Source organism: Oncorhynchus kisutch, linkage group LG24 (assembly GCF_002021735.2).
Source record: "Oncorhynchus kisutch isolate 150728-3 linkage group LG24, Okis_V2, whole genome shotgun sequence".
NCBI classification, from domain to species: Eukaryota; Metazoa; Chordata; class Actinopteri; order Salmoniformes; family Salmonidae; genus Oncorhynchus; species Oncorhynchus kisutch.
Window position 1 is genome coordinate 12,111,387 of NC_034197.2, and position 288,358 is coordinate 12,399,744.

At 42.8% G+C, this 288,358-nt stretch overlaps 9 protein-coding genes and 2 long non-coding RNA genes across 20 annotated transcripts in view; 5 read left to right on the top strand and 6 right to left on the bottom strand.

The window, feature by feature from the left end:
* The window catches only part of LOC109869189 (arf-GAP with coiled-coil, ANK repeat and PH domain-containing protein 3-like), a 74,642-nt gene extending 36,922 nt beyond the window's left edge, over positions 1–37,720 (bottom strand). For all 3 annotated transcript variants that reach the window (XM_020459140.2, XM_020459139.2, XM_020459141.2), the window contains exons 1-2: positions 37,539–37,720; positions 4,359–4,416 (exon numbers count right to left, since the gene is read on the bottom strand). In XM_020459140.2, the coding sequence (XP_020314729.1) occupies positions 4,359–4,416; positions 37,539–37,585 (105 nt within the window). In that variant the 5' untranslated portion in view covers positions 37,586–37,720. The remainder of the gene's footprint in view (positions 1–4,358; positions 4,417–37,538) is intronic.
* Positions 37,721–62,864: 25,144 nt separating this feature from the next.
* On the top strand, positions 62,865–65,835 carry LOC109869467 (lysophosphatidic acid receptor 6-like). Its single transcript, XM_031803755.1, has 2 exons — positions 62,865–63,090; positions 63,409–65,835. The coding sequence occupies exon 2, from the start codon at positions 63,497–63,499 to the stop codon at positions 64,478–64,480; it is 984 nt and encodes a 327-aa protein (XP_031659615.1). The 5' UTR covers positions 62,865–63,090; positions 63,409–63,496; the 3' UTR covers positions 64,481–65,835.
* Positions 63,876–85,753, bottom strand: LOC109869250 (uncharacterized). Of its 2 annotated transcripts, XR_002252003.2 has the most exons (8): positions 85,661–85,753; positions 74,342–74,478; positions 69,613–69,741; positions 69,464–69,528; positions 69,110–69,314; positions 65,837–67,163; positions 65,615–65,673; positions 64,961–65,067 (listed from the first exon to the last, which is right to left on the bottom strand). It is a non-coding gene; the product is annotated as an uncharacterized LOC109869250 (long non-coding RNA). The 2 variants fall into 2 exon arrangements; XR_002252002.2 differs by lacking the exon at positions 85,661–85,753 and having other exon boundaries at positions 63,876–65,067; positions 74,342–76,226.
* LOC109869249 (ceramide-1-phosphate transfer protein) lies at positions 84,368–94,375 on the top strand. 4 transcript variants are annotated; one of them, XM_031803756.1, is made up of 4 exons: positions 84,376–84,491; positions 85,091–85,146; positions 85,313–85,461; positions 89,872–94,375. In XM_031803756.1, exons 3-4 carry the CDS (start codon positions 85,328–85,330, stop codon positions 90,392–90,394), a joined length of 657 nt encoding a protein of 218 aa, XP_031659616.1. In that variant the 5' UTR covers positions 84,376–84,491; positions 85,091–85,146; positions 85,313–85,327; the 3' UTR covers positions 90,395–94,375. The 4 variants fall into 4 exon arrangements, with proteins under 4 accessions (XP_020314843.1, XP_020314844.1, XP_031659616.1 ...); XM_020459256.2 differs by having other exon boundaries at positions 84,381–84,491; positions 85,094–85,146; XM_020459255.2 differs by having other exon boundaries at positions 84,370–85,146.
* Positions 94,376–94,805: 430 nt separating this feature from the next.
* On the top strand, positions 94,806–96,435 carry ubxn10 (UBX domain protein 10). The gene is made up of 2 exons (XM_020459606.2): positions 94,806–94,910; positions 95,351–96,435. The coding sequence occupies exon 2, from the start codon at positions 95,389–95,391 to the stop codon at positions 96,229–96,231; it is 843 nt and encodes a 280-aa protein (XP_020315195.1). The 5' UTR covers positions 94,806–94,910; positions 95,351–95,388; the 3' UTR covers positions 96,232–96,435.
* On the bottom strand, positions 96,429–101,392 carry LOC109869440 (ATP-dependent RNA helicase DDX19A). 2 transcript variants are annotated; one of them, XM_020459604.2, is made up of 12 exons: positions 101,141–101,392; positions 100,724–100,793; positions 100,568–100,618; positions 100,336–100,471; positions 100,071–100,163; positions 99,714–99,840; positions 99,325–99,439; positions 98,895–99,072; positions 98,424–98,661; positions 98,150–98,312; positions 97,797–97,988; positions 96,429–97,704 (listed from the first exon to the last, which is right to left on the bottom strand). In XM_020459604.2, the coding sequence occupies exons 1-12, from the start codon at positions 101,195–101,197 to the stop codon at positions 97,643–97,645; spliced, it is 1,482 nt and encodes a 493-aa protein (XP_020315193.1). In that variant the 5' UTR covers positions 101,198–101,392; the 3' UTR covers positions 96,429–97,642. The 2 variants fall into 2 exon arrangements, with proteins under 2 accessions (XP_020315193.1, XP_020315194.1); XM_020459605.2 differs by having other exon boundaries at positions 99,714–99,816; positions 101,141–101,391.
* A 900-nt stretch (positions 101,393–102,292) lies between these two features.
* LOC109869684 (von Willebrand factor A domain-containing protein 5B1) lies at positions 102,293–152,025 on the top strand. Its single transcript, XM_020459954.2, has 22 exons — positions 102,293–102,743; positions 106,669–106,855; positions 107,105–107,266; positions 107,568–107,790; positions 108,127–108,281; positions 109,756–109,887; positions 111,066–111,190; positions 119,484–119,660; positions 121,248–121,358; positions 121,851–122,053; positions 129,077–129,191; positions 129,671–129,856; positions 130,182–130,389; positions 130,566–130,768; positions 137,199–137,466; positions 137,587–137,895; positions 143,605–143,742; positions 145,068–145,190; positions 145,898–145,969; positions 146,301–146,370; positions 148,641–148,764; positions 148,849–152,025. The coding sequence occupies exons 2-22, from the start codon at positions 106,672–106,674 to the stop codon at positions 149,593–149,595; spliced, it is 4,035 nt and encodes a 1,344-aa protein (XP_020315543.2). The 5' UTR covers positions 102,293–102,743; positions 106,669–106,671; the 3' UTR covers positions 149,596–152,025.
* A 28,109-nt stretch (positions 152,026–180,134) lies between these two features.
* Positions 180,135–198,978, bottom strand: LOC109869608 (mitochondrial ubiquitin ligase activator of NFKB 1-like). 3 transcript variants are annotated; one of them, XM_020459849.2, is made up of 5 exons: positions 198,817–198,978; positions 185,932–186,069; positions 185,423–185,631; positions 184,905–185,116; positions 180,135–180,951 (listed from the first exon to the last, which is right to left on the bottom strand). In XM_020459849.2, exons 2-5 carry the CDS (start codon positions 186,049–186,051, stop codon positions 180,434–180,436), a joined length of 1,059 nt encoding a protein of 352 aa, XP_020315438.1. In that variant the 5' UTR covers positions 186,052–186,069; positions 198,817–198,978; the 3' UTR covers positions 180,135–180,433. The 3 variants fall into 3 exon arrangements, with proteins under 3 accessions (XP_020315438.1, XP_020315435.1, XP_031660093.1); XM_020459846.2 differs by lacking the exon at positions 198,817–198,978 and adding an exon at positions 186,748–186,850; XM_031804233.1 differs by lacking the exon at positions 198,817–198,978 and adding an exon at positions 186,559–186,581.
* A 22,135-nt stretch (positions 198,979–221,113) lies between these two features.
* Positions 221,114–223,456, top strand: LOC109868964 (protein FAM43B). The gene has a single exon (XM_020458749.2). It carries the CDS (start codon positions 221,271–221,273, stop codon positions 222,267–222,269), a length of 999 nt encoding a protein of 332 aa, XP_020314338.1. The 5' UTR covers positions 221,114–221,270; the 3' UTR covers positions 222,270–223,456.
* Positions 223,457–230,109: 6,653 nt separating this feature from the next.
* LOC116357035 (uncharacterized) lies at positions 230,110–230,635 on the bottom strand. Its single transcript, XR_004205345.1, has 2 exons — positions 230,352–230,635; positions 230,110–230,243 (listed from the first exon to the last, which is right to left on the bottom strand). It is a non-coding gene; the product is annotated as an uncharacterized LOC116357035 (long non-coding RNA).
* Positions 230,636–283,206: 52,571 nt separating this feature from the next.
* The window catches only part of LOC109869685 (trypsin), a 7,375-nt gene continuing 2,223 nt past the window's right edge, over positions 283,207–288,358 (bottom strand). The window contains exons 3-5 of the mRNA XM_020459955.2: positions 285,906–286,047; positions 284,146–284,412; positions 283,207–283,855 (exon numbers count right to left, since the gene is read on the bottom strand). Coding sequence (XP_020315544.1) covers positions 283,685–283,855; positions 284,146–284,412; positions 285,906–286,047 — 580 coding nt within the window. The 3' untranslated portion in view covers positions 283,207–283,684. The remainder of the gene's footprint in view (positions 283,856–284,145; positions 284,413–285,905; positions 286,048–288,358) is intronic.

The following is a 288,358-nucleotide window of genomic DNA, read 5'->3' on the forward strand; positions in this document are numbered from 1 at the left end:
TCACCCATCTCAAGCAACCGGCCATTTCCTCACAGCCCCTAGCCAGACTCAACTCAGGGCCGGCCGACCATATCCTCTCACGCTAATTCCTGGGGAGAGAACTAGGAATGGGCTGCCAGTGTTTTCGGGTTGAGAGGAGAGTCCCACCTGTTTCCCTACTGAGGGATAAGGAAAGGCGGCAGAGGCAGGGTTAGTGGTTTGACAGTGGGTTGATGTTCGGGTAGAGTAATGCCCTTCTGTGTATTGTGATAGTACGCTAATGGATTTGGGCTTCTGGTGAGAGTTAACATGGGTGAGTCAAATTCAAACCCAAACAGTATGAGTCACCTGCAAAACCCTTGGGCATAACACTTGATACGTGTTCTCACGTATGTTTTAAATTCAACAATTAATACCAAAAGATGTAAGCTTAAATACAGGTAACAACCTAAATAAAGAAACTACATAAAGTGTCTTAATAGGGCGTTGGGACACCACGAGCCGCCGGAACCGCTTCAAGGCACCTTGGCAGAGATTCTACAAGTGTCTGGAACTCTATTGGAGGGCTGCGACAACATTCTTCCAGGAGAAATTCCATCTCTTGGTGTTTTTGTTGATGGGGGTGGAAAACCCTGTCTCAGGCGCCACTCCAGAATCTCACATAAGTGCTCGACTGGGTTGAGATCTGGTGACTGAGACGGCCACAGCTTATGGTTTACATCGTTTTCATGCTCGTCAAACCATTCAGTGACCCCTCGTGCCCTGTGGATGGGGGAAATTGTCCTCCTATGGTGGCATAGAAATGGTAGCCAAAATGATAACCTGCTGTCACGTTCTGACCTTTATTTCCTTTGTTTTGTATTCATTATTTAGTATGGTCAGGGCGTGAGTTGGGGTGGGCAGTCTATGTTTGATTTTCTATGATTTGGGGATTTCTATGTTTCGGCCTAGTATGGTTCTCAATCAGAGGCAGGTGTCATTAGTTGTCTCTGATTGAGAATCATACTTAGGTAGCCTGGGTTGCACTGTTTGTTTGTGGGTGATTGTCTATGTTGATGGCTTGTTTCAGCGCAGCTCGCATTAGCTTCACGGTTGTTATTTTGGTTATTGTTTTTGTATAGTGTTTCAGTGTTCAGTGTTTTCTTTATTAAAATTCATGATGAACACATATCACGCCGCATTTTGGTCCTCCGATCCTTCTCGCCTCTCCTCTTCAGATGAAGAGGAGGACGACCGTGACACCTGACCAGCATTTTTATACATGACCCTAAGCCTGATGGGATCTTAATTGCTTAATTAACTCAGGAACCATACCTGTGTGGCAGCACCTGCTTTCAATATACTTTGTATCCCTCATTTACATTTTAGTCATTTAGCAGATGTTCTTATCCAGAGCGACTTACAGGAGCAATTAAGGTTAAGTTCCTTGTTCAAGGGCACATCGACAGATTTTTCACCGAGTCGACTCAGGGATTCAAACCAGCGACCTTTCAGTTATTGGCCCAATGCTCTTAACCACTAGGCTACCTGCTGGTTACTGGCCCTACACTCTTAGATCCACCTCTACGCAGACGACACCATTCTATATACCTTCGGCCCGTCTTTGGACACTGTGCTATCTAACCTCCAAACAAGCTTCAATGCCATACAACACTCCTTCCGTGGCCTCCAACTGCTCTTAAACGCTAGTAAAACCAAATGCATGCTTTTCAACCGGTCGCTGCCTGCACCCGCATGCCCGACTAGCATCACCACCCTGGATGGTTCCGACCTAGAATATGTGGACGTCTATAAGTACCTAGGTGTCTGGCTAGACTGCAAACTCTCCTTCCAGACTCATATCAAACATCTCCAATCGAAAATCAAATCAAGAGTCGGCTTTCTATTCCGCAACAAAGCCTCCTTCACTCACGCCGCCAAGCTTACCCTAGTAAAACTGACTATCCTACCGATCCTCGACTTCGGCGATGTCATCTACAAAATGGCTTCCAACACTCTACTCAGCAAACTGGATGCAGTCTATCACAGTGCCATCCGTTTCGTCACTAAAGCACCTTATACCACCCACCACTGTGACTTGTATGCTCTAGTCGGCTGGCCCTCGCTACATATTCGTCGCCAGACCCACTGGCTCCAGGTCATCTACAAGTCCATGCTAGGTAAAGCTCCGCCTTGTCTCAGCTCACTGGTCAGGATGGCAACACCCATCCGTAGCACGCGCTCCAGCAGGTGTATCTCACTGATCATCCCTAAAGCCAACACCTCATTTGGCCGCCTTTCGTTCCAGTACTCTGCTGCCTGTGACTGGAACGAATTGCAAAAATCGCTGAAGTTGGAGACTTTTATCTCCCTCACCAACTTCAAACATCAGCTATCTGAGCGGCTAACCGATCGCTGCAGCTGTACATAGTCTATTGGTAAATAGCCCACCCTTTCTCACCTACCTCATCCCCATACTGTTTTTATTTATTTACTTTTCTGCTCTTTTGCACACCAATATCTCTACCTGTACATGACCATCTGATCATTCATCACTCCAGTGTTAATCTGCAAAATTGTAATTATTTGCCTACCTCCTCATGCCTTTTGCACACATTGTATATAGACTCCCCCTTTGGTTTCTACTGTGTTATTGACTTGTTAATTGTTTACTCCATGTGTAACTCTTTGTTGTCTGCTCACACTGCTATGCTTTATCTTGGCCAGGTCGCAGTTGCAAATGAGAACTTGTTCTCAACTAGCCTACCTGGTTAAATAAAGGTGAAATAAAATTTTAAAAAAGGCTACCTGCTGGTTACTGGCACTACACTCTTAACCACTAGGCTACCTGCTGGTTACTGGCCCTACACTCTTAACCACTAGGCTACCTGCTGGTTACTGGCCCTACACTCTTAACCACTAGGCTACCTGCTGGTTACTGGCCCTACACTCTTAACCACTACGCTACCTGCTGGTTACTGGCCCTACACTCTTAACCAATACGCTACCTGCTGGTTACTGGCCCTACACTCTTAACCACTACGCTACCTGCTGGTTACTGGCCCTACACTCTTAACCACTACGCTACCTGCTGGTTACTGGCCCTACACTCTTAACCACTACGCTACCTGCTGGTTACTGGCCCTACACTCTTAACCACTACGCTACCTGCTGGTTACTGGCCCTACACTCTTAACCACTACGCTACCTGCTGGTTACTGGCCCTACACTCTTAACCACTACGCTACCTGCTGGTTACTGGCCCTACACTCTTAACCACTACGCTACCTGCTGGTTACTGGCCCTACACTCTTAACCACTAGGCTACCTGCCAACCAGTCTCTTTCTTTTTTTTAAACTCAAGTGTTTCCATTATTTGTACAGTATATTAACACCCAAATCATGACATCTGACGAGCCAAAGAGCCACATACCCTCACATAATGTCAAACTGAGACATCCTGCACTTTTCACGGTCATTGCTCATGCCAACAGTGATGATATAGTGAAGGGAGAGCGAAGCAGCAGACTAACCTCCGCAGACACATCACTCACATAACTCAAGGTCAAACGGAACAGATGGACTGGTGACATCATGAGCATTACCACAAAGCACCAGGCTTCCTCGTTAGAGGGTAACCCAATGCTTTGAAAGCCAGTCTAATGCATTCTAATGTTGTCGGTCCTCTTCCCTATCCCCCTGCCCTGCCACGTCACGTTTAGCCCACACAAACCTGAGCTGCTGAAACATTAAGCAAGTCGACAGTGTGAGATTATGCTTTCCTTTTTAATCGCCCCCAGTACTCAGTGGTTTAAGTCAGGCCATCCCATTACAAGCATACAGTGTTATACTGATGGGTGTAAATGTACAGTAGTAGGACTCCCCAACTAGCCTAATTGCCCTACTCAGGTTGTCTAGATAGGAGGGCTGCATGCCACTTTGGTAATCAGTGTGTGTGTGTGTGTGTGTGTGTGTGTGTGTGTGTGTGTGTGTGTGTGTGTGTGTGTGTGTGTGTGTGTGTGTGTGTGTGTGTGTGTGTGTGTGTGTGTGTGTGCATGTGTGCGTGCGTGTGTAAACGGGGCACACCAGAATCGGAGTGCCTGGATACAGCTCTTAGCCGTGGTATATTGGCCGTATACCACAAACCCCCAAGGTGCCTTATTGCTATTATAAACTGGTAAACAACATAAATAGAACAGTAAACACGTTTTTTTCTGGGTCATACCAGGGTTATTGTCTGATATACACACGGCTCAAATGCTGTTTCAGCCAATGAGCATCAGGGACCCAAATGGCCCCGTTTATAATATGGCTTATATTACAGTGACAATGGGATCTAGAGGCTAGTTGAAAAGGCTTCCCGAGGAGGATAAAGGGTTATTAAAACAAAGGTTTCTTACCTTGTCTAGTTTCACTTCAATCTCCACCACCTCCGTCTCCACTTCATTAATGTTCGCCCTGCAAGATAAAAAAAAATAAAAACGGTTTTATCAGTACAGAGAAGAGTTACATTGCGTTTATCATAATGATTTTTTCCCCCGCTTCATACACCGTGACTGTACCACACATTTCCCATGTCCTTGGGAAGAGAAGGCAAAGTAACATTCATCTTAGACTGACAGTGATGTTCTTGGATCTGAACACAGACATGTTCGAGCTGAAACAGGCCCGGGTTCGGGAGTTCTCTGGGGAAGTGTTAACGAGTTAAGTGACAGAGCGAGACACTGGCTGGAAACAATTGAGCTCAGACATAACAGAGTGACAAGATGTTCAGCAGAGCTGTGGTACAGTCGCACCCCCGAAAAACTCTTCACCTAGTCACTGCCGCCACCCCACCCCAAAGCATATGGGACCTCTGCCTCTGCCCTGCTCTTAGGGAGTGGGTTACACAGTGGCCCACCGCTGTCCCTGCCCTAGCCACTAGCCCACACCACTGTTTATACAAGCCTCAGCTGTGGGTGTGCACGGTGGCGGCTTCCTCAGATTGCTTGGAGACCATATGAAAGGCTGATGTGATGTTGGGGTATAAAGGTGAAGGGCTGTGACATAATTAGAACAACTCAATGAAACAGGTACCGATTCATCTCTAGCCATATCGTCTAAACATCCTCCCATACTTTCTCACGACCCTGTGGGACTGGGAAGGTCACACTTGACTTGAGTCAGTCAGTGTAAAATTAGCAAACACATCATCGATTCTTCTTGCCTCTTAGCTCATACAGTCACCTCCAAAAAGGATTTGGCACCCTTGATAAAGATGAGCAAAAAAAGACAGTAAAAAAATAATAATACAAATACGGATGTGAATCGGAGTGCCTGGACACAGCCCCTACGTGGGCCAGCCCCCTAGCAATTCAAGTTCCAGCCAATAAACTTTAGCTCCTAGCAATTTGAGTGACAGCTAATAGATGCACACACAGCAGAGAGAGAGAGAGAGAGGGAGAGGGAGAAGGGAGAGGGATAGAGAGAGAAAGAGAGAGAAAGAGAAAGAGAGAGAGAGAGAGAGAGGGAGAGAGAGAGAGAGAAATTATGTGGTACAGATACCGTATCTACACATAAGTGACGTAGTAAGCCATTTTCGGGTGACCACTTTTGGCTCGTGAGCGCTAGATTCAGAACTACAGTACTAGCTAAAAAGTATGCAAAAGTACCAGAGGAAGATGAGGATCACTCTAAAAAGTAGAATGTTTATGCAGATTACATTTAGTTTGATTTCAATTATAAGAACCTTTAGGGGTGCCAATGCTTTTGACAACTATCTTGTTTTAGATTTTTTTATTACTTGTTGAACAAAATCTCCTCTGAGCAAATTGTATTAGTTTAAAAGTATATCATTTTCCCATTTTATTGAGCATACAATATCGCTCAGTATTTATTTTATACAGTCTTTTTTGCTCATTTATTTATCGAGGGTGCCAATACTTTTGGACTTTTGGAGGGTGACTGTACAGCTCCATATTAGCAGAAAGCAGCAGCAAATCTCTCACGTTTTACAACAGTGCTCTCTCTCTCTCTCCTCTCTCCTTTTCTCTCCACCCTTCTCGCAATCCTCCCTCCCTCTCTCATCTTCCCTTCTTTTCTCTCACCCTCTCCTACTCACTTCCTTTCCCTCTCCTTCCCTTTGCTCTCTCCATCCCCTTGGCCATGGGTACTGTAGATTAGGCCGGTTGGCTGGCTCAGGCCGCAGTATGCAGGGCTCAAGGCTCAGGGGAGGAAGGACACCACGTGCTCGTCTTCGGATCTGCCACAGCATTTACTCTTACTACTGTCAGTCAACTGGAGCATGCCTGAATACTATGAACAGGGAATATCGGAAGGTCAGCCTTAGATTTGGATTCCAACCATACTCCTGCCTAATCAATACCAAACATATGGCTCTATGTTTTATAACCTCAACTGATTCCCCTTTTTATAACTTAAACTGATTCCCCTTTTTATAACCTAAACTGATTCCCCTTTTTATAACTTAAACTGATTCCCCTTTTTATAACCTCAACTGATTCCCCTTTTTATAACTTAAACTGATTCCCCTTTTTATAACCTAAACTGATTCCCCTTTTTATAACCTAAACTGATTCCCCTTTTTATAACTTAAACTGATTCCCCTTTTTATAACTTAAACTGATTCCCCTTTTTATGACCTAAACTGATTCACCTTTTTATGACCTTACCTGATTCCCATTTGAGACTTTTAGGCCTACTGACCGCACCCACCAGTAATCCTACTGCGAACAACTCGTGCTTTTTTTAATAGCTGATGTCAGTTTTAAACAGCCCTGTTAATATAATATGATAAGCTCTGCTTTTGTACAGCTATGTTTTTTTTCTCGTGCCTCTGAGAGGCAGCATGACAGTGAGTGTTCTTGAAATGTCGTGTTTCTTTTACTCTCCCATGTGTCGGCAATGCGTGATGCTGAAATGGTGACCCATTTATAACAGCAGTTTATTCTCTCTGCAACCGTTTACTTCCAAAATGAGTTGTTCTTCTTGTGACTGTGAGCACAGAAGAACGGTAAACACTCTTCCGAGTTCCTACAGTATCTAATCAATAATGTTGCTATTGATTAACAATTGGTATTGGCAATAAAGGACAACAGTGAAGCATAGACAAGTTAGATAGGAAAGGGCTTTAATTTAAAAACTCCTGTATAGAGGGCGGGGGCTAGCCTCTCCTGTCAATTGTACAGTATTAGAGCATGATCCCCTGCAGGCAACACGTCTCTCCTCGACAGTAGCCTAGTGGAGCTAACATGGATTGGACCCCCTGCAGTGGTTAGCCTTCCAGATGTTTCTCCCGTTTGATCGGGGGGCTGGCTTGGGGGACAGCTGCTCCCCCATGCCCCCATCGTCCCGTCTCACTACACATGACTTCCATAATGGATGCACACGGCGCCCCCTATGCCTGTTGCCGTGGTAACCGACTCCCCCCCCCCCCCGAAGTGGGCTACGGTGGATCCCATTGTGGAAGTCCGTCAGTCGACCCCTACACACAGTCACACCGCAGGGAGTGGAGAGGTTATATGACACAACAGCCTTGACCCCAGCCTGTGTAGCCCAATCAATGGAACACTGCTGTTAATAAGTCATCAACAGACCTTTACTGCCACTCAATATCAATAAACATGTATTCAGTTCCTTTACTCCGTGCCACAAAGAAGTGCTATGTCCACCTCATTGACCTATTTGACTGGACACTTTAATGGCGTGTCCTGATGTCTGATGAAACATGAGCAAACTCACACGAGAGAGTGCATCAGCAGCCACTAACTGGTTTGGGCAGCTTAATGCTGTAGTGCTGGAGGTACTAGCTTGGCCTAGCAGGCAGAATCTGGGAGTGTTTTTTTTCTGACATGGAACATTGCAGATCTGGAGCAGCATGCGTGTGTGTGTGTGTGTGTGTGGTTGAAAAATAATAAACAGCACTATTGTGCTGAATAAGCGCTTCTCTGGCTGCTGTTGGCCCATTGACATGCTGACTGAGCTTCCCCAGGGTAAAGGAAGGGAAGGGCTGAGGTGATGTTTACTACGCCAAACTAACGACTCCAAACACAAAACGCCTTTTGTTTTCCCTTACTTCTTTCATGGGCCACTTCTCATTCCAACTGGATTCACACAGCAGCTACCCTGGAGAGAGTTGAGGTTCTTGGCCGGAGTTGTATTGTGGTGCTGAACATTTGCATTAAGCCTATATGCATAAGAACACCCATACACAGCCAAACATCCAAATGCAGTCTGCAGCTCTGTCATGGTCATCAGTAAGCAGGCAGGGCCAGACTGCTATGGACTTGATGGAGGAGAAGAGAGGACAGACCGCTGAGCCAGAGGGCCCCTGAGAGTTGAGGGTTGGGAGAGCCAGAACCACCCAGCCTTCCTTGCCTGGTGCAGAGCTGACTGGTGGCTGGTGGCCTGTCCTGCCCTGTGTGTGTGTAATGAGCAGAGGGTCTGCTGAGGAGAGAAACGAGCCAGAGACAGGACCGAGAACTGAGGTACTGACCCCTGAACATTGACTGAACACCTGAGCCACAACCAAACCAAACGCCAGCTGAGACGCACCAACCTCCTGGAAGCCAAACCCGCCCCCCAATGGGGGGACCCAATCAACCAATGAACACCCTCAGACAGCCCAGCATGCAAATGAGAGCGAGAACAGCTGTGAAACTGAACAGAGCAGTGGCTTCAAGTGATCCTTTGTGATCACTAACTGGACTGTTTGATCAACCGTGAGTATACTTGTATGCTGCCCATTGTCCCATTTTATTTCTCTAGAAATGGAGCCAATAAGCCATCATCAATATTTCACCTTTGATAGCTCTAAAAATCATCATGTAGAGAAAAAGGGGACATTAGGGGAACATTATCTGACAGGGTTAACATAATCTGATGCGACAGGGGACAGAGAGGGTGTTTCGAGTCAGTTAGTGGGGAGGAGAGTGGGCTATTTGGGGGGAGGGCAGGTCCCTGGTCTGTCTGAGGGCCCTATTGTGTCGAAGGCACTTCCTCTCTGGGGGTCGGCAGCATTTGGTCGGAATATTGATTGCATTAAGAGCTCTGATTGAGACCCTTGTAAATGGCTGAATGGGTGGTTGATGGGAGGAGGGGGGGGGGGTGTCTCTGTCCCTGAGCGTATTGCCTGCACTCCCTTTCCTTTGGCCTTACATTGTATCCAGCGTTATTCTTAGCTAGCTGCTTGTCTCCTTATACCTCACCACCCCATGCCCTGCCCAGACCTCAGCCACTGTGTGATGTAGGGTCAGACAGATGCCCCCAACTATGTCAACTATGCCATTCTTAAACAAATCCATCCTAACCTATTTTCAGAGCTGAACAAAATTAGTTGCCTCGAATGCCAACAAAAATACCTTACTACCCCAAACACGTGCAGTAGCTACAGTATCTTCAGCACGTTATTCCAATCTTACAAACCCTCAAGTTGCCGAGCTCTCATTTAACTCGTGTTCTTTCCTCTTGAAGGCTTCTATTTCTACATCTGGCTGCAACTGCTTTCTTTTCTGAGAGTGCTGCACTCAAAACCCCACTGTAGAACATTGCTCACGTCAGTGTTCACGAGCCGACATCATAGTGCTGCTGCGTTACCCTCGGACGGCCCAGAGCGCACACCTCTGCACTAACGGCCCCGTAGACCTTACACATCTGCAAAGCCAGAATGACTCTATGCTTTGATTACACCGTACCGGGAGACAGAGCGTGCTACTGGACTCTACCGCGTTTTCATCACATGGTTACAATGGCTCGTGGTGTCTAAGGTGTCAACCATGTGTGTGTCCACCATGTCACACTACTGTAGGTCTACGTACAGGACACAGCACAACGTAGAATCCCTCCACATGTATCTAGAACAGTTTCTCCCCCCCCCATGTTTTCCCCAAGTAGCCAACAGCTGAGTGGCAACAACGTACTGAACTCTGTTTCCAGGGCAATCATCGCAGAGTCGAGACATTCGCACACGCACACACACACGCACACACACACACACACACACACACACGTCCCCCTCAGCCCACCCATTGAGTGTTTTGAATGGAGAGAACCCGAGGACCACCAGGGTCCTACATTACACCACTCTACGGTTGGACGCAAGATACACTGCTGAGTTGGACATCTAAGTTGTTCCACTGCTTAGCAAAACCTCGTCTGGCAAACGCGGGAAAGGTGAACAGAAAATGACTGCTTGAAATCCAATGACTATATCAAGAGAAGAAAAGAACGCAATACCATTGGCTGAGGAAAGAGCAATAGGCCTGTGACTAAATATGACAAAAGAATCTAGGTTCTTCCTTTACTTCCTGCCATGCTGTCTACATGACAACCTTCAGCCAGCCTCCCCAGGGCTCTCATTGAGAGGAGAGCAGCTCTGACTAAAGTGACCATGACAACCTTCAGCCAGCCTCCCCAGGGCTCTCATTGAGAGGAGAGCAGCTCTGACTAAAGTGACCATGACAACCTTCAGCCAGCCTCCCCAGGGCTCTCATTGAGAGGAGAGCAGCTCTGACTAAAGTGACCATGACAACCTTCAGCCAGCCTCCCCAGGGCTCTCATTGAGAGGAGAGCAGCTCTGACTAAAGTGACCATGACAACCTTCAGCCAGCCTCCCCAGGGCTCTCATTGAGAGGAGAGCAGCTCTGACTAAAGTGACCATGACAACCTTCAGCCAGCCTCCCCAGGGCTCTCATTGAGAGGAGAGCAGCTCTGACTAAAGTGACCATGACAACCTTCAGCCAGCCTCCCCAGGGCTCTCATTGAGAGGAGAGCAGCTCTGACTAAAATGACCATGACAACCTTCAGCCAGCCTCCCCAGGGCTCTCATTGAGAGGAGAGCAGCTCTGACTAAAGTGACCATGACAGCCTTCTCTGCTACCTGGCCCTATTCATTCCCACGCACACGCACACACACACACGCGCACACATACACAGACAAACACAGGGGCCTAGGGATTCAGGGCCCTGAATGCGGGCCTGCTTGGGAATCTGTAATGGTTTCACCCATTCCGGAACACACGCCCCATTTGTCCCTCTCTCCTTAGCTGTGAGACACAGAGAGAAAAGGTTACTGTCGGTCAAGGGAATGAACTATGTGTTTAAAAAAACACACACTACAACACTGCAATAAACAACATTTGGATCTCTTTGTCAGACTGCATCATATGAGAGCAGATTGCATAAGAGTGAGAAATTATGCTCATTTTGAGTCCACATAAACAGTACATTCCGTCCCACATTCTAAAATTGGCACTGAGTCGTTGGATTCATCTGGGCAGCGCCATCATCTAATAGGCCAGTTAACTTCCTGGCCGGGAGACAAGCCGCACAGGCATTCTCTACCAACCACGTCTGGTCTGCCTGTCTTCCACTGCAGAGGGGAGGGAGGACACTAGGCCAGACGTGCCACAAAAGTTGCCATGCTATGCCCAGCCGGCAATCTTTGGCCACGGTGCCTAGCTAGCACAAATGCCTGTGCAGGATTTGGAAGTTGGCGCACCTATTGAGACTGACAGATTGGAGACAGCAAGCAGTCAGTCTACTATCCACCAAACCCGAGTGGTGCGTGTGAACATACGTGACAGCAACACCCCGCATGTGCTGTATTTTCCCCCACACGGATTCCCCATAGACACGCACTGGGATGTGCAGCTTATTTGCATGCAAAGACCAGCTGAGCTCACTTTGGCCTGACAGAGAAGCTCTAAACAGTGATATCTCATCTCTTCTCTGGATCTGGAATTACAAGTGGTGTGGTGTGCTAAGGACAAGTCCTTTCCCCAGCCTTGCTAATCCAGAATGTCGTCTGGGATTGGGATGGCAGGCTGGAGGAAAGAGGATGAGGAGTGTAGAGGACGGGGGCTCCTTTTTTTGGCTCCCGGTAATGTTTCCCTCGCCTGACTGCACGCTGACCTCTCCAAAATCAACAGGGTTTTACAGAAGATATCATGGCGTCCCCACCAATGGGCTGGCCTGTGTCTGACCTAGACGACCAACCAACCGCCTTCTTGCTGAGGGTGAACTTCTGACCGTCTGCTTTCTGCACCTCCGCCCTTCTCATTGCTGCCTTACTGCTGCCTCATTGCTGCCTCACTGCTGCCTCACTGCTGCCCCTCTGCTGACTACCATTCCCCTGGACAACAGCCCATACACATGCATCCTGGATTAGCCCGGCATTAGGACACCTCCCATACCCATCATCTCATCTATGACGCTTCCCTATAAGCTCCATAACTCAAACCATTGCAATGACTCAAACACATAAAGCTTTACAAAAGGCTCCACCCTTGGACTGGTTGAGCAGGAAAAAGTGCTGCATTCGAAGCTAAATGATGAGTTCGTGTTTACACTGGCAATAGCAATAATCTAAGAAAGTCAAATATCTTCAAAGTTTGTGGTTTTCTTTTGAACTTCATGGTGCATTCATTGGGCGTCAGAGAGGACACGGGGTATTGGCTAGCACTGTCCTGTAACAATTTAGCAATGTCCTATTGGATAAGAAGCTGTGAATCTGTTGGTACCGCCTCCCTTTTTTTAAACCAAAACAAGGTGCTCCGGACGCCGTTAGTCAGAGAACCGTTACACAGTAACACATGGAACTACAAGTATCTTGCTGAGTCTTGAACGACACGTGGTGCACAAACACTTTCTGTTCCTCCCTGGGAGAAAGAGAGACGTCAGCGCTGGTAGCGTCCAACATCAACCAATGTTTCACAGGCTGCTCCAGAGCTGAGCTGAGCTCGGGAGAACGTTCTCATTTAATGTGACCACATGCATCCCGTCTTCTCAAGATGGAGAGAACAGAGAACAGAGACACATTCTTCCACAGAGACATTCAAACCAAATAAGCCCCCCTCTGGCCCGTGAGAACTCTGTTCTGTTGCTGGCCTTACTGCCATACTGCTGCCAAAGCTGTCTGGTTATTGTTCAAACTCTACAAAAGAGTCCAAGAAATTCAGAAAACAACACACAACTCCAGCAGTTCATTTGCACATGGCTAGTCAGTAGACAGGAGCATTTATAGATCCATAAATACGTCTGTAAGAAGACTCTCTCAACTGAGATCAATTTGGAAATCTATGAAAATGCAACAGTGACATTTAGTCCTTACCCAAGCCCTACATGAATAATAAATTGCAAGCTTTGTTCAGGTTAGAATCAGCAGGTGTGTGGAGGAGGGCTATGCTGTTCACATCCACACTAAATTCTTCATGGCTTCAATGCCCGAAAGGTCTCTAAATCAATCATCTCGGCACCCAGAGCCAACAAGAAAATACTAAATTAACTGTCTTACTGCTTGGCAAAGGGGTTGTACTTCAAGAAACACAGACAGGTAAATGCCTCCCTAACTTCCCAGGCTCCTCATTGTCCTTCCCACGCAGTCCATCAATGCACAAAGCGAGGTATCATTTAGCATGAATCAATAACGCTACATTTTAATCACACACCAATCAATTACCTCCTATAATCTGGAGGAACTACAGCTAACACATCTCTGGCACTTAATGGCCTAATTAGTCACAGTGTAACTGTTGCTGTGACCCGGATGTGAACCTGAAAGGGTGTCCTGACCCCTGGGGATAGAGCAGCTGATACCTGGCCTGCCAGAGGGCTCAGACCTCACAAACTCATGAACCGCCATGCCAATGGACTGGCCTGGGCGACTGGGATAGCCCCATCACACCGAAGGCTCAGACCTCACAAAAACCAACCAAAGAGATGGCCTGGCTGGATGAGTGAGGCTGGGCTAAATAGCTGCCAAAGGACACAAAGCCACCCTGTATGTCTCCACAGATCCACTGAGCGAGTCCGAGAGACAAAGCACTGTTGTTATGACTGGCGGCAAAAGTTGAGGGAAGCTACGGTACAGAAGCTACTTTCCCGCTCTTTTCAGAATATGTCTGTCTTGACTTCCTGGTCTAGTACATGACCACCAAGACTGCAGAGACAAGCCTCTGTCCAGAGAGGGAACATATTTTGATGAAGATGTATTTGTAGTACAACAAATGACAGCACTAAACTGTCAATAATATCTTAAAACTCAATCTTATTACGTCAAAGAAATAGGAAGAGAGTCAGAAGAAAGAGCTGTACCATTTTGACTGAGATCAAAAGATAAGAGCTCAAGCTTTATACAAGGGCTCCTTCATTGCTTTTTCAAACAATGTGAAGGCGCCCGTTACGCTTTTGGAGATTTTGTGATGCCGGAATAATGAAAGTAGCATCATGGCCAACTCTAACCTAGCCGAGGGCACTGTAAGCCATACAAATAGGCAAAACATTTGGATCATCTCATTTTAGCAGCTGTTCAAGACAAGAGACCATGTCTGACAGACAGATTCATAGGGCAAATGACCTCTGCAGTTGCAGTACCACGCTTTAACAATGAATGATTGATGCAGTGCTACAATAATATGTGAAACCCTATTATTATACTGAAATGTGGTTTAAAATCTCAAGCAAAATGTCACAGGCCTAAGCAACATTCTTTTTTTTTTTTTTGAAAAAGGTCTTATGAAAAGACCATGTTTCATTCTCTTATCCGAGCTGGATCTTGAAAAATGTTCTTTCCTGCGTCAGCCTTTTCCGCTAATATTTCAAAGCTGTAACTTAGGGACAGCTTTCAGGCAGATGTCTGTATATTACTGCTACTTGGCAGATACACACTCTACGGCATTTCAGAGAAAATAACCAAAGATCCATTCAGACCCACAAAATCCCCAACCTTTCCGTGTCTAACTTATTGTGAACATCCACATTTCTTTCATTCAGTTGTTGTTCTCTTGTTACTTTTACAAGCACCTTTTCTGACCGCCTGAACTGTTTGGATAATCTGATAGGCAGCCATTCTTCTCTTGTCCCTGAGGGATTTGACTGCTAACACAGGGCTGTCAGTCCCGCTGAGCGGGAATAAACACTGGGGAGTGCCTGTCGGAGAGGACAGCACCAGAGCACCAGGTTTTATCTGGGAATCTGCTGGGATTTGTGGCCGTGTGGCTGGTAGGCGTCCGTGATAAGCCTCTGGCTAAGGCCTCAGGAGGGCAGGAGAAGGCCAGGGGAGATGTTGAGGCTGGGGTGGGCTGGGGCATAGAAATGGAATGACTAGAACTGGAGAAGCCCCTCAGACCATGGCAATTACATTCAATGAGTTTCCGGGTCAATGCATCACAAAACGTTAACTTGAATGGGAATGTCCATTCTAGTAATTCAATCCTATTCTATGGGGTTGGGGCTAGTAGCACTAGCAGGCCGTCAGAGCACTGACCTGTGGGATCCTTCCTTCCTGAGAAAGAAGTGATTGGTCAAAGCAGGTGTGTTCCAGTTTCCTGCTTTCAGACAAGCGTCATCAACATCATTGATGGATCCTGTGGCTCCATGTTTTAGTCACTAAGCAGCATCAGCAGCAGGACAATATGTAATTATTGTAAGACTTTTCATTGTTTCTACAACTTTTAAGCTATTTCTTGAGAGTTTGACACCCCCGGCTACCATTGGAGCTTGTCCATCAACCCACTATCACAGATTATTGTGAAATATATTGTTTATTGGAAATTTGTGACAGGCACACAGAAAAGAATTGTGCAGTACACGCTTTTGTATACAATGAATTTCAATCACAGATAAAATATGTTACTTAAGACAGAAACGATATGAGGGAGTTTGGTCTGGGAGGATAGGTGGGTGTATAATACAAATGTCTAGCAACCCAAAGGTTGCGTGTTTGAATCTCATCATGGACAACTTTAGCAAATTCGCAACTACTTTTGTTACCTAACCTTAACCCTAACTTTAACCCCTAGCCTAGCTAACATTTGCCACCTAGCTAGCCTAACTAATGTTAGCCACAACAAACTGGAATTCATGTAATCCACACGAAAAGGTAGACTTTTTTGCGTGTGCCTGTCACGAATTCCAAATAAGTCATTTGTGTCTAAGCTGTGATAGCGTGTTGCACATACAGCAACACATATGAAGTGGCACAGGGACACTGTGGTCTGCTTCCTGTAGAGTAATTGAGGGATCAGATCTGCATGGATTAAGCTAATGGTTGTAAATCACAACGACTCTAATTTCTCTGACGTGCTCTAGCCAACCACCTGTCCAGTCCAGGGCTGGTCAGCACAGTCCGTCCCCTGCCCTCTTCACTGGACACCAGGAAACCAGGCCACTGGAGATTTATGGGATTATCTGACAATAACTGATGACATACACTCAAGCATACATAATGGACCCACTTACTATAATGCTCGGGGGGTAATATGTCATGCATATTTATTGATTCGAAAGCCTGCCTGAATCTGGTTGTTACTCCAATTGCTATACTATGTGTTAGGCTTAGCCTGGTCCCAGATCTGTTTGTGTTGTCTTGCCAACTTCTATGGTCATGCATTGTCACAATGTTTGGTGTGAAATATGACCCTAAGAGTTGACAAAACAGCACAAACAGATCTGGGACCAGGCTAGCTATGTGTTGCCCACTCACTCTCCCGAACATCCTGTCAACAGTATGTTTAATTGGCAGTTGGAGTGGAACACAGCACAGAACTGAACGAGAAACAATGATTGGGAACATTGCCAGCATACACCAAGAGTTCACAGCACTAGCCACATGACCTTGGTATTATGTCATAATGGTGATGAAGTAATGTTGGAAATCCCAGAGCATGGTGATGGTGCTGACTATGGGAGAATGTGTCCATCCTGTTGCCCCTCACACAATCTAACATGATATAACAATATAGTGTGAGGAATTAATGGACATTGTGTGCCAAAATGCCACTTTATTACAGACGTATTACAGTATGAATCATCAGGCAACAGCTTGTAACTGAACAATGAAAATATGTCATATTCTCATCTCAACGTGGACACAGTACAATATCTTCCCATACATCTCGGCGAATGGCAAGATTGCTCAACGGCTCCATATTACCAACCAGATGACCAATTAGTGTAGTATGCTGTCCTCATTAGCCAGGGCCAGTTTCACTGAATGTGTGTGTGTGTGCGTGTGTGTGCGTGTGTGTGTGGGCGTGCGAGAGCAGGAGAAAACAAAGAAAGACAGCAGATGGCAACATCCCTGCAATTTACATTCAAGAAAATAAATAACTTTCCATCGCTCTGACATAACCTCAAAACCTTTAATATTAACTGGTTAGAGATCCATAGATCTCATCTCAATATGCCTGAATCCTTCCTGTGTAATCAAGGCAACAGAGGTCCTTATCATTGGCTATCATTATTTGAGGCAGCTGCTGGGTGTCAAAAGCGATGCATTATGCAGCTAGTGCTGCTAACCCACCCTCCCCAGTCACTGTTGGGGTCGTGCAATTAGGCCACAGCCCATGGGGAAACGCCACTTCAGACAGGGAGCAGAGCTGGGCAACAAAGGCTGTCAGCACATCGCTTTGTGTCATTACACACACGGACCATTAAGCCTCTCTCTCTCAGCATGTAGGCCTAGTGGTTGTGAAGTGGCCTATTTCCGAATAGCATTCAAATATGTCTGTTACCGTACAGGACGGCTAGTCTGACTGTGGCAGACACCACACTGCATTCTTGTTTGAGAAAGAGTCTTGATTTTTTTGTTGTTGTTCTTCTAATGTCAGTTTATGTGACAAAACAAGCAAGAGACTGATTGTACCATCTAAAAGTAAGACACAAAAAAGAAACTTAAGAACGGGAATCATAGAAATTGAGCAGATAAAACAGATCTATCGCTTCTTAGACTTGCCTTCAATGAGAATGACAGCTCACATTTCTATGTGAATTTGATCAGGTCGCCCAAGAAATGACATATTGCAGCGTTAATTGTCTGCACATGCTTGTGGACTGTTGCATTATTCAAGAGTGTAATATGGTTTGGTTGCATTATTCATATTGAAATATGTTCTAGTAGAAAAGTTGCTTGGATTGTTAAATAGTCTGTGCTTACTGGCTAGTGGCCACCGTGATATTTACATGGAATTTGATCTAAGGACCAAGAATGTTGCGTTGCCAGCCATAACAATGGGGAGGCAAGAATGTAATGTGAATTGAAAAGTACAAATCTCTATTGCCACTCAGCTCCTCAGACTCTCCTTCATCTCTGGTAGCGGGAACAGGGCCCTAGAAAATGTTCCGTTGTGGAGTGGGAGACAATGAGGTACACAGACAGACAAGGCACCAGCCCTCCTCGAGTCTGAGCCTTATTCTGGGCAGCAGCCCACCAAGCCAGTTTTTTCTCTCTCTCTCTCTCTCTCTCTCTCTCTCTCTCTCTCTCTCTCTCTCTCTCTCTCTCTCTCTCTCTCTCCTCTCTCTCTCTCTCTCTCTCTCTCTCTCTCTCTCTCTCTCTCTCTCTCTCTCTCTCTCTCTCTCTCTCTCTCTCTCTCTCTCTCTCTCTCTCTCTCTCTCTCTCTCTCTCTCTCTCTCTCTCTCTCTCTCTCTCTCTCTCTCTCTCTCTCTCTCTCTCTCTCTCTCTCTCTCTCTCTCTCTCTCTCTCTCTCTCTCTCTCTCTCTCTCTCTCTCTCTCTCTCTCAGTGAATGGACTGGGTGAACTGCAGAAAGAAATTGAAAGGAGCACTGGTCTGTCTGGTCCAAGTATCTGAGGTGATCCTCACATCCTAACTCCTGACATTGGAGTGAAAACATTTAAGACAAATCCTGATATTTCAGTGAAATTACTGCCTGTGAATTCCCCCAGTGAAAATCCCTTCGTAGACACCCACCATGATGTCCAGTCAGTGCTGCCTAGCGGGGCTGAGTCTGAGCTGGCCTGGGCCTGCGAGTCTTCCCAGCATTTTTGTGGGCTAAACATGCAGCTTGGCTCGCACTAGAAAGACATACCAGACGTGTGAAGCATTCAGCTCTTTCCTGTCTGAGAAGTCGGCGATGTGGCTCGCAGAAACAAAAGACTAAGTGTCTGTGCTTCAGAGAGTTGTCCTCACAAAAAAGTCATATTATATCCGATTATTGTTGGCCATTTCTTACTGAGCAGATTTGTACTAGCGAAAACGAAGGTTTGTACAGGTCCAGTTCTTGAAGGACAGGAAAGAAATGCTCAAAGTACATTGCATTTGGAAACTAATTCCAACACAAACAACAGTCGTATGCAGTTCATGTCATACAGATTGTGTAAATATGTTCATTCACTGTATGCTGCCTGCCACAGACCTCACGTGAGAAGAACGGTTTACACACACAGACACAGAGATAACAGTGGAGGTGACTGGTGGGTCTGGGCCATGTCAATCTGTCCCCTCTTTCCCCCAGGTGTTTCCTCCAACCCTGTAGTCAGCACTTTCCCCCTGACGTCACCATCTGTCCTGCGTCTCTCCGTGCCACGACTCCCTCCCTCCCCAGTGGGCGGAGGACCAGGTTGTTGATCAAGCCCCTGTGTGAACTGTGAACTCACACATGCCTGGTCCTGGCAAGACCCTGGCTGGCTGCCACCGTAAAAGTGTGAAAGCTTATGAGGCGGGACTTTGTTTGTTTGTTGTTCATTTGTCGAGAGAGAAGGGGAGCATTGCACCATTGTTGATTTTTCTAGTCAGTCGAGGTTTCTTCAGAAACATGTTCCGGAGTGGTCTATTGAGAGGAAGCCTAACTTGAGGCAAATGGGGAGCATTTACAATACAACCAATTACCTTGACACTTGGCATCACAATCATGGAATGAAAGAGAATGGAAGATCTATTTCCTCAGTTAACAATGCTGGAAAATAGCGTTGAACAGTTCTCTCTAGCATTCCTGCTAGTCCCAGTGGAGCCTAAATGAACAAGGAGCAGAGCAGCAACGGAGCATCAGTTTACAAACAGAGAGGCAGGCTTCAGTCAGTCATGGCTCGCTGGGCTCCACTACAAACCACAGCCTCTAGAGACCAGGGGCCTCATTTATAACAGTTTGTGTCAATTTCACACTAAATATCTGCGTGCGCCCATTTCTGAAAAGTCGACGCACATACAAAAACATTGAGATCTATAAACTCGGCAGCATGCAACACATACGCATGGTTTCCCTTTACAAAATCAGACCTGTCATAAAACTGTGCGGGCGTGAATGAGCATAAACACTCCACCTGGAAAACGGCTCCATTCACTTTTTTTATGGGGACAACAACGCCCTTTTATTTGCTGTATAACGTGGAACTATTGGCATTATTGTGCAACAGACACATTTCAGTTCAGTGTTTAGTTCGTCAGTAGATGATTGTGTTTCTATGTCCTGCCTTGATATCGGCTCTAAGATTAAACAGGCAATGACGTCCCGCTTCTGTCACACGTACAGCAATGCTGTAGCCTACCCCTACCCATGTCAAATATTTAACATAAACTTCCAGTCTATTTACCAAAAGCAGAATGTTTTCAACTTTATCTGTAAAGGGAATTAGCTAGCTGCATTAGCTCAAATAAGTCAGAGAAAAATAAAAAAATATAGCTTGCTAGCTCTCTCTCCCCTCTCTGCTGAATCTCCTTAATTTTTTTTTTAAGAAAAACTGTTCAACTATTAGAGCCTCCACTGGTGAGCACATTCTCACGTCAAGTTATATTTTTATGTGTTTAGTACGTACGCGCGTTTTTTAAATGAGAACCCTGACCAATAAAGAGCATCAACAAAGACAGAGAAAACAACAGCTAATGACTTCACTGAAGGACAAAGCTGACACTTATCCAATGAAGGGTCAATAAACAAGTAAATTGATTGTAGGCTATAGTGTGATAGTCAACTCATCCATCACACTAGACTGAAAAAGATATTCTATGATCAGGGAGTTAAACAGACCCACCCAGTAGCCCTTTCCTGCAGTCAATGACCAAAAGCACCCTCTTTGGCCTCATGGGTGGAATGTTAGTCATATTTTTCATAATTTCATCATCATTAATAAACATTCTTTCAAAAACCCAGACCAAAATCCGATGTTTCTATGTCAAACAGTTTTGTCATATTTACCGTTCAAAGGTTTGGGGTCACGTAGAAATGTCCTTGTTTTTGAAAGAAAAGCAAATTTTTTGTTCATTTTAATAACATGAAATTGATCAGAAGTATAGTGTAGACATTGTTCATGTTGTAAATTACTATTGTAGGTGGAAACAGCAGATTTTCTATGGAATATCTACATAGGCGTACAGAGCAACCATCACTCCTGTGTTCCAATGGAAAGTTGTGTTAGCTAATCCGAGTTTATTATTTTAAAAGGCTAATTGATCATTAGAAAACCTTTTTGCAAATATGTTAGCACAGGTGAAACCTGTTGTCCTGATTAAAGAAGCACTAAAACTGGCCTTCTTTAGACTAGTTGAGTATCGCAGAGCTGAAAAAAAAGCCATATCTCAGACTGGCCAATAAAAATAAATGATTAAGATGGGCAAAAGAACACAAACACTGGACAAAGGAACTCTGCCTAGAAGGCCAGCATCCCGGAGTCGCCTCTTTACTGTTGATGTTGAGACTGGTGTTTTGTGGGTACCATTTAATGAAGCTGCCAGTTGAGGACTTCTGGGGTGTCTGTTTCTCAAACTAGACACTCTAATGTACTTGTCTTCTTGCTCAGTTGTGCACCGGGGCCTCCCACTCCTCTTTCTATTCTGGTTAGAGCTAGTTTGCACTGTTCTGTGAAGGGAGTAGTACACAGCGTTGTACAAGATCTTCAGTTTCTTGCCAATTTCTCGCATGGAATAGCCTTCTGTCATGCCCTGATCTGTTTCACCTGTCCTTGTGAATGTTCCACCCTCTCCAGGTGTCGCTGATTTTCCCCAGTGTATTTATCCCTGTGTTTCCTGTCTCTCTGTGCCAGTTCATCTTGTATGTTTCCAAGTCAACCAGCGGTTTTCCCGTTCTCCCGCTTGTTGCATTTCTCCTTTTGCTAGTCCTCCCGGTTTTGGCCCTTGCCTGTTTCTGGACTTTGTACCCACCTGCCTGACCATTTTGCCTGCCTTGACCACGAGCCTGTCTGCCACTCTGTACCTCCTGGACTCTGATCGGGTTTTGACCTTTTGCCTGTACACGACCATTCTCTTCCCTACTCCTTTTGGATTAATAAACATTGTAAGACTCCAACCATCTGCCAACTGTGTCTGCATCTGGGTCTCACCATGTGGCATGATACCTTCACGTCTCAGAACAAGAATAGACTGACGAGATTCAGAAGAAAGTTCTTTATTTTTAGCCATTTTGAGCCTGTAATCGAACCCACAAATGCTGATGCTCCAGATACTCAACTAGTCAAAAGATAGGCAGTTGTATTGCTTATTTGACCAGGACAACAGTTTTCAGCTGTGCTAACATAATTGCAAAAGGGTTTTCTAATGATCAATTAGCCTTTTAAAATGATAAACTTGGGTTTGCTAACACAACGTGCCATTGGAACACAGGAGTGATGGCTGCTGATAATGGGCCTCTGTACGCCTGTGTAGATATTCCATTAAAAATCTTCCGTTTCCAGCTACAATAGTAATTTACAACATTAACAAATGTCTACACTATATTTCTGATCAATTTGATGTTATTTTAATGGACAAAAAAATGATTATTTCAAAAACAAGAACATTTCTAAGTGACCCCAAACTTTTGAACGGTATTGTATATAAAGTGCAATTCTATATCTGACATGGTACAGGTGTCTTCTTTTTTTAAGCCCATCACCATGTGTGTGAGGTGTATACTTTTGTTTCAAAGTAGATTTGTTTAAGAGTACCAAGACTCACTCGTGTGATCCTGATTCAGGCCACTGCAGTAAAATATTAATATATATTGTATACTGTGTTGGTGAACTCACTATAACATAGTATGTGATTTAACATAATTTAACCTGACCCCCAGACATGTGATTTCTAGATCCAGGATCCAGTAGTGAATCAGTTCCCAGAGAGGAGGCTCCAGGGCTGGGCGTTGGGAGGTCCCGGTCAGCCACCTCAGCACGGGCCATATCCCTCGATGGCCTTTACTCAAAATCCTCTTTAATATTTCAGTAGACTGACGCATTTCCTGATACTTCCCCAGCTCCAGCCCGGGCCCTGTGAGGGATGAGAACCGGGAAGTCTGCTGCCCCCGCTCCCATCGCCTGCCTAGCAGGAAGACAGAGAGGAGGAGGAGAGGGGAGTGAAAGTGTGTGAGTGGGATGGGCCAAATCGGAAACAGATGCCTGGTGCCTGGTCTGGGTTACATATGATTCAGCATTCTAGAACCAGAACGCCCAGAGTGCCTGTGGACCAGAACCCATCCAGCTCCAGTAAGATCTCTCTCCTTTACTGTTGAGTCAACAGCTAAACATCACACTGAGTCCTCCTTGGACATGTTTAGCTACTCCAACTTCATCCTTAAAATGTCTCTCCTGTCATGCCACACAGTTATTGGATGAATCAATGTTATTTGAGTAACTCTCACAGCAGATCTGTGACAGTATGGAGACTTCAGTCCCCAGCCTCCCATTTCCTGATGCACTTGGTAGTAAATCCAGACAATACGAGGTGAAGGTGCTAGTGGGTGGGCAATGTTGACGCACCTGGAACTGCTGTGTCCAGGGCAAGATACAGTACGTTCTCGGGAACATTTGAGCAGTCCGGTTGTCAGGGGAGACATGTCACTTCAGACGCATTCCATAAAACTGCAGCAGTCTGTCACTCATAACTCTCATGTCAACCTGATACAACCGCCAAGTCGGTACACAAAGACACAGCTCAAAGAAGACGCAGCCCTCAATGACTTTAAGCGCGACGCGTTTTATGTCACCTCCAAAGGCCCCCTCGTTTATAGTTTTAGCATGTCACGTGATATCAATTAACCAATATCAAAGATCTTAGTTATCATCGCTATAAAACTGCTGTAGTTGTGAGAGAGAGAGACGATTGATTGAATGTTGGGATAGATTATCTGTTGGAGGCATAATCACATGAGACCTCCTGTGTAGCACAGGTCTCCTTACCTCCAACTAATCCAACTAGTCTTCTCTCGGTGGGCATGGCAAACATCTGCTGGAAGATGACTAATTCAGAGCCTACAGGCACAGGGCCAGAGAGCCTGGTCCAAGTATGTTCCCCTGAGAGAGGCCAGTCCCTTCTGTTCTCTGCATTTGCTCTGGTCTCGGAGTGACCAGTACTTCAGATGACGCCTCTGCTCTGCCTCTGCTCTACTACGCTGGACCTAAGCAGAGCAGGCATATTATCTGGCGTTCCGCAGGAAAACATGCCATTTCCCAATGTGTTGAAATAGGGGGCTGCAAAATAGCGTCATGGAGGGGCACATGAAACAATATGCGCTCAAAGAGAGACTTGACATCTTCATTGCCTCCTACGTTTTACCATCCTCTAGCTTCCTACACTAAATCACACAGCTCCAATATAGACTATGGTTTAATCCACTAGGGGCTTTAGGCAGACTATTTACATGAACTCTGAGTTATAGCGCATTTCAAACGCGTCGCCATAACCTCAACAGATGGAGTCACGTGGCGGTGGCTGCTTAACTCTTCGCGAACAGAAGGTCAGCGAGAGGGGAATGTTAACAGTACACAGATGATGCTAATCCTATGGTTATTCCAGCAACCTGTAGGCTCTGCTGTGTTTCCCAGCAAAATCGTCTGGGTTGTGCACTGTACATCCCCCTTCCTGTACCATGACTCAAAGACAATCGTTATTACTAGATGATAACAGTGACAGTGACACACTGTACTTTTCAGATGACTAGTCCTACTGCTAACATGACCGTTCCCTGACAGAAACTGGAGCCGTCCGGATATAGCTCAAGAGAAAAGTGGATTTTTCTCCCCAAAACGGTTGACAGAAATCTGATAGCTCTATCGAATTGAGATCAGATGTTGGGTTGCCCAACCAAAAATCTAAATCTGGTGGGAAAAACACAGCACGTAATGTTTTGAGGCAGACAGACTGTGACAAAACAAAGACCAAAAGGTACATGTGATTCTTGTTTTTACACATCAAAGTGAACCTTCGTCTGTGGGTTCTGCCTCCCTATCTTATTAGTCATTTACTGTGGCCTGTGATAGGAATAATAATATCTGTATAACCCTATGCATAATTTAGCCTATCCCTGTGAATACTCCCATTATCACCATAGTGCTGATTCAATGACATCAACGCAGCACGCACATCCTGTGGTAATACTGGCCGATCGCGTTGAAAAGAGAGGGCGCCAGTTGTAAAAAAAAGTAGTGACAGTGATACGGTTCGACAATTATATTTCCCCGCACTTAATAAAGTGTTCACACACTCTGGTTGTGCCCTTAAGATCTGGGCAAGACAGGTTTCTGTTTGTGATAGGCTGCTGGCCCAAATCCCAGGTCTCTTTGTCATCGTGCAGAATGTCCTATAAAAGTGGATTACCACACACGCACACACCACCACCACCACCCTGTTCAGTATGCAGCGCCTTGCACCACAGCCCTTTGTGTGGAGTTGTGTGAATGGCATCTTGCTATTCATCAGGCAGAAATGAGAGGGACAGCCAGGACTCTCCAACACAAAGACTTGGATGACATCATCCCTGTGCTGTGTCCCCAGCCACTCAAGCAGGCTAAATCCAGACCCCTCCAGTCCGTTATAGCAGGATTCATCACTCGTCTACATTAGCACCAATAACTCATAGAACAAACAGGAAATTAAAGGACTTGCTTTTGTAACATTTGTACAAATGTCACAGCATAATGTCTACAGAGAACCTGTTGCAGTTCGAATTATACATTAAAATCAGATGCATCTAGATGGTTTCTGTTTTGAACTTTCTGCTACATCTTTTGTGGTGACTCCAGTGTTAATATCTGGTTGTATCAGTGTTCCTGATTCCCCCCAGTTAGAAATCTCAGTGCTTCATCTTGAGATCTATCACAGAGTCGCCGCAATCATCACACATTGCCTTTGGCTTCGGCTTTGGGCATTTCCATGTAAAAGGACCCATGAGAACCAACACGTGAAGTTTATAGGAGCCTATCAAATTTGGTGTCAAATGAAAGCTAAGAGTTCCTATTTTGGGGGAAATGAAGGCATAGATAAATTTTTTCAACCATTTTCCATCTTAGAAAATTAGGCATAACTAAAGGCTTTGATTTCTGGACACACAGATGGAAAAGGAGTCTCAGAAAACATCTCCCAGAAGGTATTAAAGGTATCAAAAATACATCATGTCATTACAATGTTGACATAAAGACCTCTGCCAACTAATATCAATACATATATTTTGTTTTGAAGATATTGTTTACCTTCTGTAAGTTTAACAAATATTGCCTTGTGCTTGTAATTTCGTTATCAAAAACCCACATATCTTTAAAATATGAAAACATTTCGCTCCTAAGGACAATGAACGTTCACAGAAGTAACAAGTAATGGTAGACCTACCAAATAATTATAGTGATTTTACTGACATAAATTTTGTTTGTGAATTATTAAGTGATTCAATGGAATTATCCCCCCCCCCCCCCCAAAAAAAAAGAAATCTGATTTGCAACTGAATTGGCTACAATGGGAAATCATAATAGTCACAAACCACAGTTGGGTCACCTGCTACTGTCCTCCCTTCCACTGGCATCCTGTTATGTTCAGCTCAGAACAGTTTTCTTTGTCTTTCTGTTACCTGGTGGTCAAACCAAGAGTGTTAAAACAGTCTGGACAACCCTCTCTCTCTCTCTCTCTGCTTCCTCTCTCACTCTCCAGTTAATGTCACTTCTCCCAGCTCTTACTGACACCTACCCATGAGCCTCCTCTCTTTCCATTGACCTTAACCAGCATCCTGACCCACTGATCACTGACCAACACTGGACATCCCATGAATGTTAAAAAGTATACAGAATTTTTTTTCTCCATACAGACAAAAAGCTTATTTCTCTAAAACGTTGTGCACAATTTTGTTTACAACCCTGTTAGTGAGTATTTCTCCTTTGTCAAGATAATCCATCCACCTGTCAGGTGTGGCATATCAAGAAGCGGATTAAACAGCATGATCATTACTCAGGTGCACCTTGTGCTGGAGACAATAAAAGGCCACTCTAAAATATGCAGTTTTGTCAGACAGATGTCTCAAATTTTGAGGGGGAATGTAATTGGCATGCTGACTGCAGGAATGTCCGCCAGAGCTGTTGCCAGAGAATTTAAAGTACATTTCTATACCATAAGCCACCTCCAACATCGTTTTAGAGAATTTAGCAGTATGTCCTTCCATCCTCACAACCGCAGACCATGTGTATGGCGGCTTGTGGGCAAGCGATTTGCTGATGTCCCATGGTGGTGGTGGGGCTATGGTATAGGCAGGCATAAGCTACGGACAATGAACACAATTGCATTTTATTGATGGCAATATGAATGCACAGATATACAGTGACGAGGTCCCGAGGCCCATTGTCCTGCCATTCATCCGCGGCCATTACCTCATGTTTCAGCATGATAATGCACAGCCTCGTCTTGCAAGGATCTGCACACATTTCATGGAAGCTGAAAATGTTCTTCCACGGCCTGCATACTCACCAGATATGTCACCCATTGAGCATGTTTGGGATGCTCTGGATTTATGTGTACGACAGCGTGTTCCAGTTCCCGGAAATATCCACCAACTTCACACACCCATTGAAGAGGAGTGGGACAACATTCCACAGGCCACAATCAACAGCCTGATCAACTCTATGTGAAGATGATGTGTCGCACTGCATTAGGCAAATGGTGGTCATACCAGATACTGACTGGTTTTCTGATCAACGCCCCTACCTTTTTTTAAAGGTATCTGTGACCAACAGACGCATATCTGTGTCAGTCATGTGAAATCCATAGATTAGGGCCTAATTTATGTATTTCAATTGACTGATTTCCTCATATGAACTGTAACTCACTAAATTCTTAGAAATTTGTTGCATGTTGCATTTATATTTTTGTTCAGTATAATAGATTTTTAGTCAGGCCATCCTGGCCTTGATGTTAAGGTCCACAGACGGACCGGATTGGACCAGACCAAATCGGAACCTATCATAGACATATGTTTCACAAGTTAGGATAGCACAGCACAGTACAGTGAGTAGAGCACAGAGTACAGTACAATACAGTACAGAAAATTCGAGTATAGTACTGTACTGAACTTTACTGTACTGAAATCTACTGTACTGCACTCTGCCGTGCTGTATTGTACTGCACTGTACTCTACTGTGCGATGCTGTGCTGTGCTATGATGTCCAAACTTAGACACATGAAGAGAGTGACATTCATATCCATAGTTATGCATTGTTATCCACAGTTATGTATGTAGTACACAGAAACGATGAAATTCCATTGCCATCATTGTTCCCTCTAAGCTGCGCGCGGGCGTGCAGTAGCCCCGAGACTGAGCAGAGCGCAGAAGAGAAGCACGAGACTTCCTAGAGTTTTCCCTGTTAGTTAACACCATCAACTTTTCCCTTTACTGTGGCAATGGTGATCGAATCAACGCAATATTACCCACTTTCAATGCAACACCCCGAAACAAAATGAACTATGCAAGAGACTTTGTTGTAAGGATTCTATTGGCATTGACATGCACAATTCAGCCTGTACTCTACACAGACCGGTGTGGCATGGCCAATCAGAGCTTCAGTAGGCCTATATGCAAATACACCATTGCCATATATTGGATCTGTGCCATTTCCTTTGAACTGAACTGAACTGTGTTCACAGCTGTGGTCGTGAGTAGATGCCCTTGTTTGCAGATCAAAGCAAGAGCTGCATGTAGCCACTGTGCACATTTAGTTCACATCCTTTGTTAGTTAGTGAGTTATTAGCCCAGTTATAGAGATCATGTGCATTCACCAATAAGGGAGTGATTGCTTCCTACAAGAGAAAAACATTTGGAAATTTGAAACAAAAAATAAAAATTATTCAGTCTTGTCTTTGAAGGGCAGTGTATTTTGAGACAGGCTTGAAAAAGCTAAGTAGCCAATAAGCACAGGGAAGTATTAACGTCTTCACTGTAGTAATAGCATGGGAATAATAATGCATTTTATTTTGTAAAGTGGTTCCTTGCATCAAACACAACAACATTTTCAGTCACCTCATTGTCTGAAGGACAAGGGGATAAGCAGGTTAATGTCAAGCCCTGCATGTTTTCTTCAAAAGCCTCATGGAATGGACTGTAGGCCTACAGTACATTGAACACCACACATTGGCTGCTACTGTAAGATGAATGATAGAATCAAATCAAAGTGTGTTTGTCACGTGCGCCTAATACAACAGGTGTGTTTCACCTTACAGTGAAATTCTTACTTACAGGCTCTAACCAATAGTGCAAAAAAGGTGTTAGGTGAACAATAGGTAAGTAAAGAAATAAAAACAACAGTAAAAAGACAGTGAAAAACAGTAGCGAGGCTATAAAAGTAGCGAGGCTACATACAGTAGTGAGGCTATAAAAGTAGCGAGGCTACATACAGTAGTGAGGCTATAAAAGTAGCGAGGCTACATACAGTAGTGAGGCTATAAAGTAGCGAGGCTACATACAGAGATCGGTTAGTCAGGCTGATTGAGGTAGTATGTACATGTAGATATGGTTAAAGTGACTATGCATATATGATGAACAGAGAGTAGCAGTAGCGTAAAGAGGGGTTGGCGGGTGGTGGGTGGCGAGACACAATGCAGATAGCCCGGTTAGCCAACGTGCGGGAGCACTGGTTGGTCGGGCCAATTGAGGTAGTATGTACATATGTACATGAATGTATAACTAAAGTGACAGTGCCTATATGATAAACAGAGAGTAGCAGCAGCGTAAAAGAGGGGTTGGGGAAGGCACACAATGCAAATAGTCCGGGTAGCCATTTGATTACCTGTTCAGGAGTCTTATGGCTTGGGGGTAAAAACTGTTGAGAAGCCTTTATGTCCTAGACTTGGCACTCCAGTACCGCTTGCCATGCGGTAGTAGAGAGAACAGTCCATGACTGGGGTGGCTGGGGTCTTGGACAATTTTTAGGGCCTTCCTCTGACACCGCCTGGTGTAGAGGTCCTGGATGGCAGGCAGCTTAGCCCCAGGGATGTACTGGGCTGTCTTTCGTTGTCTCTGATTGAGAACCATACTTAGGTAGCCTGTTTTCCCACTGTTAGTTGTGGGTGGTTATTTTCTGTTTAGTGTTTGTTGCACCTGTCAGAACTGTTTCGGCTATTCTTTTTGTTATTTTGTATTCAGTGTTCAGTCAGAATAAATAAGATGAACACGTACCACGCTGCACCTTGGTCTTCACCTTCTTCTAATGAAAGTTGTTACACTGCCCTACATTGGCTGGCTGGCTGGCTGAATGACTGGCTGGCTGGAGGAGACAGAGCCTGGTGAGACTGGGTTCTAAGTGGCAAAAGAGTTATCTCATTTCTTGAAGAAAGAAAGCCTTTCTTTTTGCCTGCATGCAATGGCTTCAGTTTCAAAGTGGGGGAAACCAATGCTGCCTTCTGCTGAGGTGAAGGTTGTTTAATAGATTGTAAAATGAAACAGAGTGCCTCTTTGGCAATAGGTGTCCAATGAGAGGTGCACTTTGAGTCTAATAGACTGATTTGAATAATATTTACCCACCAGCGTGACATTGCACCAGCAGCACAATATGTTTATTTGGAGGTGAGATGAAACACCTTGTGACGTCCTCCTCTCCTGGGATTGAACAGAACAGAGAGAGGGAGAATGTGGGCTAATCCCTGATTAGGAAAGAGAGACTGGGGCTCCTGAGTGGCGCAGTGGTCTAAGGCACTGCATCGTAGTGCTAGCTGTGCCACTAGAGATCCTGGTGCGAGTCCAGGCTCTGTCTCAGCCAGCCGCGACCGGGAGACCCATGGAGCAGATCACAATTGGCCCAGCATCGTCTGGGTTAGGCCGGCAGATATGTTCTTGTCCCATCGCGCTCTAGCGACTCCTGTGGTGGGCCGGGCGCAATGCACGCTGACACGGTCAACAGGTGTACGGTGTTTCCTCTGACACATTGGTGCGGCTGGCTTCCGGGTTAAGCAGGCATTGTGTCAAGAAGAAGTATGGCCCAGCTGGCTCTCGACCTTCGCCTCTCCTGAGTCCATACGGGAGTTGCAGCGATGGGACAAGACTGTAACTACTGATACCACAAAAAAGGGGGGAAATAAAAAATTTAAAAGAAAAGAGAGACTGACAAACTGCTGACTTAATCCCTGTCACCCGTTTTCCTCACCTGGAGTTGTCAGCTCCACTCCGCTGCACAGTATCACTGACACCCTCAATGGTAAGAATGCCCGTAGGCCTGCCCGGTGTTGAAAAGCCATTAAATCACGGAGGCTAAACCAGCCCCAAAAACCTGGCAGCAGGGAGAGAAAGGCGGCAGAGACAAAACTGCATTTTGTCTAATGTGGGATTCAAAATGGGACAACCATGTGAGAAACATAAAACAGTCTAGGCATCACCATTCCATATAATTCCACCCCTAATACAGTATCCCCCCTTGACCAAGGTCAGGGTGTCTTGGGAGGAGCACTGTTAAATTAAGGGAGCAGAAGGGCGGCTCACTCACAGATTCAAAATGGAAGAAGCAGGTCAGTATGAAATAGAGCAGAAGCAACAAGACCAAGCGCAAGCAGGAAGGAATCTCTTCCAGCTCAGAGCAGCTGTGGCCGAAGCAGATCTTCGAGAAGGACCGTGCAAATGTCCGAGAAGCCACAAAATCTCTTGATTACCCGAACAGCTTGTTGCTATGAGAACAAGTGTCATTTAAAAAGGTCTCTAAAATAGGTGAGGTGGATAAAATGACATGGGAAGCAACATATTGCATATCTCTCCTTCTACACAGAACAATTGGAGAGGTTTCTCAACACGTGTCATGTCTCCACTCCAACGTCATAGCAACAACATCCACCACTGAGATTGTGAAAAACCTATGGGCAAGGACAGTGCACCACTTATGCAGATCTTGGATGACGGCCATCTTAAATGTTTAAAAATGACCCACTTCATCCTCTCTGACATAAGTGCTTCAGTTTTCATTCTGAGGAGCAGAATAGGAATATACTTCCCTAGTAGTTACTGGGCAGAGATAGACTAATCCTGGGCAGGTCTTCTCCTAGAGCAGTCCACTGGATTAATCCAGGGTGTTTCTTTGCAGCAACAAGTGTGTTTCTCTTGAAGAATACACTAGGAATGTGAGGTTAGCTAATCTCACTGTAAATACTTGTCACATGTTGATTTGTGAAAGGAGAAGGTTGCTTGAGGTTATGTCCTGAAATTGTAGCTACAGTCAATTCATGGCTGATTGAAAACAACTATTGCAAGTAAAAGCTAAATAGCAAAATGATATACAAGTCACATTACATTCCCTTGAGCCTCAAAATGGATAGTAGGCGATTAAACCCTGCGATTATACTACCGCTGAGTGGTACCCGTTGTTTTGGCTTAATTCACATTCGAAAGACAAGCACAGTCAGACGTAAGAAATGATCGAGCTCAATCAGATAAGTACAGTAATGTCACGTAATATCATCACAATGGAATTTGTTTGCACTGATCATTCAGAACGGGATTTCAGATTTAGCACAATGTGGGCCATTGTATGAACTCATTTTGTCATTGGAAGAATATGTGATGCTCTCTGAGAACCTAATAAGATACAACATTACACTAAATGTATCCTCAGGGTAGAGTTGTCATCTTTTACAGAGCAGGACATTGTGTCACATGCTCAGCATTCCTCCAGTGCAGGCCATATCCTGGAATCTGACACATTTCTGATTTTCCTCCCAGTTATCTGACTGTGGGTCGTGTATCAAGTCATTCATTCTCTCAAAGACAGACACGCGCACACACACACACACGCACAAACACACAGTGGAGGTCAAAGGTTAGTGACCTTGAATTCCCTGGCTGTCCTCCTTGAATCTGTCAGAGCTCATCATGACAACCAGGCCGGCAGGCAGTCAGCTTCAAGGCAGCCTCACATTACACACTGGCCTCAGATGTTTCCTAGAATGGGGAAGGAGGATCCATGCTTATATATAACAGCCTAGGTTGAAAAAATACAGGATAAGACAATAGGATTCTAATATCCCATTAGTCTTTGCATAAATGCAGAAGAATTCTAACCAATATCTCCCAAGTGGCGCAGAGGTCTAAGGCACTGCATTTCAGTGCTCGAGGTGTCACTACAGACCCTGGTTCGATCCTGGGCTGTATCACAACCGGTCGTGATCGGGAATCCCATTGTCACGCCTTGATCTGTTTCACCTGTCCTTGTGATTGTCTCTACCCCCTCCAGGTGTCGCTTATTTATCCCTATATCTCTCTGTGCCAGTTCGTCTGGTATGTTTCCAGGTCAACCAGAGGTTTTCCCATTCTTCTGCTTTTTACATTCTCCTTTTTCTAGTCCTCCCGGTTTTGACCCTTGCCTGTTTCTGGACTTTGTACCCGCCTGCCTGACCATTCTGCCTGCCTTGACCACGAGCCTGTCTGCCACTCTGTACCTCCTGGACTCTGATCTGGTTTTGACCTTTTTGCTGTCCACGACCATTCTCTTGCCTACTCCTTTTGGATTAATAAACATTGTAAGACTCCAACTATCTGCCTCATGTGTCTGCATTTGGGTCTCGCCTTGTGCCTTGATACCCATAGGGCGGCGCACAATTGGCCCAGTGTCGCCCGGGTGGGGGGAGGGCTTGGCCGGAGTAGCCCGTCATTGTAAAATAAGAATTTGTTCTTAACTGACTTGCCTAGTTTAATACAGGTTAAACAATATATAATGTTAAATGGACGAAGTGAATTTAGCAGTACAGCCCTTAAAGTGGAAAATAAACACAACCATAGTGAATTTCAGCTAACTACATAAGATAACTGTTTACAGTCATTCTATACATGTAATGTTTTTGCAAATGATCTACAGCCACTTTATTACTTGATTTCCTGACCATTGGTCACATTGTCAATGCTAATCCTGTAGAATCAGCAAAGGCGCTCGTCCAATGAATTTGTTTGTTATCAAACACTCCCGCACTGAACTTTTACGTGGTCTTAACCTCTGTTATTTTCAACCTACACTAACAGCTCAATGCCTGAAGCCAGTCAGCTCCAATTAAAAAGTCTGTATTGTCACGGCGGAAGCATGGAACTCAGGAACTGGGTGAACAATGCCCACATTCTGCTTACAGAATGAGGAGGAGACAGAAAGGGCCATAGTGCCAGCAGTCACATTAATTGACAGGAGGCTGGTTGTAAACTGACTGTTCTCTCCAGCCGCACCGCACATCTCAGCTTCATGAATACTCAGTACTCAGTATAATTAACAGGAGAAAATGGGTCAGTCGGAAAATACTCCGACATGCTATCATGTTAGCTACTGTGTTATATATGCCACCGTTTGTTGTTACATTACATTTATAGGCAGAGCGGCACCAGTGAGATACAGCAATGTGTGTGACGCACACTGTCGCCCTATGTGGGACTGCTTCATAAGTGAAAGTGAGGCCACAGACAGATGAGACATGTTTGACAAGCACGTGAGTGCGACCTCAAGCTAACATCTCAGTAAGGGAGAAACAAGCACCAATGTTACTGTATGTTGCCAAATGTTGTGCTGCGGCAAACACAAACACATGCATCCCTGCGGCTGAGTGACCATTATAAACCTCTCTCTCGAAACAGATGTGGATCGGAGTGCCATGGCTGCACTCTCGCATCCATCCCAACGGTGTATCCATAGAGACCAAACACGGGGTACACACAGTCATGGAGGACAAGGGAGACATTTTCACAATTTCGGAGCTACACGGGTGGCCACTTAATGCACCATATAATTTGGCTTCTTGGTAATCTGGAATCCAAGAGTGTAAGAACACAACTGAAGAGGGTGGAAAGAGCATTGTCCTACGGAAACAAAAGAGGTGTAGAAAGGCTACATCAAGCATACTAAAAAGCCTGTCACAAATATGACAACTGTATATTAAATTGTATTGATGAGGATTGCAATGGTGAACCACAGCCGTCTTAGCTCACAATGCTCACAATGCCGAACCCCCGACATTGCCCGAGTGTGAAGACAGCCAGGCAGAATTGATGGACTGCATGTTATTATACGCGGGGGAAGTAGCCCACTAGGCCTAGCATGCCTTTCAAATATCAAATGTGAATATGCTTGATTCCCTCTATTCTGGTTTTGACTGTTTCCTCCCAGTCAGTCAGTCCAGCTCTAGGGTTTCTTACGTAATACTTCCACTGTTTTTAACTGCCACCAAAAAGGCCCATTTGAATATGGACTCAATGCCCTGTCACCGACAGGATTCAGTGGGAAGAATATGCTTCAGAAGTGTGCCTCTTTTGGTGTCTGCGCTGGTCTTTTCAGGGTCCAAAACAGCCTCATTGCATTAGAATTTAGTTACAGAGTTGGCATAGCTATCGCTCAACTTTGCTCAAAAGTCTGCACATGATAAGAACTCTTTTATGTGATTTTACAGGTCAGTAGCTCTTGCCAACTTTTGCATTTAAGGAGTGTTATTTTCATTCCAAATGGAAAGCAATGGAAAAAAAACAAAGATATATTTTCTTATTATTACATTGAGTCTCTCTCTTGAGGCATTCAAGGAAGAAACTCTGAGAAGCTCTGAGAGATGGGCTCACCAACGTCTGCCTAGTGCCAGATGATCCACTCTGGTTGCTACAGTACAGCCGTGCTCTTTTAGCACATAAACACGGAGAGAGTGGTTTCTGTAAATACCCTTCACTCAGCGCTTCCTGAGACCTGCCTGCCTCTCCTCTCTCTCAGGCCCAGATGGCAGTCATTAAGGTGCTGCTGCCAAGTCTGGAAGTCTTTGATTTGGAGAGCAGATTATATCCGTGGGAGCTTTACTGTGGCAGTGGTGCACACACATGTAAAAAGTCCCAGGCATGCAGGCGGACACCCCAAACAGCCTGCCTGACAGCCCCTCCAGTTCCTTCCACACACAGGCAGGGGAGGCAGGAATCTATGGGAGGAATGAGATCCGAGGCTGGGAAGGGGATTGGGAAGGGATGTGGGTGTAAAGGAATGCCTCCTTCATTTACCTAACTTTTGGTGCTATGTGTGCTTCGCAGCAACCGCAGCAGCCTTAGGTACGAGGAGCACGAGGCAGTGCGTGAGAGCTTTTAGTTTCCCTCAGATCCACTGTTTTGAAGTGCTTCCTTTTTGGGACTGGGCCGTTTTGTCAGGAAAACAGTTCATTAAAAAGGAAGAGACTTTGGAGTTGGGAGAGTTCCTGCCATATAACATCCCAGCTAATCAGTCCCAGTCACGGAACCCATCTCTCTAGATGCTCCAAGTAATACTCCGATATCTAGTGGAGACCAGGGATGGACATGTGTTTCAGGAATGGACAATAGGCCTATTTTTCCATGAACAATAAGTATTGTGTTGTCTAAAGAACAAGTAGAAGATCAAAGGGTCATTCAAATTCTACATTATTACCAACATGTGTACAGACGGTGACCGTGCAGTTGAACACAAGGTCAGTGTATGACACATGTATGACACATGACGGTTCTAAACTAATTCAATAACGTCAAACACTGCCGAGTGCAGCTCCTTAGACTGAGGTGTATCTCTTAGTAGCATGTGTTGTAAGCTATCCATGCAACTACGATGTTAGTGATTATGGAGAAGAAAACGATTGAGAAATCAACATTCTGAGCCAGAACAAGAGGTCGTTTTTTTTAAGTGTTGCAAAAAGGAAACATTTGTCTTAAGGTTGCCATCATTGGTTTCCAGACTGAGGAAATAGGGCCACATTCATATCAATGGACAAGTTAGAGAGATTGTTTCCCTTCCAAGTTCTGCAAATTTCGCAGATACTTCAAGAGTAACTTTGATGTTCCCTCTACACAATAAAAGAACAAACATGATTATCTATTATTTTCTTATGTGATTTATGAGGTCAGAATACTGCCATTGACAACCATTCGTTTAATGGTAAAGAAGTAAGAAATGAGGCTGTCAGGTTTAGTCAGAAAGGTAACCAAATAATTCAAAAGACAAGATGGTCTCCATACATAGAAAACCCACTAAATAGTTGATGCTTTCAAAAATATGTATACCATTACACAATATGTTCCATCACATGCCAATGCCTTTGATATCATTTCTGTTTTCTTACCACAAAATGTTGCATTTGTTCAACATCCCAGAATATTGTTCCACAAAATTGAAATAAAAAAAAACGGATTCTTTTCATAATCAGAGGTCTATTACAAGTATTTCTGAAGGGTAATATTTCGTTTTCCTCACTTGGATCCATGCTGGGTCTCACACAGGGTTAATTCACCATGCGCTCACTGTCCATTCATCCAAGGTTGTCCGATGATAAGCAATGGACATTTTTACGCATTTCTTTAAAAAATGGCAAATATATGTATTAATAGTAAATAGCCCTGTCCAGCCTTATGCAATTCACTGCAATAATTGCCTTGCAATGGAAATATAGGATAAATTAATTGAAATTAGGCACACACAAAAAATCACTCTGACAGCAATTTACCATAGCTTATTTACAATATGAAGTAAATGAAAGGCTATGCTGTTCAACTATTTGCAGACTCATGGCGTTTTGGAATGTTTGAATCCTGGAAATCGTCTTCCTCGATAGGGCGAATCCCTGAAGAATTCAACAAGCGAGCAGAATATCTGCGCAAATTCTTACCTGAACCGGGGTGAATCTTTCACACATTCTTCAAAATCCACCGTCATTTTGGCTGGATTCAGTCTTCAATCTTAATTCATAAATTTCATTTCCAGAAAATTATAAACGATAGAAGACTGTAGATATATGTAGACTATTCCGATGTGCAGCGATAGCCAACTCTCCCCGTCTTCACTGTGCTACTAAACTGAAACAAGAGCCTGGCATATTTGAACCGCTAGACCGCTGCAAAAATAGGGACTATCGTCATAGTTCATTCTCAACAAAAAGCGCACTCAAATTTAGGGATCTATCCTGACTGAAATCACCGCGCATGTGATAGCCTACAACACACAGCATTTGTGTATAAGGTCATGATGTCAATATCAATTAAACACATTTATTTCTAGGTATTACGCCAATAATGCAGAGACAGTATAAGTGCACATAGCCTGCAGTTTGCCCTAACCCTAGCAGTTCATGGACGCTTATCACACAATGTGTGTGTGTGTGTGTGTGTGTGTGTGTGTGTGTGTGTGTGTGTGTGTGTGTGTGTGTGTGTGTGTGTGTGTGTGTGTGTGTGTGCGTGCGTGCCTGGGTGCGTGCATGAATGAATGGTACTAAAGTCAGTATACTTGAGAGTGTATCAGAGTGAATTAACTGTTTTGAGCTTGGAGTTTCCTCTCTAGGCTCAGTCAGTCAGATGACCTTTGGCCTCTCATCACAGCTGGCAGTCCTTGACTGAAGCACAACTAAATTCCTCTTTTCCCCAGTGCCCATCTCTGTTGATATCTGGAGGCAACACATTCACACAGGCAAACAGATTCTCACAGAGAAACATGATATTAAAAAGGATTTCTTCCCTGGCAGCCCAATGTGATAACTGATACAGCGAAGATGCTAACATCTGGCATGGCTCTGGTTCAAGAAGGAGTTGAGGATCTCTAGAGCTGTGCAGGAATCTCCACTATTAATCTGGAATTTATTACCCCTACTCGCCTCTCACACATGCAATAGGTCGGTTTTTGTCATCACCAAATCTGTCCCTTTAGAATCCCAAGTCTGAGATTCTAAAGTCACATACAGCCTAACTCTTCAGTCTGTGAAATGGTCTTCTATTGCTATGTGATACAATAACTAACACTATAGACACCCACACCCAGGCAACATCATGATGGACATTATAACCCAGGTAGTTTGGGCCGTGTATGCTGATTGGCTGAAACAGCATTCTAGCCGTGTGTATATCAGACAATATACCTGATGCCAAACTACTTTTTTTTACTGTTATATTTATGTTGGTAACTGGTTTATAATAGCAATAAGGCACTAACAACCTATGGAAATTATGGGGAAGAAATTCATGACAGGTGTATTAATTATCTAAGATGATGAGAGAGAAACATCTACCTGCCAGCTGTTCAATGTTCAATGAACCCCATAAATATAGAATACCATATTTCATATCCCCCCACCCCCCCATCCCCATACGTAAGGCCAAAAAGAAAGAATATTATTAATTCACAGGAAATGGGAAAACTGGAGGAAGAGAGTGCTAGAGATTTCATGGCAGGATTTTATAGAACACTATTGTTCCTTCTTATCCCTGCTTTCAGAGGCTAGCTGTGCCCCGGAATAGGAATGATCTCACCGCCCGGCCCTCGCCTCACTACTCTGCTGATGGGGAGATGTCTTGACTAGCTGGATGCAATGCTGCCAGTCAAGACTTGGCCTGACTAACTCGTTTTTTTTTCTTCATGGAGATGTAAGCATGACGTCACAAGAACTAAATAAACTAAATGATGATAAGGGGTGAAGCAAAGGATGGATACATTCCGATCATGGGATAGACCCTGGAAACCATAACATTGCGGTTCATTTCATCGATGTCATTCAATGACACCACTGTTTGCTCAACTCTCAATACCATTTCATTTTAAAAGTGTGATTAAATTGGACTCCTGTGCCCCAGGAGTGAGATTATACATGACAGGTTTTAATATGTATGAAAGGAAAAATAGAGGGCAGGCATTTGTTTCAATTATGATTTAAAGATATAGTTATTTATTAGAGCTTTGCAAAATGTAACCCATTGAGTAATCGCAATTGAAATCTGGGGACTGACTCTCTAACACAGGTGCCAACCCTGTGCCAAAAACGCACACACAAAAACATTTGTGGTGTCAGCAAATTAAATTTCCTAACTACTTCCTTTCCTTGATGAAGTGTTAAAGTTTACTTAGAAAACTCCTCTCTTTCCCATTAAAATACTGTGTTTCAGTCTATGTATCTGACAGACAGCCATTGACCCATATTCTTTCTTTTTGGCATTACAGTGAGCCGAGACAGTGGGTCAACTGTCCTTGAGGCAGGAAGAGGATAGAGGAATGTGTTCTACTGGAGCAGGTGTTGTGGAGTTTGTTAGTCTATCACAAAAGCAGCATCCCTGCATGCTGCAAACCCATGAGTCTCTCTTACATCCTTCATCTCTTCAGGCCCTAAATTTAGACTTGCTTAAATCAAGGCCTTTCTCTCTCTCATCCCTTGCTCCCTTTCTTCCTCCGAGATCAAAGCCTTTCTTCTCGTTCCACATTCACAGCTTTTGAAAGCTATTGAGTCAGCAGACTGATCTGAACACGCTGGGTGAGATATTTGAAGGAAACTTCTCATTTAATGCGACCATGCAGAGAGAAAGAGAGTTTGAGAGAGAGAGAGAGAGAGAGAGAGAGAGAGGCCACCCCTGCACCTATGAACATACAGTGCATTTGGAAAGTATTCAGACCCATAGATTTTTTCCACATTTTGTTATGTTACATCCTTATTCTAAAATGTATGAAATCATTTTTCCCCTCACCAATCTACATACAATACCCCATAATGACAAAGCTAAGAGTGATTCTCTGATCCACCTCTATGCAGACGACACCATTCTGTATACATCTGGCCCTTCTTTGGACACTGTGTTAACAAACCTCCAAACGAGCTTCAATGCCATACAACACTCATTCCATGGCCTCCAAGTGCCTTTAAATGCTAGTAAAACTAAATGCATGCTCTTCAACCAATTGCTGCCCGCATCCGCCGCCCGACTATCATCACTACTCTGGATGGTTCTGACTTAGAATATGTGGACAACTACAAATACCTAGATGTCTGGTTAGACTGTAAACTCTCCTTCCAGACTCACATTAAGCATCTCCAATGTCAAATTAAATCTAGAATCTGCATCCTAACATCGCAACAAAGCCTCCTCCACTCATGCTGCCAAACATAGCCTCGTAAAACTGACTATCCTAAATGGCGATGTAATTTACAAAATAGCCTCCCACACTCTACTCAGCAATCTGGATGTAGTATATCACAGTGTCATCCGTTTTGTCACCAAAGCCCCATATACTACCCACCACTGTGACCTAGATGCTCTCGCTGACTGGTCCTCACTACATATTCGTCGCCAAACCCACTGGATCCAGGTCACCTATAAGTCTTTGCTAGGTAAAGCCCCACCTTATCTCAGCTCACTGGTCACCATGGCAACACCCACCCGTAGCACGCAGTCCAGCAGGTTTATTTCACAGGTCATCCCCAAAGCCAACACCTACTTTGGTCGCTTTTCCTTCCACTTCTCTGCTGCCAATGACTGGAACGAATTGCAAAAATCACTGAAGCTGGAGACTTATATCTCCCTCTCTAACTTTAAGCATCAGCTGTCAGATCAGCTTACCGATCACTTTACCTGTACACAGCCAATCTGTAAATAGCACACCCAACTACCTCATCCCCATATTATTACTTACCCTCTTGCTCTTTTGCACCCCAGTATCTCTACTTGCACATCATCCTCTGCACATCTATCACTCCAGTGTTAATGCTAAATTGTAATTATTTTGCCTCTATGGCCTTACCTCCCTAATCTTCCACATTTGCACACACTGTACAAAGAATTTTCTATTGTGTTATTGGCTGTACGTTTGTTTATGTGTAACTCTGTGTTGTTGTTTATGTCCCACTGCTTTGCTTTATCTTGGCCAGGTCGCAGTTGTAAATGAGAACTTGTCTCAACTGACCTACCTGGTTAAATAAAGGTGAAATAAAAAAATATATAAAAAAAAACAGGTTTTTAGAAATAATTGCAAATTTATTAAATATAAAAAACCTAAATATCACATTTACATAAGTATTCAGACCCTTTACTCAGAACTTTGTTGAAGCACCTTTGGCAGTGATTACAGCCTTGAGTCACACTGCAAGCTTGGCACATCTGTATTTGATTTAAAAAAATCCCCTGGCCCTGATGAACTAGACCCCCGCCTCCTACACCTAGCTGCAGACATCATTGCTCCACCCTTAACATGTATTTTTAACCTTACGCTTGATGGAAATCCCCAAGTTATGCAAATCTGTTTTTGTACTGCCTCTCCTGAAAGGTGGAAATCCCTCGCTACTTGACAACTATCGAAATATCAAAATTTTAGGTCTGGCCACAGCACTGTTTCAGCAACATTGAAGGTTTTAAATGACATCCACTGTGCTCTTGATAAGAAGTTACATTGTGTGTCTGTTTTTATTGACTTGTCGAAGGCTTTTGACACCGTGGACCATGCTGTGTTAGTACAAAGGTTAAAATGTTGTGGAATTACTGGTCATGCTCTAGATTGGTTTATAAACACCTATCAAATCATACACAATGTGTAATGGCGGATGGTTGTAAATCTGAGTCCATAGAGGTGTGCTCAGGTGTTCCGCAAGGTTCTATTTTGGGCCCACTGTTGTTCATTTTGTATATCAACAACATTGGGGGTCTTATTGAAACAGAGGATGTGTCACGTTCTGACCTTAGTTCCTTTGTTTTGTCTTTTGTTTTAGTAGGGTGGTTATTTTCAGTATTTGAGTGTCTGCACCAGACATAACTGTTTCGGTTGATTCTTTGTTGTTTGTTATTCAGTGTTCAGTTTTTTCATTAAATAAGATGAACATTTACCACGCTGAGCTTTGGTCCTCACCTTCTTCCCAAGACAGCCGTTACAGGATGTTCATTTTGATGCAGATGATACTGTTCTTTATTCAAGTGGTAGTAGTTTATCTTTAGCTTTTGAAAATGTCCAAAGAGCATTTAACATCATACAACAGAATCTGTATGATTTAAAGCTGATTAAAATGTATGGTATTGGCTGGACATACTATAGAGCAAGTGTACAAATATTTGGGTGTGTGGGTTGATGATGAGCTGAGCTTTACTGTGCATGTAGAGAACATGATAAGGAAGCTCAAGCTGAAAATAGGATTTTATTACCGGCATAAGGCTTGTTTTTCTTTTGAGGCCAGGAAGGAGCTGGTACGATGTACATTACTGTCGGTTTTAGATTTGAGTAATGTTATATATATGCAGGCCTCAGCCACTACCCTGAGAGCACTTGATTCAGTGTATCGTGCAGCCCTCAGGTTCATTACAAATCAGAAACGTCTAACACATCATTGTGATCTCTACAGCGCTGTTGGCTGGTCGTCATTGACCTTGCGTAGGCTTAAACACTGGTATACACTGATTTATAAGGCCATATTGGGTAAAATGCCATTTTATCACTGTTCTTTTTTAGTCAGGTCAGTAAATCAATTTCACATTCTGATTTGCTTCTAACAGAACCAAAAATTAGAACAGGTCATGGTAGAAATAGTTTTCGTTACTTAGCATCGTGGTCCTGGAATTCTCTCCTGAACATTTGAATATGTGATGATCTAGTTTCGTTGGTGGAGTTTAAACACTTGATCGATGTATATATCACAGAAGAGTGTAATTGTATTTAGGCCAGCTGTTTTTAGTCAAGATCTTTGTGTTTTTAATGTAATATGTAATTGTTGTACTGTATGTGTGTTTATAGTTTTGTTTAATGTTGTGTTAGTGTATGTAAGTTGTTTTGTCTGAAGCGTTGTTCCCCCTGCTGCTATTGGACCAGGTCTCTCATGGAAAAGAGATATTATCTCAATGAGAAAAAACCTGTATTAATAAAGGTAAAATAAAAAAATATATATATTTTTAGGAGTTTCTCCCATTCTTCTCTGTAGATCCTTTCAAGCTATGTTAGGTTGGATGGGGAGTCGCTGCACAGCTATTTTCAGGTCTCTCCAGAGATGTTTGATCGGGTTCATCTCTGGCTGGGCCACTCAAGGACATTCAGAGACTTGTCCCGACGCCACTCCTGTTGTTGTCTTGGCAATGTGGTTAGGGTCGTTGTCCTGTTGCAAGATGAATCTTCGCCCCAGTCTGGGGTCCTGAGCGCTCTGGAGCAGGTTTTCATCAAGGATCTCTCTGTACTTTGCTTGGTTCATCTTTCCTTCGATCCTGACTAGTCTCCTAGTCCCTGCCGCTGAAAAACATCCTCACAGCATGATCCTGCCACCACCATGCTTCACCATACAGATGGTGCCAGGTTTCCTCCAGATGCTTGGCATTCAGGCCAAAGAGTTCAATCTTGGTTTCATCAGGCCAGATAATTTTGTTTCTCATGGACTGAAAGTGCTTTAGTTGTCTCCAAGCGGGCTGTCATGTGCCTTTTACTGAGGAGTGGTTTCCGTCTGGCCTGATTGGTGGAGTGTTTCAGAGAGTCTTGATGGTTCCAAAGTTCTTCCATTTAAGAATGATGGAGGCCACTGTGCTCGCTCTCGTTCTCTGTCTCTTGCAGTGCATGCTGGGAGATCTTTGGAGTTTGCGATTTGGTGTGGAGGGCTCTGTCCTAACTTGTTTTCTGGACTCTGTCTTGGTCTTTTCTTAAAATTTTTATTTTATATGGTGGAGGGTTAATGCACTATTTGTTGTAGCGGTATCCACAGGGTTTTTCAAAGTTAGGGTGGAAGAGGACAGAGTTAGTTTCCTGGGGTTTGGAAGGTGTGGTGTGCGCGATGGCTTCTAAGCCTAGCTCGGAGGAGACGCTGCCGTTATGGCATGGATTCAGGTGTGTTCCTGAGAATGGAGTTAAGGTGGAGGAGGTTCTACTCGCAGTCCGTGAACAGGTAGGAGCTGAATTTATACATTCCACTTCCAGAATGAACAAAGTTGTCACCGTAGCACTCACTTCCGTCATCATGAAGTGCTTTGAGAGACTAGTCAAGGACCATATCACCTCCACCCTACCTGACACCCTAGACCCACTCCAATTTGCTTACCGCCCAAATAGGTCCACAGACGATGCAATCTCAACCACACTGCACACTGCCCTAACCCATCTGGACAAGAGGAATACCTATGTGAGAATGCTGTTCATCGACTACAGCTCGGCATTTAACACCATAGTGCCCTCCAAGCTCGTCATCAATGTTTTGTCCAAGAATCAGAGCAATAGGCTGTTGGGCGCTACCATTCTCCCTGTGGGTTTTTCGGATCACCGCATAACCATGGCTCGGCTGACTATTTCACCAGGGCCTCAGCAGGCATCCAACTGGAAGTTTAATGTAAAGCTCTTACAAGATGCCACTTTTTGCTCAGGTTTCCAGACTTTTTGGGAAAGGTGGGGGCAGCGAATAGAGGAGTATGAGTCTCTGAGTCAATGGTGGGATGTGGGGAAAGTGTAAATTCAGCTTTTCTGTCAACAGTATACAGCTCTCTCATCCTCAGAGGCTAGGAGAGTATTGGGGGAACTAGAGCGTAGTATGAGTGAGATGGAGGTAGAGATGGTGGGGCAAGGCAATGTAGGCCTCCAGGCTAATTTAGCTGAATTACGTAGGGACCTGGGCAGTTTTTTCCAGGTTAAAGCAAAGGGAGCACTTGTAAGAGCTAGGTTCTCCATGCTCAAGGAGATGGATGCTCCCAGCTCCTTCTTCTTTGGTTTGGAAAGACAGAGCGGTGAAGCCAAGGGTATACATTGTCTACGGCTGTCTGATGGGCAGGTGACCTCTGTGGTGGGGGAGGTGCGAGAGCGAACTGTGGAGTTTTATACTGAGTTGTATAGGGCAGAAATGTGTAATCCTACGTGTGCTAAGGTCTTGTTCGCAGAACTCCCTAAGCTCTCTCTGGCACAGAGGGATGTAATGGACATTCCACTGTTGTCCCATGAACTGGCAGAGGCCGTAACCCAGATGTCCTCCGTTCGTGCACCGGGGGTCGATGGACTCCAAGTGAGGTTCTAAAAAAAATTATGGGGAATAATTGGACTGGACTTCATTTGCGTGTTGCATGAATGTGTCGGGGTAGGAGAGTTGCCGATGAGCTGCCGTCGGGCGGCTTTGACTCTCCTGCCCAAAGAAGGGGACTTGTGTGAACTTAAGAACTGGAGGCCTGTGGCATTGCTCTGTGCGGACTGCAAGATATTTGCCAAGGTCCTCTCTAACAGACTGAAGTCCCATCTGGACTTGATAGTACATAAGGATCTAACATACTGTGTACCGGGATGCTCAATCACGGATAACTTGTTCTTAATCAGGGACATGTTGGACTTGTCAAGAGGTTCTAATGTGAACTTTGGACTGGTCTCTTTAGATCAATAGAATGCTTTTGATGGAGTGGACCATGAGTATCTGTTTAATGTGATGTCTTTGTTTGGGTTTGGGAAGAGTTTTTTGACCTCTGTGAAGATGTTGTATGCTGGGGCATCATGTATGGTCAAGGTGGGAGGGAGGCTCAGTAGGCCAGTCTGGGTGAGACGGGGCATTAGACAAGGATGCCCTCTATCGGGGCAGTTATATACACTAGCCATTGAGCATGCAGGGAGTGTGCTGGACAGGCATGGGTGTATTGACAGGCATGTGCTTCCTGGGGGTTTGCAGTGGGGTTTTGAAGGGCTCAAAATGTTGGGAGAGGTGGGTCAGGAAGAACTGGGAGGGGCTGTCACCGGCAGTGGTGTCAAGACTGGCCAGGTGGAGGTGGCTCCTGTCCCAAGTGTCATATAGGTGGAGGGTGCTGATAATCAACAACCTGGTGGCATCTTCCCTGTGGCATAAACTGGCTATCCTCAACCCCCCCCCCCCGCCGGTCTGCTCGCAGACCTGCAACACAAGCTGGTGGACTTTTTCTGGTCGGGTCATCACTGGCTGAAGGCAGCAGTGTTGAGAGCAGTGTGGCTGCATTCCGACTAAAGGCGGCACAGAGACTGCTGTACCACACTGATGTTGGCTGGAGGGAACCAGCAGACGCACTGCTGAGGAGAGCTGGTGGATTAGGGTTGGACCGGCAGATGTTCCTCATGAGGCTGGAGAGGCTGAGTACAGCAGGTCTCTCTGATTTTTACTCTGCAGTGCTGAGGGCCTGGGAGCTGCTAAGGCCCACACAAGAAGGGGGTGTAGAGCCCCTTCTCGGAGCCTATCTTCCAAAACCCAGCCATCCCTTTGAGATCGGTTCAGTCGGCCACCCTGCAGAGGCGACTGATGGCAGTGGGTTTACTAAGGCTGGGTGACCTGCGACTGCTGGTAGAGGAGGGGTGGAAAACCCTGGCAGTCCTGGCACAACAAACAGGAATAACGTCTCTTAGGCTGCTGGAGAGGTTCCTGGAGGAGGTCCAGGAGGCACTGGGGGTGTTTGAGCGGCCAAAGGGGGAGGGGCCACCAATGTTTCCGCCATTGCAGGTGACGGCAGAGACTGGGGACTGGCAAGGGGGTTTGGAGGACTTGTTAGATTTTAACACTCCGAGACTGGGGGAGTTTGATTGAGGGGGTGGGAGGCAAAGCCCTCTACAACCTCTACGTTAAGGTGAGGAACATTGGGAGCCTAACAGGAGTGAATGTGGTTATGTGGGGAGGAGAGTATGGTGGGTTTTAGATGGAGGGAGCTCTACAAACCCCCAGCACCAAAGAGGTCAGGGGACTTCAGATGGAGGGATCTACATGTTGCCCTGGCCACTAACAGCTGGTTGGCATGGGTTGAACCGGGAGTCGGGCAGGGGTGTATTTTCTGTGTTATGAGAGAAACTGTGATTCATGTGTTTTCTGTGTGCACCAGGTTAATGCCATTAATGTCTCGGTTGGAATGTCTGTGTGAGAGGTTGGGGGTGTTTTTTTTACTGTTGGGATGTTTATAATGGGGTACAGGTATTCAGGTAATCTCTCTCTCTCTCTCTCTCTCTCTCTCTCTCTCTCTCTCTCTCTCTGATGGGAGGACACTAGGGTATGGAGAAAACCACATGAGTACATGCATTCATCATGCTGCTTGTCAACATTGCAGGCTGGTGGTTGTGTGATGGTGTGCGGTGTGTTTTCGTGGCACACATTGGGCCCCTTGATAAAAGTGGAGCAGCATTTGAATGCCACAGTATATCTGAAAATCACTGCCAATCAGGTGCATCCCTTCATGGCAGCAATCTTTCCATAGCTATTCGGAGTAGAGATCCACTACCAGCCAACTTGACACAACCGTGGGAAACATTGGAGTAAACATGGGTCAGCATCTCTGTGGAACGCTTTCGACACTTTGTAGAGTCCATGCCCTGGAGTCCATGCCCTGGAGTCCATGCCCTGGTCAAACATCAACCAGTTAAAGGCAGATATTCATCATGAAATCTTGGCCTCAGATTGCGGTGGAAGACTGATACAGTATGTGTAAATGTCTAAGCATGGGTTGACTGCCACTAGCCTATACTGCCCTACTCATGACCTGTCCCCTGCTGCGTGGCATCCACCACAGAGAGTGCAGATGTAAAATGTCAGCCTCTGAATCGTGAGAAGAGGTCGAGGGTGTTGATGCTGTCGGCTCCGATTTCTGGGACAGCCCTTTCACGGCAAACACAAGCACTGCTGCAGAAGCGTGGAAATATCGGGAGAGGTGGGTCTCTAGGAAGGTGACCTAGTTTTGCTCCCTTCCACTATCCTAGTATGCATTCCACTCTCTCTCTTTTTTGGTCTGCTGGTGCGAGGGGCGAGCTTCGAGTGAGTCACATCACTGAGCACAAAGCTTGTAACATTATCCCATCTGACTGCTGTTGCAGGGGTTGACGAAGAACCTCTGGAGTGGCTCGGTGTTGTTATGAACATTTCATATTGTGTGTGTGTGTGTGTGTGTGTGTGTGTGTGTGTGTGTGTGTGTGTGTGTGTGTGTGTGTGTGTGTGTATGTTCGCACTACTTCCCTACTCAAACATTTATTCCACATTATGTCAGCTTTTCTACCTAACCGATTTTTATCTCCTACAGAGTGAAAGGGAATGTGAAGAATAACGGAGTACTAAAATGATGATTGGCTGCCTTCATTATCCATTCACAGTTCATTGGAGCAGAGTAGACTCTAATTCCTCTTCAAGGAATAATGAGTCATTGTTTGCCCTTTCAACTGTCAACTTTCAACTATCAAATGTCAAAACGGAAGTATCCAAGTGCACCACAGTGTGAAGGATCAAGACACCATTGCATGCCAGATGTTACACTCTACTCTTTGCATAACAGAGGGAATCTCTTCAAGGATGATCAATGGCTGGAACGGAGCAAATGGAATGGCATTAACCACATGGAAACCGTGTGTTTGATGTATTTAAGACCATTCCACCTATTCCGCTCCAGCCATTACCTTGAACCCGTCCTCCCCAATTACGGGGCCACCAACCTCCTGTGCCTCAGACAGCCGACAGCATCTAGCTTGGTGAATGCTGTGTAAAACTTAATGGGGTTACTGAGGATGCTACAGATAATACATGTTGCTGTTCTAATCGGAGGTGCTTTCCCACTGGGCACAGACGTCAGCTCAACGTACACGTTTTTTTCACATTTGGTTGAGTTGTCAACTAACCATAGCTGCAGGAAGTAGTTTGGTGGTCGGGGTGCTACGATTTTTTTGCCGATGGGTAATGCAGAATTTTTTGTTGTTGCCTGAACTGAAGATGGCTATATCGGTCCACTAATACAGGACTAGTAAAGGCCCAGTGCACTACTTTTGTGATTTAAATAAAAAACTAAATGTATTTTAGTGTTTACCAGCATTTGTAACTTGAGTCTGATAATTATATGTACAAAACAGTTAATCTGATAACACTTGTGGAATATAAAAACACTTGTCTGATATATGTTTTTCAGTTCCTTGAAATACTTTGCAAACAACTTATTTCTATGTGAAACCTGAAATGGTCTAGTCATTCCATTTCCATTTTTGCAGACGGTCTTACACAAAACAACTTACAGTAGTGAGTGTATACATTTTCATACTGGTTCCCCATGGGAATCAAACCCACAACCAGAGCATTGCAAGCACCATGCTCTACCAACTGAGCCACATCATCACATCATATCATCACAAACCACTTGATGTCTCAGTGTACTTAATTACTGTATTGTGCATTGTTTTCCTTCATGTGATGGAAAATCTACAGGTACAAACCTAGATGACCAACCTATGTACAGTACAGTAATGTATGTTTATATTAAGTGGTTTGTAAGGATGGTAAATTAATACTGCAACATTTTTATTAAAAAACAAAAATGCTTTTTGACGTTTTGAGTCTTTGCTCGTAACTTTGCGCCTTTTGATGTAAATGTTTGAGGACAGGGTTTTGTTCTTTCTGGATTAAATTAGAATAACAATTGCAGAGAAAGGGTAACAAGTCTTACAATTCCAACTATTGAATCCTGCAAGATTCTTATTTTATGAGAACACATTGAGAACACATTCTCATTCACAGCAACAACCTGGGGAGTAGTTATAGGGGATGAATGAGCCAATTGGAAGCTAGGGATGGCCAGGTGGCCATGATGGTATGAGGGCCAGATAGGGAACTTAACCATGACATATATATATATATATATATATATACACACTGCTCAGAAAAATAAAGGGAACACTAAAATAACACATCCTAGATCTGAATTAATGAAATATTGATATAAATACTTTTTTCTTTACATAGTTGAATGTGCTGACAACAAAATCAAATAAAAAGTTTCAACGGAAATCAAATGTATCAACCCATGGAGGTCTGGATTTGGAGTCACACTCAAAATTAGTGGAAAACCACACTACAGGCTGATCCAACTTTGATGTAATGTCCTTAAAACAAGTCAAAATGAGGCTCAGTAATGTGTGTGGCCTACACGTGCCTGTATGACCTCCCTACAACTTCTGGGCATGCTCCTGATGAGGTGGCGGATGGTCTCCTGAGGGATCTCCTCCCAGACCTGGACTAAAGCATCCGCCAACTCCTGGACAGTCTGTGGAGCGAGACATGATGTCCCAGATGTGCTCAATTGGATTCAGGTCTGGGGAACGGGCTGGCCAGTCCATAGCATCAATGCCTTCCTCTTGCAGGAACTGCTGACACACTCCAGCCACATGAGGTATAGCATTGACTTGCATTAGGAGGAACCCAGGGCCAACCTCACCAGCATATGGTCTCACAAGGGGTCTGAGGATCTCATCTCGGTACCTAATGGCAGTCAGGTTACCTCTGGCGAGCACATGGAGGGCTGTGCGACCCCCCAAAGAAATGCCACCCCACACCATGACTGACCCACCGCCACACCGGTCATGCTGGAGGATTTTGCAGGCAGCAGAACGTTCTCCACGGCGTCTCCAGACTCTGTCACGTCTGTCACATGTGCTCAGTGTGAACCTGCTTTCATCTGTGAAGAGCACAGGGCGCCAGTGGCGAATTTGCCAATCTTGGTGTTCTCTGGCAAATGCCAAACGTCCGCACGGTGTTGGGCTGTAAGCACAACCCCCACCTGTGGACGTTGGGCCCTCATACCACCCTCATGGAGTATGTTTCTGACTGTTTGAGCAGACACATGCACATTTGTGGCCTGCTGGAGGTCATTTTGCAGGGCTCTGGCAGTGCTCCCCCTGCTCTTCCTTGCACAAAGGCGGAGGTAGCGGTCCTGCTGCTGGGTTGTTGCCCTCCTACGGCCTCCTCCACGTCTCCTGATGTACTGGCCTGTCTCCTGGTAGCGCCTCCATGCTCTGGACACTACGCTGACAGACACAGCAAACCTTCTTGCCACTGCTCGCATTGATGTGCCATCCTGGATGAGCTGCACTACCTGAGCCACTTGTGTGGGTTGTAGACTCCGTCTCATGCTACCACTAGAGTGAAAGCACCGCCAGCATTCAAAAGTGACCAAAACATCAGCCAGGAAGCATAGGAACTGAGAAGTGGTCTGTGGTCACCACCTGCAAAACCACTCCTTTATTGGGGGTGTCTTGCTAATTGCCTATAATTTCAACCTGTTGTCTATTCCATTTGCACAACAGCATGTGAAATTTATTGTCAATCAGTGTTGCTTCCTAAGTGGGCAGTTTGATTTCACAGAAGTGTGATTGACTTGGAGTTACATTGTGTTGTTTAAGTGTTCCCTTTATTTTTTTGAGCAGTGTATATATATATATTTATCAATATATTTTTTTATTCTGATTTTTCAGGGGCTGCTGCAGCACCCTCAGCACCACTACTTCCCACGGCTATGCAACTAATGTGAATCCAACATGAATTTAACAAGACATTTCACCATGACATTGGCTTTAAGGTTAAAAGTTGGGTGAAAAAATATTAAATTCCCTTAAGTTAACTTTTTGCAAATCCAATCAGTATCGGCATTGTTTCAACGTCATCACGTTTCTCCCAGTGGGTTCTTTGTAGTAGTTCATTATTGATCATCACACAATACAGTTACCCTGAAATTATAATGATTAGTGAGACTTTACTACGAAGACTCAGCATCCGACTCCATTGGAGAATAACCTGAGAGTGAGCACCTTATCAATAATTGAAATGGTTAATGATAAACATCATCACACATACACATTGGGGTATACAACATGTGTACAAGATGTGTCTCATACCCTCGTGGCCTTTGTAGGTCAAGCTCGTACGATGCTGTTTCCTTTACCAGAGAGGTATGAGACCAGCCCGAGGCACTTAGCCAACATGCTAACAGCAGCCATGATTAATTCAAGAGCCCCTGTTAACGTTGATTACCAAGTCTTTCAGCCTCACTGCTCCCTCCATTCTATCGGCCGCCGAGGGCACTAGCTGTAGCATTGGCTCCTGGAGGCAAGCCAGCAAAGAGCCTTCCCTTTGTGAAGAATATGTATCTCACTGAGATACATCAAGGCCAGCACCTATAGGGACTAAATGAAAATTTCAACTCTGGGAATTGCTGGTCGTATCTTATTGTGTGCACACGTCACATCTGGCTCTCTCAATTCCTGGGTGCTGCAATGTACTGACATGAAGCAATTTTTTTGTGTGATCGATCTACACTACATCGCTACCGACACTGTAAGCTAGTACAAGATAGTGCCAATCAAATGTAAAATCAATAAGTCGTGTTGAAGAGAGCGGGTGATAAATGATACTTTAGTTAGATCTCCTTCACGGTCCTTCATGTACATTTTATATTATGTTCACTCAGGCCTTTGCATTAAATATGACTCTGTCAAAACATGTTGATGATGTTGGGTGACAAGTAAATGTGATGATCATCTCGTGCATATGACTCATATGCAGTGCTGGTTCTGTAATGCACTTCTTCAGGATACATGTAATGTAGTGGCATGTCTCTTTAAATATACATTTAAAGGGGCAATCTGCAGTTGCTACATCCATTTTTTTCAATCCTTATTTAACCAGGCAAGTCAGTTAAGAACAAATTCTTATTTTCAATGAAGGCCTAGGAAGAGTGGGTTAACTGCCTGTTCAGGGGCAGAACGACAGATTTGTACCTTTGTCAGCTCAGGGGTTTGAACTTGCAACCTTCTGGTTACTAGTCCAACATGTACCCATTGATTTTTGAAGAACATAACTTCTAAACGCCTCATGCACTGTCGTACCCATTAATGAGATTTTTTTTTTTACTCCGTATGCAAACCAAGTTAATTTAAACAAACAATATTTAGCCTCAAACCATGGTTCAACTATCATTTTGATATCATGCATGGTAAGTCTCTGAATTTGAGAGTGGTTACATTTCTTCAGACCCATCCCTAGGCTTTTTACCGAAACAGGGGCAGGAAGAACGCTATGTTTTTGTTTCACCTGCTGCCCCTTTAAATGGATATTCATCCATATATTTAACCTAGAAAGTCGTTTACATTATATAAACCCAGGGAGGGATCCAGACATTTAATCACAACTCTGCTGAGGAGCCTTCAGTATGTCAACATCCATTAAGAAAAGTATGTAAAAGCAACCAGGCTTAAATATGTTCAGTAGTAAGAGTCATTAAAAGTTTTGACCTTGGCTCCATTGTGTGTTAATCGTGTTAGCCTGGGTAAGCCTAATTACTTAAGGAGCCTCGGACTGACAGTCAAAGCCAGGCAGGCAAAGCCCCATTGCTTCCGACAAGGTCTTTGTGCTGTAGAGGAAGCACTGTTTCAAAGTCAATAGCAGCCTGAGTGCTGTCGTAATCATAATTGAAGTCTTCAGCCAAGACAACAAGAGTAGAGTATCCTTATGAAGCCACGGCTGGCTAACATGAATCAGGGTCATAGTCAGACCCGCTGGTACAGGTACAAAGGAAAGTACTGTTCATGTCAAACTGCCAGCTGCTCTGAAGAAGAGGGATAGAGAACATCAAACCCCAAGTGGAAGGTCTTGGAATGCCATTTTTTATGACACTGGAATGCAACAGTTCTTCACAAAATTTGATGATCGTACTCAGAGATGGGCAAAACAACGAAATACAAGGACACACTGGGCTTTGTGAAAGTACATAGATATATATAGCATTGAATGTATGATTTCTGGGACATTCTTAAGACCTGAACTAATAGTTAGTTGCTGAGCATCTTCCATGATACTGTAAACAAGTCTTTCCTTATCTCTATAACCCTCCCCTCTATTTCTGAGCTAAAGCAGCACATTTCAAATGCACATGTCTCCTTTGACCAGGAAGTAGTACGCTGGCACGCTTTCTCCAAAGTAGGCTTGTCAAATTCCATGCTTGAATAGTCCCTTGAATAACTGAAAAGTACCAGTCATTTTCAGAGAGGACAATAAAAAAAAATGAAATGAACATTCGCCAATAATACAAGGGAACTGCTCTGGGATGAGTGAGTGAAGCAGTGAAGATTAGCATTAAGCTGATTACCCAGGAAAGTGTCAACAAACATGAGAGAGTGAGTGCTTCATTGTGTGGACTCAAAGCTATCACTATAAGAGTTCTGAAAGCCATTGTCTCTGACTGTTAAGACATTACGTTTATTTCAATAATTCCGACTCAGATGGTGAATGTATGTGATGCACTTAGTTTTTTTGGAAAGGTAAGGCAAGATGAGCTGCAGGCTTTACTCAGCTGCTTAGTCTCCACCCCCTCAATCCTAACACATACACACTCCCCTGCGTATGTATTTGGACAATGAGGCTAAAACTATTAATTTGGCTCTATACTCCAGTATTTTGGATTTGAGATCAAATGTTTCATGAGACTACAGTTGGGGAGAGTGGGGTACGTTGAGCCATTTTTTACATTCAGCATCACTACGTCAAGGGAATTCTAGTAATCTTCAAACTTTTTGGGGGGGGGTTGTTATGTATCCCTGGAAATAATCAGAATTCATGTGAACATAACAGCTTTAAGAGCAGAGATTGTTCTCCTGTATGGGGTAAGTTGAGCGTCGGGGCAGGGTAAATTGAGCCACCTTGGGGTAAGTGGGTGATGGTGTCCTGTGACAAGTGCTTGGTGGTGTCCTGTGACAGTGCTTGATGGTGTCCTGTGACAAGTGCTTGGTGGTGCTGGTAGGTCACAGTTTAATTCATAGTATGGGGGTGTGGTATATTGTCATTTTAAATGTATGCCTACATTCAGATATACAGTGAGCTCCAAAAGTATTGGGACAGGGACAAATTTGTTGTTGTATTCCAGCACCTTGGATTTGAAATGATAAAATGACTATAGGTAAAATTGCAGACTGTCAACTTTAATTTGAGTGTGTTTTCATTCATATCGGGTGAACCGTTTATGATATTTATGCCTCTGTAACTATCTCACTCATCAATATTTAAGGTTCATTCAGTATTATTTGTAATCACGGTAACATCCACATTAATTTAGAAGTGTTTAGAAACATATGTAATCATTGTGTGCTAGGAATATGGGATGAAATAGTAAACATTTAATTACTTTAATACACATATACAGTACCATTCAAAATATTTGGACACACATTCACATTCAAGGGTTTTTCTTTGTTTTTGACTATTTTCTGCATTGTAGAAGAATGGTGAAGACATCAAAACTATGAAACATCACATATGGAATCATGTAGTTAAACAAATCAAAACATATTTTATATTTGAGATTCTTCAAAGTAGCCACCCTTTGCCTTGATGACAGCTTTGCACATGCTTTGCATTTTCTCAATCAGCTTTACCTAGAATGCTTTTCTAACAGTCTTGAAAGAGTTCCCACATATGCTGAGCCCTTGATGGCTGCTTTAAAAAAAACTTTTTAGGTTACTACATGATTCCAAGTGTTATTTCATAGTTTTGATGTCTTCACTATTATTCTACAATGTAGAAACTAGTAAAAATAAAGAAAAACCCTTGAATGTGTATGTGTGTCCAAATTTTGGATTGGTCCTGGATATGTGTATTATAGTAATTAAATGTTTACTATAAAGCACTCTGTAGAGCTCTCTGTTCATTATCACTTACCCTTCTATTTCTGTCTGGGACAGGGATGTTGTTTCGATGTGCCAAGTCATAGCCAAGTTCTCTGCATTTGAGGCTACTACGCCCATGAAACTGCTCTGTGAGATTCTTGCTATGTTTAGCAAGCTCAGACTCCACGTCTATCATAGCATCTCATTCACACAGGTACATGTTCATTTTCGTTTTTGTCAATGTACCCCTTCAGTGTCATTAACCATGTTTCCATCCAGTCATTTGTAAAGTGCATTCGGAAAGTATTCACAACCCTTGACGTTTTCAACCTTTTGTTACGTTACAGACAGAAATAACTCACCAATCTACACACAATACCCCATAATGACAAAGTAAAAACAGGTTTGTAGGAATTTTTGCAAATGTAATTTAAAAAATATATAGAAATACCTTATTTACATAAGTATTCAGACCCTTTGCTATGAGATTCGAAATTGAGCTCAGGTGTATCCTGTTTCCATTGGTCATCCTTGAGAGGTTTCCACAACTTGATTGGAGTCCACATGTGGTAAATTCAATTGATTGGACATGATGTGGAAAGGCACACACCTGTCTATATAAGGTCCCACAGTTGACACAGTGCATGTCAGAGAAAAAAACAAGCCGTAGAGTTTTGAGACAGGATTGTATCTAGGCACAGATTTGAGGAAGGGTACCAAAACATTGTCTGCAGCATTGAAGGTCCCCAAGAACACAGTGGCCTCCAACATTCTTAAATGGAAGAAATTTAGAACAACCAAGACTCTTCTTAGAGCTGACCGCCCGGCCAAACTGAGCAATTGGGGGAGAAATGCCTTGGTCAGGGATGTGACGTCTGGAGGAAACCTGGCACCATCCCTACGGTAAAGCATGGTGGTGCAGCATCATGCTGTGTGATATTTTTCGGCAATAGAGACTGGGAGACTAGTCAGGATCGAGGTAAAGATGAACGAAGCAATGTACAGAGAGATCCTTCAAGAAAACCTGCCCCAGAGCACTCAGGACCTCAGACTGGGGAGAAGGTTTACTTTCCAACAGGACAACGACCCTAAGCACACAGCAAAGACAATGCAGGAGTGGCTTCGGGACAAGTCTCTGAATGTCCTTGAGTGGCCCAGCCAGACCCCAGACTTGAACCTGATCGAACATCTCTGGAGAGACCTGAAAATAGTTGTGCAGCGATGCTCCCCATCCAACCTGTTAGAGCTTGAGAGGATCTGCATGTATTCGCTGCAAAAAGTGCTTCAACAAAGTACTGAGTAAAGGGTCTGAATACTTATGTAAATGTGATATTAGTTCTTCAATTTGATTTATACATTATCAAAACAAAAACGTTAAAAAAACTGTTTTTGCCTTGTTATTATGCGTTATTGTGTGTAGATTGATGAGGGGAAAAACGATTTAATCAATTTTAGAATTAACGCTATAATTTAACAAAATGCGAAAAAAGTCAAGGGGTCTGAATAATTTCCAAATGCACTAAATTAATAAAAATCATGACAGCTATGATGGACACTGGAAGTTTCTGTAAAATTTTATAAATGCCTACAGATAATTTGTTAGTTCGACATGGTGTAATCTTTTTGTCTCTTTAAAATGAATGTACGAGAAATTATGGTGGAAATGCCTTTATGCGCAAATATTGATAAAATAACCATCTTATCGAAGTAAACTTGGAGTGACGCGATGATATGGTGTGTGGTCCCCCGACACTTATTAGGCTACAGATTAAATAAATGATGATGAATTTCACAGGGTGGTGAAAGTGCACGGTGATGAGCTTGATTCTCCTTTCCAATAAATATCAAGGGCCTTATTCTGGTGAGTGACATGATGATAGATGCTTGACTGCTGTTTGACAAATGAAAATATTCTTGCTCTTATCAATAATAATCTAATCAAGTAGACTAGTCTACCCCCACGGTATTTGCGAGCTGTTAGAAACTGCGCACATACCAACACCAGAGGAGGCACATTTGCTTTGTAACGCAATGGTGTGCGGCAAAACTATCCGAGTTGAAAATGCGATGGAAACACATTGATCTTTAGATTTTTATCCAGTACATGAAAACTTAATCGAAAAAGTACATTTTGTGTGCACTGTGTCATCACACACTGATTTTTGTCTGCAAAAAGAAGAGTAACACCACTGGTGGGGAAATCCACATATTTTCTTTATGCAGATTTTAGAATACTTGCAAGGAAAATCCGGACAATTGGATGGAAACCTAGCTATTCAGTCAATGTGTTTATCCTTTGCTGCTGCTCGAATGGACTTCTTCCCTTCTCTCACTTCCTTGTCTGCTCTCTCAAGAACTTCAAGGGGGGCAAGACTCAGTGGTGGGCCGTCAGGGCCAGCAAGGCCTTCTCTGCTGGCCTAAACATCATCAGAATATAATTTAAAAAATATATATCTTCCCACAAATATGTATTAAATTATTCCCCTGAGTAAGAGTTATACTCTTCATTTCATAGCTTTCCTCTTGGTTGCACTGCTTCCAGGCCCAGGTTGAGATTTGGAGGGCTGGTCTTTATGTTAGATCTTTTATCCAATCATATTCAGCCATCATGTGTTGCCAGGGGTCTAAAATCTGCCCCCAGGCCTTCAGAATCAACAGTGCGGGCGCTTGTTGCTTAAAGTGAATGGAAATGAAAATGTATTGTCAACCAATAGCTTTAGAGTTGGATATTGTACAGAGGCAGGTCCTATATGGGCAGGTCTATGCAGAACATCAGAACTAGGAAACTGAATTTGATAAACGAATTAATTCGCGTACTACTAAGCTGTTTTTTCATGTGGTTTATTCCTTCACAAACTCCATGAAAAGATGACCTCTTCCTAAATATTTAGTCGCATTATTAATTTTGTATATGGTTTTGTAGAAACCCTCTCTGCTACAGAATGTCCCCTTTTAATTTGAAGGTATTTTCAAACATATCTGTTTTACCATTTAGAAATGAAAACACTATGTATCTAGGCCCCACATTTGAAGGTGTCAACTATTTGTACAAATTCACATTTTGTAGTCACTTTTATTGTCAATAAGAATACTTCTACATTAATGTGGATGCTACCATGACTACGGATACTCATGAATGAATAGTGAATAATAATGCGTTTGAAAGTAACAGATGCACAAAGATCATATCTTCAAAACACACGTAACCTTTCGCCATTGGCAATAACAGGGAAGGTAAGCATTATACACTGTTCTGTGCTGATTATCTGTAATCATGGTAGCATCCACATGTATTTAGGTGTTCAGAAAAAAATTGATTGTATTCTTATTTACAATAAAGTGACTCTAAAATGACACAATACATAATTTACCATTCATTTATATTGGGCACAACATAATCCGCAACACAACCAAAACAAACTGCAAATGCATCCAACAAGTTTGTGGTCACATGCTTGTTGTCATTGCGTGCTATGAATGTGGGACCAAATACTAAACTTTTGACAAATTGAATACCTATAAGTGAATTTGTCCAAATACTTATGGAGTAAAGAGCCAAATTATTATTTTTTAGCTTCATGTCCAAATTAACAGTCTATGTCCTTTTTTCTATAGTTTGGGATTTCTGTGTTTGGCCTGGTATGGTTCTCAATCAGAGGCAGCTGTCAATCGGTGTCCCTGATTGAGAACCATACTTAGGTAGCCTGGTTTCACCTTTGAGTTGTGAGTGATTATTTTCTGTTCTGTGTGTTGCTGCACCGTTCAGGACTGTTCTTTTTTTTGTCGTTTTATTGTTTTTGTTCAAGTGTTCAGTATTCGTATTAAATACAATATGGACACCTACCACGCTGCGTATTGGTCCTCACCTTCTTCAACCCACGACAGCCGTTACAGATACAGTGTGATATGCAGATACAAATATTCATACCCCTTGACTTATTCCATATTTAGTTGTGTTACAGCCTGAATTCTAAATGGATTAAATAGATTTGATTTCTCACCCATCTACACACAATACTCAAAAAATGACAGTGAAAACTTGTTTTTTGTTGATGTTGTGAACATGAAATACAGAAGTATTTAATTTACATAAGTATTCATACCCCCGAGTTTATACTTTGTAGATGCACCTTTGGCAATGATTACATCTGTAAATCTTTCTGGGTAAGTCTCTAAGAGCTTTCCACACCTGGATTGTGAAACATTTCCTATTATTATTTTCAAAATTCTTCAAGCTCTGTCAAATTGGTTGTTGATCATTGCTAGACAATCATTTTCAGTTCTTGCCATAGATTTTCAAGCAGATTTAAGTCAAAACTGTAACTGGGTCACTCAGAAACATTCACTGTCTTCTTGGTAAGCAACTCATTGGGTAGATTTGGCCTTGTGTTTTGGGTTATTGTCCTTCTGAAAGGTGAATTAATCTCCCAGTGTCTGGTGGAAAGCAGACTGAACAAGGTTATCCTGTGCTAAGACCATTCCGCGAATTTTTTTTATCCTGAAAAACTCCCGTCCTTAATTATTACAAGCATACCCTTAACATGATGCAGCCATCACTATGCCTGAAAATATGAAGAGTGGTACTCAGTAATGTGTTGTATTGGATTTGCACCAAACATAAAACTTTGTATTTAGGACAAAAGTGAATTTCTTGAAAAAAAACTTTGCAGTATTATTTTAGTGCCTTGTTCCAAACAGGATGCATATTTTGGAAATGTTTTATTTTGTACAGGAGTCTTTCTTTTCATTCTGTCATTCAGTTTTCTCCTATCACAGCTGTTAAACTCTAACTGTTTTCAAGTCATCATTGGCCTTATGGTAACATTTCCTGAGTGGTTTCCTTCCTCTATGGCATCTGAGTTAGGAAGAACAACCTGTATCTTTCTAGTGACTGGGTGTATTGATACACCATCTAAAGTATAACCATGCTCAAAGGGATACTCAATGTCAGTTTTTCCCCCCTCTCTTCTTTGTGAGGCATTGGAAAACCTCCCTGGTCTTTGTAGTTGAATCTGTGTTTGAAATTCACTGCTCGACTGAGGGTAGTACAGAGGGTAGGGTAGTACAGACTGTACAGATAATTGTATGTGTGGGGTACAGAGATGAGGTAAACATAAAAAATCATGTTAACACACTGTCATCGCACACAGAGTGAGTGCACATTTGTACTCCTGAACATATTTAGGATTGCCCTAACATATTGACTCAAGACATTTCAGCTTATCATTTTTATTTAATTTGTCTCCTCACACCATCAGTAAATATGTCTGGTTTCTGACACTCATCTGAATGCAGAGATTCCATAGTAAGCACTACTTATCAGCTCTCAACCCACTTTTCACACGGGTTAATTACTAAACCCTCACATAGGCTACTTTAGACATATACACCACTTGGGAAATTACAGTGTTTGGAGTTACCATCAAATGAGCAGCTACAAAATATCTCTTAGCCCTCGCTCGTGTCTTGTGGCTGTGGTAAAATGTGTTGAACACTGATAGAGGCAGTGCTCTTCCCACGGGCCCTGAAGACGTGGATGTCGATTAAGGCAGCCCCCTCGCACCTCTCTGATTCAGACGGGCTGGGTTAAATGCGGAAGACACATTTTCAGTGGAGTACATTCAGTTGGACAACTGACTAGGTATCCCCCTTTCTCTTTCCCTCCTCTCGGGGAGGATGGGATTGGATGTTGTGAACGACTGGTGAGTACAGCAGCAGCGTTGCTAGGCAACAGCATAGCGGAGAGGGGGGGGGGCTGGAGAGTGAGGGTAGGATGAGAGAGAGAGCTACTTCCTGGCTTCAGCCATCATCTAACTTGATTCTGTGACTTATCAGCCGTGCATTGTGGGTGTGACTGTGTGTGTCAGCCATCCATCATGCTGTGCTTGGCCAAGAAGACTACAGTACATCTGGCCGGTGATTGCTGCCTGTGTCCAACCGACTCTGGCTGTGTTGGATTCTCCCTGGTGGTGACGGAGGAGGGGGGGGGGGTTCCCATCTGTTCTTATAACCAGGTCCAAACCAGTTGTCTACGGTTTTCAGGAATAGTTCACAACATGAACAGCACCTGATTATTCTCTTTGAACAACCCTTACAGTACAAATCAATAATGGATTTCAGTAACATCCAAGAGGATGAAAGATATGCATTGCTGGATATTCCATGATGATGATATACATGGTATTGCATTGTTGTGTGTAATTTAGCATTATTTTTAGAGAATAACTCAAAAATAATGAACAAAATAATGATTTGAATGTCAACGTCAAAACATCCTATTTTGGATTAAATTAAATTTTTAATTACATTTTGAATAACATATAAGCATCAGTACATCGACAAAGCCATAAAGCCCTCACAGCAAATATATGGATCAAAATCCCTTTCAATAATTATGCTGTTGAATGTTGTTTTACTGTCAGCGGTATGGCTTGTTGCTGTGCTGCAGACAATGATATGACCAGCAGTAAAGGACATTTGACTTGTGTTAAGCGCCCTCCAGTGTTGAAGAAGAGTCAAGACACCCAGAATAGCATATCAAATGCACTGACAAGTGCCACCAATTTGACAAGCTTAGCATCATTTAGTGAGGACACAACCCCCAGGGAAGTATCAAGGATCCATTAAACTATCATGCAAGTTAAGTAGAAGATTAAACAGTAGGTCAATTATAAAGTAAGTCAATCTTAAACTGACCTTGTGGCAAGGGCATGGCTTGCTTGTGTTGACAGCTAGTCCTGTACTGTTATTAATGAGGTCTAACACCTTCAACTAAAATAATAACGAGGCCACGACATGACAGGATGATTGGTGTCTGATACAACCCACCCACGGAGGAGCACAGTACATGCACTGAAGATTTCCTGTGTAGTTTGATATAGCACTGAGCACCACCCACTCACGCGACAGAGGTCACAAAGAAATTTCCATTCCCATGACGCCAAGCTCATATGAAGGTGTGGGGGGAAACAGACAATGCATTTGTTTAGTGCTCATGTTTATCAGCCTACTGTGTAATAATTAGCTGACTTTTTTGGGTGGAATTGTGGATCCAGCGAGTGTTCTTCAGAAACGCAAGTACTTTTTTCTTGAAACATACTTTATATTTTACCAACACAGTTTACTTGATTTAGTCATAGTTAAGAATTGTATACTATAGTCACAGAATACACACTGTGTTCATAAGTTGAAAAATATCTTGATAGTTTCAATTCGATGACAAAAATTTACATCAGATAAAGAAATTCAAACATCAACTTTTTACAATGGAAGCTATGATTGTATTGGTGAACTACGGCATGATAAGTCAAGCAAGCAGAGGATAGGATGAGAAATATCTTCTGTAAAACATCAACAGTGATAATATCTGACTGTGAACACTTTCACCATAGGTTCCATAATCAGCAAAGGAAAGCAGAAGTAAACTTTCCCACTGGCTCTGTCACCTACAAGCTCATTTTTATTATCCAACCTGAAACAATGAATAGATCTGTTGGAGATTTCCCTGGCAACTGCAGTACCCCAGCAGACTACCAGTTCTACCTCTTTCCAGCCGTCTACAGTCTGGTGATGGCACTGGGCCTGCCAGGAAACGTGGGAGCCCTCTACATGTTCATCTTCAAGATCACTCCCCGCACCTCATCTAACGTGTACGTGATCAACCTGGCCCTCGCCGATACCGCCATCCTCTGCACCCTGCCCTTCAAGATCCACTACTTCCTCAACAGAAACGACTGGGTATTCGGAGACATGGCTTGCCGCATTACAGGAACACTGTTCTTCGCCAACATCTACATCAGCATCGCCTTCATGACCTGTATCTGTGTGGATCGATACACGGCCGTCGCCCATCCTCACATCTATCTGAGGCTCCGGAACTCATGTTATACTGTAGTGGTGAGTGTGGCGGTGTGGGTGGTGGCGGGGGTGGCTGTTCTGTCCTTCATCCGAGTGGGACCTCTGGACAGCAAACCTGGCGAAGGTCGCCCCCAGCGCCGTAGCTGCTTTGAGAACTTTTCAAAGCACGAGTGGGACAGGCGTGTGGCGCCGTACAGCTTATTCAGTCTCGTCTTCGGCTCGCTACTGCCCTCTGTGGTCATCCTGGTGTGTTACCCTCTGGTGGCACGGCGCATCGCTCTCATCCGGACCAACACGGCCCGCGGAGCCCTGAGGGTCATCTACACCATCCTGGCTATCACCCTGCTCTGCTTCCTGCCGTACCATGTGGTTCACTTCCTGCACCTGCTCCGCCGTCAAGGGGCCATCCATCACTGTCCCTATGCCAATGCCATCTACAATGCCCGGCAGGTGACTCTGGCTCTGGTCAGCCTCAACAGCTGTCTGGACCCCCTGCTCTACTACTTCACCACTAGTCGCTGTAAGTGGAGTCCCTCCATGGCCAGGTTCAGATGGATTTGGGCCAGGAGGAATAGGGGGCTCTATACCATTGCTGTGGGACAGTGAATGGTTTGGATACACTAGCTCCAACTGTATCCAATCAGCTAATGTAATTGTATGCTTTTTATATTCTACTCACAAACTCTGAAGCCATCGTAAACCACCAACCTTTGCAAACATGTAGAGTTGAAGTTGGAAGTTTACATACACCTTAGCCAAATACATTTAAACTCAGTTTTTCACAATTCATGACATTTAATCCTAGTAAAATTCCCTGTCTTAGGTCAGTTAGGATCACCACTTTATTTTAAGAATGTGAACTGTCAGAATAATAGTAGAGAGAATGATTTATTTCAGATTTTCTTTCATCACATTCCCAGTGGGTCAGAAGCACAAAGGAGATGTCCTAACCGACTTGCCAAAACTATAGTTTGTTAACAAGACATTTGTGGAGTGGTTGAACAACGAGTTTTAATGACTCCAACATAAGTGTATGTAAACTTCCGACTTCAACTGTATGTATTCAAGCTTTGTACAATAGACATACGAACCTTTACAGAAAGCTACACTGAACAATGGGATCATATTGAAGACAATCGCGATGGAAGTCCTTTCTTCAGCAGAGTAGACAGAAAGCTCCCCAGATCTTCATCCTACAAATAAAGCCAGGTTGACATCATTTGGATTGAAATAAACTCTCTGAGAATGTGATGGAGTAGTTTGACTTGTGATTAGTACATCTACTCTATCAGGAAACATACTAACCTAAAGTGTATTTTGATCATATAATTGACATTTACATAGTGTTTATCTAAAAAGGGTTAGATTCGAAAAGGTTCTGGCTTGTGGTCGCTACATGTACTGCTGTAGCTAGATGTTTTTGGTCAAATAAAAATAAGTGCGTCACAGGATATGGCGACGGTGACTCAAGTTATAGAAACCCCAGGACTATTTAACGTTGTGGGCTGCGCCATAATGTGTATAGTGCAACAGGGTTCAGTTAGCATCGTAAGCACACTCCAAAGCTTGAACTGCCTCCAATCACATCGCTTTTCAGTGGCGTAACTGGCTAGTACGTTGTCGAACAGACGGTCACGCGTGTTTGCGATGCAGACCCTGGTTCGAGCCATGTATGGACAGTGTACCCAGACACTGTGGTCTGGCACAATAACACTCATTTCCAACACCCGTCCTCCTTACCTGATAGCTCTTCAGCTGAAGAGCCTGGGAGGTGCTGGATGGTGTAACCTTTCAGTAGACTAGAACAGAGGCAATACAGAGAGAAATGGGAGAATGAATCATTCATATTAGTCCTCTTACTGTATACTTTTCTTTGCTCAAGACATAGAACAAACGTTGTACATTTTATGCCCAAGCTTTACCCAAATAAGAATAAAAATGGTCAACTTTGTCTTACTGTACCTATTGAGGTGTGTGTGGATCCTGATGGGGGTGTCGGGGTCACTGTGAGTGTCGTGGGGCTGCACTCGGCAAGTGAAGTGGAGCTGGTGCACGTTGAGGCCCAGCTCATTAAGAGCTTGCTCTGGAGAGACCAGCCGAAGACTCTACACCCAGGGAGAGCAGGGGAACAAATGGGGGAGAAGTGAACCAAGGGCAATAATAGGACAAAAACTTGCAAGGCCAAAGGCAGAGAATAAAACACCCTGAATTACAAACACTAGCAACTGGTCATCTAAATTGTTAAGGTTTTAAAAACAATTGTAATAAATGCAACATTCTTGGACAATGCATGAAGATACTCCAAACTATTCAAATTTTTGTCATTTGTCAGATATCGACTGAATTCTAGCACATAAAACATTTGACTGGTAAGTACAAATAATGAATGGAATTCAGTGATTCGGGTGGGAATTCAGGTATTCAATACCCAAATGTCACTTCTTTTTGTCTTAGAATGCACTCATGTATACTTTATCTTATTGAATCAGGTCTTTATTGTGTGTTTGTTAAAAATCAGGATATTTGTGTCTCATCTGAATAAATACATTGGTTCCTTTGCATATATGAATAAATTAACATAAAGGGGAGGGACATGGCTACAAACACCAAACAACATTTGCTCTGTCTACACTACCTGCACTCGCATGTGCGGTCTAGACTGCCTCATTAATTAGTTGTCACATTCTCTTGCATAATTCAACAAGTGTGTCAATAACAGGATACCCTCAGATTAAAATTCAACACACGTGGCTCTAGGTTACACCTATCTAAACATATTTTACATTATTATGTCTGATCTCACAAACATCACTATAATCCAATTTTCGGACGTTTCATTTCAGTGCATCGACTGTATTAAATAACTTTTTACAAATCCACAAACAATGAACACTGATCAAAATAAATGGATAATACCCGGGCTGTTCAGTGGGGAGAAAACCTTTTTCTCCCCACTGCGAAATGTGAACTTGTCTAATAAGAAGACTGTTGTTTTCTGTTGCAAAACATTTTGCTGTGCCCTACTACTAAAAACTACCCAGAGCTCCTCAAACATGTGGCACACACTGCAATTCCTTTTCTCTAAACCCCTGGCATTCTTGATACAGTTAGGGTTACAAGGACATCCTGGTGTCACTCCCTGAACTGCTCGATCTTGAAGAACTTGAAGAACTCCATCTTCTTGGCTGGCCTCTCCGTGCACCAGCAGCATGTTGCGAGACTCTGCCATGCGGAAGAGCTGCATGATGCCCTTAGCGTCTGCATGGGCGCTGAACGACATGTACTCCACCTGCAGGGGTCACAGACAGAGGACAAACTCAGCAGGTTGGCTCACCGATCTCAATTTCAACGTATCCATTTGATATCTATTACTGCAGTAACATCATGATTATACATAAAGTTCAATATAATCTCATCTTGTATTAGAGTTGGTCTATTTTCCATCTCTAGTTTCTTTTGACCATTCAGGATCTTGTGTCAGTCTGATGGTGCCTTGCACACAATACCCAGTCATGATCTGATAACATTAAATGAAAAGTAGGATTGTTTTTCTCCCCAACTTCGCAGAAATGGGTATTTACTTCAGCTCTGTAATCTACATCAAACTTCAATTAATAGCCCGGAATTTATTTGCTTAAATCACTGAACACAACAGGAACTTGCTAGAGAGAGGCTTCTATTTCCTTAATGTGCACAGCGTTTTCTCCTTCGTGTGGTAATTATTTTAATTCCAGCATCCACTTCCAGCATTTTAATACATTTCTTCATATCCTGCACTAATGTGTTCTTATTTACACACTTTGTCATGTTTGTCTTAGTATGGCAAAAAAAAATAAAAACACTTTTCCATGACAGAAAATTGATTCTTTACTTTCACTGTGCATTTTCTGGCAGTTCTTACTTTTGCCAGTAGAGGGTGATTGGCCAATTTCTGGGGGTCTTTACCCCCGAAATAGGCTTTTTGTGTTTGCCAGTTAGTTAGAAAGATCTGTCACTCTCATTGAAATCAAGTCTAAGAAGTGGTAGATCTGTTCAATGTGTGCTATGTCTATGCTTCCTATGTCTATGCTTCCTGTTCTTAAGTTTCGGATTTGCATCTTTCACTTTCGGTTTTGTACACCAGCTTCAAACACATTAATAAAAATATATTTCACACCGGTGTAGATGGTACAATGATTCTCTACACTATACTTGCTAATTTTGTCACAAACTGAGATTAGACAAACTATTAGAATTTTTGCAACCAGGAAACGGCAGAGCAATTTCTGCATAAGGCACCTTTAATGTAACAAATCAAACATTAAACCAATTGATTGTAATTCATGATAACCTCGTAAACAGTTCATTTAGACCCGGTGGCTATTTGAGACTCGCCATTTAATTGAAGTTATGGTATAGATCTTTTTATTTAAAAAAAATAGTTTTATTTTTCTCCACAATTTTGTGATATCCAATTGGTAGTTACAGTCTTGGCTCATCGCTGCAACTCCTGTACGGACTCGGAGAGGCGAAGGTCGAGAGCCATGCATCCTCCGAAACACGACCTAACCAAGCCGCACTGCTTCTTAACACAATGCCCGCTTAACCCGGAAGCCAGCCACACCAATGTGTCAGAGGAAACACCGTACACCTGTCGACCGTGTCAGCGCGCATGCGCCCGGCCCGCCACAGGAGTCGCTAGAGCGCAATGGGACAAGGACATCCCTACCGGCCAAACCTTCCCCTAACTCGGACTACGCTGGGCCAATTGTGCGCCGCCACATGGGTCTCCCGGTTGTGGCCGGCTGTAACAGAGCCTGGACTCGAACCAGGATCTCTAGTGGCACAGCTAACACCTGCGATGCAGTGCCTTAGACCACTGCACCTCTCGGGAGGCTTATGGTATAGATCTTAAATGGGACTCTCCATATTCTTCTCGTTGCCAGCGCACTTCTTGAAAATCTGTAGAGACTGACCAGCATGCAACATTCCTGACCAGCATGGAACACACATTTTTCAGTAGTGATATTTCAATAAATTCATTTAGAAAGTCGCACACTATCTGCTCCAACACAATTTAATGGATACACCTAATAATAACGGGTCTACAGTGACTATGTAGAATATTCACTGGGGTAAGAAGAATAGTATCTATAATGGACAAATTATTGGAATTGTCTGTATCTAAAGCATATCAATGCCTAAACATACATTCAACTTTTGCAACTGTAAAGTAATGTTATAGTAGTAGCATACAAAAATATGATGTTTCTGCCCCATTGGTCCTTGGTTGTCTGCGTAGGAGCGATCAAAGGCCTTGATGTGTTTGAACTCAAACGTGTTTCTCTGTTCAAAGGGTTTTCTGATCGGTCCAGGTGATGAAGAGTTTGTAGAGGTGATTGGCTTTCTCTGTGAGCCCTGTGGAGAAGTAGATGGGGGGCCTTCATGTTCATCCGCTCCCCTTGGAAGGAGAGGAGAGTGTTACTGTGAAATCGTTTTCTGAATTGCCTAACGCCAAATCAACACACAATTAATGGCATCTTAACAAATGGACACTATGATCACAATACTAATTGAACTGGCAAATTAAACTCGGAATCAAAACCTTACCAGAATGTTTCCAATAGAATGCACAGTTCCTGAGCTCTTCCCAGGGCAAAGACTGGTATCAGAACCTGAGAGCACAACATTTCCTCCATTAGTTCTAGAGAGACAGAATTAGCTAAAGGGACAGAAGAAACCTGTGTGGTGGTCCTCACCTTTCCTCCTCTCTCCACTGTCTCATGTACTTTCTTCAGGAAGTCCCTTCCCCTGAGTCACGGGAGGTTGTGGCGTAGGTAGACTCTGAGATGAGGATGTCAGGCCGACCCTTATCAAACCACGCAGCCCTATGACAACACAGAATAGAAATGGTTTATTATAGAACACATAAGCATGGATCTAAATCATTTGAGCAAAACCAAACCTCATTTACAGTACCACACGTTTAGTTGACTAATTGTGTTAAAAATGGGAAATGAGAATGTTGTAAAATGTTGTTGACCTTGAAAACATAACTTCAGAATGATTAAATTACTAATATGTTGTTGATTTACAATTTTATGAACTGTTGAAAAACATCCTCTACCAGTCAGTTGATTTGCCCATTAACAGAATGCTATTAAGTCAAAGCTAGAGATAACGGACAATGGAGAAATATTATGGGATTTTTAAAATCTGTGCAAATCCAAAAAAAACTTTCAAATCCATATCATTATTCACTGTATGACTGTTATCTTCAATATGTTTCATAATATCATTCAGTATATGTAATTGTACTGGTACTTTAAGCATATAAACTGAAAACATTCATTTACATGCATTCTAATATTCATATTTTTACACGTATCATATTTTATTAATATTTGATATCAGTCCTAACTTCCATTGTAAGTTAATGAAGCAGACATAATGTAAAAGCATGTATACTTTTTTTGATGACTGAAAAAGTCTATGCAAATTTCAGTACAAAATTAGTTTACGCTAATTGGGCAACAACTAACAACAAGTACATTTAATTGATTGGGCATGATTTGGAAAACCACACAGCTGTCTATATAAGGTCCCACAGTTGACAGTGCATGTCAGAGCAAAAACCAAGCCCTGAGGTCAAAGGAAAAATCTGTAGAGCTCCGAGACAGGATTGTGTCAAGGCACAGATCTGGGGAAGGGTACCAAAAAATGTCTGCAGCATTGAAGGTCCCCAAGACCACAGTGGCCTACATCATTCTTAAATGTAAGAAGTTTGGAACCACCAAGACTCTCCCTATAGCCGGTCGCCTGGCCAAACTTAGAAATTGGGGGAGAATGGCCTTGGTCAGGGAGGTAACCAAGAACACGACGGTCACTCTAACAGAGCTCCAGAGTTCCTCTGAGGAGATGGGGAGACTTCCAGAACCACCTCTGCAGCACTCCACCAATCAGGCCTTTATGGTAGAGTGGCCAGATGGAAGCTATTCCTCAGAAAAAGGCACATTACAGCCCGCTTGGAGTTTGCCTACAGGCACCTAAAGGACTCTCAGACCATGAGAAACAAGGTTCTCCGGTCTGATGAAACTAAGATTGAACTCTTTGGCCTGAATGCCAAGCGTCACGTCTGGAGGAAATCTGTTACCATCCCTATGTTGAAGCATGGTGGTGGCAGCATCATGCTGTGGGGATGTTTTTCAGCGGCAGGGACTGGGCGACTAGTCAGGATCGAGGCAAAGATGAACAGAGCAAAGTACAGAGAGATCCTTCATGAAAACCTGCTCCGGAGCACTCAGGACCTCAGATTGGGGCAAAGGTTCACCTTCGGGACAAGTCTCAATATCCTTGAGTGGCCTAGCCAGAGCCCGGACTGGAACTCTATCTAACATCTCTGGAGAGACCTGAAAAATAGCTGTGTAGCGACGCTCCCAATCTATCCTGACAGGGTTTGAGAGGATCTGCAGAGAAGAATGGGAGAAACCCCCCAAATGCAGGTGTGCCCAGAAGACTCAAGGCTGTAATCGCTGCCAAAAGTGCTTCAACAAATACTGAGTAAAGGGTCTGAATGGGGTATTGTGTGTAGATTGATAAGAAAAAAACTATTTAATCCATTTTACCATAAGGCTGTAACGTAACAAAATGTGGAAAAAGTCAAGGGATCTGAATACTTTCTGAATGCACTGTATTCCATATTTTGTTATAGCCTGAATGAAAAATGTATTTAAAAAAAATAATCCCCCAGCCATCTACACACAATACCCCACAATGTCAAAGTGAAAACATGTTTTAGAAAAAATAATATTTTTGTATTGAAAGTTAAATACAGAAATCTCTAATTTACATAAGCATTCACACCCCTGAGTCAACACGTGCTAGAATCACCTTTGGCAGCGATTACAGCTGTGAGTATTTGTGGGTAAGTCTCTAAGAGCTGGGCTGTACAATATTTGCACATTCTTAAAATAATTATTCAAACTCTGTCTAGTTGGTTGTTGATCATTGCAAGACAGCCATTTTCAAGTCTTACTATAGATTTTCAAACCGTTTGAAGTCAAAACTGTAACTAGGCCACTCAGATACATTCAATGTCATCTTGGTAAGCAACTCCGGTGTATATTTGGCATTGTGTTTTAGGTTATTGTCCTTCGGAAAGGTGAATTTGTATCCCAGTGTCTGTTGGTAAGCAGACTGAACCAGGTTTTGCTCTAGGATTTTGCCTATGTTTAACTCTATTCCGTATATATTTTTATCCCCCCATAAAAACCCAGTCCTTCCCGATGACAAGCACACCCCTAACATGATGCAGCTACCATCATGCTTGAAAATATGAAGAGTAATACTCAGTGACGTGTTGTGTTGGATTTGCCCCAAACATAACACTTTGTATTCAGGAAACAAAGTTAATTTCTTTGCCACATTCTTTGCAGTTTACTTTAGTGCCTTATTGCAAACATTTTTTATTATGTACAGACTTCCTTCTTTTCACTGTGTAATTTATACTGAACAAAAATATAAACACAACATGTAAAATGTTGGTCCCATGTTTCATGAGCTGAAATAAAGATCCTATACAAAAATAATATTTCTCGCAAATTTTAAGAACAAATTTGTTTACATCCCTGTTATTGAGCATTTCTCCTTTGCCAAGACAATTCACCCACCTGACAGGTGTGGTACAGGGGCTTGCAAAAGTATTCTCCCCCTCGGCATTGTTCCTATTTAGTTGCCTTACAACCTGGAATTAAAATAGATTTTTTGGGGGTTTGAATCATTTGATGTACACAACATGCCTACCACTTTGAAGACGCAAGGAGGGGGGGGGGGGGGTGAAACAAACAAGAAATAAGACAAAACAACAGAAAACTTGAGTGTGTACGGCTTAAAGTGGTCCTATGGACAGATACTCCAATCTCCGCTGTGGAGCTTTGCAGCTCAGTGTTATCTTTGGTCTCTTTGTTGCCTCTCTGATTAATGCCCTCCTTGCCTGGTCCGTGAGTTTTGGTGGGCGACCCTCTCAAACATAAGAGGATAAAAAAACTAACGAAAACAATAGAACTGAAAGACTATAAAAGCACCCTAAGGCAAAGCAAAGCTAAAAAGTTGTGTTTTAAGAGCTATTTTAAATATGTCCACAGTTTCTGTCCCACTCAGGTTCTCTGGCAGACTATTCCAGAGTCTGGGTGCATAGTAATTAAAGGCTGTCTCTCCATGCCTCTTTGTCCTAGGCTTTTAGATAGTTAGAAGGCCAGTGCCAGAGGACTTGAAGGACCTACTGGGTACATAACTCAAAAGCATGTCTGATATGTATTGGGGTGCACAATCATGGATGGATTTAAAAACCAATGGATGAATCTTAAAATGTACTCTAGAACTCACAGGCAGCCAGTGCAGAGACTTTAAAACAAATGTAATGTGTGTTCTTTGTATGGTCTTGGCCAGTACCCGTGCTGCAGCATTCTGTATGTTTTGCAGTTGACCAATGGCTTTCTTGGGACCAGACAGGAGAGTATTAAAGTAGTCAAGTCTGCTTGTAATAAAAGTGTGGATGAGTCCCTCTGTATCAGCCTGAGAGAGAAACATCCGCACCTTGGCAATGTTAATTAGGTGGTAAAAAGCTATTTTGGTCACATTCCTAATGTGTCTTAATCACACACACATCCCTGCCCACGAAGGTTCTGGACAGAGGCTGGCAACACGATAACACCAATAGGAGGAACAGACTCAGCTCTTGCCTAGCAACAGCGACTGATTGTATTTCTAGGATAAACAAGGACTCCGCCTAATTGGAAGGTATAAACATATGCTTGCGTGAATTGTGTGTCTGCTTTTCTAGCTGCAACACTCAGTGTGGTGAATAAATCTACACTGAACTTTGCAGCTCAGACTCTCCTAAGGGAGGTGATTCCATAATGGCAGAATCAATGTTGTCATACTATCAGAAAATGACCCACGCCTTGCAGTGTGTGTATTCACAGGTAAGAGTAGCACACGAGCAACGGAACCTCAGGAGATAACCGCGAGCACGGCCTGAGTCTGGGGGACCGAGTGTACATCAAAGTCCACCAAGTCGGTGTGTTTGGAGAATAAACGCTGGTCCGGACCCCAAACGGTACCCGTCACAGAGGTGAAAACCACAGCCTCTCCCTGGTGGATCCATACATCTCATATGAAATGAGATCTGTTCTGACTAATGGGTAAGCTGGAAGAAGAGCTGGAGAAAAGGAGACTGGAGAGTAGCTGTTATGTTAAGAAAAGTGTTGTCCTAACAGCATCCGTGTAGTGATAACCGTATTCCTAGCAGTAGTGATTTAGGGGAACAATGATAATGACTGCATTTCAATGCCAGTACAATGGATAGGAGAGTGGACAGATGAGAGGGTGCATTGGGTGAGAAGTGCTGTTAATGTCACAGGTGCGAAGCAGAACATTAATCACTGTGGACATGTTGTGTGGGTTGTTCTAGGAGAGTAAAAAACAAACCAGTACTCCGAGGGTGGGTTCTGCCCCGGGCGGAGTCGTTGTGTTGCAGAAATGGATCTGGAGAGAGCAGAACGGCACTTCATGTCTGAAGAACTAGATGAGACCGTCCCTCCTACTGTACCTGCGGCAACACCGCCCTAGTGTGGAGGAAGCGGTGAAAATGACACTCTTGAAACCATATGCTTTCACATCCTCCTCGAGAGAAGGGAGCAGGAAACCCACCCCAGACAAGTCATAGATGTTCAGCCTTCTGAAAGTAGCTCAGGGCTGAGTAGTCAAAAGAATGTTTGTTCCCCAAATGCCGATAGTGTATCAAGTTAAAGATGGAAACACAGACTCTCTTTGGGGGGGGAAAGCTTCTCCTACCCAATAAAATTCTGTGCTGGGATAACACAACTCTAAGAAACATGTTAACCGAGCAATACGCTAACAAAACGTAGTAGTGAAACTCGTTGATCAAATCAAATCATTAGTCACATGCACCGAATACAACAGGTGTAGTCGTTACAGTGAAATGCTTACTTACGAGCCGCTAAACAATCCCCTTACGAGCCCCTAAATTGACCAATATGTGCGAGCAAAACACTACTGGCAGCATCATTTTGGAACAGACGGTTATCTAATGGAAGAGCCTAGAAGCAGATAAACAATCTTATGGGGTGTTAGACTCAGACACGGGTGAACAGGCGATAACAGCACCTTCCAACCATGGTGAAGTGTTCACCAAGGCACTAGTGGTGAATGACAAACCTATAAGGGAAGTGAATGTCACTCAAATTGAATTCATTACGAGTTTCGACTAGCAGCGTGAATAGATTCACCGTGTCATTGATAGTGACTGCAGTTGTGGAGGGTGGAAGTGTAAAAGGGATAGCCAAATCTGTTCGAGATGCAGTAGTAACCACATGGTCATGGACTAAGGGACAAATTATGTGGATAGTTGAATATACAGCTTGGGCAATGCTAGACAAAATTGTTATCTTAATGGAAGGGGCCTTATTTTACCATGCCATCAAATCCTTAATGTTAAAGCCATACGTATGGCTTTCCGGACTACATGGTGCAATTAAGTAATTACAAAACTCGTAGTTTGCTATGACACCCAAGTACGAGGACGAAGGAGAGGGAGCGAGTGTGTTCTCTCTAATGATCTGAAGGGAAGTCTGGGGTAACGTGTGAGGGAAACCAATAGAGTCCCATTTTCACAGAGCCCAGCAGAAGATCTAACATCCCATTGGCTTGGAACAAATCGGGTAGGTGGTCCTTGCCCCAAACTAATTCTCATCAAGGGTGGTGTGAAATTATTAACACGCATTTTCTTTCTCTGCTCAAGTCATTGTGTTTTATAGGTGGTGTGGAACATGCGAGTGATCGCTGGTCCAGAGGGAGGACTTTTGAGCCTGTTTTAAGTCGGGTGTACGCTACGTGGTTTTGGCCCTGGTTTCGCTGTCCCAGACAAGTTTTTTGGGGTATTGTGGGAGCAAAACTCATGACTATGATTACATTTGCGTTATTAGCAGCATCTAGGCTGTCCACTTTGAAGAGCTGAGACAGAATAAGGAATGGAACATATAGGACCAGGGCCCCGCTACCATTATAACATATACGGCTGTCAGATGTGGGCGTTAACAAGCAAGAACTGAGATGGAAAGATAATGGTAGAGAAAGGTCAAGGGAAGCTATTTTCATATAGAGGGAGGGGACTCTATATGTTATGAAAAGACAGAATACTTTTAAGGCAGGACTCTGTAATATAAGAATTTAGTATTTTCCATGGAAGGGCTCGGCTCTGTTAGTCTCAATTGAATTCACAAGTTCCGGTATCTGTGTAAATATTTGACTCTGTCACGGCAGATTTCCTCCTCTTCCTCTGAAGAGGTGAAACAAGGATCGGAACAATATGCGGCGTGGTAAGTGTCCATGGTAATTAATAAGAAAACTCAACATGAACACAAATACAAAATAACAAAGTGAACTGGCAACGAAACAGTCCCGTGTGGCACAAACACTGACACAGGAAACAATCACCCACAAAATACCCAAAGAACATGGCTGCCTAAATATGGTTCCCAATCAGAGACAATGATAAGCACCTGCCTCTAATTGAGAACCAATCTAGGCAACCATAGACTTACATAAACACCTCGAAAGGAAACAGCCCCATAAACATACAAAACCCCTAGACAAGACAAAACACATACATCACCCATGTCACACCCTGACCTAACCAAAATAACAAGGAAAACAAAGAACACTAAGGTCAGGGTGTCACAGTACCCCCCCCCCCCCACTGTGACGGCTCTGGCACGGGACGTGGACCCCACCATAGTCTTAGTCCGTTTTTGTGGCCTCCTACGAACAGCGACCATCACCGCCGACCCTGACCTGGAAACCCTAATAAATGGGCTCACAGGACTGAGAGGCGGCTCCGGACAGGCGGGGAGACTCCGGCGGATCCGGACAGGCGGGGAGACCCCGGCGGCTCCGGACAGACGGGGAGACTCCGGCGGCCCCGGACAGGCGGGGAGACCCCAGGGGGCTCCGGACAGGCGGGGAGACCCCGGCGGCTCCGGACAGGCGGGGAGACCCCGGCGGCTCCGGACAGGCGGGGAGACCCCGGCGGCTCCGGACAGGCGGGGAGACCCCGGCGGCTCCGGACAGGCGGGGAGACTCCGGCGGCTCCGGACAGGTGGGGAGACTCCGGCGGCTCCGGACAGGCAGGAGACTCTGGCGGCTCTGGACAGATGGAAGGCTCTGGCGGCGCTGGACAGACGAGGCGCACTGTGGGCCTGGTGCGTGGTGCCGGCACTGGTGGTACTGGGCCGAGGACACGCACCTCAGGGCGAGTGCGAGGAGGAGGAACAGGGAGTACTGGGCTCTAGACACGCACAGGAAGCCTGGTGCGGGGGGCTGCCACCGGAGGGCTGGTGTGTGTAGGTTTCATTGGATAGACCGGACCGTGCAGGCGCACTTGAGCTCTTGAGCACCGAGCCTGCCCAACCTTACCTGGCTCGATGCCCACTCTAGCCCGGCCGATATGAGGAGCTGGAATGTACCGCACCGGGCTATGCACCCGCACTGGAGACACCGTGCGCTCCACAGCATAACACGGTGCCTGCCCGGTCCCTCTCGCTCTCCGGTAAGCACAGGAAGTTGGCACAGGTCTCCTACCTGGCTTAGCCACACTCCCTGTGTGCCCTGGGGTCCTCTCCCGTCTAGGATTTCCTCCCAAGTCCATTTCTCTAAATATTGCTGCCTCTCCTGCTGCTGCTGCTGCTTCTCCTGCTGCTGCCTGTTACCATGGAAAGGAACACATACAGTGCCTTGCGAAAGTATTCGGCCCCCTTGAACTTTGCGACCTTTTGCCACATTTCAGGCTTCAAACATAAAGATATAAAACTGTATTTTTTTGTGAAGAATCAACAACAAGTGGGACACAATCATGAAGTGGAACGACATTTATTGGATATTTCAAACCTTTTTAACAAATCAAAAACTGAAAAATTGGGCGTGCAAAATTATTCAGCCCCTTTACTTTCAGTGCAGCAAACTCTCTCCAGAAGTTCAGTGAGGATCTCTGAATGATCCAATGTTGACCTAAATGACTAATGATGATAAATACAATCCACCTGTGTGTAATCAAGTCTCCGTATAAATGCACCTGCACTGTGATAGTCTCAGAGGTCCGTTAAAAGCGCAGAGAGCTTCATGAAGAACAAGGAACACACCAGGCAGGTCCGAGATACTGTTGTGAAGAAGTTTAAAGCCGGATTTGGATACAAAAAGATTTCCCAAGCTTTAAACATCCCAAGGAGCACTGTGCAAGCGATAATATTGAAATGGAAGGAGTATCAGACCACTGCAAATCTACCAAGACCTGGCTGTCCCTCTAAACTTTCAGCTCATACAAGGAGAAGACTGATCAGAGATGCAGCCAAGAGGCCCATGATCACTCTGGATGAACTGCAGAGATCTACAGCTGAGGTGGGAGACTCTGTCCATAGGACAACAATCAGTCGTATATTGCACAAATCTGGCCTTTATGGAAGAGTGGCAAGAAGAAAGCCATTTCTTAAAGATATCCATAAAAAGTGTCGTTTAAAGTTTGCCACAAGCCACCTGGGAGACACACCAAACATGTGGAAGAAGGTGCTCTGGTCAGATGAATCCAAAATGGAAGTTTTTGGCAACAATGCAAAACGTTATGTTTGGCGTAAAAGCAACACAGCTCATCACCCTGAACACACCATCCCCACTGTCAAACATGGTGGTGGCAGCATCATGGTTTGGGCCTGCTTTTCTTCAGCAGGGACAGGGAAGATGGTTAAAATTGATGGGAAGATGGATGGAGCCAAATACAGGACCATTCTGGAAGAAAGCCTGATGGAGTCTGCAAAAGACCTGAGACTGGGATGGAGATTTGTCTTCCAACAAGACAATGATCCAAAACATAAAGCAAAATCTACAATGGAATGGTTCAAAAATAAACATATCCAGGTGTTAGAATGGCCAAGTCAAAGTCCAGACCTGAATCCAATCGAGAATCTGTGGAAAGAACTGAAAACTGCTGTTCACAAATGCTCTCCATCCAACCTCACTGAGCTCGAGCTGTTTTGCAAGGAGGAATGGGAAAAAATTTCAGTCTCTCGATGTGCAAAACTGATAGAGACATACCCCAAGCGACTTACAGCTGTAATCGCAGCAAAAGGTGGCGCTACAAAGTATTAACTTAAGGGGGCTGAAAGTAAAGGGGCTGAATAATTTTGCCCGCCCAATTTTTCAGTTTTTGATTTGTTAAAAAAGTTTGAAATATCCAATAAATGTCGTTCCACTTCATGCTTGTGTCCCACTTGTTGTTGATTCTTCACAAAAAAAAATACAGTTTTATATCTTTATGTTTGAAGCCTGAAATGTAGCAAAAGGTCGCAAAGTTCAAGGGGGCCGAATACTTTCGCAAGGCACTGTACATCACCCATGTCACACCCTGACCTAACCAAAATAACAAGGAAAACAAAGAACACTAAGGTCAGGGTGTGACAGACTCAATATTTTCCACAACAGTATCTGTACTTTACCACTTATATTTTTTACAACTTTTACTTCACTACACTCCTAATGAAAATAATGTACTTTTTACTCCACACATTTTCCCTGACACCCAAAAGTACTGGTTACATTTTGAAAGCTTAGCAGGACAGAAAAATGGTCCAATTCACACACTTACCAAGAGAACATCCCTGGTCATCCCTACTGCCTCTGACCTGGCAGACTCACTAAACACACGTTTAGTTTGTAAATGATGTCTGAGTGTTGGTGTGTGCCCCTGTCGATCCGGAAGAGAAAAAAAAAACAATAGTGCAAATCCTGTCCCTAACATAGATGGTTCACAAGTTAGACTACTATTTACTAGAATTTAGCATGGTTAGAGTGAATAGAATGTCAACATGACCATGGTCAAAAAGTGGTCACTGGTCAATAGAACTCTGCTACTGCTCTGCGGCCAGAACAGTGCCAACTTCAAAAATCAACTGACAAGCTAGCTAGTGGCTGCAGGTTCCTGTGTGATAACATTGGGTTTTTCTAAATTAAATTAAATACAAAACAAATTGGGTCTATGTATTTATTGATTTATAAAGCTAAACAGACTGAAATTCCATATCTACCCTCCCCGAAGACAATCGGTCTAGTTGAGTGGTCCAAACTGTAGAAACGCCTCATAATGTCACTACCTCCCAATGCCGAAAATGGAAATGATACAACCAAGAGCAGGGCAGGTTAAACTACCAACGGTCACAACAAACTTAGGTTCTTATTTCACTCAACACGGTTAAGTACAAGCATATTAAGGTTATAAAATGGTAGAGAAGAATCTAATGATTAGTTGAATGTGATTCATAATGACATAGGGCAATGAAAACTACGTTTAGACATTCATTTATTAGCACCCTCTTGAATTTACCAGTATTTCACTACATTCTAAAGCAGTGAGTGAACTCCTTTTATATTCATATTTCTAAAGGAAGTAGATAAAGAGCCAAAGTCGACTCTCAGTTCCTGGTAAGGTCAGGCGATTTTCTGTGGAACTAGGGCAAAGAAAGACGTGGAGGTGAGGACAAAGTTGAAGAGAGAAGAAACCTCTGAGAGGGGGGCTAGAGGTGTCCATCCCAACAATACTCAAACTGAGGTCTTATCTCATACACACACATCCCTGCCCATGAAGGTTCTGGACTCAGGTTAACACCACGATAACACCAATAGGAGCAACAGACTCAGTTCTTGCCTACCAACAGAGACTGATTGTTTATCCTAGAAATGCAAGGTGACTCCGCCACATTGGAAGGTATAAATATATGCTTGTGTGAATTGTATGCGTGTTTTTGCAGCTGCAAAACCCAGTGTGGCGAATAAATCTATACTGAACCAAAACGATTTAACTGAGTTACAGTTCACATAAGGAAATCAGTCAATTGAATTAAATTAATTTAGCCCTAATCTATGGATTTCACATGACTGGGAATAGCGATATGAATCTATTGGTCAAAGTTACCTTAGAAAAAAGGTCAGTGGATCAGAAAACCAGACCATATCTGGTGTGATCACCATTTGCCTCATGCAGTGTGACACATTTCCTTTGAACAGAGTTGATCAGGCTGTTGATTGTGGCCTGTGGAATGTTATCTGACTCCTCTTCAATGGCTATGCGAAGTTGCTGGATATTGCCGGGAACTGGAACACGCTGTCGTACACATCGATCCAGAGCATCCCAAACATGCTTAATGGGTGACATGTCTGGTGAGTATCCAGGCCATGGAAGAACTGGGACATTTTCAGCTTCGAGGAATTGTGTACAGATCTTTGCTACATGGGGCCGTGCATGCGACATGGGGCCGTGTATTATCATGCTGTCCTTGTGTTATGTAGAAATCTGGGAATCGTCTCTGGAAAGATAACAATGGCACAATAATGGAACATCATAAGGACCAAAAGATTATCTGAATTACACAATGGGACAGTTACATTGAGAATCATGCAGCTACTTACATCATTGAAACCCATGTGCATCCCACAATCAAGCATAATATTTTTCCCCCCAATTGAGACAAGGATGCAGCCGCGGCCAACATCCTGTCCAGCACCTGAGTAGGGACAGATGGACGAGGTATAAACAACATCTCATCCATAATGTTACTGATTTCTTAAACGTGATGGCAACTGACCATTAAGATTGAAAGCCCAGAGCACATGCATAGGATAATCTCCACTACGAACCAAAATTAGCAGTTATTGCATTTTAGTACACCAGAGGTACATTCATTTCCAAAGGAACGTTGCATTTGCCTTGCGGCATTGCATTGCAGAGGCAGTTGCATTGAGTTGTGTGTGGTGCATACGTTGGATTTGTTGAATGTATGCTTCAACCTGCACGTGAATGTTGCACTTCTGTTGCACTTATCCAGATAACTCTGCACTTATCCAGATAATGATGCGTACCATTTTGCGCAAAACACTGTAGGTGTGATCAAGGTGAAAGGAATGTAAACAGCATGTGCATCCAATGCATGCGTAAGGACCAAAGCTAGCGAGCTCTAGCCAGAGAGGTAGAGGCTTCAAGCTTCAAGCCTCGATCACACCGACAGTGTTTTTGCGGAAAGTGGTACACAGCATCATCATCATCTGTATGTGTGCAAGAAAAGTTACACATTCACCTTCTGCTACCATTTCTGTCAAGCCATCTATGCATATGTTCGATACATCCAATCTGTGCACCACACAAGACGTACTGCAACTGCCTCTGCAACGTTCAATTGGAAATGGATGTACTTCTGGTGTACCAAAATGCAATAACACTGTCGGTACTTAGGTAAAAAATACTTTAAAGTACTCGTTTTTTGGGGGGTATTTATTATTGACTACTTTTACTTCACTACATTCCCGAAGAAAAGGTGTATATTGAACTTTTGTTGCACACATATCTAGATTATGCAAAGTACTCTTTTGCGAAAAGACACTGTTGCGTGGTGTAACTGGATCCACAATTGGTCTTCTCCAGCAGGTTGCGTTTTTTCCGCACACCAAGCGATGAGATTTTGTATGGAGCTCAATGAGAGTTGTTTGGATGTTAATGGAGATGGTTTGTTAAAATAGAATGGTAGAAAGCCTTCCATTTTCTCGCATGGAATAGCCCTCATTCCTCAGCACAAGAATAGACTGACGAGTTTCAGAAGAAAGGTCTTTGTTTCTGGCCATTTTGAGCCTGTAATCGAACCCACAAATGCTGATGCTCCAGATACTCAACTAGTCTAAAGAAGGTCAGTTTTATAGCTTCTTTAATCAGGACAACAGTTTTCAGCTATGCTAACATAATTGTAAAGGGTTTTCTAATGATCAATTAGCCTTTTAAAATTATAAACTTGGATTAGCTAACACAATGTGCCATTGGAACACAGGAGTGATGGTTGCTGATAATGGACCTCTGTATGCCCACCCGACTAGCATCACTAACCTGGACGATTCTGACTTAGAATATGTGGACAACTACAAATACCTAGGTGTCTGGCTAGACTGTAAACTCTCCTCACAGACTCATATTAAACATCTCCAATCCAAAATTACATCTAGAATCGGCTATCCTACCGATCCTTGACTTCGGTGATGTCATTTACAAAATAGCTTCCAATACTCTACTCAGCAAACTGGATGCAGTCTATCACAATGCCATATTTTTTGTCACCAAAGCCCCTTATACCACCCACCACTGTGACCTGTATGCTCTAGTCGGCTGGCCCTCGCTACATATTCGTCGCCACTGGCTCCAGGTCATCTATAAGTCTATGCTAGGTAAAGCTCCGCCTTATCTCAGCTCACTGGTCATGATAACAACACCGCCCTGTAGCACGCGCTCTAGCAGGTATATCTCACTGGTCATCCCCAAAGCCAGCCTTTCCTTCCAGTTCTCTGCTGCCAATGACTGGAACGAATTGCAAAAATCGCTGAAGCTGGAGACTTATATTTCCCTCACTAACTTTAAACATCAGCTATCTGAGCAGCTAACCGATCGCTGCAGATGTACATAGCCCATCTGTAAATAGTCCACCCAATCTACCTACCTCATCCCCATATTGTTTTTATTTACTTTTCTGTTCTTTTGCACACCAGTATTTCTACTTGCACATCACATCATCACCACAGTGTTCATTTGCTAAATTGTAATTATTTCGTTACTATGGTCTATTTATTGCCTTACCTCCTCAAGCCATTTGCACACAATGTATATAGACTTTCTTTTTTCTAGTGTTATTGACTGTACGCTTGTTTATTCTATGTGTAACTTTGTGTTGTTGTTTGTGACGCACTGCTTTGCTTTATCTTGGCCAGGTCGCAGTTGTAAATGAGAACTTGTTCTCAACTAGCTTACCTGGTTAAATAAAGAATAACATAAAATGTAGATATTCCATTAAAAAATCTGCTGTTTCCAGCTACAATAGTAATTTACAACATTAACAATGTATACACTCTATTATTTCTGATCAATTTGTTGTTATTTTGATGTACAAAAATTTGCTTTTCTTTCAAAAACAAGGACATTTCTAAGTGACCCCAAACTTTTGAACGGTGGTGTATGTTTCCGTAAGATTGGATTTTTAGCATTTATAGCAATGGTTATCAACTGTAATGCAAGGATGGAACATTAGTCGTAGAACATTGAGGTTGTGGTGGGAGCTGCCGAGAGGTATTTGGTCATGTGAGACTTCACATCAGAAGACTTACAGGATGTGTTAAGTGGTGGTCCCATCCTTTCATGTTGTTGGCCTGAGGTAGGACTAAATAGATTTAAATAGTGGAGTAGGGTGGTGTAATTTTGTATTTTTTTGTGAGTAGTGTTAGATGGTAGGGTATTTACTTATTTTTTCATTCAATGTATAAGGGAGTTGTACTCCAGTCTAGCAGGTGGCGGTAATGCAACATTTTATTGGATGCCAACCGCCGTTAAAGCTCAGCTAAGAAGTAGAGATCGGCCACTAGAGTATCTGGTCTATATAAAATATTATCTGTGTTCTAGCAGATGTCTCTTTCGAATGAGTGTGAAATCAAAGACTGCTTAGAAACGCTGGTGGAATCACAGGTTATAGGAGAGTTAGCTAATCTAGCGGTAAACAACGTGCTCCAAAGTTCGTGGCTAGCTACATTTCTGTATTTTGAAGAATTTTCGATTTAACCAGTGGTGTCACTTATCTTAGGCATCCTGGCTGAGTGTTCAAACTAGAATGGGTCGAAAAGTAGCTGACTAGCTAGTTGTTAACCCTAGCGGCTAAATTATGATGGACAAAGCTTTCCCTGCAAAAAAAGTATTTAGCTCGCTAGATGGCTACAAGAAGCAGTTTTGTTTTAGAAAGATGGGTTAGTAGCGTGTGTTGTTGCTAGCTAGCAGTGGCCCTTACACCAAAGATGGTCTCATTAGCTTATCTGTGTTTATACTGTTTGTTCCAACGCGCTTCACCCATCATTATCGACACCAATTGACGAGTATGTGCAACTGCACTGCAGTACTCACGAACTTTGGACCTGCGCAGGGCCGTTCTCAGTGTTTTGGTCTTCAATAGCTTCATAAACCCCGCACATTATTACAATTTCTCTTTTTAAAATGTGATTTTAATCATAACCCTAAGCACACTGCTAACTGTCTACTTTGTTTTTTGTTATTGCATTTTTTTGCTATTTTGTGGCTGTGGAATCCGACTTTGTTGCTAGAAGCTAGTGGAAACCTAGCTAGTAACGTTACTTCCGTGGGACGACAGAGTTCGCAAGTACGATATTATCAGAATGCAGTTAATTTGTTAGCAATTCTAATAATAACAGGTTATTAAGGATGCCCATATGTTGAATATAAAACATTCATATTAAGATCTGTATTAGCAAGTAAACAATATTGTAGAATTGCTGCACTCATTCATATAATTTTTCGACGTATAGTACTTCCGTGTAGCCATGGCCGATTCTGTTGCAGTAGAGGACCCGAAATTCACATTACAAGAGGTTCTTGACACTTTTAAGTCATGCCTATCTGAAAACAAAGAAGTGTTCCTCGAACATTATGTAGCAGGATGGCTTGGTCTTGTAAGGTAAGTCGTTTAAATCTATGCTAGCCTAGATTCTTAGCTAACTAGGTAGCCCTGGGCTAACATTAAACACACAGCTGGCAAATCATTGAGTGCACATAATCTAGTTATATGTACTAAAAACAAATCTGCTATGTACATTACAGAGATTAACATTAAAGTTGGAATCCTTAGTTGAAACAATAACAAAGCGTTAACCCACCTTTGTTTTGATAAAAAGCTGAGAGATTGGCCTGGAGAAATGTTACCACAATCAAATTCGTAGAAAGAGCTATTTATGCAAGGACTGACCATCCCTGATATTTTTATTTTATTTATTTATTTTACCTTTATTTAACCAGGTAGGCAAGTTGAGAACAAGTTCTCATTTACAATTGCGACCTGGCCAAGATAAAGCAAAGCAGTTCGACAGATAAAACGACACAGAGTTACACATGGAGTAAAAACAAACATACAGTCAATAATGCAGTATAAACAAGTCTATATACAATGTGAGCAAATTAGGTGAGAAGGGAGGTAAAGGCAAAAAAGGCCATGATGGCAAAGTAAATACAATATAGCAAGTAAAATACTGGAATGGTAGTTTTGCAATGGAAGAATGTGCAAAGTAGAAATAAAAAATAATGGGGTGCAAAGGAGCAAAATAAATAAATAAATAAAAATTAAATACAGTTGGGAAAGAGGTAGTTGTTTGGGCTAAATTATAGGTGGGCTGTGTACAGGTGCAGTAATCTGTGAGCTGCTCTGACAGTTGGTGCTTAAAGCTAGTGAGGGAGATAAGTGTTTCCAGTTTCAGAGATTTTTGTAGTTCGTTCCAGTCATTGGCAGCAGAGAACTGGAAGGAGAGGCGGCCAAAGAAAGAATTGGTTTTGGGGGTGACTAGAGAGATATACCTGCTGGAGCGTGTGCTACAGGTGGGAGATGCTATGGTGACCAGCGAGCTGAGATAAGGGGGGACTTTACCTAGCAGGGTCTTGTAGATGACATGGAGCCAGTGGGTTTGGCGACGAGTATGAAGCGAGGGCCAGCCAACGAGAGCGTACAGGTCGCAATGGTGGGTAGTATATGGGGCTTTGGTGATAAAACGGATTGCACTGTGATAGACTGCATCCAATTTGTTGAGTAGGGTATTGGAGGCTATTTTGTAAATGACATCGCCAAAGTCGAGGATTGGTAGGATGGTCAGTTTTACAAGGGTATGTTTGGCAGCATGAGTGAAGGATGCTTTGTTGCGAAATAGGAAGCCAATTCTAGATTTGACTTTGGATTGGAGATGTTTGATATGGGTCTGGAAGGAGAGTTTACAGTCTAACCAGACACCTAAGTATTTGTAGTTGTCCACGTATTCTAAGTCAGAGCCGTCCAGAGTAGTGATGTTGGACAGGCGGGTAGGTGCAGGTAGCGATCGGTTGAAGAGCATGCATTTAGTTTTACTTGTATTTAAGAGCAATTGGAGGCCACGGAAGGAGAGTTGTATGGCATTGAAGCTTGATTCTTCAAGAATCAATGGGTATATATCGTAAATTAATGATATATTTACAAAAAAAAATGGATGTAGCAACTAAGGACTCTGGCTTTAAGTGTTGCCCTATTGCCTGGGGCAAGTGAAGGGAGTAGTCGCACAAGTTGAGCCTGCTCTGAGATTGCACCATTGTGCATGTTAATTTAAAAAAAGACAAAATAACCAAAATGCAAAGAATTCCATTAGCCTAAAACTGATCTTTCTGGACCCTCACCATTGTTTAAGTGAAAGACAGACAATGTATGGTATTTATAGACAGGTTGGTTGTAACAGACGGGGTTGGCGTAGACTTGATAACATGTAAACTGTATTTAGTCTCCAAATGTTTATTGAAAACACACATTTTGACAATGAGCAGTTGTTTCTCAAATATATCTTTACAGTTGTTGGTTAGCTAGCTAGCAAATTTGAGCCATATTGGCATATACATGACATCAGTCAAAACAAGACATGGTATCAATAATAAGCTACGAGCTGAAATGAGCCATCTACTATTTCCTACATGGCAGCTTTTTGTCATTGATGCTTGCTATCTGACCATTCAGAATCATAAGAACGCATGCCACATCAATGCGCACGCATAATTTTCGTGATGTCAGCCAACCCGGGCAAGTTGAGCCTGCACTGAGATTTTTTTATTTACTGATAGCAACACAAATACAAAATCTCAGTACTGATCTTAATGGTTCCTTGATGTCAACCCCTGAAATTATTCTGGTTGTCTCAATATGAAGATAGGAAACACTGTCACCATTGATAAATCCACTATAATTGAGAATTTCAATAAGCATTTTACTATGGCTGGCCATGCTTTCCACCTGACTACCCCTACCCCGGTCAACAGCACTGCACCCCCCACAGCAACTCACCCAAGCCTTCTCCCAAATCCAGTCAGCTGATGTTCTGAAAGAGCTACAAAATCTGGACCCCTACAAATCAGCCGGGCTAGACAATCTGGACCCTTTCTTTCTAAAAACGAAATTGTTGCAACCCCTATTTACTAACCTGTTCAACCTCTCTTTCGTGTCGTCTGAGATTCCCAAAGATTGGAAAGCAGCTGCGGTCATCCCCCTCTTCAAAGGGGGGGACACTCTTGACCCAAACTGCTACCTATATCTATCCTACCCAGCCTTTCTAAGGTCTTCGAAAGCCAAGTCAACAAACAGATTACCGACCATTTCGAATCCCACCATACCTTCTATGCTATGCAATCTGGTTTCAGAGCTGGTCATGGGTGCACCTCAGCCACGCTCAAGGTCCTAAACGATATCTTAACCGCCATCGATAAGAAACAATACTGTGCAGCTGTATTCATTGACCTGGCCAAGGCTTTCGACTCTGTCAATCACCACATCCTCATCGGCAGACTCGATAGCCTTGGTTTCTCATATGATTGCTTCGCCTGGTTCACCAACTATTTCTCTGATAGAGTTCAGTGTGTCAAATCGGAGGGCCTGTTGTCCGGGCCTCTGGCAGTTTCTATGGGGGTACCACAGGGTTCAATTTTTGGACCGACTCTCTTCTCTGTATACATCAATGATGTTGCTCTTGCTGCTGGTGAGTCTCTGATCCATCTCTATGCAGATGACACCATTCTGTATACTTCTGGCTCTTCTTTGGACTCTGTGTTAACAACCCTCCAGACGAGCTTCAATGCCATACAACTCTCCTTCCGTGGCCTCCAATTGCTCTTAAATACAAGTAAAACTACAAGTAAAACTACGCATGCTCTTCAACCAATCGCTGCCTGCACCTGCCCGCCCGTCCAACATCACTACTCTGGACGGTTCTGACTTAGAATATGTGGACAACTACAAATACCTAGGTGACTGGTTAGTCCTTCCAGACTCACATCAAACATTTCCAATCCAAAGTTAAATCTAATATTTCGCAACAAAGCCTCCTTCACTCATGCTGCTAAACATACCCTTGTAAAACTGACCATCCTACCGATCCTCGACTTCGGCGACGTCATTTACAAAATAGCCTCCAATACCCTACTCAATAAATTGGATGCAGTCTATCACAGTGCCATCCGTTTTGTCACCAAAGCTCCATATACTACCCACCACTGCGACCTGTACGCCCTCGTTGGCTGGCCCTCGCTTCATACTCGTCGCTAAACCCACTGGCTCCAGGTCATCTACAAGACCCTGCTAGGTGAAGTCCCCCCTTATCTCACCTCGCTGGTCACCATAGCAGCACCCACCTGTAGCACTCGCTCCAGCAGGTATATCTCTCTGGTCACTCCCAAAACCAATTCTTACTTTGGCCGCCTCTCCTTCCAGTTCTCTGCTGCCAATGACTGGAACGAACTGAAAAAATCTCAAACTGGAAACACTTATCCCCCTCACTAGCTTTAAGCACCAGCTGTCAGAGCAGCTCACAGATTACTGCACCTGTACATAGCCCTTCTATAATATAGCCCAAACAACTACCTCTCTCCCTACTGTATTGATTTATTTTGCTCCTTTGCACCCCATTACTTCTATCTCTACTTTGCACATTCTTCCAATGCAAATCTACCATTCGTGTTTGGTTTTTTTACTTGCTACATTGTATTTACTACACCACCATGGCCTTTTTTGCCTTTACCTCCCTTATCTCACCTCATTTGCTCACATTGTATATAGACTTATTTTTCTACTGTATTATTGACTGTATGTTTGTTTTACTCCATGTGTAACTCTGTGTCGTTGTACCTGTCGAACTGCTTTGCTTTATCTTGGCCAGGTTGCAATTGTAAATTAGAACTTGTTCTCAACTTGCCTACCTGGTTAAATAAAGGTAAAATAAAAAAATATATAGAGCCATTTAGTATAATGAAATATTTGAAGACTCTTCCAATAAAAAAACGTGTGTTAAATGTGTTTATTGTCCTTTGTATCCAGATTCATGAACAGCCTGGGGAGTGTGTTCTCCTTCATCGCCAAGGATGCTGTCAACAAGATCCAAATCCTGATCAACCATCTGAACGGTGAGAATGGGGCCCACTACGTCACTGTCCAGTCTATGGTCAAATACGAACTGGACAACCAACTGGTGGACCTGACTAAGAGGGGCAGCTTCCCCGAGTCCGGCTGTCGCACCCTACTGAGGCTTCACCGTGCCCTGCGCTGGCTGGAGCTCTTTCTCGAACGGCTGCGCACCAGCACTGAGGAAAGCAAGACCTCTGTCATGTGCTCTGAGGCCTATAATGAGTCCCTCTCCCAACACCATGCATGGATCATCCGCAAGGCTGCCGGTACAGCTTTCTGGGCTCTCCCAGGGCGTGCTACGTTCTTTGATGTGATGAATGTAGGTACCCCAGAGCAGGTAGTGGCCATGCTAGGGGATGCCCTGCCGCTCATCTCTGAGGTGTACCAAGTGACAGAGGACCTCTATGCCCAGAACAATATATTGGACTTGCCCTAGTAGGCAGGAAGTACTGTAGTAGTAGTTGCCTGATGGTCCCAGATCTGTGTGTGTCATCTTGCCAACTCCAATGCAATTGTTTGTAAGAGTTGGCAAGACAGCATAAATAGATCGGAGACCACCAGGCTACTGTAGGCCTCGTAGTCCAACCAGCACATCAATGCTGGCAAGCTGTGCTGCTCCTTATTGTTTCTTGGTGACAATTTCTGGTGTATGGAGATGGGTGTATTACTGTATGTACATTATTATGTAATAAGGCAGCATTACCCATATATTTATTTCTAATTAGAATTGTGAAATGGGATTTCTATGGCATTCAGTGCTGTTTTTGTGTAACACATCTCTTTGCATTTCAGTCTCTCCTTAATTTATTTAAGCATGTATCAGTTTTTAGCGCTCAAAGTAGGTTTTGTATTACGGGAAGAGTATGTATTCATTGCAAATGCAATAGCATATTTTTAGGTTGTATGTTGGTCTTGTCTAATCTAAAGATATACATGTCCATAATTGTCGCCCCACAATGAAATTGGGGAGGGGACGGTGGATCTGTCTCTGTCCGTTAGTACGTTCATTCGTCACACGTGATATCTCGGACCGCACTGGCCCAATTTTGACAAATCGACAGCAATTTTGTGGAATGATGCGTCTTGCCATAGAAATCGGGCATTTACAAAATTACACTGATTATCCAGATGGCGTGTGACAAAGGAACTGCAGCCCATTGTTCAGATGGGTTAAATGGAAACTGAAAACCTGAGACTGACTGTCTATAACTTTTTACGTAGTCGTAATATTAACCCCTGCAGAATTAAGCATTTCTTGAAGTAAACTGATACACCAAGTGTACACTTTGACTCGGGAACAGGAGTGGAGAAATATGATTGGTTTAGTTCAGCGTCTTGAGAGAATGCAAATGTGAAGTCTGTAGAGGTGCCATCTTTATCAGCATCATAAAAGCTGATGGATGTATATTTTATGTGGTTGAAATACTAAGTCGAATGGAAATCTTATCAGAAACATGTTGGGTTGTTTTCACAGCTTTCTATTTCCTTACAACTGGTTAAACTGATGTCATTTGGACATTCTGCCCAGTAAATCTTTCCCATTTTTTTTGTTCTTGCATTTTCTCCCCGGTCCCTAAATGTCTTTGCTCTGTGAAAGAAGCAGAGATGACAGGGAGAACTTTACCGTTGTCAACTAAATTCAAGCAATCATTCTATCATTTCTACAATTCTGGTGAGCAAGGGTTTATTTAGGGTGTGTTTGTAAATTCACTGGCAGTGCCAGAGTGCGATCTTAAATTCAGAGCATTGTCAGATAGTCGGTTCACAAATTCAGAGCGCTTCCCTCTCGGAGTGTTCAGAGCGCTTCCGTCTCGGAGTGTTCAGAGCGCTTCCCTCTCGGAGTGTTCAGAGTGCACACTGAATGCTCTGGCCGAGAAGTAGGGTTGATCCAAACATTCTGACCTCACAACGGCACCCAATCTAACTGGCTAAAGTTGGTTAGCTTGCTAGCTACTTCCAGACACATGACAACACCTCACTCTGACCATTTTACTTAGCCCTTGCAGAGCTGGTTAGGCTGTTTTCATGTTATCTAGAGCATTGGTGACTAACTGTGCTGCTGGCAACAATTTAATTACGTTTGTTTTGCTGACGTTTACTGACACCCCTTACAAAAAAAGATTGCCGTATAACTGCAGTATGTTGCAAATACTGCGTCCAAAATAACATGTTTTTTATAACTGCAGTATATCTGCAGTTACAGTGCAGTGTATTGCAGTTATTACTGCATCCAAAATACCACAGTCAGCTAGTTACTACGCTTTTACTGCAGTTTCAAAACTGTAATCTTTATTTGGAAGAGACCGATCATATTCAACGGGAGTTGTGCATTCTTAAATTCATCAGTTATTCTGCACTCAGGCATACTCAGAGTAGTGCTCTGAAATCTTAGTAGATAGCCAGAGTGAATTTACCAACTCACCCTTAGTGTTCTAGGGCAACATATAATGACAGAAGAGAGGTTGCATGTAGGCCTATCTAAATATAGGCAAGTTACCTAACAAATAGCCTACCAAAATGTCTGAAATTATAAGCAGGAACATAACTAAATTAGGCACACAAAAAAATCCTCCACCTCTTGTCAAAAATGTATTCTGTGGTCTGACTGTAGCCTACAGGGCATCTTCTATATTTGCTGGTTTGCGGGCCACAGATTTTCACTTTAACACACATAGTCAGTGGTTGCAGATGGGTTATTAGCAATTGTGGGTAGGTACGTAAACAGCTGAATAAACTTCTGAATCGTGCACCATTATCAGATACCACTGGCTGATTTTTGAGGAAACGTGGGTGAATGATGAGTCTTTCCCAGTGGCGGTCAGTGCCGTTTAAGATGAGGGAGGACAAATGTTTTTCATGAGCATGGCCTTATTTCTATTACAGGATATTGGATGACTAATTCATATTCCATTCACCTAGTTCAATGTAACAGCGATAGGTTTAGACTACTACATGATACTCAAATTTTCCCTATACCCATCATGAGGTTGCTACAACCTAGCCTATGAATGAAAGTTTACAACGTAGGTGCACACAGGTCGAGCGACATAGGGTGTCATAATTAGTCCAACAGTTGCAAATGAGTTTCTATTGGACAAATTCAGGTATGTTTATCCCTATTTGCTTCCATTTAAGAAACGTTTTTCAACAGAATTGGCTGAATGAATACACCCCTGATAATGTGTAAACACATCACTTTCATAACAGCCACGTTGTATTCCTTTTCGCATCTCTCCTCCTCTCACCTCTTCCCTTTGTTGTGGACTTCAATGCACAACACATCAGCTGTATGTGACCAGGTGGAAAAAACCTTTGTAAGCCAAACCGCTACACACAGCCTACATCATTGTCACCATATTAGCTAAAGTAATGTCATAGTCTGCATAGATAATAGAACTAACGCGTTTGTAAACCCGGCAGGCAGTAACGCTACAGTGTACGGTCAGTGAGCAGTTACGTCAACGAGGCCCTGATGGCAATAAATTAGTAATACCAAAAGCTTACCTTACCTTACCTGGAGAATTTTTTTTTAAAACAACTTGGAGTTCCAGTGTTAGGTTGGAAAGTCATAGCCAGCTAGCTAACATAGCATCACTCTGTTTGAGCAGGGTGTTTCAGTAGGCTAAACTAGAGCCAGCTGCATTTGCTAGCAAAGTAAGTGATTCTGAAAGTGGGGGAAAATAACAATCTCTATTTTTCTATTGCTTCCCCTTAATTTGATAAACTGTTCCAACTATTGTCTTTCTCTCTCTTTGAGTTAATTACTCACCCCATTGTATACACTGCAGTGCTAGCTAGCTGTAGCTTATGCTTTCAGTACTAGATTAATTCTCTGATCCTTTGATTGGGTGGACAACATGTCAGTTCATGCTGCAAGAGCTCTGATAGGCTGGTGGATGTCCTCTGGGAGTTGTCATAATTACTGTAAGTCTATGGAAGGGGGTGAGAACCATGAGCCTCCTAGGTTTTGTACTGAAGTCAATGTACCCAGAGGAGCACGGAAGCTAGCTGTCCCCCGGCTACACCATGGTACTATCCTACAGAGTACTGTTGAGGCTACTGTAGACTTTTGCAAAATAATGTTTTAATCAATTATTTGGTGATGTGATTATATTTAGTATAGTTTTATCTAAAAATGATAACTTTTTAAATGTTTTACAATTTACATTTTTCTGAAATTCACTGAGGAGGATGGTCTTCCCGTTCATCCTCTGAGGAGCCTCCTCTGGTTTTGCCTTAGAAGTCTTGTTATTTACAAAATTACACTGATTGGCCCAAGGGGGGTGGATGACATTTACTGTTGCCTTGTTTATTGTTTAAAATATGTACCACTTAATCTTACAGTTTTTCATTTTTTCTGTTGACTATGAATGAAATGATAAATTAAACACAAAGTCTAGACTTTGTCTTTGTTCTATTTCTGCAGTGATTTATGTTTCTTCATAATTGTGTCATGGTGTTATATAACCTAAGAATGAAGATGGATATTAGCGTTAAATCTAGTGCAATGTTTCAAATACAATTTTCATAATGCAAAACATGTCTGTCTGGAGTACAATTCCAAAATTACAGGAACTTTCAATAAATTATCTGGTATCCCCAAAGTCTCGGTTGGAGGATTCCCTGAATCCGGAGGGAATAAACAGGAAATACGGAATCAGGATCGTCTACTCAGGATTTACGAGAACCAGGGAATTTATTGAAAGTTCCTGAAATCTTGCAACCCTAGTCTGGAGCAGTGTGATTAGAAATGGAATAGATACGACTGATGCTGCACGCTCATTGACTTGCACCAGGGGGCAGCTTTGTTGCTGTGTGAGGCTAGCAGCGTTGTCAAGGTAACCATAGCTGTATCGGTAACTTGAGTTACACTGCCTGCTGAAGAAGCTTGAAAACTTCCCTCGAGTGTTGACAAGCAAAAAAAGAGACTGATCTATCAGCTGAAATGCAAGGTATGCTGCATATGCTTGTTAGTATTCTTATCGTGCACTATCTGTAATTCTAGTGGCAAGTATATTCCCTCTTTGTCACCTACTTGGATCTGACAGCTTAGTTACCTAACGTTAATTTGGTAACGTTAACTGGTCAACAAGGAAATCAAACGGAAGACATTTTCTGTCATTGGCATTTCAAGATTAGTAAACTTTCAAGCTGGCCAGGGCTCTCAAAAAGGGTGGCCAGTCTCCTTAACAGCTACTGGGTATGAAGACTTTTGAGCCAACCCTGATGAGCAGACAGTAACATAACTTTCAGCAAGGATGTAACAAAAGCCTGCACACCCAGAGGCTCTCAGCAAGAATGCCATTCACAGTGTGACTATGATGAGACAGAGAATGTCACAGAATAGCTATTACATTTATATTTCAGTTCTCTCTTATCTCCCATCTTTTAGAGTTGAGTCACATCTAAAACATTCAACTGCTGTGGAGAATGCATTTGACCAGGCCAAAGTCCTCAAAAGGGCGTAGTCGACCCAACCTGAGCCACACGCCAAACATGGATGTGGCTGACAGCTTCCACAACACACCACTGATCCCGAAGCCTCCTTCAATGGGCTACGACAGGTCAGATCGTTGCCTCCGCTCCCGCTCTCAATCCCTCTTCAGGCAGGGCAGCCAGCTGAGCGTGAAACAAGACCCAGACTACCTAGATACTGTTCCCAAGGTACCCTCTCTTCCCTTCCCTTGGAACAAATACAAGCCCCTCCCCTCTATTGAGAAGAAGACGTCAGAGGAGGGTGTCTCTTTGAGGGGCATGGAGGAGAAGACATCCAAGCTCAATCTGTCCGACAGCCTCATTGTCCAGGCTCGGCAAGGGCACGGGGAGCATCAGCTGTCCTCAGTGAGGACCCGAGCAGAATCCCAGAGCAACCCGGAGATAGGCAACGTGTCAGAGGTGCTTTGCAAGGTCTGCCCCACTCCCAACCTCAACGTGATGGCCACAACCCCAGAGGCAGAAAGCCCACCAGTATTCTCCCCTGGCACTCCTGATCCTTTGAGCTTACTCCTTGCCATCCGGGCTCCGTGTGGTAGGAGGTTTGAGTACCACTTCCTACCCACAGACACCCTACTGACGGTGCTTGCCAGTGCAGAGGCCATGTATGGGGCCAGATATGAGCATGGTTACATTGAGATCGTGGATGGCTACATTAAGAGTGTTGTGGATAGACCCCTCCGAAGGACATTCACAGACCTGAACATGACTTTGGCCCAATGTGACATCTTAAATAGATCAGTACTGTGCATCTTTCAGGAGGATATGGACTCTGCCTGAACTCAAGATGGATGACACAGTATAACAACAAACATTAAAGTTATGACAAGTAGGCCTATATATTATATTAACAATGAAGCCATATGTTTTTAGAGGAAAGAGTGCTTGTTTCCATTGTAAAGAGGAGCTTAGGAAGGTGTGTTTTGCATTCAAGGTAATTCACAGCCACTGTGCCACAGAATAAGCCCAGACAGACATACTTTAAGTAATCTTTATTACAACCACCATTTAGAAATGACAAAACCAAAAAAAGTGCAGAAAGTATAAGAGAAGAGATTCAGCAGAGGCTATTTTAGCTTTCATAGCCAAGGTAAACACTCTAAACTCTTTAGTTCAAGCAGTCCAAATATAAATCATATTCACTGGAGGTAGAAAATGAAACAATTCAATGGTGTTTTGCTCAATAAAGCTTTTCCTCTTGAAATAGATCTAATATTTATTCCTAACAACTTAGGTATATTCCATACAATATTATTTTACTTGGTAAAAGTGACCAACTTCTGTCAGGTGACAGAATAAGCTTGAATGTGACTGAACAAAACTTGTTTCCACTGAAACAACCTCCCGCAATAGAGATTTGCAGAACCTATTGGGGAAAAAAATTAAATAGAGGGAGCAACTGCTCCAATACTTGCAGTATTACTACAATGGAATCTTTGGATTATTGTGAGGCACACATCTAAACAATCAAGAATGTATTTAGTGTTGTGATCCTGAAATGCTTTATATCACTTGAGGATTGTTAGTCTAGACTGATCATGAGTTGCCTGCCTTCTCATTAATAAGGAATGGACATTTCTCCAGTTTGGGTACTACTTCCCATTTGCTCAACTTCAAATCACATTTACCTTCCACTAGTATTATTCTATAAGAAAAGGGTTTTTAAGACCAATCAGCACAGCAAACTTCCCCCATTCTAACAATTGCAAAGTCTTGTTTGATTCAATATATTGTATATTGCTAACAACCAATGGCTACCTATACATGCCTCAGAGAGACTTCAAGATCTAGAGGTTAAAATATTAGTTTAGTGCAACCACTCAATAAAATAAAATATATAGCAACTGAACACCAACCATAATGCTAATAGTATCAATGAAGGTATCCTGCTTTTGTCAGATTTTACTTTTCATTGCAGGTTATGAGAATTAGGTTAAGGTTAGGAAAAGGGTTAGGGTTCGCTAAAATACAAAAAATTTCAACTTTTGACATCCCTCCTAGCCATGACCTCTCTTTGGTATGAACTATTGTCCTGAAAATGCTTTGCATTTAAGGCATGGCTAACAGCTGTAATTTAATGTAAACATTCAAATAAATCCTTAAAGTGACAAGTCCAAAAGCCCAAATTAGTTAATAGTCCAAACTGCATAAATAGTTGCATTAAATGATTAGTGATCAAGGTTAGCAGCATCTAGTTGCTGATTTTCTCGATTTCATCGAGATCATCGGTGTCAAGCTTGTTGATCTTCTTATCTATGAAAAAAAAAAAAGGAAATTATTAGAACATTGTCTTATAGATCAAAATGTACAACCTTGTGACGACTTCTAGAAACAGAGTGACGTACTGAAATGTTCCTCGATTTGGTTGAGAATGTTCATGCTGTGTTTGCTGTCAATCATATTGACTGCAAGGCCCCTCTTGCCGAAACGTCCTGTGCGACCAATCCGGTGAAGGTATGTCTCGTTGTCAGCGTTTCCATCTTTGTCCATGGGCAGGTCAAAATTTATCACCACAGAAACTTGCTCAACATCAATGCCTATCAATAGAAAAAGAGAGAAAAAAACATGCCCGCCCTTATGCCTATTCAATGTACAAAAAAAAATATATAGAATTAAAAATGAATTAAACACTCATCCTCACCCTCCTACTTGGGATAAATGGTACCATTAATCTAGCTTTCAATGACAGTCTTTATACCTCTGGAGCATACATTGGTGGTCACCAGGACTTTCTCCTTGCCCTCCCTGAAGCGTTCGATGATGGTCGCTCTCTGTTCCACAGTCATCTCCCCACTCAGCAGCGCCACCACATGGCCCTCCTTGGTCAGCTCTGCAGCCAGCCAGCCAGCTGTCCTTCGGGTCTAGGGGCAAAGAAGTCTACCTTATTTCTTTACTTCATTAGTTTATGTACCGTATCAAATCAAATCCCTCAGAGAATTCCTTCAATCCTAGGATAAGTTGAGGATACTCACGTGACAGAAGATCATAGCTTGGGCGATGGTGATGGCGCCGTAGATATTACAGAGTGCTGTAAACTTTTCCTCCTTGTCGCTGCAAAGCACATAATACTGCTTGATGGTGTCCAGAGTCTCCTCTTCACGTTTCAGCTTGATGATGTTGGGATCTGGCACAACCCTCTCAGCAAACTTCCACACGGAGTCCTCAAAGGTGGCAGAGAACAGCAGCATCTGACATTCCTTTGGCAACATTCTGAATGGGGGAATGAAATGTCCTTATATAACCAGACTGTTACGCTGTTATTGAGTCGAATAGCATCTGAAAATCATCAGCGGTCATTAAGAGCCCTTTTACAGGTGTCTGTAAACAAAGTTAAATGGCAGCACTTGTGATTACTGGCCTGCAAGATGAACTTGTTTCGTATCACTTAAGTTCTGCTAGATGAGAGTACTGTGCATTTACAACTTTCTATATGGAGAACTCACCTTTGGATCCGGATGCTCTGGTCCTGGTGACCCTGTGTGGCGATCATGACATCAGCCTCGTCCAGGACAAAGACGCTGATCTTCTTGGGGTTGATGATCTTCAGTTTGGAGCACCAGTCCAAGACCGTGCCAGGTGTCCCGATGACAATCTGCTCCTGAAGCTTCGCCCCTCGGTCCACTGCTCAACACCCAGAGACAAACAGGACAGTTAATGATATTGTTACAATGATGCTTTTCATCAGCATCTTATATTTACAGAACATCAACTCTATAATACACGTGTGGCATTTTCTTAATTGACAGTTATGCTTTCGACATGAAATTTGTGAGAGCACTGGCAGTGACCTACCATTTCCCCGTGAAATTAGGCACCCAAACATTACAGGTTGTATTCAAAATAAATACAAAGTAGGAATGTTTTGAGACTTACATTTATTGCCACGAATGGCATATGCCAATTTCACCTCAGGATAGAATTTCCCCATCTGCTCAATGACTTTACCAGTCTGCAAAGCTAGCTCGTACGTTGGGGCAATGCAAAGACACTGAGGGGGCAAAATAAGAAGTTTCAGTAATAAGAGGCTTCCATCTACAAAATAAACAAAAGCAACACATTGTGATAGATGTTCTCTAAACTAAGACAATTTCCTGTAACTCTGATCTGTAGGTGCTCTTAATAAAACAACCCATAAACATCCACCTAAAGAGCAAACTCTTTCTGACCTTACTGATTACCTGACCTCTTGAAGTCTAACCTCTCTCATAGCATGACTAATGCTAATGGACCATAGCATTGCTGAAGATGGAGATGCCACTCACCTGTGCCCATTTGTTAGTTGGGTCGACATGGCTGAGCATGGCCAGCACGAAGGCAGCTGTTTTACCTGTACCGGACTGTGATTGGGCAATCAGGTTCTGAGGTCTGGAACCAGAGGGATAATACACGCTGAAGAGAGATTAATGGGGGACTAAAAGAAGGTAGATTCCATTAATTTCACATAAAAAATTCAATCAAACAACTATATTACTGTGTACATAGACAATGGTTAACAACTAGCTTGACTACATCTGACAAAGTGGAAATGAAATGTGTAACCTCAGAACACGCATCACAACACCTTCGTATGTCCAGAATATCTAGGCTATTTCCTCTGTTATTGATAAATGGGTACTCACGGCTCTGCCAGCATCATGGGCAGGGCATTCTCCTGGATCTTAGAGGGTCTGTTGAAGCCCATGTCATACACTCCCTTCAGCAGCTTATCTTTCCTGAGATGGATGTACAATTATTATTTTTTTAAAGCAGAGGCCACGAAAAGGACAACATATAATAAAAGTCTGACCAAACAACACCACACAATGCCACAAAAAAATACACTGTATAATCTAGGCTTAATGTGAGGTGTAAGCAATGTTGAATTTGAAATCAGATATCACTTACAGCCTCAGCTCTTCAAATGTCTTGACCGAGTAAAGAGGAGAGTTGGGATCCCTCTGAAGAACCTCTACTTGATTGGTAGTGTTCACAAGGCTGGTGTGGATCATCTTATTCAACAATGACTGGGCCGCTTTGTCCTCTAAAAGACAAGAGTGACAGGTGAATGACCTGTCCGACGACACTAATTGAATGGAGACATGACAGGGAGATGAGAATAAACGCTAAGAATTCACACCTTTTTCCTCCCCGTCTACGTTGGTGCCATTCTCCACTTGCTTTGTGGTACCTGGCAGAAAAACAAACTCATCACATAATTTTATCACAAAAATGTAATGGACAATACATGGAAGAATATCAAGAGCAAATGTTTGATTGGCATCAGTGGTTTTACCCTTTTTTGCCTTATTAGGTGCAGCATCACCTCCACCTCGAGGTAGAGATCTTATCACCAAGGAGCCGAACTGGTAAGAGAAAAAAAAAAGTTTTATTAGTACGCAAATATCTCGTCTCAGAATGAAAGCTTCCCCTCATAAAATCTTGGCAAGCAAGTGTCAAATTCTACCAACAACAAAGCCATGACAAACACAGCTACAGTCAATGGCAGTGCTTTCAAAAGGTGTGTCAGTAAGTGGAACCAGCACATGGTATGCTAAAGTAATAATTCGGCCACAAATTGCCCCAGTTGCAGTTGGCGGGGCTCGCAAACTAGCAGCATAAAGTTAGATACTTTTCGTAAAGCTGAGAATATAGCTGTCTAGCTAATTATACCATGCTAGCTAAACTTGCTAGCCTATACATTTAAACTTACTGAGTCAGTCGTAGCTTCCTGTTTATCGACAGCAAGGGCCCAAGAGTCAGTAGCCATGATTAACCTTTAATGTATATTATTTTAGAACAAGTTTCCGAAGTTTTATCTACATAAACGATGCAATCAAGCTGGGCGTCGAAAGAGATGCTGCCTGCCAAGCCAAAGAAGCTACCACTGAAGCGCACCGGCTCTAGCTAGCTCAGCTGCATTCATTCCGATGGAAACTCGGAAGTGGAATTCTGAGTTCCAATCAACTTTGTTTTACCCCAAAATGTGTTTGTGTAGGAGGTGGTTTAAAATGAGCAATACCACAGACTATATTGGAATAATACAATCTTTATCAGATAAGCAAGGTTGGCTATTTTTTACTTGTCAGTTTAAACTATTGTTTATTGTTTGTTAATCGTTAACATATCACAGCTATAAATGATATGTCATTTCTATCTAATTTGATATGGTTTATTATTTTTGATTCGTCATCTGGACCCAGACAAATTGAGTAGGAGGAGAAGAGACTATGGATGTCCTGATCGGTCCTAATGAAAGTGACCCAGCCAGGTAGAGACCTGACAGTCCACATCACTCTCTCTCTCACACACACACACACACACACACACACACACACACACACACACACACACACACACACACACACACACACACACACACACACACAGATTAAAAGAGGAAAGAGAGAGGGGGGTTATGGCCAGCATTATGCTAATTTAATTGAGGAGCGGATGCAGCTTCAGCCAATACCCTCCACCCACATACAACCCCCTCCCTCATGCCAACCAAAATGTCTTTTAAGATGCCAGTAGAACTCTATATCGATTGTCATGGTTACCTCCTCAGTGGAAAAAAATTATAGGTGGATCAGACTAACACTACCCACATTAGAATAAAAACATTATAGGCTTTCCAATAAACCAGAGACAGAGCACTTGTCAGCGATGGTGAGTGGGAAGGTTGATGCCTGCCCTGGGTGGAGGCAAGAGAGACATGCTTTATGCCCCCCCCCCCCCCCCCCCCCCCCCCACTAGTGCTCCATGCCTGGTGCTGCATTTCATCTATCTAGTCTGATCCCCCAGCTATCAAAAAGGATCCATAAATGGGGTCTCGCATCATCGATTGCAGGGAAGGAGAGTGATGGTGCTGATGCTATAAATGCAAAGAGGAGAGGTAGTAGGGGAAAGGGATGCTAATCTGTTGCAAATGACTGTCTGTCTCTCTTTCTCTCTCTCTCTCGCTCTCTCTCTCCGTTAGCGAAAGCCTCTAACTCCAGCCACAAGGAGGGAGGACAGCGACTGAGCTGAGAGATACTTTTTATAACCACATGTTGCTGTGCTGACTGAATTGCTGCCACGGTTGCTGCCTGTCAACTGTCCTTCTTTGATTTGTTTAGTCCCTCTGTGAAAAGCCAGAACCATTTAATTAATAGTTTCTCTGCCCACCTGTGACAGCTGGCATTTCCTCTACGCCACATACTGTAGAGGCAAGAAAAAAAGGAGGGAAGAGAAATAGAAGGGAAAGGACATTTTTCATGAAAAGTGGGCATCCAAAAGACAGACATAATTTCACTCCCAGTTGACACAAATGAAAGGTAAGAAGACGTGTTGATATCAGATGATGTCAGTGATTGCATGACATGATTCTGCTTCCATTCTCTACATTCTAAATATGATTTGTTTATTTGAAAAGTTGCTAAATATTGTGCATGTATATTGTATGACGGCATTGATATTTTTTCAATTATATGAGTCTGCAATGAAATCGAGCAATAGCAATCAACAGGTGTTTTTTTTCAGACCTGTTTCTTTGGAAAGCTGTTGTTATTGTTGATGTTATTATGACTGTACTGTATTAAATGATGGCTTCTGGTATATTTATAGTGGATGAAATTAGGTTATGTTCGGATGAACCTTTCTGGAGATTTCAGGATGATTCATACAACAAGGAGGGGGGTCTCATGGGGTCTATCACTTGGACACAATCAATATCATGACCCGTCAGACTGAAAAAGGAAACTTCCATTAAAAGAGAAACGCTAATAGATTGCCTTATGACCACTGGACATAAATAATTGAAGCAAGATTCTGGCATTATTGAAAGGGGATAGTTTTGTGCATAAGATAAATCGACTTAATTGTGAACATTTTATGTGAACATTCCCCCTCAATTTGAGTTCCTGTTCTCATATATATATATATATATATATATATATATACACTTTTTTTTATAGCCATGCTAAGCAATCATGGTGGGGGGAAAAGAAGAAAAAAAACATACATACTGTATATATATATATATATATGTGTGTGTGTGTTTTTTTTTCTTCTTTTCCCCCCACCATGATTGCTTAGCATGGCTATAAAAAAAAGTGGATTCAGTTTATTAATCATGTTTGCATTATAACTGTACATCAATATGAGGCCATCTGATTTCACAATGCATTTCTGTGTTGTCATAGCTAAAACAGTTTACAGTCCGGTTATGCTGTTCAATTTGTTTTTAGCATAAAGTAAGAATAATGGCATCAATGTACTGTGAGAGATTTTGAGACTTACAGGAACAAGACACTGCATCTCTACAACATCAATATTAATAATACAATTAAATATAATACTATATCAATATTCCCAGCTTGTGCCCCTTAGGACACATGGTGGCACGGTTGACACTGATTGCAGAACAGAGCAGACGTGAGCAATGTTGATGCATCTGTCTGACCTTTTCCTTTTCAATAAATGACAATGCTGTGCCGGCCAGCCAAAACCTCCTTTTGATTAAGTAGTACGAGGAGGGGGAACGCATTTTGTCAATGAATTATGGATCCTGTAAAGTGTGGCTGCATTATGACAACAGACAGTGGTCTGGTCTGTTAAATGTTGTCATCTTATCGAGTCCAGGGAGCCAGGGAGAGCAACAATCTTGAGCTCCATCATGTAGATAATTAAGATCTTGAGGTTTCACAGAAAATACTCTTTGTCTGAAGAAGCAGGTAGAGTTGTTCACTATGTGGAGGTATTGTAGTCTGTGTAGTCTTATAGCCACTAATACTGGTATATTAGGCAGGCAGCCTCTCAGTTTCTATGGAAATTGCTTTCCTCACAACACCTCGCATAAAGCCAGTGTTAGACGCTCAGGCAATGGCTCTCTGGACACGACAGACCCAGAACACCACATACAGTACCAGTCAAAAATGTGGAAAAACCTACTAATTCAAGGGGTTTTCTTTATTTTTACTATTTTCTACATTGTAGAATAATAGTGCATACATCAAAACTATGAAATAACACATATGGAACCATGTAATAACCAAAAAAGTGTTAACCAAATCAAAATATATATATTTTATTTTAGATTATTTTTTATTTTTGCCTTGATGATAGCTTTGCACACTCTTGGCATTCTCTCAACCAGCTTCACCTGGAATGCTTTTTCAACAGTCTTGAAGGAGTTCCCACATATGCTAAGCATTTGTTGGCTGCTTTTCCTTCACTCTGCGGTCCAACTCATCCCAAACCATCTCAATTTGGTTGAGGTCGGGTGATTGTGGAGGCCAGGTCATCTGTAGAAGCACTCCCATCACTCTCCTTCTTGGTCAAATAGCACTTACACATCCTGGAAATGTGTGTTGGGTCATTGTCCTGTTGAAAAACAAATGATAGTCCTATTAAGCACCAGCCAGAAGGGATGGCATATTGCTGCAGAATGCTGTGGGAGCCATGCTGGTTAAGTGTGCCTTGAATTCTAAATAAATCATAGACAGTGTCACCAGCAAATCACCCCCACACCATCACACCTCCTCCTCCATGCTTCACGGTGGGAACTACACATGCAGAGGTTATCTGTTCACCTACTCTGCGTCTCACAAAGACACGGCGGTTGGAACCAAAAATCTCAAATGTGGACTCATCAGACCAAAGGACAGATTTCCACCGATCTAATGTAATTTGCTTGTGTTTCTTGGCCCAAGCAAGCATCTTCTTCTTATTGTTGTCCTTCAGTAGTGGATTCTTTGCAGCAATTCGACCATGAAGGCCTGCTTCACACAGTCTCCTCTGAACAGTTGATGTTGAGATGTGTCTCTGTGAAGCATTTATTTGGGCTGCAGTTTCTGAGGCTGGTAACTCTAATGAACTTATCCTCTGCAGCAGAGGTAACTCTGGATCTTCCTTTCCTGTGGTGGTCCTCATGAGAGCCAGTTTCATCATAGCGCTTGATAGTTTTTGTGAATGCACTTGAAGGAACTTTCAAAGTTCTTGAAATTGACTGACCTTCATGTCTTAAAGTAATGATGCTCTGTTGTTTCTCTTTGCTTATTTGAGCTGTTCTTGCCATAATATAGACTTGGTCTTTTACCAAATAGGGCCATCTTCTGTATTCCACCCCTACCTTGTCACAACACAACTGATTGGCTAAAATGCATTAAGAAGGAAAGAAATGCCACAAATGAACTTTTAATTGAAATGTAATTCCTGGTTACTACCTCATGAAGCTGGTTGAGAGAATGCCTACGTGTGGCTACTTTGAAAAATCTCAAATATATATTTATATAACACTTTTTTGGTTACTACATGATTCCATATGCATTATTTCCTAGTTTATGTCTTCACTATTATTCTACAATGTAGAAAACAAATCAAATTAAAATAAAAACAAAGAAAATCCCTTGAATGAGTAGGTGTGTCCAAACTTTTGACTAGTAATAAAGGTTGAGCTGCCATGTCACATGACATTTGCATGAAAATATTGGCCATAAGCATTGTCCACTTCTCATAGCCACGTCGCATCTCACACACTCATTCATGCAATATTCTACCAGACCAGTGCAACTTTGATGTTGATCCTCTGTTTGTTGGATGACTCATGCTTTTTCTATAGTGGGAACTTGAAATGTGTCCTGAATATAACCTTGGACAAATGTGTTATATTGCTTTACATGTAGATCAGAGACCCCCACTCATGTCATACTACAGTAAAAAACATGATCTCTCTCTATCTCTAATGTTTTTGTTTTCATTTTCAATCACTTTTGTAGTCTAAGCATGCATGTACTGAACTGATAGTTTTAATTTCCCTGTGGTTTTACTGTCTGGGCCTGCCTGCAGGGATGTAATGTTTTGGGCTCCTGAGTGGCGCAGCGGTCTAAGGCACTGCATCTCAGTGCTAGAGGCATCACTACAGACACCCTGGTTCGAATCCAGGCTGTATTACACATGGCTGTGATTGGAAGTCCCATAGGGCGGTGCACAATTGGCCCAGCGTCGTCCGGGTTTGGACGGTGTACGCCGTCATTGTAAATAAGAATTAGTTCTTAACTGACTTGCCTAGTTAAAGAAAGTTTTGATTTATGTCAAAGGCATTAATAAGGCCCGCTCTGTTTTCTTTGATGTTATTGCTGGATAACAATACAAGGGAGAGGATATCAGAATTTATAATGAAAACTGTGTGTTTGTATAGTTTTTTTTCTTTTTTTCTGAGTTATTAAAAATGTGTCTGAAAAATGTGTTATTTACCCCCAGTCTATGATTGGTAATGAAAAGAAACTCAAACATAAAAGAAGCATCACCATGCCAGGCCTGATCAACAAGGAGAGACAGAATGCTCTGCCTCTCAGTGTCTCCGAGATCACTTCCTGTGTCAGAGGTTACACTCTAGCCCTGACAGCATCCATGACCTACAACAACTTCGAGGACCATCCTATTGAAGGTAAGGACCTCATTTGTACATTATACAAAAAAGTAAGATCATTACTACAAGTGATCATGAACACTCCCTGGGGGCCTTATACAAGTGTGCTTAAAATGATTATTCTGAATTTACTTCCCTTGTCTCCTAGGTAGCCTCTAGAGCTTCCACAATGTTTCTCAATGTAAACATTTACATAGGCACTGTCTAGGGGCTGTATTGAGATAATTGCGTTAGTTTGACTTAATTACCTGTCTTCATTTGATGCAGGTATCTTCATTTACCCACTGGAAGAATGCTCTACCGTTGTGGGATTCGAGGCTATGATCTCCAGCCAAATAATAACAGTGCAAATCAAAGACAAGTCCAAGATGGATGACTGTTACTTTGATTGCTGCACTACAGCTAATGGAGCCCTTCAGAGTGGCAGTGGTAAGAATGTGTCTCACGCCATGTCACCTCTAAAGGTTAGAGGAATCGTCACACACTGTCATGAAGTGGTCAGTGGTTCTATAGCCTGGCCACAGATCTCTTTGTGCCATCTTGCCAACTCCTATGGTCATTTGTGTGACAATGACAATTGGAGATGGCAAGACAGTCCAAACAGGGACCAGTCTAGTGGTTTTGGTTCCAACTACGTATCTAGAATATAATCCAGTGAATAATGATAATATTGCTCAGAAAAATACAAAACATTACCATTTATGTGAGTTGTTCTGCTATGGTATTCCAGGACAGATAGTGCTGGACGAGGACTTGGAGAGGACGGTGTTGGTGGTGAATCTGGGGGTCATCCCACCTCTGGAGACGGTCAACGTGCTGGTCAGCACCTCCTCTGAGCTGCCCACCTTGCCGGACGGGGGAATCCGTGTCACGTCACCCTCCGTGTGCACCCCGAGGGTCCAGAGGACCATCAACGAGGAGCAGGGACTCTCCCCTAACTTCCAGAACAGAACGTAAGAATGCTGTGACAATGTGTCATCATCATAACCACAACTGAATGTCAACGCTGTCTTGTCCAAATAAAAAATGTATAGTGTCATTTTGATCTTTAAAGAAAACTTGATCTTTATTTATTTTTTTCACCCCTTTTTCTGCCCAATTTTGTGGTATCCAATTGGTAGTTACAGTCTTGTAACTTTTGAAGTATCCCTTTGACTGTGAACTTTGAAGTTAAGTTATTCACAACCTTCCGGTATTAGATATAAATTATTTTAAATGTTCTAGACAGAGAAAGAGCTGACTCGTGGACAAGAAATGATATGATTTTGTATTGTGGTATTTTTGCACAGGAGGGACAGGCATAATTGTGCCCTGGGTCCACATGAACAGACACCCATAAATCCCCAGCTGTGCATGGCCCTGCTACTGGAGGAAGAGGCCATCAACTCCATCGACTATGAGTTTAGCTTCCAGCTGGAGATCAGAGCCCCCTATCTCCTTGCAGGTCAGAGACACAACACACAACCATCTACACATTGCAGTTCATTTGTATAATAATAAATGCAATTTATGTTCCTGACCAACAGTGACTTGCATACCGATATAGACATCCTTCCACTATGAGTAAAAAGCTACCTCCACACACAAACAGGATTTATTTGAGTATTTTTGTGATACACTACATGACCAAAAGTATGTGGACACCTGCTTCATGAACATCTCATTCCCAAATCACGGGCATTAATATGGAGTTGGTCCCCCCATTGCTGCTATAACAGCCTCCACTCTTCTTGGAAAGCATTCCACTTGATGTTGGAACATTGCTGCGGGGACTTCCATTCAGCCATAAGAGCATTAGTGTGGACAGGCACTGATGTTGGGCGATTAGACCTGGCTTGCAGTCGGCATTCCAATTCATCCCAAAGGGGTTTGATGGGGTTTCGGTCAGGGCTCTGTGCAGGCCAGTCAAGATATTCCACACCGATCTTGACAAACCATTTCTGTATGGACCTCGCTTTGTGCATGGGGCCATTGTCATGCTGAAACAGGAAAGAGCCTTCCCCAAACTGTTGCCACAAAATTGGAAGCACAGAATAATCTAGAATGTCATTGTATGCTGTATCGTTAAGGTTTCCCTTCACTGGAACTAAGGGGCCTAGCCCGAACTATGAAAAATAGCCCCAGAGCATTATTCCTCCTCCACCAAACTTTACAGTTTGCATTCTGGCAGGTAGCATTCTCCTGGCATCCGCCAATCCCAGATTCGTCTATCGGAGTACCAGATGGGGAAGTGTGATTCACCACTCCAGAGAATGCGTTTCCACAGCGCCAGAGTCCAATGGTGGCAGCTTTACACCACTCCAGCTGACGCTTGGCATTGCGCATGGTGATCTTAGGCTTGTGTGCGGCTGCTTGGCCATGGAAACCCATTTCATGAAGCTCCCGATGAACAGTTCTTGTGCTGAAGTTGCTTCCAGAGGCAGTTTGGAACTCGGTAGTGAGTGTTGCAAACAAGGACAGACGATTTCTACACGCTTCAGCACCCAGCAGTCCCGTTATGTGAGCTTGTTTGGCCTATTACTTTGTGGCTGAGCCGTTGTCGCTCTTACAGGTTTCCACTTCACAATAACAGCACTTACAGTTGACTGGGGGAGCTCTAGCAGGGCAGAAATATGACGAGCTGACTTGTTGGAAATGTGGCATTCTATGACGGTGCCACGTTGAAAGTAACGGAGCTCTTCAGTAAGGCCATTCTACTGCCAATGTTTGTTTATGGAGATTGCATGACTGTGAGCTCGATTTTATACACCTGTCAGCAACGGGTGTGGCTGAAATAGCCAAATCCACTAATTGGAAGGGTGTCCACATACTTTTGTATATAGCTTATGTCTTTGTCAAGTGAAATCACAGTGGATGCCACTGTTTATACTACACTGTAGATTTTACACTCTAGATGCTTTAGAGGTGTTTTTGTGCAGGTGTGGAGAGCCCCTCTCATGCGATCCGGGCCGACGCAGACCCCCTGGCCCGCTCAGCCACCAGCGTTGTCATCACCCTGGCTGACAAATACACCTACGACTGCCCTGTGGAGATCCTCATCTACCCCAGCGGTGGGTACTGCACTTTAGGAGACACACCATCCACCACCCACCACTCAGCCTGGCAGACACAACAATTACTCACTCCTCTTCAAAATACAGTATCACATACCCAGAATAGACCAGTGTTTACCTATCCTCGGTGTTAAATCATTGACTATCTGCAGCAGATATTTATTGTTATTTATACGAGGACAGTTAATCAGATCACATGGGGGGAATCATCAGCCTCTCTCTCTCTCTCTGCATATCTGTTCACCCTCAGCCCCTCCCCTCCATCGACCCTCCACCTTGTGCAAATGTATGAGCTATCCTCAGGCTTACCCAGCCACCCACTCTCTCTCTCTCTCAGCATATCTGTTCACCCTCAGCCCCTCCACTCCATCCACCTTGTGCAAATGTATGAGCAGTCCTCGGGCTTACCCAGCCACCCACTCTCTCTCTCTCTCGCTCACTCTCACTCTCTGTCTCCCTCCCTTTCTCTCTCGCTCTCTCTATCTCTCCCCCTCTTGCTCTCTTTCCCTTTCTATCTATCCTCTTCTGGTTGTCTTGACCTCTGCATGGACCAGTTGTCTCCCAGAGGCAATAATAAATCCCCAGATTTCTTATTCAACAGGCGCTAAGAGATGGCTTTGTCTACAAACAGACCTGGGGCCAGTTGCTCGCTGTGTAATTCAATTCAGCCCGATGTGGTGCTGGGGTTTCAATCTCATCAAGGAAATTGCTGAGCTCAACCAAATGGATGGCGCAGCGGTCTAACTGACTTGCCTAGTTAAATAAAGGTGAAACAAAAATAGAGCGATGAATGGAGTGCTTGCCGGTTTTTCGTCAGTATTGGTATAGCTAAATTAACTTGAATGATTATGAAAAATGTTTGTCGCTTTTCAAAGAAAACGCTATTGATTTGGTAAATGGTCAATAAAAACAGCTCGCCGTAAAGTTCACTGCAGAGAGATGTTTTGAGAGATGCCTGTGGAGAGCAGAATTTGAGCAGGAAATAACAGTAATGGGACTATCATTTTGACTCCGACATTATTACAACTTGGAAATCTAAATCCAAGACGGACTTCTGTGACAGAAAAAATACGTATTATATCTAGCCACTATCTAGCTCATACTGAAACATGCTTGTTGTCTAGGTGATACCGTATCACATTAGTCTAATGGCCACAATCTCCTCTTTTGTCTAGATCCTCATCTGCCACATGTGCTGATTGAGGATGGAGACATGACACTGGAGGAGTACGATGATCACCTCGCGGGGAAGAGTGACTTCATCAAGGCCACCAAGAAGGACTCCAGCAATGAAAAGAAAGTGAGTGCTGCATCAGATCTGATATGCATCTTACACAGCAGCCTTAATGAGAGACAGAAACAGATGTCAGAAAATGACTTTTAGATTAAACAGGCTTTGTAAAATGGCAAGATGCTGCTTATAATTAAAGAAGAAAAGTGTGTAGCATAATAAATATTCAAATATACTCATCAGACAATAAGATCTTCTGCAAATATTTGTATTTGTATTTATTTGGACCCCAGCAGCTACTCTTCCTGGGGTCCAAACACATTAAGGCACTTGCATTACACATAAAACAAATAATAAAACAGTACATCATATAACATTATTACACCACTACATATCTACAATACAAAATGTCCCCGCTGTTCCATAAGGTGTATTTTTATCATTTAAAACAAATCTGATTCTACTGCTTGCATCAGTTACCTGACGTGGAATAGAGTTCCTTGTAGTCGAGGCTTTATGTAGTACTGTGCACCTCCCATAGTCTGTTCCGGACTTGGGGATTGTGAAGAGACCTCTGGTGTCATGTCTTGTGGGGTGTGCATGGGTGTCCAGCAGTGCTAGTAGTTTAAACAGACAGCCCAGTGCATTCAGTTGTCAACACTTCTTACAAAAACAAGTAGAGATGAAGTCAATCCCTCCTCCACTTTAAGCCATGAGACATTGACATACATAATTATTGTTAATGTTAGCTCTCCTTCTACATTTAAGTGCTGCCCTGTTCTGAGCCAATTGTAATTTTCTTATGTCCCTCTTTGTGGCACCTGACCACATGACTGAACAGTAGTCCAAGTGCGATAAAACTAGGGCCTGTAGGCCTGCCTTGTTGATAGTGTTGTTAAGAAGAGAGAGCAGCGCAGACTTCTCACCATATTAGCTACTGTTGTATCAACATCCAGGGTTATTCCAAGCAGTTTAGTCACCTCAACTTGTTAATTTCCACATGATTAATTACAAGATTTAGTTGAGGTTTAAGGTTTAGTGAATGATTTGTCCCAAATACAATGTTTTTCGTTTTTGAAATATTTAGGGCTAATGTATTCCTTGCCACCAGTTCTGAAACTAACTGCAGCTCATTGCTGCAGTCATTTCAGTTGCTGTAGTAGCTGAAGTGTATAGTGTTGAGTCATCTGCATACATAGACACACTGACTTTATTCAAAGCCAGTGGCATGTCATTAGTAAAGATTGAAAGAATAAGGGGCCTAGACAGCTGCCCTGGGGAATTCCTGATTCAACCTGGATTATGTTGGATTGGCTTCCATTAAAGAACACCCTCTGTGTTCTGTTAGACAGGTAACTCTTTATCCACAATATAGCATGGTGTAACACATGTGTTTTTCCAACACCTTCAGTGCTTGATTGTCTCCACCAATTCTGTCCCCAAATAATTAGATTTTCTGATTTTAAGCATTCAATTAAATATATATATATATATATATCTTTGTTGACTGTTGCTGGGTGTTATCATCCACCATCAGCACCGGCCTGTACCCTAGCTGCCCTAAGCTCTTTCCTGGCCCCTTACACTAAGTCTGAATTTGTCCTGCTAGGTGACCTAAACTGGGATATGCATAAACCACCTGACCAGGTCCTAAAGCAATGGGACTCCCTAAATCTTTCTCAGATTATTACCAATCCTACAAGGTATGACTCCAAACGCCCAGAAAAGGCTCCTCTCCTTGATGTTATCCTCACAAATAATCCTGATAGGTCATTACAAAAAACACACGACTGATACCTAAGTGATCACTGTTTTACAGCCTGTGTTCGTAATGGCTGCTCAGCAAAACGACCTGTCCTTATTTGTCATAGACGCCTGCTAAAAACCTTTAATGAGCAAGCCTTCCTTCATGACCTGGCCTCTGTACATTTCTATAGAATCAGCTTTATCCCTTCTGTCGAAAACACTTGGAACTTATTTTATATTTTCTGTGGTATCGTTAACACGCCCCCATAAAGAAAATGTGTTATTAAAAACAGGTTCAGCCCCTGGATCGACCGTGATCTGGCAGAGGTCCTCCTCCGCCTCAAGAATTCCATTTGGTGAAAGGCTTGGCACACGCATAATCAGGCTGACTGGCTCTCATTCAGGAAAATGAGAAATAAGTGCACTCAGGCTATCCGGAAGGCCAAAGTTAGTTATTGAAGGAGCAGTTCTCTCTCTGTGGGTCTAAGAACATCTGGAAATGGTTAAAGACCTGGAGAATAAACCCTCCTCCTCACAGCTGCCCATGTCCCTTAATGTTGATGATGTGGTTTTTACTGACAAGGATGGCTGTGCTCTTTAATCACCATTAAGTTAGGAATCCTATTTGACTCAGCCATGCCTCCTTGCCTGTCCAACATTTCCTCATCTCCCTCCCTGCAGGTAGTCACTGAGTCTGAGGTGCTAAAAGAGCTCCTTAAACTTGACCCCCAAAAAACATCTGGGTCAGATGGTTTAGACCCTCTCTTCTTTAAGGTAGCAGCCTCTATCATCGCCAAGCCTATCTCTGACCTTTTTCACCTGTGTGACAATAATACTAGTATGAACTCGGACCCAGGCACAGAGAAACACAGCAGGCAGAGGTAAGGGTAAATCCAGAACATTTACTAAGCCTATCTTCACAGAAAAAAACAAAGCAATAGCACACTAATCAAAACATGAGACCTAAGCAAAGATCCCTGCCCACAGAGGAACCTAAATAGCCAGGCAACATGTGAACTGAGAATCAATCAACCACAGGTGAATCAAACACAGGGCAATCAACCACAGGTGAAACCAATAATAACAATCAGGGGAACCTAGACACTAGATACAAAGTAAGGTGCCCTCCAGCGGTAACCTAAGGGAGCACACTCGAACATGAAACAGAACTTTGACAACCTGTTTCTCCTCTCTGGGGAGGTTCCCATTGCTTGGAAGGCAGCCACATGAGTCCTTTATTTAAAGTGGGAGATAAAGCTGATCCTAACTGTTATAGGCCAATTTCTATTTTGCCCTGTTTATCAAAAGTGTTGGAAAAACATTTCAATAATCAACTGACTGGCTTTCTTGATGTCTATAGTATTCTCTCTGGTTTGCAATCTTTTTTCCGCTCAGGTTATGGATGTGTCACTGCAACCTTAATGGTGCCAAATGATTTAATCTTTGCCCTTGATTCTAAGCAATGTTGTGCTGCTATTTTAATTGACTTGGCCAAAGCTTTTGATACAGTAGACAATTCCGTTCTTTTGGGCCTGCTAAGGAGTTTGCTAACTACCTCTCTCAAAGAGTGCAGTGCATGAAGTCAGAACATCTGCTGTCTCAGCCACTGCCTGTCAACAAAGGAGTACCCCAAGGCTCGATCCTAGGCCCCACTCTTTTCTCAATTTACATCTACAAGATAGCTCAGGAAGCACTCTCATCCATTTATATGCAGATGATACAGTCATACTCAACTGGCACCTCCCCAGAGTTTTGGAGGTACTCTACAACAAAGTTCTCTACAACAAACGCTCTACAACAAAGTTTTCTTCGTGTTCAACAAGCTTTCGCTGCCCTTAACCTGCCCCTCTCCCCATCGGTGTGATTACTACCTCTGAGGGTTTAGAGCTTGAGGTAGTCACCTCATACAAGTACTCGGGAGTATGGCTAGACAGTACACTGTCTTTCTCTCAGCACATATCAAATCTGCAGGCTACGGTTCAATCTCTATCGTAATTGCTCCTCTTTCACCCCAGCTGCCAAACTAATCCTGATTCAGATGACCATCCTACCCATGCTAGATTACAGAGATTTAATTTGTAGATCGGCAGGTAAGGGTGCTCTCGAGCTGCTAGATATTCTCTACCATTCGGCCATCAGATTTGCCACCTTATAGGACATCACTGCACTCTATACTCTGTAAACTGGTCATCTCTGTATACTCGTTGCAAGACCCACTGGTTGAGGCTTATTTATAAAAACCCTCTTAGGCCTCGCTCCCCTCTATCTGAGATACCTATTGCAGCCCTCATCCTCCACATGGCAGAACACCCGTTCTGCCAGTCACATTCTGTTAAAGGTCCCCAAAGCACACACGTCCCTGGGTCGCTCTTCTTTTCAGCTCTCTGCAGCTAGCGACTGGAACGAGCTGCAAAAAACACTCAATCTCTTGATTCAAAGACTAAATCATGGACACTTACTGAAAGTTGTGGCTGCTTCGCCTGATGTGTTGTTGTTTCTACCTTTTTGCCCTTTGTGCTGTTGTCTGTGCCTAATAATGTTTGTACCATGTTTTGTGCTGCTACCATGTGTTACTGCTGCCATGTTGTGTTGCTATTATGCTGTGTTGTCATGTGTTGCTGCCATGCGATGTGGTTGTCTTAGGTCTGTCTTTATGTAGTGTTGTGGTATTTCTCTTGTCGTGATGTGTGTTTTGTCCTATATTTTTATTTTTAATCCCAGCCCCCGTCCCTGCAGGAGGCATTTTGCCTTTTGGTAGGCCATTGTAAATACTAATTTGTTCTTAACTAACTTGCCTAGTTAAATAAAGGTTAAATAATAAAATAAAAAATAATGTCAAAGCTGTACTGAAGTCTAACAAGACAGCTCCCACAATCTCTTTATCATCAATTTCTGTCAGCCAATCATCAGTAATTTGTGTAAGTGCTGGGGTTGTTGAATGTCCTTCCCTATAAGCATGTTGAACATCTGTTGTCAATTTGTTTACTGTAAAATCACATTGTATCTGGTCAAACACCATTTTTGCCAAAGGTTTTCTAAGGGCTGATCGGAATTGCTTTTGCTTCCCTCCAAGCCTGAGGGTACACACTTTCTAATAGGCTTAGATTGAAGATATCGCAAATAGGAGGGGCAATATCGTCGCTATTATCCTCAGTAATTTTCAGTCCAAGTTGTCAGACCTCGGTGGCTTGTCATTGTTGATAGACAACAATAATATTTTCACCTCATCCACACTCACTTTACGGAATTCAAAATTCCAATGCTTGTCTTTTATAATTTGGTCAGATATACTTGGATGTGTAGTGTCGGCATTTGTTGCTGGCATGTCATGCTTAAATGTGCTAATCTTGCCAATGAAAAAATCATTAAAGTAGGAGGCAGTATCCGTGGTTTTTGATGAATGAGCCATCTGATTCAATTAATTATGGAGCTGAGTTTGCCTTCTTGCCCAAAATTTCATTTAAGGTGCTCCAAAGCTTTTTACTATCAATCTTTATGTAATTTATCTTTGTTTCCTAGTATTGCTTCTAGTTCTTTTTATTCTGTTTGGTCACATGATTTCTCAATTTCAGTACGTTTGCCAATCGGTTGTGCAGCCAGACCTATTTGCCATTCCTTTTGCCTCATCCCTCTCAACCATGCAATTAAAAAATCTTCATCAATCCAAGGGGATTTAACAGTTTTACAGTCATTTTCTTAATGGGTGCATGCTTATTAGTAACTGGAATAAGCAATTTCATAAATGTGTCAAGTGCAGCGTCTGGTTGCTCCTCATTACACACCACACCACAGACCAGCAAATATGATTTACATCATCAACATAGGAATCACTACAACACTTATTGTATGACCTCTTATACACTATATTAGGCCCAGCCTTTGGAACTTTGGTTTTCCTAGATATGGCTACTATATTGTGATCACTACATCCGATGGATTTGGATACGGATTTAAAGCACATTTCTGCAGCATTAGTAAATATGTGATCAAAATATGTGGATGATTTCATTCCTGTGCTGTTTGTAACTACCCCGGTAGGTTGACTCATAACCTGAACCAGGTTGCAGGCACTGGTTACAGTTTGTAGCTTTTTCTTGAGTGAGCAGCTTGATGATAGCCAGTCAATATTGAAATCACCTAGAAAATATTCCTCTCTGTTGATATCACATACAATGGGGAGAACAAGTATTTGATACACTGCAGATTTAGCAGGTTTTCCTACTTACAAAGCATGTAGAGGTCTGTCATTTTTATCATAGGTATACTTCAACTGTGAGAGATGGAATCTAAAACAAAAATCCAGAAAATCACATTGTATGATTTTTAAGTAATTCATTTGCATTTTATTGCATGACATAAGTATTTATGCCAGGACCTTTTCGATGCTTCTTTCGGAGCCACTCCTTAGTTGCCCTGGCTGTGTGTTTCGGGTCATTGTCATGCTGGAACACCCAGCCACGACCCATCTTCAATGCTCTTACTGAGGGAAGGAGGTTGTTGGACAAGTTCTCGCGATACATGGCCCCATCCATCCTCCCCTCAATACGGGGCTGTCCCCTTTGCAGAAAAGCATCCCCAAAGAATTATGTTTCCACCTCCATGCTTCACGGTTGGGATGGTGTTTTTGGGGTTGTACTCATCCTTCTTCTTCCTCCAAACACAGCGAGTGGAGTTTAGACCAAAAAGCTCTATTTTTGTCTCATCAGACCACATGACCTTCTCCCATTCCTCCTCTGGATCATCCAGATGGTCATTGGCAAACTTCAGACGGGCCTGGACATGAGCTGGCTTGAGCAGGGGGACCTTGAGTGCGCTGCAGGATTTTAATCCATGACGGCATAGTATGTTACTAATGGTTTTCTTTGAGACTGTGGTCCCAGCTCTCTTCAGGTCATTGACCAGGTCCTGCCGTGTAGTTCTGGGCTGATTCCTCCTTCCTTCCTCCTTCCTCATGATCATTGATGCCCCACGAGGTGAGATCTTGCATGGAGCCCCAGACCGAGGGTGATTGACTGTCATCTTGAACTTCTTCCATTTTCTAATAATTGCGCCAACTGTTGTTGCCTTCTCACCAAGCTGCTTGCCTATTGTCCTGTAGCCCATCCCAGCCTTGTGCAGGTCTACAATTTTATCCCTGATGTCCTTACACAGCTCTCTGGTCTTGGCCATTGTGGAGAGGTTGGAGTATGTTTGATTGAGTGGGTGGACAGGTAACGAGTTCAAACAGGTGCAGTTAATACAGGTAATGAGTGGAGAACAGGAGGGATTCTTAAAGAAAAACTAACAGGTCTGTGAGAGCCGGAATTCTTCCTGGTTGGTAGGTGATCAAATACTTATGTCATGCGCAGTCAGGCGCAGGAGAGCAGGGATGTCTGAGAAGCGTGTTTTAATAATATAGTCCACCAATACAAACGGCACAGAAAAAAATCCCAAAACTACGCTCTCGAATACTCGTGCAAACACACGGAGGAACAAACACAGTTCCGACACTTTACATACACGTGCGTAATAGCGAAAAAACAACAAACATCAAATACAATTGAGCGCAATACACACAAGTCTAATCCTGCACGAATTACGGCAGGTAACAGGTGCCCTATATACCACAGAAATCAAAGCAATTGAAAACCAGGTGTGAAAAGGAACACAGACAAAACAACCAGAAAAAGAAAAAAGGGATCGGTAGCGGCTAGTAGACCGGCGACGCCGAGCGCCTAGCGCCGCCCGAACAGGGAGAGGAGTTACCTTCGGTAGAAGTCGTGACATTTGATTTATTTCCACCTCTCTGAAATGATTGTTAAACCACATATGACCCACATTGGAGCTACGGTATGTTATTTAAATGGTGAGTTTATAATTTTTCTTGAGGTGAAATCATGTGTTTGTAACAGATTGTACCTTATTCTCCACATGTCAGAATGGCACAACAGTGGTAGACACACATACATCCTCAGTGACCAGTAGACCTAAACGGGAGGGAGAGAGAAAACACTTACGCCCTAAAATGGTGTGTGTGTGATTAAAAAGGCGTTACTATGGAAACAATGAAAGGTCCTCAGCCTTCTGCTTGGCTCTACCTGCAAGAACACATGCACCAGTTGATCGAGTGCCCTTTCTTTCTCAAATAATGTGTCTCTTAAAGAAAAGAAAATCCCTGAATTATGAAATATTTTTATTTAAAGAAGCATAGCTGTAATTCAGTTTATCAAAAACATTCCGCGTGGAGAATATTGAACTGTTAGATCTATGTATTTCATGCACCTTTTTGCATTAAGGAAACAGCTGTGTTGTAGTTTAGCTTAAGGGAACACTGTTTTGTTAAGAGCTAGCTCTTTTTAATGCTGATCTTATCAGATGTGATTTGTAAGATAACTATATTTAAAAACAAATGTACAAAGTTATTCCAATATGTGGATATGGCTCTCATTCAAAGCTTGCATGATGTAATTTTGATCTCATTTTCTTTCGTTCACTCTTCTCTTACTGTATCCTGTTGACCATGTGTAGACTAGATATCAAGCACTTCACTCACCATGTTATCCTCTGGACCATGTGTAGACTAGATCTCAAGCACTTCACTCACCATGTTATCCTCTGGTCACATGGCCATATGTAGGTGGATATCATTCGTAAGCGTCTCCACAAGGACATCCTTCACAACCCTGTGGTCATGCTCAACTTCTGCCCAGACCTCAAGTCCATGACCTCTGACCTGAGGAAGGTGCATGGAGAGTACATCTTCCTCATTGACCGCAGTGGGAGCATGAGCGGGGTCAACATCAGCCGTGTCAAGGTACTGTACGAGACTTCATAATAACCCATACATAACACATTCATAGGAAATGCATATAGTAAGCATAATTAACTACATTCTAAACTTGTTAATTCAGGGCAAAGAAAAATAAATTAATGAGAAAGGAATGATGTAGTATACTAATTAGGTGTCTTAAGTGCGGTTATACACAAATGGGTGTGCTATTAATGACTCAATGACTCACTGCTCATAGAAAGTAGTCTTTACAAAGATGGAGTGAAGCTGCCACACCTTTAAATGGAATGGTCAATGGAAACTCAGCCCAGCTCAGACTTTATTTCCAGTGCATCTGACCGTAACGTTACCTGAATGGGCCAGGCTGAGTGATGTTTGACTAACCTCTCTCAGTCTGTGATGCACTTCGGGCCAGTGTGACTCAGATAGCTTCTGATTGTGGAGGGATGGGCCTCCTCTTCCTTTGACACTCTCTGATACCCCAAAGTCTGGCTTAAAGGCTGGTCAAATCGATGCAACCATTCCTCCTCTGTTTCTTTGAACAGCCAGAAACTCCCCTAAAATGCCAGGCCCTAATTTGATACCACCTTTGACTGAATATAAAGAGAATGAGAAATTTAAACATCTATTTGATACCACCTCTTAAAATAAGGAGGGAAAAAGAGGAGGAGATTATGTGGTTGATCTCTAGTTTTCCGGAACAGAACCATTATTGTCAAATCTTGAGAACCAGTAAATCATTTTATTTTTAGCTCCAAAATTATGACTCATCTCTAGTATATAATTATGTAATTTGGTGAAGTTATAATGCTAGTGATAGGCTAAACACATTCCAATTCACATCATGTCATGATATTTCAGTTCTTCAAGCCAAGCCCCCTCCATGGCTACCCCTCTCTCTCGCTCTCTCCCCACCCGTGAAATTTCAGTCTCATTTCGTGCCTGCACCATTCAGACATGTAAACAACTATCTTACCCGATCCACAGCAAGCAGCTCAATCTGCAGTAATTGGGGAAGTAAATTAATGAGCTAAATGTAAAAACAAAGTTGATCTCAGAGGTTACTGCACAATTTAAACACTTGCACCCAAATCCGCCCTTCCCTGATACATAAACGTAATTAATTTACTACAAACTTCCTGTATTATACATATGCTAAAATGTCTATTCTACTAAGCCATTTACTTTCTGTTCATATTCTTATCTTTTCTTATTTCTTATTGTTGTTTCATTATCAAGAAGGAACCTGTAAGTAAGCATTTCGTTGGACAGTGTATACCATGTGTATCCTGTACATACGACTAACAACACTTTAAACTTTAAACCGTTTGTAATAACTAGCCTGATGCCAGAGAAGACCGTGTTAGAGGAGCTGTAATCTGGTCGTACTGCTGCAGCCAAAAATGTTTTAACAATTTTCCTCATATAGGTAAAGAACACTTGCAGCAGGTGAACAAGGTTGATTGTTAGACAATGACTTAAAAATTGACTGCCTGGTCTGCCTGTCTTGTTTCTTTTCTTTTTGCTCTCTTCCTCACTCTTTCCCACTTTTCTCATTCTGCTCTTCTACCTCTTGGCCTTGTGTTTCTATCATGTCTCTTCTGTTTCCAGGATGCCATGGTGGTGATTCTGAAGAGCCTTGTGCCTGCCAGCCTCTTCAACATCATTGGCTTCGGCTCCACATTCAAAACACTGTTTACTACCAGTCAGAGCTATGATGAGGTATGAGGCTGGCAGGACATGTAGTGTTTCTGCTTTCAGGTCAATATTAATTAACTGCATGTCAGTGATAAAATCTCTATTAGTAAATACTTAATCTCGCAGGCCAGATTTGACAAATACAGGTAATCAAAGTGTGAGTCAGAGACACATTTGTCTATTGAGAGATCACTTTATTGGTCAATTGCACACAATATCCAACCGAAATTTCCACTTTTAACCCAGCCCATAGGAGAGGTGCGGGGGCTGCCACACTGGGCGCCCAAAGCACTGTTGTTTTGGGGTGTTAAGTGTCTTGCTCAAGGGCACAACTGCAGGCAGTAGCGTCTAGAATTTGATACAAGCAACCCTCTGGTTGCCAGCTCACTTGCCACCAGATTTTTCCAGTCAGACCTGGGATTTTAACTGGCAACCCTCCGGTTGCAGGCTAGCCTTTCTAACTGCTAGGCTATTAAATACTACTATGCTTTTTCTCTTGCTTTCTACATTTTTCAGGAAACAGTAACCATGGCTTGTGAGTACATCAAGAAGATCCGAGCTGACATGGGCGGCACCAACATCCTGGCACCGCTCAAATGGATCCTGAGGCAACCAATGCACGCAGGTCATCCTCGCATGCTCTTCCTGCTCACGGACGGGGCTGTCAACAACACAGGGAAGGTCATCGAGCTGGTCCGCAGCCATGCCCGCTACACCAGGTAAACAGACAATCAACATATACCTGTCCTTCACTTCCTCTTCTTACAGGCACTGGGGGAATCAATCAGTATGCAAACCCACTTTACACCATGGTGTAAAGTGGTTTATGGGTATTGTTAAATTGCTGTTCGTTTTGCCCTAGCTGGAGGCTTCTAATCTAAACCCGTTACAAAGTGCCCCATTTGATACCACGTGTGAATCAGACGGCCTCGGGCACCACTTTAAGAGTTGTAATGGAATTGGACACAAGAACAAATGCAGCACAACACTAACTAGCACAGTAGTCATATTAAATCTGATTGAGCTTGCTAACGCATTATGCACAAAGCAAATAAACAACATACCATTCAGACATGTAATCAAGTCTAGGGGATTGGAGGGGGCGTTATTGCAAAACCTTCCCAGCTAGCACATTTGGTTCCTTGGAAGTTCACATTGGTTGTGGGAACGAAGCCGTTTCCTGACTGGTATCTTTCTTTAAATGATCTGAGAACAGAAGTGAAAATTTCACCTTTTCTGGGAATGTAAACTTTTAAATTGCAGGGAGGTTCTGAGAATGTTCTGGGAGGTTTTATTCATGAGAAATGATAGGTTTTTAGTAAAAAAAAAAAAACTTCCACTGAATATTTCATTAAGACGTTTAATAACACAGCTAGCTTATTTTTACACATGCAAAACTGTTAATTTTCGTCTATTCAAACAGGCCTCATATCAAACGAATCAAGCACTCATTAAGATCAGGTGTGGCCAATAAGTGGGCGTGGCCAACACACTTAACAAGGAAGAGGATAGAGTTTTGTTGATGCTGACAACGGAATGTATATGTTTTTAAATAACATTCTTAGAACGTTCTCTCAAAGTTTTCTTGTGGTTTTTATGGATAGTTTTCTTAACGTTCTCGGAACAACTGACCCTTCGCTAAGCCCCTCAAGAATTTGTGGCAACCAGTGCTCCAATGGATAAAAACTGTCGTCGAGTCCTACACCTCGGACAAGCTCAAGTTTAAAACATGAAATTGAGTTTTCTTTAAAAAAAATACATTGTTTAAATTGTAAAATAATTTAACAGTGCACCAGGGGTACTTGCTACGGATTCCTGAAATGCAGAGCCTGATGGAGTATTTTTCGAATCCGAAATTATACTTTTGTTACATTGTTTGCTAGCTCAGCTGGTTAGCCAGCTCTCAGTCTCATTGGCCACCAAATGTTGCTAATGCTAGCTAGCTAGCCACTTAATATAACTTGCTTTTTGAAATGTATATTAGCTAGCTAAGTTAGCCATGTTATTAATACAACTGCCATCTGCTGTCGACATCAAGATTTGAAAGCAGTAGCTAGTTAGCTCCAAAAGTGGTTAGTAGCATTTCCTGCATGCTGACAGTGAATTCAGAGCCATTCAGTGGCTAGCCACACCACAAAACAAATTTCACCAGGTTCTCGTAAAGCAATTGTAATGACAGTCCACCACAACATACCCAAGCGTTTCCTGGTTAGCAAGGGGTAGTCTGTGTTTCATTTCATTATGTATTAAAAACACAGTTTAAGATCATTGTGAGGTGATTTCGCCAGTGGTTCATATGGGGAAATGGGCTTCCCGGGGAAAATGTTGTCCGAGGTTGCAACAGTAACCAAGGGAGGTGGGGTTTAGCGAAGGGTTAATATGAGAACATTACTTTAAATAGAACCATGAGGAAACCTGTAGGAAACGTTATGTTGAAGTACTGAGATTTCCACAGAAGAACGTTGTTTCTTAAAGTTCTTTGAACTATTTGAGAACATTCCTAATGTCAAACCAGTTGGAGAACGTTCATATAACATTACCAACATTTAAATTAAAAATGTAATTAAATGTACCCATGTTTCAACTTTTAGGAAACGATCTGTTAACCTTTTACTGCAATGGGCTAAATCAGGGCCACAGTGATTATTGGTAGTCTTAAGCAAATCTACTTTGAAACTAAAGGATACACCTCACACACATGGTTATGGGCAAGAAGACACCAGTGCCATGTCAGATATAAAGTTGAAATGTATTCAATATTGCATCCCAATATTACACTTTATATACAACACAGAAGACTGAAATATATAACAATTGTTTTATATAGAAACACCGGATTTTCAATCATTTAAAAAATGTATCTTTATGAAAAATATTAATAACATTCCACCCATGAAGCCAAAGAGGGCACTTTTGGTCATTGGGCTACAGTACCAACAAATGTATGTTTAAATGTGTTGCGAATTTTCAAAGCCAAGCAACTATCCTACACCATTCCCAGAAGGTTGTGTGATGGTTGTATGCAAAATAAACATGTGACACCACCACGCTCATTAAGCTCTAAGAAACATATGGCTCTCAGAACGTTATGTGGTGGCTGTGCTGTTATTGCTCAGTAATCCTTTTAAAATTAAGCTTGGAAATATGTACCTTATGTTCGCACATTACTTGATATTATTAGGTGTGACTTCAAAAACCTGTAGCTCAATCAGGATTGGATTAGGGGTGCGCGGGTCAGCTGTTTGTTCAACCACACCCGCATTTGCTAATAACCCATACGCAACCTTCCGACTATACAGTGCCTTCGGGAAGTATTCAGACCCCTTGACTTTTTCCACATTTTGTTACGGGTATTATATATTATATTATGTATTATATAAAATAAATTAAAATCCTCAGCAATCTACAAAACACTTGATAATGACAGAGCAAAAACAGGTTTTTAGATTTTTTGTGGGGATTGTATTACAATATATATATATATATATATACCTTATTTACATAAATATTCAGAAACTTTGCTATGAGACTCCAAATTGAGCTCAGGTGCATCCTGTTTCCATCGATCATCCTTGAGATGTTTCTAAAACTTGTTTGAACATTATTTCAATTAATTGTACATTATTTGGGAAGGCACACACCTGTCTATATAATGTCCCATAGTTTACAGTGCATGTCCAAGCAAAAACCATACCGTTAGGTCAAAGGAATTGTCCGTAGAGCTCAGAGACAGGATTGTGTCGAGGCACAGATCTGGGGAAGGGTACCAAAACATTTCTGCAGCATTGAAGGTCCCATAGAACACAGTGGCTTCCTTCAATCTTAAATGGAAGAAGTTTGGAACCACTAAGACTCTTCCTGGAGCTGTCTGCCCAGCCAAACCAAGGGCCTTGGTCAGAGAGGTGAACAAGAACCCAATGGTCATTCTGACATAGCTTCCTCTGTGGAGATGGGAGAACCCTCCAGAAGGACAACCATCTCTGCAGCACTCCACCAATCAGGCCTTTATGGTAGAGTGGCCAGACGGAAGCCACTCCTCAGTAAAAGCCAAATGACAGCCCGCTTGGTGTTTGCCAAAAGGCACCTAAAGGCACCATGAGAAACAAGATTCTCTGGTCTGATGAAACCAAGATTGAACTATTTGGCCTGAATGCCAAGCGTCACACCTGGAGGAGACCTGGCACCATCCCCCCGGTAAAGCATGGTGGTGGCAGCATCATGCTGTGGGGATGTGTTTCAGCGGCAGGGATTGGGAGACTAGTTAGGATCAAGGGAAAGATGAACGGAGCAAAGTGCAGAAACATCCTTGATGAAAACCTGCTCCAGAGCTTTCCGAAGGCACTATATGTGGTAAAGTGAAAATCTGAGGCCCACAACCAACCCTAACCTGATAATATAGAAAATGCATTCTAGGCTAGTCAGAGATGATGGAATAATTTGACAGGGGGTGCAGGATAATTTTTTGTTGTTGCCTGATTTTAGTTATTTCTGCTTATAATTTCCGACATTTTGGTAGGATGTTTGTTAGTCAACTTGTCTATAATTACAGTATATACATACAGCTTCTCTTCTGTCAGTAGGCCTATATGTTGCCCTAGAAGACTGAATAAACCCTTACTTATCAGAATGTCATAAATCTATAGAATTAATTATTCAATCTAGTTGACTTCGGTAAAGTTTTCCATGTGATTTCTGCTTCTTTCTCTGAGCAAAGAAGTTTAGAGACCGGGAGAAAAAAAAACGGGAAATATTTTCTGTGCAAAATTTCCAAATCACATCTGTTTGACCTGTTGTAAGAAATAGAAAGCTATGGAAACGACCAAACAGCTATGAAAATGACCATATTTTATGTAGTTGAAATAGGCTACTATCAGCTTTTAAAGATAGCAACACTACAGATGGAACTGCATTCACATTCTCTCAAGATGCTGAAAGGAATAAATCATATTTCTCCACTCCTGTTCCCGAGTCAACATTTTGCCTACATTTGGTGTATCATTTTATTGCAAGAAATGCTTAATTCTGCAGGAGTTAATATAAAGGTAATGTAAGATGTTATAGACCTGCAGTGTCCAGAGTTCAGTTTCCAATTAAGCCATCTAAACAGTAGGCTACAGTTTCCTTGAGGTGCCATGCGACTATCCAATTGGTATAGTATCCATAGTTTCCAAACATTACTTTTCTGGCCCTTCCTTTTATTTATTTTCAACTCAACGCATTTCGCAGCTTTTCGCTTATTGACTTAAGGATGCGCTATGCGGAAATCACTCCTCCGTTTCCTGGTTGCTAAAATTCTAATAGTCCCCTAATTTCAGTTTACGTGACAAAACAAGCAAGTATAGCGTAGAGAATCATTGCACCATCTAAACCATTGTGAAATATATTTTACATAACGAAAAATATTGTATTTTCAGCTGTTTGAAGCAGGTGTATAAAACCGAAAATAAAAGATGCAAAAACGAAACATAAGAACGGGAAGCATAGAAATAGTGCACATAAAACAGATCTACTGCTTCTTCGACTTGCTTTCAATTAGAATGACCGATCTATAACACAAATGTTTATGTGAATTTGGTAAGGTCACTCAAAAAGTTACATATATTGCAGCTTTAAATTCCAACATTGTCCTTTTCTCCTCCATGGACAGACATTAACATTTACTGACCGATCCTAAAAGCATTTGTCGATTAACGTGTAAGCTGTTTGGCATTCATACAGTTTGGCCTATAAAGTTCAGGCTTATGCGCAAATGCCAGAGCATAAAATGATGAAATAAAAATGCCAATGTAGCCTATAGATATAAATTGCACAAGAATGATAGGCTACATTTATGGATTTAAGTTATTGTTTTCTATTTATTCAACACGCCCGCCACCACCGCCCTTAATCCACACAATATTTCATGGCCCTAAACCCGCCCCGCGCGGACTGCTGGTTATGAATCAACCCGCGCAACATTATTGGGTATGGTAAAGTCAAAGCAAATCACAGTGTCAACAAAGTCATATGGTAATATACTAATATTTTCAAACACTGCAACATCTGAACATGGGGAGATGCTCTGAACATGCCCCTGAAGAATCAAAACACCAGCTGTTGATAGACCAAGACCGCCAATAACACAATACTGTCTGCAGGGAATTGGTTATTGTTTCACTTTGGTTGTTGCATCTCCAATCCCAGTCCGCAGTCATCCTTTCTTGAACTACAACTGATGTATTTAACTTTAAATATCCCCCTTTTTAAAGGATGAATAACCCCTAGATGATTGGATTAGATACAGAGTGGTCTGGCCAATCCGGCCGCGCGTCCAGAATCATTATTGCTCCACACTCACAAATCAGCACATCCCCGGTCAGTGGACAGCGAAAATACTAATGAACCTCTGCTACCAGGTTTGCATCACAAATGGTACCCTATTTCCTACATAGTGTCAAAAGTAGTGCACTATGGGCCCTGGTCAAAAGTAGTGCACTATATAGGGAATAGGGTGCCATTTGGGACACAGACCACGTCAGACATGTAGCTATGCTAAAGGTTGCGCCTCCTTTTTAATCCCCGCTGTTTGCCCTCAACAACTATGCAGAGTGGCCATCACTGGTGCATCGGCTGATGCTGAGATGGAGATTGACATCTCTAATTTGTACTCAGTGTGACATGTGAAGTGAAATTGACAAACCTAATGGGGAAAACTGATAAGGAGACATGGCATTTGGCTGCATGATGATGAAAATTGACCATCAAATTGACCATCAACAGAGTCCGTCTCACTCTCGGTCCTCATCAGGCTAGTGATGGGTAGTTCTGCTCTTTTTACTGACTCTGATCTTTTCGACTAATTTAGTCAAAAGAGCGAATCTTTAGACTAATTTCATTCATTTGACTCAATAATTGCCAGAGCCACTAGGACCCCCTATCCATTTTTATTTACCGACGAACGATGAACTGAAAACTCGAAAAGAGTCATGAATGATTCTACGAGCCTCTTGTTCACATGTACCGCATTCAAAACAACTGGGAACTCAGATCTGGGAGATCTCCTACTTCTGAGATCTCCTACTTCTCCTACAACTGGGAACTCAGAAGAAAACAAGCTCCAACTGGGGAAATTTGTTTTGAAGGGTCATGAAACTCAGAATTCCTACTCGGATCACTTTCATTGACTTCATGATTCGTCCTCGTTTTTTCAGAGTTCCCCGTTGTCTTGAAAGCACCAATGTTGTTCACCATAGGGGGTTTATTGGAGCTGTCATTTGTGACTGAGACTTGTAAACGTGTGCTTTAAACGATGTACATTTGTTGATTGCTAGGCATACAGATTCATATTTCTTGATACATTTGAATCGAGGTCTAGTTTGTGAACTACTCCTGGCGCAATGCATTCATTGACTGCCTTGGGGGTGCCTGACGACACACTAAGTTCTTCCACTGCTCTGTCATTTGCTACATACTTCTCATTGCAGAGAATTAACTACATTTCGCATCATCTAGTTTTCTGCTGCTATGTGCAGCAAATTACATGGACTTATAAACCAAAACCTTTGTGGGGGATGGGGGGGGGGTGTAATATACCACCACAACTTTGAGCTACTGGACCATCTCAAGAGGTCTCTGTGAGGGAATAAATGTCTATGAGAAATAGGGTGTCTGACGCTTATGCGACTCCGATACCTACAGACATTTTCAGGCCGCTGGTCTTTCCAGGCCACTAAGCCACTGAGATGTGAATCTTGTTTTGGCAGGTGCTACACCTTCGGCATCGGTCAGAGTGCTTGCAGGAGACTGATGACAGGACTGGCAGCCGTTTCCAAAGGAACGGCAGAGTTTTTGGCAGAAGGGGAGAGACTGCAGCCCAAGGTCCTCATTTCCAATGACATGTTTATCCTTCTCTTTGCGACAACCAGCTATTCTGAATGTCATAGAGGAGGGTCATTATGCAGTGGATGCAAATTGTTCAGACAGAGTGCTCTTCACTGTTAGCAATTAACAATTCATTTTGTTGAATAAAACGCCCATTAGAATCAGTCTAATTCACAGCATACGTTATGTTTTAAAAGGGTCCTTTATTATTCCATTCTCACAGGCTTACAGGCTCTAGTCTTGTTTTCACAAAATAAATTGCATTGCACAGATGGAGAGAATGTCATCATTTCAGTAGACAATGCGATATTCTAGGAATCCGCGTTTCACCTCTATAATGCTGGCACTCAAGGAAGGCAATGTCCTCTGCATCTCTGCCCGTACTCCCAGATCACTGAAACTCATAAGAATAACTTCAATAGATCTCTGTTTCTATTCTATTTCAACTGCATCTCTCTATCTGTATATTCTCCCAGATTATTAAGTCGCTGAAGAAGACCATGGCCCCAGTGCTGAGTGACATAGCCATCGACTGGTTGTTCCCTGACACCAAGGAGGTGTTGCTATCCCCAGTGGGCTCCACATTCCTGTTCCCTGGGGACTGTTTGATTGGCTACAGCGTGGTGTGCGACACCACGCGCTACCATCCCAATCCCAAATCTGTAAGCAGGCCTACACCTTGACATAAAGTGGCTATGTAATATGTATTCATATTTCTTAGTGTGATTAAGATAGTCTCCTCACTCCTGAATGAGAATCAAGCACATCATCTGTTTCCCTCTATTTCAATTCAATAGAACGTCTCTTTGTTAAGTGATTCAAGTGAAGGATATGGATTCTTTTTTGAAGGCTAAAATATCCTCTCTGATGAAAGGTGTCGAAAAGCTATATCTTGAAATGAATGTCTCGGTCAGCAACTATCAATTACACTCCCATGTGGTGTAGAGATGCAGCACTCAGACATTTCTCTTTCAACTCTTCCGCCAGGACAAAAGGAGGCGATACAGTATGATGCATTCCAATGTGTCAGCTAGCTCAGTGTTTTACCACTCCCAAGAGGAGGACCCAGAGACGACTACAGGCTTCTCTGACGGTCCAGGGATGCACAGGGACATACACTCCAGCCTGCCGTTGGACTCCTATCTGGACTCCATGTCAGAAAGCAGCTCTGGCCCCACAGAACACAAAGCCATGGGTAAGAATCTAGAGGTCTGAGATCATCTCTTCCTTTCCACTGGTTCAAATGCCATTTTTGTTTCCTTGGTCCAATTCATGCGGTAACGATCACTTGGTCAGACATGATCACACATTCAGACATGAAAATGTGTATTTATGCACACAAATGAATGTGATCTTTTCACAAACCCATAGGAATAGAGAACAAAACGTCACCTAGAAGACGTGTGTATAGCACCAGCCAGATAGTGGAATACAACCAAAACATGAAGAAGACCTGCACTCCCAGTGACCCCAGCTCTGTAGAGGGGAAGAACCCACTGAGGAGAGCTAAGCTCCAGGAGCTGAATGGACAGACCAGCCCTGACTATGGATCACAGTGGAAGACTGAATACCACGTGAGTGCAGTGTCTGTAATCTTGTGGAATTGCCAACAGATCTGGGTCTCGACCCTGGAGACTGCAGTTCGATTCCTATGTCCCCTCTTTCTACTGTGTCTCTGTCCTCATCTCACACTCTACTTATAACCTGAAGAAAAATGACTATGAGGGGAATTGTTCAAAAAAGAAAATATAGAATATAGAAATCATTAGAAACATGTCTTAATATGATACACATGGTTCATTGATTTCAATCTTCAAATAGAATCGTTTAAGTGACAATCCAATTTATTCTTTGTTCATAACCACATAAAAGCAATTTAAGAAACACCACAGAATACCTAAGACATTGGTGCAAAATTAATAGGCTTTCATGGTAAAAGTAAAAACCATTATTCTGGAAAATATAGTTTTTTACAGGTTGATCTTGCAGCATATGGCATTTTGTACACAAACATGAAAACCCCAAATCTCTTTCGGACAATTATATTGTCTTTTCGATAAGATATGCCAGGAAGTCAGTGTTGAAATTGCAGTGACGTTGGATGAGTAATAATGGCGTGGGAGAAAGCGATCTGACCCTGGGCTGAGTTGGAGTGTAATCACAAATACAAAAGAGGAATGTTCTCTCATCACTAATGAGGGCCACCATCATTTCATGAATGATAATGGACTGTCTGAAAGTTGCCCAGAGTGCATTGGCATAATGAGGGAAGGCTCACCTGTCATTCCATGGTTTCTGCCCTTGTACAAATGATATACTTGGAATTTGACTTTGATCTGCATAGTGTGATAGTTACTAGTGCACGCAAGACTTGGTTGCTGAACTTATTCATCTGCTTATTAAGACAAAACAGGTTTTATGGTCATCAACAGAAAGCGTATAAAGAAATATAAGAAAACATTTTATACAAATTGACATCAGCTAATTCAAATTGTGGCATAACCCATATCATAAAAGGCTTGTCCTTGATTTAGTGCAGGTATTCCCAAGCAATGCCGTCGGGGGTACGCCAAATAAAAATGTGATGACATATTTTCTCGGCTGAGTAGCCTCAGTGTTCAGCGAAATAACAACACAATGTCAAATACAGGTAGCCTTGTCAAATGATTAAAATCCAATCACATTAACCGTTACTCTCTCGCGGGAATTCCACTAACGGTCCGTATGAAGCCAAACGTAGGTGCTGCTCATGTTGGTATTTTGAGTAAAAATACTGATGGCGCGAAAGCCATGACAGGGAGACATAGTAGAGTGGTAACCCGCGTGCAAGTAGTTGCTCCTGGGAAGCGCCTTGGGTACACTGCAGCATCCACCGAGAGGCTCTTGCTGCTAAGGAAATGCCTGACAGCTTTAAAGACATTTTGGACACTACAGTGAAAATGGTTAACTTTGTTAAAGCAAGGCCCCTAAACTCTCGTGTATTTTCTGAAATATGCAATGACGTATCCGGGTGATGTTTTTTATCGCCTGTGTAATGGGTCCCATGTGTAGTTGGTGTAGAGAGTCTGGCGCAGGACAGCAGATATTAGTAATCAACCTACTTTTACTCAAAATGTAAAATATACAAAGTAACAAATACACACACCATGACAGACCGAAAATACAATAAACAATCACTCACAAAAACCCATGGGGGAACAGAGGGTTAAATAATGAAACAGTAATTGTGGGATTGAATCAGGTGTGTAAAACAAAGTCAAAACAAATGAAAAGTGGATCGGCGGTGGATAGAAAGCCGGTGATGTCGATCGCCGAATGCCGCCCGAACAAGGAGAGGTGGCAGAGGTGACAGCGACTTCGGGGATGACTCAGAGGACGATGCGCAGGGAGATTCGGATGGAGACGGTGGAAATCCCGCAGCAACGAAGGGTCCAGGATGTCCTCCACTGGCACCCAGCATCTCTCCTCCGGACCGTACCCCTCCCACTCTACGAGGTACTGAAGGCCCCTCGCCCAACACCCCGAGTCTAGGATAGCTCGAACAGCATATGCCGGGGCCCCTCGATGTCCAGAGGGGGCGGAGGAACCTCCCGCACCTTAGCTTCCTGGAGTGGACCAGCCACCACCGGCCTGAGGAGAGACACATGGAACGAGGGATTAATAAAATAATCTGGGGGAAGCTGTAACCTGTAGCATACCTCGTTCAGTCTCATCAGGACTTTAAATGTCCCCACAAACCGCTGACCCAGCTTCCGGCAGGGCAAGTGGAGGGGCAGGTTTCAGGTCGAGAGCCAGACCCGGTCCTCCAGTGCGAACACCGGGGCCTCGCTGCAGTGGCGGTCAACGCCCTCTTTTTGCCGCCTAACGGCCCGTTGTAGGTGCAATTCATCCACCGCAGGAGCTTCGATCTGGCTCTGATGCCACGGTGCCAGAACTGGCTGATACCCCAGTATTTACTGGAAAGGAGAGAGGTTAGTGGAGGAGTGGCGGAGTGAGTTTCGAGCCATCTCTGCCCAGGGGATGAATGCCGCCCTCTCCCCCGGCCGGTCCTGGCAATATGTCCGCAGAAACCTACCCATATCCTGGTTTACTCTCTCCACCTGCCCGTTACTCTCGGGGTGAAAACCTGAGGTGAGGCTGACCGAGACCGCCAGATGTTCCATGAACGCTCTCCAGACCCTGGACGTGAACTGGGGACCTCGATCAGAGACTATGTCCTCAGGCACCCCGTTGTGCCGGAAGGCATGAGTGAACAGGGCCTCCGCAGTCTGTAGGGCCGTAGGGAGACCGGGCAAAGGGAGGAGACGGCATGTCTTAGAAAACCGATCCACAACGACCAGGATTGTGGTGTTGCCCTGTGAGGGAGGAAGAACCGTCAGGAAGTCCACCGACAGGTGTGAACACGGCTGTTGTAATTTTCCTCTGGGCAGGTGCCTGGGAGCCTTGCACTAGGCGCACACCGAGCAGGAGGAAACATAAACCTTCATGTCCTTGGCCAATGTGGGCCACCAGTACTTCCCCCTAAGGCAACACACCGTCCGTCCGATGCCAGGATGACCAGAGGAGGGTGACGTATGGGCCCAATAGATCAAACGGTCGCGGACAGCAGACGGAACGTACAGGCGCCCAGCTGGACACTGGGGGGGGAGTGGGCTCTGTGCGTAACGCCCGCTCGATGTCCGCGTCCAGCTCCCACACCACCGGTGCCACCAGGCAAGAGGCCGGAAGGATGGGAGTGTGATCCATAGACCGCTCCTCTATGTCATACATCCGGGATAGTGTGCCTGCCTTAGCATTTTCGGAACCTGGTCTGTAGGATAGGGTGAAAACAAAAAGGGTAAAGAACATAGCCCACCTTGCCTGGCGAGGGTTCAGTCTCCTCACCGCCCAGATGTACTCCAGATTGCGGTGGTCAGTCCAGATGAGAAAAGGGTGTTTAGCACCCTCAAGCCAATGTATCCACGCCTTCAGAGCCTTGACAACAGCCAACATCTCCCGGTCGCCCACATCATAGTTTCGCTCCGCCGGGCTGAGCCTCTTTGAAAAGAAGGCACAGGAGCGGAGCTTTGGTGGCGTGCCCGAGCACTGAGAGAGCACAGCTCCTATCCCAGCCTCGGACGCGTCCACCTCCACTATGAACGCCAAAGAGGGATCCGGATAAGCCAGCACGGGAGCAGAGGTAAACAGAGCCTTCAGGTGACCAAAAGCCCTGTCCGCCTCAGCCGACCACTGCAGGCGCACCTGTCCTCCCTTCAGCAGTGAGGTAATGGGAGCTGCTACCTGACCAAACTTCCGGTAGTAGTTGGCAAACCCTAAAAATCGCTGGACTTCCTTTACCGTGGTGGTAGTCGGCCATTTACGCACGGCTGAAATGCAGTCACTCTCCACTCCACCCCTGACGTGGAAATGCGGTACCCTAAGAAGGAGACAGACTGTTGGAAGAACAGACATTTCTCAGCCTTGACGTACAGGTCATGCTCCAACAGTCGACCAAGCACCCTGCGCACCAGGGGCGCGTGTAGCGGAGTATATCAGAATGTCATCAATATACACCACTACACCCTGCCCGCGCAGGTCCCGGAAAATCTTGTCAACAAAGGCCTGGAAGACTGATGGAGCACTCATCAGCCCGTACGGCATGACGAGGTACTCATAGTGCCCTGAGGTGGTACTAAATGCCGTCTTCCACTCGTCCCCCTCCCGGATACGCACCAGGTTGTAAGCGCTCTTGAGAAGCGCGCCCTGTGCATTGACTCGCTCGCACTGGCGATGAGAAGCAGCAGGTAGCTGTACCTCACAGTGATCTGATTGATCCCTCGATACTCAATACACGGGCGCAGACCACCATCCTTCTTTTTCACAAAAAAGAAACTCGAGGAGGCAGGTGAAGTGGAGGGCCGAATGTAGGGATTCGGAGACACGTTTCCATAGACACCGTCTCCTCCTGTGACAGAGGATACACGTGACTTCCTGGGAGGTGCTGCGCCCACCACGAGATTTATCGCACAATCCCCCTGTCGATGAGGTGGTCATTTAGTCGCCAAATCGGCATATCCTGAGGGGATGTGCACGGTGGAGACCTGGTCTGGACTTTCCACCGTAGTCGCACCGATTGAAACCCCCACACACATCCCTGAGCACTCTCGTGACCACCCCTTGAACGCCCTATGTTGCCACGAAATAGTGGGGTCATGATAGGCCAACCAGGGTAAGCCCAGCATTCCTAAACTATGAGCAAATGAACGGTCAATAAAATTCCCAGCTCTGCCTGAATCTACTAGTGCTTTATGCTGGGAATGCGGGGAAAACTCAGGAAATTAAATAAACACATACATGTGAGCAACAGGGGGCTCTGGGTGAGCCTGATGCCGACTCACCTGGGGTGACGTCCACAGGCAGTCAGCAGGTTGTCCAGCCGGATGGACAGGTCCACCAGCTGGTCCAATGTGAGGGTGGTGTATCGGCAGGCCAACTCCCGATGGACGTCCTTGCACAGACTGCACCTGTAGTGATCGATCAGGGCCCTATCGTTCCATCCTGCGCTGGCCGCAGGGACCGGAAGTCCAAGGCGAAATCCTGCGCGCTCCTCGTTCCCTGCCTCAGGTGGAACGAACACTGCCCGAAAGCCGCGGGTGAACTCTGCGTAATGATATAACGCCGCATCTCCCTCACACCATACGGCGTTGGCCCACTCCAGGGCTTTGCCTGAGAGGCAGGAGATGAGGGCGGACACACTCGCACGTCCTGAAGGAGCCGGGTGGACGGTCGCCAGGCATCCGGCAGCCGTCCCATCATACTCCCTCGGGAGCGAGACGAATCCCACTGGGACCAGGGGAAAGAGGGGTGGACAGTGGGACCTGTTGTAGTGGGGCTGGTGGAGGCGCTGAAAAACCTCCTCTCTCTAAACGATCCATAGTCTGCAGCACGCGATCCATGGCAGTGCCCAGACGTTGCAACATGGTTGCATACTGCTGAAAACGCTCCTCCACTGGAACAGGGAGGGCGTCTGCTCCTGCTGACTCCATTCGTTGGGTGAGTGATTCTGTAATGGGTCCTATGTGTAGCTGGTGTAGAGAGTCTAGCGCAGGACAGCAGATATGAGTAATCAACGTACTTTTACTCAAAATGTCAAATATACAAAGTAACAAATACACGCACACCATGACAGACTGAAAATACAATAAACAATCACTCACAAAACCCATGGGGGAACAGAGGGTTAAATAATGAAACAGTAATTGTGGGATTGAAATCAGGTGTGTAAAACAAAGAAAAAACAAATGGAAAATGAAAGTGGATCGGCCGTGGCTAGAAAGCCGGTGACGTCAACTGCCGAACGCCGCTCGAACTTCGGCGGAAGTCGTGACAGCCTGAATGATTTGAATCTAGGATTACAAGGACTTTCCGCAACTATATTCAATGTGCGGGACAAAATTGAGGCTATGATTAAGAAGTTGGAGCTCTTCTGTCTGCATTAACAAGGACAACACACAGCTCTTTGTCACTTTCCATGAGCTGGGTTGTGACAAAAACTCACACTCATTCTTATGTTTAATAAATGTATTGTATAGTATGTGTGTGTGGCAGGATTACAAAGATAGCAAAAAAACAACATTTGAGAGTGCGCTGACCTTGGTGCTAGTAGAGGGGGTACGCAGCTGGAGGTTGAATGTTTGAAGGGGTAAGGGACTATAAAAAGTTTGGGAACCACTGATTTATTGTAATCAGTGGAATGGGCAAAAACACGTTGCTCTGATGACTGAGTCTATCATTACTGCATGCACAATGACATCACTGTAATGGCCCTTATTAACACTTAAGTGAGCTTCTTGCCTGAATGGGCATGGTCGCAATTAGTCTATGGTCGGTTCACATTCGTGGGGAGTAAGTCAGTGGATGTATTGCAATTATTCTGAACTTAAATTAACATTGTAATAAAGTTGAATAACATCTTTGGTCATAGTATTTAGCTAAACATGTATCTTTATGTTTAACCCCTGACAGCCACAGCTAGTGAACCTGTGTGCCACATCTGCCACGGGTTCCAGGGAGCGCCCTGCCAACGGCGCTTCTCACACACCCTCCCCCCATCTGGAGTGGGCTCCCCAAGAGGTGGACCCAGATCAGGCCCAGCCCCCCGGCTCCAACCTGCAGGCCGAAGCCACCAGGAGCAGGGATGACCCAGAGCACGCTCCAGGAGGAACCAAGAGCACTGGTTGGGAGGACTGCTCCTCCTCCACTGACCCTTCTGTCGGCAGCTTAGGAGACGCAGGTACGTCCACAACCACAGCCCTCCCACTCACCCTAACATTGAGCAATGGTAGACACACTAATCGATCAAATAACTGATATCCCAGACAAGACGTCTAACTTCTCATTGTTGTGTTACCAGACTGCTACCCCAATCAGCTGTGTGAGATAGAACCCCCCCAGGAGCCTCCAGCCACGCCAGACCTGAACACCACCCCAGACTGTCAGGAGGTGGTGAAGGGGGACTGTAAGGCCGTGGTGTCGGGCCTGCTCTGCGGGAAGCCAGTCAAGTGGGAGGTGACCTTTGACATAAACCCCTACCTGAAGGGCAGAGAGCGGGAAGAGAAAGTTCACGAGGAACTGTGGAACGAAACGTTCCATCATCTGGCTGGACGTTCCATTATTCAGGATTTTGAAAACATGGCAGATAAGGAGTGTGAGATTGAGCATGGTGCGTAAGACATGGGTAATATCTCATTGCTCAAATGTGACTGGATTCAGGATCGGGGTGTTTGATGTGATTTCCTACATCACAGTAGGCGTGTTAAATGTAAAAAAATATATATATTTTTTGTTGTTGCAGAAATGCCTTCTTGAACATGTTAACTTTCATATGCCTTAATTACAAACTTGTATGGGATCTGTAAATATGAAGAAAAAAACTCTCAAAATGAGTTTAGCCCAGTCGAAAGCACTGAGCTATATAGGGAGAAAGGCAGGATCCATGATTGGCTGAGATAAGGGAGGGGGATAACAGAGAGACTACATTCTGGAGGAGAATGTCATGCTGACTCATGCGTTTACATATGAATTCTTAGAGATGGGTGGGTCTAAGGCTTCAGTTGTGAACATTGCTAAATGGTAGTAAAACTAATTGAATGGCATTTTTCTCCTACTTATCTCCAAAGTTATATAACACATTGTAGCACGCTCCAGGGTGTGGGGTTTCCACGTCACCAAGTTCAATAACAAAACATACACGAGTAGCACGAGTAGAATGCAAATGGGAAATTATTAGGGATTTTTTTAGTGGGAATTCACCAATTACTTCACAGTCCACAAGCCATTCTCGTTCTCATTCTCCTCAGCCAATCCAGTTCAGTACACAAGGGGGTTAATCCGACAATCTAGGTCACAACGGGTAATCTCAGATATTATGCTCTCTTCTCCCACTCTTCATAACGCACGTTGGTCTCCTTACTCTGCCCCTTTGTGCAGGTTGCTTCCTCCTTTATCCCCAAGCACTCCCTTGCTTAGCGATCTACAGCCTCGCCTCGTTGGGGCAGGAAGTCCATATAAGGCTCAGGGGTGGAGCCAGTGGGCTGCAAGATATCTCCCCTCAATAACCACCCCTCCCTGCCATCTGCCCCAGACCCTATCCCTCAGCTCTGACCAGGAGGGAGGGGCGGTCCAGCTCCCTAGAGCATCCCTACTGGAGAGGGCATCGGCATTTCCATGGGCTGCACCTGATCTGTGGACGACAGAGAAAGTAGAGGGCTGTCCCTCTAGGAACCAGCCAGTGACGCGGGCATTACATCCTTATTCCATGATATCCGAACCAGTGGTGCATGGTCTGTTACGAGGGTGAAGGGCCATCCCAATAAGTAATACTTCTGTGTTTCCAGCGCCCACTTGATCGCTAGACATTCTTTCTCCACAGTGGAATATCTTTGTTTCCGCGGCAACAGCTTCAGGCCAATGTACATGACTGTTATAGGATGGCACCCACCCCTGTTTCGGACACATCGGTCTGTACCACCAGTGGTTTGGAGAAGTCCGGTGTCACCAGCACGGGTCCAGAACACAGTGCTCCCTTTAGGTCCTGGAAGGCTTTCTCTGTCTCCTCGGTCCACATCACCTGGGCTGGTAGATGGCTCCTGGTCAGTTCTGTCAGGGGGCTGGCTAGGGAGGCAAAGTGGGGAATAAGTCTCCGGTAGTAACTAGTCAACCCCGCAAACGTGCGTACCTGCTTCTTGGTGAAGGGGCGGGGCCAGTCCCAAATCGCCTCCACTTTCTTCACCTGAGGTTTGACACATCCCCTCCCGATCATGTACCCCAGGTACTCAGCCTCCCGCAAGCCAATATTTATTTGGGTTCGCTGTTAGCCCTGCCTCCTGTAAGGCCTGCAATACCGCGCTCACTTGGTTTAGATGTGTCTCCCACTCTCTCCCCTGGATCACAATATCGTTAATGTATGCCGCCGCGTACTACCAATGGGGTCGGAGAACCTGGTCGATCAACCTGTTAAAAGGTGGCCGGGGACCCGTGCAGCCTCTTATAATGGAACAGTCCGTCCAGGGTGACAAAAGCAGTTTTCTCCCATGCCTCAAGAGCTAAAGGCACCTGCCAATAACCCTTTGTCAGGTCGAGCATACTGATAAATCAGGCAGTCCCTAGCCGATCGATTAATTCATCAATTCAGGGCATGGGGTGGGCGTTGGACATTGAGATTTAATTTACCTTTCTAAAATCATTACAGAATCGAAAGGTGCCGTCTGGTTTCGGCACCAACACTATGGGGCTGCACCACTCACTATTTGACTCTTCGATTATATCAGCTTCCAAAATCGTTATTACCTCGGGCCTGACAGCCTCTCTCCTTGCTTCTGGTAGGGTCTCAACTTCACCTTTTTCCTGGATTTGGTGATGATGCTGTGCTTTACCAGATCGGTGTGTCCTGGTTCACTGGAGAACACATCTTGGTTCCGGCCGACCAACTCCCTCAGCTCCTGCTTCTGGGCATGGCTCAGCTGCTTCCCCATTGGCACCTCCATCGGCTCAGTCTCTGTGGTAGCCTTGTTCCGGAAAATAGAGTAGAGTACATCACATGCATTCCATTTCTTTCGCAAATTCACATAGCAAATCTGGGTCAGATGCCTACGTCCCGGCTGTCTGACCCTATAGTTAACTACTCCCACCTTCTCAATGACATTGTATGGCATGCTCCATCAGGCCAAAAACGTACATTCTGCTGTGTTGACAAACACTTGGTCTCCTGGCTGAAAGTCCCTTCGTTGTGCTCCTCTGTTGTACACCCGCGCTTGGGCCTCCATCATATGTTCCCGTACCAGGGGCCACAGGGTTGCCATCCGGTTGCTGTTCCCAGGCTTCTTTAGCCACGTCCAGCAGTCCTCTGGGTTATCTCCCGTACAGGAGTTCGAAGGGAGAGAATCCTGTTGAAGCTAGGAGCACATCTCAGATTGAGAACATCAGGTAGGGTAGCAGCTGGTCCCAATTCTTTCCGTCAGCTTCCATCACCTTCTTTTTCATCTTCTTCAGGGTTTGATTGAATCTTTCCACCAATCCATCTGTCTGAGGGTGATACACTGAGGTGCGCAACTGGGTTATTTTCATTAGCTTGCATAGATTCTTCATGATCCGTGACATGAACGGGGTGCCCTGGTCGGTCAATCTCTCGTCAGGAATGCCTACCCGGGAGAACAGCATGACCAACTCACATGCAATTCCCTTGGTGGCCATGGTGCGCAGGGGAATGGCTTCTGGGTACCTGGTGCATAATTCAGAATCACCCGAATATATTGGTGCCCTCAGTTGCTCTTCTGGTTGAGGTCCCACCAGGTCCATTGCAGCCCTGCTGAAATAATGGGTAGGGCTATTAAGGGACTGTGAAAATGGGGTTTTGGCACCACCTGTGGGCACTCGGTGCAACTACAGTATTCTTCCACTGCTTTCTTCACTCCTGGCCAGTAAAATCATGCCTTGATCCTGTCTAAGGTCTTCTCCACCCCTAGGTGAGCCCCAAGAATATGTGAGTGTGCCAACTTCAGGACAGATGTTACAAAGGGACGAGGCACCAACAACAACTCCAGACATTCATCATTCTTCACGGCCTGATATAGCAACTTCTTTATAGACAAATGGGGGTAAGTTATTTAACTTACCCCCTCCACGGGCTTTCTGTCCACCACGGTCACCTGCTGGAGAGCACTGGCCAAGTTGGGATCCTCCAGTTGGGCCGTGCCGAACCGGCCCGCTAGAGAGGTTGGGCTCTGGTGCCAACTCATGGTCCATTGGGAACATGTCTTCCAGACTCGCCAGCTCTCCCTCCAGTCTGGCTTACAAAGCCACCTGTTGGCCTTCCACCAGTACTACCAGCTGATCTGCGGGTTAGCTTGGCTGGCTAACTATTTAGCTTTGAACGGGAGAGAGCGTATCAGTTTATCTATGACCACTTTCGATGGTTGTGAGCGTCAGGGGTTTAGCAGTTAGCCTGCTCTTGGCCAACCCAATTAGATCATGCATTTGTGATCGGCGGGATGCTGTAAGATCATACGCCCAATCATGGAATCTTTGTGTCCTACTAATCAAGATGTAACCATACCGGTGCAGGATTTCCTTTTTCAGCACCCCGTAATGCATCACCTGGTCAACCGTCAGATCCTGATAGGTCTTCTGTGTCGCGCCCGACAGGAAGGGTGCAGGTAGGCTGGCCCATTGCTCATGGGGCCATTTCTCCCTAGCCGCCGTCCTCTCGAAAGCATGTAGGTAAGCCTCAATGTCATCAGCCTCTGTCAGCTTCAGTATAAACCTACTGGGTTTGGGACGAGAGACTGCTGCGCCTGCCGCTATGCCGGCCTGGGCGGCTGTCAGCTGGCTGAGTTCAGCTTGCAGGAGAGCATTCAAATATTTTTTTTTTACATCAGCTGACATCTCAAAGTGCTGTACAGAAACCCAGCCTAAAACCCCAAACAGCAAGCAATGCAGGTGTAGAAGCACGGTGGCTAGGAAAAACTCCCTAGAAAGGCCAAAACCTAGTAAGAAACCTAGAGAGGAACCAGGCTATGTGGGGTGGCCAGTCCTCTTCTGGCTGTGCCGGGTGGAGATTATAACAGAACATGGCCAAGATGTTCAAATGTTCATAAATGACCAGCATGGTCAAATATGCTTAATAATAAGGCAGAACAGTTGAAACTGGAGCAGCAGTACGGCCAGGTGGACTGGGGACAGCAAGGAGTCATCATGTCAGTTAGTCCTGAGGCATGGTCCTAGGGCTCAGGTCCTCCGAGAGAGAGAAAGAAAGAGAGAAAGAGAGAATTAGAGAGAGGACACTTAAATTCACACAGGACACCGAATAGGACAGGAGAAGTACTCCAGATATAACAAACTGACCCTAGCCCCCCGACACATAAACTACTGCAGCATAAATACTGGAGGCTGAGACAGGAGGGGTCAGGAGACAATGTGGCCCCATCCGAGGACACCCCCTGACAGGGCCAAACAGGAAGGACATTCTGGTGACGCTGTTCCGCCAGCAGCTCCTGATGCATAGACTGCTGTGCTATGTTCGCCTCCACTAGCCGTTTCACCAATTCTTCCATTGTGCTCTGTGTCTGTTTCGTTATTGAGCTTGGTTTGGCCTCTCCACATTCTCCACCATATGTAGCACACTCAAGGGTGTGGGGTTTCCACATCACCAAGTTCAATAACAAAACATACACCAGTAGCACAACTAGAATGCAAATGGGAAGTTTATTAGGGATTTTTGTACACTGGGAAAGAAGGGGGAATTCACCAATTACTTCACAGTCCACAAGCCATTCTCGTTGTCTGTTCCGTTCTCCAGGGATAATCCTAAAACTCGGGTCCTCAGCCAATGCAGTATACAAGTGGGGTAATCCGACAGTCCAGGTCACAACGGGTAGTCTCACAGATATTATTCTCTCTTCTCCCACTCTTCATAACACACGTTGCTCTTTCCTTACTCTGACCCTTTGTGCAGGCTGCTTCCTCCTTTAGCAGCTTTGCAGCTCTTTTCAGCAATCCCTGGCTTAACGATCTACAGCCTTGTCTATTTGGGGCAGGAAGTCCATATAAGGCTCGGGGGTGGAGGCAGTGGGCTGCAAGATATCTCCCCTCAATAACCACTCCCCTCACCTCTCCCTGCCGCCTGCCACAACGTTTATCACATTCCCATGTTTCCCCTAACTGCAATGTATGATACACCATTTTGAAGCTCTGAGTCTGTAGAAAGAAAAAACCTTGAAAATTTGACATAACCTGAATTCAGTCACAAATTGTATCCCTTGGAGTGATTGTCTTTTATTGTTTTGTTTTGGTAATAGTTTACTTCTTCAAATCAGTTTTATAATGGAATTTATGTAAATCAAAGATGATAAGGTGACAACATGTTATTTTCCAGGTTCTGGCAGAAGATGCCAGTTGTATGCCATCCACACCAGCAAGGCCTGTAACATTCTCAGTAAATACACTGCATTTGTCCCTGTTGATCTGGACACTAATGAATATCTACAGACCTTAATCGACTACATCAACCCAGGTGAGACACTCCTGTTCATTTTTATTTCACCTTTATTTAACCAGGTAGGCCAGTTGAGAACAAGTTCTCATTTACAACTGTGACCTGGCCAAGATAAAGCAGAGCAGTGCGACAAAAACAACAACACAGAGTTAAAGCTGAAGCTCGTCTGGAGGTTTGTTAACATAGTGTCCAAAGAAGGGCCAGATGTAAACAGAATGGTGTCGTCTGCGTAGAGGTGGATCAGAGAATCACCAGCAGCAAGAGCGACATCATTGATATTTACAGAGAAAAGAGTCTGCCCGAGAATTGAACCCTTTGGCCTCCCCATATAGACTGCCAGAGGTCCGGACAATAGGCCCTCCGATTTGACACACTGAACTCTGTCTGAGAAGTAGTTGGTGAAACAGGCAAGGCAGTCATTTGAGAAACCAAGGCTATTGAGTCTGCCGATAAGAATGCGATGATTGACAGAGTTGAAAGCCTTGGCCAGGTCGATGAAGACGGCTGCACAGTACTGTCTTTTATCGATGGCGGTTATGATATCATTTAGGACCTTGAGCATGGCTGAGGTGCACCCATGACCAGCTCAGAAACCAGATTGCATAGTGGAGAAGGTACGGTGGGATTCAAAATGGTCGGTGATCTGTTTGTTAACTTGTCTTTTGAAGATTTTAGAAATGCAGAGCAGGATGGATATAGGTCTAACAGTTTGGGTCTAGAGTGTCTCCCCCTTTGAAGAGGGGGATGACCGCGGCAGCTTTCCAATCTTTGGGGATCTCAGACGATACGAAAGAGAGGTTGAACAGGCTAGTAATAGGGTTTGCAACAATTTCGGCTGATAATTTTAGAAAGAGAGGGTCCAGATTGTCTAGCCCAGCTGATTTGTAGGGATCCAGAATTTGCAGCTCTTTCGGAACATCAGCTGGTGGGGGGGGGGGGGGGGGGGGGGGGGGGGGGGGCAGAGCTGTTGGCCGAGGTAGGGGTAGCCAGGTGGAAAGCATGGCCAGCCGTAGAAAATGCTTATTGAAATTATCGATTATCGTAGATTTATCGGTGGTGACAGTGTTTCCTAGCCTCAGTGCAGTGGGCAGCTGGGAGGAGTTGCTCTTATTCTCCATGGAGAAAGTTATTCTCCAAAACTTTTTAGAATTCTTGGTATGCATACGTTCACATTGAATGGATGGGAGTTTTTTTTAATGCTTATTTTAACCATTGACTCTTCTTCAGACCTTTATTAAAAATCAAGGTAACTTTGTCCTTTAATACCACAAATGTGAACAGTTCTAAGACTGCTGTCATCCTTTAGGTTAGGAAATACACTGTGTCTCTGTTGGGTGTTTCAGGTGAGGGTCTGAAGTGGGGCTCTCGCTCGGGGAGCAGGAAGAACCAGGTTTACTCCATCGGACTGGGCCGCTCCCAGTCTGGCTGCATGTCAGAGGAGGCTGAGGACGGGCATCTGCACCCCAGTAAGACCTTTACCGTACTACATAGTAGAAGAATGTGTGAAAATGTGTGACAGGTGATAGTTTGAAGAGGTCATACACCTGCCAAACAGACAGATCTGACAGGTTTTTAGTCATTTCTATATGAAAAGCTTCATTCCAAAACGCTATTTTCAGAAATGTTGAAATGTGCTTTTATTGTTTAAAGAAGTTATGAAATAGGTTGTGTGTTTTTTGACTATCTAATCGTGGCATGGGGTTGTGCAATGACAGACATGTATTTGTTCCAACTCTATCAATTGATGGTTTCATTTCAGAGGGACATATAATCATGTTTTTAGGCAAAACGCTATATATCCGCCTCACTCTCAGAAAAACAAGTAGTACTGCTAGGTTTTAATCAGTCAAATGTAACAAATAACTACATTAAATAAAAAAAACTGTACAAAGAATACATCTGTGAACAATATTTTAAAAGTTTGAATCAATACAGTAATGTGAGATCTGTATGTAAAACATTTACATTTGATATTTGAGTAATTAAGCAGATGCTCTTATCCAGAGCAACTTACAGTTAGTGCATTCATATTAACATAGCTAGGTGAGACAACCACATATCACAGTCAAATGAATGAATATGCTTTGAGTGTTTTACCTGTGTAGTATACTATTCATGTTGTCCACAGTGAAACTTTTCAAATGACATTGACCTATCTTTTTGCTGGGTTTAGGTGTGGAAGATGGGGCCTCTCCATGCAGCACCCCCTCATCCTCTGGCTGGGAAAGAAGCAGCTTTACAAATTGTGAGTTTTTATCTGGCCTGTTTTGCTTTCAAGGAAAATCACTGGCTCGCAAATAATATGAATGTCTTCATTAAAAAGCCCATTTGTTTTCTTATGGTCTACATTGATAGCATCTAAACATTCACACGCACAAACACACACACACACACACAAACCCCACACAGCTGCTAGATTGTGTTTGTCCTCTGCTGTGGCTTCCAACCTTCTGTGGGTGTCTTATCTGTGTACTGTGTGGTGGTGTCATGTGGAGTGTAGTCGTGATGCTCAGGGTAGAGGAGAGAGAGCTAAATGGAAAACGAACTGACTGTCTTTCTCTCTCTGTCTCTCTCAGCCCCCCAGAGGAGCCCGTCTGTGACCTCAGACCAATCACAGAAGTTGGTGGAGAGCCTCTTCTCAGCCAGGTGGGTGATGGAGAGGGCCAGGGTGGAGAATAAAATACTAACTAGACTGCTAATGTTGTCTCATTGCCAACTGATAATTGTTACTTCCTGTTACTCTATATTCTGAGGGCACCTGCTAGATCTAGTGACTTCGAGTTAGGACTGACCCCATTTAGTCGACTGGTTGATTGTTTGGTCGATAGGCGGTTGGTTGACCAAGATTTTTTTTAGTAGAGCAGGGGCAACTGGAGTGCGTTTGGAAAGTATTCAGACCCTTTGACGTTTTCCACATTTTGTTACGTTACAGCCTTATTCTAAAATGTATTAAATAGTTTTTCCCCCCTCATGACAAAGCGAAAACAGGTTTACATATTTTTGCACATTAGTATTCAGAGAATGATGAGGGAAACATTTTAATGTAATCCATTTTAGAATGTCTGTAACATAACAACATTTGGGAAAAAAAAACATTTTGGCTCATGAGACACCTGTCTGATTCCAGCCTGTCTGAGTGGACTAATCCATTGAATAGGCCATATGGATGGCACACCAGTATCACCAGTAGTACATTTAGCCTACCATTAATTTCCATCATTTCTCATCTACATTGTTTGTTTGGTTAAGGTCATTTCTGTTAATACATTCAATATATTAACTGATACAGTCTTACAAGGCTACACCTGTTTTTGCTTATTTCATTCCATTTACGAGTTGTTCATTTATTAATAGTCTTTTTCTTGGAGCGCTCCTGTCAATTTTGAGTAAGGACACCCATCTGATTACGTATAGAAGTAGGCCTAGGCTACCTGGCCTGGGCGCAAATGTAGGCCTATAAATGTGCCCATTTTGGGATCTGCTACTATTTCTGATTGTCTTAACTCACCATTACTGTGGAGCTTCTCAAGGTATTTTTTTCTTTTGCCTCAAACAGCAAGTAAACAAAGTCTGTTTTTACATCCATTGAGAGTGACAATAGTTCCTCAACATAGCCTATATAAAAATCTTTCAAGATTTCTCCCTTTCGATAACCACTCAGCATGAAAGGGGACAAAATGTCATGTGTTATTTTTTCTTTAACTAGAAATGCAAATTTATTTCTGATTCTAATAATACTATTAGACAGATCATACACGTAAAGTTAGCTAGTGAGCCAGAAAGCTAACGTTCGTTAGCTAACTAACAGTACGCTTTAACTTGCAATAAAAACGACTTTCTGACTAAATTAGAAACGTTTATCTGAAAATGTAGCTAGACTCTTACCTGTATACATGGATGAACATTTCACGGCAGACTGGAACCATTTAACTATGCTTTATTTGAAGCTACATCTTGTTTGGCCGATGTTGTGTCAAGTCACTCCGGTTCACACTGACCGTGGCGTGTGCAGAAAGTAGTCCATCACTTTTTCCAACTGAACTGTTGATAGCACCTGCTAAATTCAGGGCATCAATGTTGTTGAGAAAAGTAGCAAAAATGTTGTAGTTCTCGACGGCTAACGTTTTTTCTTTTTTTAATGGGGCGGTAGAAAGGACTAGCAACACATACTGAACAGCTCACGTTACAAACAGAAGCATTCTACATGGCAGACCAATCCAAACTCATCTCCCGGCATGTCCAGCCCATTCAGCCAATCATGGCTAGTGGTAAAATTCCTGTCTTTTTCCGTGGCTTAACCAACTAGGCTCGGAATTTCAAAAATGTATTTATATTTATGGATGGAATACAAGTTTGTTATTAAGGCACATGAAAGTTCAGATGTTTCAGAAGGCATTTCTACCAAAAAAACACATTTTGATAAGAAAATAAATGTTTATGTTCACATCCCTCTCCTCTGAAGTAGTGACATGCGACATATGCCTAGTTTCCTTAAACAAATCACATATATGGAAAAATACACGTTTTAACATTTTGACCAATCAACCAAAGATTCGTTTTAGTTGGGGACATCCCTACTTCGAGTACATTGTTTTTTGTGTGATGTAATGTCTCCTTTCTCCATTTCATGCTAATCTCACCCAGTCTTATCTCTCAGGCACACATTACCACTCAGTCACCTTTTTCAGCTATGCATCATTTGTGCATTTCCCAGGGTTGGAAAAATAGTTCACTTATGTTGAACTATAGGTATGTGCTGAGAATGGCAGGGTTATGCTAGGAGCAGGAAATAAGGGCTGCGTATGCTTTGTGATGTCACAGAGAAAATCCAGTGTATGTATTTGTGCTTACAAATGGCAATGAATGAAACTTGAAGTTGATCTTGAGATGCTGCATCTCTCTCCTGTCCTCTACAGACTGACTCTCAGCCGGACAAGACTCCTGACCCGGGCTGCCAGGGGCTTCATGTTTGGCTCAAACAGCAAAACCAGCAACTCTGTAGGGGAGAGCGAGAATGAAAAAAAAGACTACATTCCTCTGGTGCGTGGTCAGTGGTGACAAAACGTTTTCGAAAATATTAATGTTTATCTTTTTACACCCTACATCTCCCTCTCTCTGGTACAGGTGTCCTTACAGTTGGCGTGTGGTGCGTTCTGCCTGGACAGCGCTCTGTGTGAGGCCATCAATGTGCACATGGACAAGCTGAAGTGGACATCTCCCTTCACCAGCCACCGGGTCAGTCTGAGTCACCACGTCTCCCACTCAGCCAGTTGCCGCTCAGACAGCAGCACTGCAGAGGACAGCCACAAGTCCACCTCTCCGTCTCCATTTGAGAGCTCAGCTAAGGTAACAGAGACCAGCCTGGCAGGCCACCACCAGACTGGAGACCTGGCTGTCAGCAGCCACAGCCAGACGGGCCAAGGCCCCTCACACCTGGCCAGGAGTCTCCGGATGGAGGGTGGGCCAGGATCTTCTCTTTTCTTCCTGGGCGGCCCCTCCACCCCTACCACCTACGCCGAGCCCCCTCTCTACCCTCATTCCCTGACTGACGGCGGACGGGGCTCGGAGTCGGAGAGTGTGGAAACCCCCCCAGCAGCGCCCCTTGGGTCTGAGAAGAGGCTGGATACGGAGGGCATGGTGTGGGCCACGGCTGTAGCCCTGGCCTGGCTGGAGCACAGCTCGGCCAGCTACTTCATAGAGTGGGAGCTGATAGCAGCTAAGGCTAGCATGTGGCTCAGTGCCCAGAGCATCCCTGAAGGAAAGGACTTAGCCTCGGTCAAGTCTGCTGCCAACCAGCTCTTTATCATCCTCAGACACTGGGACGAGAACCTGCAGCTCAACATGCTCTGCTACAACCCCAACAGTGTCTGATCACATCGCATGCACCGTCCTCCACCCCGACATATCCAACTATGCTAACTGACTAACGCTTTACAAACAAAAAAATTGTATTTGCTGTTCTGATGATTTTGTTAGTGAGGTTGTTGTGAGCATTGTGTAGTTGGATTAATCTTATTGTGATAACTTCTAAACATGTCAGAAGCTTCTCAAAGGCATGCTTGTTGTCTCCATGTGGATGGATACAGACCATGCATTCACTAGCTATGGGTCAGTGAAAGAAATCCGAAGTGTTCGCGTAAACATGCTGTAAAGTTACTTGCTGACTGTTTACATATTTGAGAGAAAATATATGTTTTGTTTGTGTTTAATATGTCCATCATATTGATGTCCAATGATGAGAGAATCTGCCAAAACAATACCAATTATTAATATTGCATCTAATGTGTTTGCTCGTCACCATCATTTCAAAACCCATATTGTGATATAAAAATTAGCCTGGTAGCAGATCTGTTTGTGCCGTTTTGCCAAGTTTGCGAACTCCTCTTCTCATGTTTAATGTGTTTTTATTGTATTTTCATCAGCCATAAGTGCCTAACAATGATCCAACACAAACAACGATTGGTTATCTGGAATACGTATTTGGATGTTTTGCTGATGTCATGCATTGTCCATTCATCAACATGTTGTTTGAAATACTGTATTAATTGTGTTTCCTTATAAGAAAATGCTCAGCATGTTTTCTTTGTAGATGTTTTCGTAGTTCTGAATCATTTGATATAAACGTTTTCCTTGGTCCTTGTTATGTTTTACAAGGCATTGTGCTTTGCTCTCATATTTACTCATAAACTTGTGTTGTTTTACTCAGGTAATATTATTTTCCTCAGGCTTTGACATTGCATCCATCCCGCTGCATGGAAACCAGGTGTTTGTGTTTTAAAAGATGTATCAACAGTTGGAGCAAAGCAATTCCCCCACAGTCAACCTATTCTGCTGCATTTGGCTGTCGGAGATGAGATCTATGGTGTGTCTTAAATGTCTCCCTATTCCCTTTATAGTGCACTATATTTGACCAGGGCTCTGGTCAAAAGTATCTCACTGCATAGGGGATAAGGTGCCATTTGGGACGCATCTCTAGAAATGTCATAATGTAATTGTGATCTGTATAAGCTTATTGTGGTTGTGATGGCTGGCTTTACTTGTGAGAAGTTGTATTTTTCATGTTTCGAGGTCAAACATACTCTACATGACCAAAAGTATGTGGACACCTCCTTGTCAAACATTTCATTCCAAAATCATGAACATTAATATGGAGTCGGTCCCCCATTTGCTGCTATAACAGCTTTCACTGTTCTGGGAAGGCTTTCCACTAGATCATTGCTGCAGAGACTTGCTTCCATTCAGCCACAAGAGCATTAGTGAGGTCGGACACTGATGTTGGGCAATTAGGCCTGGCTTGCAATCTGCTTTCCAATTAATCTCAAAGGTATTCGTTGGAGTTGAGGTCAGGGCTCTGTGCAGGCCAGTCAAGTTCTTGTACACGGCATTGTCATGCTGAAACAGGAAAGGGCCTTCCCCAAACTGTTGCCACAAAATTGGAAGCACAGAATCATTGTATGATGTATCGTTAAGATTTCCCTTCACTGGAACTAATGGGCCTAGCCCGAACCATGAAAAACAACCCCAGACCATTATTCCTCCTCCACCAAAATTTTGTTTGCACTATGGTAGCATTCTCCTGGCATCCACCAAACCCAGATTCGTCCGTCGAACTGCCAGATGGTGAAGCATGATTCATCACTCCAGAGAACGCGTTCCCACTGCAGACAATTTTTATGTGTTACGCGCTTCAGCACTTGGCGGTCCCGTTCTGTGAGCTTGTGTGGCCTACCACTTCGCGGCTGAGCCGTTGTTGCTCCTAGACTTTTCCACTTCACCATAACAGCACTTACAGTTGACCAGGGCAGCTCTAGCAGGGCAGAAATTTGACGAATTGACTTGTTGGAAAGGTGGCACCCTATGACGGTGCCACATTGAAAGTCACTGAGCTCTTAGGCCATTCTACTGACAATGTTTGTCTATGGAGATTGCATGGCTGTGTGCTCAATTTTATCCACCTGTCAGCAATGGGTGTTGCTGAAATAGCCGAATCCACTCATTTGAAAAGGTGTCCACATACTTTTATATATATGTAGTGTACCTCGCCATTGCTGCTGTGTGTTTTGAAAAGATTGTTGACTGTTTGTTTGGGGCTGCATGTAATAAAATGTGTTTACTCATAAAGCCGTAAAAGTTTGTATTGAGACAAAGCAAAAACTATTGGTCCCATTGGTCACACAAACAATACAACGAACGTTACCCTGAATGGTGCAGTAGTGGTTTATGTCCAGTTTTATGTTCAGTTAATGACGTTTGGCATTTGAAAATAATTGCACCGAAAGGCAGTACAGTCGTGGCCAAAAGTTTTGAGAATGACACAAATATCAATTTTCACAAAGTCTGCTGCCTCAGTTTGTATGATGGCAATTTGCATATACTCCAGAATGTTATGAAGAGTGATCAGTTGAATTGCAATTAATTGCAAAGTCCCTCTTTGCGATGCAAATTAACTGAATCCCCCCCAAAATATTTACACTGCATTTCAGCCCTGCCACAAAAGGACCAGCTGACATCATGTCAGTGATTCTCTCGTTAACACAGGTGTGAGTGTTGACGAGGACAAGGCTGGAGATCACTCTGTCATGCTGATTGAGTTCGAATAACAGACTGGAAGCTTCAAAAGGAGGGTGATGCTTGGAATCATTGTTCTTCCTCTGTCAACCATGGTTGCCTGAAAGGAAACACGTGTCATCATTGCTTTGCACAAAAAGGGCTTCACAGTCAAGGATATTGCTGTCAGTAAGATTGCACATAAATCAACCATTTATTGGATCATCAAGAACTTCAAGGAGAGCGGTTCAATTGTTGTGAAGAAGGCTTCAGGGCGCCCAAGAAAGTTCAGCAAGTGCCAGGACCGTCTCCTAAAGATGATTCAGCTGCGGGATCGGGGCACCACCAGTACAGAGCTTGCTCAGGAATGGCAGCAGGCAGGTGTGAGTGCATCTGCACGCACAGTGAGGCGAATACTTTTGGAGGATGGCCTGGTGTCAAGAAGGGCAGCAAAGAAGCCACTTCTCTCCCAGAAAAACATCAGAGACAGACTAATATTCTGCAAAAGGTACAGGGATTTGACTGTTGAGGACTGGGGTATTGACTCTTTGCATCAACTTCATGTAATTGTCAAAAGCCTTTAACACTTATGAAATGCTTGTAATTATACTTCAGTATTCCATAGTAACATCTGATAAAAAAATATCTAAAGACTGAAACAGCAAACTTTGTAGAAATTAATATTTGTGTCATTCTCAAAACTTTTGGCCACGACTACTATTCATAGTCAGTGGATGTCAACTATGTACACTGAATAAAAATATAAACGCAACGCGCAACAATTTCAAAGTTGTTACTGTTACAGTTCATATAAGGAAATCTGTCAATTCAAATAAATCCATTAGGCCCTAATCTATGGATTTCACATGACTGGGAATACAGATAACTTTCAAACAAAAGTATGGGCGTGTACCAGAAAACCAGTCAGTATCTGGTGTGACCACCAATTGCCTCATGCAATTCACATAGAATTGATCAGGCTGTTGATTATGGCCTGTGGAATGTTGTACCAATCCTTTTCAATGGCTGTGCAAAGTTGCCGGATATTGGCGGGGAACTAGAACACGTTGACGTACACGTAGATCCAGAGCATCTCAAACATGCACAATGGATGACATGTCTGGTGAGTATACAGGCCATGGAAGAACTGGGACATTTTCAGCTTCCAAGAATTCTGTACAGATCCTTGCCACATGGGGTCGTGCATTATCATGCTGAAGCATGAGGTGATCCATAGAATGCAAATGTGTTCATTGTTCATAGCTTATGCCTGCCCACACCATAACCCCACTGCCACCTTGGGGCACTCTGTTCACAACATTGACATAAGCAAACCACTCGCCCACACAACGCTATACACACTGTCAGCCACCTGCCCGGTACAGTTGAAACCGAGATTCATCCAGGAAGAGCACACTTCTCCAGCATGCCATTGGCCATCAAAGGTGATTATTTCCCACTGAAGTCGGTGAGGATGATGAGCACGCAGATGAGCTTCCCTGAGATGGTTTCTCACAGTTTGTGAAGAAATACTTTGGTTGTGCAAACCCACAGTTTCATCAGCTGTCTCATGGCTGTCTCAGACAATCCCGCAGGTGAAGAAGCTGGATGTGGTGGTCCCGAGCTGGCGTGGTTACACGTGGTCTGCTGTTGTGAGGCCGGTTGGACGTACTGCCAAATTCTCGAAAATTACATTGGAGGCGGCTTATGGTAGAGAAATTAACATTTAATTTTCAGGCAACAGCTCTGGTGGACATTCCTGCAGTTAGCATGCCAATTGCACGTTCCCTAAAAACTTGAGAAATCTGTGGCATTGTGTTGTGTGACACAACTGCACATTTTAGAGTGGCCTTTTATTGTCCCCAGCACAAGATGCCCCTGTGTAATGATCATGTTTAATCAGCTTCTTGATATGCCACACCTGTCAGGTGGATAGATTATCTTGGCAAAGTAGAAATGCTCACTAACAGGGATGTAAAAAAGCGTTTATATTTTTCGTTCAGTATAGTTAAAATGCGAAGTTCTCTCATGCAACTGTATAGAATGTCTGTACCAAAAGGCCACCATGTTCACTGAAATGAAAATATATTTTCATATTATACAGGATCACTCACTAACGACTGCTTGTCAACTCAGTCAGGTAAGCTAGACCTGACTCATTAACAACAAGTGTAGGAAGGAGCCATGACTTGAGAAAATCAAAGAGCTCATTAAGGATAACAACCCATTGGGCAAAAACGGTTTGAATCAATGCTGTTTCCACGTCATTTCAACCCCAAAAATCTATGTACTGACGTTGAATCAACGTGGAAAACTGATTGGATTTGCAAAAAGTCATCAACGTGAGGACATTTCGTATTTTGACCTCGTGCAATTTTTGGTTGATTTCATGTTGAATTCACAATAGTTGAAAACTCAACCAAATGTCAATCAAAACTAGACGTTGACCTGACGTCTGTGCCCAGTGGAAAGGATCTGGTCATGCTACCAACACCACGACCTGGGGAAGCACATATCTCTACATAGAGAGAGAGGTGAAGGTAGGGGGGAGAGAGAGATATGGAGAGAGAGAGAGCGTGAATAAAGACGAAGCAAGGCTCATTAGTGTAAAGACAGGCGATGCAACAGAAGTCCATCTTGACCATTTCTTTATGAAGATCAAACACAGAGCTACAGCTGGTCCTGTTGCTGGTACACATGGTACACACTACACGCTGCTTTGAAGAGCTACCCTCCAAAGCCAGTGCAGGGGATGGAAATGTGCCTTTCAATTTGAGATATCTACTGCAGCCCTCATCCTCCACATACAACACCCGTTCTGCCAGTCACATTCTGTTGAAGGTCCCCAAAGCACACACATCCCTGGGTCACTCGTCTTTTAAGTTCGCTGCAGCTACCGACTGCAACAAACAGTCAAACTGGACAGTTTTATCTTCATTCAAAGACTCAATCATGGACACTCTTACTGACAGTGGCTGCTTTGCATGATATATTGTTGTCTCTACCTTCTTGCCCCTTGTGCTGTTGTCTGTGCCCAATACTGTTTGTACCCTGTTTTGTGCTGCTACCATGTTGTGCTGCTGCCATGTGGTGTTGCTACCATGTTGTTGTCATGTGTTGCTGCCATGATATGTTGTTGTCTTAGGTCTCTCTTTATGCAGTGTTGTGTTGTCTCTCTTGTCGTGATTCTTTTTAAAGGTTGTATTTTTTAATCCCAGCTCCCGTCCCTGCAGGAGGCCCTTTGCCTTTTGGAAGGCTGTCATTGTAAATAAGAATTTGTTCTTAACTGACTTGCCTAGTTAAATAAAGGTTCAATACATTTTTGTACATTTTAGTCATTTAGCGGAAGCCCTCATCCAGAAAAAGTGCGAGTGTTAGTTCAGAAAAGGTCGGGGTGAGGAGGGTTTGCAGGCGGTGCTGTGGTTTTATTTAAGATACTCTTTGAAGAGGTAGGGTTTGGGATTTTTTCAGAAGAAGGGCAGGGACCCTGCTAACCTAGCTTCAGGCGGAAGCTGGTTCCACCATTGGGGTACCAGGATAGAGAAGAGTTTGGACTGGGCTGAGCGGGAGCTTCCCTCCCGTACAGGTGGGGGTGGCAGAGAGACCAAAGATGTCAGAACGGAGTGCTTGGGTTGGGATGTAGGTATTGTGGAAGGACCACCAGAGGGCAGGCTGCTCCCACGGACAGTCGCCCAGCCCGGCATGTGAGTCAAGGTGATCAGAGGCAGTTAAGCACAGCTGACGGTACTAATGAGCTATTCTCTTTCCCCGACAAGAGAGAGGAGGGAACCGGCAGAGAGGGGAGAAAAGAGTGTTTGTTTCTACAAAGGAGAGGACATACCTTTCAGAAGGGAGAAGGGAACACACCACCTCTTGGGGATGGTCACCATGGATCCGGACGACCACCTGAAGGGAGCTCTCCACGGACTGATCGGGAAGGCGGTGACACACCCGTGATTTATGTTATAGCTTAAAGATACTCACCTGTGTTCCTTGTTCTTGTGAAGATTTGTGTTTTCCTTGGGATATCATCCTTGGGATATCATCCTTGGGATATCATCCTTGGGATATCATCCTTGGGATATCATCCTTGGGATATCATCCTTGGGATATCATCCTTTATTGTGTTGAAGTGTTTGAGAAGGGAAAAAAATACCTCAATAGAGAACTTGGTTTAACTAATAAAACCTGCTCCTGAATCGTTTATTCCACCGCTGTAGAGCAACCTCCAAGTACTTGGTCCGCTCACAGTAGGGAAGTTCAGTTCCTCTTGCTGCTCCGTATGCAAGTACCATGGTCTTGAAGTGGATGCGAGCTTCGACTGGAAGCCAGTGGCATGTGCAGAGGAGTGGGGTGACATGGGAGAACTTGAGAAGGTTGAACACCAGGCGGGCTACAATGTTCTGAGAGATTTGCAGGGGTTTAATGGCACAAAGCGGGGAGCCCAGCCAACAGCAAGTTGCAGTAGTCCAGGATTAGGACCTGTGCCGGCTTCCTGTATGAGATAGGGTCATACTCTACGGATGTTGTAGAGCGGGGTACTCCTTTCTTACCCTATGAAGTCTGTAGCCAACTGGTTTTCTGTTCTACCTGATAATTAATTGCACATAGAGTTGAGTTTGAGGTTTGTAGGGAACTAACCTGCAGGAGAGAGTCACTGTTTTGATGTTTGCAGAGAACGACAGGGTGTTGTCAGGGTCACGTCAAGGTTATTTGCACTCTGGGAGGGGTACACCGTGGAGTTGTCAACTGTGATGGAGAGGTCTTGGAGCGGGTAGGCCTTTCCCTGGAGGAAGAGCATCTCCGTCTTGTCGAGGTTGAGCTTGAGGTGGTGTTCCGACATCCAAGCTAAGATATCTGCCAGGCATGCAGATATAGTGTCGCCATCTGGGTGTCGGGGGGGTGGGGGTGGGGGGGGGGGAGTAGTTGAGTGTCATCCGCATAGCAATGATAGGATAGACCATGTGAGGATATGACGGAGCCGAGTGACTTGTTGTATCGAGAGGAGAGGGCCTATAATCGAAAGTGAGAGTATGTGGTGCAGACACAGATCCTCTCCACGTCACCTGGTAGGAGTGGCCTGCCAGGTAGGATGCAATCCAAGAGAGTGCAGAGCCTGAGACGCCCAGTCCTGAGAGGGTGGAGAGAAAGAACTGATGGTTCACTGTGTCAAAGGCAGAGGATAGATCTTGGAGGATGAGGAGAGAGAGAGAGTCAGCTTTGGCAGTGTGGAAAGCCCCAGCAACAAAGAATAGAGCAGTCTTGGTTGAGTGACCCATCTTGAAACCTGACTGGTTTGGGTCAAGAAGATCGTTCTGAGAGAGATGGTGAGAGAGTTGGTCATAGACAACGCAATCGAGTGTTTTGGAAAGAAAATAACAGATACTGGTCTGTAGTTTTTGACATCAGAGGAGTCGAGTGTTGGTTTCTTAAGGAGGGGAGCAACTGAAGTCACAGGGGATGCAGCCACTGGTCAGAGATGAGTTAATGGGGGATGTGAGGAATGGAGAAGGTCACCAGAGATGGTCTGGAGAAGGGAGGAAGGGATGGGGTTGAGTTTAGCTTTCTTCCATTTTCGCTCGGCTTACCGCAGCCCTGTTCTGTAAGCTCGCAAAGAGTCACTCAGACACGGAGCAGGAAGGGAGAGCCGGCCGGGAGGAAAGGGGACATTGCGAGTCATAGGTTGCGGAATGGGAGGAGATGTCACGTTCTGACCTTTATTTCCTTTGTTTTGTATTTATTGAGTATGGTCAGGGCGTGAGTTGGGTGGGCAGTCTATGTTTGTTTTTCTATGATTTGGGGATTTGTATGTTTCGGCCTAGTATGGTTCTCAATCAGAGGCAGGTGTCATTAGTTGTCTCTGATTGAGAATCATACTTAGGTAGCCTGGGTTGCACTGTTTGTTTGTGGGTGATTGTCTATGCTAGTTGCTTGTGTCAGCACAGGTCTCATTTGTAGCTTCACTGTCGTTATTGGTTTATTGTTTTTGTATGCAGTGTTCAGTACTTTCTTTAATTAAATATTCACTATGAACACATACCACGCCGCATTTTGGTCCTTTGATCCTTCTCGCCTCTCCTCTTCAGATGAAGAGGAGGACGACCGTGACAGGAGATTAGGGTCGAAGAAGCAGAATCAGGAGACAGGAGGTAGAAGGATTTAGCAGAAGGGAGAGATGATAGGATAGAAGAGGCCAGAACAGTGGGAGAGAGAGAGCAAAGATTGCAATGGCTGGGAAAGGGTGAGGTCAAAGGAGGCAATAAATGAAATAAATGAATCGAAGGCAGCAGGTTGAAGTCTCCATGTACAAAGAGCGTTGAGCCATCGTCAGGAAAATGAGCTCTAAAGGCAACCTCAGCAACCCTTCAACTATGATGGAGTGAGACAGGATTTTTCTGCAAGCCACGGACAGTGGCACCAAGGATTGCCATGAAATTAGATTGTGCTCTTTCATTCTCTGACATTAGTGTGCCAAGAGTGTGCAAAGCTGACATCAAGGCAAAGGGTGGCTACTTCTAAAATATATTTTAGTTATTACATGATTCCATATGATTTCATAGTTTGGATGTCTTCACTATTATTCTACAATGTAGGAAAAACCATGGAATGAGTAGGTGTGTCTAAACTTTTGACTGGTACTGTATATATATTCTTCAAAGAACTTTGAGGATCTTAGAACTCTTGTTGAACCCTTATTTTTTAAGTTTTTTAGTTTAGCCCCCCTCCGTTATGCATATTATGAATAATAACAACAATAACACACTATAATTTTAGTGGCAAAGCAGAATAAAAAAATTAAAAATATGAGGTAAACTCCTAGCAGAGCCCCAAGTCCAATGGGTATATCCTCTGGCGTGTTGATGTTAATGTGTTGATGTTCTCCATATTCATAGCCAGAATGATTTTGCAGTGCATGGTGATAGAACAGGTTTCCTGTTATCAAAAAGAAAGGAGGACCAAGGCATTCTTCATATAATGAATTAAAATGCCTTTATTTGTATGGCATGTTCAATAGAAACGTATTATCTTCTTCCAAAAGTCCACAAGAATCTTGAAAACCACCCCAGGCAGACCAGCCATTAGTGGTAATGAAAGTCTGACAGAACCCATCTCTAAGTACATTGATGACTTTATTCAGCCTTTTCTTACGTCACTCCCAGCCCATCAAGATACCACAGACGTGTTGAACAAAATGAAGGAATTGAACAATATAGATACAGCTTCCTTTTTAAGTCACCATGGATGTGGAGTCTCTATACACCACCATTGAGCATGAACAAGGATTGGCAGCAATGCACCATTTTGAGTACCCGGTCTGAGACTGAGATGCCTCCTACAGAATTCATTGTCTCACTGACTGAACGGACTCTTAATCATGACATCTTTGTCTTTCGGGACCGTATTTTTAAGCAAGTCAAAGGATGTGCCATGGGAGCTTGCTACAGCCCTTCCTACACTGGTTTGTACTTGGGTAAATGGGAAAATTACATCATTTTGGATCCTTCTAATAAGCATTTCTTTGACCGGATTATATGGTGGGGACGCTATATTGATGATGTTTCCCTGTTCTGGTCCGGCTCAGAAGATGAACTTATTTCCTTCCACCAATATGTTAACAACATTAACCCTAACATCAAACTAACTATGGAGTACAGCAAGGATAATTCATTTTTTGGACCTTGACATCAGTAAAAAAGGACAAAGATTGTTTGCACACATCAATCCTTAGGAAGCCTACAGATGGTAATACCATTCTAAGGGCAGACAGATTTCACCCCAAAAGGCTAAAAGAGAACATTCCATATGGCCAATTCCAAAGAGTCCGTAGAATTTTCGATCAGGAAACAGACTGCAGTGTCAAATCTGCTGAATTGGAGAATCTCTTCTTGAATCGGGGCTAGGTCCTGAAAGATGCAGGTACTTGACAGAGAGACCTTGACAGAGAGACCTTGTTGCGAAGGGGAGAGCCTCGTGGAACATCAGAGAGTGTACTTTGTTAGAAAATACAGCACTGAAGCATAGAAAAATTATTGGGGGAATCATCCAATGTGATACGCTACTACGCCAAGTCTTTCCTGAGCCACCAGTCATAAGCTTTAAGAGATGTCCTATCCTAAATGACAAATTAGTCCAGAGTTATCTTCCGGGTGACTCTCAAAACACTTAGCTAGACCACAAACCCAAGGGCTCTTTTAAATGCAACCAGTGCAGAAATATTGCACAGAAGAAGTATTTTGTTGACACAGCTTCTAAAATGGAGTATCACGTCAAGCATTTCATTAACTGCAAAACCGCTCATGTCATCTACAGATTGGAATGTCCACAGTGCAAGGTGTTCTACATTGGAATGTCCACAGTGCAAGGTGTTCTACATTGGACGGACAAAGAAACGCCTTCAAGAACGCTTAGTGGAACACAAGTAAGCCATACGGGTAGGCAATGAAGACTACCCCATGGCAACTACAAGTCCTACAAGTCCTACAAGTCCTAACACCATGGCAACCCTGCCTCCTTACAAGTTATGGGTATTGATCATGTTCCGACCTCAATTAGAAAAGGGGACTGTCTTAAACAGCTAAACCAAAGGGAGCGTTTTGGGACTTACAAACTACAGGCCACTAAGTACCCTGGTTTAAATGAAGATATGGATTTCTCACCTTTTCTGTAGGGTTGTGATGGGTCTATTTGCTGTCATCTAGTGGACATTTTGCTCTTTTGCCCTCAGCTATGTTCAGACTGTTGTTGTCCATGTTTGCTGTGTACTATGGAATATATTGCTTTCCTTTTCTTGGTAAATCAAATCAAATTGTATTTGTTACATACACATGGTTAGCAGATGTTAATGCGAGTGAAGCGAAATGCTTGTGCTTCTAGTTCCGACAATGCAGTAAAAACCAACTAGTAATCTAACCTAACAATTCCAAAACTACTACCTTATACACACAAGTGTAAAGGGATAAAGAGTATGCACATAAAGATATATGAGTGAGTGATGGTACAGAATGGCATAGGCAAGATGCAGTAGATGGTATCGAGTACAGCATATACATATGAGATGAGTAATGTAGGGTATGTAAACAAAGTGGCATAGTTTAAAGTGGCTAGTGATACATGTATTACATACAGATGCAGTAGATGATATAGAGTACAGTATATACATATACATATGAGATGAGTAATGTAGGGTATGTAAACATTATATTAAGTAGCATTGTTTAAAGTGGCTAGTGATGTATTTCTACATCAATTTCCATTGTTAAAGTGGCTGGAGTTGAGTCAGTGTGTTGGCAGCAGCCACTCAATGTTAGTGGTGGCTTTTTAACAGTCATATTTAAGGTTAGAACTACCTTTCTAGGCGTTCTGATGCTTCTAGCTTGGAGTAAAACATTTTGATAACATGTCTACAGTATTTCACTATTTAATGTGTATAATATTACTTACTAGGTGTTGTCCAATCAATTTTGTAACAGCTCCCTCTTCTAATTAGGGCTGATTGGAAAAAGCTGTTCAATAGAGGACATTGTATTATCATTTCTTTGTACTCCCTGACTTTGTCTCTATTGAACAAATTAAGGCATTGTAATTAATTATATGAAGAGTGCCTTGGTCCTCCTTTCTTTTTGATAACCAATTTACCCCTTTTACCAAAGAACACCTTCTGTCGACCAACATCTACTATTGTGTACCTTAGCAGCCCTTCCCTTCCTCCTCCACCTTTTTTCCCTACAGGTTTCCTGTTATATTCATCAGGGGTATAGGGAGGGTGAAGTCTGTGAATCCAAATGTTTTTAATTGTACATATTTTTAACAAAACATGCACATGACATTATTGTTTTTTGTGGTAAATGTGAATGTAAATAACTGTGGTTTTCCTACACATACCTTGTCCATAATGTAGAGGCCTATGGGATTTTCATCGAAGAGGTAAAGGAGGAGGATGGTACATGTGATCTGCATAACATACCAATTGACAGTATACCTACAGACACAGACACAAAAGTGAGCAGTTCAGTCATCTGCAACCAATACAGCTAGCCTCCAACATATTCTTAGAGCATTGTCACTTTCTGACTTTAGTTCCTTTGTGATGTCTTTGTTTTAGTATGGTCAGGGCGTGAGTTGGGTGGGCAGTCTATGTTCTTTTTTCTATGATTTGGTATTTCTGTGTTTGGCCTGGTATGGTTCTCAATCAGAGGCAGCTGTCAATCATTGTCCCTGATTGAGAACCATACTTAGGCAGCCTGGTTCACCCTTGAGTTGTGGGTGATTATATTTTCTGTTTTGTGTCTGCACCAGACAGAACTGTTTCGGTTTCATTTTTGGTCTCTTTGTTGTTTTATTCTTTAGTGTTCTTTAGTGTTCTGAGTTATAATAAATATCATGAACACTTACCACGCTGCGCATTGGTCCCCGGTCCTTCCAACTACTCCTCCTCGTCAACCGTTACAAGCATACATATTCTTACCTTTGTTGATTTATATCCATTGAACTGTGTCCATTTTCTGTTTTGCACAAATATGAAAAGCTAGACGGTCATAAATCAATATCAATTTAGATCATACAAGGGACAAACCTTACCTTAAATTTAGGAGATCTTTACATTTTTCAGTTAGGTGTCTACACCTGCTGTCCTTTCAAATTCAAATCCAAATACTTCAGTTGGGCAGTTAGATTCCTGCAAGAAGCCCCACCAACTAAGGAGGTTCCTCGATGAACCCCTCCTCCTATGGGGATCTTGGAATAAACTTTTGGGGACAATTTTCAGTGCCAATAACCCTAAGGTCCTTCGAAAGAACTTTGAGAATCTTAAAACCTTTCGTTGACCCCCTAATGTTTTGGATGTAGCCAGTGTGTGGAGGCCCGGAGATACGAAACTTGTTTATGTTAATTAATGGTCAATTACCGTGAGTCCGGCAGTCTTTTGCATGACTATAACCGGTTGAATGACCGCCACAGCCCTAGCTACTTGGCTATATTGACGAAAAACAGATACCATATGGGCTGGAATGGTGGGCTTTTACACAGCTGGGGCTCCATCCATCACGGGGTGGCAGGCAGGACTCTGCACTCCAGTTATGAATGTGTCTCCCTCTGCCATATGGATGCACTGTATGACACACACTGTATACACCGAGAGCAACTGGCGGCTAAAAGATCTGAGTACAGAACTCGGAGACACATCTATTGCAACAGGTAACTTTGATTGTAAACTACCTCAAACCACATCGACTACGTGCGCGCCTGCTTGCAAATCTACGTGGAGACATGGGTTCAGAGCTTGTAAAGAGCACAGAAAGTCAACCAAATCTGTTTATTTTACATCCATTGCGAATGACAACAGTTCCTCTCTCAATGTGAAAAATCTTTCCAACGCTCGCCCTTGATAACCACCACGCATCGGTGTGAAATGGAACATATGTCTACAGTACTTCCCGCGGAGGCTTGGTTGTTACTGAGGGGGAGTGTTGGAAAGATTTTTCGCATTGAGAGAGGAACTGTTGTTATTCACAATAGATGTAAAAAACATTTTTAAAAAACAGACTTGGTTGATTTTCTGTGTAATGAAAAGAAAATAACAGAAAACAGCATCAGGAAGTGTCCGGCACGAGTGATGACTGCTCACCTCCAACGCTTGGAAGAGCACTTTGGGACGGACCTAGTTCCCAATCCTTTTGACTGTGATCCTGGCTCAGTTGACATGGTAAGTAAAATCGAACAGCTGATTGAGCTGTCATGTGACCGAATGCTGCAGACAACGCATTCACACGTCACTATGATGGAGTTTTGGTTCCTAAAAGGCTCTGCATGGTCAGTCTGACATCTGCAATGGCTGTACAGCATTTACTGCAAAGCGGCCTCTGCAGCAGTCAGAGTAAACATATTTTTTGGTCACCGCATGCCCCCGGAGGCTCCGCAATTGCATCACACTCTCCATACAAAGCCTCCGACCACATTTTCGGATGAAGCATAAATTGGCTTTGACTCAAAGGGAATACCCTGCCATCTCCCTCTGAGCATTAATGCAGCATTCAAAACAACTGGGAACTCGGACCTGGGAACTCAGAAATCACCGAAATTCTGACTTCAGTGCGTTCAAGACAACTAGGATCTTGGAAAGAAACAAGCTCCGACTGGGAAAAATTATTTTGAACAGTCATAGGGTTGTGGCGGTCAAGAAGGTGATTGTCAAGGAAATAACTGCCGATCACATGGGAATTGACCATTAATTAACATAAACCTATTTGGCATCTCCCGGCTTCCAAGGCATAGCCTACAAGCCACTGATTGAGGCCTTTGGAACATCTACAGTTTAAAAAGTCTAATATATCCATGTAATATAAGGTACACCTTCACAATAAATCCATTATTTATTTTAGACAGGTCTAAAGAAACATGATATGAAGAAAATGTAGTCTATTTCAGAAGAACAGAATAGCATACTCTGAGTTGTGGTATGTTAGGCCTTGATCTGGCAATTCCATATGGCTGTGGGCTACACTAGTTCATTTAGGAGACAAGATTTGCTTAGAATTCCATGGCATTATTTTACACTATTTTATAGTATGAAGAATACAATTGAACATAGCTGAATAAAATAAAATGTGTGCACATGTGTGCATATTCTGTGTTGAACAGTTAACAAAGAGTTAACTCAGTTATGTATGTAACTTTAGTTGTGATACAAATGTTGGCCTATGTCACAAATTACTAAGGTGGGTGGAATCAGGCGCAGAGAGCAGGTTTCAGTTATTAGACAATTTATTCTCCGGCGCACAAAACAATGGTCAACCCAACACACAGGGTGAATAATCCAACGCAGGACCAAAATAGTCCGGAGAATAAAACTCATGAACACCACCAAATAACAGGAATACAAAAACAATCCCACACAAAACAAGGGCGGGACAACCTACTAAATATAAGGACGCTAATTAAACTAAAATACACACAGGTGAAACTAATAAGACAAAACCAACAGACAAACGAAAAAGGGATTGGTGGTGGCTAGTAGGACGGTGACGACGACCGCCGAGCACCGCCCGAACAGGCAGGGGAGCCAACTTCGGTGGAAGTCGTGACAGCCTATACGTTTTGATTTGCAATACATTCTAAGGCTACATGATGCAACTCTAATGATAATTTGAAAAAAGTTGCATGAAAGGCATGAGTTCTGCTTTCTTTTTTTTGCGCAGGCTGTACACACTTCATCAGTCTCTCATTCACAATTTGACAATCACTTGATAATGCTCTGAATTACCTGACTGCAACCCGTTTGTGTGCCTGTAATGCACCCTAAAAAAATCCATGTTTTTCTGTGGCCAGTGGCCGTTGTGCCCTTGGGCTGAATGTACTAATTATAATTATCTTCTCCCGCTGCATGCAGAAGCACCTCTCACTCACATGGCTCTCCGATTGGGTCTTTCTCACAAGCTACAAGTGAAGACAGACACATCGGGGATGCAACTGCATGTATCCTTATCTAATTCCGAGGAGCATATTGAAGATATTGGAAGAATTGTCCACATTTAATTTTCGTCAGTCAACAAGATGAGTAGGCCCAACGAACAGCAAAAGCACTAGCCTATGTCAATCTACTATCCTCCATGTTGAGACACTATTAGACTATTTATTTAGATTACAAGCGCAGCAATGCGCACACGGCAGTAGGCTATAAGCGTGACAGTTCCATTAGAAGGAAAATACCATCCACAAAAGTGACCACAAAAAGTCACCCAAGTCATAGACTGTTCTCTCTGCTACCGCACGGCAAGTGGTACCGGAGCGCCAAGTCTAGGTCCAAAAGGCTCTTTAACAGCTTACACCCTCAAGCCATAAGAATGCTGAACAATGAATCAAATGGCCACCCAGACTATTTGCATTGACCCCCCCCCCCTTTGTTTTTACACTGCTGCTACTCACTGTTTATTATCTATGCATAGTCACTTTACAAATTACTTCGACTAAATTACTAAATCAACTGTGTATAGCCTCATTATTGTTATTATATTGTGTTCCTTCTTTTGTTGTTGTTGTTTTTTACTTAGTTTATTTAGTAAATGTTTTCTTGATTCTATTTTCTTAAAAAAACATTGTTGGTTAAGGACTTGTAAGTAAGCATTACACGCTAAGGTCTACACCTGTTGTATTCGACGCATGTGACAAATAAATTAGCCTTGATTTGAAATGTGATTATCAATGTAATTATTTTATTATAAAGGTCCATTTTTATTGTGAAAATGATCTTCCCCAAACTTGAAAATCATGTGCTGCGCATGTATGCCAGTTAGGCTAAGAACTTATTTGGCAACTTTAGTTGTGATTACAAACCTTATCCATTTTTATGGAATGGTCTGCCTACCCATGTGAGAGACGCAGACTCGGTCTCAACCTTTAAGTCTTTACTGAAGACTCATCTCTTTAATGCGTCATATGATTGAGTGCAGTCTGGCCCAGGAGTGTGAAGGTGAACGGAAAGGCTCTGGAGCAACGAACTGCCCTTGCTGTCTCTGCCTGGCCGGTTCCCCTCTTTCCACTGGGATTCTCTGCCTCTAACCCTATTACAGGGGCTGAGTCACTGGCTTACTGGTGCTCTTTCATGCCGTCCCTAGGAGGGGTGCGTCACTTGAGTGGGTTGAGTCACTGAAGACAACCCCCTTGGGTTGTGACGTGGCAGAGATCTTTGTGGGCTATACTCGGCCTTGTCTCAGGATGGTAAGTTGGTGGTTGAAGATATCCCTCTAGTGGTGTGGGGGCTGTGCTTTGGCAAAGTGCGTGGGGTTATATCCTTCCTGTTTGGCCCTGTCCGGGGGTATCATCGGATGGGGCCACAGTGTCTCCTGACCCCTCCTGTCTCAGCCTCCAGTATTTATGCTGCAGTAGTTTATGTGTCGGGGGTCTGGGGTCAGTATGTTATATCTGGAGTACTTCTCCTATCTTATCCGGTGTCCTGTGTGAATTTAAGTATGCTCTCTCTAATTCTCTCTTTCTCTCTTTCTTTCTCTCTCTCGGAGGACCTGAGCCCCAGGACCATGCCTCAGGACTACCTGGCATGATGACTCCTTGCTGTCCCCAGTCCACCTGGCCGTGCTGCTGCTCCAGTTTCAACTGTTCTGCCTGCGGCTATGGAATCCTGACCTGTTCACCGGATGTGCTACCTGTCCCAGACCTGCTGTTTTCAACTCTCTAGAGACAGCAGGAGTGGTAGAGATAGTCTTAATGATCAGCTATGAAAAGCCAACTGACATTTACTCCTGAGGTGCTGACTTGCTGCACCTTCGACAACTACTGTGATTATTATTATTTGACCATGCTGGTCATTTATGAACATTTGAACATCTTGGCCATGTTCTGTTATAATCTCCACCCGGCACAGCCAGAAGAGGACTGGCCACCCCTCATAGCCTGGTTCCTCTCTAGGTTTCTTCCTAGGTTTTGTCCTGTCTAGGGAGTTTTTCCTAGCCACCGTGCTTCTACACCTGCATTGCTTGCTGTTTGGGGTTTTAGGCTGGGTTTCTGTACAGCACTTGATGATGTACAAAGGGCTATATTAAATACATTTGATTTGATTTGAAGAGCATTAGTGAGGTCGAGCAATGATGTTGGGGGTTTAGACCTGGCTCGCAGTCAGCATTCCAATTCATCCCAAAGGTGTTCGATGGGGTTCCCTGCAAGCCACCAAGTATTGGCGTTGAGGGGAAATGGCAAACTAAAATGCTGCGCAAGCCACCAAACAATTATAGTGAGGAGGACCCTTCAAAAAAGTAAGCCAACCCCATTGGTATTCTAGTTGTACCAAGAATTGCCATGATGTTGTCCAATATTTTACTGCAGAGAATCTTGAGCCTTCATTCTCCAGGGATGGGTCATGTGGGAGACAGCGGTCTCCTTCTCCCTCACCAAAGCGCTGCAACAGCTCAGACCTTATTTCTATGCCGGAAGCAAGTATGACACTTCCTCTTTAAACCATTTTGAATGATATTCAAATTAGACTGTGACATTAGGAAGTGAACAAATGTAAAACTACTTTGTTTCAGAATTTAAAAAAAAAAGAGTCCTATATCTCCTTTTTGACATCTGTGACCTTTTTAAAGGACAGTCCGGAAGATTTATTAAAGATGGAAGAGCAGCTAATGGGGAATGATTTTGAAAATATTTGGTGAGAAATTAAATGTTTTATTGGTATGAGTTGAATGACATATTGCCATGTAGTACTGGATGGGAAAATCCTGTCCACGTGTAATGCATTATTTTCCTTTTGTAAAATTACAGATCTCTCAGAGCTGGGGGGGAGACATCCCAGACTGGGAGAAGAGAGCAATGCACCAGTAAACTATTACCATATTTGTTTCACTTTTAAATGAGGTCATGGTGTGTTGCTTGTAAAGTACATATTTTGTGTTCTATATAGAACCCTGACAAATGGCCTCATGTCAGTGAGGAATATGAATGGAAACAAGGGCCGGCCTTTGAGGACTCCGACTTTTGCATCGTCATTATAGGTACAGTGGAGTCCAAGTCATGACATTTGGATACCTTTTCTAGCTAATATTGGCTTGTACATCTATTTTGGGGTGCAATAAATTGATTTAAACCGTTCTTGACTTTGAAAATAAATAGCATAACAGTTTTGACATGGATAAAAGGTTTACACAATGCTGTTCCAAGTTACTGCTCTCATTGTGGTACACGGAATGACAATAGCCAACAGTAGTATAGACCCTATGTCTGGAAAATACATTTTCCACCATGAGAAGAATTGGAGTAGGCATACGCTACATGGCCAAGTATATGGACACCTGCTTGTCGAATGTCTCATTCCAATATCATGGGCATTTAATATGCAGTTAGTGTCCCCTATGCTGCTATAACAGCCTCCACTCTTCTAGGAAGACTTCCAACTAGATGTTGGAACATTGCTGCGGGGACTTGCTTCCATTCAGCCACAAGAGCATTAGTGAGGTCAGGCACTGATGTCGGGCGACTATGCCTGGCTCGCAGTTGGCGTCCCAATTCATCCCAAAGGTGTTCGATGGGGTTGAGATCAGAGCTCTGTTCAGGCCAGTCAAGTTCTTCCACACCGATCTTGACAAATAATTTCTGTATGGACCTTGCTTTGTGCACAGGGGCATTGTCCTTCTGAAACAAGAAAGGGCCTTCCCCAAACTGTGTGTGGCTGAAATAGCCAAATCCACTAATTTTAAAGGGTGTCCACATACTTTTGTATATAAAGTGTAGCTTCTAGCCACAAAGTTGGAGTCATGTAGAATGTCATTGTACGCTGTAGCATTAACATTTCCCTTCACTGGAACTAAGGGGCCGAGCCCAATCATGAAAAACAGCCCCAGACCATTATTCCTCCTCCACAAAACTTTACAGTTGGCACTATGCATTGGGGCAGGTAGCGTCTACCTGGCATCTGCCAAACCCAGATTTGTCCATCGGACTGCCAGATGGTGAAATGTGATTCAGCACTTCAGAGAACACATTTCCACTGCTCCAGTTTTACACCACTCCAGCTGACGCTTGGCATTGCGAATGGCAATCTTAGTCTTGTGTACGGCTGGTCGGCCATGGAAACCCATTTCATGAAGCTCCTGATGAACAGTTATTGTGCTGATGTTGCTTCCAGAGGCAGTTTGGAACCGAGGACAGACAATTTTTACACGCTTCAGCACACGGCGGTCCCGTTCTGTGAGCTTGTGTGGCCTACCACTTCATGGTTGAGCCGTTGTTGCTCCTAGACTTTCCACGTCACCATAACAGCACTTACAGTTGACCGAGGCAGCTCTAGCAGGGCAGAAATTTGACAAACTGACTTTTTGGAAAGGTGGCATCCTATGACAGTGGAGTACGGGCCATTCTACTGCCAATGTTTTTGTATTGAGATTGCATGGCTGTGTGCTCGATTGTATACATCTGTTAGCAACTAGTGTGGCTAAAATAGCCAAATCCACAAATTTTAAGGGGTGTCCACATACTTTTGGCCATGTGTATGTCGGATGGTCCAATGTGCATTTCTGATTGTAATGTTTGTTTGAGGGCTGTCTATATCTGCCCTTGCATGGAATAGTCAGAACAGAAGTGTCTCAGTGGTAAAAAAAAAAAAAATTGGCATACATATTGTTTGGAACTTGGAATGACAGACCTCAAGAATATCGTCTTTGAATATTGTGTATGCACTCTTTTCAATGAACAAAATAGGGCAAAAGAGGGCACTGAACAGAGCTATATTTGTAATGTACAGTTGGCTAGGAGCTAGAAACAGTTTTGAAACAGTAATAAATTGTGAAATTGAGTTCTCTACTGTGTTTTTCTTTACCCTGGCTGACCCTGAGTCTCTTCGCACTATCCTACAACCAAACAAGCCATTTACCACATATAACCATTATAGCTACCCTGAGACCCTTTTTGTTCACAGCACTCTCCATCAGAGGAGGTATTAACTGACAGTGGTACTCTCTGAGGACCCCAGACTATTCTCAGGTAATCAAGCAAGATGAACCTAATGGCCCTCCTCTCACTGGTAATCCTTTTATGATGACCTAAAAGTGCACAGCTACTTGGGCAACTTCACTGATTCACTCCCTCCTTGAAGACCTCCTATTGTTTTTACCATCTCAGTGTGGCTCACTGTTGTACCTAGACCAACCTTATATTTGAATAGAAATGTTCTGTTTAATGCAGAACCACCCTTTGATGTCTCTCTCACTACTACGGGGTTAAAGATTGTTACAGAGCAAAATATTCACTTGAATATCCACTACTGCTCCAGTAATCGTTGTAGCCTTTCAAAGCTACTATTACACGGCCCAATCGGTCTGACAGAGGTGCAGAGTAATTACACACCGGTGAATTCAATTAGCTCACAGGCAAGGCCCAGGTCTCAAGGAGAAAGACAAAGGTATAATCTGGGCTAGTAGAAAATATAGTACAGAGACGGGTACGCGTACTAGTATCGTTACGGTATAGGTTACAATTGTAAATGACCAGCGATGATTAGTATCCTGATTTGTATCTACAATTATTGTATATAGCTGCATTAGCTTTGAATTTGGGGCATATTTAATGACAACGGATATAACTCCTATTTAGAATTGTGTCTATCCTTACCGCTATAGGAGGGGCAATATTATAAATGATCACGAGGTTGATAAAAGCGGAACCATTTTCATGTATAATTAATCAATTATATTTCTCATTTTCCTCATGGTTGATTTGTGTTATCTTATGTAGGCAGGTGGACTGGTTGCTTCCATGAATACATAATACACTTCATTTGTTTTCATAAAACAAACAACATTGTCAGTGCTCAGTGTGTTTGTCTCAATAGCTCTGTTTGGCCAGTAGGAAATGCCAGCCACAATAGATAAATCATTTGAAATCATGGTTTGGATGTAAGGGCTACATCAATGATATTCAGCTAGATACAGAAGAGCCCACTATGAGCAACTCTACCATATATTACAGTAATTCCACCTGGCACACATAATCCATTACATATATTTTAACCCAGTATCATGTCATGGACATTTTTGTTATTCCAGCACTGTACGCCTGATTCAATTAATCAAGAGCTTGATGATTAGGTCCGTTGACTACTTGAATCAGGAGTGCTTGTGTTGGAATAGAACACATTTGTGGAATGACGAGGGCTCCCCAAGGAATAGGCCCCAACTGAAGGGAGTCAACATGTCATTTTGAAAGATCATCCTTAATCAAAACAGCACCTCACTTTCAAACATCTAATATGCAGCCCATAGTAAATGTGCATTATTAATCAGAAGGACTTGAAGTGTGTGTGTTACAGAGTAAGAAGATGGGAAAAGAAAAACTCACAATCCCTGTTTTATACTGAAGTTACATGTTGCCAATTAAAAGATCTGCTGAATTATTTTTGTCTGCAAAGGAGCCATTTACCAACATTATAGGATGTAGACTCATTTATCTGGAAGCTTATTTCTCAGGTTTCAATGCACAGCACATGACAGTAGATTAAAATGCTTCACCAGCATGGTCTCACATTGCTTTTCAGATGATCAGGATGCTGCGTTTCTCCATCTTACAGGAGCATGTCAATATAATGAGTGAATTAATTACTGATACAAATGTGAGACATACGACAGGGCAATGAGGCAATTGTGCTGTGTTTACACAGGCAGCCCAATTTTTCTCTTTTGCCACTAATTAACCAATCAAAACAGATCTTTTGCAAATAATTTGGCAAAAGTTCAGAATTGGGCTGTCTGTGTAAATGCAGCCTTAGTGATCCATACGGTTGAAAAACAGTGCACACCATGCATTACATTGTGTGAGACTTTAGCCTTACGCTGTCTGGTTGTTGGCTTAATTGACGTTTCTAACTCCTGCTGATATCATTAAAATGTGATAGGAATCATCATGTTAGACACCCTGGGGTACAGCAATTTCCTCAGGAAACTGTGATAACACATGGCGGCACTCTTGGTATGACAACTGTGAGCTGAGAAAACGTAACACATAACACACACCACACAGACTGCCAGCACCAGGTCAGTTGCCTTGGCAACTGCTCGAAGCCTCCAGCTCCGTCTCCCAGTGCAGTTGTTGCTTCAATGTTGAGACTAGGTAGGATTTATTTTTATAGATCTGCACCACGATGCATCTCTATGGACTGCTGTGTGGAGCTAGACCTTGTAATTACTTGTGTTTGCTCAGTGTGTGTGTGCGTGTGTGTGGTGGTATTGGTGGTGGTGGGGGGGGGGGACATTAAGGTGTTATGATATAATGGACTATTATATTGCATATCTGTCTACATACCACCACAGACCAATGTTGGCACTAAAACCGCGCTCTGTGAGCTGTATACCGCCATAAGCAAACAGGAAAACGCTCATCCAGAGGCACAAAGCTCTCCCTCGCCCGCCATTTGGCAAATCTGACCATAATTCTATCCTCCTGATTCCAGTTTACAAGCAAAAATTTAAGCCCCTCCGACCAACCATCAAACAGGCAAAGCATCAATACAGGACTAAGATCGAATCGTATTACACCGGCTCCGACGCTTGTCGGATGTGGCAGGGCTTGCAAACTATTATAGACTACAAAGGGAAGCCCAGCCAAGAGCTGCTCAGGGCCACAAGCCTACCAGACGAGCTAAATAACTTCTATGCTCGCTTCGAGGCAAGTAACACTGAAACATTCATGAGAGCATCAGCTGTTCCGGACGACTGTGTGATTACGCTCTCCGCAGCCGATGTGAGTAAGACCTTCAAACTGATCAAGACTCACAAGGTCGCAGGAACAGACGGATTACCAGGGCGTGTACTCCGAGCATGTGCTGACCAACTGGCAAGTGTCTTCACTGACATTTTCAACCTCTCCCTGTCTGAGTCTGTAATACCAACATGTTTCAAGCAGACCACCAAAATCCATGTGCCCAAAAACACTAAGGTAACCTGCCTAAATGACTACCGACCCGTAGCACTCACATCTGTAGCCATGAAAGGCTTTAAAAGGGCTGGCCATGGCCACATCAACACCATATTCCCAGAAACCCTAGACTCACTCCAATGTGCATACTGCACAAAACAGATGATGCAATCTCCATTGCCCTCAACGCTCATCACTAAGCTAAGGACCATCGGACTAAACACCTCCCCCTGCAACTGGATCCTGGACATCCTGACGGGCTGCCCCCAGGTGATAAGGGTAGGTAACAACACATCCGCCACGCTGATTCTCAACATGGGGGCCCCTCAGGGGTGCGTGCTCAGTCCCCTACTGTACTCCCTGTTCACTCATGACTGCATGGCCAGGCATGACTCAAACACCATCGTAAAGTTTGCTGATGACAACCACGATGAGACAGCCTATAGGGAGGAGGTCAGAGACCTGGCTGTGTGGTGCCAGGACAACAACCTCTCCCTCAACGTGATCAAGACAAAGGAGATGATTGTGGACTACAGGAAAAGGAGGTTCGAGCACACCCCCATTCTCATTGACGGGGCTGTAGTGGAGCAGGTCGAGAGCTTCAAGTTCCTTGGCGTCCACATCACCAACAAACTAACATGGTCCAAGCACACCAAGACAGTTGTGAAGAGGGCACGATAAAAACTATTCCCCCTCAGGAGACTGAAAAGATTTGGCATGGGTCCTCAGATCTTAAAAGGTTATTCAGCTGCACCATCGAGAGCATCTTGACGGGTTGCATCACTGTCTGGTATGGCTACTGCCTGGCCTCCGACCATAAATCTCTACAGAGGGTAGTACTGGGGCCAAGCTTCCTGCCATCCATGACCTCTATACCAGGCGGTATTAGAGGAAGGCCCTAAAAATGCTCAAGGACCCCAGCCACCCTAGTCATAGACTGTTCTCTCTATGCTACCGCAAGGCAAGCGGTACCGGAGCACCAAATCTAGGTCCAAGAGGCTCCTAAGCAGCTTCTACCCCCAAGCCATAAGACTCCTGAACAGCTAATCAAATGGCTACCCAGACCATTTGCATTGACCCCCCCCCCCCCCCCCCGAACGCTGCTACTACTCTCTGTTATTATCTATGCATGTGACAAATACAATTTGATTTGATTTGTTAATGTGCCCAAAAACATTTAGCATCTATAGCAATCTATAGTATGCGTGGGCATAACTTTTCAAGCTGACATAGCAAACCAGTTTATGCCTTTAAAAATCATCTGATGTATAGGAACGTTGCATATTCCATTAAGTTTGAAAATTCACACACCAGTCCTATTTGAACTAGGCATACTGTAACCACTGAAAAGGTCACCAAGCTTTACCAAATGGGGAGGTGAATGGTGCTCATTAACTCTAATAGAGAACTGTAATGCATCTGCCCTTTGCCCGTGAAAAGCGCAATAACTGTAGCCAGGCCCTTGAACCCAGTATTGCTTACAGTTACATGGCATCTTATATAACTGCCACTGAGCCACTACTGTCCTGGTGACAGTCACTCAGCAGCAAGGATATCTGATCCTCCGTTATGTAAACCATGTCTGTGGAGCCAAAATGAAGAAAAGAAAGAAAATACATGATACGAAAGAAAAGAAAGTGAGAATATCATACTACCCTTTCCTGATGGTGTTCCTCCTGCCTGTGTTTGGGTGGTTTTCCCTGGATCTTTTCAATAACCCTGTCCGACTGTGACATGAGCATCCGCTGCCACTCAATGAGATGGCTTGTCGCTCTCTGGGCTCGAGTGGAGGTTATGTTGAGTCTCTGTTGGTATATAATGAATAGTAAATGTTTACATCAAACCTAGTCCCCATTGTCTGCCAGCGGAGCATTTGAACCTTTGATAAATTGACAGGCAGGGATATTTTTTTGTAGCAAACCATGAAAGAGGAAGGTTTTTCAATTTAAACTCATATTGGAAAATGCTTCAGAAGAGCTATAAGCTACACAATACAGTGCATTCGGAAAGTATTCAGACCCCTTGACCCTTTCCACATTTTGTTACATTAAAGCCTTGATTATATTGTTTTTCTCAATATACATACAATACCCCATAATGACAAAGCAAAAACAGGTTTAGACATTTTTGCAAATATCATATCACATTTACATAAGTTTTCACACCATTTAATCAGTACTTTGTTGAAGCACCTTTGGCAGTGATTACTGCCTCGAGTCTTCTTGGTTATGATGCTAAGCTTAGCACACCTGTATTTGGGGAGTTTATCCGATTCTTCTCTGCAGATCCTTTCAAGCTTTGTTATGTTGGAAGGGGAGTGTCGCTGCAAAGCTATTTTCAAGTCTCTCCAGAGATGTTAGATCGGGTTCAAGTCCAGGCTCTGGCTGGGCCACTCAAAGACATTCAGAAACTTGTCCCGAAGCCACTCCTGTATTGTCTTGGCTGTGTGCTTAGGGTTGTTGTCCTATTGGAAGGTGAACCTTTGCCCCAGTCTGAGGTCCTGAGCACTCTGGAGCAGGTTTTCATCAAGGATCTCTCTTGTACATTTCCTGTTCATCTTTCCCTCGATCCAGACTAGTCTCCCAGTCCCTGCTGCTGAAAAACATCTCCACAGTATGATGCTGCCACCACCATGCTTCACTGTAGAGATGGTGCCAGGTTTCCTCCAGATGTGACGCTTGGAATTCAGGCCAAAGAGTTCAATCTTGGTTTCATCAGATAAGAGAATCTTGTTTATCATGGTCTGAGAGTTCTTTAGGTGCCTTTGGCAAACTCCAAGAGGGCTGTCATGTGCCTTTTACTGAGGATTGGCTTCCGTCTGACCACTCTACCATAAAGGTCTGATTGGTGGAGTGCTGCAGAGATGGTTGTCCTTCTGGAAGATTCTCCCATCTCCACAGAGGAACTCTAGAGCTCTGTCAGAGTGACCTTGGGTTCTTGGTCATATCCCTGACCAAGGCCCTTCTCCCCCAATTGCTCAGTATGGCTGGGAAGCCAGCTCTAGGAAGAGTCTTGGTGGTTCCAAACTTCTTTCATTTAAAAATGATGGAGGCCACTGTGTTCTTCGGGACCTTCAATAGTGCAGAACATTTTTGGTACCCTTCCCCAGATCTGTGCCTCGACACAGTCTCGGAGCTCTACGGACAATTCCTTCGACCTTATGGCTTAACACCCCTTCAAATGAGTGTTTTCAGCTATTTCAGTCACACACAGATTGGGGAAGGCCTTTTCCTGTTTCAGCATGACAATGCCCCCTTGCACAAAGCATGGTCCATACAGAAATGGTTTGTCGAGATCAGTGTGGAAGAACTTGACTGGCCTGCACAGAGCCCTGACCTCAACCCCATCGAACACCTTTGGGATGAATTGGAACACTGACTGTGAGCCAGGCCTAATCGTCCAACATCAGTGCCTGACCTAACTAATGCTCGTGGCTGAAGCAAGTCCCTGCAGCAATGTTCCAACATCTAGTGGAAAGCCTTCTCATTAGAGTGGGGGCTGTTATAGCAGCAAAGGGGGGGGGCACGAACTCCATATTAATGTGTATGATTTTGGAAGGAGATGTTCGACGAGCAGCTGTCCACATACATTTGGTGATGTAGTGTATCACTGAGAATAAATTAATGTGCTGGCATCATCTGAGATATTTGGGACAGTTGTGACCTGTTGTGACCCTAGGACAGCGCAATACTATCAAATGTGTTGACTGTTACAATCACAAAAACATGATTTTAATTTGTTTTATTTCACCTTTATTTAACCAGGTAGGTTAAATACCTTTTTTATTTCACCTTTATTTAACCAGTTGAGAACAAGTTCTCATTTACAACTGCGACCTGGCCAAGATAAAGCAAAGCAGTGCGACAAAAACAACAACACAGAGTTACACATGGGATAAACAATCGTACAGTCAATAACACAATAGAAAATCTGTGTACATCGTGTGCAAATCAAGTAAGGAGGTAAGGCAATAAATAGGCCATAGTGGCGAAGTAATAACAATTTAGCAATTAACACTGGAGTGATAGATCCACAGATGAGGATGTGCAAGTATAAATACTGGTGTGCAAAAGAGCAGAATAAAAAATAAAAAAAATATGGGGATGAGGTAGGTAGTTGGTTGGATGGGCTATTTACAGATGGGCTGTGTACAGTTGCAGCGAATGGTAAGCTCCTCTAACAGCCAATGTTTGAAGTTAGTGAGGGAGATATGTCTCCAACTTAAGTGATTTTTGCAATTCGTTCCAGTCATTGGCAGCAGAGAACTGGAAGGAAAGGTGTTGGCTTTGGGGATTACCATAGAAATATACCTGCTGGAGTGCGTGCTACGGGTGGGTGTTGCTATGGTGACCAGTGAGCTGAGATAAGGCAGAGCTTCACCTAGCAAAGACTTATAGATGACCTGGAGCCAGTGGGTTTGGCGAATATGTAGCGAGGACCAGCCAACGAGAGCATACAGGTTGCAATGGTGGTTAGTATATGGGGCTTTGGTGACAAAATGGATGGCACTGTGATAGACTGCATCCAATTTGCTAAGTAGGGTTTGGAGGCTATTTTGTAAATGACATGGCCAAAGTCATTCTAGTTGTTTGTTGTTTCATAGGTAGCTGCCTGATACAAAAATACATTTTCACATTAGAATGAGCCGGCAGTTCAGAGCAATGGCATAAATACAACTAGGAACAGCAACAAGTGCATGATTAATACAAATGGTATTCCTTCAATTGTCATTCTGTAAAAAACAAGTGGTTCAGTATTTCATCACTGCAAAAAGGTAGTGTGACCACGTCTCGGATTGTGCGGGACAGTGTTGCATTATGTCCCTTCGCCCCGCAACCAAACAATCATGTCCCGCATTTTATCAACAAATTCAAACACCACCAATTTAGAAAGGTTGATTTGTCCCGTATTTCAGTCAGACATTCCAACCTGTCTTGCAGTCACGTTGCTCTTATGAAAAAAAATGCATATATAAGGATGTGGTAGCCTAAGCTTACTGGTGATGCTAAACACTTCTCCAATCATTGTTGAGATCTGATGTCACAGGCCTATAATCAACCAATCAAATTGCTCAAGTACTTTTTTGTGGGGTCTACATCTCAAGCTAAACTTGGAGGAAAAGTTGCTGAGGATTACAATACCATAACACTCCAAATGGTTTATTTGTTGAGCAAGGAGGGTAGGGTAGGCCTATATTTGATCTTCCAACCATCTTTTGGGTTATTTTAGACACCAGCCGTTGTTCTTTTTGTTGGGTCTTTCAGCTCATCATCTATTCTGTCATCTTCAATGACAACTGCTGATAAGAGAACGCAATTGTGAGAATTCAGTCAGATTCTGATTCAGGATGCAGGCAAGCATCAACTACGAGATGGTGGATTTCAACTTAGCCTTTATCTATTCATGGGAAAGTTAATTTTATATGCTGTGTCCAGGAATGCCACTGGTAAATATGAACACATTTTCCAATAAGAGGCCGAGTGTATTTTTGGACACACACACACACACTAGGCCTTTGTCCTATTTCCAAAAGTGTTTATTACCTTTACTGTAAAGATTTAGAGATGTCCTATGTCTGACAATAGTCTCTCACCTCTTTCACTTCTCCCAATCTGTCAGAGTTGAGGTGTTTTTAAAAAATGTTTAGTCTGTGAAGTAGGCTACAATAGAAGTTGTTGGCATCCTGCAAGGAGACCGGTGATGGAGACCTGTCGCCATCAGCACCATAATGAGTTTTTCTCATTGTAAGGCAATACTTTCCGCAATGTTTTCACAATAAAAGCTTCGTCAATAATCGATACTGAAAGACGTCAGCGAAAAAGATGATTTGATAATCAAGTGAACATTATACTGTAGCCTATGATATCGCTTGCATAAAACACATTTTATCCAAAATGTTCCGTCCTCTTTACGAATAAATGAGAATTTTATCAATGGAATAGTCATTTACAGAATAAAAGTCTGATGGAGAGAAATGCAAATAGTGTAGGAGAGCGATGCAAAACAATCCCTAGCAGAATTGGCAGAAGATCCATCACCGACTGAGGTAGCCTTTTCCTGGTGCATTCACTTGTCTCGTCACGACACGCTCGTGATATTGTATTTATTCTTTACTTTCTCGGTTCAATGGACATCCCGTAACAGTCAACACTTCATGAATAAGTTATTAACACCATTGTGTATTGCTCCTTCTTTTATGATAACTTACTGATTGTCACTTAAAAAACTTGATACTTTATCAAATGGTTTTTAATATGCAAATACCTTTATTTTGTACATGATTTCTGTGCCTTTTCTGCTTAGAGCAAATGCAATGGTTTATATAAATCATAAAATATGATGTACTCTTTCTTCCCTGTTGAAAAGGTATGCAAGGCAGACATCACCCTCTCCTGGCAGCCATAAACATTTACATAAATGTGTGTGGATAGTATAGGGCCAACAGATTTGTAAAATAGGTTGAGGATATATTTATTTTGTTTGTCTTTATTTATTCAAAATCGCTTTGATGTGTGCTTTGGAGAAACATTGAGGTGAAAACATTCAAGTTCTGAGTTGATTCTACAACTAAGAAGGATCCTGGATATTACATGTTTTCAGTTCAACTGCTATAACTCAAATCAAGCTACAAGTCAGCTTGATCTTTCAATTAAACATTATATAAGGAAAGAAAACAGAAAAATAAGCCAACAATCCTTTTTTCAGTGACATTAGATCAGTCCATTTACAATGGCCATCCAAATGGCATTGTCCATTAGCTGTTATAAAGAGGCACTACCCTCTCTATCGTCGCCCTGCAGATAGGGCACTTCTTTGGCTTTGGCAGTGCCTGGTAGCACCGGTCACAAGCACAGACATGCCCACACTCCAGGAACACACAGGAACGCTCCTGGCTCAAACACACTGTACAGGCACTAGGGGAAACACTGGCCTCCTCCACATTCAGCTCCCTCATCCTCTTCCTCTGCTGCTCCTTGAATTCCTCCAGAACATTCTTCTTCTTCCTCCTCTGTGTATGGTAAGCCCACTGCTTCCACAGGATGAAGAAGAGCGTTGTGGAAGCAACTACACCAAACATCATAGTCAGGATCCTCCAGAACCTGACTGTGCTCTGCTGCTTCTCCACCAGGGAGTCATAGTCCAGTCGGCTGAGGAAGTACCTCAGGCCCTGCTTGGGAGGCTGGAGCTTCACCAGGTTGTTGTCCAGCACCAGCTCCCCGACCCCGGTCACACTCTCCCCCAGACGTAACATCTCCTCCATCTCGTGGATACCTAAGATAATAATAACATACCATTTATGATGGAATTTTATTGATTGATTTATTGGATAAAAGTATATCAATCACAAAGTACATTACTTTATTCAAATGACTGATTCCTCACGAAACCAGGACAAAAAAGACCATGATTTTGGAGATTTTCACAAAAGAATCAATAGAATAGTCCTTTGGAGGAAGAATTGTTGACATGACGTTTGTATCTAAAAGCATAATTGAGAAATAATTGATCAAAGTTGGCACATTTGACATTTTGGCCTTACCCAGGGATTTCTGCTAGGTTAAAAGTTATGGCCCAGAGAAATTGGCATAGTAGGCAATGTAACCAATCACAGGCCTCATTTTACTTACTTGTAACATTGCACATCCTGCAAATCACCAGCAGAGAGCAACCATTTTGAATACAGTTTCCCATTCGGTCATTTTATCTAATTGGATCACAACCAGTGGTGCCTGGAGAAGTGGGAATTCTCCAATTTGGCACCAAAAAAATAACAAATGGCCCAACCGGCGAAGGAAAGGCACCCTGTTCAAAACTTATGACAAACAGTGACAGACTCTGAATGATCTAAAATAATAAATCCCTTATTCATACCCCTTGACTTATTCCACATTTTGTTGTGTTACAGGCAGAATTCAAAATGGATTAAAAAAAAAAATCCCTCACCCATCTACACACAATACCCCATAATGACAGTGAAAACAGTTTTTTTGAAATTGTTGGGTTATTTATTGAAAATTAAATACAGAAATATCTCATTTACATAAGTATTCACACCCCTGAGTCAATACTTTTTGGGTAAGTGTAAGCGCTTTCCACACCTGGATTGTGCAATATTTGCCCATGAATCTTCTTTAAACTTCTTTAAGCTCAAATTAGTTATTGATCATTGCTAGACAACTATTTTCAGGTCTTGCCATACATTTTCAAGCAGATTTAAGTCAAATCTGTAACTTGGCCACTCAGGAACATTCACTGTCTTCTTGGTAAACAACTCCAGTGTAGATTTGGCCTTGTGTTTTAAGTTAATTTCCTGCTGAAAGGTAAATTCATCTCCCAGTGTCTAGTGGAAAGCAGACAGGCGGGTAAAGATGTCTATTTCACCAGCCACGTTGGCGGGTTGTCAGGGCTCTACAGTGCAGGCATTTCACTTGTGAATAAAAATAGTAAAGTATGATCACATTTATAGTAAAATAAATGCAACAGTAGCTGTTTTCATCGTACTTTCACAGTTTTGCTTCATAGCTGGTAAATTAATCGCACAAAGTCAAAGAACTACGAATCCTATATACTGTAGCCTATTCCGCCTCGCACTGCAACACTGCCTGGCTGGGGGCTGTACGCACCTGATGAGCTGATTGAAAGACACCTTTTTAGAAGTGCTGTGCACAAGCATAAAATATGCTCTAATTCACTTGAAATAAAAAGTCTACTGAAGTGAGACTATCCTTGCGTTTCTTGGCTATTTACATTGTTTTGTTCACAAGCGAGGTTGTTTTATACGTTTGAGTTTCAACTGCTAGGGAAGAGAAAACCACTTCTACTAGTCAGACTCAATATCACAGGCACAAACATGACTCGACTCTCGCTACCAAGGTAACCTTCCGCCCTTAATGGGGGCAGGTGAACATTTTTGTCTCATCTGGGATATTTTGGTTAAAATACTGTTTGTATTATTCAATATACCACATTAGTTACTTACTAGTAATACATAATACTTTTTTTTTTAAACATTACAAAGCATGCTCATACGGTTTTTTGTGTGTTTTGTTGGTGTAATTTTAGATTGGAATATTTTGATTGGTAAAAAATCTGAGTGGCTGGTAGATTTTTAAATCTACCTGCCACAGCGGTTCGTAGACCAAAAAGTACATTTTATGCCCTGGTACTCAGTAATGTGTTGAACTGGATTTGCCCCAAACATAACATTGTATTCAGGTCAGAAAGTTAATTGTTTCGCCACATTTTTTGCAGTATTACTTTAGTGCCTTGTTGCAAACAGGATACATGTTTTGGAATATTTCAATTCTGTACAGGCTTCCTTCTTTTCATTCTGTCAATTAGGTTAGTATTATGGAGTAAGTACAATGTTGTTGATCCATCCTCAGTTCTCATATTACAACCATTAAACACTATAACTGTTTTAAAGTCACCATTGGCCTCAAGGTGAATTCCCTGAGTAGTTTCCTTCCTCTCTGGCAAATGAGTTAGGAAGGACGCCTGTCACTTTTTAGTGACTGGGTGTATTGATACACCATCCAAAGTGTATAACTTCACCATGCTCAAAGGGTTATTCGATGTCTGCATTTGATATTTTTACCCATCTACCAGTAGGTGCCCTTTGCGAAGCATTGGAAAACCTCCCTGGTCTCCGACTACCGAACCGTAGCACTCACGTCTATAGCGATGAAGTGCTTTGAAAGGCTGGTCATGGCTCACATAAACACCATTATCCCAGAAACTCTAGACCCACTTCAATTTGCATACCACCCCATCAGATACACAGATGACGCAATCTCAATTGCACTCCACACTGCCCTTTCCCACCCGGACAAATGGAACACCTATGTGAGAATTCTATTCATTGACTACAGCTCAGCGTTCAACACCATAGTACCCTCAAAGATCATCACTAAGCTAATGTCCCTGGGACTAAACACCTCCCTCTGCAACTGGATCCTGAACCTCCTGACAGGCCGCCCCGTCGATCAAGTCCCTGAGCTGACAAGTTAAAAATCTGTAATTCTGCCCCTGAACAAGGCAGTTAATCCACTGTTCCTAGGCCGTCATTGTAAATAAGAATTTGTTCTTGCCTAGTTAAATAAAAATAAATAAATAAATTGCAGATGACAACAGTGATAGGCCTGATCAACGACAACGATGAGATAGCCTATAGGGAGGTCAGAGACCTGACCGTGTGGTGCCAAGACAACAAACAACATCTCCCACAATGTGATCAAGACAAAGGAGATGATAGTGGACTACAGGAAAAAGAGGACCGAGCACGCCCCCATTCTCATTGACGGGGCTGTAGAGGAGCATGTTGAGAGCTTCAAGTTCCTTGGTGTCCACATCACCAACAAACTAACATGGTCCAAGCACACCAAGACAGTTGTGAAGAGGGCATGACAAAACCTATTCCCCCTCAGGAGATTTGGCATGGGTTTTCAGATACTCAAACGGTTCTACAGCTGCACCATCAAGAGCATGGTTGCATCACTGCCTAATATGGCAACTGCTAGGCCTCCGACCACAAAGCACTACAGAGGGTAGTGCGTACGGCCCAGTACATCACTGGGGCCAAGTTTCCTGCCATCTAGAACCTCTATACCAGGCGGTGTCAGAGGAAGACCCTAAAAATTGTCAAAGACTCCTGTCAACCTAGTCATAGACTGTTCTCTTTGCTACCTAATGACAAGCGGTACCAGAGCGCCAAGTCTAGGTCAAAGAAGCTTTTAAACAGCCTCTACCCCCAAGCCATAAGACTCCTGAACATCTAATCAAATGGTTATCCAGACTACTTGAATATTGAAACTATTTGAAAAAGTGTGTTCACCCTCCACTACACCACTGATCATAACTCTAAAAGCTGCAGCGATTCCAATCTGGAACTTTGATATGCCTGTAGGGTGTGTAATGTTCATCAATATATTGAAACCTACAGATTAAACATTATGGAGTCCTGAAGGAGGCCTGGGTACAAAATGGCATAAATATATTAACTTTGCTTTGATTAATTATTTCAAAATTATGCTTTTAGATACAAATGTCAAATATATATCAACAATCCTTCTTCCCAAGGACCATTCCATGGATTACATTTATTGAAATTCATGGTATTTTTCCCCCCTAGTTTAGTAAGTATGGGTGGGCCCAGCGGGAATTGAACCCACAACCCTGGTGTTGCAAAGACCATGCTCTACCAACTGAGCCACACAGGACCACACCTTTAGGGCGCTCCCCGCTGATGAAGTGGCCGATGACGTTGGTCAGGGACTGGGCAGTGGGGTGAAAGTTCTCATAGGTGGTCTCCAGGTCCAGCTCCGAGGAGTCCAGGGGACGGATGACCCGAATGGTGGCTGCCACAGCCTCGTCGTGGGATACCAGGTCAAAGGGCACCGTGCTGGTACGCTGGTGGATGACCTTTTCACTCTCGTTCCTGACAGGTATAAAATATTAGATACCTACAGAGATGTGTATCCACAAAAAAATGCAGTATAGAGTATAATGTTTTTCATCATCAAGTTTGTTTTTATTTTAAAAAATTACTTAAAAAAAAAGGTACCATATTTATTCATTCATTCTAGGAGGTAGCATAAGCAGAACAAAAGTTAGCCATTACTAGGCCATCGTCAGTGTGTGAAAGTGTCTCCACACACAAAAAATAAATCCACACAAATTGAGCCTCCTAACAGTAAGCGAGGGTGCAAAATATTATAACACTTTAGTGTACTTTAGCACTTACCAGAGATGAGTGGTGCGATTCCACACCATCTTCTTCTCCTTTAGAGTTAACCTCTCGATGACCCCTTTGCAGTTGTCCACAAACTGGCTGTTCAAGGTTTCTTTCACAGATCTCACAACACCTTCAATAACAGCGTACGGGACACATTTTCCTGGTGCTTCTGTCAGGATGTTCTTCATATCCTGATCAATAGACACTTTCTTGGCTCCCTGTAAAACATAAATGATATTGAATAACAATCAAAAACCTCAAATGTTCATTGTCAATGCAGTTATAGTCACTGTGATTAAGTTAAATTGTTTCCTGGTCAACTGCAATGATATAAAAACACTGTCTGAACTATTGATAACGTTACATTGGATTTCTGGGCGCAGGTGGTGTGCAAAATATTTTAAACCACCTTCAATGTGTCGCTTGCCAATGTTTAGCCTAAGTACTAAACATGCTACTAACAGATTTAAAGAGATAAGGTAGATAAGATAGATGAGGCAAGGCTGCAATGTTATTACCTTTAATCTTGCTACTGTTGTTGTCCTCCTCCAGTACACAGAGTAGAAGACTGCAGTAAGTGCTGAGCTGGTGGCCAATAGCAGAAATTGGGCTGTGGAGGGTTTCCCACTAGTATCCATCCTGTGATCTTGTTTGATCTGAAACAACAAAGAGTATGTCAAAGAACACAAGAGCAAAGAGTATGTCAAAGAACACAAGAGCAAGGTGTATGGATCCACATCTGGGCCGTAAATCAGATGACAACTGTTGCCCTGCCATTGACAGTTTATAAGGCTATGGTCATGTGATTCAATGTGTTAGTTGGACCTTATGGAATGTATGAATGCCATGGAATTACAGTATTATATTTGTCAGCCTAAAAACCCATTCTTACAGAGACTTGACTGCCACCTAGCTATTATTAGCTAACCCTGGAGTTCTCTCTTTTGGGCTAGTCAAAATCAACTTGGGTTGATGAGTGACTTTCTGGAGGCGGAGTGACCATTCCAAATACTAATGATAACGTTGTCGCCAAAATTCAAAATAAAATATTTGGTATCATGCAATTATACAAAATCGATTCACTAAACAGGTTTGTTGACATTACTCTAGCTACCTAATTAGTTAGCTACTGTAGTTAATGTTACCTAACATAACTAGTTAGGTCCGGGCTCTGCAATTTAGCCCTGCACCGACGTAGCTAGCTAGCTAGTTGTAAACACATATTTCTCATCAAGCTCATTTTAATAGACTGGCTACTTTTATATTTAAAAACTATTGATTTCATTCCAAGATTAGCTAAATAAAGCCACATCGAATTGCTAGTTTGGGCTTACCCTCCACTTCCTTACATAGTAATAATTTTTTAATATTTTTTATTTTATTTTCTACTTCTTCTTCGATGAGGTTTAACGGCGGTTGGCATCCAATAAATGTTGCATTACTGCCACCTACTATACTGGAGTATAACTCCCTTTATATATATATAAATTTATAAATACATTTATAAATATAAATATATATATATATATACATATAAATATATATATATACACACACACACACACACACACACAACAAATACCTTACCATCTAACACTACACTCACAATAACAATTCTAAATAATAATAAATACCATACTCCACTATTTAAATCAATTTAGTCCTACTTCAGGCCAACAACCTGAAAGGATGGGACCACCACTTAACACACCCTGTAAGTCTTCTGATGTCAAGTCTTGCACACCCAAATGCCTCTCTGCAGCTGCCACCACAACCTCTATTTTCTGCGACTTACGTTCCATCTCTGCATTACAGTTAATAACCATTGCTATAAATGCCAAAAATCCAATCTTACTGAAACATATATCACTTGTTGGTTTATCCCTCTGTACTGGTACAGATATCCTACTCACACCACTCCTCTCAGGATCCCTCCCCCTTGACCCATCTTCCTCTACTTTCTTCACTGCCTCTGCACTACTCTAACCCTGGAAACATCAACCTGCCTTTCTCGCACGGGACATGCTGATCCTTGATATCTGATCCTTGGGGGGTTCCATCCTTTTTCCAATTCAAAATAAAGGCAGTTCAATGTGGCCATTTGACCAGCAGGGAGCAGTGTTCAATCATTTATCAATTGAAAAGCACAGCACAGATTCGTTGTTATCTATGTTTATGGGGCCTGTGATAAAACATTAGATTATATCACGTTTAGAGCGGTTATCAATGTTAGAATGGTCAATAAGAACCATTGATTTCATGACAAATAATATTGTGTAGCCCAAATGAAACATATCTTCAAAATGTATTGCCTTTCTAGCGGTTTATTGAATAAAAGAAGCACAGGAACATAAACACTGAAAAAAAAAACGTTTATTCTTGGTAATCTTAACTCAATTCTCACATTCAGGTATTCCCAAACTAGGTACACGCAATGCCGTTGGCGGTACGCCAAATAAAAATGTGATTCACAAAAAGTTTTTTTTACAAAATAAAATAAAATCTTCACATTTTCAAACAGTACATTTATATTTTCTAACGGGGCTATACATTTGGGCGAGTTTTTTTCCAAAAATAAAATGAAACCATCTAACGTTAGTGTTTTGCGAAATAACGACACAATGTCAAATACAGGTAGCCTAGTCAAATAAATATCATCCAATCACATTAACCGCTACTTACTCTCTCGCGGGAAACTTTCACTCATGCGCAGACATTTACAAACGAAACATGACCATTTGAAAAATAAGCCACAGGAGTTTTTTGAGCGAATAAAGACGAGTTTCGAGTAGTAACAAATGTATAAAAGCAACAGATACCACTAATAAGGGGCTAGAAGCGTCATATATGGTGAGCTACCGAGTAGCTAGGCCAGGCAAGGCCCATACTATTGTAGAGGACTTAATCCCCCCCCCCCCCCCCCCAAAAAAAATACTATACAGACAATTCCTTCATCAAACAACACTGTTTCACGACGCATCAGTGACATAGTAGGAGATGTTTTAAAACAATTAAATTATATGCCTTACAGCTGGATGAGTCAACAGAAGTGTTGGGCCTGGCACAGCTCCTGGTATATGTCCGTTACATTTATGTGGGGTCAATTAAGGGAAACATCCTCTTCTGCAAACCACAGGAAACCATTACAACGTGAGAGGATTTTTTTTTTAAGTACTGGACAGCTTTGTGACATGAAATGGACTGGTGGTCAAGATGTGTTGGTATCTGTACTGAAGGCTCAAAAGCCATGACAGGGACACATAGTGGAGTGGTATGCGACTTCTGCATTACGCAATGATATGGGCAGCGACCATGTAGCGTTTTTACAACATACAGAAATGTGCATTTTATTGTGTGAGAGACATTAGTACATGCAGCTACAGGAAACAAGGTGGGAGTTTCAGGAATTTTGTGAACATCCCTGCACTTTCAAATCAAATAACATTTTATTGGTCACATACTGTACACATGTTTAGCAGATGTTATTGCGGGTGTAGCAAAATGCTTGTGTTTCTAGCTCCAACAAGTGCAATAATATCTCAAAAGTAATAACAATTCCACAACCATACACACAATACACACACATCTAAAGGAATGGAATTAAGAGTATATAAATATTTGGACGAGCAATGTCAGAGCCGCATTCTGCCTTACCAAGCAAAAAGGCAGTAACTGCTCATTTGGTCGAAGATGAGTTAATGTCAATTTTGCTACATTACTGCTTAATCATGTGGATTAAGCAGATTAAGTTACTGCTTAATCATGTGGACAAGTATCCTGCCTCTATTGTATTGTGTTTTGGAGAAAATGGGGGTCATGTTAGCTGTAACTGCATAAAGTTACTGTGAAACCAAGGTAAATAAAAGCCATTTTTATCAGTTCCACACTATGAGCAGTTACTGCCTTTTTGCTTAGTAGGGCAGCATAGACTACAATACAGTAGAATATAATAGAGTATATACATGAGATGAGTAATGCAAAATATGTAAACATTATTAAAAAGTGACTAGTGTTCCATTATTAAAGTGGCCAGTGATTTCAAGTGATTTTGCCAATGTTTTCTGTTTCCTCTTTCTCATGTAAAGATGTTGGCCTACATCAATGGGTAGGGGAGGCCATTGCAATTTGCTGAACAAGCCAAAGAGGATAATACAACAAGACTTGATATCAAACTGGGACACATCACAACTTGATCTCTTTCATAAAGGACAATGAACAATGATGCAATGGAGAAGTGCAGAGAAGCAATAAAGATGTAGAGCATTCAATTATTCAGGGTGAAATATGGTAAGTGCCAGCATGCAGCAGTCAGAAAAGCAGGCTTCAGTTCAGAACCATTCAATTGAGCCTGTTGTGCATAAATCCACCAACATACTCTCACTTCGTCCAGCCCCACTGTCTAACAGGCAGCAGCCACCATTCTCTTCTCTCTCACTAGATCTGTTTTCCAAATGGCACCCTATTCCCTACATAGTGCATTACTTTTGACCAGAGCCCATTGTGTCCTGGTCAAAAGTAGTGCACTATAAGGAGTAGGGTTCCATTTGGGACGCACCCTACACATTTTTGGGGGCAATCATAATGAGTACAGGATTAGCATAAAATCTCTCTGCTTCGTCAGCTGGTTTTCCACACTCAACAGTCATAGCCAATTTGATATTTAGTTACAGGGTTACAGGCAGGGGCATATGAGACTTGGTTTCCTAAAAATTATTTGTGGTCAAATAACTAATGCAATGAAATACAGTAGACACAAGATGTGACAAGGATGCAACATCTACAAATAACGTGTGACAATGATGCTACATTTACAATGCATAGGCCTGTCGTGTACTTACCTACAACATTTGGGATGAATGTGGATTTATATATTTGTATCTCTACATCACTGTATGCCTGTGCTAATTGGGTAAGGCACAGAGATTCGATATAAATCAAATCTAAGGTAATGACCTTCATGGGGGCAGGATTACATGTGCATGCTCCTACATACAGTCGCTAGTGAAAGTCTACACATCCCTTACCCATTCTTCACATTTTGTTGCCTGAAATTGTTTTATTAAAATGTATTAATTAGGTATGTCTTCACACCCCAGAGTTAATACTTGGTGGAAGCAGCCATTACAGCTGTGAATCCTTTTGAATAAGATTCTACTAACCTTTGTCACGACTCCCACCGAAGGTGACTCCTCTTCCTGTTCGGGGGGCTATTTAAGCCGGTGATGCCCGCCTGCTTTTGTGCAACACGAAGGCCGACGCGCTGTCCTATCTCTATGACACAGAGGATCGGCCCATTGATCCTACTCCCATCCTTCCAGCTTCAAGGCTGGTGGCACGGGATGGGAGGTGGACGCGGACATCGAGCGGGCTTTACGGTTGGAACCTGCGCCTCCACATTGTCCTACATGTCTTAAGTACGTGCCGCTTGGTGTCCGTGATCAATTGATTCAGTAGGCTCACACGCTAGCCTCTTCGGGTCATCCTGGTGTGGCGAGGACAGTGCGGGGTCTTAGGGGGAAGTTCTGGTGGCCCACCTTAGTTAAGAACGTGAGGTTCTATGTCTCTTCCTGTTCGGTGTGTGCTCAGAGTAAGGCTCCTAGGCACCTGCCTAGAGGGAAGTTACAGCCCCTCCCCGTTCCACAACGGCCGTGGTCTCATCTGTCGGTGGACTTTCTTACCGATCTTCCCCCGTCTCAGGGGAACACCACGATCCTGGTCGTTGTGGATCGGTTTTCTAAGTCCTGCCGTCTCCTCCCATTGCCCGGTCTCCCTACGCCCCTACAGACTGCGGAGGCCCTGTTTACCCACGTCTTCCGGCACTACGGGGTGCCTGAGGACATAGTTTCTGATCGGGGTCCCCAGTCCACATACCGAGTTTGGAGGGCGTTTATGGAGCGTCTGGGGGTCTCGGTCAGCCTGACCTCGGGTTATCACCCTGAGAGTAATGGCCAGGTGGAGAGAGTGAACCGGGAGGTGGGTAGGTTTCTGCGATCGTATTGCCAAGACCGGCCAAGGAGAATGGGCAAGGTACGTCCCATAGGTGGAGGTGGCTCAGAACTCACTCCGCCACTCCTCCACGAACATGTCACCGTTTCAATGCGTGTTGTGCTACCAGATGGTCCTGGCACCGTGGCATCAGAGTCAGACCGAGGCTCCTGCGGTGGAGGTGTGGGTGCAGCCCTCTAAGGAGACCTGGAGGGCCGTCCAGGAATCTCTTAAGCAGGATGGTGGCAGAAGAGGAATGCTGACCGCTGCCACAGTGAGGCCCCCATGTTCGCACCGGGGGACAGGGTCTGGCTCTCGACCCGAAACCTGCCCCTCCGCCTGCCCTGCCGAAAGCTGGGACCGCAGTGTGTGGGGCCATTTAAAGTCCTGAGGAGGATAAACGAGGTGTGTTATAGATTACAACTCCCTTCTTACTATTGTATTAACCCCTCATTTCAGGTGTCTCTCCTCAGGCCGGTGGTAGCTGGTAGGGGACCAGGAAGGTGAGGAGCCGGAGGTTCCTCCGCCCCCTCTGGATATCGAGGGGTCCCCGGCGTACACAGTATGTGCTGTTCTGGACTCTAGATTCCGGGTGAGGGGCCTGCAGTACTTCGTGGACTGGGAGGGGTACGGTCCGGAGGAGAGGTGCTGGGTACCGGTGGGGGACATCTTGGATCCGTCACTGTTGAGGGATTTCCATCGTCTCCATCTGGATCACCATGTGCCTCGCCCTCCGAGTCGCCCTCGAGGCCTATCCCTTTTCCCTTTTCTGTTGGTTTTGTCTTATTGGTTACACCCGTTTCTTGTTTAGGTTTTAGTTGGGCTATTTAAGCCGGTGATTCCCACCTGCTTTTGTGTGGGCTTTTGTGTGGGCTTATTTCCTCTGTTCATGTTTGTGGTTATGTGTTTTTCTCCGGACTGGTTGGGTTCTGTTTTTGGGCCGGTCTTTGTTATGTACCTGCTTGTCCTTTACCCTCTGTTGCCTGCGCCTGACTCCACACCCACTACTCATAGAAGTGCGTTACAACCTTGTACAACTCTTTGGGCAACATATCAATTGTTTTTGTCAAAATTACTCAAGCTCAGTGCATTTGGTTAGGAATCATTGATGGACAACAATATTTAATGCTTGTCACTGACTTTCAAGCAGGACTGAGACTACTAGACTATTCATGAACACTCAACACCTATTGGAAAGCCATTCTGGTGGGTCTTTGGCATTAGAATTTGTGTAATTGTACCTCTGAAAAGAATGAACTATCGGAGGGTTAGGTTTTCCTGTCCTTTGCGCCTTTAATACTTATTTTGATCCAAACATACTCCCCAGCCCCTTCCAGTAACATGCATAGCCATAGCACGATGCTGCCACCACAGTACTCATCTTATTCAAAATTATTCACATCTTTAATGGCTGCTAATGGTGCTTCCACCAAGTAGTAATTATGGCAGTGCCGCTGGAAAACGAATGGTGAGGCGAGATTTGCCCCAGCACTTTTCAGTCACTTTTTATTTTATTGAACTAAATCAAGAGGGCAAAGTGCGTTTCTTTTGGCCGATTTGCCTCATGATTTGTCAACTCTCCCACAATTTCTCTGTCTTTCACATAGGAGTGCTGCTGCAGGCTTTGTGAGTGTCTTGACCAATCAGATTCATGGAAATTGCAGGTCATGCGGGCCGGGCACAATGCACAAAGCTGAACGCACACTCTCCACTTACCTCCGGTATTTATTCAGCAAGAGTGATAACATCACTCCAGACACAAGTAAAAACTCTTAAACGTAAATGTCACAGCCTACAGTATACTGCCACACCCTGATCTGTTTCACCTGTCTTTGTGCTTGTCTCCAACCCCTTCCAGGTGTCACCCATCTTCCCCATTATCCCCAGTGTACTTATACCTATGTTTTCTGTTTGTCTGTTGCCAGTTCCTTTTTGTTTCATCAAGCCTTCCAGCGGTTTTCCCATGCTCCTGTCCATCTCTAGTTCCTGTTTTCTAGCTTTCCCGGTTTTTGACCATTCTGCTTGCCTTGACCCTGTGCCTGCATGTCGTTCTGTACCTTGTTATACCACCCTGGATTACTGACCTCTGCCTGCCCTGAGCCTGCCTGCCTGTCGTTCTGTACCTTGTTATACCACCCTGGATTACTGACCCCTGCCTGCCCTGACCCTGAGACTGCCTGTCGTTCTGTACCTTGTTATACCACCCTGGATTACTGACCTCTGCCTGCCCTGACTCTGAGCCTGCCTGCCGTTCTGTACCTTTCGGACTCTGCTCTGGACTACTGACCTCAGCCTGCTCTTGACCTGTCGTTTGCCTGACCCTGTTTTTGTAATAAACTTTTGTTACATCGAAACTGTCTGCATCTGGGTCTTCTCCTGAGCCTTGACATGTACACCTAAACATTAGCGATCCGACATGCTGTATTGCATGGAAACTCTGGTACTGGAACTCCCTATATATAGCTCCATTCTTGTGTATTTTATTTTATTCCTCTCGTGTTACAATTTGCACAATTTCCAACTCTGCATTGTTGGGAAGGGCTAATAGGCAGGCATTTCACTGTAAAATCTGCACCAGTTGTATTCGGCGCATGTGACAAATAAAATGCGATTTGATTTGGTAATGAGGCTATTTTTAAGTCTGATCAACTGTAGGCTACTAACAACAGCGGCTGCATAGTCTAGCCTACTATGTACCCTGTCCCTCTGGCCAGGTAAAACAACGCAGTAACATTTTGTTTGTGAGAAAATGTGAACAGGATCAAATTTGGTTTATATTCAAACTTGGGCTGACTAGGCTACCTAGACTTAATTAATCAATAAACACAATAGCTGACAGACTGATTTTTTTATTTTATTAGGCCTACAGTTGAATAGGGCAGGACTAGCCTACACGATGCAAACCTGCATAAAGCAAGCTAGACCCTGTGAGTTTTATTGTTCAATGATGTTGCTTTCTGTGTCTAGGAAACCCCCCTAGTCCTTCTTTAACATATCATTTATATGGACAAGTTTGCAGCAGTTTGACAGGGTTATCATCCAGGAATTTGTTTAAATCATGTGACCTGATTGTTTCTAATCTGATCCAATCATAGCCCATATTAAACCTTTTCACAACAGATTAATCACGTCATACCGTATAAGGTCCGGAGTTTTAACTGCTTGGGTTACCAGATCAGGAAAAACTACAGGCCCCAGATTTTTTTCGTGCCCCACACCACTCTGGGACCTGTGGTACCACCTCTTAATAATGCTAAATATGTGCTAATATATGTGAAATTCAACAATTATTTTGATATAATTTCTCAAAGGAGAAATACATTTTTGATATTGATCATTTAAAAAATAATAATAATTTACATTTGTCACATCCTGACCTTAGTTCCTTTTTTATGTCTCTATTTTAGTTTGGTCAGGGCGTGAGTTGGGGTGGGCATTCTATGTTTTCTATCTCTATGTATTTGGCCTGGTACGGTTCCCAATCAGAGGCAGCTGGCAATCATTGTCTCTGATTGAGAACCATACTTAGGTAGCCTGTTTTCCCATTTTGAGTTGTGGGTGATTATTTTCTGTTTCGTGTTGTGTGTGAGTAGTACATGACAGAACTGTTGCGTTTTGTTCTATTTTTGTTTTGCTTCAGTGTTCTGGTTTTAATAAACAACATGGACACTTACCACGCTGTGCATTGGTCCGATATTTCCTACTCCTCAGAAGATGAGGAGAATCGTTACAAAATTTTTGATATCAACGATTAAAATGTTTTGTATCAATAATTAAACATTTGATATATAAAAACATCTTATTGATATAAAAATTGGTTTCTCCATTGAATGCTATGGGGAATTAATTTATATAAAAATATATAATAAAAACATTCAGTAGACTGAATCAGGCTTTGAGATCATTCAATTTTTAAATTTCTCTATGCAAGTCAGTTAAGAACTCATTCTTATTTACAATGATGGCTTACCCCGGCCAAACCCTGATGACGTTGGGCCAATTGTGCGCCGCAATAAGGGACTCCCAATCATGGCCGGATGTGATACAGCCTGGATTCAAACTAGATACTGTAGTGACGCCTCTTTCACTGAGATGCAGTGCCTTAGACCGCTGCGCCACTCGGGAGCCCCAAATACAAGAGAGGTGTAGCATAACCTCTTCCATATCAACTGAAAAAGGGAACCAAACATGCCTGAGGTCTTTATCTCAATATTAGTCACCTTGATGCAGTGATGCAGCTCCAGGCCTGGATGTGTAGCCTGCTTATTTGTTTTGATTGGGAATTATGTACATGCTCATCTGGTAGTCAAGTAGATTTGTGCATTCCCCAGTCTTTTCATGCTGTCAATTCTGAGAATCTGCAATATTATTCATATCTAGCAGCTCTTTCTACCAACTCTCATCAAAATGTGCAAAGTAAATATGTGTGGCGAGGAATGTTACAGAAATTGTAACGGATTCTCTGTTTTCTTCATCCCACATTGGTATGAATGGTATGGTATGCTTCGGTATTTTGTAAAAAGGGGGATAAGGATCTGTAACACAGATTCAACATAGGACTCAACGATACAATACCATGGATGAACTATGATGCTCTGATCCTGAGTCAGTGTGATGGTGATGCCTGTTACTTCTATTACAGTATCATAACTACTTTACCCTTTTCCTACTAGCACTGACTTTGCTGATCATTTTGTTATTGAGGAAAAATGTACCGTGATATGTGGTTGTGTCACCTAGCTTTCTTAAGATGAATGCACTAATTGTAAGTCGCTCTGGATAAGAGTGTCTGCTAAATGAATCCAATTTATATGTAATGTAAAATGAAGATTGGCTCAATAAAAATGGATTATTGATGATATTACAACGAGAAACATGTCATATCTGATTATGGAGCAGAGCTGGAGATTATCCCTGTAACTTAAACACCCTTAGAAAGAACTAAGGACTCAGTACTTTTTCTTTCTTCTGCACTTATTATAATGGCTTTGGAGTGTTTCTTTAACATCGACCCTGTTATTTCTCCTGCATATAAAAGCATTTGATAAAGCATGTGATCAAACAGAAACCACATCACTCAGACATTCAAATCAGATGGCATTCTGGGTAGGTACAGTATGTGCTGAATGTTAAAAGCCTGGAGGGTTGCCTTTGAGGATTACACCAAACAAAAGCAGCACAGGATGAGTAATGGTGCTATTTGGACAGGCTTGTGTTATGGCAGGTTTTCATTTTCTCTTCCTGTCTGTCCTTTAGAAAACGTCAAACGTGAAGCGCGTTTAGAATATACATGCAGAATGCAGAATTACACAATGCAAATGATGCTGAATCATTCCAACAGAGGTGCCATTAATCTAGCCACTGTCATGTGTTTCCATAAGCAGTGGGTTTAGGGAAATGTTTTACATCTAAAGAAGGATTCTGATTATGAAGCTGTACGTTTGGGATAGAATTGAGCATACTGCATGGAACTTGTTCAGAACATCCTCTGTATACTGTACGGAACATACTGTACGAAACATTTGTATTAAAGTAGGCTACAGCTGAGCTGTATTTATTGCTCATAAGGCTCTTGGGTTCAGGATATATTGAACACAAATCCATTACTATTTGTGAAGGGAGTCAGATGTTTCTGTGAAGGTTCTCTGTAAATGTCATGTTTGGTAACCTTTGCGTAAGCTCTAAAAGATGATGCCTCAACTCAAAAGCGTTCCAATTTTAATATATGATACTTAGGTGGTTGCTTATATTTGTCCTACTTCACACGTGTACAAGTGTGTATTGATACACCACATTACCAAAAGGATGTGCTCGTTGAACATCTCATTCCAAACTTATGGGCATTAATATGGAGTTGGTCCCCCTTTTGTTGCTATTAACAGCCTCCACTCTTCTGGGAAGGCTTTCCACTAGATGTTAGAACATTGCTGCGGGGACTTGCTTCCATTCAACCACAAGAGCATGAGTGAGGTCGGACACTGATGTTTGATGATTAGGCCTGGCTCACAGTCAGTTTTCGAATTCATCGCAAAGGTGTTCGATGGGATTGAGGTCAGGGCTCTGTGCAGGCCAGTTAAGTTCTTCCACAACGGTCTCGACAAACCACTTCTGTATGGACCTCTCTTTGTGCACAGGGGAATTGTCATCCTGAAACAGGAAAGGTCCTTCTCCAAACTGTTGCCACAAAGTTGGAAGCACAGAAAGTCTGTTTTTCATCCATATACAGTATAGTGGGTGGTTGAAATGTTGTTGAATTTCATATTTGATTAGACATTGTTCCAATATTGATAGTAAAATGCTATGTTTAAATCAACGTCATTGTTTCAACATCATGCCATCAACCTAAATAAAGAGATGCTTACTGTATATTGAAATAAAATCTGAAGCCACAGTCCCTGCCTGAACAGTGACTCCTACATGATGGGTAATGCACTTAAGTGAGAACTAGTCTACCATCCAGATGCCTACCTCTAGGTACCCTGCTTAGTTTTGGAAACAAGCTGTATTCGTTTCTGCTGAGCTATCATGCCAACACGTATGCTACTGATCAGCTTCCATACTCATTCGCGTCGCTATGCTCTACCTTAACACTGAATTGTTGAAAGTAACGTCTCAAACTTGTTTTGCACAAGCTATGTGAAATTAAATTCAGAGTGACGTTGTGTTTATGTAGGCTACATTCAACGTATTACATTGACAGCTGATTTGCCCAAAGGACACCTTCATTTCAACGTGTAGCTAGCAATGCCATCATTCATTCGTGATTGATCTTTAGATGTTTAGAAATGGTTACCATTAGCCCTATAAATAGAATGCCAAATTCATGATATTAACTTTTCCTTTAGATAGTGTTTTATAAATATGTTGTTCATAATATATATATATATATGACAATATCCACATGTAAATGTTTATAATATTAATATCATACATTTGTTCTTCTATTTTTAGGGCTAAGTTGCCATATGACGTTTTGTAGTTTACAAATTTACATTGAAGTGAAAAGAGTGTCTTGTCAACCTATTCGTGACGTCAACTGGCCTTATTAGTATGGGTAGCCTATGATAATTAACGCAGAGCACAACCAATTTCAAGCCCTGTGGAGAAGACAATCATTGTGTCACCTATACATGCAAATGGTACTTAGTTTGAATGTTTGTTGGACAACTACAATTTAGCCATGGCTTATCATAAACGGTCAATTCTAAATTCTGACATTTTAAACCAGTGTAGATGGTTACTTGAGTGACACCTCCTCCAGCGTTACAACAAGTGATTGTTTGAAAAGGGTGCCTGGAAACCCAACGTTGAACTGCATTGAATTCTGCGTCTGGCAGAAATTAGCTTTTGAATCTGGAAAGTTTCCTCTCACGACCTCTACAAACCAGAATGTTGAATAAAAGGACATTTTAACGTACTTTACCGGTTGTCCGTGTGGTCGGTCCTTTTGGCGGTAGGCATGCGACAATATATCCACAGGAAAGTATTATAACATCCACTTTTCAAAGCGCTGGTAGTGTGCTCAGATTTCTATCACCTGAAGCATGCGCACAAGATAAAAATCACATCCATAACTGCCGAGCTCGTGCACTGGTTTGCATGGTTCAGGTGGTAGGCATCTAAATGCACTACCAGCGCTTTGAAAAGTTTATATAATTATACTTTTCTGTGGCTATATTGTCTCACATTCCTATTAGGGTAGGTACTGTATGTCACTTTTTATAGGAGCATAGAGTTTAGATTCATTCATGTTTTCTTTTTGCCATGGGAAATCTGGTATTGTTTTTTTTCACAATACTGGGGTGTATAAAATCAAGCACACAGCCATGCAATGTCCTTAGACAAACAATGGCAGTAGAATGGCCTTATTGAAGAGCTCAGTTACTGTAAGTGCTGTTATTGTGAAGTGGAAACATTCTGTAGAAACAATGGTAAAAAAAACTCACTACCGAGTTCCAAACTGCCTTTGGAAGAAAAGTTAGCACAAGAACTGTTTGTCGGGAGCGTCCCAAAATGGATTTACATGGCCGAGTAGCTGCACACAAGCCTAAGATCACCATGCGCAATGCCAATCATCGGCTGGAGTGGTGTAAAGCTCACCGCCATTGGACTCTGGAACAGTGGAAACGCATTCTCTGGAGTGATGTATCACACTTCACCATATGGCAGTTCGACGGACAAATCTGGGTTTGGCGGATGCCAGAAGAACGCTACCAGCCCCAATGCATAGTGCCCACTGTAAAGTTTGGTGAAGGAGGAAAAATGGTCTTTGGTTGTTTTTCAATGTTCGGGCTAAGTTCCAGTGAAGGGAAATCTTAACGCTACAGCATACAATGACATTCTAGATGAATCTGTGGTTCCAACTTTGCGGCAACAGTTTGGGGAAGGCCCTTTCCTGTTTCAGCATGACAATGCCCCCGTGCACAAAGCGAGGTCCATACAGAAATCGTTTGTCAAGATCAGTGTGAATTTGACTGGCCTGCACAGAGCCCTGACGTCAACCCCATCGAACACCTTTGGGATGAATTGGAACGCCGACTGCGAGCCAGGCTTAAATCGTTCAACATCAGTGCCCCACCTCACTAATGCGCTTGTGGCTGAATGGAAATAAGTCCCCGCAATGTTCCAACATCTAGTGGAAAGCCTTCCCAGAAGAGTAGAGGCTATTATAGCAGCAAAGGGGGAACCAACTCCATATTAATGCCCATGATTTTGTAATGATCTGTTCGACGAGCAGTTGTCCACATACTTTTGGTTGGTTATGTAGTATATCGTGAAAATCTTAATTCTGACCGCCAAATGGATCAACCACACGGACAACTAGTAAAGTAAGCTAAAATAGAATGTTATTCAACATTTTGGCTTATAAGAGGTCCTGAGACCTGAGGTACACATTTCTGCCCAATGTACAGTAGAATTCAACGTTGGATTTCCAGGTAAACTGAAAGATTGTTTGATAGTGATAAGATTGAGCGGTCGTCTGATAGTGTGTGATGCAGGATCTTCTCAAACTGCAACAAATGATGGTATGTGTGAAGCTGGTATTTTGAGCTAATGAAAACAAGCTCACCATGGGTGCAGTACGTCGTTTATTGGTCATTCTCAGAGAAGTGGGGCTTAATGTTCCGGAAGATGCACGCACACAAATGTAATTACATCAGTATTCACACCCCTGAGTCAATCATTTGTAGAAGCTCCTTTGGTGGTGATTACAGCTGTGATACTTTTTAGGTAAGTCCCTAAAACCCTTGCACATTATTTGCCCAATATTCTTGAAAAAAATCTTCAAGCTCTGTCAAGTTGATTCTTTACAACCATTTTCAAGTCTTGCCATAGATTTTCAAGCATGGCCACTGCATGATGCAGCCACCACCATGCTTGATAATATGAAGAGTGGTACTCAGGGGATGTGTTGTGTTGGATTTGCCCCAAACATAACTCTTTGTATTCAGGACAAAAAGTACATTTGTTTGATACTTTTTTGCAGTATTACTTAAGTGCCTTGCTGCAAACAGAATGCATGTTTCGGAATATTTTTGATTCTGTATAGGCTTCCCTCTTTTCACTCATTTAGGTTAGTAATTGTTGAGTAACTACAATGTTGTTGATCCATCCTCAGTTCTCATATCACAACCACTGTGACTCTTTTAAAATCACCACATGGTGAAATCCGTGAGCAGTTTACTTCCTCTCCAACTACTGAGTTAGGAAGGACACCTGTATCTTTGTAGTGACTGGGTGTGTCGATACATCACCCAAAGTGTGATTAATAACTTCATGCTCAAAGGGATATTCAGCAACTGCTTTTTTATTATTATTTTTTAAACATATCTACCAATCGGTGCCTTTCTTTGAGGCATTGAAAAACCTCCCTGGTCGTGGTTGAATCTGTGTTTCTTGTATTTCAGTGCTTTCATTACATTATATGGATATGGTGTGCTTGAGTGTCAACAGGAGGATGTTGATTTTCCTTAAAACGAGGCTCTGATCTCTATTTGAGACTGATTGCAAATAGTTTACCCGACAACCTCAGTCACTTGCAGAACTTGAACGATGGAAGGCCATTGAGTACAGGCAGATGTTGCTCTACACTGGTGCCATAGTATTGAAGGATGTTGTTTCCAAAAGGGTCTATCACCACTTTGTCCCTCAGTGTAGTAGCCATGTCAATTTTGATAGATTGAGATGATCAGATGAGGCATTACCTTGATGATGCCAAACAGATGCTGATGCACTTTGTTGAGCAAGAGTGTCTATGGTGATACATTTTACAATGTACATGGTCTCACTCACTTGGCACATGTTGCATTTCACAACTGCTCACTCAATTACCTTGATTGCTTAGAGTTTGAGAACCATTTGCGGTGGCTTAAACATGCCACCAAAAGCCCACATAATCCATTGGTACAAATGACAAGGCGACTGTCTAAATCCCACCAAGTAAAACATACTGCCAAGAACATCCAAGCATACAACAAGAATAACATGCAAGATGGATGCTTCCTCCTCCAGGACATTTGTCAAAGAAATAAGAGACTATGGAAACCTTATCTGCGATTGTCATTCACCATACTCAAACGGACAACTTCTTCATTCTTCCATGCACTTCCAAAGACTTCAACACCGCAAGGATCGCAAATATCCACAAATGCTAAATAAACATTATTTATCCCGAGGACCTAATCAGCAAGGCTGTGTCTGCCCTATCATAGGCAATTCATAATGATCCCTCTGTTGCACAGTTTTGCCAAGTAAGATCACATTGGTTTGCGATTATGGCTTATATTATGTTGCATATTTGCCCAGGTTCAAATCTCAGAGGCTGTGGGCCAGAGCAGTGTGGATGGAAGAGGAAGTAGGTGTTACTCCAGAGCACTGGATCAAAGACCAAACTGTGTGATGTCTCCTAAATAAATATGGAAGCAATAAAGGCTTTGTCCACACCCTCTCTGAAATGGAAGTCATTCAAGCTTCTGTCGCTACAACTGACATCAGGTAAATAGCAAGTATCAGGTAAAAACTGCTTGTTGTTATAGATGACTTTAGTTGTTCGAAAGCTCACCCCACCATTCAGAATCAAAACAGCAATGTGACAACGTCGAAGTCACCAAAGTAAGTGAAGTGGAGGAGGTTGCCAAGAGAAACTGAAAAAACTACCTTCAAAGAATTTATAGCTGGTACTGTATGTTTAAACACACATTGACAGTTTGTGTATATTCAATTTACTTGGCATGATTTCTATTCTTTAAATTGTTATTTATAATCACACGAGGAATGTGATCTCCCACATCCAGCCACTACTGCCTCCAGGTTATGTAAGTATGGTAGCTTGCAATACTGATTACTAATCGACCCTTTGTCCCTAAACCCTAGCCACTGAATAACTATCTTGCCTTTTGATAGACTGGGAGGACCTTGTACCATATTACTTTAACTGATCCTTTCAAATCTACAAGCATGTGGCGAGTGGGAAGATAGCCCAGACGGAATCACTCCATGTTTCACCATTGTTAGTGTAGTGAAACAAACGTGAAGCTGATCTGAAATCTACCTGTATTTCCAGGCTAGGGGTTAGGGGCTTGGGAGGGTAGATTTTGGTTTAAAGTTTGGTCATTTTTAGGTTGACTTTAAGTTATTGAAGTGGAAGAAGACTTGAACACATGACAAATGTGAAAAAGGCTCGATGTTGTTTTACACGTTTATTATTTTACATATTTATTTTCAGGCAACCCAAGCTCCAACCACAATATGCCTGAAGCACCAGGAAACCTGTGCCACCGCTACCAAGAAGCAAAAGGCTAAAACGCAGCAAAAGCCATCAACTAATGACAGTGAGAACAACCATTCACACCATAAGCCAACTCCCTTATTCTTGATCATTGCATTTGAGAAAGGTTTTCTAGTTGTAAAAACAATTGGCATGATGTTGTCCAATCTTTTGTTGCGGATAATCATCTTGGTCTCTCACATGGCTTAATCCTGGAGCATGAGGGCTCGAGGTATCCTTCTGTCCTGCCTTCTTAATTGAGGTATCCCCCTCACCAAATCACTGCAAAGGATCAGACCCTTTTCCTGTATGAAGTATGAAACTCTCCATTTCAAATTTTGGTTTACAGTTTGGTAGTAATTAGATTTAGGTTGCCTTTTAGGTTGCCTTACAAATGTGTGTAGAGAAATGCTGGATGTTTTACACTTTAATGTGTTGGATTTTAAGGCCTACCCAAGCCCCCACTAAAATCTGCTCCGGCTCACCAGAAAACCTGTGCCAGTGCCACTAAGAAGCAAAAGGCGAAAACTCCCTGCAAGCCACCAGGTATTGGTGGTGAGTGGAAATAGCAAACTAAAATGCTACGAAAGCCACCAAGTAGTTATAGGTGAGGAGGACCCTTCACAACGAAAGCCAACACAATTGGTATTCTGGTTGTACCAAGAATTGCCATGATGTTGTCCAATTTTTTACTGCAGAGAATCTTGATCCTTCATTCTCCAGGGATCGTTCATGTGGGAGACAGTGGTCTCCTTCTGCTTCTTCAGATGAGAGATGCCCCTCACCAAAGCGCTGCAAAAGCTCAGACCCTTTTCCTATGCCGGAAGTAACTATGACACTTCCTTTTTAAATCATTTTGAATATTTAAATTAGGCTGTTCGATTTGGAAGTGAACAAATGTAAAACTACTTTCAGAATTTTGAAAAAAAGAGTCCTATATCTCGTTTGTGACATCTGTGACGGGAAGATTATTAAAGATGGAAGAGCAGCTAATGAAGAATGATTTAAAAAATATATGGTTAGAAATTAAATGCTTCATTGGTTTGAGTTGAATGACATATAGTGCATTCGGAGAGGATTCAGACCCTTTGACTTTTTCCACATTTTGTTACATTACAGCCTTATTCTAAAATGTATGAAATTATTTTTCTCATCAATCTACTCACAATACTCCATAATTAAAAAGCAAAAACAGGCTTTTAACAATTTTAGCAAATTTATGAAGAAACGGAAATATCATATTTACATAATCATTTTGACCCTTTACTCTGTACTTTGTTGAAGCACCTTTTGCAGCAATTACAGCCTCGTGTCTTCTTTGGTATGACACTACAAGCTTGGCACACCTGTATTTGGGGAGTTTCTCCCATTATTTTCTGCAGATGCTCTCAAGCTCTGTCAGGTTGGATGGGGAGCACTGCAGCACAGCCATTTTCAGGTCTATCCAGAAATGTTTGATCGGGTTCAAATCCGGGCTCTGGGTGGGCCACTCAAGGACATTGAGACTTGTCCCGAAGCCATGACAATGCAGGAGTGGCTATGTGCTTAGGGTCGTTGTCTTGTTGGAAGGTGAACCTTCACCCCAGTCTGAGGTCCTGAGCACTCTGGAGCAGGTTTTCATCAAGGATCTCTCTTTACTTTGCTCTGTTCATCTTTGCCTCGATCCTGACTAGTCTCCCAGTCCCTGCTGCTGAAAAACATCCCTACAGCATGATGCTTCCACCACCATGATTCACTGTAGGGATGGTGCCAGGTTTCCTCCAGACATGACACCTGGCTTTCAGTCCAAAGAGTTAAATCTTGGTTTCATCAGACCAGAGAATCTTGTTTCTCATGGTCTGAGAGTCTTTAGGTGCCTTTCGGCAAACTCCTTTTACTGAGGAGTGGCTTCCGTCTAGCCTTTCTACCATAAAGGCCTGATTGGTGGAGTGCTGCAGAGAGGGTTGTCCTTCTGGAAGGTTCTCCCATCTCCACAGAGGAACTCTGGAGTTCTGTCAGAGTAAACATCGGGTTCTTGGTCATCTTCCTGGCAAAGGTCCTTCTCCCCCAATTGCTCAGTTTGGCCGGGCGGCCAGCTCTAGGGAGAGTCTTGGTGGTTCCAAACTTCTTCCGTTTAAGAATGATGGAGGCCACTGTGTTCTTAGGGACCTTCAATGCTGCAGAAATGTTTTGGTTCCCTTTCCAACATCTGTGCCTCGACACAATCCTGTCTTGGAGCTCTACGGACAATTCCTTCAAGCTTATGGCTTGGTTTTTGCTCTGACATGCACTGTAAACTGTGGGAGCTTATATAGACAGGTGTGTGCCTTTCCAAATCATGTCCAATCAATTGACTTTACCACAAATGGACTCCAATCAAGTTGTAGAAACAAGGATGATACTGAATACTTATGTAAGTGTTTGAATACTTAAGGTATTTCAGTTTTTTTTAATGCATTTGCAGAAGTGTATAACCTGTTTTCGCTTTGTTTTTATAGGGTATTGTGATGAGGAAAATTGTATCAATTTTAGAACAAGGCTGTAATGTAACAAAATGTGGAAAAAGTTGCTGTACTGCAGCGCAAGCTGTGCCACCAGAGACTCTGGGTTCGCGCCCAGGCTCTGTTGTAACCGGCCGTGACCGTGAGGTCCGTGGGGCGATGCACAGCTGGCCTAGCGTCGTCCGGGTTAGGGAGGGGTTCCCCGGTAGGGATATCCTTGTCTCATCGCGCACCAGCGACTCCTGTGGTGGGCCGGGCGCAGTGCGCGCTAACCAAGGTTGCCAGGTGCACGGTGTTTCCTCCGACACATTGGTGCGGCTGGCTTCCGGGTTGGATGCGCGCTGTGTTAAGAAGCAGTGCGGCTTGGTTGGGTTGTGTATCGGAGGACGCATGACTTTCAACCTTCATCTCTCCCGAGCCCGTACGGGAGTTGTAGCGATGAGACAAGATAGTAGGCTACTAAACAATTGGATACCACGAAATTGGGGAGAAAAACGTGGTAAAAATGTAAAAAATAAAAATGTGGAAAAAGTCAAGGGGTCTAAATACTTTCCGAATGCACTGTATATTGCTGCATAGTACTGGATGGAAAAATCCTGCACACATATAATGCATCCTTTTGTAAAATTACAGATCTCTCAAAGCTGGGGGGGAGACATCCCAGACTGGGTGAAGAGAGCAATGCACCAGTAAACTGTTACCATATGTTTAGCTTTTAAGTGCGGTCATGGTGTGTTGCTTGTAAAGTACATATTTTGTGTTCTGACAAACGGCCTCATGTCAACGTTCAATATGAATGGAAATAAAGGGAGGGCCTTCGACGACTCCAACTTTTACATCGTCATTATAGGTACAGTGGAGTCCACGTCATGACATTTTGGATAACTTCTCTAGCTTATGTTTGTTTTCCCCCTTTACACCCACGTGTGAGTCTTGGCTAATCAAAGGCTAGTGGCAGAAATACTACAGGCGACTTCAACCTGCCTGAAATATGTACCTTACCACAAGGGGGGTAAGTTGGAGTGCTAATGAGTAAGGGGTTGAAAGAGTTCTTAAGAAGTTAAACGCATCAAAGTTCAGACTGTGCCTGTTTTTGGTTTATTGTGTATATATATATATATATATATAATTAGCATTTCCAGAAGCCTGTGCCAGAAATAATTTGTTGAGCTTTTTCATTTGAAAAAAAGTGGCTTGTACATCTATTTTGGGGTGCAATAAATTAATTTAAACCGTTCTTGACTTTGAAAATAAATAGCATAACAGTTTTGACATGGATAAAAGGTTTACACAATGCTGTTCCAAGTTACTGCTCTCATTGTGGTACACGGAATGACAATAGCCAACAGTAGTATAGACCCTATGTCTGGAAGATTTTTGTTGCACCATGAGTAGAATTGTAGTATACATATCAGGGTTCTTTTCAAGAGAGTGCAACATCAGAACGATCCTGGTTGATGCAGTTTGTTGTCCTATTCTTAGCTCGAGCTCTTATCCCTATGTAATGTAAAGAAGCCTACATCACAAAATGGCAATTACTCCTAAACATCTAATCAACACTCTTCATGGATTGGTGATCATCTCTGAATTCAGGGTGTTTTCAGATCAAAATGTGCTCTCTACCTCACTCCAATTCTTTACAGCCCCAGCCTCTCATAGCCTCTCCCGCTGGCTGCCCTCATGTAGCTCCATGAATCAGACAACTAAGAGAAGACAGACAGGGGTCTCTCTCTCTCTCTCATATTCATTGATTACAGCCCGATGGATACGTGTAGTGTGATGAAGAGGGAGCTGAATTCAATTAGCTTGCCCGCTAGACAGAAATATGTAGCATATAGTATCAGATAAGATATGTATCAGATAAGAGTAATATGTATCAGATAAGAGTAATTTGATTGCTATAGACATTGACAACTATGTGTGTTTCAAATGGGCAGAAGGCCGTGTGTTATGGTTCTGGATGGCCAGATGGCTGGCAACAATGACAAGAAACTGCCCTGTGGTGAATCGTGTCTCATTTCAGCTTGTTTGATCTTGTTCTTGATGCCATGTCTTGTTTTGACTGACAACACATCTATGCAAATATGGCTAAGATTTTCTAGCTATCTAGCTAACCAACCAACAACTGTAACAATGTATTGGAGAAACAAGTGCCTGTTTTGCAACTTTGTTTTCAATAAACGTCGGATACCAAATATAGTTGACATTAACAGTCTAAGCCAACCCAGTCTGTTTTGCCCCATAGTTGCTCACGCGTCGGTTTTGTTGCTAAACAACCAATCCGTCTATAGGAGCGTTCCCGGCTTGGGGCACATGTGAGAGCTGATAACAAATGGACAAGGGGGAGGGTACCAGAAAAAGCCAGCTGGGCTAAGGGTTGGAGCTGAAGCTGTGTCCAAGTGTGCATCCTGATATGGCTCCCTGTGAAGTGTAATACTTTAGAGAAGGGTCAGTATATGGCTCTGGTAAATGTTTTTACACTTTATAGGGAGTAGGATCATTATTTAAGACTCATACAAAGGCTCCAGCTTCCTGTAAACAAACCCAAACTGCAGCTCATTCAGCAAAGTGGATGCTGGCCTTTAATAGCAGTAGCTGACTCCACCCTCTCGGTCACAGTCAAGTTAATGACTGGACACAAATACTTCATTACACAGCGTGATGACTGTTTTTACCATGCCACGGGGACAAAGCTGATTCTCTATGATGCCCCTCAGAATGAAAAGGGGGTAGAATTTTTTACTATTCTATTCTTATTACTGTTCTCTTTATTAATGCTGATACAATCGAAACCACATGGGCAAGACCGTCTGCTATTTTATCAACTGAATAAATGATGCTCTCCTGAGAGTATGACGGGTGTTCGAGCAATGTTAGACTGCATACACAAACACATGCAGGGCCTTCAGAGAGTTTTCACACCCCTTGACTTTTTCCACATTTTGTTGTTACAGCCTGAATTTAAAATGGATCAAATTGAGATGTGTCACTGATCTACACACAGTGTCAAAGTGGAATTCTGTTTTCAGAAACGTTTACAAATTAATAAAAAATGAGAAGCTGAAATGTCTTCAGTAAGTATTCAACCCTTTTGAGGAGTAAAAACTGTGCTTAACAAGACGCATAAATTGCAGGAACTCACTCTGTGTGCAATAATAGTGTTTAACATGATTTTTTTTATGACTACCCCATCTCTGTACCCCACACATACAAGTATCTGTAAGGTCCCTCTGTCGAGCTGTGAATTTCAAGCACAGTTTGAACCACAAAGACCAAGGAGGTATTCCAATGGTTTGTCCGAACAGTTTGGGTTACAGTTTTGCTCTAGGATGCCCACAAGACTCTTCTAAAGGTAGCCCCCCGTACCAGTTAAGAAAATGTATCTGTTATTCAATGTGTTTCTATGGGCTAATATCAGTAAGACCATATTCAATGTTATTCCCCCCCCCCAAAACAAATGTGTGTATTTTTTTTAATACTTAATGGGTCCTAAAATTCCAAATCAAATTGCTAAATGGTCCTTAGTATGACCATCTTAAAACAATTCCATATGTTACCTTAGTAGAACTAAGCATAGTATAAATCCTAGAGGAAAACCTGGTTCAGTCTGCTTTCCAACAGACACTGGGAGACAAATTCACCTTTTATCAGGACAATTACCTAAAACACAAGGCCAAATATACACTGGAGTTTTTTAACAAGGCAACAGTGAATGTTCCTGAGTGGCCTAGTTATAGCTTTGACTTAAATTGGCTTAAAAATATATGGCATGACTTGAAAATGCCTGTCTAGCAATGATCAACAACCAACTTGACAGAGCTTGAAGACTTTTTTGAAGAATAATGGGCAGATATTGTATAAACCAGGTGTGCAAAGCTCTTAGAGACTTACCAAGAAAGACTCACAGCTGTAATTGCTGCCAAAAGCGATTATAATATGGTATTAACTCAGGGGATTGAATACTTATCTAATCAAGATTGATTTTCCATAATAAAAATCCATATTTTTTAGAATTTGTCTTCCACTTTGCCATTACAGAGAATTGTGTAGATTGTTGACAAAAATGAACAACTAAATCAATTTTAATCACACTTTTTGTAACACAACAAAATGTGGAAAAAGTCAAGGGGTGTGAATACTTTCTGAAAGCAACATATGATTGGATCATATACAGTCGGAAGTTTACATACACCTTAGCCAAATACATTCAAACTCATTTTTTCACAATTCCTGACATTCAATCATAGTAAAAATTCCCTGTTTTAGGTCAGTTAGGATCACCACTTTATTTTAAGAATGTAAAATGTCAGAATAATAGTAGAGTGATTTATTTCAGCTTTTCTTTCTTTCATCACATTCCCAGTGGGTCAGAAGTTTACATATACTCAATTAGTACTTGGTAGCATTGCCTTTAAATTGTTTAACTTGGGTCAAATGTCTGGGGTAGCCTTCCACAAGCTTCCCACAATAAGTTGGGTGAATTTTGGCCCATTCCTCCTGACAGAGCTGGTGTAACTGAGTCAGGTTTGTAGGCCTCCTTGCTTACACACACTTTTTTAGTTTTTCCCACAGATTTTCTATAGGATTGAGGTCAGGGCTTTGTGATGGCCACTCCAGTACATTGACTTTGTTGTCCTTAAGCCATTTTGCCACAACTTTGGAAGTATGCTTGGGGTCATTGACCATTTGGAAGACCCATTTGCGACCAAGCGTTTAACTTCCTGACTGATGTATTGAGATATTGCTTCAATATATCCACATAATTTTCCTACCTCATGATGCCATCTATTTTGGTAAGTGCACCAGTCTTTCCTGCAGCAAAGCACCCCCACAACATGATGCTGCCACCCCCGTGCTTCACGGTTGAGATGGTGTTCTTCGGCTTGCAAGCCTCTCCCTTTTTCCTCCAAACATAACGATGGTCATTATGGCCAAACAGTTCTATTTTTGTTTCATCAGACCAGAGGACACTTCTCCAAAAAGTACGATCTTTGTCCCCATGTGCAGTTGCAAACCCGTAGTCTGGCTTTTTTATGGCGGTTTTGGAGCAGTGGATCCTTCCTTGTTGAGCGGCCTTTCAGGTTATGTAGATATAGGACTCGTTTTACTGTGGATATAGATACATTTGTACCGGTTTCCTCCAGCATCTTCACAAGGTCCTTTGCTGTTGTTCTGGGATTGATTTTCGCTCCAAAGTACGTCCATCTCTAGGAGACAGAACACGTCTCCTTCCTGAGCATGACGGTATGACGGCTGCGTGGTCCCATGGTGTTTATACTTGCATACTATTGTTCGTACAGAAGAACGTGGTAACTTCAGGCATTTGGAAATTGCTCCCAAGGATGAACCAGACTTGTGGAGGTCTACAACATTTTTCTCTAAGGTCTTGGCTGATTTCTTTTGATTTTCCCATGACGTCAAACAAAGAGGCACTGAGTTTGAAGGTAGGCCTTGAAATACATCCACAGGTACACCTCCAATTGACACAAATGATGTCAATTAGCCAGAAGCTTCTAAAGCCATGACATCATTTTCTGGAATTTTCCAAGTTGTTTAAAGGCACAGTCAACTTAGTGTATGTAAACTTCTGAACCATTGGAATTGTGATACAGTGAATTATAAGTGAAATAATCTCTCTAAACAATTGTTGCAAAAATGACTTGTGTCATACTCAAAGTAGATGTCCTAACCAATTTGCCAAAATGATAGTTTGTTAACAAGGAATATGTGGAGTGGTTGAAAAACGAGTTATAATGACTCCAACCTAAGTGTATGTAAACTTCCGACTTCAAACGTAGCTGCAGATGCTCATTCCTCCTGTTTATTATGATATTGAAGAACGTTCAGCAGTTTGCCCTCACATGCAAAATAATTATAATAAGATCCATTCTATGAGTCTCAGATTGAGCGGAGTACAATTCCAGAAACAAAAAGGACTGCTATAGATTCAAATGGAAATCTAAGACGGGCTTAGGAGTTGATCTTCCCTCCGACGTTTCCTTATTTCCTTCACCGACTCTCCAATAGTGTGATAACCCTGATGGCAGATATGTCAATACTGAACACGGGTATCCATCTCGGGAAACGCCAAGCAGTGATTGATCATGGATGACTCCAGCTATGCTGTATGGGTCTGTGGATGCATCCCAAATGGCACCCTATTACCTATAAAGTGAACTACTTTTGACCAGAGCTCTATGGTATATGGGCCCATAAAGAGAATAGGATGCAGCCTGTGATAATCCCCTGAGGCGAGTAAGAAGCTGCCTCAAATCACATCAGTGATTTATGGAGCCCCATACAGTATGTTCTGATATATCTGCTCAATCAAGCTCCCTTGAGAATGAGAGACAAGGGAAGGCATGATCCTAAGATACACACTCCTAATGGGTCAGACCTCAGTAGGGCTTGGTTACTTACATATTCAACTCTCTAGTTTGAGGTAAAAAAATATATATACAGTTGAAGTCGGAAGTTTACATACACCTTAGACAAATACACTCAAACTCATTTTTTCACAATTCCTGACATTCAATCATAGTAAACATTCCCTGTCTTAGGTCAGTTAGGATCACCACTTCCTTTTAAGAATGTGAAATGTCAAAATAATAGTAGAGTGATTTATTTCAGCTTTTCTTTCTTTCATCACATTCCCAGTGGGTCAGAAGTTTACATACACTCAATTAGTACTTGGTAGCATTGCCTTTAAGTTGTTTAACTTGGGTCAAACTGTCCGGGTAGCCTTCCACAAGCTTCCCACAAAAAGTTGGGTGAATTTTGGTCCATTCCTCCTGACAGAGCTGGTGTAACTGAGTCAGGTTTGTATGCCTCCTTGCTTGCACACACTTTTTCAGTTCTGCCCACAAATGTTCTATAGGATTGAGGTCAGGGCTTTGTGGTGGCCACTCCAATACGTTGACTTTGTTATCCTTAAGCTGTTTTGCCACAACTTTGGAAGTATGCTTGGGGCCATTGTCCATTTGGAAGACCCATTTGCGACCAAGCTTTAACTTCCTGATTGATGTCTTGAGATGTTACTTCAATATACCCACATAATTTCCCTACCTCATGATACCATCTATTTTGTGAAGTACACCAGTCCCTCCTGCAGCAAAGCACCCCCACAACATGATGCTGCCACCCCGGGGTTCAAGGTTGAGATGGTGTTCTTCAGCTTGCAAGCCTCTCCCTTTTTCCTCCAAACATAACGATGGTCATTATGGCCAAACAGTTCTATTTTTGTTTCATCAGACCAGAGGACATTTCTCCAAAAAGTACAATCTTTGTCCCCATGTGCAGTTGCAAACTGGCTTTTTTATGGCTGTTTTGGAGCAGTGGCTTCTTCCATGCTGAGCGGCCTTTCAGGTTATGTCGATATAGGACTCATTTTACTGTGGTTATAGATACATTTTTCTCTGAGGTGTTGGCTGATTTCTTTTGATTTTCCCATGACGTCAAGCAAAGAGGGACTGAGTTTGAAGGTAGGCCTTGAAATACATCCACAGGTACACCTCCAATTGACACAAATGATGTCAATTAGCCTATCAGAAGCTTCTAAAGCCATGACATCATTTTCTGGAATTTTACAAGTTGTTTAAAGGCACAGTCAACTTACTGTATGTGAACTTCTGACCCATTGGAATTGTGATACATTGAATTATAAGTGAAATAATCTGTCTGTAAACAATTGTTGTAAAAATGACTTGTGTCATGCACAAAGTAGATGTCCTAACCGACTTGCCAAAACTATAGTTTGTTAACAAGAAATTTGTGGAGTGGTTAAAAAATGAATTTTAATAACTCCAACCTTAAGTGTATGTAAACTTCCGACCTCAACTGCATATTTTGAGCTGCTCATGAGGGCAAACTGTAAGTGTGTCTCCTATCCTAATGTATCTAGCACATCCCCCATCCTCCTCCGCTCTAACCATTAAGGGGGAAATTGCAGTTCATTATTTCTGAGTCTCTCTCAAACCCAAAGTAAAAATAGATCTAAAAGTTGGTCATTGCCTTTGGCTATGGATTTGGTTCATGTTGAAAAGGGCTCTTTTTAATTAAGCATGTCTTGGGTTATGGAATATGCTGTTAAGTAGTTATTCTGTTGAAAGGAGTTAGTGAATGCAGATGTCTTCTCTTTTGAATCTCCAAATAATGCTTGTTATGATGTAAATGGCTCTTTCACAAATGCATTTTCTACATTTGTTCCCTTTAAAAGACTTTAAAAGTCTTCATATTTTTTAAATACATCAAAACACTATCATGTTGAAGTACAGGACCCTGGAAAAAACAATATCACCATTTGTATCTAGTTTTGCTGAACTTCTTTGCCTTCTGTAAGTTTAAGAAATATTACCCAGTGTCTTGTTATTCTGCTACCAAAAACCCACTTATCTTTAAGATATTTTCTAATATCTCTCCTTCGTGAAGAGGGGGGATTATAAAAGTTAACAGAAGTAACATGTAATGGAACACCAACCAATTACTTATAGTGATTTTACTGCTCTTTAAAAAAAAAAAAATTATGACGTGATTAAAACGCGTCACTCTGTTGACAAATTGGTAAAAGAGTGACCGAAAAATCAGTAATAGAATGCATGCAAGTGAATTGGCCATAATGGGCAATCATAGTAGTCACAAACCACAGTTACGGTAGAGTGCAGTACTATACAGTAGAGGACAGTAGAGTACAGTAAAGAAGAATAGATTAGAGTTCAGTACAACACATGAGAACAGTATGTCATAAAAATGTACAGAACTATATTCAACTCTACTGTACTGTGCTGTACTATACTGTATTGTACTGAACTCTACTTGACTCTACTGTACTGTCCTGTGAGGTCCAAACCCAGACGTCTATGATTGGTACAGATTTGGTCCGGTTTTGGTCTTGTTTGGGGACGGAGCTTATTAGAATAACAGCCAGTTTGTAGAATAATACCCAAACACGTGTACCTATTCAGGATACATCACCATGAAGAGAATGACATTCATAACTAGACATTTCTGTATAGTACAACAGATCAAGGACCCACAATGTAATTCTGTTACCATTAATCTGTTACCCGGGGTTGATTCACTTCACTTACTGTAGCTCAATAACCAAAATTGATTTTTTTCAAACTCAAGGTGTATATCACAGCTGACAGCCCATTCCCACTGGGCACACCACGTAATTTCAATGTGGAAATGTTGATCATATTTGGTTGAGACGTTGATCATTCAGATTTCAACCTTTTCATTCACCCACTCAAAAAGACAACCAGGAGTTTGAGCTATCACTATGCTTTCAACCATCTAAAACCAAAACCCAATGGAAAAACACTGTCTTATTTTTGATTTAATGACACCATTTTAAAAGCACAACAAAGTTCAAATGGGAATACAATGTCAGATGTGTATTTATACAACAATTTAATGTGATGTCACTGTGCTTCATCTAATGTCACAACCAAATGACCTGGATTGCAGCTGAGATTACATTAAAAGTACTTAATGCAAGTGATTGTCACGACCGTTGTCAGAGTGGAAATGACCGGACATGGGAGCCGCATGGTGAGTGTACATGTCTTGTTATTTATGAATGTCGCCAACAAAACAAAGAATAAGGAACCGCCAATTACTTCGGCTATACAGGCCACTAACAAAGACAACTACCCACAACTAAGGTGGCAAACCAGGCTGCCTAAGTATGATTCCCAATCAGAGACAACGATAGACAGCTGTCGCTGATTGAGAACCATAGAAACATAGAAACAGAAAACCTAGAAATAAAGAAACTAGAATGCCCACCCTAGTCACACCCTAGTCGCCAAATCTTGAACAGCATTGATCACTGTCACACCCTGGCCATAGAGAGGCTTTTATTCTCTATTTTGGTTTAGGCCAGGGTGTGACAGTGATCAATGCTGTTCAAGATTCGGCACAGATTATTACAGCAATTGTGAAGATCTCCACAGACCTGTGACCTTTGCACAATTTCTATGATTGCATAAGACACAGTAGGCTAACCCCCAAAATGTGGCCATGAATGTGTTACTAATTTTAAGGTTGAATGTTACATTAGGTTATTTGCTGTGTTACAAAAACATTATTGTATTGTATTTGGTTGATACCGCAGCCAAATATCAACAGTTAAAGGATATCTAATGCTTGGATAGTTTCACCTGAGCCGCTGGCTTAATACTATTGTTTAAGTTTGATACTTGTTTTATTTGGAGACATGAATCCAACATAACGTTTGTTAAAAAGTTAATAGTGAATTTACTGTGTTTCAAAAGTGTTATTGAATTGTTTGGTTGTCAAAAAATGTCAGTTTGTCTCCAAATTCATATTTTATATGTTGGATTCATTTCTCCATCTCAACCGAGAATCAAAGCTAAAGAGTAGGACTAAATCCAATTAAACCTTATTTAAAAGTGGATTTGAAGTTGGATTTGATTCAGTCCTATGCTTTAACTTCGATTTTTGGTTGAGATGGAGACGTGGATCCAACATATTATTTATTAATTTGGAGACAAGCTGGAATTAAAGCCAGACTAAGTCAGTGGCACAGATGGAACTATCCAAGCAGAAGATACATCTCCTTCAAAGGCTGATATTTGGATATTTAATATCCAGTTTGTCTACAAATGAATAATTGATATGTTGGATTCACATCTCCATCTCAACCAAAAATCTAAGTTAAAGAATATGACTAAATCAAATTTAATCAAACTTTAAATGCACGTTTAATTAAACTTTAGATAGCGTTTGATTTGATATCATCCTACGCTTCAGTTTTGACTTGATGGAGATCTGACATATTCATGATTAACTTGAAGATTAAATTGTAAATCAACCAAAGCTTGAAACCCTAGGCATACAGTTCATTCGGAAAGTATTCAGACCCCTTAACTTTTTCCACATTTTGTTACATTACAGCCGTATTCTAAAATGGATTCAATATATGTTTTTCCCTCGTCAATCTACACACAATAGCGAAAACAGTAAAAAAAAAAAACTGAAATCCCTTTGCTATGATACTCGAAATTCAGCTCAGGTGCATCCTGTTTCCATTGATCATCCTTGAGATGTTTCTACAACTTGGAGTCCACCTATGGTAAATTCAATTGATTAGACATGATTTGGAAAGGCACACACCTGTGTATATTTTGGCTCCACAGTTGACATGTCAGCAAAAACCAAGCCATGAGGTCGAAGGAATTGTCCGTAGAGCTCAGAGACAGGATTGTGTCGAGGCACAGATCTGGGAAAGGGTACCAAAAATGTCTGTAGCATTGAAGGTCCCTAAGAACACAGTGGCCTTCATTCTTAAATTGAAGAAGTTTGGAACCACCAAGACTCTTCATATAGCTGTCCACCGGGCCAAACTGATCAATCGGGGGAGAAGGGCCTTTGTCAAGAACCCGATGGTCATTCTGACAGAGCTCCAGAGTTCCTCTGTGGAGATGACAGAACCTTCCAGAAGGACAACCATCTCTGCAGCACTCCACCAATCAGGCCTGTATGGTAGAGTGGCCAGACGGAACCCACTACTCCGTAAAAGGCACATGACAGCCCGCTTGGAGTATGCGAAAAGGCATCTAAAGGTCTGATGAAACCAAGATTTTTCAGCAGAAGGGACTGGGAGACTAGTCAGGATTGGAGGGAAAGATGAACAGGCAAAGTACAGAGAGATCCTTGATGAAAACCTGCTGTAGAGTGCTCAGGACCTCAGACTGGGGTGAAGGTTCACCTTCCAACAGGACAATGACCTTAAGCACAGAGCCAAGACAATGTAGGAGTGGCTTTCGGACAAGTCTCTGAATGACCTTCAGTGGCCCAGCCAGAGCCCGGATTTGAACCCGATCGAACATCTCTGGAGAGACCTGAAAATAGCTGTGCAGCAAAAACTCCCCATCCAATCTGACGGAGCCTGAGAGGATCTGCAGAGACGAATGGGAGAAACTCCCCAAATACAGGTGTGCCAAGCTTGTAGCGTCATACCCAAGAAGACTCAAGGCTGTAATCACTGCAAAAGGTGGTTCAACAAAGTACTGAGTGAAGGGTTTGAATACTTATGTAAATGTGATATTTCAGTTTTTTATTAATTTGCCAAAACATTTACCTGTTTTTGCTTTGTCATTATGGGGTATTGTTTGTAGATTGATGAGGGGAAAAAACGATGTAATGTATTTCAGAATAAGGCTGTAATGTAACAAAATGTGGAAAAGGTCAAGTGGTCTGAATACTTTCTGAATGCCCTTTATATGTATTGTCTATTTTTAGTTGACCCCTGGATTGAATTTAATAAACAATAGCTGTTGATGACTTATAAAGTCTGGTTACATTTGATTTGCTCCTTTAAACCTACACTTTGGAATGACTTTGATTACAACAGGGAATATTTTTTTTATTAAGAGGTCGCTCAATAAATCAGTGACATTTGTCAGTGACAAATAGAAAAGCTGGGCTTGGTTAAAACCCTGGATGGACAACAAATGAAAAGCTGAAGATCAACTCTCCAGTAGGAGATGATGCCCAGCCTATATATATATATATATATATATAGTGAAGATCTGACATTGTTTCAAAGGTTTTAATATATTCTATAAAAAGTTGAAAATGTGTTAAAATTATGGCAATCTTACGGTAAAAATGTCACACTCAAAACATTTGATATTATATTATATTATATATATAACAATTGATAACTTTGACTTTTCTCAAAATAAAATGTCTTTTTCACGTAGATTCCACATAGCAATATGTTAACAATTTACATTGAACCAACGTTGATTCCAGTAGCGGCGTGTGGGAAAAATCACTGGGGAAGCCAAGACCGAAAGAAAAGCCATATTAACACCTATGTGTTGTGATAATTGCGTTATTTGCTCTATAACCCGTTAGTTCATATGCCTTGCGACCGTGATATATAGGCCTAAAGGCCGAGACAATAAGAAGACACAGTGGCAGAATAAATTCAACCACAGCTTTGTTTCATCACAAAACCAGAGAGCGACGTCTGTCTGGTGAATTCCACAAAGCATCTTGCATGTAACAAACAGTTACATGACCTACGGCATGGTCAGACAAGTTAATGTTTCTGACATTTTCAGACTACTAAACATCTATTCATTTAGAACCATGGAGAGTTACTGCAAGTTGCAAAGAAAACAGGCACTGCCTCCACTATTCCTGCACCATTTCTACTTCAACATTCCAACATCATCAAATCACCTATGTTTAGTCTAATACAGCGACAACTAAAAGAAACCTAAAACAATTAGTCCAATCAACGTAAGCTAAATATGATGTGGCTGTCCATGGTTCTCTCTGTGTGTATGTGTGTGTGTGTGTATTCGCGCAGGTAGAGAAACATGTTGACTCACCCTACTTGTAGAGAAGCGCCAATGGCATCCTCTATTACTCTGTAATAAAGTACACACTTTTATTTGTTGTTGTCCAAGGCTACCTGGCTAAAATTCTTGCTCACTAGCCTAACTTCCTTTCATGGGCAGCATCAGCTAGTTAACATCAGCCTTCTACATCTAGCTACATATTGAGCTTCCGTCCTCTCAGTCCAGGGGCACAATGTATTTTATGGTTGGATCATAATAACCGTTAGAATAATTGGCCAGTTTGTAGAATTAAGTACAACCACAAGTCTAAATCCCTATCTCCATCCATGGCTAATTTATGAAAATAACAATTTTAGCTAGCTCGCTAACGACCGGAGGACAACAACACAACGAGGTGCAACAATTCAAGTATTTCTCTGGGATAGGAGTGAAGCTAAATCCAAACTGGCTCCCATTGAAACTTTTTTTTTTTGCGCCAGGACCATTTACAGTTGAGCTCAATCAGTTTAGCTCAATGCTGATTGGCTATTATTTTATACTTTTTTTTAATCAAGGGAGGCCAAATGCTCGCTGGCTTCCCGTACATTCAATGCTACGGGCAGCAACAATGTCATACTCTTTATGACCAGACAGCATCAGATAGATGGCCTACACATACAGAGACAGAGGGGCTCTGTTTTGCTCGCTTGGATGCTTTCTGCGGTGAGATACAGTACATTCAACCTCTTGTGAATTGAAGGAAAATTAGGAAAACACAGAGAGACTAAATTAATTATTTTGTATGTTTTTTTCTTGGTACATGTTTGGGGGAAGCCTGGCTTCCCTTGGCTTCCATGAATACAAGCCACTTGTTGATTCTACCAGTTTGCACCCAGTGGGTTATTTTCTGCAGACATCTTTGAATCTTAATTTGGAAAACGTGGTCACATAGTACAATCTCCCTCAGCTTTTTGTCATTCTGTTACCAAACTTTGCATCTGCACTGTTCCTTAAGTAAATGTGTTTTAGTCAAATGTACAATGATGTTAAAAGTAGACCTCTGCATAGGGGTGTACGGTTAGTTAAACTTTACAACCTATGGTTTTTGCTTGGCATACATTTTAAAGTGAAAGTAAGACTCAGCATCACTCTGTTATTGTGGAACTGGCCCCATATTATTACACAGCTACTTCCTCTCAGTTTGAGTCATTCTCTCACTTCATCTACGCATGACAAATGTAGTCCCACTCTCTGGCACCCTTGGTGACAGATAGAAATAATACTCACAATGATTCATTGCTGCAAAGCCGGAAACGCTGCCCTGTGATGGGCCCTCCCAATATGGAGTAAATCAGTCAAGCATGACATAGCACAGACCACAATAAAGTCAGATGGAGGGAGATGTCATGGTCACATGTAACATTCCAACATTTACAATATTAGATTTATAGGCTGTGTTGTCTGTATTTTAACAAGGGAAGGAAAGAGAAGGAAAAAAGGATTGCAGTTTCAGTTGAGATCCACATAGACTACATAACATTTTCATAATAACCCAGAATCCCGCTGATTTGGAGTTTAACTATGCATAATTCAAGTCGAAGCATCTGCTGGGTTTCAACCTTTATAATGTTTATATTGCTTGTGTTATCAGCTAAATGTGCTGGGAACCAAAGTAGTAGGATTGATATGGTCATTTTGAAGTCCATTGACATTCCCATGGTGGTGATAATAGTTTTTTGTCAATGTCACTAACACTCACCAAAACAAGGAAGTAAAATTAATTAGAACACCGTTCCAACCTTTGACCTCCATATCATAATGTAACAGCTAATCAAATACATAATCAATCCACCCTGAGGATACAATGACATCCGGATGAACCCTCTCTGTCTCAGCGTACTCAGGGTTAAGACAATCATAAATACAGAGAAATCCCAATCTCCTTCTCAGACCTGGCCAGATAAATGAGAGGGGTTGGCGAGCTATTTGGAATGAAAACAGTGGAGGAAGAGGGGGGTTTCTGAAGCACGGGGCTAAGTCTCCAGCACTGATCAGAGCTGGATGATGCAGACAGATGAGGAGGAGGGAGGAGGAGAGGAAGGAGGAGCAATTGGTGGAACAGACTGGCTGAGGCTCGCAGCTCTCAGTCTTTCCTCTGTGCTTGGCAGGGAGGCTTCTATTTATTTCTCTCCCTCCCTCTTTCTCTCTGCTCTCTCTCTCTCTCTCTCTCTCTCTCTCTCTATTTTGCTGACAAAAACACACACAGGCAGGAGGGCTCGCTCCCTCAAACTCACTCAGCCTGCACCATGCTGCCCTGGAGAAGAAGTAAGTTTGTTCTCGTGGAGGATGAGGCCAAGACAAAGCCTAAGAGCCTTGGAGTGGGGCTGACCTACCAGTCCATCATCTCCTCCCTGGTGCGCTCCTGTCCCGACCTGCTCCCTGACTCCACTCCCTTTGACTGGCTGGGCTCCGTTTTCCAGAGCAAGAGGCAGACGGTAGAGCTCAATAAAGAGGAGCACACCTACAACGTTCGTTACCTGGGAAGCATCGTCACCATCACAGCTAAAGGAGGAGGCTGCACACAGGACCCTGTGGCTAAGATCTGGCAAAGGAGTAACTACGGAGAGCAGAGCGTCAAGATGATGTTAACAGTGGGTCTTCAGGGCATCCGGATGGGCACAGACAAGACAGGCAAGAAGAAGCCCACCCACCTATACTCTCTGAACCGGATCACCTGCTGCACAGCTGACCCCTGCCGGCCCAAGATCCTAGCCTGGATCTACAGACATCAGGTCAAGAACAAGGCAGTGGTTCTCCGGTGCCATGCCGTTCTGGTCAGCAAGTCAGAGAAGGCCAGGGCCATCGCACATAGTCTCTACCAGACGTCCACCTCAGCCTTCAGTGAGTTCAAGCGGCTGAAGAGGCAGAGTGATTTCAGGCACTGCCAACAGCAGCTGCTGGGGGAGGACATGGTGCCGCTGATGCCTCTGAGGAAGCTGCTCAACGGGCAGTGCCACTACCGGCCACCTGCCGACAGCCCTGGAGGCCCCAGCACCACCCGTCTCTGCTCCATCACAGAGGAGGAAGAAGAGGAGGAAGAGGTGGAGGATGAGAAGGTGGAGGAAGAAGGGTATGAGGGAGATGAAGAAGCTCTAAAGGACACTGACCTAACTCAGTCATATGGGTCATGTGAGATGAGCCTTGGGGACATAGTTAATGGACTGGACAGGTGCTATATCAACATCAACATAAGCATCAGCGACAGTAACAACAACACATTGACATTTGTCAGTTCTCTAGTGTGAGAGGAGAGTACGTGGATATGGTGTCATATTACCACAGAGCCATATTCGTCCTCTTCTCCTTTCACTGGTCACCTACTTTCCCTGGCTCTTTCCTGTTGTCCACAATTTGCAGTGTCTGTCAGGGAAGTTCTCCTCCAGTGCTCTTCTGGGTCAAGGAAGGAAGAAAATCTCTGTTTGGGAAAGGAATATATTTTTTCAGACGGCTCAGACAGACTCTGGTTTGTCCATTTCAATTTACTGTAACAATTTGGTGAGACTGAGTGTTTTACAATGAGGGTTGTGTGAGAGACGGATAATAGCACAATTAAAATGGGAACAATTTCCGAGACTTTTGAGAGAACTAACACTGAGCTCGTCATAGTACTGCCAGGTCTCACATATCACCCAAACCCAAATTGTGTTTACGTCTCTGTGTAACTTGATATTTTGTAAATACAGTGTTTTAAGGTACGCACATTTTGATGGACTTGTACTTTTTTCAGAGAGGTTGTTTATATGAAAAATATGTAAACTTTCTACTAAGACCGTCTGTATAATGTGATTTTTCCACAGTTGACCTTTCTGAGTGCGTTCAACCCCGAGCAGAAGTTTAATACAGTTTTACAACAGCATAACTCCGGCAGATGAATGAATTAGGCTATAATTTGGAAATCAAGCCATTGAGTTGACATGTTTATTGCTGCCATTTGTTAAAGCCCCACGTATTATTCATATCCACAGTGACATTTAATGCTGAGTCTTTTGTCTTTCTCAATGAGACGCCTTTGATCTCACGGCTGTTGTTATGTGATATCTCCACACTGTGATACATTTGTGACCAAGGAGACAAATGAGAGTATGCACAAATATGTGTCTTTTTCGAACATTTGTTGTTTTACCTATAAACAAAACAGAGATACATGCCCCCTGAGTGTGTATTATATTTCTATCAGCTGGATTAAGGATGTGTTTGCATGATTGCCGGACCTTTTTCCTCTCAAAATGGCAGACACACTGAGAAAAGAAAGATACTGTTTCTAGCAGGTGAAGGAACCAGACCACAAAATATTTTGACTATTCTTTGATCTAATTTCCTAAAGATTGAGTCTTTACTATTTAACAAAAACATTGTGATTATGATCTTTGTTACATCTACATGAAATTAAGCTATTGTGTAATAAGTAATAAAAAATACCCTCAGAATTTCATTTTTTGTATATGAGTGACAAATTTAGACAGCTACTGACAATCAAAGCTGAGCATAGAGCATTTGTCTGATTATGGTAAATCTGAGAGCTTGATACTATTCTCATCTCCACAATAATGTATGTTATGAAGTTTGTCTAAACAAAATATGGAACAGCAAAGAAATCAACCAAACACAAAGCTTCTCAGGGCCACAATTACCCGAAGAGGTGTCTTGTTTAGTATCCACCACCACAAGACATAAACAGTCACGCCACATTAAACCACATCTAAATTGGACCTTGCCACTTGGTTAGATGTAGATCGGACGGACCAATCTCTGCTGGGCTGGTATTGGCCACTCAGCCCTTTCCTCGGAGTGAACCAATTAATCAGAGCATTGAATAGTTCAGGAAAATAACCAATTCCCTGCCTAGGCAAGAGTGGGCTGCCTGTCAGACTGATACAGAACCAACTGAACTGAGACGGATACCAGGAAGCTGTCATACTTTTTGACTGTCAATATGCTAATCAAGATCAGACCAAATTCATTTGTGATGTGATATTTTAATGAAATGCTCATAAAATGGATATTGTAGTTCTCTTAAACGGATATATACTTTTTAAGCATGATTATCATAATTATACATTTCTCCAGTTCCTGCAGCTTTTGGTAAATAATAAAACAATATAACATGCACACTTCAAAACACATCACAAACGTGTATATTTACAATGTTTAGTTATGTAACAAACAAACAGACCTGTTGTGGCTTCGCCGTACAGGAGGCTTCCTGTCGTTTTTCGTTTGCAGATCTTGCGGAACACAGAGCCAGTTCAACTTACTCAGGGTTAAATGATTTAGATGGATTGGTCTTTGGTGAGATTTTCTGGAACTGTTGTTGTCAATATATTCACTAATAAACTACCTCTGAGAAGGTAGAGGATCACCAGTCTGTAGGGAAACAATCAGGAAACTCCCAACCACAAATCTACCCTAGTCCACCTTAGTGGAATAAAGAAGACAATACACATACAGTTCATTTTGTATTTTGTGTGAAAATACACTACATGATCAAAAGTATGTGGACACCTGGTTGTCAAACATGTCATTCCAAAATCATGGCCATTAACATGAAGTTGGTCCTCCCTTTGCTGCCACAGCAACAGCAGCTCTTCTGGGAAGGCTTTCCACTAGATGTTGGAACATTGCTGCCGGGACTTGCTTCCATTAGGCCACAAGCGCATATTATTTTCTATATATTTTTTATTTATTGAGGTTGGGCGATTAAGGCCTGGCTCGCAGTCGGCGTTCCGATTAATCCCAAAGGTGTTTGATGGAGTTGAGGTCAGGGCTCTTTGCAGGCCAGTCAAGTTCTTCCACACTGATCTCTACAAACCATTTGTGTATGGACCTCGCTTTGTGCACGAGGGCATTGTCATGCTAAAACAGGAAAGGACCTTCCCCAAACTGTTGCCACAAAGTTGGAATTGTCTAGAATGTCATTGTATGTTGAAGCGTTAAGATTTCCCTTCACTGGAACCAAGGGACCTAGCCCGACCCATGAAAAACAGCCCAGACCATTATTCCTCCTCCACCAAACTTTACAGTTGGCACTATGTATTGGGGCGTCAAACCCAGATTTGACCGGCAACCTGCCAGATGGTGTAGCTTGATTCATCACTCCAGAGAACAAGTTCCCACTGCTCCAGAGTCCAATGGCTTCACAATAACAGCACTTACAGTTGCAGGGAAAAATGTTTGCGAACTGGCTTGTTGGAAGTCACTGAGCTCTTCAGTAAGGCCATTCTACTGCTAATGTTTATCTATGGAGATTTCATGGCTGTGTGCTCAATTTTATACACCTGCCAGCAACGGGTGTGGCTGTAGTAGCCGAATCCACTCATTTGCAAAACTACCATTCCAGTATTTTACTTGCTATATTGTATTTACTTTGCCATCATGGCCTTTTTTGCCTTTACCTCCCTTCTCACCTCATTTGCTCACATTGTATATAGACTTGTTTATACTGCATTATTGACTGTATGTTTGTTTTTACTCCATGTGTAACTCTGTGTCGTTTTATCTGTCGAACTGCTTTGCTTTATCTTGGCCAGGTCACAATTGTAAATGAGAACTTGTTCTCAACTTGCCTACCTGGTTAAATAAAGGTAAAATAAATAAATAAATAAAAAAAATTTGAAGGGGTGTCCACATACTTTTGTATTTATAGTGTACATTTATTATAGATAGCTTTTTATTGAGAACTAATGTGAAATGTAATATAAAATATCTGATTTGGTCCTTGGGGTGAAATAAATATTTCCATACACATGCATGTGCGCCCCCTCCCCCAACAGAATCACCACAAACACACACTCACACACATGCGGACACACGCACCCACACAGCCATATGAACTAAAGGTCTCATTACTTTCCAGGTCTCCTCTCTGCCCCCTCTCCCTTCTGAGCGATGGCTCATTGATCCGAAATGTCTTGCCCACAGCACACCTTGTTCCCTCTCCTCTTGCTGCCTGGTGTCCAGGAGAGCTGATTAGCACATTCTCCAAAGGCTCCTTTTCCTGGGACACACGGACGTGGAATTGCTGTGGAACGCAACATCGTATTCCCCATCGCACCAGGTGACGAGGATGTGCCTGTGGTGGTGTCACACTGCCCTGAGCGTTATTCACTAGATAACAGATAGAGAGAGAGAGAGAGAGATACTGGGGAAGCCAGGTAGAGAACAGCTGCGAGGGCAGAGCAACCTCACCATGTCCCCCACAGGCTCCCTGCTACCTCTTTGTTCTTCACTGCTGCATAATATGTTGCGTTCCACAGCAATTCCATGTATGTGTGTTCCACATATTATATGGGCAACACATAACACACCATGTGTCTTGCCTCGTGTTTGATTAGATTTCTTTCGTGTTCATTAAGAACACCAGTCTCCGGTGGCTGATTCGCTGCCAACAAGCCTCTGGAATAGATGGTGAGATAGCGATTGAGCCCCAGTATTCTGGGAAGACATCCATGCTGTACCATGAGCCACCTAGCCTGCTCTGCTGCCGTCGGTTCACATTGGCTCTGTTTTGTTGGGAACGCACCCGTTTACACAACACGCTGTACGGCTCCTCCACTAAGTGCACCCATGTCAGACATAACACAGTAATGAATGGAGGCCACAAGACAAACAATGTTGCTGGAATTATTACTGTGCATCTGTATCGTGCCATACATCTGAATCTAGGCCTACTATATGGAAAACCTGGGCATTACACAGGGTGGGATGCGATTCCACGCACCCAGGAGAGATACACTACTGTATATGTACAAAAGTATGTGGACACCCCTTCAAATGAGTGATTTGGCTATTTCAGTCAAACTCGTTGCTGACAGGTGTATAAAATCAAGCACACCGCCATGCAATCTCCATAGATAAACATTGGCAGTAGAATGACCTTACTGAAGAGCTCAGTGACTTTCACCATTGCACCGTTATAGGATGCCAGCTTTTCAGCAAGTCAGTTCTGGAGTGACCATCTGGCAGTCATATGGATGAATCTGGGTTTGGCGGATGCCAGGTGAACGCTACCTGCCCCAATGCATAGTGCCAACTGTAAAGTTTGGTGGAGGAGGAATAATGGTCTGGGGCTGTTTTTCATGATTTGGGCTATGACCCTTAGTTCCAGTGAAGGGAAATCTTAACGCTACAGCATACAATGATATTCTAAATGATTATGTGCTTCCAACTTTGTGGCAACAGTTTGGGGAAGACCCTTTCCTGTTTCAGCATGACAATGCCCTTGTGCACAAAGAGAAGTCCATACAGAAATAATTTGTTGAAATCAGAGTGGAAGAACTTGACTGGCCTGTACAGAGCCCTGACCTTAACTCAATCAAACACCTTTGGGATGAATCGGAATGCCGACTGTGAGCCAGGCCTAATCGCCCAACATCAGTGCCCGACCACACTAATGCTGTTATGGCTGAATGGAAGCAAGTCCCCGCAGCAATGTTCCAACATCTAGTGGAAAGCCTTCCCAGAAAAGTGTAGGCTGTTATAGCAGCAAAGGAGGGACCAACTCCATATTAATGGCCATGATTTTGGAATGACATGTTCGACTAGCAGGTGTCCACATACTTTTGGTCATGTAGAGTATGTAGAAGTCAAATTGTGTGACAAACTGGACAAAATGCAACCCCACTGAGCTCCAAACCAACAAAGCTTGCTGACCTTTTCAATTTCTTGCATCTCTTAATAAAAAAAGACTTGCACACCTTGCAAGTTGCAAATGAGCTGACCTGGCCCGTGTTTTGCTGTTACGCAAAGCTGTCAAAAAACAGAGAAGAAAATTATCTCTACTGTCAAAGTATGATGATTATCATTATACAGCATTATTTCCACCCAAGCAGCCTCCCCACGAGGCTTCGGCTCCTTGACATAGATGACAAATAAAGACTTGTTTGTGATGAATATTGTATGGCCCTTCAGGAAGGGGGAAGGAATACTTCAATATAGTCAGAAACACACACACACACACACACACACACACAACTCTGTTATGTTCAGCCATTTGTACTCTACAGCGTCTGATTCAGAACCCATAAAACCTGTGGCCTTAAAAATCTGCGAAACAATGTAGTAATTCATGAGAACCAGGGGTAAGTTACTACCATTAAACCTTTATGGTGTTATTCCATCATAACAAATAGAGTCTGATAGGAATGTAATAAATAAACAACCACTGCCCAGACAGTCCTTCTTTAGCCTGTACTGTATGCATGCTAAGTCAATGAAATGGTAGAATATTTGATATTCTACTTTTCTCTTGTAGGATAGTGAGGGTAAGCCTAAATGCACTGTTCCAGTGTCTTAGAAAAGCATGGCGAAGGTGTTGGTAAATTCATAATACTGAAATAGTACATTTCACTGCCTTGACTCTTTTTGCTCAGTCTGTATTAATACTCACTGGGAGCAAAGTCATTTCCTCAGATTTAATAGAGCTGGTTTTATGTAATGCACTTTTTTATGTAATGCACTGGAGCTGGTTTTATGTAAAGACATTAACTGTACTTTCCAACAGACCCACCATTACTAGCCTGTCCACTTAAAACTCTCAACGGCAGAATAAATATTTAATCTAAGAAGCTCACATGTACATAGCTGTGTACATTAAAACCTTTGCTACTCAGAGAGGAATCATGTATTTTAAGCCTTCTTATCTGTTGATGTGCCCTTGAGCGAGGTACCTAAAGGAGAACTGCACCCCCTGATTTGGCCTATTTATTTTGCTTGCTCCTCAAGAAAATCTGGCAGCCACGACAGAAGACAAACGTGAGTTGGCTTGGGGTGTGGTTTGATGTGGGTGTTTCTTGGGTGTGTCCTTGCCACCACCAAGACTCACCCATCTGTCATGACCTTGCCCTCAGCTTCTTCTTCCTCTTTGGTATAATGGCGTTTGCAACAATTATATGTGCATTCTGCCACCTACTGTACAGGTTTATAATTAGGATCCCCAAAAAAATCTAAATAACGCAGGGTAAAGAATTTAAAATGTATTATGAGAGAACATGTCAAAAGAAAATCCATATAAGCTATCAATAACAACATTTTTATTAAATTCAATCAGCCTGCTTTTCCATTCTTATCAGGTCCCTACACAGGCTCAGAGGGATCCTGTAAGGGCAGGACATTTACTGGCAACAGAAGTTCTTGCAGTGCTTCTGTCATTAAATCTTGGAGGCCCAAAAACTTCTCGGCTGCAGATATGATGTCCAGCTTCATGGACGTCTTGGACAGGTAAGTACAGTGAATAACTGTGGCTATAAATACTACAAAATCCACCAGCGTCACAATAAGTGTATCCAGATCACTTGAGTGACGTATAACATTTGCAACTGGTTGTGGTCCATCCACCACCATATGTTCTTCAGAACTGTGGCCTCTTGCCCCTTTCAACGCTCTTCACCGCCTCCACATACAGTAGGAGATTTGCTGTACAGCTTCGATCCTTGACCCCTCAACCTCTTTCACCCTAACAGGGCACTCAGGGAATTCAGGAATATGATCCACACCACAGTTGCAACATTTTACATTCACAGACTCTTCAATAACACATTCCTTCCGTCTGCAAACACTTGACACATGGCCAAACCGTTTAGACTTCTTGCATTGCGTTGGGTTTTGCACGAACGCTCTTACGGGATGTCTTATATTTCCCTTGCCCCCAGCGGTTTCCCCCCCACTCAATCACAACAAACAGGTTGAGTTCAATAACTACAGGCAAATGCATGGGGAGATGCCGGAGGAAGCTTTGAAGAGGTCAGGTTATGTAGATATTATAAACTAAGCAGTTTGATAACTTTCAAATGTAGTATCAAGTTCATGTAGAATAAACAACCCTTTACATATTACCATAGAGGCAGTGTTCTACTAATATAACAATGTGCACCTTTCCCCTTTCATTGTCATACAGATACTGCGCCTATCGGCATTTTATCTGGTGGCAATGGGGCTACCTTGGTAAACATGTCAGTGGTCATGCCTTCCTGTGTGGTGTCCCATTTCCACAACAGAAGTTCCCTGGTGCAGAATACACATGGTTTCTCCCTCCCCATATTGACTTATACCATTCAATAATAAATAAAAAAAACACAATACATGTAGAAGTTGTAGCTAGTAAACTTTTAATTCCGAGTGACAGGTCTCTCTCCATTTAGAGGAATCATTACCAAGCCTGTCTGTCAGTTTGGACTTCATCACATCATCTTGCAAGTCTCCATGTGCTGGCTCCATACATGTTTCTGTGAACACACAGTCATTGTTCTATTACCAATGGCAGTTAGGATAGGCAAGATCTGTAACAAAAACAGGTACCATGTTGAAGGTTGAACAAGTCAGATAAAACCTACCCAATTATGGTCTCCCAATCGACGACCATTGGTGAGCAGACAGGAGGCTAGGCTGGAGGTAAGGTCTTTGCCAGAGCCCCATTGATGGGCATGGCAGCATAGATCTGCTCCCGGCCCCACAAAGATACTGGTCTGTCAAACACACACACAGACCACTGATTTCATTATCAATGGTGGTTATGGACTAGCATTATGGAACCATCCTGATCGCTGCATTCATTCTATTTCACTTCAGATTTCATGATATGTGGTTCCACCAGGCTAGATGATGAAGATGAATTGGGACAAAACTCAAAACTGTTTTGACCTTTGACCACATGCTGCTTAAGTATGATCCCCAATTAAAGACAACGATAGCCAGCTGCCTCTAATTGGGAATCATACTAAAACACCAACATCGAAAAAACAAACTAGAACCCCACATAGAAAATATAAACTAAACTAAACCCCTAGTCACGCCCTGACCTACTCTACCATAGAAAATAAAGGCTTTCTATGGTCAGGACACAGAAAGAAGAAATACAAGAACATTTGATTTTAAAAACTCTATATTTAAGAACTATTTGTTAAGCGTATTTCCTTCTCACATGTAGGCATTTGTCTTGCATTTCCCAGTAACAGTAACACTCAGGTGTGATTTTGACCCTATTAGTCAAAATGATCCCTTCAGTCTTTTCTCCACATGTTGAATAAAATGTACGTGTGTGCTTTCTGCAGATGTAGTCATTGCATTCTGCAAAAGTGGTGCTGGTTTTACTGTCTTGTCGAGGGGGGCAGAGCAAATCGTGTAGGCCCTAGAACAATTCTGATTACATTGGAAGCTGACAGTCTACCTTGACTTTGTTGTGGTGACGGTGACCATTCTATAGTACCATCTTTAGACTTTTATGTCCTCTCCTCTCTGGGTGATGGTTGTCGCATGCTCTCTCTCTCATCTGATGGAGGAGATGGTATGTCAGACTCCTCTGAATCCTCTTCACCAAAGAAGAATTCACAGTCTGGATCATCGACAACATTGTCCTCCATCTCTGAAATCTCCTCTGTCTCTGAAACCTCTTCTTCTATTTGACTGTCAGAGTCTAGAATTTGTGACGAGGCTTCGTTGACTGAACATTTTTTTGGAGCTCACTTTTGAGTGTCTGTGTCAGAGATCTGCTGCTCTTGCTTGGGAAAGCTCCTTTTCACCAAAACATAATTCTAAAAATGCAATGAGAACCAGTCCAAACAAAATACATCAAATACGCTTGTATAATTTGGACCTGTGCAAATATCTATACACATGAAAGCCTCCGGGTCAAAATGACCCACAATCATGTTTGTCTCCAAAATCTACACAGACATTCCACAACACATCAGTGTGTCCACATTTTGAAGTTAGGTTCATGACCCTAAATGAGGAAAAGTAATTTAATTTCATGGAGAAAAAGAGAGATTAACTAGTATTTTAGACAACTCAAAAGTGGAAATGTGTCAAAATGACACACAACATAACAGGAGGGTTAATTAGAGAAGAATGGATCGACTTTTTCAATGTTAGTTCAATGGTAGCAACATAGAGAAGACAAGCAAGGGGACCCTCAGCATCATGCAGACGTGCCCTAACTGTGACCGTTCCTATAAATGGAACAGGGAGGACGCTTAAATCCAAATGTCACCAACCTGATTCATTAACTCCAGAAAGGTAAGACGTGTTTTTAATTCTAGTGCTGCTCTGCACAGAAAAGCTGATTAGCTAAGTAGCTAGCTAGCTAACATTTGCTCTGGTCCAACGTTAAACCAAATTGGAAGTTCAAAAACATTCAAAGATCCGAAACAGTGGAAGGGAATGAAAAAATAATGGTTCTGTTAAAAAGGAAAGATTGGAAAATAATTTTGGTTCCAACCCATTTTAAACCTAACCCTAACTACACTGCGATCCTTATGTCTAACCCTAGCTTTAAAATAAGAAAGCATTTTTTTGTTTTCAGGAATTTGTATGATATAGCCAATTTTGACGTGTGGCTGTGGTACCTAGTGGAAACCCTAATTCAATGCTTTACAGATGTAGACTGACTGTAGCTCCAGATTGGATTAGATTCAGGCCAATGACACTGTTACGGCTTGTTGGTCCTAGTTTACTGTATTAGTCAGACTTAGAAGTGAGTTAGCTACCACCATAGCTGCATCTAACTGCCTGTAGCTGGCCCTGAAGCAAGGATATGCATATTCTCTGTACCATTTCAAAGGAAACACTTTGAAGTTTGTGGAAATTTTTTATTTGATTTATTTTTATTTCACCTTTATTTAACCAGGTAGGCTAGTTGAGAACACCTTTATTTAACCGGGTAGGCTAGTTGAGAACACCTTTATTTAACCGGGTAGGCTAGTTGAGAACACCTTTATTTAACCGGGTAGGCTAGTTGAGAACACCTTTATTTAACCGGGTAGGCTAGTTGAGAACACCTTTATTTAACCGGGTAGGCTAGTTGAGAACACCTTTATTTAACCAGGTAGGCTAGTTGAGAACACCTTTATTTAACCGGGTAGGCTAGTTGAGAACACCTTTATTTAACCAGGTAGGCTAGTTGAGAACAAGTTCTCATTTGCAACTGCGACCTGGCCAAGATAAAGCAAAGCAGTTCGACACATACAACAACACAGAGTTACACATGGAATAAACAAACATACAATCAATAATACAGTAGAAAAATCTATATACAGTATGTGCAAATGAGGTAGGATAAGAGAGGGAATGCAATAAATAGGCCATGGTGGCAAAGTAATTACAATATAGCAATTAAACACTGGAATGGTAGGATGTGCAGAAGATGAATGTGCAAGTTGAGATACTGGAGTGCAAAGGAGCAAGATGAATAAATAAATAAATACAGTATGGGGATGAGGAAGATTGGATGGGCTATTTACAAATGAGCTATGTACAGGTGCAGTGATCTGTGAGCTGCCCTGACAGCTGGTGCTTAAAGCTAGTGAGGGAGGTAAGAGTCTCCAGGTGGCCAAAGGAAGAATTGGCTTTGGGATTGACCAGTGAGTGCTGCTATGGTGACCAGTGAGGTGAGATAAGGCTAGATGTAGATGACCTGGAGCCAGTGGGTTTGGCAACGAGTATGAAGTGAGGGCCTACCAACGAGATCATACAGGTCACAGTGGTGGGTAGTATATGGGGCTTTGGTGACAAAACGGATGGCACTGTGATAGACTGCATCCAATTTGTTGAGCAGAGTGTTGGAGGCTATTTTGTAAATAACATCGCCGAAGTCGAGGATCGGTAGGAGGGTCAGTTTTATGAGGGTATGTTTGGCAGCATGAGTGAAGGATGCTTTGTTGCGAAATAGGAAGACGATTCTAGATTTAATTTGGGATTGGAGATGTTTAATGTGAGTCTGGAAGGAGAGCTTACAGTCTAACCAGACACCTAGGTATTTGTAGTTGTCCACATATTCTAAGTCAGAACCGTCCAGAGTGGTGATGCTGGACGGGCAGGCAAGGGCGGCAGTGATCGGTTGAAGAGCATGCATTTAGTTTAACTTGCGTTTAAGAGCAGTCGAAGGCCACGGAAGGAGAGTTGTATGGCATTGAAGCTCATCTGGAGGTTAGTTAACACAGTGTCTTCTGCGTAGAGGTGGATCAAAGAATCACCAGCCGCGAGAGCGACATCATTGATGTATACAGAGAAGAGAGTCGGCCCGAGAATTGAACCCTGTGGCACACCCATAGAGACTGCCAGAGGTCCGGACAACAGGCCCTCCAATTTGACATACTGAACTCAATCGGAGAAGTAGTTGGTGAACCAGAGTCGAAAGCCTTAGCCAGATTGATGAATACGGAAATGTGAAAAGAATGTAGGAGAATATAGCACAATAGATCTGGTAAAAGATAATACAAAGAAAAAAACAATCGTTCTTTTTTTTTTGTACCATCATCTTTGAAATGCAAGAGAAAGGCCATAAAGTATTATTCTAGCCCAGGTGCAATTTAGATGTGTATGTGCAACGTTTTAGACTTATCCAATGAACCATTGCATTTCTGTTCAAAATTTTGCATCAAGACTGCCCAAATTTGCCTAATTTGTTAATAAATGTTCATGTTCAGCATTGTGCACTCTCCTCAAACAATAGCATGGTATTATTTCACTGTAATAGCTACGTTAATTGGACAGTGGAGTTAGATTAACAAGAATTTAAGCTTTCTGCCAATATCAGATATGTCTATGTCCTGGGAAATGTTATTGTTACCTAAAACCTCATGCTAATCGCATTAGCCTACGTTAGCTCAACCATCCCGTGGATGGATCCCGAAGAAGTTAACCCTAATTTGCTGACCCTGTAAAACAACACATTTCACTGCACACTGCATTAGGAAAGTATTCAGACCCCTTGACTTTCTCTACATTTTGTTAAGTTTATTCTGAAAATTATTAAATAGATTTTGTCAATCTACACACTATCCTATAATGACAAAGCAAATACAGGTTTTTAGACATTTTTGCAATGTTTGCAAACTATTCAGACCCTTTACTCACTTGAGTCTTCTTGAGTATGATGCTACAAGCTTGGCACACCTGTATTTGGGGAGTTTCTCCAATTCTCCTCTGCAGATCCTCTCAAGCTGTGTCAGGTTGGATGGGAAGCGTCGCTGCACAGCTATTTTCAAGTGTGGGACCTTATATAGGCAGGTGTATGCCTTTCCAAATCATGTCCAATCAATTGAATTTACCAACAGGGGACTCCAATCAATTTGTAGAAACATCTCAATGATGATCAGTGGAAACAGGATGCACCTGAGCTCTTTTTCAAATGTCATAGCAAAAGGGTCTGAATACTTTTGTAAATAAGGTTTCCTGTATTTTATGTTATATAAATTTGCAAAAATATCTAAAAACTTGTTTTCGTTTTGTCATGGAGTATTGTGTTTATATTGATGAGGGGAAAAAACTATTTAATCCATTGTAGAAAAAGGCTGTAACGTAACAAAATGTGAAAAAAGTCAAGGGGTCTGAATACTTTCCGAATACACTGTATGTGACAATATAAACACATATTTTTGGTAATCAAACCTTATACCTTCAGTCTATAAAGTGTTGCCATTACATCCTGTGTACGTATTACCAACACAGTCATGATATCGGTTCATCCTCTATGGTCCTCTTCCGGTTGGACTCATAGACATACACATTACCTGTCCGTCATTAGCTGTCTTATTACATAGCATCACAGTCATGATATATGGTTTCATCCTTTGAGGACCTCCTCTTATTGCTAGACTCGTGTACCTCTGTAGCATAAGCTGGGCTCCACAGTCATAGACGTACTGCAACATCATTGGCTGTGCTCCACAATGATGAACTCCAGCCACAGCACAGATAGGAAGTAAGAAGGTGACACATACCCATTTAACTTGCTTCTGGCAGAGCCTCCACTGACATCGTTAGCCCCATTTAGAGACTAATTATGAAATCAATAACCTGGAGAGAAGAGGGTGGTTGGTTGTTTTGTAAAAGTGTTATTTTATGTGTGCTAATTAATCCAGGTGTTACTAATGTCTCCGGATGTGTGTTGAAACGGTTTGGTATAATTATGGTATAACTCTGGAAGTATGTGAGTCAGTTGGTCCCTGATATACTTTTTGGGGGGGGGGGTTAACTTTATGCTATAAAAGAAATAGACAACATATACTATGCTACCAAATTACATTGTGGCAATGTCCAGCTTTTTTAAGAACACCATAAAGGGGCCATGGGAAGGCTGGACATTTCTTTGCTATCTTCACCTTGGTTTACCCCCTCCATCTCTCCCAGCTCCTATCTCAGATTAAAACCACCAGGAGGTTGTAATGAAGATAATGCACCCTGCCAGAGAATAATGTCTGATGCCATCGATTTAATCAACTGCCCTTTATGAACCCCCATAACCCCAGTTATTCTTGTCTGAATAAGATATGAATGGGCTTCTGATAAGAACATCTTATAGGTGTCACACCCTGACCATAGTTTGATTTGTATGTTTCTATGTTTTGTTTGGTCAAGGTGTGATCTGAGTGGGCATTCTATGTTGGATGTCTAGTTTGTCTGTTTCTGTGTTTGGGCCTGATATGGTTCTCAATCAGAGGCAAGTGTTAGTCATTTGTCTCTGATTGGGAACCATATTTAGGTAGCCTGTTTTGTGTGGGGTTTTGTGGGTGGTTGTTTCCGTGTCTGTTTCACCACACAGGACTGTTTTGGTTTTCACATTTATTGTTTTGTGTATTTGTAGTGTTTTTCCCCAGTATTCGTCTTGATTAAAGATGTTTAATCCTAACCACGCTGCGTTTTTGTCCGCTTCTCCTTCCCAGGAAGAAAAGCGTTACAATAGGTAAGATTATTATCTAAAATCGTACAAAATTAGTGCCACCTCTGAAGCCATTTGATGTTTAGGCTAGTTATACTAATAAAACATTATAGAGCAGTTTGACAACCCTGTTTGTAAGCTTTTAAATGATTTCAAACTCAACAATTTATCTTTTCCAGTGATGAAGACATGGATGTCTCATGGGTGAGGTATGCAAAATGGGTCACCTTTTGAGCACCTCTAACACCTGACTGTTTTGGCATTCAGGTCCAAAAAGTAACTTCCTGAACACTTCTACCATGGGGAAACATGTACAGTGTGGAAGGTTTCATTCAAATCAAAAGGGGTGCTCTCAGAAAGTGATTGAAATCATATTGAACGACCCTATGTTAAAGAAAATGTATATTTAATTTACGTCAAATTCAGACTCTAACTGGTTTCCATTTATCGTACATATTTAATTGTACAGATGACCTGACCTTGGTTATTGCGTTCCGCATGGTTTCTCAGTCGTTGGCAATCCATTTGTGTGATGAAACCTTTCCGGTTCCCTGACAGAGCTGACATTCATTTTGTTATCAGCAGGAAATCATTGTCAATCTGCTGTGATGAAACCCTGCAGGTACCGTTAAGAGGTATTGCAATGAGGCTTGCTTCATAAAAGGATAACATGGATTAGAGATGCAAGACGTTATACAGCATTAAGGTTTATCTAAGGCTAGACACTGCCATCTTAGTTCTGGATTTACAGAGGAAGTTCTAAAAGTTGAAAGTTAACTTTGTAGATATTAAGCTTCATATATGGGTGGCAGGTAGCCTAGCGGGTTAAGATTGCTGGGCCAGTGACTGAGAGGTTGCTGGTTTGAATCAATGAGCCGACTAGGTAATCTGTCAACATGCCCTTGAGCAAGGCACTTAATCTTAATTGCTCCTTCAGGTCGCTCTGGATAAGGGTGTATGCTAAGTGACTAAAATGTAAATATACAAAATTGCATTTCCAAAGACCTCAATGTAGCCTTCATTCTCACCCCTAAACTTTCCCAGCTGACCCATAACGTTCTGAGAACCATATGTTTTGGTTAGCGTGATTTTCCTATGGTGATTTTGCTTACAACCTTCCCACAATTTTCTGGGAATTGTGCAGGATAGTGGCTTTAGAACATTCTCAGCCCATTTAAGGAACTTGGACAAAAAATATATAGTGGTATTTCATTACTTTAACAGAATGTTTCCTTAAAGTTAAAAGATGGTTACATTACATTAAAATGTTAATAGTAATTGATATGAATAATAGGAAGTTTCTCTAACTGGTTTGACATTGGGAATGTTCTCATAGTTCAGACAACATTAATAAACAACGTTCTTCTGTGGGAATTTCAGTACTTCAGCATAACGTTTCCTACAGGTTCTCATTCTATTTAAAGTCATGTTCTCAAATTGTTCTGAGAATGTTAAGAACCTTGCATGAGAACTTTAGTAACATTCAAGAACGTTCTAAGAATATGATTTAAACACATTCCATTCTCAGCATCAACAAAACTCTCTATCCTCTATTGTTAGGTGTGTTCAGGTGTAAAACCGCACCCACTAATTGACCACAGCTGATCTTAATGAGTGTTTGTTTCCTTTGAATGGGGTCTGTTTGAATAGACTAAAATGAACAGCATTGTATGCCTAAAATGACGTGCTAGCTCCATCCTGTTGGCGCAGTGGACTAATTCCATGGATAGAGAACAGAAGACGATAAGTTCAAATTGCACTGATGCCTTGTCACAATAAAAAATGTATTTGCATGATTCCTTGTGTCTTATCTGTGCTTGGAGTTACAAACGTTAACCCAAAATAATAGTGTTATTGAAACATTCAGTGAAAGTTTAAAAAAAACATCCAAATAACCTATAATTTCCATTATCACAGCGTTAATAAAATGTTTAGGGAACAACGTTCTCGTGAACCTCCCTGCAACGTAAAAATGTGCGTTCCCAGAATAGGCTAAACATTAGAATTTTTACCAGTCAGGAAACTCATGGCTTTGTTCCCAGAACTAATGTGAAACCAAAAACGTACATTCAAGGAACCCAATTTTCTAGCTGGGTTCCTTCCTTCCTTTCTTCCTTCCTTCCTTCATGAAGCACTGCACCATGAATACGTACCTAGGTTGTTATGAAAGCACTTATCTCTGAAGGCATTAGGGGCAAGTGTAATCACTTCTAAATGAAACTGCGTTTTGGATAAGTCAATGCATCCGTCGATTTCAAAGTTGCCATGATGGCCTTATGTAATAAAGCATTCTCATTGGTTGACGGATCATCTGGAGTCTTGTGGTTGTCAGTGTTGACCCGCTAGGGAAGGAAGTTGATCTTTGCAGAACTTCATCAGTAGAGAGAACCTTTACCTTGCTAATACTGTATTAGGAAGTGTTAGTGTTTTTATTTTATGTAATGGGCAGTAACTAACAACGCTGGGATCAAAGACTGACAGGCCATCTGACTGGTCTCTTCATCACAACTGTGGAGGAGTTACTGAGACATATGAATGGAGCTGCAGAGCCCGTTGTGATGGAAACTCAAACTCTGCATGTCAATCTCAGCATCGTCTTCACTCAACCCAAAGGAAAAGACAGGAAAGACATTTGTCTCTTTTACAGGTACGAACATTTAAAAAAAGAGTACCCTAGCAATTGATGTCTCGTCTATTCAGTAAAGCCTTCCTCACCTTTCGGCCATGACAGCTTTGAAAAATAAGCATCTTGGTCAATTTGTCATAATGAATGGATACAAAGCTTATCCAGATTTATCAGTTGTAGACAGATTAGACAAAATACCAGAAGAGATACCTTTTATCTTGGGTGTATTGTTGTGTTTCTATTGGGTAAGCATGAGGGTTTAATATTCTCTTTGAAGAAGAAGATAAGAGCAGAGAGAGTGTGTGCGTGCCTGCGCGTGTGTATGAGAGAGAGCGAGAGAAATTGCACTCGAGTAACAGTTTCGTACCCCCAATCCCATGTCTGAAGATGCCCTGTCAATCAACCCACTGTCTCCTCTCAGAGCCTACCAGAGCTGCTTTCTGAACAGCCGTCTCAGCCAGTCCTTTGATCAACCACTGTTAACCAATACACATGTACAGCCATGGAGCTGTGCTCTATCAGGCGTCTTCCAGACACCCTCTCTCAGACACTAAACAGTCTGACCAAAGGGATCTCAGACTGATTCAACACAGCTGATGAAATCAAAGAAAACACTGCCTGGGTCACATATAATGTCCATGAATGGAAAATGTGCGTGTTCATGTGCTTGTTAATTATGAGTGCGTGTGCACGTGTCTGTGCGTGTGCACGTGTCTGTGCGTGTGCACGTGTCTGTGTGTGCACGTGTTGAGGGCTTTTGATACATACAGTATGCTTAAAACTGACATTAAAACTGAAAAACATATTTTTTGATTGACAACTATAGCTTATAGCGCATTCTGAAAGTATTCAGACCCATTGACTTATTCCACATTTTGTTACGTTACAGCCTTATTCTAAAATATATTAAATTGTTCTTTTTTTCTCATCAAACTACCCAAAATATCCCATAATCACAAAGCAAAGAAATTCTTGCAAATGTATAAAATAAAAAAACAGAATTATCACATTTACATAAGAATTCAGACCCTTTACTCAGTTCATTGTTGAAACACATTTGGCAGCGATTACAGCCTAGAGTCTTCTTGGGTATGACACTACAAGCTTGACACTGCTGTATTTGGGAAGTTTCTCCCATTCTTCTCTGCAGATCCTCTCAAGCTCTGTCAGATTGGATGGGGAGCGTCACTGCACAGATATTTTGCACAGATATTTTCTGGTCTTGTTTTATTAAGCCACTCCTGCGTTGTCCTGGCTGTGTCCTTAGGGTCGTTGTCCTGTTGGAAGGTGAATTTACCCCCGTCTGAGATCAGATCTCTGGAGCAGGTTTCCATCAAGGATCTCTCTTTACTTTGCTCCGTTCATCTTTCCCTCAATACTGACTAGTCTACCAGTCCCTGCTGCTGAAAAACATCCCCACAGCATGATGCTGCCACCACCATGCTTCACCGTCGGGATTGTGCCAGGTTTCCTCCAGATGTGATGCTTGGCATTCAGGCCAAATAGTTCAATCTTGGTTTCATCAGACCAGAGAATCAAGCTGACTGTCATGTGCCTTTTACTAAGGAGTGGCTTCCGTCTGGCCACTCTACCATGCAGGCCTGATGGTGGAGTGCTGCAGAGATGGTTGTCCTTCTGTAAGGTTCTCCCATCTCCACAGAGGAACTCTGGAGCTCTGTCAGAGTGACAATTGGGTTCTTGGTTACCTCGCTGAAAAGGCCCTTCTCCCCCGATTTTTCAGTTTGGCCGGGCAGCCCGGAAAAGTCTTGGTGGTTCCAAACTTCTTTAATTTAAGAATGATGGACGCCACTGTGTTCTTAGGGACCTTCAATGCTGAAGAAATGTTTTGGTACCCTTCCCTAGATCTGTGCCTTGACACAATGCTTTCTCAGAGCTCTATGGACAATTATTTATTTCACTGTCAACTGTCGGACCTTTATATAGACAGGTGTTTGCCTTTCCAAATCAGGTCCAATCAATTGAATTTACCACAGGTGGACTCCAATCCAGTTGTTGAAATATCTCAAGGAAAGTAAAGTCACTGAACACCGAAAATTCCCCCTTCTACTCCCGCTCCCCCTCTACGGCATCACCGGTCTACTACCCACCAGTTCTGGCAACCCTCATTAGTCATTACGGACACCTGCACACCATCATGAGGCACACCTGGACTCCATCACTACCTTGATTACTTCCCCTATATATAGCACTAGCATCACTCTTCAGGCAGTATTGGTTTAGTTTTCATGTCCAGACGCTTCTCTTGTTTTGTAATTATCCATGTTCGTTATTATTGAACTCACCATCTGCTCCTGTTTCCTGCGTTTACATTACACGCAGAAGCCAAATCTAGCCTATGCTTTGGCTAGCTATTATTTTTGGTTAACATTTAAATGTTAACATCTGTCACAAGACTGTTAAGAGAGTGATACTGCTGGAGAATCTGCTGGAATTCGAGAATGAGATTCGAGGAAAGTTCTTGGTCAGGGTTATTTAATTCACTGACCACCCGTGACCTCAATCTGCAACTGCAATTGCTGAAAGGTAAAAAGTTAACATCTGTTTATGCTGAATAACATGCTGAATAAAATACGGTCTCTACCTCTCTCTGCTTCAAAGAGCTATTCATCCTGATAGGACCAAATCCAACCACAGCCTCCTACTTTACTGAAACAGGGACACAATGTGATTTCTTCAACTCACTGTATTGTATAAGTATTGTATAATCAACTACATCTTGCTTCATTAAAATGATCACACTGGCTGGTCAAAATTCAATGCAAATTGGCTCCGGACACAATACAACATCCAAGACTCCATCCTATAATCACACGGACTAAACTGTATATTTTCATGAGACTGCCCATCTGTGAGGAATAGACTGGGACACGATGTTCCTTTCCTGTAATACTGCTGTGTTTTCTGTCACTTTATTGCTTTCTGGGAGCGTCTCGATGATGCATTGAGAAAACAGTCACCTCAAATCACATTGGGGAGGGACTGGGAGGCTGAGCGTAGTGAGATGTGCCACTAACAAGACATTAAACTGGGAAAAAATAACTGCTCAGCACACCAGACCACAACCATGTCTTCATTAACATCCGAGGAACATAGGTTTTCTGGAGGAGGAATGTCCTGTTGAGTATCTAATAACCACCAGGGTTTATTCGAGACGCATATCACACCAGACAGACTGTTTTCTAGCTACCAGCTATCAATATTTATTTACTCTGTCAAGGGACTACAGAGGAAAACGAGCCTATAGGCTAACTTCTGATTCTGAGATGTTGGTCACCTATGAATTGTCCTTGTAATCAAATCAAATTGTATTAGTCACATGCGCCGAATACAACAGGTGTAGTAGACCTTACAGTGAAATGCTTACTTGCGAGCCCCTAACCAACAATGCAGTAAAAAAAAAATACAAAACAAGAATAAGAAATAAAAGTAACAAGTAATTAAAGAGCAGCAGTAAAATAACAATAGCGAGACTATATAAAGGGGAGTACCGGTACAGAGTTAGTGTGCAGGGGCACGGGTTAGTTGAGGTAATATGTACATGTAGGTAGAGTTATTGAAGTGATTATGCATAGATGACAGCAAAAGAAAGTAGCAGCGGTGTAATAAGAGGGAGGGGGGGGGGATGCAAATACTCTGGGTAGCCATTGATTAGGTGTCCAGGAGTCTTATGTCTTGGGGGTAGAAGCTGTTTAGAAGCCTTTTGATCTAGACCTGGCTTGCTGGTAGCAGAGTGAACCTGGCATGCGATAGCAGAGTGAACAGTCTATGACTAGAGTGGCTGGAGTCTTTGACAATTTTTAGGGCCTTCCCCTGACACAACCTGGTATAGAGGTCCTGGATGGCAGGAGGTTTGGCCCCAGTGATGTACTGGGACATTCGCACTACCCTCTGTAGTGCCTTGCGGTCGGAGGCCGAACAGTTGCCATACCAGGCAGTGATGCAACCAGTCAGCTCTCGATGGTGCAGCTGTAGAACTTTTTAGGATCTGAGGACCCATGCCAAATCTTTTCAGTCACCTGAGGGGGAATAGGTTTTGTCTTCACGACTGTCTTGGTGTGCTTGGACCATGTTAGTTTGTTGGTGATACTATACTGCAACCCTGTCGATGAGAATGGGGGTGTGCTTGGTCCTCTTTTTCCTGTAGTCTACAATCAACTCCTTTGTCTTGATCATGTTGAGGGAGAGGTTGATGTCCTGGCACCACACGGCCAGGTCTCTGACCTCCTCCCTCTAGGCTGTCTTATTGTTGTCGGTGATCAGGCCTACCACTGTTGTCATGAGTGAACAGGGAGTACCGGAGCAGACAGAGCACGCACTCTTGAGGGTCCCCGTGTTGAGGATCAGCACGGCGCATGTGTTGTTACCTACCCTTTCCATCTGGGGGCGCCCCTTCTGGAAGTCCAGGAGCCAGTTGCAGAGGGAGGTGTTTAGTCCCAGGGTCCTTAGCTTTTTGATGAGCTTTGAGGGCACTATGGTGTTGAACGCTGAGCTGTCGTCAATGAACAGCATTCTCACATAGCTGTTTCTAATGTTCAGGTAGGAAAGGGCAGTGTGGAGTGCAATAGAGATTGCATCATCTGTGGATCTGTTGGGGCAAATTGGAGTGGGTCTGGGGTTTCTGGGATAATTGTGTTGATATGAGCCATGACCAGCCTTTCAATGCACTTCATGGCTGCAGACGTGAACGCTACGGGTCGATAGTCATTTAGGCAGGTTACCTTAGTGTTCTTGAGCACAGGCACTGTGGTTGTCTGCTTCAAACATGTTGGTATTACAGACTCGGACAGGGAGAGGTTGAAAATGTCAGTGAAGACACTTGCCAGTTGTTCAGTGCATGCTCACAGTACACATTCTGGTAATCCGTCTGGCCCTGCGGCCTTGTGAATGTTGACCTGTGTAAAGGTCTTACGCACATCAGCTGCAGAGAGCGTGATCACACAGTCTTCTGGAACAGCTGGTGCTCTCACGCATGCTTCGGTGTTATTTGCCTCGAAGCCAGAATAGAAGTAGTTTAGCTCATCTGGTAGGCTTGTGTCACTGGGCAGCTCGCGGCTGGGCTTCCTTTTGTGGTCTGAAATGGTTTGCAAGCCCTGCCACATCCGACGAGCATCAGAGCTGGTGTAGTATGACTCGATCTTAGTCCTGTATTGACTCTTTGCCTGTTTGATGGTTCGTCGCAGGGCATAGCGGGATTACGTGTAAGCGTCTGGGTTAGAGTCCCGCTCCTTGAAAGCGGCAGCTCTAGCCTTTAGCTCAGTGAGGAAGTTGCCTGTAATCCATGGCTTCTGTTTGGGGTATGTACTGTATGTACGTACGGTCACTGTGGGGACGACGTCATCAATGCACATATTGATGAAGCCAATGACTGATGTGGTGTACTCCTCAATGCCATCGGAGGAATCCCGGATCATATTATAGTCTGTGTTCGCAAAACAGTTCTGTAGCTTAGCATCTGCTTCATCTGACCACTTTTTTATTGATCTAGTCACTGGTGCTTCCTGCTTAATAGAATAATGGTCAGATGGAGGGCGAGGGAGAGCTTTGTATGCGTCTCTATGTGTGGAGTAAAGGTGGTCCAGAGTTTATGCTGATAGAAATTTGGTATAATGGATTTAAGTTTCCCTGCATTGAAGTCCCTGGCTACAAGGAGCTCCGCGTCTGGGTGAGCATTGTCATGTTTTCTTATGACGGAATAAAGCTCATTCAATGCTGTCTTAGTGCCAGCCTCTGACTGTGGGGGTATGTAAACAGCTACAAAAAATACAAATGAAAACTCTCTAGGTAGATAGTGTGGTCTACAGCTTATCATGATATACTCTACCTCAGGCGAGCAATAGCTTGAGACTTCCTTAAATATTGTGCACCAGCTGTTATTTACAAAAATACATAGCCTGCGCCCCTTGCCTTACCAGACTCTGCTGTTCTATCCTGCCGGGAACAGAGTATAACCAGCCAGCTGTGTGTTGATACTGTCGTCGTTCAGCCACAACTCCGTGAAGCTTAAGATATTAGAGTTTTGAATGTGCGGGTGGTAGTTTAATCTTGCGCGTAGGACATCGATTTTATTCTTCAAAGATTGCACGTTTGTTAGCAGAATGGAAGTAAGTTGGGGTTTATTCGATCGCCTACGAATTCTCAGAAGGCAGCCTGCTCTCCTGACCCTTTTTCTCTGCTTCCTCTTCACGCAAATCATGGGGATATGGGCCTGTTCCCAAGAAAGCAGTATATCATTTGCGTCGGGCTCGTCAAACTCGCTAAAGGAACAAAAGGATTCTGCCAGTCCGTGGTGAGTAATCGCAGTCCTGATGTCCAGAAGTTATTTTCGGTCATAAGAGATGGTAGCGGCAACAGAATGAACATAATAAGTAAAAAAATAAGGCAAATAAACAAACAAAAAAACTCAATCGGTTGGGGACACTTAAAACGCCTGCCTTCTTCTCCGGTGACATTTTCATATATCATATGCTATACAGTAAATGTAATAGATACTGTAAGTAGATGCATTTGTATCTGGCGACCACCATTTATCTTCTCTGCTTTCCTGTGTAGTTCCATGGGGCTCCCATTGCTACTGCAGATGAGTATGTTAGGTGACTGGTCTCTAACCTAAATTAGAGGTCAGCCACTCACCACTGAGGGTTTGAACAGCAAATGGCTTCCTCCTCTGCTCACCTGATAGACAATAAAGTATGTAAATAGCGGACTGGAGAAGCTGTAAATATCCCGCCATGAACCTGCCTCAGTTTTCCATTAAGTGAGACGCAAATCTCTATTGAAGTGGCAAAGGTAGGAAGAAGGGCACTATTAGTCCCCAATAATGGGATAGTGGATGTGGGTTTGTTTCTAGGCTACTACATAAAAAATACAATTTTATGTCTGAAATTGCACTCTAATTCCCTATATACTCCACTTCATTTGACCAGGTTAAGATTTGTGCAGTATATGGGGAATAATCTGATATTTTAGATGCACACCCTGGCAAAATATTGCATTTCTAAGATACATTATGTGAAGTGAGAGGCAGAAGTGAATTGATTGATATTGGAGAAGTCATGGAGGCTTGTCTGTGTAATGCCCTTATAATCGTAGCATTATAACATAGCCTGTGTTCTAAGTGAAAATTCCTATATGATCTTGACAGATCACAATACGTCTACCATCTTCTATAATTATCACCTTTCACTATTCCTGGTTTGACATTAATGTTGTCTATCATTTTAATTGAATGTTGCAGCAGACCTGAGAATGTCCCTGTAAATGTGTGGGATACACATGATTGGCTAAGATAATGAATGGGCTGGACCTGCCGAGAGATGAGTTCGGATTGGTCTGCCTTGTAGCCTGCTGCTGTCTATAACATGAGCTGGTCAGTTGGGGTAATCCTTTCTAACGTAGCTTTATTGAAAGATATCACGTAGTAGAAATGCATAAGTGTTCCTCTCCACTTTCTGGAGGAATCAGTGTTGAAATCAGTGGAATTAGGGTATGATAGCTAAGGAGATGGAGAAAATTCTGGTGTTTGATTGCAAATATGCAGACAGAGTTGAAAAGAGAACACACAGAAGGCTGTATAAAACACCTGTCTCCAGATTACATCTTCAAACTATGGGCAACCATGGCGTCCATGACAGAGAGAGAGAAGCGTCCAGCCATGTCTTGCTAGCTACATTTTCACATATTACACGTTTCTCATTTTGTCAGAAAGACATTTTCATTTCAAGTTTTAGTGTACTGTTACAGTGGCTTTGCGAAAGTATTCACCCCCTTGACATTTTTCCTATTTTGTTGCCTTACAACCTGGAATTAAAATAGATTGTTTGGGGGTTTGTATCATTGTGAAACAAACAAGAAATAAGACAAAGTCAATACTTTCGGTATGTCTCTAAGCTTGTCACATCTAGCCACTGGGATTTTTGCCCATTCTTCAAGGCAAAACTGCTCCAGCCCCTTCAATTTGGATGGGTTCCGCAGGTGTACAGCAATCTTTAAGTTATACCACAGATTCTCAATTGGATTGAGGTCTGGGCTTTGACTAGGCCATTCCAAGACATTTAAATGTTTCCCCTTAAACCACTCGAGTGTTGCGTTAGCAGTATGTTTAGGGTCATTGTCTTGCTGGAAGGTGAACTGTCCCAGTCTCAAATCTCTGGAAGACTGAAAAAGGTTTCCCTCAGAATATCCCTGTATTTAGCGCCATCCAATCATTCCTTCAATTCTGACTAGTTTCCCAGTCCCTGCCGATAAAAAAAACACCTCCTGTGCATATTTGTAAACAACAGCTGGTGCACGAAATCTAAGGAAGTCTCTAGATTTTGCTCGCCTGAAGTTGAGTATATTGCAGGTTACACTACATGCCTAGAGAATTTTCAGCTATACTTTTCGTAGCTGTTTATTTACCACCACAGACAGATGCTGGCACTAAGACCACACTCAGTCAGCTGTATAAGGAAATAAGCTAACAGGAAACCACTCACCCAGAGGCGGCACTCCTAGTGACTGGAGACTTTAATGCAGGGAAACTTAAATCAGTTCTACCAAATTTCCATCAGCATGTTAAATGTGCAACCAGGGGGGAAAAAAACAAAGCTCTCCCTCGCCCCCCATTTGGTAAATCCGACCACAACACTATCCTCCTGATTCCTGCTAACAAGCAAAAATTAAAGTAGGAAGCACCAGTGATTTGGTCTATAAAAATGTGCTCCCGATGAAGCAGATGCTAAACAATCAGGACTGTTTTGCTATCACAGACTGGAACATGTTCCGGGATTCTTCCGATGGCATTGAGGAGTAAACCACATCAGTCACTGGCTTTATCAATAAGTGCATCGAGGATGTCGTCCCCACAGAGACTGTACGTACATACCCCAACCAGAAGCCATGGATTACAGGCAACATTTGCACTGAGCTAAAGGGTAGAGCTGCCGCTTTCAAGGTGCGGGACTCTAACCCGGAAGCTTACAAGAAATCCTGCTATGCCCTGCGAAGAACCATCAAACAGGCAAAGCTACAATACAGGGCTAAGATTGAATCATACTACACCGGCTCCAACACTCGTCTTATGTGGCAGGGCTTGCAAACTCTTACAGACTACAAAGGGAAGCACAGTCGCAAACTGCCCAGTGACTTGAGCCTACCAGATGAGCTAAATCACTTCTATGCTCGCTTCGAGGCAAGCAACACTGAGGCATGCATGAGAGCATCAGCTGTTCCGGACGACTGCGTGATCACGCTCTCCAGAGCCGACGTGAGTAAGACCTTTAAACATGTCAACATACACAAGGCTGCGGGGCCAGACGGATTACCAGGACGTGTGCTCCGGGCATGTGCTGACCAACTGGCACTGACATTTTCAACATGTCCCTGATTGAGTCTGTAATACCAACATGTTTCAAGCAGACCACCATAGTCCCTGTGCCCAAGAACACAAAGGCAACCTGCCTAAATAACTACAGGCCCATAGCACTCACATCTGTAGCCATGAAGTGCTTTGAAAGGTTTGTAATGGCTCACATCAACACCATTATCCCAGAATCCCTAGACCCACTCCAATTTGCATGCAGCCCAAACAGATCCACAGATGATGCAATCTCTATTTCACTCCACACTGCCCTCTCACACCTGGACAAAAGGAACACTTATGTGAGAATGCTATTCATCCTCAAAGCTCACCAATAAGCTAAGGATCCTGGGACTAAACACCTCCCTCTGCAACTGGATCCTGGACTTCCTGACGGGCCGCCCCCAGGTAGTGAGGGTAGGTAGCAACACATCTGCCACGCTGATCCTCAACATTGGAGCTCCCCAGGGGTGCGTGCTCAGTCCCCCCCTGTACTCCCTGTTCACCCATGACTGCATGGCCAGCCACGACTCCAACACCATTAAGTTTGCAGACGACACAATGGTGGTAGGCCTGATCACCGACAACGATGAGACAGCCTATAGGAAGGAGGTCAGAGACCTGGCCGGGTGGTGCCAGAATAACAACCTATCCCTCAACGTAACCAAGACTAAGGAGATGATTGTGGACTACAGGAAAAGGAGCACCAAGCACACCCCCATTCTCATTGACGGGGCTGTAGTGGAGCAGGTTAAGAGCTTCAAGTTCCTTGTTATCCACATCAACAACAAACTAGAATGGTCCAAACACACCAAGACAGTCGTGAAGAGGGCACGACAAGCCTATTCCACCTCAGGAAACTAAAAAGATTTGGCATGGGTCCTGAGATCCTCAAAAGGTTCTACAGCTGCAACATCGAGAGCTGACTGGTTGCATCCCTGCCTGGTACGGCAATTGCTCGGCCTCTGACCGCAAGGCACTACAGAGTGTAGTGCATATGGCCCAGTACATCACTGGGGTTAAGCTGCCTGCCATCTAGGACCTCTACACCAGGCGTTGTCAGAGGAAGGCCCTAAAATTGTCAAAGACCCCAGCCACCCCAGTCATAGACTGTTCTCTCTACTACCGCATGGCAAGCGGTACCGGAGTGCCAAGTTTAGGACAAAAAGGCTTCTCAACAGTTTTTACCCCCAAGCCATAAGACTCCTCAACAGGTAATCAAATGGCTACCCGGGCTATTTGCATTGTGTGCCCCCCTCCCCAACCCCTCTTTTTACGCTGCTGCTAATCTCTGTTATTCATATATGCATAGTCACTTTAACTATACATTCATGTACATACTACCTCAATTGGGCCGACCAACCAGTGCTCCCGCACATTGGCTAACCTGGCTATCTGCATTGTGTCCCACCCACCAACCCCCTCTTTTACGCTACTGCTACTCTCTGTTCATCATATATGCATAGTCGCTTTAACCATATCTACATGTACATACTACCTCAATCAGCCTGACTAACCGGCGTCTGTATGTAGCCTCGCTACTTTTATAGCCTCGCTACTGTATATAGCCTTTTTAGTCTGTATATACCCTTTTTAGTCTGTATATACCCTTTTTTTTAGCCTTTTCTTGTTACTGTTGTTTTATTTCTTTACCTACCTATTGTTCACCTCATACCTTTTTTGCACTTTTGGATGGAGCCTCTAATTAAGCATTTCACTGTAAGATCTACACCTGTTGTATTCGGCGCACGTGACAAATAAACTTTGATTTGATTCAGAGTTATCTTTGTTGCCTCTCTGATTAATGCCCGCCTGGTCTGTGAGTTTTGCTTGGCTGCCTGGTCCGTGAGTCTTGGCAGGTTTGTTGTGGTGCCATATTCTTTCCATTCTTTAATAATGGATTTAATGGTGTTCAGTGGGATGTTCAAAGTTTCTGATATTTTTTTATAACCCAACCCTGATCTGTACTTCTCCACAACTTTGTCCCTGACCTATTTGGAGAGCACCTTGGTCTTCATGGTGTCGCTTGCTTGGTGGTGTTGCAGACTCTGGGGCCTTTCAGAAACGGTGTATAATATACTGAGATCATGTGACAGATCATGTGACACTTAGATTGCACACAGGTGGACTTTATTTAACTCATTATGTGACTTCTGAAGGTAATTGATGGCACCAGATCTTATTTAGGGGCTTCATAGTGTTAGGGTTGCGTCAATCGAATCTGGCATCAGGACAGAAGGTGACACAGAGTCACTGAGAATCTTCTATGTTTTTTATTATTAGTCAAGCAATAAATGGTAAATGCAATTTCCATATATACAGGTTCACTGTAACACCACGCAGGGCAGAACAGAGAACTGACTAGTTCCTGACAAAGTTCTTCTAATATAGTTCCCGCTTCTGAGCTGGCCTATCAGAGTAGAGGCTGAGCGTGGTTTAGACTCACTCAGCCTATCGTTGGCGCACAGGCTGGTCCCAGCCCCCAGGCGCTCCCGTTGGCAGGTGTAGTTGTTGCTGTGCAAATTATCTTCTGGGCCCACACTCTGGATACAGTTATCACACATCTGGCTCCTGTTATTGTCTAACAAAAGACAGTTTGTTTTCGCAACACTATGCTCTGTATGTCCCCCCCACAACTCATGATAACTGCCTACACCCAAGGTTAGCCATAGCCTTCCCGCTAGTCATACCATATGTTGCAAAATGTTACTTCCAGCACACACAGACACCCTCATGATAGGCCAAGCATATTTTCAACCCTCACAATAGCAAAGGGGTGAATACATATGCACACACCACTTTTCTGTTTTTATTTTTTAGAATGTTTTGAAACAAGTCGTTTTTTTCATTTCACTTCACCAATTTGGATTATTTGTGTATGTCCATTAGATGAAATCCAAATAAAAATCGATTTAAATTACAGGTTGTAATGCAACAAAATAGGAAAAACGCCAAGGGGGTGAATACTTTTGCAAGGCATTGTAGCTAGCTAGCTAACATTACCTGTATGATCTGTGCAGTAATATTATTCGTATATTATTATTCGTTAGCTAGCTAACATTGGACCTGGTTAGTTATCTACCTGCAGTTTCATGCAGGGTAGTAACGTTATGAGTTGGGATTCTGGTTAGTTGTCTAGCTAGCTACATATCTAAACAAAAGATGATGTCTCTGCGACAACTGTCAATAGACAGTCAATAGACGTAGCTGGTAAATTCCCTCTCTATTTTGATTTCAGAGCACTCTAGTCTGAGTGTGCTGCTCTGTTAGGGCGAGTAAAATGTTCAGGGTAAGCTGTTCTCTCATTTGTGTCTGGTAATAACTAGCAAGCTAGCCAGTGTTAGCCAGTTTGTTTGTATGCTTGACTGCCGTTGTGAGGTCAGAATGCTCGGATCAACCCTACTCCTTGGCCAGAGAGTCGAGTGTGCTGTCTGAACGCTCCGAGATCGAAACGCTCTGAATTTACTAACAGACAATCTGACAATGCTCTGAGTTTACGAATGCCCAGAGCACTCCAGATTAAATGTACGAACACACCCGTGGTATAAACCAGCCATAGGCTTGAAATCTTTGGTTGTTTAGTACATGGCCGCCTTGATGTAGCAACATTTTGAAATGTTTTTTTTTTCTGTAAAAGTACAGACACAGAGTTATGAAATGTTATATCATACACTGCAGTTGAGGAATAATGGGAAAGTAATTATTCTTTAAAAGTTGATACACCCCACTTTTGAGAAAATGGCACTTGAATGTTTTGGTACACCTACTGGAGGGCTGTTTATTGTCTACACCAATTCAGCATCGTTCACACCCTCTTGAGCCCCACCCATCTCTTTAAGGATTCACATGTGAGGCCATGTGCTAACCAGAGTGTAGTAAACAACCAAAGATTTCAAGACTAAAAGTGGCAAAAGTAGTAGCCTACAATAAGGAAAAACGGCAGGTAAAAATACACTTTATCTCGTCCTTGGCCTATATCCTAATTTGGCTTTGGTGCAGGTCATGTTGTTCTTCACAATACTGTCTCTGGTAAACACACACTATATAAAATCAAATCACTGTTTATTCGTCACATGCACAGGATACAGAAGTAATCGGTACAGTGAAATGGTTCCTTGCATATTTGCATAATAGCAATATCAAAAATAGTGTCCAGATGCAAATATTTTATAAATGCTAAAAATTATTGGATGATGCTTACCTGACACACTTGTCTAACTTGATGGATCATGTGAAAGAAATGCTATAACCTCCCCCCAGCCTCATCTAGCTAAGTGGATGGGTCGCAATTGTTTAGACATGTACGCATGTTCATGAAATACAATAGATGGCTGTAATCACCCATACTACTACCAAAACAAACACTGTCATAGCGGTAGTATGAATCTGCAGGTAGCTAAAGCTAACCAACTAGGTTCAATGTTAACTAGCTAACATTAGGCCATAACTAGCCATGCAAATGGCTTTCTGATTGTAATAATCTTACCACACAGATCATACACGTAACATTAGCTAGCGAGCCAGCAAGCTAACGTTCGTCTAGCTAGCGAACACTATGCTTTAACTTGCAATGAAATGACTTTTTGACAAAATTAGAAACTTATAATATCTGAAAATGTAGCTAGACTCTTACTAGTACACATGGATGAACACTTCCTGGCAGCGTGTCTTTTCCATTTTGTTTGTAGCTAGCTAGAGCTAGTTTGGCCGTTGTGTCAAATCACTCCAGTTCACTGACCGTCTGCGGAAAGTAGTCCATCGCCACATTTTCCCACTGATCTTTGTCAATAGCGCCTTCTTAATTCAGGGCGGCAATGTTGTTAAGAGCAGTAGCAACACTTTTTCAGTTATTCATGGCTAACATTGTATCTTTAAAAAAAGCAGCTGTAGCAAGGTTTATCTACACATATTGAGTAGCTCATGTTATAGACAGAAGTGTTCTACATGGCAGGCCAATCCAAACTCATCTCTCAGCATGTCCAGCCCATCCAGTATCTCAGCCAATCATAGCTAGTGGGAATGTTCCTGGCTTTTTCTGTGGCTAAACCAACTAGGCTCGTAATTTAACAATTGTATTCATATTTACAGATGGCATACACGTTTGTTATTAAAACCTGTTTGGGATAGGGGGCGGTATTTTCACGTCCGGATGAAAATCTCCCAACAGAAGAAGATTTTCAAAGGTAAGGCATAAACCAACTGTGGCTAAACCAACTAGGCTCGTAATTTAACAATTGTATTCATATTTACAGATGGCATACACGTTTGTTATTAAAACCTGTTTGGGATAGGGGGCGGTATTTTCACGTCCGGATGAAAATCTCCCAACAGAAGAAGATTTTCAAAGGTAAGGCATAAATTATATCGTTATTTCTGAGTTTTGTGTCGCGCCTGGCGGGTTGAAATATGATTGGCATGTGTTTGTTTCATGGGGTGCTGTCCTCAGATAATTGCATGGTTTGCTTTCGCTGTAAAGCCTTTTTGAAATCTGACACGGTGTCTGGACTAACAAGAAGTTAAGCTGTATGTTGTTGTATTGCACTTGTGATGGTATGAAAGTTAAATATTTCGAATAATTTATTTTGAATTTCGCACTCTGCAATTTCACCGGATGTTGTCGAACCCCTCACCGTAAAAGGTTTTAAGGCACATGAAAGTTAACATGTTCCAGAAGGTATTTCAAAAAATATTTTTGATACAAATAAAAAAATATTTTAAAGTGCCTCTCCTGTGAAGCAGTGATGTGCAACATACGCCTAGCTTCTTGAAACGGGTCACATATAAATTCCATTCTCAGTGTCAACAAAGCTCTCTCTGTCCTCTAACTTGCTGCGTGTTCAGGTGTGTTGGCCGCACCCACTAATTGGCTCTTAATGAGTGCTTGTTTCCTTTTAAATTGGGTCTGGTGGCACAGTGGACTATTTTCCATGGATAGAAAACAGAAGATCATAGGTTTAAATCTCACTGATGCCATGTCACAAAAGACAAGTGTTTGCATGATTAATGCCTAAGAAAATGCATTTCCATATGTCCTGTCTATGCTTGGAGTTCAAAACAGCAAGTGTTATTAAAAGTCTTATTGAAACATTTTCTCAGGACGTTATTTCATTACCTTCAAGTAATCTATAAAACCTCCCATGGGAAACTTTCAGGGAACCACAGTAAATCTTCTCTGAATCTCCCAACAACCTAAAAATGTACTACCCCAGAATAGGCAAAGTTTTCAGAATGTTTAAAAAGCTTTCAGTTTTACCTTTCAGGAAGCTTATGGCTTCGTTCCCAGAACCAATGGAAAACCAAAAACGTACGTTCCCGCAACATCCAAGGAACCAAATGTACTAGCTGGGAAGTCAGTCCCGAGCCAAACAAATTGAAAACAATAGGATTTACAACACACCTGATTGCACTTTCCTTAGTGTAACGAGAGCCTTTTAAAAATGTGATTGCTTAGTGAAGGTTCATCACCAGAGGGCCTTCACCTCTGCTGCCACCCTTCTCTGGTTTAACAGTCGTGTAGACCTCAATGGAAGGCAACTTTCTCTGATATAAAAGTGGTGCAGACCTTGACAATAGGGACTAAATGATATTTCCCTGCGTGATATTCCCTCTGCTCTGCTGGTATAAACAGACCTGTCTGAAGTCCAAGAACCTGTCCAGGAGAGACAGACAGACGCAAGCCCACTTCAATTCAGTTCAGCCCACAGGCACAGGCTCCCACTTCAGGCTCAGCCTCTACCCCACCTGCTGTAAATCCATCCAGCAACTAATATCACAGCCTCACAGCAGTTATGGCTGGGGTAATCTCATGGAGCTTTAAACAATGTGGTTGTCAAGGGCCAGTCTGCACTGCCAAGCGTTTAGAGCCATGACCACTCTCACACAGCTCACAGAGGCAGAATGATCCCCCTACTAACTCAGGCCAGATTTGCTCTGTTCTGCTCTGTTCAGCCCCTGCTCTCCTCTAGGACCGATTGGAGTGTCTGAAAAGCATCTGGGTATTGGGTCTTCATTAGCTTCGCCCCAGACATTCAGGCATATCACCTCAAGCTATCCTTGAACAATAATCATGTCCTGGTCTGGTCCCAGGATAATAGGTCTCCATAGAAGTGAACGTTTGACCTACAAAGATCAACGTTGGACCTAGAAATATCTGATCTGTCAGTTCTGTGAGAACAACGCTAGAGCCTGGTGACGCAGAACAAAATAGTTAATACGTGCTGTGACTCATTTATTATCCAATAAAAAATTACAAAGGGGTATTAAATTAGATGTCCAAGACAACAGGATAAATCACAAGGCACTATTTTTTACAGTACCTTGTCGTAAAAGGCACTGCATAGTGTAGATTTCCCACACATGCTATGGCTTTCCTCCCTCCTTCCCTCACTTGACGCAGTTCATCATTCATCTCTCATTGAAACCAATTAAAATTCTGATACATTCAGATTGGGACTTCACTTGCCAACAATATAAATGGGTTAGACATAGCTCTGTTCTAGAATTAGGTTAGACATGGTTCTGGTTGTGTTCTAGAATGAAGTCACACAGTGGAGTGAATGCAGACCTTATCTATTCCATTTATTAGGCCACCAGAGAATTACACTGCATTCACCTGCAGAGAGTGAGACCACAGACAGAACTATTTGATCTCTCAAAGGATGTGAGGCGGTGTTCTAGTTGCACAGTCCTCTGGGAGTCGTAGCACTGGCCAATGCTGATCAAATCATGCCATTTCTTCACAGACACTGTTTCTGATATTTCTCCACACTGTGTTGAGTGGCAGTTCTGTAATTCTGTTTTTTGGCTGCCTGAGAACAAGATTATTTTAATATTGCATGCTGGCCACTCCGTGCAGTTGTAGAACTCCTCAAATATAAGTTCCCTTTTCTCTGATAATGTTTTTTTTTCTTTTTTTCGGATGACTGCCTTGCCTGGTTCACCAATTACTTTGCAGACAGAGTTCAGTGTGTCAAATCGGAGGGCATGCTGTCCGGTCCTCTGGCAGTCTCTATGGGGGTGCCACAGGGTTCAACTCTCGGGCCGACTCTTTTCTCTGTATATATCAATGATGTTGCTCTTGCTGCGGGCGATTCCCTGATCCACCTCTACGCAGACGACACCATTCTATATACTTTCGGCCCGTCATTGGACACTGTGCTATCTAACCTCCAAACAAGCTTCAATGCCATACAACACTCCTTCCGTGGCCTCCAACTGCTCTTAAACGCTAGTAAAACCAAATGCATGCTTTTCAACCGATCGCTGCCTGCACCCGCATGCCCAACTAGCATCACCACCCTGGATGGTTCCGACCTAGAATATGTGGACATCTATAAGTACCTAGGTGTCTGGCTAGACTGCAAACTCTCCTTCCAGACTCATATCAAACATCTGCAATCGAAATCAATATCAAGAGTCGGCTTTCTGTTCTGCAACAAAGCCTCCTTCACTCACGCCGCCAAGCTTACCCTAGTAAAACTGACTATCCTACCGATCCTCGACTTCGGCGATGTCATCTACAAAATGGCTTCCAACACTCTACTCAGCAAACTGGATGCAGTCTATCACAGTGCCATCCGTTTTGTCACTAAAGCACCTTATACCACCCACCACTGCGACTTGTATGCTCTAGTCGGCTGGCCCTCGCTACATATTCGTCGCCAGACCCACTGGCTCCAGGTCATCTACAAGTCCAAGCTCCGCCTTATCTCAGTTCACTGGTCACGATGGCAACACCCATCCGTAGCACGCGCTCCAGCAGGTGTATCTCACTGATCATCCCTAAAGCCAACACCTCATTTGGCCGCCTTTCGTTCCAGTACTCTGCTGCCTGTGACTGGAACGAATTGCAAAAATCGCTGAAGTTGGAGACTTTTATCTCCCTCACCAACTTCAAACATCAGCTATCTGAGCAGCTAACCGATCGCTGCAGCTGTACATAGTCTATTGGTAAATAGCCCACCCATTTTCACCTACCTCATCCCCATACTGTTTTTATTTATTTACTTTTCTGCTCTTTTGCACACCAATATCTCTACCTGTACATGACCATCTGATCATTTATCACTCCAGTGTTAATCTGCAAAATTGTAATTATTCGCCTACCTCCTCATGCCTTTTGCACACATTGTATATAGACTCCCCCTTTGTTTTCTACTGTGTTATTGACTTGTTAATTGTTTACTCCATGTGTAACTCTGTGTTGTCTGCTCACACTGCTATGCTTTATCTTGGCCAGGTCGCAGTTGCAAATGAGAACTTGTTCTCAACTAGCCTACCTGGTTAAATAAAGGTGAAGAAAAAAAAAAAATATATATATATATATGTATTGGCAGACACCTGCTGGGCCTACACCTTAGCACCAATGAGACTCCTGAGCAGAGGGAACGTCAGCACTTAGAGGTAAGTAACCAAGGAGAGTTTATGGGAGGTGTCTGTTCAAAGGTGATGGTCTATCAGACTCCAAGCTAAAAAAACAAATAGTCCAGACAGAAATAGTCTCTGCCTTCCTCCCAAAGCATTCATATATAACCTATCAAACAAGACAACAGAGAAATTATACAGAGCTGGGATTGTTTCTTTTTTCATTCTCAGCTCGAGATACTTCCCCATTAGTATGCTTGTTACTCAGCAGCCTCACTGGGGTTTGCTCATGATGAAAACCCCTAATGAAAAATGATAATGAAATGAATGAACTCATTCTCATTTCCGGTACAGATAGACAATGATTGCAATTATTGTTATTATATTTTGTGCCTCCAAACATGAATGCACCATTACCAATATCTTCACGTCTGGCATCTCCCAAGTTTCTGTAATTACCAAGCCATTCTCATTAAGTTGGATCTAAATGTCTATATTACTGTATATTGCTAATCGATATTGAATATTGAAGAAGTTACAAGACCATCTCAATCAGATCTCCTATTTTAAACCAGAAAATCAACCATGAAAATAGAAAAGATGAGAGAGGAATTGAGCATATGTGATATTACTACGTAAATGGACTGGAACAAGGAGACACCGCTAGCTCTTTAGTGTCTTGTACATGAATAAGGCAACACTAGAGATGCTTCCCAAAGCAGCATTATAGATTTATGGCTTGTTGACAAAGCTGAATAAACAACTTTCAGATAGTAGCTGTTCTTGATTGTCTGACTCTCATCGTCTCCTGTCTGTGACTAAATAATGTAATTTACACAGCCGATATATGCGTGCATAACAACAGCACAGCTGGAAGCTAGCTGAAAACAATCCCTTTAATCGCATGAAATATTCAGATGGAGCCGCATCAACAGTCTTTGGTTTCTTCACCCAAAGTAACCCATTTTAGGCTGTGTATTTCTTGCCAATTGAATACTGCATACTGACTCACCTCATTGGTGAGATGTGTGTACGGCATTGTTATGGTTTTTGGAGCCGACAACAGAGTTGATATACTGTTGACATACTGTGGTGCAGAGTATGGTGATTTATGACATTCCTGCAACGGCTGCCATTTTTATTGATACTTGACATTCAAATTCATGCGGATGTGTTTGTGTTTGAATAAGGCTTTGGCCTACATCAAATTGTATTGGCCACATAAACATTTGCAGCAGATGTTATTGTGGGTGTAGCGAAATGCTTGTCAGTTCCAAAATTAGTGACACCCTTGATAAAGATGAGCAAAAAATATGAATACTGAGCTATATTGTATGCTCAAAGAAATTGGAAAACTATATTATTTTATAGTAATACAATTGCTAATACAGATTTTGTTTAAAATGTGTTTTTTTTTTCATTCTCAAAAAGATATGGGTCAAAAATTATTGGCTGCCCTGTTTTCAAAACCTTTCATTACCTCACCTTGAGAGAAGAATGGCACTGAACCTTTTTCTAAAATATTTGATGAGGTTGAAGAACACATTGGGATGGATCTTAGACCATTCCTCCATACAGAATCCTTCCAGATCCTCGATATCCTTCAGTCTGTACTTATAGACAGCCCTCTTCAATTCAAACCACAGGTTTTCAGGAGGTATGGGGTTCTTTTGTGCATATGCGTCTTTCTTTTGATGCAAAAACCCACAACTGGTGTGCGTGGCCAAAGAGCTCTATTTTCATGTCATCTGATCAAGTGCTGGTTCCAATCCAAGTGCCGTTTAGCAAACTCCAGGCGTTTACATTTGTTGGAGGACATGAAAATAGAGCTCTTTGGCCATCACACCAGCGGTGGGTTTTTTTGCATCAAAAGAAAGATGCATATTATAAAAAAGAACCCCATACCTACTGTAAAGTTTGGTGGATATTTTAGATTTACAGCTGAATTTATGTAGGATATGTCAACATAAGCTGAACAAGGGTACAGTATATGAAAACAATATACACATTTGTAAATAAAAAGAATAGAGCACAATGGTACAGCACAACGGATCAAATTGTAAATTATAAACTTTTTTTGTTTTTTGTTCCACTGTGAGAACTGCATAAATGTGTATAAAAATGTGCTAGACTGATCAAATATATTTGTTGTGCTGCTGTGCTAAAAAAACAAACACAGGAGTACCACTGTATGCTACGCTCTTTCACTTTTGTGATCTACTAGAGCAAATAGAGTAATGGCACTCTATGGCATTTCAACAATTACCTCAGAGGATGGCCTTCCACATTAAAAGGCACCAGGTGGAAAATGAGCAATCAGAGTGGAGGAACCCAAGTGAGACATTACTGTACCACATGGAGGGAAAAGAGAAATAGTTTGCAATTCTCTTCTCCCACGTACACACACACACACACACACACACGCTTGTGCAAACACATGTGTACGCACACACACACGTTTATGTGCACACACACACTACCCTTGTCTCTCTCTCTCAAACAAACATATTTAATGTGTGTTTCAGTTTAATTGACCTACAGAGACACAATATAAACACCCACGAAACACAATCCAGGAAAGTCCATCACGATATTGCCCACTTTACTGTAAACAGTACAGTTTTTTCCCACTCACACTTTGCTATCCATTCCACCAAAGACTATTGGGAAATGTCAGCAGAGAGGTTAGATGCTCCCTTCAGGGTCTAGGTTTGTCCCTTGACAAACAGTATCTAAAGATATTGGCAGAAACAAGAGTTTTCTGGGAAATACGGCTACCTTTATCTCTATTGTAATAAGTTGTTTCCTCTACATAGTACAGACATTCAAAAAGCAAACAGCTAGCAGGCCAGTTAATTTACCAATAGAAAGATGATCAAATCAAATCCAGCATGAGTAAAGTTATTTAACCATGAATCCCGTGACAGGATGTCACTGTCCTTCTGTTGTTTGATATACAGTGCATTTGTAAAGTATTCAGACCCCTTCCCTTTATCTACATTTTGTTACGTTACAGCCTTATTCTAAAATGGATTCAATTGATTTTTTTACCCATCAATCTACACACAATACCCCATAATGAAAAAAGCAAAACCAGGTTTTTAGACATTTTAGCCCATTTATAAAAAAGAAAAAGAAAAACAGAAAGACCTTATTTACATAAATATTCAGACCCTTTGCTATGAGACTCGAAATTGAGCTCAGATGCATCCTGTTTCCATTGATAATCCTTGTTTGTTTCTCCAACTTGATTGGAGTCCACCGGTGGTAAATTCAATTGATTGGACATGATTTGGAAAGGCACACAACGGTCTATATAAGGTCCCACAGTTGACAGTGCATGTTAGAGCAAAAACCAAACCCTGAGGTAGAAAGAATTGTCCGTAGAGATCCGAGACAGGTTTGTGTCGAGACACAGATCTGGGGAAGGGTCCCAAAACATTTCTATAGCATTTTAGGTCCCCATCATTCTTAAATGGAACTACTCAGACTCATCCTAGAGCTGGCCGCCCGGGCCAAACTGAGCAATTGGGGGAGAAGGGCCTTTTCAGGGAGGTGACCAAGAACCCGGTGGTCAATCTAACAGAGCTCCAGAGTTCCTCTGTGGAGATGGGAGAAGCACTCAGAAAGACAAACATCCTGGAGTGGCCCAGCCTGAGCCCAGACTTGAACCCGATCGAACATCTCTGGAGAAACCTGAAAATAGCTGTACAGCGACGCTCCCATCCAACCTGATAGAACTTGATCTGCAGAGAAGAATGGAAGAAACCTCCCAAATACAGGTGTGCCAAGCTTGAAGCATCACCAAGAAGCCTCGAGGCTGTAATCGCTGCCAAGGAGCTTCCACAAAGTACTGAGTAAATGGTCTGAATACTTACAGTATTTAAATGTGATATTTCAGTTTTGTTTTTTTATAAATGTGCAAAAATGTCAACCTGTTTTTTCTCTGTCATTATGGGGTATTGTGTGTAGAATGTTGAATTTAATACATTTTAGAATAAGGCTGTAACGTAACAAAATGTGGAAAAAGTCAAGGGGTTCGAATACTTTCCGAATGAACTGTATGTCTATTTTTTCTAATGAAATGGGGGCAAACGGCCTATCATTCCACCCGAAGTTACTGTAAGGCCAAGTATATAGAAGTTGGAATAAAGTTTTAAGTTGTGCCTTTGAAATTGACTTTGTCTTGTTGTGCTGATGTATGGTCTTTCTCGTCCAGATGATAAACCCTATTTATAATATGGAATGGGTACCGGGCCAGAACAGTATTGATGTTTTATCTTTCTAAGAGTAATGTTTCTGGAGAATTCTGTCTAAAATAAAGGTCATAAAGAAGAGAAAGGGAAAGGAAAGGCAGTGAGAGACAGAGAAAGAGAAGGAACAAGAGAGAGACAGAGAAGGAAAGGGAGAGAGAAAGAGAAGGAACAAGAGAGAGAGAGAAGGAAAGAGAGAGAGAAAGAGAAGGAACAAGAGAGAGAGAGAGAAGGAAAGAGAGAGAGAGAAAAAGAGGGAAAGAGAGAGTAAGTGGGAAAGAGAGAGAGAGAAACCGAAACAGAGAGAGTGAGAGATTATTTTAAATAATAGAGAGAAAAGCAAGCCATCTTCAATTGGCTCTGAGAAGATGGGGAATGGGGGATTCTACCCTGTGAGATAACATGCACCGGATTGCTTGCAACATATCGATCCAGTGCCAAAGGACATCACAATCAAGCTCATTTAAGCCTCACACAATACGACCTTTTCATTAATAATTATCTGTTAATATGGGTGCGGTGTACAGAGAAGTGTGGGTAGAATATAAAACGTTCAGAAAGCAGAGTCTACAACTGGGAATTGTATGAGAGAATAGTGTCTGCTCTCACCATATTAAATTATTGTGAATATGCATTACAATGGCCTTGAAGTTGAATTAAAAGGCTTGGCAAATTGCAGTTATGACCTTTGCATTTAGCCTCAAACTCAGAAAAAAAGGCTTTTCTTTTAGACAGAAACTGTGAATCAGTTGCAGAGTAAGATACTTATAGGAGGGTGCACCCCACCCCTGTGTTAAGGTGCACAGTATAAGCAATATTGTACAGTATTTGGGCATTTCCCTTGCTTTCAAGTGTATTAACACAGGACTCTTAGCTGAACCAGCGGAATTCAACCTAGTGTACAATGTGCCATTTAAAAAGCCTCTCAGTGGCCTACTAACAGCTTTTCAGATAAAACAATTAGAGAGGGAGAGAGGCTCCTTCGGTTGCCAGGGGCCTGGATAAATCAACGGATCATTGGTCACACTGGATGATTCAATGGTCTGCTGATCACTTGTTGGTTCTCTGAAAAGCCATATTTTCTAGTTGTGAGAGACTGTAATACCTAACACTGCCTCTTTCAGGGCAGGTCCATGAGTATATGAGAGATTTCACTTTCTTGAACTGGTGTTTTACACAACATTGATTATCAGCTAAAATTAATGCCGATCCAGGATCAACACAGCTTAATGAGGATCCAGGATCAACACAGCTAAATGACGATTCAGGATCAACACAGCTTAATGACAATCCAGGATCAGCACAGTTAAATGACAATCCCAGCTAGTGTGTCAACAGTCCTCTGTATCATATTCTGTATTGTGTGAGTGGAGAGACTGAGATTTAAGAGAAGGGTTATTCTGTCTTCCTAAAAGGACTCGTTATTCCTAACTAGTGGCTGACAATAATGGTATCATTAGACTGCAGTTTGAGAGGAGGCAGTTCTGGCCATGCTGCTCCTGTAGTGCACTCCATGTCAAACTTATCAGGTCCCTTTTAATTACAAGAATAGTTTATGATTGATAACATTTCAATATCAAACTTATATATTATTTTTAATTACTGTATATGAGCGTTGATTGTCAACAGTTTTGACCCTTCCTGTACTGAGTGACTGAATTGCACTACTGCATTGCCTTGAGAACTAACGCGCAGAAAACACATCAATGTTGTTATAGACATGAAATTCCATCCATTGTCAGTCAAAGTTATTTTTCAGAATGGTCTAATGGTCTCTGCTTTGAACTAGCTAAGTGAATCTGCATAGCAACATTTTGTTTGGTTGTGTGCCAGGACATAGGCTGGTAGGAACTAGAGGCAGTTGGTGACAGTTGGTATGAGGGTTGAGTTATTTAATAATCTATGAAGCCCCAAACCACTAATGAATAAAACTGGGTATTGCTTACATGGCAATGGATAGGTCCATACCCCATGTTGTTAGATGATGAAAGGGATAAAAGACATTCAAGAGGATATTGGGCAACCAGGCTTTAATATGATGTGCTACTAAGCATAACATGTTAACTAACATACAACAAACGGGGCACCAAGAAAAACTAGTTCTGCCTCAAATTAGTCCTTTTGTTCGTTTTTCTTGATAAACCCATTTGTTGGATTTTCATCATTGCTGTCAAACACCCCTCCTATTTGTGTTTGTTGCTGTAGCGCAGAGGCCTACATGAACTCCCATATGAACTACTAGATTTTATTTGTTAATTGTATCCTCACTATCTTCCCATCTTGTTGAACCATCTGGTACTAGAACAAAGTCTAAATGTTCTAATGGTCATTTTGCCAGTGCAAGCCATAGGTTGGATAACTCCAAAGTAGCAGTAGACGGCTACAGTGGTAAGTGACTTGCCATCAGTGTTGACATATAAAATAAACAGTTTATATTTCAGATTCTTCCCCAAGGCCCCTTTGACAGTAGACGTCCTCTGTCTAAGTGCTCGGGTCCCACAAGGTGCACGTCGACACGTCTACATAGCCTCGCAATAAGATCACTCTCTTCCTGTTCCCTCTCTAACATAACATAAACTCCATTAAACAGCAGCTCTGCACCACCCCAGGGCCTTCCAGGCTCGTAGCTCCCCTCCCGTCCTGCCCCACCTCCGGGCTCGTAGCTCCCCTCCCACCCCCAGCCCCTCCCACCCCCCACCCCTCCCTCTGTGTTGAATTGGATGGGAGGTGGTTTGGATCACGATGGCTGGTGTACTCCAATATCCCATCCGGTATTCTCTTTCCTATTGATCGCCGTGATAAGTGACAGACAGAGAGCAGCATCCTGCACCGAGGTTGGCCTTGTGCATACTGATGAGATGTGATCTATCTGTCACACATCTTTAGCTGGAAGTGCTCTCTCTCTGTTGGCTGAGGGGCACTGAGGAAGAAATATCTCTGTTCTTTTGGATCACTACACACCAGGCCTGGGTTTTAAATACTTGAAAAATATATTCAAATACATCTGTGTGCAAGTATTTGAACCCAGTTCTGAAACTTACCTGTTGTAGAAATGTCAGAGGAACAGTTGTTGAGCTGTAAATCTTACTGGATTTACAAGGATTATGTCCCTTTTATATGCATAGTCTTAGTTTTAAAGTCATGGATTTTGGAGCTTACTGTGTTTGCACTGTTGCCTGACAATGTCCCAGAAGCTTTGCAGTTTTTTTCATGTCTGGATAAAAGAACAATGTCATCATAATTCCTAACAATTCAAATGTTCCTCTAACATCCGTTGTTTTGTTGCAACAAGTTAGAATGCAAAGGTCATACTCTGAGTGTGATCCAAGCCAGGGCAAGAGGAGCACACGTTTGTATTATCTCACCAGGCTTTTATCCATTGGGACTTAAAGAGCGTTTAAAGTTGATTTCCTTTGGGTGCTGCCTGCATTGAACATTCAGGCTGTTTGCCCTGTCTATTTAAGATTCTGTCTGAGTGACTCATCTTCAAACAGGAAGTTCAGAGCCAATTCACCACACACTCACCAGCCGGTGTCAAAACCTCTCACACTCCCCTATTCGTGACTGCTTTAGAGTTATTCAGTTCTTTTCTTTTTTCTTTATTCCTCCCTGGAAGTGTGATTACGGTCTATTTTGAGTGACGACAATGTTAAACAGAGAATGGAGAAAGACTAACTGCAAAAACAATTCTCATGCAAGTGTCTTTCTATCCTCTTTCTATCCTCACACAATTTCAGCTCCATCAGTCACATCAGGAATATTTTAGGTCAGTTTGTTTATCACAACATTTTCACTGTTGAAAATCATTCTTTTCCATCACTTCCCAGAATTGGTGCCCTAGAACTCGCTTGCTGCTGTTATAACAGAAGACCCATGAACTTCTCAGTACTTCCGGCAATGCCGTGACATCGACGCTGAAGTCATCATATCAAAAGCTTCATTAATAGTCTTTATACTAATTAACTGTATTTTTAGGGTCATGATGTTGCCCCAGTCCACCGTCATCATGCATCACACATGACTGGATCGCACACATTCCCCAAATCTCAATTTACGTAGACAGGAGACTGTTGAGGCGTGTTAATTGAGGTATTGAAATGACAGCTATCCACATTCAAACATGACAAGCCTGTCATCAGTAGTTAACACCATCATGTGGGCTTGTTTTTAGTGTTAATCACTCTCGCTTTTCCTCTCTCTCTCTCTCTCTCTCTCTCTCTCTCTCTCTCTCTCTCTCGCTCTCTCTCTCTCTCTCTCTCTCTCTCTCTCACTCTCACTCTCTCGCTCTCTTTCTCCACTGTCTCTCATATTTTTCAGAGTTCTCTCTCTTCTCACTCTCTCCCCCTATCTCCCATCATCCATCTGACTGTCACCCATCACACTGTGAGATTCAAGTGGCACGCATTCATATTCATAATCAAGTTGTAAATTAGCATCAACACTCCTAATTAGTCACTGCACTCTATTCCAGACGAGATGAGACCAACACATGACACAAAAATCAAACTTTACGCATTACAGCAGATATTAGCAAATGCGTACATACGCCTGCAACATCAGATGTGTGTTGAAGCATTCGAGGCCGTAAGGTGAGAACAAAGTTGCTGTCAAACATTTGTGACGTGAGTTTTCAGCAGGGCGTGTTGCTGCTGGCTGTGGGGGTGGGGAGTGTGTCAGTGTGTGTTAGTTAGGCTCCAATCAGATGTGCACCAAGAAGGGCTGTTGTGAGCAATTTCTCCACTGAGAACAAAGCCGCCCACCACTTTGATGGCTGCAGCTCTAAGTTAAGTTACTGTAGGAACCGTGAATAAAGTCTCCCTAATCCGCTAAAAAGGACAAGACGAGAGGCGGAAAAAATGAAAGGAACTGCCAATGTGCATAAAAGCATATTGTCCCATTGCTGCTTACAGTCTCTATAAAATCAAGATATATGGCTAACATGGGTAACATGTTTCTATACCTGTGTAGTTCAATGGTATTACAACAGTGGCAGCATTGGGCACAGGTAAAAGAGCATCTTAATGTGAAGAAGTGTTATGATGCAGTCTGAAAATGTGGAACTGGAGGATGAGTGATCTCAGTAGACTGATTCATCAGCTCATCTGAATCACCTCGATCAGTTCCTGATCTTCACCCTGTGAGAGTGAGAGTGAGAGAGAGAGAGAGAGAGAGAGAGAGAGAGAGAGAGAGAGAAAAAAGCATAGGGAGGAGATGATCCACCACGTTGTGTCTACTGGCTGTGCCTCATCTGTATCTATGGTAATTTTGGATACTGAAACACTGCACTCTGGCCGCTTCAGGAAAACAGACATTGTAGAGTAGGGCCTAATTACCCTTTCGTCTTTCTCCCCCTCACTGTATTCATGCTCATCCTTTCCCTCAACAGGGACAACTGAACATTTTACTTTACATCCAGTCTGAACCCATCTACAATCGAATAGAATTAATTTCCTTTAAGCCTCCCTTAGTTATTACTTTTGCAATCTCGGACAACATTTTCCTGAGAAGCCCAATTTGCCCTTCTAACCACTGGTAAATCCCCTCGCAATGATCTTAACCTTTCCTCGAGCATCCCATTGGTTCTTGCATTAACCCCCCCCCCCCCCCCCCCCCCCTTGAGCAACCCATTGGTTCCTGCATGAACGTCTCTCTTCGAGCGCCCCCCGGGCAAACTTAAAAATGTACCAATTGAAGTATAAAGAGTGGTTCCTGCAGATGCAGCAATGCCCACATGCAAGAACGCCCAGAATTGCAGGCCGCAATTGCACTCTTCCCTGTTAATCAGGAGAGTCTCGGGTTTGTTGTAGTGGACTGACTACAACAAGATGACGCTATACTGTACGTTTTTGAGCTCCGACACAACTTTTCTATTTTGTGATTCTTTTGGTGTTCATTTTTAAATTGATTTTCACTAAATGTATCGTCTTGTTTCTTGTTTTTATGTCTTGTGTGTTTTTGTTCTATCTGGTACTACACTGATATTGATTACGTCATTGTTAGGTTTAGAGCTTGCAAGAAAGGCATTTCACTGTACTTGTGCATGTCACATTAAATACTTGAAACCGTCATTACAATTGCTTCACAGGAACCTGTTAAAATGAAGGTTGTATTATGGCTAGCACTAGATGGCTCTGAATACACTGTCAGCAGGCAGCCAAAGTCACTAACCACTTTTGTGGCAAACTAGTGCAGTTAAATCGTATCCTGATGTCGACAGCATTGAAGAGTTGTATTCATAACATGGCTAACTTAGCTAGCTAACATATATTTTGAAAAACAAGTTAGCGTTAGCAACATTGGTTGGTCAATAAGACTGAGAGCTAGCTAACCAGCTGAGCTAGCAAACAATGTAACAAAAGTATCATTTCGGATTCTAAAAATACTCCATCATCGGGCTTTTCATTTCAGTAATCACAGTAGCAAGTACCCCTGGTGCACTGTAGAATTATTTAGCCATTTAAACAATCCAAACAGTTTTGGATTAAAACTCTTTGTTTTTGCGCTACGATTTTAGCGCTTCGATTGGTTGCCTACAATTCTGGGGCTTAGCGAGGGGTCAATTAGCTGTATTGTAGCTAAGCAGATGTCCTGGTTTTCCAGAATAGGAGATTGCATAATAAATTAAGAGATTATAATTTACAACAAAAAGGTATGAAATATGGTATGACAATACACCAACACTCACTGCATACAACCGGTGGAGCTCCTGAGGGAGGCCGGCTCATAGTAATGGCTGGAAGGGAGTAAATAAAATGGAATGAAACACATTTAGTTTCCACGTGTTTCATTCTATTCCATCTACTCCATTCCAGCCATTAATATGAGCCGTGCTCCCATCACCAGCCACCTCTGCGGTATACATGCATTTGCAATATGCTGTTGCCATTTAATGATGATTCGGTATCAACACAGCTAAACGACAATCCAGGATCAACATAGGACAGTTATGTTCCTTCACTCAAAATCCAAATCAATGTACAATATAATGCAATTACAATACGATGTTCCCTCCCTTCGCAGTACTAGTCCATCTCAGATGGGAAGGTGAGGATGTGACACATTCATTATGACTAGGCTCAATTACAGAGAGTAGGGAATGTGTTTCATCATCTGACAAATGCGTGTCCCTCCCTGCCCCTGGAAAGGACACATAATTTCCCCTCTCCTTGTCTTCAAGCAGTGTTTTACAGGCCTTATAAATGTCACCGGGTTTTAACGTACATCTGCGCTCTCCCAGGTGCACACTGCCAAAACAGACAGTACTCTGCGTTTGAGCTATTCGTCTCAATTTGGCCACATTTCTGTGACTGTAGCTTTTCTCCAGTTGTCTATTATCTATCCTCTTGCCTAGTCACTTTATCCCTACCTTTATGTACATACAGTTGAAGTCAGACGTTTACATACACTTAGGTTGGAGTCACAAATTTCTTGTGGACAAACTATAGTTTTGGCAAGTCGGTTAGGACATCTACTTTGTGCATGACACAAATACATTTTCCAACAATTGTTTACAGACAGATTATTTCACTGTGTCACAATTCCAGTGGGTCAGAAGTTTACATACACTAAGTTGACTGTGCCTTTAAACAGCTTGGAAAATTCCAGAAAATGATGTCATGGCTTTAGAAGCTTCTGTTAGGCTAATTGGCATAATTTGAGTCAATTGGAGATGTACCTGTGGATGTATTTCAAGGCCTACCTTCAAACTGCCTATTTGCTTGACATCATGTGAAAATCAAAAGAAATCAGCCAGGACATCAAAAAACAATGGTAGACCTCCACAAGTCTGGTTCATCCTTGGGAGCAATTTCCAAATGCCTGAAGGTACCACGTTCATCTGTACAAACAATAGTACCCATGTATAAACACCATGGGACCATGCAGCTGTCATACCTCTCAGGAAGGAGACACGTTCTGTCTCCTAGAGATGAATGTACTTTGGTGCGAAAAGTGCAAATCGATCCGAGAACAACAGCAAAGGACCTTGTGAAGATGCTGGAGGAAACAGGTACCAAAGTATCTATATCCACAATAAAAACCAGTCCTATATCGACATAACCTGAAAGGTCGCTTATCAAGGAAGAAGCCACTGCTCCAAAACCACCATAAAAAAGCCAGACTACGGTTTGCAACTGCACATGGGGTCAAAGATTGTACTTTTTGGAGAAATGTCCTCTGGCCTGGTGAAACAAAAATAGAACTGTTTGGCCATAATGACCATCATTATGTTTGGAGGAAAAAGGGGGAGGCTTGCAAGACAAAGAACACCATCCCAACCGTGAAGCATGGGGGTGGCTGCATCATGTTGTGGATGTGCTTTGCTGCAGGAGCGACTGGGGCACTTCCCAAAATAGATGGCATCATGAGGAGGGGAAATTATGTGGATATATTGAAGCAATATCCCAAGACATCAGTCAGGAAGTTAAAGCTTGGTCGCAAATGTGTCTACCAAATGGACAATGATACTTACAAAGTTGTGGCAAAATGGCTTAAGGACAACAAAGTCAATGTATAGGAGTGGCCATCACAAAGCCCTGACCTCAATCCTTTAGAAAATGTGTGGGCAGAACTAAAAAGGCGAGTGCGAGCAATGATGCCTACAAACCTGACTCAGTTACATCAGCTCTGTCAGGAGGAATGGGCCAACTTATTGTGAGAAACTTGTGGAAGGCTACCCGATAAAAATTTGACCCAAGTTAAGCAATTTAAAGGCAATGCTACCAAATATTAATTGAGTGTATGTAAACTTCTGACCCAGTGGGGGATGTGCTGAAATCTGAAACCTGAAATAAATAATTCTCTCTACTATTATTCATTTCACATTCTTAAAATAAAGTGGTGATCCTAACTGACCTAAAACAGGGAATGTTTTACTCTGATTAAATGTCAGGAATTGTGAAAAACTGAGTTTAAATGTATTTGGCTAAAGGTGTATGTACACTTCCGACTTCAACTGTGCCTCAATTTAACTAGGCAAGTAGGTTAAGAACAAATGTTTATTTTCAATGACGGCCTAGGAGCAGTGGATTAACTGCCTCGTTCAGGGGCAGAAGGACAGATTTGTACCTTGTCAGCTCGGGGTAGCCAAGTCATCGCTAGGCTACCCATTGTGTATTTATTCCTCTGATATTATTTTTCTATTTTCTATTATTGATACGTTTTTTCTCTCTGCATTGTTGGGAAGGGACCATAAAGTAAGCATTTCACTCTAAGTCTCCACCTGTTGTTTGCCAAGCATGCGATTTGATTTTGAGTCGATTCGACTTCTCTCTCAATCAGGGGGAAGAATACATGGGCCCCATTTGAGTGGTAATTGGTTTCAGTGCTGACTGGCTGTAAACGCTTGAGACTGTCTGTCAGACCAATTATGAGACAGGACAACTATTAACTGGAGGAATTTGTTCTGTTCTTTTCAACCATACAGGAGCTATGACTTGTGTTTCTGCATTAGCTAATGGATCGCTTTGTCTCTGTTTGTATCTTGGCAGGAGAATTGACTCTGAGTGGTATGTTTCTGTATTAATGACAGTCTGAACTGTAGAGGATAATTTAATCAGTTAAAACGTTTGTTATCCATTAATGGTAACGTCATGACTGATTCAATTATCCTTTGAATTTAACCTCTCTGGACACCTGTGAGTAGCAGATAAAAGTGTCATCTGTTGTGGTGCTCAGTGGCATCTACTGCGGTCATCAATTAGGCTATGCTGCTTCAAATCAAACATCATTTTATTTACTGCATGCTTCGTAGACATCGGGTGTAGACAAACAGTGGAATGCTGACTTATTCAAAGCAACAATGCAGAGTTAAAGATAAGATAAAACAATTGAATAACATACTTTCTAAAAATCAAAAAATCTATCCTCTAAGATATGAGGATATATATATATATATATATATGGAATCATGTAGTAACCAAAAAAGTGTTAAACAAATCAAAATATATTTTAGATTCTTCAAAGTAGCCACCTTTTGCCTTGTTGAGAGCTTTGCACACTCTTGGCATTCTTTTCATTCCAAGATGGCATAGCAGTCAGACGTACTTTGTCCTCGTCTTGTCGTGTCCCGTGTATATACAGTGGGGCAAAAAAACGTATTTAGTCAGCCACCAATTGTGCAAGTTCGCCCACTTAAAAAGATGAGAGAGGCCTGTAATGTTTATCATAGGTACACTTCAACTATGACAGACAAAATGAGAAAAAAATCCAGAAAATCACATTGTAGGATTTCTAATGAATTTATTTGCAAATTATGGTGGAAAATAAGTATTTGGTCAATAACAAAAGTTTCTCAATACTTTGTTACATACCCTTTGTTGGCAATGACAGAGGTCAAACGTTTTCTGTAAGTCTTCACAAGGTTTTCACACACTGTTGCTGGTATTTTGGCCCATTCCTCCATGCAGATCTCCTCTAGAGCAGTGATGTTTTGGGAAGGTTGCTGGACAACACGGACTTTCAACTCCCTCCAAAGATTTTCTATGGGGTTGAGATCTGGAGACTGGCTAGACCACTCCAGGACCTTGAAATGCTTCTTACGAAGCCACCTCTTCATTGCCAGGGCGGTGTGTTTGGGATCATTGTCATGCTGAAAGACCCAGCCACGTTTCATCTTCAATGCCCTTGCTGATGGAAGGAGGTTGTTCTGGTTAGTGTTTATTGGCTTATTTCACTGTAGATCCCCTAGCCCTGCTCATTATACCTTATCCAACCTTTCAGTTCCACCACCCACACATGCGATGACATCACCTGGTTTCAATTATGTTTCTAGAGACAATATCTCTCTCATAATCACTCAATACCTAGGTTTACCTTCACTGTATTCATATTATATCTTGAAGCTATTTTATCCTTTTTGAAACCTCCTTTTTTTACTCTCTGTTCCAGACGTTCTAGACGACCAATTCTCATAGCTTTTAGCCGTACCCTTATCGTACTCCTCCTCTGTTCCTCTGGTGATGTAGAGGTAAATCCAGGCCCTGCAGTGCCTGGCTCCACTCCTATTCCCCAGGCACTCTCTTTTGATGACTTCTGTAACCGTAATAGCCTTGGTTTCATGCATGTTAACATTAGAAGCCTCCTCCCTAAGTTTGTTTTATTCACTGCTTTAGCACACTGTGCCAACCCAGATGTTCTAGCCGTGTCTGAATCCTGGCTTAGGATGACGACCAAAAATTCTGAAATCTCCATCCCAAACGACAAAATTTTCAGACAAGATAGAACGGCCAAAGGAGGCGGTGTTGCAGTCTACTGCAAAGATAGCCTGCAGAGTTCTGTCCTACTATCCAGGTCTGTACCCAAACAATTTGAACTTCTACTTTTAAAAATCCACCTCTCCAAAAACAAGTCTCTCACCGTTGCCGCCTGCTATAGACAACCCTCTGCCCCCAGCTGTGCTCTGGACACCATTTGTGAACTGATTGCCCCCCATCTATCTTCAGAGCTTATGCTGCTAGGTGACCTAAACTGGAAGAGGCTTAACACCCCAGCCATCCTACAATCTAAGCTTGATTCCCTCAATCTCACACAAATGATCAATGAACCTACCAGGTACCACCCCAAAGCCGTAAACACGGGCACCCTCATAGAGATCATCCTGACCAACTTGCCCTCTAAATACACCTCTGCTGTTTTCAACCAAGATCTCAGCGATCACTGCCTCATTGCCTGCACCCGAAATGGGTCAGCGGTCAAACAACCCCCACTCATCACTGTCAAACGCTCCCTGAAACACTTCAGCGAGCAGGCCTTTCTAATCGACCTGGCCGGGGTATCCTGGAAGGATATTGATCTCATCCCTTCAGTAGAGGATGCCTGGTTATTTTTTTTAAATGCCTTCCTCACCATCTTAATTAAGCATGCCCCGTTCAAGAAATGTAGAACCAGGAACAGATACAACCCTTGGTTCTCTCCAGACCTGACTGCCCTTAACCAACACAAAAACATCCAAAGGCGTTCTGCATTAGCATCAAGCATCCCCCGTGATATGCAACTTTTCAGGGAAGCTAGAAACCAATATACACAGGCAGTTATAAAGCCAAGGCTAACTTTTTCAAGCAGAAATTTGCTTCCTGCAACACAAACTCAAAAAAGTTCTGGGACACTGTAAAGTCCATGGAGAATAAGAACAACTCCTCCTAGCTGCCCACTGCACTGAGGATAGGAAACACTGTCACCACCGATAAATCCACTATAATTGAGAATTTCAATATGCATTTTTCTACGGCTGGCCATGCTTTCCACCTGGCTACCCCTACCCCGGTCAATAGCACTGCAACCCCCACAGCAACTCGCCCAAGCCCTCCCCATTTCTCCTTCTTCCAAATCCAGTCAGCTGATGTTCTGAAAGAGCTGCAAAATCTGGACCCCTACAAATCAGCCGGACTAGACAATCTGGACCCTTTCTTTCTAAAATTATCTGCCGAAATTATTGCAACCCCTATTACTAACCTGTTCAACCTCTCTTTCGTGTCGTCTGAGATTCCCAAAGATTGGAAAGCAGCTGTGGTCATCCCCCTCTTCAAAGGGGGGGTCACTATTGACCCAAACTGCTACAGACCTGTATATCTATCCTACCCTGCCTTTCTAAGGTCTTAGAAAGCCAAGTCAACAAACAGATCACCGACCATTTTGAATTCCACCGTACCTTCTCTACTATGCAATCTGGTTTCAGAGCTGGTCATGGGTGCACCTCAGCCACGCTCAAGGTCCTAAGCGATATCTTAACCGCCATCGATAAGAAACAATACTGTGCAGCCATATTCATTGACCTGACTCTGTCAATCACCACATCCTCATCGGCAGACTTGATAGCCTTAGTTTCTCAAATGATTGCCTCGCCTGGTTCACCAACTACTTCTCTGATAGAGTTCAGTGTGTCAAATCGGAGGGGCCTGTTGTCCGGGCCTCTGGCAGTCTCTATGGGGTGCCTCAGGGTTCAATTCTTGGGCCGACTCTTCTCTGTATACATCAATGATGTCGCTCTTGCTGCTGGTGAGTCTCTGATCCACCTCTACACAGACGGCACCATTCTGTATACTTCTGGCCCTTCTTTGGACATTGTGTTAACAACCCTCCAGACGAGCTTCAATGCCATACAACTCTACTTCTGTGGCCTCCAATTGCTCTTAAATACAAGTAAAACTAAATGCATGCTCTTCAACCGATCGCTGCCTGCACCTGCCCGACCGTCCAACATCATTACTCTGGACGGTTCTGACTTAGAATATGTGGACAACTACAAATACCTAGGTGTCTGATTAGACTGTAAACTCTCCTCCCAGACTCATATCAAACATCTCTAATCCAATGTTAAATCTAGAATTGGCTTCATATTTCGCAACAAAGCATTCTTCACTCATGCTGCCAAACATACCCTTGTAAAACTGACCATCCTACCGATCCTCGACTTCAACGATGTCATTTACAAAATAGCCTCCAATACCCTACTCAATAAATTGGATGCAGTCTATCACAGTGCCTTCCATTTTTTCACCAAAGCCCCATATACTACCCATCACTGCGACCTGTACGCTCTCGTTGGCTGGCCCTCGCTTCATACTCGTCTCCAAACCCACTGGCTCCAGGTCATCTACAAGACCCTGCTAGGTAAAGCTCTGCCTTATCTCAGCTCGCTGGTCACCATAGCAGCACCCACCTGTAGCACGCGCTCCAGCAGGTATATCTCTCTGGTCACCCCCAAAACCAACTCTTCCTTTGGCTGCCTCTCCTTCCAGTTCTCTACTGCCAATGATTGGAACGAACTACAAAAATCTCTGAAACTGGAAACACTTATCTCCCTCACTAGCTTTAAGCACCAGCTGTCAGAGCAGCTCACAGATTACTGCACCTGTACATAGCCCATCTATAATGTAGCCCAAACAACTACCTCTCCCCCTACTGTATTTATTTTGCTCCTTTGCACCCCATTATTTCTATCTAGCACTTTCATCCACTGCAAATCTACCATTCCAGTGTTTTACTTGCTATATTGTATTTACTTCGCCACCATGGCCTTTTTTTGCCTTTACCTCCCTTATCTTACCTCATTTGCTCACATTGTATATACACTTTTTTTTCTCTACTGTATTATTGACTGTATGCTTTGCTTTATCTTGGCCAGGTCGCAATTGTAAATGAGAACTTGTTCTCAACTTGCCTACCTGGTTAAATAAAGGTGATTTTTAAACATTTTTTAAAATAATTATCTCAACCAGCTTCATGAGGTAGTCATCTGGAATGCATTTCAACAAACAGGTGTGCCTTGTTAAAAGTTAATTTGCGGATTTTCTTATTGCATTTCTTCTGGTGTGACAAGGTATGTCGTATACAGAAGATACCTCTATTTGTTAAAAGACCATGTCCATATTATGGCAAGAACAGCTCAAATAGGTAAAGACAAATGACAGTCCATCATTACCTTAAGACATGAAGGTCAGTCAATACTGAAATATTCAAGAACTTTGAAAGTTTCTTTAAGTGCAGTTGCAAAAACCATCAACCGCAATGATGAAACTGGCTCTCATGAGGACCACCACAGGAAAGGAATACCCAGAGTAACCTCTGCTGCAGAGGATAAGTTCATTAGAGTTACCAGCCTAAGAAATCAGCAATTAACTGCACCTCAGATTGCACCTCACAGAGTTCAAGTAACAGACACATCTCAACATTAACTGTTCAGAGGAGACTGCATGAATCAGGCCTTAATGGTCAAATTGCTGCAAAGAAACCACTCCTAAAGGACACAAATAAGAAGAATAGAGTTGCTTGGGCCAAGAAACATGAGCAATGGACATTAGACCGGTGGACATCTGTCCATTCGTCTGATGAGTCCACATTTGAGATTTTTGGTTCCAACGGCCATGTCTTTTAGAGACGCAGAGTATGTGAACGGATGATCTCTGCATGTGTGGTTCCCACCATGAAGCATGGAGGAGGTGGTGTGATGGTGTGGGGGTGCTTTGCTAGTGACACTGTCACGGACTTATTTCGAATTCAAGGCACACTTAGCCAGCATGGCTCCCACAGCATTCTGCAGCAATACACCATCCCATCTCGTTTGCGCTTAGTGGAACTATCATTTGTTTTTCAACAAGTAAATGACACAAAACACACCTCCAGGCTATGTAAGGGATATTTGACCAAGAAGGAGAGTGATGGAGTGCTGCATCAGATGACCTGGCCTCCACAATCACTCAACCTCAAGCCAATTGAGATGGTTTTGGATGAGTTGGACCGATGAGTGAAGGAAAAGCAGCCAACACGTGCTCAGCATATGTGGGAACTCCTTCAAGACTGTTGGAAAAGCATTCCATGTGAAGCTTTTATTGATTTTATTTTATTTATCCGTTATTTTACCAGGTAAGTTGACTGAGAACAAGTTCTCATTTACAGCAACGACCTGGGGAATAGTTACAGGGGAGAGGAGGGGGATGAATGAGCCAATTGTAAACTTGGGATTCTTCGGTGACCATCATGGTTTGAGGGCCAGATTGGGAATTTAGCCAGGACACCGGGGTTAACACCCCTACTCTTACGATAAGTGCCATGGGATCTTTTAATGACCTCAGAGAGTCAGGACAGCCGTTTAACGTCCCATCCGAAAGACGAAAATTGAGATGGTTTGGGATGTGTTGGACCGCAGAGTGAAGGAAAAGCAGCCAACAAGTGCTCAGCATATGTGGGAACTCCTTCAAGACTGTTGGAAAAGCATTCCCCATGAAGCCGAATGCCAAGAGTGTGCAAAGCTGTCATCAAGGCAAAGAATCTTTGAAGATTCTCAAATATAACATTTATTTTGATTTGTTTAACCATTTTTTGGGTTACTACATGATTCCATATATGTTATTTCATAGTTTAGATGTCTTCACTATTATTCTACATTCTATGAAATTATAAAATTAAGAAAAACCCTGATATGAGTAGGTGTGTCCAAACGTTTGACTGGTACTGTATATAATAATATATATACAGTACCAAAAGTATGTGGTCTAACATCTGATTCCAAAATCATGGGCATGAATATGGAGTTTGTCTTCCCAACCTCCACTACCTCCATTGACTACCTCCAATCTTTAACAACCTCCACTACCTCCATTGACTACCTCCAATCTTTAACAACCTCCACAACCTCCATTGACAACCTCCATTGCTGCAGAGACTTGCTTCCATTCAGCCACAAGAGCATTAGTTTGGTCAGGCAGTGATGTTGGGCGATTAGGCCTGGCTCGGGGTCGGCTTTCCAAATCATCCCAAAGATGTTCGATGGTTTGAGGTCAGGACTCTGTGTAAGTTGTTCCACACCAATCTCGACAAGATGTTTCTGGAACTAAGGAGCATGAATCATGAATAACAGCCCCAGACCATTATTCCTCCTTTAAACTTTTTTGATGTTGTTTGTACTTTTACCCCTTTTTCTCCCCAATTGGAAGTTACAGTCTTGTCCCATCACTGCAACCCCTGTACAGACTCAAGAGAGTCAAATGTCAGGACCATGCGTCCTCCGAAACACGACCCTGCCAAGCCGCACTGCTTGTTTAACCCGGAAGCCAGCCACACCAATGTGTTGGAGGAAACACAGAACAACTGCATCAGCTTGCAGGCACCCAGCCTACCACAAGGAGTCACTAGAGCGCAATGGGACAAGGACATTCCAGCCAAACCCTCCCCTAACTAGGATGACGATGGGCCAATTGTGCACCGCCTCATCGGTCTCCCGTCATGTGACACAGCCTGGGATCGAACCCGGGGCTGATGTGAAGCCTCAAGCGTTGCAATTCAGTGCCTTAGACCACTGCGCCACTCGGGAGGCTCTCCACCAAACTTTACAGTTGGCACTATGCGTTCTCCTGGCATCTGTCGAACCCAGATTTGTTAGTCTGACTACCAGATGGTGAAGCGGGGTTCATCACTCAAGAGAATGCATTTCCACTGCTGAGCTTTACACCACGCTTGGCATTGCGCAAAGTGATCTTGGGCTTGTGTGCGGCTGCTGGGCCATGGAAATCCATTTCATGAAGCCCCGACAAACAGTTTTTGTGCTGACGTTGCTTCCAGAAGCAGTTTGGAAATCGATAGTTAGTGTTGCAACAAAGGACAGACCATTTTACGAGCTACGTACTTCAGCATTCAGTTGTCCCATTCTGTGAGCTTGTGTGGCCTACCACTTCTCGGGTTGAGCCGTTGTCGTTCCTAGACATTTCCACTTCACAATAACAGCACTTACAGTTGACCGGGTAAGCTCTAGCATGGCAGAAATTTGACGAACTGACTTGTTGGAAAGGTGGCAACCCATAACAATGCCACATTCAAAGTCACTGAGCTCTTCAGTAAGGCCTTTCAACTGCCAATGTTTGTCTACGAAGATTGCATGGCTGTGGGTGTGGGGTGTGGCTGAAATAGCCAAATCCATTCATTTGAAGGGGTGTCCACATACTTTTGCATATATAGTGTATGTCACAAATCTCTCCCATAGGATGTAATGTAAATCATCCAACAGATCAGTTATGGAAATATGGATATTGCTGCCTGGCCTAGTTTATGGAAGTCCATTTTCATTCCCCAAACTATATAACAAGCTTTGTCTTCACAGTCACGAAGCCCTTTCCCCTGGGATTGCTTGTTTGTCTGTGCCAGAATCGATAGCCTACAATACTCTTTATTCAACAAACAAACACAACAAAAACTTTTCCAAATTTATTGGAGGTCAATGTATATATGGCCAACTAAAATAGTCAAATGTCAGATGACATTCTAAAGATGGCAGCGGCACAATGGTAACCACTCTTTATGTAACCACTTGCAAAGTTTGAAAAAGGCCAAGAAACATGTCAATCATATTATATGACTCCTGGCCAACAGCAGTGAAACCAGAGAGGCCCGTTAAGCAGGCTATCAACTATTCATTCTGTTGTGATACGCCTAGCGCTATCAGGAGTCGCTCGATTCTGTACATATTCTCCAAGGTGTTAAGGCAGTCTCTAGGAGAGGCAGGCGGGTCCTTCCTGGAATCCCAGCTGTTTGGTTGAGTGTTTACACTTCCGCCAGGCAGGGTGAGGGAATCAATCAAAGTCTTACTCATTACATTAGAAGAAATTGCAGAGCAGAGCCGGGCCTGACTCTATGCATACTTCATTAGGGTTCTACGCCAGTCTTGAGGTAATTCATCAAGCAAAGAGCACCGTCTACAACCATATTATTAAAGATGGTGACCTCAAGCAAACTGAGTGGCCGTGATATCCGGATGACGTATAGATGAGGGCTACTGTACAAGTGTTTGAGACAGAAATTAGTGCAGTCGTGCTGTTGAGCAACTGCAGACTTAATTTTGAATCACATGGTTAGCTACATAAGGACGCTGTTGTATCTCAGAAAACAAGTAATGAAGACTGATGCACATCCCTAACGAGCTGGGTAGCTATGTTCCACTGGATTTTATTTCTGTAATTAACTCACTCCCAGTGTATTACTGAATATACCACCCTGCATCCCACTGCTGGTTTGCCTCTGAAGCTAAGCAGGGTTGGGCCTGGTCGGTCCCTGGGTGGGAGACCAGATGGAAGAGGAGGGCCAGTAGGAGGATTTCTTTCCTGTGGCCTAAAAATATTAGTGATTTGGGACATTGCCCTGTGTAAGGTGCTGTCTTTCAGATGGGATGTTAAACGGGTGTCCTGACTCTCTGTGGTCCTTAAAGATCCCATGGCAATTATCATAAGAGTAGGGGTGGTTTCTGTTTTTGTAACAGTATTTTGTATTGGAATATCCCAATTTTCTCCCATATTAAGAGATACAGTAACAAAGATAAAACAAGAATAACAAAGAAAATTATATATATATTACATTTACATACAGACAGAAAGTAAACACAAAAGCTCAGTTTAAATAAAGGAATCAGGTCCAACACACGGAACGCACAGTGTAGTCCAGCGACAGGTAAGCTATTATTCAAGCATAATAGCTGATAAATTAGGTTCTAGGTCATTTAAATAAGGTTCCCACACTTTGTAGAACTGATCTGTTTTAAAATTGAATGTACATGTCAGATAATCCAATGGCACCCATTCAAATAGTATCTTATGCCAATCCTTAATAGAATCTACTGTAAAAAGATGTTTTGCGATTTGGGGATATATGCAATCTGTGTATTATTCTTAAATGGATTGCTCTAGTACGACTACAGATAGATATTGTTTTTGCATACATGTATCTCCTAATGTCCTCCCACATCTCCTCGTCAATAGTAACAGAACATTTGTTCTCCCACACTTGCTTGACCCTCTGTGTGTCAACAGTAGAAAAGGACCTCAAAGCATCATAAAATAAACGTACAGACATTTCCCTTTGTCAGAAAAAAAGCATAATTTCAATGACAGACACATCAGGGTTGCCAATTAAGGTGGTGTCCTGCTTGTAGAAAGTGGAAAAAGTCCTGCTTTGGAAGTCAATATTTCTCAACCATCTGCTCAAATTAAATGACATTTTTATCAGCGAATAAAACATTTTGTCTGCCTATGCCCTTATTAAGCTAAATGTTAAAGCCAGCATCCAGCAATCCTGGTAGAAAATCTGGGTTGTTAAGAATTGGGGTAAGAGCAGAGGTTAGTTTGGACCTTCCCAAAAAACATTGAACTGACCTTCATGCTTTGAGTGTGTTAAGTGTAATGGGACTATTGCAGTGATCTTTTACAGGCTTTAACCTTCTGAAAAATAAAATATCCTGCAGGGGGTAGTCTCAATATCTAACCAAATAGAGGAGTCATCATTTGTGATCCAGTCAGAAATAAAACGGAAGTGGGCACACCACTGATAAAACCTCATATTGGGAAGATTCAAGCCACCCGTAGAACCTGGCAGCTGCAATACTGTCAAGTCTTGTTATATCTGGAGTACTTCTCCTGTCCTATTCGGTGTTCTGTGTGAATCTAAGTGTGCGTTCTCTAATTCTCTCCTTCTCTCTTTCTTTCTCTCTCTCGGAGGACCTGAGCCCTAGGACCATCCCCCAGGACTACCTGACATGATGACTCCTTGCTGTCCCCAGTCCACCTGGCCATGCTGCTGTTCCAGTTTCAACTGACCTGAGCCCTAGGACCATGCCCCAGGACTACCTGACATGATGACTCCTTGCTGTCCCCAGTCCACCTGGCCATGCTGCTGCTCCAGTTTCAACTTCCACCTGACTGTGCTGCTGCTCCAGTTTCAACTGTTCTGCCTTATTATTATTCGACCATGCTGGTCATTTATGAACATTTGAACATCTTGGCCATGTTCTGTTATAATCTCCACCCGGCACAGCCAGAAGAGGACTGGCCACCCCACATAGCCTGGTTCCTCTCTAGGTTTCTTCCTAGGTATTGGCCTTTCTAGGGAGTTTTTCCTAGCCACCGTGCTTCTACACCTGCATTGCTTGCTGTTTGGGGTTTTAGGCTGGGTTTCTGTACAGCACTTTGAGATATCAGCTGATGTACGAAGGGCTATATAAATAAATTTGATTTGATTTGATTTGAAGTCTTGGCATGTGTTTACTCCATATGAAGGAACTTAACCAGCCACTTAAATAGTTTATTACCTTATTGGAAAGTAAGACTAGGATCGTTTGGATTGGGTAAAGTAGTCCATCTAATTGGCTCATTCCTCTCCCCTGTAACTTTCCCCCAGTTTGTTGCTAAATGAGAATGTGTTCTCAGTCAACTTACCTGGTAAAATAAGGGTTAAATAAATAAATACAATTATGGGTACAGCGGGGATATTTGTTCGGGAACTTTGGAAGTTGATAACAACTCTACTATTTTTTTGGTTGTAAATATGCCTGTCCAGAATTTGATCCCTCAATTAAATCTGGATGACACACTTGTAATACAAATTGTGAAAATAAAACCAGTCCACCTTGAATTGGTAGTGATACATTATATAAAACAAGGAAAACATACAGTTCACTTCGGTTTTTTATAACACACTTACAATTTCACAATTCTTTAACTATTCTATGCAGTCTAAATATACATGCACTCACCTCTCAGACTTGAAGTTGCTTCATTCAAGTTTATGCTCTATGCATTAGTGTCTGGTTGATAACACTGGTGTTCATATAAACTAAACCATGTTAACTTGGCATTACATCTCTTGTTAAATAAATGTTTTATTGTTGACATGATTTATATTTTATCAGTTGTTCGTCATGTTGCTTTGTGGAATAGCATTGCTAGGGGACTACAAGTAGCAACATACTGTACTGCAAGAACATGTTGGGAATGGTCCATGTTTCTATCCATGTTTTATAAAAAAGTAAAAGTAATGAAAATCTACATGACACTGGGAGACTTTTTATCCCCAATATTGGACGTGTTTCACATCAAGCTCTCTGAAATGTTTCAAGTTCAAGATAAGGGTAGTGTTTCAGACAGAAACACTTGATTCTAATCCTTGCTGCAGCGTCCGTAGTAGCTGAACATGATCCGGTCTATCCACCTGCGATACTTTGACACAGCAGTGTAGACTCCTGGGTACTTGGCATCGGCACAGCCCATCCCCCAGGAAACCACACCATAGATCCGACCTTCACACACCAGTGGGCCCCCAGAATCTCCCTGAAGCAACAGACAGACAAAAGCCTGGAGTTTAGAGACACAAACTCTTCTATACTGTGTGCAATGGCAATCAATATTTGAATGCCAAATTAGATTTTTCTAGATATCCTAAAGATTCAAGGCATGTTTGACGGACCAAGCTTAAACCTACTCCCTCGACTAATAGCCATGCTCAATGGAAAATATGTATTAAACATGCTTTTTAGTCTAGTATTAGGTATAATCCGACCCATAGCATTAGAAAAAAAAAAAAAAAAAAACTATCCTAGTAACTATAGCGTGGGTCCTACCTTACATGCGTCCTGTCTGCCAGCGCTGTAGCCTGCACAGATCATGTTGGATGTGATGTTCCCATTGAAAGACTCACTGCTGTTGCATTTGGCTGTGGAGACGATGGGAAGTTTGACTGTGCGCAGGGAGGAGGGTATCTGTCCCCCACTAGAGCTGGTGAACCCCCAGCCTGACACCCTGCACAACCGCCCCTCTGCCACCGAGGCACTCTGGCGGGGCAGCGGAGCGATGGACACATAGCTATTCAGGTACACTGGAGCTTTCAGCTGAAAAGAGATGGAGACAGACACAGGAAATGTGGGTCAGGTTAGGTTTGAAGAGAAAACTTTCTGTCCTTTACCAAGGCCTTCAAAGAGTAATAAAACACCTAATGATGACATTTCACTAAGCCTTGAGTGAAAAAGTACAGTACCAGTCAAAAGTTTTCTTTATTTTTACTATCTTCTACGTTGTAGAATAATAGTGCAGACATCAAAACTAAGAAATAACACATATGGAAACATGTAGTAACCAAAAAAGTGTTAAACAAATCAAAATATATTTTAGATTCTTCAAAATAGCCACCCTTTGCCTTGATGGCAGCTTTGCACACTCTTGGCATTCTCTCAACCAGTTTCATGAGGTAGTAACCTGGAATACATTTCAATTATTAACAAGGTGTGCCTTGTTAAAAGTTCATTTGTGGAATTTATTTCCTCTTAATGCATTTGAGCCAATCAGTTGTGTTGTGACAAGGTAAGGGTGGAATACAGAAGATAGCCCTATTTGGTAAAATACCAAATCCATATTATGCCAAGAACAGCTCAAATAAGCAAAGTGACAGTCCATCATTACCTTAATTAAAAGACATGAAGGTCAGTCAATCCAGAACATTTCAAGAAAATTGAATGTTTCTTCAAGTGCAGTTGCAAAAACCATCAAGCGCTATGATGAAACTGGCTCTCAGAAGGACCACCACAGGAAAGGAAGACCCAGAGTTACCTCTGCTGGAGGATAAGTTCATTAGAGTTACCAGCCCAAATAAATACTTCACAGAGTTCAAGTAACAGACACATCTCAACATAAACTGTTCAGAGGAGACTGCGTGAATCAGGTCTTCATGGTCGAATTGCTGCAAAGAATCCACTACTAAAGGACACCAATAATAAGAAGAGACTTGCTTGGGCCAAGAAACATGAGCAATGGACATTAGACCGGTGGAAATCTGTCCTTTGGTATAATGAGTCCACATTTGAGATTTTTGGTTCCAACCATTGTGTGTTTGTGAGACGCGGAGGAGGTGAACAGATGACCTCGGCATGTGTGTTTTCCACCGTGAAGCATGGAGGAGGAGGTGTGATGGTGTGGGGGTTCTGCAATGATATGCCATCCCATCTGGTTTGTGCTTAGTGGGAATATCATTTATTTTTAAACCGGACACTGACCCAACACACCTCCAGGCTGTGTAAGGGCTATTTTACCAAGAAGGAGAGTGATGGAGTGCTGCATCAGATGACCTGGCCTCCACAATCACCCGACCTCAACCCAATTGAGATGGTTTGGGATGAGTTGGACCGCAGAGTGAAGGAAAAGCAGCATACACGTGCTCAGCATACGTCCTTCAAGACTGTTGGAAAAGCATTCCAGGTGAAGCTGGTTGAGAGAATGCCAAGCGTGTGCAAAGCTGTCATCAAGCCAAAGGGTGGTACAATTGATATAGTATACTACATAGTCTACCTAGATACTACAGATATTACCAGTATTTCTTCCTCTCTTTTACCTTGATAAGCATAATATCTGCGTTGTTTGTAATCTTGTTGTACTGGGGGTGGGGTATTAAGAGCTGGGGTATGAAGAACTGTTCGGTCCCTTCATACATGCTTACTGAATAGTCTCCTGCTACTATCATAATTTGTTCCACCCTGTAAAGGAAAGAGACATATTTGTATTACTTCCAAGTTAATGCAGAGCCAACCATGGATACACACAGTAGGCCTTATTGTATGTGTTGACAAACTGGAGGGAATGACTGTTCAGCAGTCTAATTATTTTTCATTCACCAGAGCATAACTGTAGCTCAACCAAAATAGTTAAAAACAAACTAGGGTAACACTTTGCCAATGACTATATATATGAATGGACAAAGCCATCAATCACGTGACACCATAAATCCCATGTGAAGACTTCTTCTGGGTGCAATTTTATGAGTCACAGTATGAGATGTTATAAAACCGGTTATAATGGGTGTTAAAAATGACTGTTCATATCCATTCAGGCTGTAAAGGCATCAATTTCCTCCTTAACTCAATTTAATGGCGAGAAGGCGGGAAGAAAATGATGAAAATATGCATACTTTCTTTTTGAAAAACCATTTTCCATCACCATGCTGGAGTAGCTAATGCTACTTCCTGATGTTGCGCTCCGCATTCAGCCAGGGGTAAACAACAGCCTGCTGCAGTGTGATTAGCTGAAAATGATACGCAACATCTAGCATTCCTAGGCATTAGCCACTCTAGCATTGTGGCTAACTCATTAAATTCAAATAAGGAGCAACCCTTTAAAAATGTTTATTTTTATTTTTAAATTGTACCCCTTTTTCTCCCCAATTTCGTGGTATCCAATTGTTTTTAGTAGCTACTATCTTGTCTCGTCGCTAGAACATCCCGTACGGGCTCGGGAGAGACGGCGGTTGAAAGTCATGCGTCCTCCGATACACAACCCAACCAAGCCGCACCAATGTGTCGGAGGAAACACAGTGCACCTGGCAACCTTGGTTAGCGTGCACTGTGCCCGGTCCGCCACAGGAGTCACTGGTGTGCGATGAGACAAGAATATCCCTACCGGCCAAGCCCTTCCTAACCCCGACGACGCTAGGCCAATTGTGCGTCACCCCACGGACCTCCCGGTCGCGGCCGGTTACGACAGAGCCTGAGCGCGAACCCAGGGTCTCTGGTGGCACAGCTGGCGCTGCAGCACAGCGCCCTTGGCCACTGCGCCACCCAGGAGGCCCCTGCAAACCTTCTTTTGACCCTTCTGATTTCAGCGATATGATTATCTGACTGAAGGGCTCTTAATAACTTTTCATTGGATCTGCTTTGTGTCAGCAAATCACATAACATAGCTGAAATTTGATGGACAGTTTGGAGATTCAATGAAATGTTATTGAGAGCTCTCGTGCCAGGGAATCATATTGCTGAAATCAGAATAAAAGGTGGGAAATAAGATGGGAGAAGAGATATTGGCACTAGCTACAGCACATAACATGGATAACAATAATGTTAGTTTGCTTGAGTTAAATTATGTGTATTAGCATGAAAAGGTAATTGTGTTTAAAGTAAAAGAGAATGTTAATGTGCAATGTGCTTCAGAGTTTTTTACTTCCACCTTTAGCTAGTAAAGTTAGCTAGCTAGCGCTAGCAGATTGCTAGATAGCTAACGCTAGTCGTCAGTGGGTCAGCGAAATGCTACAATAAAGCTCACCAGCTAGTAGTCCTAAAAAAACTAAATGAGTTAGCATTTTCTACCTCTGGTTCATTAGCCATTCCTGTGGTGGAAATTATTTGAGAAAATAATGGTGTTTTAAGATATACGTCGAAAATAATTCGATTTAGCTTTAGCTAGTTGTAGTTCCATTTCTCTGACAGTTAGTTTACCACAGACCTTATTTTCAGCATGTATCCAAAACCCTACAAAAAAAAATTTTAAATCCCCATAATCTTTTCCCAACGAGCCATAGCGGAGTTAGCCTCCGTTAGTGCCTACAAAAAGACACCATTATTATCTCTCTCTATTGAAACATAAACCAACTAGTCAATTACCTGATTAGCAAGCCATTATTTCATAATATAGCAGTCATTGTTACTGCAGCTTGCACATATTCATTTTTCAGTTGGTTTTGTTATCCATTGTGCCACAGAATCACGGCACAAAACCTCTTATTGTGAGCTTGGTGCCCCTATCGCTTTCAGGCACTTGCTCTCAGCCTTGATACGTTTCAGCGGGGACAATCTGACACCTCTCCATGGACCTGCTAATGGACTTGACTTACACACTCCCACACACCCACAGACACACTCATGCCCGCACGCGCATGCATGCACACACACACCACACTCACACACCACATGCGCACATACAAACACACTCTTATGGATGTCAAGTTGAGCTGCCCTGTGTCAATGAGTCTATTATATTGTTTCCCAGTTCCTGTATAGTGTACTTTTGAGGCCACCG

What these genes read in the sequence shown, in the direction of transcription:
- ubxn10 (XM_020459606.2), top strand. Translation starts at nt 95,389, where the DNA reads ATGCATTTGACCAGGCCAAAGTCCTCAAAAGGGCGTAGTCGACCCAAC.
- LOC109869249 (XM_020459254.2), top strand. Translation starts at nt 85,328, where the DNA reads ATGGCCGATTCTGTTGCAGTAGAGGACCCGAAATTCACATTACAAGAG. An exon ending in GGATGGCTTGGTCTTGTAAG is followed by an intron (nt 85,462 to 89,871) that starts GTAAGTCGTTTA and finishes CTTTGTATCCAG; the next exon opens with ATTCATGAACAGCCTGGGGA.
- LOC109869440 (XM_020459604.2), bottom strand. Translation starts at nt 101,197, where the DNA reads ATGGCTACTGACTCTTGGGCCCTTGCTGTCGATAAACAGGAAGCTACG. An exon ending in TGCCATTCGTGGCAATAAAT is followed by an intron (nt 99,073 to 99,324) that starts GTAAGTCTCAAA and finishes GGTGTTGAGCAG; the next exon opens with TGGACCGAGGGGCGAAGCTT. An exon ending in AAGCTATGATCTTCTGTCAC is followed by an intron (nt 98,313 to 98,423) that starts GTGAGTATCCTC and finishes CTTTGCCCCTAG; the next exon opens with ACCCGAAGGACAGCTGGCTG.
- LOC109869684 (XM_020459954.2), top strand. Translation starts at nt 106,672, where the DNA reads ATGATTGGTAATGAAAAGAAACTCAAACATAAAAGAAGCATCACCATG. An exon ending in CGAGGACCATCCTATTGAAG is followed by an intron (nt 106,856 to 107,104) that starts GTAAGGACCTCA and finishes CATTTGATGCAG; the next exon opens with GTATCTTCATTTACCCACTG. An exon ending in AGCCCTTCAGAGTGGCAGTG is followed by an intron (nt 107,267 to 107,567) that starts GTAAGAATGTGT and finishes ATGGTATTCCAG; the next exon opens with GACAGATAGTGCTGGACGAG.
- LOC109869467 (XM_031803755.1), top strand. Translation starts at nt 63,497, where the DNA reads ATGAATAGATCTGTTGGAGATTTCCCTGGCAACTGCAGTACCCCAGCA.
- LOC109869608 (XM_020459849.2), bottom strand. Translation starts at nt 186,051, where the DNA reads ATGGATACTAGTGGGAAACCCTCCACAGCCCAATTTCTGCTATTGGCC. An exon ending in CAACAGTAGCAAGATTAAAG is followed by an intron (nt 185,632 to 185,931) that starts GTAATAACATTG and finishes TATGTTTTACAG; the next exon opens with GGAGCCAAGAAAGTGTCTAT. An exon ending in CAGCGGGGAGCGCCCTAAAG is followed by an intron (nt 180,952 to 184,904) that starts GTGTGGTCCTGT and finishes TTATTATCTTAG; the next exon opens with GTATCCACGAGATGGAGGAG.
- LOC109868964 (XM_020458749.2), top strand. Translation starts at nt 221,271, where the DNA reads ATGCTGCCCTGGAGAAGAAGTAAGTTTGTTCTCGTGGAGGATGAGGCC.